Raw genomic sequence first — 230,277 nt, 5'->3', positions numbered from 1 at the left:
TGATGGAAATTCGTACTGAAACTTTAATTTAAAGTAATATATTTTTTTTCAATGGTGAATATTGTTTATAATAGTTACTTGTTTTTTTTTACTGTATTATGGGAAAAATATAACGGTAAGAATTACTGTAATTGTCTTTCATATTTAACTTGCCCAACCTGAGGATTTTGACATTTGATTTTAGATGTACATATTTTTATCGTTGAAGTTTAATTATTTAGATTTTTAGATACCTGGACAATGTTATATCCCCAAATATAAGTATACCTACGACAATAGATTAAAATCAGGCACGCATATAACAACGTTTTCTTTCCCTAAAGATGAAAATAGAGATTGGATTTCTACCTCATCAGTTTTGTGCATTAATCACTTTGACGAGAAAGATGTGATTTTTTATGGCGACTTTAGACAACCTGATGGCACACTTGTAAAATTACTTAGACGTCCTAAAGTTTCGAACGATGCAATGCCTGGTAAATTTCAAAATTAAAAACATAAGCTAACCAAAATTCTAGAAAATAGGCCATAGGAAAATTAAATAAGAAAAGGCATCGTAAATAGGTGTAATAAATTATTTTAATAGCTTTGTGGAATAGTTTCCTGCAAACTTAAGTCTATGAAAATGGCCATTAAAACGAAATGATGGTTGTGTGTGGCTATAAAAATTAAACTATAATGCCTGTGAAATAGTAAGTTGATAGTGACATATAGTACTGTAAGTAGCATTGTGATTTATAACAAAATGGCTTTAAAAATAGGTTTAAAACAGTTCGATTCTTAAATAATCAATTGTCAGAGTTCAGTTTGAAATCTCACAGTGTATTGGTAGATGGACAGCAATTTAATGTAATAAGTCACATATTTTTTCTATGTTTGCCAACTTAATTTTAAACAATTACACATAGTGTGTAAATGACACAGTAGAACAATCGAAAACTTTATCCCTGTATTAGGTTAGTATCTACCGTATTTACTTGCGTAATTTAGCCCAATTTTTTGCATTTTTAACAGGAAAAATGAGGAGAGGGAAAATTATGGGAATTTAATTTTCAATCTAAAATAAAAATGTAAAAAATAGAACTCACTACAGTTATACCAATAGCGCTCTAGCGGCAGGCAAGTTAAAAGTGTGCAGACTACATATGATAACACATCAGAAAACGGGTTTTGCGTAATTTATTTTATACGTTTATGCTATGCAGTAAGTGTATATGGTTCTTATTAATTTTACTTTAGAATCTTAGAAGAATTTCACACGCAGTTAATCTACAAGTTTCAGAAGCTGGGAATAAACGTAATTCTTTCTGCTCCTTACAACTGAATCATGGCCCTGATCATGTATCATGGTTTGAAATAATATAATAATTGTTTGTACGTGGACGGTTAATCCAATTCATTCCTAAATATATTTATGCATCATTGGAACTCTATATTTCCTATGAGAAGAGTCAAAATTAATAGCTTCAAAATTGTAGGGCATATCTCGTAGGGTATATTGTTGAACAAATAATCTACAGTTTTGTTCATTAAATCTAATCTTTTAAGATTTATGGGAACGAACAGGTGAAAAATGTGGAAAAATGGAGAAAAATACAAATTTTTGTTTTTATGTTCATAATTTTATTTAAACCTTCTACTTTCATAATATGGCCTCATTTTTTTATTTGGGAGCCCTTTAAACCGTGTCACGCTACGTTTAAATGTCTGCGTGCAAGTGCTTCGTTGCCCTGTCTGTCAGCTCTAAAGTTTGTATGTTGAGCTTTGTAATTTGAATAAAGCGATCTAGTTTTTTTTCTGGTGTGTATCTAGTGAAATTAAGTTTGTTGTCACTCCTGAATACACTATCAGCTTGCCTGTCAGCCCTGCTAATACTTTGTTTTGAAACTTTGAAAGACAAAATATTGTTTGTGGATCGTATCTTCTCGAGTTTGTGTGTTTGTAGGTACGTGAATATTCATAGTACTTGTTTCGCTGATTTCGTGTTATTTAGGATATTATTAAAGTTTTACAATAATTTTGTATTCATTAGTTGTATATATTAGTGTGAATAAGTTAGTATAAGTGAATTAGGTTAGGAATCGTTACAATAACATTCTTGACCACGTGTATAACTCAACATTTAGCATTTTAGCCCTAGTTTTAGTTTTCTAAACATGAATAGAATAAGTGACATTCGTAATAAGGGCAACAAACGATCAAAATATGCTAGTATGGCTAAAAATTTAGCAAATATAAGGTGGAAGAATGCCAAAACTATTGTGGAATTTGTGCAACAAGAAAATGTCTTAGGCCTATTTGGTGATAACGAAGATCAAGTGTCAAAAGAACCAAATAATAAATAAAGTGCTAGTGAGATAAAGTTGATAAAATATGGTAACTTTTAGGAGCATTCAAATATAAGTGCCCCCCAGTGTAGTGAAGACTATACATTAGTGCATGTAAGTTTGTGGAGTGAACTGTATAAAGGAGTAAAATTTGGTGAATGTGGAATGGATAGTGTAAAAGCTGAACTTATGAACCATCAGGTTTTGCATTTAAAGTGATAGTGAAGTGTTATAATTGCAATACAGTGTTGAATAAAAAAAATAAATACAAGCCCTAAGGTAGGTAACACTGAGTCAACTCGACCTCCCTTCTATGTAAATAGGAGAATGGTCAACGCCTTTGTTACCATGGGAAAAGGACATTCTGCTATGGAACAACATTGTATGGCTATGGGTATGTCAGGTTTGAGCTCACCGTCCTTCAACTCTCACCTGATAAAACTGACGGAAGAGAACAAACTTGTTAGACAACATGTGTTGAGAAATGCTCACTCTGCAGTTAGACGAGCTCACATGGAAGTGGACAGTTCTATTAGTAATAGTGATGTCATAAATATTGGTGTGTCATATGATGGCACATGGATGAAGCGTTGACATACATCAAAGTATGGTTTAGCTTTAGTCATAGATATTTTAACAGAGCTAGTGTTAGATTTTGAAATAATGTCAAAATATTGCAGTACTTGTGAAAAAACAGAAAAAAAAATGGATGTTGCAAGTGACGAATATAAACAGTGGTATCAAAGTCACAAAGATGCTGGTGTTTGTGAGAAAAATTTTGATGGATCTTCAAATGCCATGGAGATGAAAGCTGCAGAAATTCTCTGGACCCAGTCCATTAGGTTGTGTAATATGAGGTACACAAACTTATTGTCTGACGGGGATGCAAAAACACACCATCACCTTCAGTAGCTTCAAGTTTATGGTGAAGGCATTGACATTAGAAAAGAAGTATGTGTGAACCACGTTGCTAAGAGAGTAGGTAAACGTCTACAGAATATTGTTAGGGAATGGAGTGGGACAGATTCCTCAATCGGAAGCAAAAAAAGGGAAGTCTGACTGCAGAAATGATACCTCGACTGCAAAATTACTACAGAACGGCCATTATTGATACTATCTCCGATGTAAACAAGATGAAGAAAGCCATCTATGCAACACGTCACCATGCTATGTCCACGGATGACAAGCCCCTGCATTCAAGATGCCCTAGTGGTGAAAAGTCATGGTGCTTCTTCAACCGGTCCATTGCGAAGCAAGAAGCTGTTCCGAAGCATGACTCGAAAACCATGAAGACAGTGTTGCGACCTGATGTTGTGGCTAAGATCATGCCAGTGTACTGTAGACTAGCAAGTGCACTGCAGGAAAAACTCAAAATGTGAATGAAATTGTTCATAGTGTGATATTGCTGAAGTGCCCAAAAGAAACTTTTTGTATCAAAAAAAAAAAAAAAACTTGAAATGGCTGTTATTTCTGCTGTGACTGAATTTAACATGGGTTGTACAGCATACATTTCCATGAGAGATTTAGTGTCACCAGTGAAATTATCTCCTGCAGCATACAAAATTGGCAATAGGAGGGACAAGTGTCGACTGCAGCAAGCGGCTACTTCAACCAGTGAGAACTTCAAAACAAGCAGAAAGAAACTACGTTTGTCAAAAAGTGTCATTGAAAGTAGGAAAAAGCAGCAGGAGGGGTCAACATATCAGGCAGGAGGGTTTTAAGCAATTTCCATAACAAGTACTGAAAACAAAGTGTTGTACTTTAACCACTTCCCTGATTAACCCGAGTTAACTCGGGTTGCTAACTTGTGTCAAAATTTATTAACCCGAGTTAACTCGTTTGAGTTCTATTTTCGCTGCTAGGGATTATTATCCCGAATATATACGTTTCCATGCTTCCATTAACCTTTTCCTTACTAGATGGCTACAGAAGTTAGTGATAATGCTACATTTGGTGGTCTGTTTTGTACTTCTTCCTTGCGAGTGGAATTCTATGCTCATATAGCATTCACACACAGTAGTGAGTAGATGCTAGTTAGTTTTGGCAGTTTCTGTTTGTGTTTAGTGTTTTTTGTGCTGTTTTGTGTAAAGATGCATCAAGTTAGTGATTCCGAAACTTTTGATCAGGAATACATTCCTGTAGAAGATTAGGAAATGAGACATTGGTATCAGAAGACGAAGTCATAGACCAACAAACAAATTCAGATCAGTTGATGTCGCGTCTTTTCGACAGTGGTTTGAATAGAAGACATCTGGCACCATTTCTTCTGCACCTCCGAGGTCCCCATTCCCTGAAATTTTTACATTGTTCTGATAACGATAATTCTCAATTTTTTAAATTATTCTGTAATAATGACCTCATCAACATTATATTCGAGGAGACGATTCGGCATGCTAATAAGTGTTCACAGAATGCTGAAAATAATTCGTGTCGGCCTACTATAGACTCTGACTGTACTTTTGGGCATAGTGATACTGCAGAACATTATTCTCAAACCTGAAGAACATATGTACTGGTACAAATATTCAATGACTGCTACACCATTCTTCCCAAAACGCTTTCATATAGGAGAGCAGATACTACTGTCCGGAATGCAATGTGCCACTGTGTGTAATACCCTGCTTTCGAGTCTATCACACGACAAGCAACATTTAACGCCTTGATAACAGCATTGGTATTGCACCTCATAAATTAATCCATAACAAAACATAAGTTGGTAAATAGTTCAGGAGAAAATCAAAGTGGGACAACTACCAGAGCTGGAATCAAGGTGCACGAGATAACTCGGGATAATAATTCAGGTATGAATGTATGTCTATTTCATAGTGATTTTTAGGTATGTAAGAAAATTAGTGATGTACAGGGGTTTTGCAATATTAAATGACCTCTATACTCAAACGAGTTAACTCGGGTTAATAAATTTTGACACAAGTTAGCAACCCGAGTTAACTTGGGTTAATCAGGGAAGTGGTTAAACATACAAACAAGTATGAACTTGTAAATTTCTAATCCCCAACCCCATTTCCATCCCCACTACAATTAAATATACAAACATGTATGAACTTGTGTATTTCAAATTATTACGTCACCAATATCTCCCTTCTTCCTACTTCAATTACATATACAAAACATGCCTGCACTTGTATATTTCAAATCCACACCCCCACCCCCATCGTTACAGCCACCTCAATTAAATTACCATTAATATATCACACTTTCCTTTTTCAAACCAATCCAAAAACCGCGTCATCATTAACCTATTACACTTTACAACAACACATATGGGCTATTCCATCTCAAATCGACCGAAATATAGAGATAATTGACCTTGCAATTTTTAAATACAATGAAACTTTTTTTGTCCGTTGACAACTGTAATAGAATGCTTTGTGCAAAGTTTGAGGCATCAGAACTTCATAGTGTTTAAATTAAAAATATTTAAATTAATCGTATTTTCATAAAAATTAGCAACTGTAAACTCTTGTGGCTCCGAAACTCTTTCACCCAATGATCAAAATGATGGTTTATTTTGATGCTGAGAAGTTAAAGTTTATATTGACATGTAAACAGTTTTTCTCACTTTTTATGGAAATGGAGAAATTTAGATTTTTCTTCAGTAAGACGCTTTTGCCCACGAAAGAATATTTTTAAAATATATGATTAGTTTCCGCATTGAAAGTACAAATAAACACGTATTTTTTACTGGTGCACCGTTGATAAGAAAGTATTGAAAATATCAAGTAAGGAAAATAAATAATACGCGCGTGAACTAACCAGCTGACTGTGAGGCGGAAGCTAGCCGAGGCAAACAAGGCCAGGAGACATAAACACGTGATGTTCCGTCTAGTAGCGCACAGCTGGGCTAGCTTTATCACACGTTTTCATAAACACAGGAGTAAAATGACGCCCAATGCTCGATTATATTCAGCTCTCGGCCAGTGCGTGCGGTTCAAATCTAGGCGTGTGAAAATAATTTATTTAATACCCTCGGAACTTATTGCCGAGTCACTAAGCAAACAATGCCGAATCCCTCTTAATAATGCAAGGTTTTTTCTCCATATTTTTTATATTTTTACAAATGGGTAAAAAGTCTAAAAGTAAGTAAAATCAGATTATCTGTCTCTCCGTATGCAATAAAAATAAGTATTACTTCTTATCATAACCTACCAAATGTCAGCTTCAAAATGAGCTCCCGTTCAATGTTCTCCAGTAGGTGGTTCCAGAGTTCTGAGCGCTCAAAGAGGCTTGCTTTTATAAAATACGCTAAATTTGTCGCTTAATACTACGAAAACCGTTTGACTGACGATAGTATATTTTTGAAAATGCACTCTCCTCAGCACCTTGTGTAAATAGGGAAAAATTAGAGTATTAAAAAATGCGAGGTTTTTTACTGATCGATTTCATATGGAATAGCCCATATACTGACCTATTACTGACTAGACCACACACACACACACACGCACACTCTCTCTCTCTTCACATATGACGTCACAATTTAAATTAAACCCCCTCCCGCCATCGCTCCACAATGTCTATGGCGTTACACTTTTGCACACATCTTATGACGTCACACTTTAACCTTGCACATAATGATGTCACATCCACACCCATTATGACGTCACACTTTAGCCATGCCACTTATGACGTCACTTGTCACGCCGCCTATGACGTCACACTTTAAGCCACGCCCCTATGACGTCACACTTTAGCCACACCAACTATGAGTCATACTTTCGTCTAGTACCATGCTCGCACCAATGGTAGGCCTACCCATCATTTATAGTCTACTAATATCACCATTGAACACAAACTTACTCATGACTACCTCTATTCTCAGCAACTCTCCTGAATAGTTCTAAACTTATATCTGAAAAATTCTCGTTTAAAATTGAAGCAGCCTCTTCGCTTACAAGAACTCTTTGTTTTAGAGCTAGGATCAGATGTTTTAAGTTATTAATTCTAAGTCGTTTCGTTCACATTTTCTTTTTAACAAAACCAGTTTCTTTCGAACATCTTCATGTTGTCTCTCTTTTTGTTCTAAAGTCTCCCTAATTTTGTTCATGGTTTTAGTGAAGGAATCAGTACAAGGGTTTACACACGAGTAAATATGATATTTCATAAAACCTACAATATTTCTAATGCAATTGAAATTTACACTTGCAGCTAACGTTGAAGAACTGTCCTCTGCATCCCCCAGGGTGCTGTTACTAACCACACGTTGAAGTTTATGGCGTGTTTATGTCTTTTGCAATTAAAGAAAATAAAATATATGTAGACCTAAAGGAAATAATTGCTGGTCACAAATCACTTTTATTGGACTGAATAATGACTAAACAACCATTTATCTTTACAATAATATGTTAAGTACGTTACTGTACAATGTACATACCTTGATCAGATGGACAGGAAAATTAAATTTAGTTGGCACTGTATGATCTGTAAGGTGCCTTGAGTCTTCTGTTTGCTGTGTTGCCTAAGAAACATCTCTCCGCGAAATGCTCGGAACAAACGTAATGATTTTCTGTTGGTTTAAACTTGTCGCGATTAAGTTCCCTCAACCATCTTTCAACATGCCTTTTTCAATGGAAATCTGGACTTAGAAACAAACAACTAGGGCCTATATTGCGCTTATTTGTTAAGGAAACTAAAAAATAACACGTTACAACGAATGTATATTAACATCACCAGCACATGGTATAATTTAAAGATAGACTACTTACTTGGAAAAATCTATGGCAATTCCTTTCTCGAATTTGTTCGAACAATTAATTGCGGCGCAGTATTTTACCATTATTATTTCCCTTCAAGTGTACTTACATTTGTTCACACTTCCTCAATAAGAATGAACAGTGACGTACGTAGAATTTTGTCAGAGGGGGTGTTATTATTAAAATTGTTTAGATTTTACATTGTCGGTATTTTAAATGTTATGTATTATTATTATTATTATTATTATTATTATTATTATTATTATTATTATTTACGGTATATTTATTAATATTATATTATATTCTAATAGAACATATTCATGAATAGAGCCCGGATGTTTAGGCATTTATAACAGTTAAAATAGGCAGGCAAAAAAGGCAATAAAAACGTGAAAGAAAGGCACAATAAATTTTGAAAAAAGCATTATAAATTTTAAAAAGGCATAATACTGTATATTTTAGCAATAAATTTAAATTATATCAACATAACTCACATTTTTTTTTATTTCGTAGTTGACACATGTTGACTTATAAAGCATGAAGTTTAGTTTTCAATGATTTACTGAATTTAGGCATTCTACGAGTAGCTATACCTTCTGTCATCCGACAATGATTGACTGTTCCTCACTCATTCTTTCTCCTACAATAATAAACACGTATAGCACAAAATTGTAACAGTAATGTTTGAAAATATGAAAGCAAACAATTGAAAATTTTACGTGGCAACTTCTATGAGAACGGGCTTGATATTTAAAATCAGAAAGCTGATTGTTGGTATCGTGAAAACACGACATTATACAGTATTTGTAAGTGTGGATTGTCTATCATTATTCATATTACACCAATAGTATTAAAGGACAATTATTAGCAGATTAAGCACGTTTTCGTGCCGCATTTTTTATTTTTATTTTTTTTAACTTTCGGATGTTGATTTGATATGTTTGAACAGTCCACCATTTATAAGAGTGTCTTCCGCGTGAGTTTGTGCAAAATGGCTGCCAAAGCCTATGAACAAGATGATGTCGCAGAAAAATGATCAATATTGTACTGTCGGTAAGTTTATTGTTTATTTTTTCTTTTACACATTTGTTGAAGTTTTATTGATTGTTGATTCATAAAGCGTATTGGTGTAGCTACATCTGTACAACAATGACTTTTACATTTATGTTAATTGTAACCTTCAAAACAGAATGTAAATGTGAGTGTCGAAAATTTCATACGTTAGGCTGTCGTAGTATCAAGTAATGAATATTCCTTCCAGGACACGCAATCTTACTGTTGAAGAAATTCTAACAACATTAGAAGAAAAAGACGATGCAATTCAGAAGGAAGACACTTTGACATGGTTATTCTTCTTTCTGACAATGAAAATGACACGGACATAGATTAAATACCTGAAGAAGATCTAGAAGTAAGTGTAAACGATCCCCATTTACTTGGACCTGGTGTGTTGGGTCGTGACGCAGAAGTTCGGATCGTTACTCATGAAAAGGAAAAAAATTAGTTTGGAACTTAATTCTTCGTCTACTGCTGCACCATTAGAAAAGACAGCCATTACAACACCTGAAGCCCCATCAACCAGTGCAACAAAAAGAAAATCTTGTGATGGTGTTGCTTATTCGAAGAAAGGAAACAGAGTTTTGGAGAAGCATTGGGATAGTATAACTTTAAAATCACCAAATTCAAAATAAAATATTCAAGTGATAATCCTCCGGAAATTCTTGAAACCATTGTTGGGAATGGCATGCAGCCATTGTAAGTCTTTCAGATTTTCTGGAAACCAGAGTTTTTAAGTCATATCTGCAAAAAAAAGCAAAAGATATGCACAGTACAAATATGCAGACATCAGTTACACTGTTGATATTGAAGAAATGTGTAAGATGCTAGGAATTTTATTACTCTCAGGATATGCTAAAGTGTCAAACAGAAAAATGTATTGGGACACACAGAATGACGTCAACAATACTGCTGTATCTAATTGCATGTCAAGAGACAGGTTTTTGTCTATACTGAAGTACATGAATTTCAGTGATAATTGTGAAAATGTAAATGCTGGGAGTATCCACAAAATACAGCCTTTGCTTAGGTACATGAGTAAGCTGTATGAGGAATGTGCTAAACTCTGCCTCCTGTTTATTCCTTTGATGAGGCCATGAAACCATATTACGGACGACACCATCTAAAACAAAGAAAATTTCGAACCATCTAAAACAGTTTATCAGAGGAAAACCTATTAGATTTGGGTTCAAGTTCTGGTGTCTGAATAAACCCAATGGTTACTGTGTTCGTTTCAAACTGTACGAAGGCCGCGAAGAAAGAGATCCAGGCATGATTCTGGGGATTTCTATTACGAAACAAATGATCGAAGGATTTGTGCCACCTCGAAGTCAAGTGTTTATTGAGAATTATTTCAAATCGATTCCACTACTGGAAGATATGAATAGGAAAGAAATTAATGTGACTGGTACAATAAGAGCAGTTAGGACTCAAAAAGCACCGCTAAAGGATTTGAAGGAACCTGCCAGGGGTTTCTTTTATTCTGTAGGAGATCCAGTCAGCAACATCACTCTCGTGCGTTGGAATGATAACAGTCTGGTAACTATGCCTACCAATAGAAATGACAGTCTTGTTACAGGACTCACCAAGTGTTCAAGATATAGTGCATCTTCCAAAAACAGAGTAAACATACCTCAGCTGAGTTTGGTCAATGAGTACAACGCAGGTATGGGAGGTGTGGACTTATTTGACCAATTCAGGCATGCCTACCGTATTGGCATCCGGTCTAAAAAATGGTATTGGCCTGTTGTGTGATTCTGTCTTAACGCTGCTGTAATAAATGGATGGCTTTTGTACAGGCATGTGGAGCGCGGGATACCTTTACTTGAATTTTTTAGGAGAATAACTATACCCTTGCTTACAGCACCAACAGTGTCACGACCCAGAATTGTGAACCCTTAGCGTAGTTCTGGCCTCCTTACTGAAGTACGCTTTGACGGTAAAGAACACTGGCCAGGTAAAAGTCTTACTCAAAGAAGATGTGCAAGCTGCCACAAAGCTGTAACACATATTTGCACAAAATGCAACGTTGCCTTACACATTGAATCCTTCATGCTCTGGCATACTAAGTCATGAGTATGTTGACTCTCATGTATTTATTCTAGAGAATGTAAGTTTAGTTGTAGGACTTTTCTAGAAAGTGCGTGATATGAAAATATATTAATTAATTATTATTTTCTAATACTACAAACATAATTACAGTTATTTTAATGGCATGTAGATTACAGTACGTTATACCAAAAATATAGATTTTGTATTGTCGTTGATATATATGTATGTCAATAAATGTAGTAAACAAAGTTTCATTACAATTAAAGTTGCTTGTATAATGTTATGTCTCGACAGTGGATACGGGATGATTTATCGTTGAATGTAAGTGCACATTTACTGTATCTTACATTTTTTCATTCAGACCATTGGCTCAACAGGTTTTAAACGTAAACAGACGACGTCAACATGCTACTGTATCTCCGTACAGTCAGAAGGAAAAGAAAAATAACGTACTGTAATACATACCTTGCAAGGTTCAGTCCTCGTCATCATTGATGCAATTACCAGCGTTGCAGTAAACAGACGATATATTCTCGTAAGTTGTCGAAGCTGAATCGTCTTCGCCTATCGCTTAAATAGTTTTTGTATCGAGAGAATTTCTGAAGAAAACCTCTAAAATGGGGGTCACTTAATCTCTTTAGAGGAATATTTGTACGTAGCATCATGTTGTACGTGTCATTAGACCCGCACAACTAAATGATGATGATGATGATGATGTAGATGGTTCCTCAGATTTCATTTCAACGCATTTCCTATGCGATGTACTGTTGCAATGTTTCTCTATAGCCTGAGTTGTTCTGGTTTTTATTTCAATTTTACATACATTACACACGATATTGTCTCCGTTAATACATAAAATGTCAAATATTCAACGCGTACTAAATACTTGAGCAGGATAACACAACTGCACACATTGCGTTGCAATGTTACTATTCGTTTTGTACGCTGCTGTACTCGCCACACAAAAGAAGGACGGCGCGGCACGTGCCATATACTCTGATGCGAAACAACTTCACTTTTCCTTAGCTAAGTCATACCGCATCCGCTGTCTAGTTATGTCAAATTTAATAAAATACGGAAAAAGATAGATGGATATCAATCAACTGATTACAAATTACGAATAACTGTTAAATTGACACATTTTTGTGTATTTAATAAAATGGCAATATAAAATTCATACTTCAAAGTCTCTGAATGTATCTTCAAGAACGTAGCGTATGAAAATTTAGACGTCTCTGAAAGCATTCGTCAGAGCCTAGCGTATGAAAATTCAGACGCCATTAAAATGACTTAGGACGTAAATTATTAAATTTTTAGCACATAAGTGTGTTAATTATTTAAACAGGGTAAATATTAATCAAATTTATTAATTTTTTATTATAAATTACATATGCAGTCTCTGAGGGGTTTTAAAGTGAGTCATTGTTTCATATATTTAAATTTCATACACATTACATTACATTTAATTAGAAAATTGCAAATAAACAAGAAATATTGCTTTAAAATGATTATTGAATTAGTAAGACATACCTTTAAAAAGGCAATATAGGCAAAATAATAAGACATATATTAAAAAAGGCAAAATAGCCTAAATAGCCTAAATATCTATGAAAATAATGATTTACTTCCACCTAGTAAAAAGTAATTTTGTCAAACATCCGGGCTCTATTCATGCATATCCTCACAAAATCTTTGAAACGTAAGTTTTGCAGCCATCGAATTTTTAACAAATTATAACTTCTGTTTAATTTTGTATAATAAAAATGCTTGTATCATTATTACACTTACACAACAGTTATTTGTACAGGGAGACATCATTTTATTTTTACTAACATTTTTAATATTAACCTGTCTATACCTTTAGAGACCCGGAAACACCGCTTGCTCCCCCCTCCACGACTGGAGTTCGATGATACTGGCGTAAAACACAAATCACTCTACTAGGTATAGGAAGGAAGAAAAGTAGTTCATCCATTTACGTAAACTAGGAAATATCGCGATTTTGAGTTTGATAATTTTCATTAGGTTTTTCTTTAATCAAAGTACAGTACTGTATTAAGAATAAGTGTTTTTACTCACGAAGTGAGTTATCCATGCGAACGTATTCATTATGCAATGTATATTATACTGTCTACAGCACATTAGCGTACAATATAGAGAAAGAAGTTAAATTGAAAAATAATCATAATATGAATATTTAAACACAATTTTGAAAATGGTGGCCGTTCAATTCGATACAGGCTTCAGTTCTTTTGTGCATATTATCGCACTATAGACTATTGCATCTAATTCCAATTGCCAGTTTCGTCCTTCGTACTAGTAACTCATGTTGAAATAATTCTGTACCTACTCTACGTACTGTAAATTTAATCTTCACTTCTGCCCGACCCGAAAATATAAAATTACTCAGACATGCTATCTACTGTCCGTCCAAGTGGTTATGCCGCAGGATTGTAGAAAGGGAGGAAATCACGTGACAGTTAATTACGTAACGAGGCCCTTTTATTTAAGTTAAATTAAACAGCTGTATAATATTACGTAAATGTCCAATTCCTAACAGAAATTAATGTTTTCAGAAAAGAGCTAAAACAGCCCAGCTTTTACAGAGGGACGAGCAGAAGCAGGTGGGGGAAATCGGGATGCGACGTAGGCAAACGGACAGTACCTGTGCGAAAATATGATTCAATATTGAAAGCTCTTTCGTCACTGGAAAACGCGAACATATTTCTGGAACGTACTATACTCAGTAACTCAGTACTGCTTACTATCTGCGGTCTTGGTTCTGTGTGGAGTTGGAACTTCATTAGTAGAAGGGGTGGGAGTGAAGTACATTCAAAAACTCAGGTACAATAAAAATTGAAGCAAAAATAAAATGATGTCCCTGTATATGATAGGTGAGACCAGTGAGGGAAGTGAGACGGTATGCGCCGATATGGAATACCGCCACTGGTTTCTATGGCCAAAAGACATATCGTTAGTGAAAAATGACATACCGTCATGAAAAAATGTGATACGTAAAAATTTGTTTATACATTTCTTCACAACAAAGAGTGCTATCTGTTTTCTTCGTAAATCTAAACCACAGCCTTCAGGAACTGTATTCAGCTTGTATTTAGACACGTTTATTTGATAAATCAATCCCTGGAATGCTTACAAGCATAGAAGACTGTGGTCTGTAGCTTGTGGTGGCCATTGTTGCCAATTTAGACTGTATCACTTTTGTTGTTGTTTCACTTTTTATTTATAATTATTAAGGCACTGTGAACCTTTAACATTGTTTTAAATGGTAAGTCTCAATGAACATTGCAAAATAATCTAGTAAATAACCGAAGTAACTTGAAATTATTTTATTTACAAATTTAATGTGTTGGGTAAGCTTCAAAGATTCGCGTTACTGACTGCACGAAATAATAATTTATTGTATACAACATGTATGTGTATGTATGCCTTTTTTAAATCGAAGTATGCGAAGGGAAAATCTTGGGGTAGCATACCGACTCTGGTTTTTTTCCACTTCCCTCACTGGGTAAGACACTTTACTTTACATAACAGGAAAGCCCATGGAAACAATCAAATATGTTGACATAAATTTAATTATTAAACACAATAATGGAACATGGAACTCGCCAAGGATGAAGAATTAAAATGGCATGATGAATATATTGGAAGAGGGGTAGGAGGACTATGCCTTAATGTCGATACAAATTTTGCTACTCTGACAATGAAAACTTAGAGCAGGGAAAACTATTATGGATAAAGTAATACTCGAATCTAAATACAATGTAACTTTTTTTACGTTCAAGAGGGTAGGGTTCAAACCCCGGTAACCGGCCCCCTCGCGTACATCCCTGAGAATGAACTGCTCGCACTCCCGGCGAAGTATCAACTCCCTGTAATGGAGACCTAACAGTGGTTCAATTTTATGCGCTACAATAGCGCTATTGGTGTCTCTAGTTACATATTACAAAATTTTTATATACAACCCAAGAGTTAGTATAATATAGAGAGTGTGCATAGCTGCGCAAAAGGCTACTGTGGAGTATGAACATCGAAACACGACGAGTCACGTGACTATGGGACGAACGCAGCCGATTACTGTTCTGACATAGGCGCGTAAAGATTTTTCATAGAAAATACTGTGATTTTTTTTTTCGATCTAGCACAGTAAGTAGAAATATTACGTTGTTCTTATTATATTTAAGCATTACAAAGTTCACTGATTGTCTAAACTTCCGCTATTCATCTGAGAATAATAAAAATAATAATAATAATAATAATAATAATAATAATGATAATAATAATAATAATATTATTATTATTATTTATTATTATTATTATTAAACTTAAATCCCAGACACTTTGACTTCATATATGACCACTGGTCCGCATACTGTACTTTCCGATTTAGTTCACCTTCAGACTTGTATTCAAATTTTTCATGTCGCTGAATTATTAATATGGTAACAGTTCATCGTAATATTAATCTCTGTGTAAAATACATGCTGGTGAAGAATTAAAGTATCGGCTGGAACAACGTTATAAGTTACATTTGGTAAAAGTTACAGAAGCTGAAAGAATGTGTTTTCAGCTATGTGTTGTGTACATACTTCTAGTTTATATCCCTTAGAAATATGTGTGTATGTGATAAACGTACTGTTATGTAAGATATCAAGCTCTATGGTACGTATGTTTTGAGTTACAGTTCATTATTTGTTTAGCCTATTACCTGGAAAAACGTTGCATATACATTGTACTTACGACGTTGTTGTTTGGAAATCACAAATTGTGTCTGATACTCTTTATATTTTTTTGTACAGGAATGTCATAAAACATCTCATATTAGTACACATAGACATAACCCAAGTCCTATATGAAACCCACATATGTAAATAAATTAATATAATGAATAGAATGAATACAATGATGATAATAAACACAAATACAATGTTTTATATATCCTTATCTCCAATGTTATACAGTATAAAAGGACTGTAGTAGGTTCAGCTGTCATGCTAACAGAAAGAAACAAAGTCACCTCACAATGATGATGGGCATAAGAATATGTGAAAGCATTTTAACCATACCCATGACTGGTGTAGCTTAGCAGTCAAAGAGAGTCCTAAGTCTCTGAAAATGGGAAGGAAAATGCTGTAGTGCCAACTTAACTTGTGCTTTCCTCCGCGTGCAGTTGACTTGACTCAAAAATTGACCAACGCGCGCAGTTGACCACTTCAGAGCAGGTGAAATTTTGGGCCTGCTCGCAGTCGGGATCCCCCGGTTTGAACGGCCTTTGTCAGTAAAACCTGAGACACTATGCAGCATTATTCGTGCTACAACAGCGATGCACAACTGGCTGAGAAAAACATCCGGTAGTCAGTATGTAGTCGCAGGCACTATTGACACTGAAGACCATGACAATGGCCTAGTGATGCCTGGAAACTGGTGCCAATTTGACTGTAACGAACTACAAGATTTAAGAAGTGGATTGACCAAGAATAACTACAGCAATAGAGCTGCAGAAGTTCGCAATAAGTATGCAGATTATTTTGTAGGAGAGGGAGCTGTTCCGTGGCAAGAAGCAATGGACCAGGGATAATTGACAATAAAACTGAAGAGTTACAGTGCCGTAATTCATTCATAATCATTTTAAATTTAAGGTTATGTATACAGGTCTAAATACAATAAACTTATTAATGTTTATATGTCGACTACGTTAAAGTAAAGTAAAAGGTAGTAACCCTCAAAAATTGATATTTTCACACCATACCGATTGCCCAGAACCAGACTGTTCCAAGTCCATTTTACAATTTTTTTTTTCAGGAAGTTATTTTAAACTTCTGACATTCAAAGCTTCATGAAACAATTTGAAATAGCTTCACAGCAACCTTATGGAGAGGAATATTTACAATTTTGTTCCATTCATATATGCAGACAAGAACTGGAACACAATGAAACACAAATTTCTTTCTTGTAAAAAGTTGGACTTAGAACAGTCTGATTCTCAGACATCGATACTATTTTATAGCCATTTTACGCGTATACAGACGGATTTAACCCTTAGACAAATTGTTTTCTGAATGGGAATATTGAGAAACCCCACACGTCCATAAAAGTAAAATTTTCAGGAACGACAAAAAATCACACAGCTACTCTTACTTAATATTTTGAACCCGTAAAAAATATATGTGGTTAAGTACAATAAGTTTAAGATTTTCAGTAGATTTCATCCCTATGTGACATCTATTTTCCGAGAAAAAATATAGGCTATAAAAGCCGTTGGATATGTGTTGTTTCACAATATTTTGAACACATAATAATTAGCAGAATACAATAAAATATTATATCTTTACTCAAAACAAATGGTTACTTTGCAAAGCTGTCACAGATCATCAATATATCATTTTCATGTGTAGTATTACTGTAAACTTAAAAACAGTACAATAAAATTAAATTTTTATTCAGAAGAAATTGTTACTCAGGATTGCAAATCCTTTAGGCTACAAATCATCAATACAATAACATATTCATTCATTTTCACGTCTAGTCAAACTTTAAACTTCAGAATACAACGTTAAAATGATATTCTTATTCAGGAAAAAATTGTTACTTATTTCAAAACCTTCACAGATCAATATAATACAATATTAATTTATTTTTATATGTATTCAAAGAGTAAACGTCGGAATAGAACAATAAAATTACATTTTTATTCAGAACAAAGGGCAAAAGTAAAAAGTAAATCCGTGACGCTACAGCCCATGAAGGGCCAAGACCGACCAGTCGCCCGCTGGTCTTACGTCCACATGCGAAGGAGAGGTGGACAATCATCCAATCAGAATGGAGGTATCGTATGGTTAGCACGATGATGCTCCCAGCCGTTATAGCTGGTTTGCGAAACTGAATTTTCGCTATCTATCGCAGCTTCCCAAGTGCATCACGATGCTAGGTGGGCACCGGTCCCATACACTAATCGAAATTTCATGAGAAAATTTCTTCTCCCATGAGGACTAGAACCAGCGCTCATTCCTCAGAACAAAAGGTACATACAGCAAATCCTTCACAGATAATCAATATCATATTATAATATTCAATCATTTTCATGTGTAATCATACTGTAAACTTTCTGCACTTCTTCGTTTTCTGGAAGGAATCTGTGGGACTTTTTCAGATCATCCGTCTTTTTCTTGTTGATTGGCAAATTTCCTTTATACGGGTTGTTTCAGAATTCCTATTATAAACTTCTAGAGGTTGTAGAGAGGACTAAGTAGGTAAAGTTTTGATTAGGAACCCATGTCCGGAAATGTATCGTTTGATGCAAAATAAGTTTGAAGATTGATTCGATTTAAAATCTCCTATTTGACGGTAGGCAAACAATATGGGCTGAGGGCAACTTCTACTGTCCCCTGATATCGTGTGCCTTCTGTTTACAATCAATTCTACGGAGTAGGCTTTCACATCAGTTGTGATTCAGTCATTGAGCAGTACAGCACGAGACAGCAATACCCTGATATCTTTTTTTATTTTTTTACTTTATTAGGTTATTTACGACGCTATATCAACATCTCAGGTTATTTAGCGTCTGAATGAGATGAAGGTGATAATGACGGTGAAATGAGTTCGGGGTCCAGCACCGAAAGTTACCCAGCATTTGCTCATATTGGGTTGAGGGAAAACCCCGGAAAAAACTCAACCCGTTAACTTGCACCGACCGGGATTCGAACTCGGGCCACGTTGTTTCGCGGCCAGACGCGCTGACCGTTACTCCACAGGTGTGGACTACCCTGATATCGTCTGTCTCGTTCTGTACTGCTCAATGACTGAATCACAACTGATGTGAAAGCCGACTCCGTAGAACTGATTGTAAACAGAAGACACAGGAGAACAGGGGACTGCAGAAGTCGCCCTCAGCCCATTTTGTTTGTGTACCGTGAAGCGGGAGATTCTAAATCGAATCGATCTTCAAACTTATTTTGCATGGAAATGATAGATTTCCGGACATGGGTTCCTAATCAAAACTTTATCTACTTAGTCCTCTCTACAACCTCTAGAAGTTTATAATAGGAATTCTGAAACACTCTGGTATGGTTTTAGGGTTCTGAGGAATCAACGAACGTTCTCATAATACAAAAGTATGTTCCATTATTCTTCCATCTACGAATACTAGCGCACAGTTCCAAAACCCTCTAAATCCACTTTTTATCTATTTATAATAAGGATTAATGCACTCTATTGACATATATATCAATAATGTTCAAAAGAGCTCTACATATAGTGAAAAAATTCATTTGAAAAATAGTTACTTTTCCAATATCCTCTAAATGCAATCTCTACTTTTCCAATATCCTCTAAATACCAAGCGACTTTTTCAATATTCTCTATAACCAGTATTTATTTTTTGCATATTCTAGTAGTGTAGGCCTACTGATTGTGAGATCTGGCATTTGGTATGCCTTATCATGTTTTCCCGCCACGTAGAGTATTTGGTAGATTAGAAAAAGAATAAGGAAAATAAATACGATCACTGATTCTTCTGAATACATCAGAATTTATGTAGAAGAAGGAACTGTTAAGAAGCTAGTATATGATGTTCCTGTCAACAGCTGGAAGGAAAGGAGTGACACAAGTGCTGAAAGCATTTTCAACTTAGCCCCTTCTAAGAGAATTTTCTTCAAAAAGGGAAGTCAGGTGTATTAGTGAGAGGAGAATGCCACTATCGTAACGATTTTGGAGTTTACCGAAGTCTTTTGAAATGAGGAGAAGCAATCCATGACTTCCAGTTGCAAAGAAAACAGTTTGGGGTGACAGTAAAAAAGGAGAAAATTCAAGATATTGATAAACTTTTTTCAAAATATTTCGGTCCTTTGTGGAAAACAAACAACGATCTGGAATTTTATGCCCATCTCATCAATGAAAATGGAGAACAAGCAGAGGAAGCAGAAGAAGACGAAGGAAACATTTTGGTCACCTGAAGCTGTATTAGTAAATGTCAATTTATAAAATGATTGTTCAAAGTAAACCTTGGACTGAGTTCTATTTTTTTATTGCTGGAATTCCGTATCATATTTGTGAATATTGCATACATCGGGAGATATTTTTGGTCGATGAAAGTGACGACCTGAAGCTGTAGGAGCAAATGTGTAATTATAAGGAGATTGTTCAAAGTAAATCCTGGATTGAATTCTACAGTATGTTCTTTATTGCTGGGATTTCATTGTGATATGTCTGATTGTTGCATACATTTGAAGATATTTTTCTCTTGAAATTAAGCTTAATAGTGTTCTATTAAGAGTTGAGTAATGATTACTGTCGTATGTATTCGAGCACGTAGCCCACCATATCCAGATTTGTAGCATGATTATAGATTGTTTCTTGAGTAATTCTTTATCTTCAATCTGCATTCTTATTTACGTGAATAGTATAATAATCAATAATATCCTTGTAAGGCTTCTATAAATAAATATGTTAGTTGAAATCTACTAAGGAAGAGACTAGTGAAGTGCTTTGTGTGGAGTGTGCCATTGTATATTTGCCGGCCTGGATGGCTCAAGCGATAGGGGCAAAGTATGTCTCTATCGCTTGGTCTGAAAGGTTGTGGGTTCGAGTCCCGCCTTGGGCATGGGTGTTGTGTACGTACTTGTTTAAGAAAGCGGAAAACAGAAAACAGAGAAAGAGAAACGAAAAAGGGGGGGGAAGGAACAAATGGATAAAGGAAAAAAAAACAAAGTAGAGTAAATTTCTATAAAAAAAATAAAAAAATATGGGGGCAGAAACATGGACATTACGACGAAATGAAGAGAAACAAATAGAAGCATTTGAAATGTGGATATGGAGAAGAATGGAGCGTGTGAAGTGGACAGACAGAATAAGAAACGAAGCTGTGTTGGAAAGAGTAGGTAAAGAAATAATGATGCTGAAACTGATCAGAAAGAGAAAAAAGGAATTTGTTCTGGGTGAAGAAAGAATGATGCTGAAACTGATCAGAAAGAGAAAAAAGGAATTTGTTGGGTCACTGGCTGAGAAGAAACTGTCTACTTAAGGAATGGTGAACGGGAGAAAAGTTCGGGGCAGAAGAAGATAACAGATGATAGACGACATTAAGATATACCGATGATATGCGGAGAACAAGAGGAAGGCAGAAAATATGAAAGATTGGAGAATGCTGGGTTTGCAGTGAAAGATCTGCGCATGGGCAGAACACTTATGATTTAATGAGTTGAAATCTTTGTTTTCGTAGGCTTCATCTCGTGTCTAAAACTTGACATATTTAAAGTTCCTTTCCATTATCCGCTAAATACATTTTGTTCCTTTTCAATAGCCTCTAAATAAATATTGAGTTCCAAAACCCACTAAATACAAAAAAGAACATTAATTTTTGGCAACATGGTTTATAATATTTATATGAAAAATTATATTGATGTTTTCTACTTTGAAGTTAAGTTCATCAGAAAAAAATCAATCATTTCAAAATAAAAACAAAAGCAGTAAAAGTTTTTTGCGTTTCCTGAAAAATTTGCTCGAATCGATTTAGAGGGTTTTGGAACTGCACGCCAAAATTGCTTTTACAACTCCGGGATTTTCACTATAGTAATGAAACTGGTGGAATTCAAATATTGAAAATGGTTCTTACTGAGAACATGGAGTTCCTCCCACTTGAGTTTCAGAGAATATGTATTCTTGCGATGATGGTAAGGCCACCATTCTTTAAAATCAACATTTCAGTTCTTTCTGGAACTGTAATTTCAAAGTTATTTTCTGAACTAGATTGTCCTTTTCAGTTTCCTTTTTGTAACGCCAAAATTACGGTCGCAGGGGAGGAAGGAATGGGCCCTTATGAAGAAGGAATTTGTGATTGTTTCAAACCTCACACTGCTAGGGAAAATTGTATTAAATATACAATGTTACCAAACTATAAATAATTATTATTTTTAATTAATTCATGGAAAATGTTATGCATGTGCTGCCAATCTATGAATCTAAAATATTGAGAAATCCCACAAGTCCTGAACGTGTGTGGTTTCTCTTCATATTGGAAATATGTTGAACTTAATTCTGGCATAGAGCATGATGGAAGATGTAGTGTCTCTCTTCAGAATGATGCGTTTTGGTGTGTAGAATACAAAATGGTATGTAACTCAATTTCGTAAAAAAAAAAAAAAAAAAAAAGTGGACGTGTGGGGGTTTCTCAATATTCCCATTCTTTTGTAAATTAACAATAATTCTTAAAATTTGTATCTCCCACTCATTTAATAAGTAGCTTAATAAAACGCTGCATCTCTCTTCGTATAGGGTTATAGCACTTCACTGAATCTTGATTTTTATTAATAATGACAACGAGGTTACACTGTGAAGTCATGTGGTTATTCATAAAAAAATAAACAAAATAAATAATACGATTTTTAACTATCCTGATAATTTTTTTTAATTGAGTGTTATGACCTTTTCCTTTGAAACCAACAATGTATTACAGAGTTTGTGGATAAGCTTCAGGGCTTCTACCGCGTTGTCTTGGTGTTGGTGGCTGACGTTTCGACCGCAGTTGTTGGACTGTTCAACGTCAGCCACCAACACAAAGACAACGCGGTAGAAGCCCTGAAGCTTATCCACAACACAATGTATTACAGATTATTATGCTAACCAAATTAGATTGACTTTGCCTTCACATCGTAACCTTTGACAGAAATTGATGTGCTACAGCAAACCATGCTAGTTTTGGTTTATAAACATTTTCAGTCCCTCTAGCAGATTTCATACTCTTCTGTATCTTCGCACGTTCGTTCCAATAAGTACTTCGCAAAGTCCTGATTTCTTTTTTCCTTGCTGATGTCGAAACTTTCTACGTTTACAGCTTCAACCATTGCTTGCAAAGCGGCATCGTGGGCTTGTATATTCTTATATTCTTTATTACTTACTTCCCACAAGCATGGGTGTCTCCCATACTCCTCAACAAAACGCAGAGTACTTTCTCCATTCCATCTACCCATATTTAGCAAGTTCTAAGCACTGCAAAACAAACTATATTACGCGCCAATCAGCCATTAGATGGAATCATGGGAAAACGATGCATTACTGCTCACTGATTTTGGAAGGCAACCAAACTGTTCTAGTGCTCTGCAAATAGTGATATGCTGACTTAGTGACGATTTACGGCGGTGTACATGGCGCAGTTTAGTGATTTCTCACGACTACGCATCACTAAGTGATACCGTGTACATGAGGCTTTACTTTCGATCTGGAAGGATAATCCAGGGAGAATATCATTACGATGTGGGTCGCTATGTGAATGAATTTCGCCTCTCTTACCCAGGATTTCAACAGATATCCAGAGAAAATATTACAAGGACAGTTAAAATGTTAGTTGGATGTGTTGTAATCAGATTGTAATTGTTATACTAGATGTTTTCTTTATGATGATTTTCTTTATTCCACTTTTCAGTGATCTGTTAATGATCAAATTTCTCTATTTCTTACGGTTTTAGCCTTTCCTTTGCTCATTTACCGATCGGACAGGTAAATATTACGTACGGTATTTGTCCAGGTATTCTTATTGTTTGAATACGATACCGTAATTTTGCTTGTCATAGATATATGGCCCTCTTTCGCATTTCAGTACGCCTCCCACTACGGTACGCCTATCACCCCACACCACTCGTAAGATTAACTCCAAGTTACGCATCAACGAGGCGTCGAGGTCTCAATGCGTAGGAACTCGCTCTGCATTAGTGACGACATTAATTCAAATCAAGGCCGAAAATATTTGATTATACGGTACAAGTTCAAGGAACGTCATTAAACGATCATTAGCACGTTCTAATGAGGTGGATGGAACAACGTCGTACATTTACTTATCTTTATTGCTTGTAATATAGAGTAGAATGCAGTAAGATGTTGCGATCCTCCATTATTTTTGTTCATTAAAATTGGTTAAATATTCAGTGCTAATACTGTTAACGAAGCAATTTATTTTTAAATATAGTACAATAGTTCTAATATTATTGCAGGATCGAACGTGTAGCAGCAAACATGGTTGCAGTGCCGAAAAATTTTGTGGTCGCAAAGGGCAACTGTTTGACCATTTTCGTACTGTATCGTACGTTGAACAGTTAACATTTCTTGCACATCAGTATCTGAAAATCTCAGAACCTAAAAGAAGAAAAGTTCCTGAGAATATGTCTCGTCGACAATGTACAGTAACATAGACTACTATACGCCACTACAAAACAAAATAGAACGCGTTTGTCAGAGGACATTATGTGATACATTGAAAGTGACACCCAGGAGGCTTCAAATACTTGTTGATAAACGTAAAAACAAAAAAGATATTCTTGACATAAATATCGTCCTCATGTCGTTAATAACCAAATAAGGGAAGACATAAGGACACATAGAATAACTCTTCTCGGGTTCTCAGCCAGGTGAGTTGGAGATTAGCTTCCAAGCTTTCGACGGCTAGCTCTGCCATCTTCTTCAGGGACGAAGTGATGTGGGACTGAGATTGATCAATTGATCACTGAACGGGGCGAGGTGGAGTTGGCTGGTGTTTGCCGTTAGGATGGCAAGACGCCGTCATCTGTTGTTCGATGACAAAGCAGGTGAAGGCCGTCGGAAGAAGCGCCGCGAAATCTAAGCTGCAATTTGAGAGGTCCCTGTCCTTTCAATTTGCGACTTATTGAGTGACCTCGTATGTTTAATAGACTATTAATATTATCTGAACTAGGGCATACATAATTTATAATAAAGGTGGAGTATATATGGGGAAGGGCATATAGGTCCGTGGCCCATTTCTTATAGGGCTCATCCCGACATTTGTCTTACGCCTGAGGAAAACCACGGAATACCTTAGGCAGGATGAGTTGTCTCATATAAGAGACTAGCCAATTTGGCTATTATGTAGGAGGTCATGAGCCTTGATGGCTCAATTGCGAAGAGGGGGGAGAGATGTAATTGTTAATTAGGGAGATTCATGGGGATATGAGTGCAGGTCCGTGGCCCATTTCTTTTAGGGCTCATCCCGACATTTGTCTTAGCGCCTTAGGAAAAACCACGGAAAAACCTTAGGCAGGATGAGTTGTCTCAATATCAGAGACTAGCCAGTTGGCTCTTAGGTTGAATGACTCTATGAATCGATGGATATATACTAGCCAATTGGCTTTATTAGATTTCCATCGATCAACAATGTAGATATGTTATGGAGGGATTTTGTTTAGCCCAGTTAAGACAAGGTCATTTTACAGCGGTTGCACTATCCAAGGAGTCTCATGGAGTTGAGTCGTGGCTACCAAAACCTGGGAGTAACGCCAGCCTCCCTGTCCTCCTGTCTCAATAGTATAGCTAAAGGACCTGTCTGGTGTCTACGCCGTAACCTAGGATCATACTGGCCGAGGCCAGATATGAGCGGGTTGGGGTTAGCACGAGCTTCCGCATACAGGTTCCTAGCCAGTCGAGCAATGAACTCGTCTATGGTTGGCAACTCTAGTTCATCATGGAATTTTCTTCTCGAGGCGACTCGGGGGAGATGGGTAATGAGTCGAATCACCTGGTTTTGGACAACTTGGAGTTTACGGAGATGGGACACTGCCGCAAACCCCCATGCGGGTGCGGCATAGGTAATGACAGAGCGAATGAGGGCCTTATACATGGTAAGTCCTACCCTCAGGTTGTCAGGAGTTAAGGCCGCCAGAATGGGATAGTGTCTAACTATCAGCCCGTTGGCCTTACGAAGAAGGGATTGGATGTGATCTCGGAAGTTGAGATGAGAGTCCATAATGATCCCTAAATATTTAATTTGGTTCATCCACGGCATTTCTCGTCCGAAAAGTGTGGGTGGTGGTGGTATGTCTTCGAGCCTCGCTCTTAGTGAAAAGAGTATGGCCTGACATTTCTCTACATTGACCTTGATTCTCCAGTCGTGGAACCACGGCTGGAGGTGATCTAAGATCGACTGTAATCTACGGGACGCTAATGTATAGGTTTTGCCCATCGCCAAGAGGGCAGTGTCGTCTGCATAGATATACAGATGACTACTTCTGCCGTGGATATAGCGAAACGGGAGGTCATTAATGAATATATTGAAAAGTATGGGCCCGATAATGGAACCCTGTGGGACTCCTGCGTGAATTTCACGGGGGGTGGAGAAACTAGTGACTACACGGGTTTTGAATGTACGGCCTCGGAGGTAGTTAGAAATGAGGCGTATCATTCCATCTGGGACTCCCATGCCCAGTAACTTAACGAGGAGTCCCTCATGCCAAACCTTGTCGAATGCTCGCTCGATGTCCAGGTAAGCTGCAGCTACTACACGCTTCGTGCTCATAGCCCAGGTAATGTCCTCCGTCATGCGGAGTGCCTGGAGTGTAGTGGAACGACCAGGGTGAAAACCGAATTGCTCGTTCCTGATTTGGGGCAATACTACTTCAGTGAGGCGTCTATGTATGACCCGCTCCGCCAGTTTGCTGAGACAACTGAGGAGACTAATAGGCCTATAGTTGCTTGGATTCGTCTTATCCTTTCCGGGCTTTGGAAAGAGAACTACGTGAGCTTCTTTCCAGGGAATGGGATAGTGACCGGAAGCCAAGATGTTAATAATTATCTCTGCTATGCGCTTCATAGCTGACGTTGGGAGATGCTGCAATATAATTCCTTGGATACCGTCGGCTCCTGCGGCCTTATGAGGGCCGAGGCGACGAATGAAATGGGCGACCTCGTGGGTGTTCGTAGGTCGTATCCCATTTTCCGGCTCCCTGCTAAGGAGGTCTCGAACCGATTCCTCAACAGCTCTGATATGGGGCAAGTTTAAATTTTGTTCCACGGGTTGAAAAGTGGTCTCTAGAACGTCTGCCAGTGCGGTAGCCTTCTCCTCAGGAGTAAAGGCCGTGACATCTGGACCGACTACTAATGGGTGAATAGATTGAGACGGATTGGACAGAGCTCGAGATACACGCCAGACATCTGACATGTTTCTGCTGTCCATCGTCTCAACCTTGGATTTCCAAGCATCCACGACCGTTTCGTGGACCGCCTCACTGATCCGCCTGCGCAAGCGGTTCATTTCTATTCTATGTTGATCTAACCTAGTACGCTTCCACAAAGTTCTTGCTCTATTGCGGGCGATCTTTAGGTCTCTAATATAGGCTGGGAGCTGCATCCGTCCTGGTTGTGAAGACCGTTTCGGTATTGCAGCAACCATTGCCTTCTTTATGCACTCCGTCAGGTCGCTAACTGACCTATCTATCCCTGCCGGAGTGACTTCAGGGGGGAGTGGTGGAAGCGTAGCGGCTACCTGATCTTGAAAGAACACCCAGTCTGCCGCCTTGTAGTTGAGTTTCTCAGCGGTTGGGGAGAGTTCGACTGGGTGCATGATCTCCATTATCACCGGCAGGTGGTCGGACGGAAGATCATCCAGGGTTGTTAGTCTCGCTCTAGTTGTGAGACCTTTCACCAGAGCGATGTCTAATATGTCAGGCAGTTGATTTGCAGCATCCGGTACGTGTGTGGGTTCCCTAGGGGCCATCACGACGTATCCGTTTCCTGTAGAATTAAGAAAAAGCCTATCGCCCTGCCGATTGGGGCGTTGACAGTTCCAGCTAGCGTGCTTCGCATTGAGGTCGCCGGCGACTACGAATCTATCGGATAGACTTGTCACTATATCTAAATCGCGTTCATCTAGTATGCCCGGAGGACTGTAGGCAGCCATAAGCAGAAAGGGGAGTCTGCCTATGTAGGCTCTAATAGCCACTGCCTCTAATGCCGCTAGCTGGGGAAGGAGATACTCACAGTGCGCGATCGTAGAACGAACGAACACCGCTACACCTCCGCCTCTTCTACCCGCTCTATCTTGTCTATAGACTTTAAACCCCGCGCATCTTAAATTTACTTGGGGTGTCAGGAACGTTTCTGTTATAAATGCTACGTCTATATTATTAGCGTCTAGGAAAGCCCTGAACTCATGTCTATCATGTCTAAGGCCCCTGGCGTTCCATATACACATCCTAGCAACTCCGTCACTTCGTCTGGCCATTGAGAGAAACGAGGGAGGTTAGGAGCTTAAATATCTCCGGGAGGGCAGACATAGGATTCTCCATAAGGAGAACTATCACTCTGGTTAATCCTTCTAGGATTGGGGCGAGCGGGAGGTTAGGGTTTGCTAATTGCAACGCCTCGGCAAAGTGCTGAACTTGGTCCAAGGTCGCGCCTTGACCGGTCGGGCCTTTCGAGGTGCTTGCAATAGCTTCCTGCTGGGTCGGTGGGACAGGGGCGGAGATGGACTCTACCGTGGTAGCCTTGGTGGCTTTTCTGCTGCCCCTGTTGCGCTTAGGGCGCTGAGAAAGGGGTCCTACATTATTGGCAGCAGTTTGGGGGGCTGTCGCTGCCACGGTGGACCACAGAGGCGCGGCAACGGGCACTTCCAAAAGCGAAGGGATGGTCGCCTGCTGCTGCTGCTGTTGGCGGACCGGCCCGAGTTCCGTGCGTCGCTCCGCACGGGGCCCCTGCACAGGGGCGCGAGCCTGTGGCTGCGGCTGCTGTTCTCGGAACAGCTGCTGCTGCCTCGCAGCTCGCTCCACACGCTGCTGCCGGAGCCACTCGTATTGGAGCGTCCGCTGTTCCTCGAGCTCTGCCCTCCTCCGTCGGGCAGCCCTGCTCGTTCCTTCCGTGGCATCTCTAACCTGTAGTGCCACGGGACACCCTCCATAATTGGCGGTGTGAGCGCCAGTACAGAGTGCGCATGTAGCGGGGACATCGTGCGGCTTGCGACAATCTTTAGTCTTATGGGGGCGTGCACAAGCTCGACACATAGGCTGCGCTTTGCAGCTAGCCTGCGTGTGGTAGTACCACTGGCAGTTGCTGCACTGAGGCGGGCGCTTGCTGGGGACGTAGTCCTCAACTGTTACCCTCATCAGGCAGCACTGACGCAAGGCTCTCATTCTATCCCGGGTTTCGGGGGAATTCTCCACATCGACAATGACCATTGGGAGTTTGGCCTTTGTCCTTGATGAGTGCATCCTCGTCACTCGCCGGACGATTATGCTTTGGAATTCCAGGTCGCCCTGGATGTCCTCCTCATCTGTGTGAATATCTATTCCTCTTAGAACGAATCGCAGAGGCTTGTCGTTCTTGGGGCGCAGCAAGTTGTACGCTACTCCCCGTTCGGTCAGGAACCTGCAAAGATTTGCGTAATCCCTTTCGCAAACAGTTTTCACGGCCGTCCCTCCGCGCGCCCTGTACGAGCATAAGCCCAACGGTTCGTATTCGGCCTTGAACTCTAAGTTCAGTCGGCCCAGCGAGCCAGTGAAGGCTGGCGTAATAATAACGGGTGGGATATCACCACGTCGCCTAGTGAGGGCAGTCTCAACATCATCTTCCTCGTCCTCACTCTCCGACACGTGAGTACGAGCTGGGGAAGGGGGGCGGGGAACTGCCTCATCTACCTCAGGGGCAGCAGCCGTCTCCTGTGGGGCCTCAGGTTCGGCGGGGGGTGCTGCCACCTCGGTCACGACTTGAAGAGTCGCCGCCTCCAATTGCTCCAAGGTAGAGAGAGCCGATCTCTCTTCCTTGGTGAGCTCAATAGCGGAAGGAATGCCGCCCAGCTGAGTCTTAGCTGAGCCCTTCTTCTTCTTCTTTTTGGCCTTAATGACCTGAAGTGCGCCGGACCCAGATGGAATCACGTCCAAGAAAGAAGTGATGTGGGATCACGTCTAGCCGGTATATATGCAAAAGTAGGGCTTCCCGCTGCGGGCCAATCAGGAGCTAGTTATTAGTTCCGACCGCCAGGCGCATTCTGATTGGTGGACACGTCAGCCAATCAGGAGCCACTTACTGGTCCCGACTGTCTGCCGTGTGCTGGTGGTCTAAGCGTATTGATGGCAGGTTTCCATGCCATACTGAGCTGTAGACCCCCGTCTCTGTTGAAATTATTGCCATCTAGCGGGATTTCGATGGCTTCCTTGATAACTAAGTCCCAGTAACCTGATGTCTTGTCCAAGATGGTGGTAGCGCTGAAATCTATCGGTATGACTCATACCGATCTATATCTCAATGGACACAGCCACCACCAACCGGCACAGAAACGAACGGTCCTGTCGACTCTTCTACACAGGGCGAGAGGGATTTCGGACAAAGAGAGTCTCCCTTCTGAGATCTGTCACCTACGTAAGACGTTCCTACAGAACAACTTCGGCAACAGGGAAATCGGCTTGGCCCTCAGAAGGGCCTTTTCGGACAAACCACCTGCCGAGGAACAATAGGAGACAAAGGGCATGGCAAATATCCCGTTCTACGGCCCCATCTCGGGCAAAATTAGCAGAATGCTAAGAAAACACGGGATTAAAACCATCCATAAGCCGCCCACAAAGATCCAGAACTTGCTGAGACCAGTTAAGGACGACCTTGGTCTCAGGACACCTGGTATCTACAGAATACCTTGTGAGTGTGGGAAATGCTACATCGGGCAGACGGGACGAACTATTATGGAACGCTGCAAGGAACACCAACGCAGCATAAGACTATATTATCCTGATAAGTCTGCAGTAGCCCAACACAGCCTAGAAACTGGCCACAAGATAGATTTCAGCGCCACCACCATCTTGGACAAGACATCAGGTTACTGGGACTTAGTTATCAAGGAAGCCATCGAAATCCAGCTAGATGGCAATAATTTCAACAGAGACGGGGGTCTACAGCTGAGTACGGCATGGAAACCTGCCATCAATACGCTTAGACCACCAGCACACGGCAGACAGTCGGGACCAGCAAGTGGCTCCTGATTGGCTGACGTGTCCACCAATCAGAATGCGCCTGGCTGTCGGGACTAGGAACTAGCTCCTGATTGGCCCGCAGCGGGAAGCCCTACTTTTGCATATATACCGGCTAGACGTGGGGAGATGAGAACAGCCAACTCCTCCTCGCCCCGTTCCGTGATCAAATGATCAGTCTCAGCCCCCCTCGCGTATGTGGTACCTAAGAGGTTACGTCCAATTTCGGCTACCCCTTCAAAATTTTCTAGAGCTCCTTCAGGGGAGCAGCGTAACCCGGAGTGAGACTAGTGGCCAACAGGTGTGGAGCTCACATATTTAGTTTTGTACAACCCCCAACCCCTTGCAAGGACGCGTTTTGCGTACCTTTTAAATTTTCCTCCCTATTCTCCTTCGATTTTTCGATTTTTCGATTTCGGGAGATGAGAACAGAAACGTTCATGACACCCCAAGTAAATTTAAGATGCGCGGGGTTTAAAGTCTATAGACAAGATAGAGCGGGTAGAAGAGGCGGAGGTGTAGCGGTGTTCGTTCGTTCTACGATCGCGCACTGTGAGTATCTCCTTCCCCAGCTAGCGGCATTAGAGGCAGTGGCTATTAGAGCCTACATAGGCAGACTCCCCTTTCTGCTTATGGCTGCCTACTGTCCTCCGGGCATACTAGATGAACGCGATTTAGATATAGTGACAAGTCTATCCGATAGATTCGTAGTCGCCGGCGACCTCAATGCGAAGCACGCTAGCTGGAACTGTCAACGCCCCAATCGGCAGGGCGATAGGCTTTTTCTTAATTCTACAGGAAACGGATACGTCGTGATGGCCCCTAGGGAACCCACACACGTACCGGATGCTGCAAATCAACTGCCTGACATATTAGACATCGCTCTGGTGAAAGGTCTCACAACTAGAGCGAGACTAACAACCCTGGATGATCTTCCGTCCGACCACCTACCGGTGATAATGGAGATCATGCACCCAGTCGAACTCTCCCCTACTGCTGAGAAATTCAACTACAAGGCGGCAGACTGGGTGTTCTTTCAAGACCAGGTAGCCGCTACGCTTCCACCACTCCCCCCTGAAGTCACTCCGGCAGGGATAGATAGGTCAGTTAGCGACCTGACGGAGTGCATAAAGAAGGCAATGGATGCTGCAATACCGAAACGGTCTTCACAACCGGGACGGAAGCAGCTCCCAGCCTATATTAGAGACCTAAAGATCGCCCGCAATAGAGCAAGAACATTGTGGAAGCGTACTAGGTTAGATCAACATAGAATAGAAATGAACCGCTTGCGCAGGCGGATCAGTGAGGCGGTCCACGAAACGGTCGTGGATGCTTGGAAATCCAAGGTTGAGACGATGGACAGCAGAAACATGTCAGATGTCTGGCGTGTATCTCGAGCTCTGTCCAATCCGTCTCAATCTATTCACCCATTAGTAGTCGGTCCAGATGTCACGGCCTTTACTCCTGAGGAGAAGGCTACCGCACTGGCAGACGTTCTAGAGACCACTTTTCAACCCGTGGAACAAAATTTAAACTTGCCCCATATCAGAGCTGTTGAGGAATCGGTTCGAGACCTCCTTAGCAGGGAGCCGGAAAATGGGATACGACCTACGAACACCCACGAGGTCGCCCATTTCATTCGTCGCCTCGGCCCTCATAAGGCCGCAGGAGCCGACGGTATCCAAGGAATTATATTGCAGCATCTCCCAACGTCAGCTATGAAGCGCATAGCAGAGATAATTAATAACATCTTGGCTTCCGGTCACTATCCCATTCCCTGGAAAGAAGCTCACGTAGTTCTCTTTCCAAAGACCGGAAGGATAAGACGAATCCAAGCAACTTTAGGCCTATTAGTCTCCTAAGTTGTCTCAGCAAACTGGCGGAGCGGGTCATACATAGACGCCTCACTGAAGTAGTATTGCCCCAAATCAGGAACGAGCAATTCGGTTTTCACCCTGGTCGTTCCACTACACTCCAGGCACTCCGCATGACGGAGGACATTACCTGGGCTATGAGCACGAAGCGTGTAGTAGCTGCAGCTTACCTGGACATCGAGCGAGCATTCGACAAGGTTTGGCATGAGGGACTCCTCGTTAAGTTACTGGGCATGGGAGTCCCAGATGGAATGATACGCCTCATTTCTAACTACCTCCGAGGCCGTACATTCAAAACCCGTGTAGGCACTAGTTTCTCCACACCCCGTGAAATTCACGCAGGAGTCCCACAGGGTTCCATTATCGGGCCCATACTTTTCAATATATTCATTAATGACCTCCCGTTTCGCTATATCCACGGCAGAAGTAGTCATCTGTATATCTATGCAGACGACACTGCCCTCTTGGCGATGGGCAAAACCTATACATTAGCGTCCCGTAGATTACAGTCGATCTTAGATCACCTCCAGCCGTGGTTCCACGACTGGAGAATCAAGGTCAATGTAGAGAAATGTCAGGCCATACTCTTTTCACTAAGAGCGAGGCTCGAAGACATACCACCACCACCCACACTTTTCGGACGAGAAATGCCGTGGATGAACCAAATTAAATATTTAGGGATCATTATGGACTCTCATCTCAACTACCGAGATCACATCCAATCCCTTCTTCGTAAGGCCAACGGGCTGATAGTTAGACACTATCCCATTCTGGCGGCCTTAACTCCTGACAACCTGAGGGTAGGACTTGCCATGTATAAGGCCCTCATTCGCTCTGTCATTACCTATGCCGCACCCGCATGGGGGTTTGCGGCAGTGTCCCATCTCCGTAAACTCCAAGTTGTCCAAAACCAGGTGATTCGACTCATTACCCATCTCCCCCGAGTCGCCTCGAGAAGAAAGTTCCATGATGAACTAGAGTTGCCAACCATAGACGAGTTCATTGCTCGACTGGCTAGGAACCTGTATGCGGAAGCTCGTGCTAACCCCAACCCGCTCATATCTGGCCTCGGCCAGTATGATCCTAGGTTACGGCGTAGACACCAGACAGGTCCATTAGCTATACTATTGAGACAGGAGGACAGGGAGGCTGGCGTTACTCCCAGGTTTTGGTAGCCACGACTCAACTCCATGAGACTCCTTGGATAGTGCAACCGCTGTAAATTGACCTTGTCTTAACTGGGCTAAACAAAATCCCTCCATAACATTATCTACTTTTGTTGATCGATGGAAATCTAATAAAGCCAATTGGCTAGTATATATCCATCGATTCAAAGAGTCATTCAACCTAAGAGCCAACTGGCTAGTCTCTGATATTGAGACAACTCATCCTGCCTAAGGTTTTTCCGTGGTTTTCCTAAGGCGCTAAGACAAATGTCGGGATGAGCCCTAAAAGAAATGGGCCACGGACCTGCACTCATATCCCCATGAATCCCCCTAATTAACAATCACATCTCTCCCCCATCTTCGCAATTGAGCCATCATATAGCCAAGTGTCTGGTCTCGAAATTGAGACAAATCAACAAGGCTCATGACCTCCAACATAATAGCCAAATTGGCTAGTCTCTTATATGAGACAACTCATCCTGCCTAAGGTATTCCGTGGTTTTCCTCAGGCGTAAGACAAATGTCGGGATGAGCCCTATAAGAAATGGGCCACGGACCTGTATGCCCTTCCCCATATATATTCCACCTTTCTTATAAATTATGTATGCCCTAGTTCAGATAATATTAATAGTCTATTAAACATACGAGGTCACTCAATAAGTCGCAAATTGAAAGGACAGGGACCTCTCAAATTGCAGCTTAGATTTCACGGCGCTCCTTCCGACGGCCTTCACCTGCTTTGTCATCGAACAACAGATGACGGAGTCTTGCCATCCTAACGGCACACACCAGGCAACTCCTCCTCACCCCGTTCCGTGATCAATTGATCAGTCTCAGCCCCCCTCGCGTATGTGGTACCTAAGAGTTTACGTCCAATTTCGGCTTCCCCTTCAAAATTTTCTAGAGCTCCTTCAGGGGAGCAGCGTAACCCGGAGTGAGACTAGTGGCCAACAGGCTTGGAGCTCACATATTTAGTTTTGTACAGCCCCCAAACCCTTGCAAGGACGCGTTTTACGTACCTTTTAAATTTTCCTCCCCATTTCTCCTTCGATTTTTCGATTTTCGATTTCGTCCCACATCACTTCTTTCTTGGACGTGAAAGGAGCAAGACGGGTCCTGAGAACTTCTGATTGGCGCACCGGCGAAAGCAGCTACAGCGGACAACCAACCAGATTCCTCAGTTCTACAGCAGCAAGCGAGCGCAGCAGCCAAGCAGCTCTCGGCCAGGGAGGCTCGAGGCGCCGAGCATCGTACTTCTGTCGGCCAGGCGGCGGACACCTACGTAATCGGCACTTCTTAAAGAGCAGCCTATTGGTTCCATTGCCGAACCGGCGCTCAGCGCGAAGAAAGCCGCGCAGCCTACGGAGGGCTGTGCGCACTAACTTCCCTAGGCCAGGCGGATCCCGGTCGGGGATTGGGTCCTCTCTCGAGGAGACCCCTAGCCGTCCTCGGCCCCTAGGCAGGCTTCCTGCTAGGGAGAGACTCTGTGCCTTCGTGCCGGAGTGACTGCCCAAAGGCAGGGCTTTCGGGGTAATTTGCTTTCCGCCCTCCACTCTTCTACTATTGCCCGGCCCTTCTGAGGGCTACGCAAATTTTCGTCCGTCCCTTATCAGGGCCAACGAAATTAGCGAACCAAACCGACGGTCCCCTGCGGGCTCCGCAACGCTTGTTGCGATCGGCTAACCGGGCTAGGCTTCGGCGACCGGTCGGGCGTAACTGCTGGGCTTCCACCCTTAGTGGGAAAGGGGCCTAGCAGGTTCTTGCACTGCGGACAGAGTGCCGCTTAGGTCTCCCCCCCTGACAGGATCGAATCTGTAATTCGAATGGCTCCAGTTAAGAGCAACAAGGCCACGAGCCATCCTACTGCAGGTGGCGTACAGCGGTTGCTAGTTTGCACTAGCCAGACAGGGCCCACCACCTCCTACTTGCGCGTGTCGCGTCCCGTGCAGATTACTCCTCCGCTCAGGCGTCGGAAACTGAGATCGGCTGGTCCTGTACGGACGCCGCCTGTCCCGGTCCCCGTTGCGGAGATCCTTGAGCTTCGTCCCCCTACCACCATCCCAGTCCCTTCAGGCCTCCCGAGAAAGCCCACCCCTCCCAAGATAGCTCCCAAGGTCACTGAGGTGACACGTATTGACTTGCCCGGTCCTAGCGGACTGAATAGCCGTGGTGTTACGGTCGTGGCTGATGAAGTGCCGCCGATTCCATCTGGGTCCGGCGCACTTCAGGTCATTAAGGCCAAAAAGAAGAAGAAGAAGGGCTCAGCTAAGACTCAGCAGGGCGGCATTCCTTCCGCTAGTGAGCTCACCAAGGAAGAGAGATCGGCTCTCTCTACTTTGGAGCAATTGGAGGCGGCGACTCTTCAAGTCGTGACCGAGGAGGCAGCACCCCCCGCCGAACCTGAGGCCCCACAGGAGACGGCTGCTGCCCCTGAGGTAGATGAGGCAGTTCCCCGCCCCCCTTCCCCAGCTCGTACTCACGTGTCGGAGAGTGAGGACGAGGAAGATGATGTTGAGACTGCCCTCACTAGGCGACGTGGTGATATCCCACCCGTTATTATTACGCCAGCCTTCACTGGCTCGCTGGGCCGACTGAACTTAGAGTTCAAGGCCGAATACGAACCGTTGGGCTTATGCTCGTACAGGGCGCGCGGAGGGACGGCCGTGAAAACTGTTTGCGAAAGGGATTACGCAAATCTTTGCAGGTTCCTGACCGAACGGGGAGTAGCGTACAACTTGCTGCGCCCCAAGGACGACAAGCCTCTGCGATTCGTTCTAAGAGGAATAGATATTGACACAGATGAGGAGGACATCCAGGGCGACCTGGAATTCCAAAGCATAATCGTCCGGCGAGTGACGAGGATGCACTCATCAAGGACAAAGGCCAAACTCCCAATGGTCATTGTCGATGTGGAGAATTCCCCCGAAACCCGGGATAGAATGAGAGCCTTGCGTCAGTGCTGCCTGATGAGGGTAACAGTTGAGGACTACGTCCCCAGCAAGCGCCCGCCTCAGTGCAGCAACTGCCAGTGGTACTACCACACGCAGGCTAGCTGCAAAGCGCAGCCTATGTGTCGAGCTTGTGCACGCCCCCATAAGACTAAAGATTGTCGCAAGCCGCACGATGTCCCCGCTACATGCGCACTCTGTACTGGCGCTCACACCGCCAATTATGGAGGGTGTCCCGTGGCACTACAGGTTAGAGATGCCACGGAAGGAACGAGCAGGGCTGCCCGACGGAGGAGGGCAGAGCTCGAGGAACAGCGGACGCTCCAATACGAGTAGCTCCGGCAGCAGCGTGTGGAGCGAGCTGCGAGGCAGCAGCAGCTGTTCCGAGAACAGCAGCCGCAGCCACAGGGTCGCGCCCCTGTGCAGGGGCCCCGTGCGGAGCGACGCACGGAACTCGGGCCGGTCCGCCAACAGCAGCAGCAGCAGGCGACCATCCCTTCGCTTTTGGAAGTGCCCGTTGCCGCGCCTCTGTGGTCCACCGTGGCAGCGACAGCCCCCCAAACTGCTGCCAATAATGTAGGACCCCTTTCTCAGCGCCCTAAGCGCAACAGGGGCAGCAGAAAAGCCACCAAGGCTACCACGGTAGAGTCCATCTCCGCCCCTGTCCCACCGGCCCAGCAGGAAGCTATTGCAAGCACCTCGAAAGGCCCGACCGGTCAAGGCGCGACCTTGGACCAAGTTCAGCACTTTGCCCAGGCGTTGCAATTAGCAAACCCTAACCTCCCGCTCGCCCCAATCCTAGAAGGATTAACCAGAGTGATAGTTCTCCTTATGGAGAATCCTATGTCTGCCCTCCCGGAGATATTTAAGCTCCTAACCTCCCTCGTTTCTCTCAATGGCCAGACGAAGTGACGGAGTTGCTAGGATGTGTATATGGAACGCCAGGGGCCTTAGACATGATAGACATGAGTTCAGGGCTTTCCTAGACGCTAATAATATAGACGTAGCATTTATAACAGAAACGTTCCTGACACCCCAAGTAAATTTAAGATGCGCGGGGTTTAAAGTCTATAGACAAGATAGAGCGGGTAGAAGAGGCGGAGGTGTAGCGGTGTTCGTTCGTTCTACGATCGCGCACTGTGAGTATCTCCTTCCCCAGCTAGCGGCATTAGAGGCAGTGGCTATTAGAGCCTACATAGGCAGACTCCCCTTTCTGCTTATGGCTGCCTACAGTCCTCCGGGCATACTAGATGAACGCGATTTAGATATAGTGACAAGTCTATCCGATAGATTCGTAGTCGCCGGCGACCTCAATGCGAAGCACGCTAGCTGGAACTGTCAACGCCCCAATCGGCAGGGCGATAGGCTTTTTCTTAATTCTACAGGAAACGGATACGTCGTGATGGCCCCTAGGGAACCCACACACGTACCGGATGCTGCAAATCAACTGCCTGACATATTAGACATCGCTCTGGTGAAAGGTCTCACAACTAGAGCGAGACTAACAACCCTGGATGATCTTCCGTCCGACCACCTACCGGTGATAATGGAGATCATGCACCCAGTCGAACTCTCCCCTACCGCTGACAAATTCAACTACAAGGCGGCAGACTGGGTGTTCTTTCAAGACCAGGTATCCGCTACGCTTCCACCACTCCCCCCTGAAGTCACTCCGGCAGGGATAGATAGGGCAGTTAGCGACCTGACGGAGTGCATAAAGAAGGCAATGGTTGCTGCAATACCGAAACGGTCTTCACAACCGGGACGGATGCAGCTCCCAGCCCATATTAGAGACCTAAAGATCGCCCGCAATAGAGCAAGAACATTGTGGAAGCGTACTAGGTTAGATCAACATAGAATAGAAATGAACCGCTTGCGCATGCGGATCAGTGAGGCGGTCCACGAAACGGTCGTGGATGCTTGGAAATCCAAGGTTGAGACGATGGACAGCAGAAACATGTCAGATGTCTGGCGTGTATCTCGAGCTATGTCCAATCCGTCTCAATCTATTCACCCATTAGTAGTCGGACCAGATGTCACGGCCTTTACTCCTGAGGAGAAGGCTACCGCACTGGCAGACGTTCTAGAGACCACTTTTCAACCCGTGGAACAAAATTTAAACTTGCCCCATATCAGAGCTGTTGAGGAATCGGTTCGAGACCTCCTTAGCAGGGAGCCGGAAAATGGGATACGACCTACGAACACCCACGAGGTCGCCCATTTCATTCGTCGCCTCGGCCCTCATAAGGCCGCAGGAGCCGACGGTATCCAAGGAATTATATTGCAGCATCTCCCAACGTCAGCTATGAAGCGCATAGCAGAGATAATTAATAACATCTTGGCTTCCGGTCACTATCCCATTCCCTGGAAAGAAGCTCACGTAGTTCTCTTTCCAAAGCCCGGAAAGGATAAGACGAATCCAAGCAACTATAGGCCTATTAGTCTCCTCAGTTGTCTCAGCAAACTGGCGGAGCGGGTCATACATAGACGCCTCACTGAAGTAGTATTGCCCCAAATCAGGAACGAGCAATTCGGTTTTCACCCTGGTCGTTCCACTACACTCCAGGCACTCCGCATGACGGAGGACATTACCTGGGCTATGAGCACGAAGCGTGTAGTAGCTGCAGCTTACCTGGACATCGAGCGAGCATTCGACAAGGTTTGGCATGAGGGACTCCTCGTTAAGTTACTGGGCATGGGAGTCCCAGATGGAATGATACGCCTCATTTCTAACTACCTCCGAGGCCGTACATTCAAAACCCGTGTAGGCACTAGTTTCTCCACCCCCCGTGAAATTCACGCAGGAGTCCCACAGGGTTCCATTATCGGGCCCATACTTTTCAATATATTCATTAATGACCTCCCGTTTCGCTATATCCACGGCAGAAGTAGTCATCTGTATATCTATGCAGACGACACTGCCCTCTTGGCGATGGGCAAAACCTATACATTAGCGTCCCGTAGATTACAGTCGATCTTAGATCACCTCCCGCCGTGGTTCCACGACTGGAGAATCAAGGTCAATGTAGAGAAATGTCAGGCCATACTCTTTTCACTAAGAGCGAGGCTCGAAGACATACCACCACCCACACTTTTCGGACGAGAAATGCCGTGGATGAACCAAATTAAATATTTAGGGATCATTATGGACTCTCATCTCAACTACCGAGATCACATCCAATCCCTTCTTCGTAAGGCCAACGGGCTGATAGTTAGACACTATCCCATTCTGGCGGCCTTAACTCCTGACAACCTGAGGGTAGGACTTACCATGTATAAGGCCCTCATTCGCTCTGTCATTACCTATGCCGCACCCGCATGGGGGTTTGCGGCAGTGTCCCATCTCCGTAAACTCCAAGTTGTCCAAAACCAGGTGATTCGACTCATTACCCATCTCCCCCGAGTCGCCTCGAGAAGAAAGTTCCATGATGAACTAGAGTTGCCAACCATAGACGAGTTCATTGCTCGACTGGCTAGGAACCTGTATGCGGAAGCTCGTGCTAACCCCAACCCGCTCATATCTGGCCTCGGCCAGTATGATCCTAGGTTACGGCGTAGACACCAGACAGGTCCATTAGCTATACTATTGAGACAGGAGGACAGGGAGGCTGGCGTTACTCCCAGGTTTTGGTAGCCACGACTCAACTCCATGAGACTCCTTGGATAGTGCAACCGCTGTAAAATGACCTTGTCTTAACTGGGCTAAACAAAATCCCTCCATAACATTATCTACTTTTGTTGATCGATGGAAATCTAATAAAGCCAATTGGCAAGTATATATCCATCGATTCAAAGAGTCATTCAACCTAAGAGCCAACTGGCTAGTCTCTGATATTGAGACAACTCATCCTGCCTAAGGTTTTTCCGTGGTTTTCCTAAGGCGCTAAGACAAATGTCGGGATGAGCCCTAAAAGAAATGGGCCACGGACCTGCACTCATATCCCCATGAATCCCCCTAATTAACAATCACATCTCTCCCCCATCTTCGCAATTGAGCCATCATATAGCCAAGTGTCTGGTCTCGAAATTGAGACAAATCAACAAGGCTCATGACCTCCAACATAATAGCCAAATTGGCTAGTCTCTTATATGAGACAACTCATCCTGCCTAAGGTATTCCGTGGTTTTCCTCAGGCGTAAGACAAATGTCGGGATGAGCCCTATAAGAAATGGGCCACGGACCTATATTCCCTTCCCCATATATACTCACCTTTATGATAAATTATGTATGCCCTAGTTCAGATAATATTAATAGTCTATTAAACATACGAGGTCACTCAATAAGTCGCAAATTGAAAGGACAGGGACCTCTCAAATTGCAGCTTAGATTTCACGGCGCTTCTTCCGACGGCCTTCACCTGCTTTGTCATCGAACAACAGATGACGGCGTCTTGCCATCCTAACGGCACACACCAGCCAACTCCTCCTCGCCCCGTTCCGTGATCAATTGATCAGTCTCAGCCCCCCTCGCGTATGTGGTACGTATGAGGTTACGTCCAATTTCGGCTTCCCCTTCAAAATTTTCTAGAGCTCCTTCAGGGGAGCAGCGTAACCCGGAGTGAGACTAGTGGCCAACAGGCTTGGAGCTCACATATTTAGTTTTGTACAGCCCCCAACCCCTTGCAAGGACGCGTTTTGCGTACCTTTTAAATTTTCCTCCTAATTCACCTTCGCTTTTTCGATTTTTTCGTCCCACATCACTTCGTCCCTGAAGAAGATGGCAGAGCTAGCCGTCGAAAGCTTGGAAGCTAATCTCCAACTCACCTGGCTGAGAACCCGAGAAGAGTTATTCTACATCAAACGCCGGGAAAGCCTCAAGTCATACATAAGGACACATATTTCTTGTTTTCCTAAACAGGAGAGTAATTATTCTGTGGAAAAGTAACTAAAGAATATTTTATACATTATTATAATATACCGAAGTACATATGATATTTCCATGCAGATATTCTGCGTCATCATACGAAGAAAGAGTAATGAAACGGAGAAAAATTCTCTCTGGCGCCGGGATTTGAACCCGGGTTTTCAGCTCTACGTGCTGACGCTTTATCCACTAAGCCACACCGGATTCCACCCCGGCGTCGGAAGAATCGTCTCAGTTTTAAGTTCCAACTCTTGGGTTCCCTCTAGTGCCCGCCCTCTGCAGGGTGTGGACTTCGGTCCTAGGTTCATAGATATCTATGACGTAGTGCAGAGGGCGGCCACTAGATGGGAACCCAAGAGTTGGAACTTAAAACTGAGACGATTCTTCCGACGCCGGGGTGGAATCCGGTGTGGCTTAGTGGATAAAGCGTCAGCACGTAGAGCTGAAAACCCGGGTTCAAATCCCGGCGCCGGAGAGAATTTTTCTCCGTTCCATTACTCTTTCTTCGTATGATGACGCAGAATATCTGCATGGAAATATCATATGTACTTCGGTACATTATAATAATATATTTCTTGTTTTCCTAAACAGGAGAGTAATTATTCTGTGGAAAAGTAACTAAAGAATATTTTATACATTATTATAATATACCGAAGTACATATGATATTTCCATGCAGATATTCTGGGCGCTTATTCCGTCGGATCCCGGCCAACTAGTCACTCATTTCGAGTGCACCTCAGCACATGTGTGGACTTCGGTCCTAGGTTCATATATTCTATGACGTAGTGCAGAGGGCGGCCACTAGAGGGAACCCAAGAGTTGGAACTTAAAACTGAGACGATTCTTCCGACGCCGGGGTGGAATCCGGTGTGGCTTGGTGGATAAAGCGTCAGCACGTAGAGCTGAAAACCCGGGTTCAAATCCCGGCGCCGGAGAGAATTTTTCTCCGTTCCATTACTCTTTCTTCGTATAGGCTAAAGAATATTTGTCGTCAGATTTAAATCTCACAATTATGTACAACATTTTCAAAGAGAAATTCCCTGATATTAGCATATCCCTACCTTAGAGACATGCAGTTTTTCGTGATGATTTCAAATTGAGATTTGGAGTGCCTCGGATTGACACTTGTGCATTCTGCGATAAAATGCATATTTTAAACTGTGCGCTGCTGATACAGAAAATGTGAAAAACAAAATTACTAATAAAATGACTATACATTACATGCCATGTATGGTGGGTCCCTATCACCACGGCATGGCGCGTCCTCAGGTTGCGGATAGAGGAGACGGCCTCCAGATATGGAGGGTAGTTGCGAATATATTGAATAAGCAGTCGTGGACAGTCGATAAGGGGTGGTCCTCCAGCTTGGGGGTTGGGCGAAGGGCTAACAACCCATCACCGTAAAAAACAGCTTGTTACGAATCCCTACAATAAGCCTCGGAATAGGACTGATTCTTTGGCACGACCACAGCAAAGGAATAAGGTTTTGAGATTTAGCACTTGGAACGTAACTAGTCTTTATAGAACAGGAGGGGTAACATTAGTAGCAAAAGAACTAGCTAGATATAGAATATACTTCGTGGGAGTACAAGAGGTTAGGTTAGATGGGAATGGCATATCACAAATAGATTACTTCTTGTATTATGGGGAAGGAAACAATAATCACCAATTAGGAACAGGATTCTTTGTTCATAAAAGAATAAAATCAGCACTAAAAAGGTCGAATTTATCAGTGACAGGTTATCATATTTAGTACTTAAGGGTAGATGGTGCGACGTCATAGTTATAAATGCTCACGCCCCTACAGAAGAGAAAGACGACCATATAAAGAATAGCTTCTATGAGGAATTGGAACATACTTTTGATCAGTTACATAGATATCACATGAAAATTTTATTGGGGAATATCAACGCTAAAGTAGGACGGGAGGATATATTTAGACCAACTATTGGAAAAGAGAGCCTACATGTAATTAGTAGTGAATATGGAGTTAGATTAGTCAACTTTGCCACATCGAAAAACTTAATTGTCAAAGTACAACATTCCCCCATAAGGATATACATAAATATACTTGGACTTCTCCAGATGGATTGACACACAACCAAATAGATCACATCTTGATAAATAAACGGAGACATACTAGTATAGTAGACATTCGAACTTTCAGGGGTGCAGACTGTAATTCTGACCATTATTTGGTAATTGGAGAATTAATCAGTAGCCAAGCGAATAGAGCAACAAGTTAATATTACTAAATTCAATATTTTGAAATTAAAGGACGAGGAAACTAAGCAAAATTATCAGGTCGAAATTTCGAATAGATTTGCCACTTTAGAAATTTCCGACGAAGTTGAGAAAGAATTAGATGTTAACAGCGTGTGGGAAAATATCAGAGATAGTATCAAAATTGCAGCTGAGCAGAGCATAGGTTATTATGAAACTAAGAAAAAGAAACCGTGGTTTGATGATGATTGTTGCATTGCAGTAGAAAGAAGGAAACAGGCAAAATTGAAATTCTTACAGGATCCAGTTGAGGAGAAGAGAGATAATTATTTCAATGGAAGACGGGAAGCAAGTCGTACACTTAGGAATAAAAAGAGAGGTTACTTGAAGGAAAAACTGAATGAGGTAGAAACAAATAGTAAGAATAAAAACATTCGAGATTTATATAAGGGTATAAAGGAATTTAAGAACGGATATCAGCCAAGGGTAAACGTGATCAAGGATGAGAATGGTCACTTGCTTGCAGACTCTCCATCAGTCCTAAACAGATGGAAAAACTATTTTGCGCAACTATTAAATGTACATAGGCCAAATAGAAATGATCGGGACGAAATTGAAATACAAACTGCGGAGTCATTTATACCCGAACCCACGCCTTCAGAAGTCGAAATTGCGATAGAAAATCTGAAAAAGTATAAGTCTCCAGGTATCGATCAAATTCCAGCAGAATTAATACAAGAGGGTGGAAGTGCATTATATAGCGAAATTTATAAACTTGTACTTGCTATTTGGGAAAAGGAAATTGTACCAGAACAATGGAAGGAGTCCATAATTGTAACTATTTTTAAGAAGGGGGACAAAACCAACTGTAGTAACTTTCGAGGAATATCACTTTTGTTGACGTCGTACAAAATTTTGTCCAATATTCTTTTGAGAAGATTAACTCCGTACGTAGATGAAATTATTGAGGATTATCAGTGCGGTTTTCGGCGTAATAGATCGACTATTGATCAGATTTTTCGTATTCGACAGATAATGGAGAAAAAATGGGAGTATAAGGGTACAGTACATCAGTTATTCATAGATTTCAAAAAGGCATATGACTCGGTTAAGAGGGAAGTATTATATGATATTCTTATTGAATTTGGTATTCCCAAGAAACTAGTTCGATTAATTAAAATGTGTCTCAGTGAAACATACAGCAGAGTCCGTATAGGTCAGTTTCTATCTGATGCTTTTCCAATTCACTGCGGGCTAAAGCAGGGAGATGCACTATCACCTTTACTTTTTAACTTCGCTCTAGAATATGCCATTAGGAAAGTTCAGGATAACATGCAGGGTTTGGAATTGAACGGGTTACATCAGCTTCTTGTCTATGCGGATGACGTGAATATGTTAGGAGAAAATCCACAAACGATTAGGGAAAACACGGAAATTTTACTTGAAGCAAGTAAAGCGATAGGTTTGGAAGTAAATCCCGAAAAGACAAAGTATATGATTATGTCTCGTGACCAGAATATTGTACGAAATGGAAATATAAAAATTGGAGATTTATCCTTCGAAGTGGTGGAAAAATTCAAATATCTTGGAGCAACAGTAACAAATATAAATGACACTCGGGAGGAAATTAAACGCAGAATAAATGTGGGAAATGCGTGTTATTATTCGGTCGAGAAGCTTTTATCATCTAGTCTGCTGTCAAAAAGTCTGAAATTTAGAATTTATAAAACAGTTATATTACCGGTTGTTCTGTATGGTTGTGAAACTTGGACTCTCACTCTGAGAGAGGAACATAGGTTAAGGATGTTTGAGAATAAGGTGCTTAGGAAAATATTTGGGGCTAAGCGGGATGAAGTTACAGGAGAATGGAGAAAGTTACACAACGCAGAACTGCACGCATTGTATTCTTCACCTGACATAATTAGGAACATTAAATGCAGACGTTTGAGATGGGCAGGGCATGTAGCACGTATGGGCGAATCCAGAAATGCATATAGAGTGTTAGTTGGGAGACCGGAGGGGAAAAGACCTTTGGGGAGGCCGAGACGTAGATGGGACGATAATATTAAAATGGATTTGAGGGAGGTGGGATATGATGATAGAGACTGGATTAATCTTGCACAGGATAGGGACCGATGGCGGGCTTATGTGAGGGCGGCAATGAACCTTCGGGTTCCTTAAAAGCCATTTGTAAGTAAGTAAGTATACATTACATGAGGGCAGATCAAGAATACAGTACTTTACGTGCTGACAAGGCTGCTGCAGAAACAGATCCGAATATTCTTGTTGTATGCGTGGATTTACAGCAAGTGCTCTTTTCCCCTAATTCAAAATATTCGAATGCCTTCTACCAGAGACAGTATTCGTGTAATAACTATGCGGTACATGAAGTTGCCACAGATAATGTATCCATGTTGTTTTGGCATGAAACAGTAGGTCACAGGGGTTCAAATGAAATAGCGCCATGTTTCGTGAAATATATAGTTGACAATTTGCAGCCTTTGAAATAGGTGCGAAGGTTAATTGTATGGTCTGACAGATGTTGGCCAAAACAATAACTGGCGGATGGTAACTATGTTTCGCCTCCTCATAACATATAAGTTTTTCACCCAGGTGGACCACAAGTTTATGACTACCGGCCATTGTTTCCTTCCCTGTGACCGTGATTTCGTTCAGATAGATCGGTGCAAGACATAGCTACAATCCGTGTCCCGTTTCGTTTGACTGGGTTGAAGTGATGGTGAAAGCTAGGCCAAGTCACCCATTTTCCGTGACTTGTATGCACTTGGAAGACTTCAAAAACTTTTCTTCTGTTGAAGAGTATCTTAGAAGAGACCCAGAAATAAATATCACAGAGGTTATGTGGATACAACTAACTACCGATAATCCAACGTCAATTCGAACCAGAAAATCTCAAAACATATTGCAACCTTGGCGTTGTGAAGAAAGACAAAGAAAAGTACAGTAATGTATCGGTAAATCCAGATATCATGTCACTCAGTTCAGTTTATGATACTCCACTTCCCATAAAGAAAGAAAAGAAGAATGATCTGTTGCACATGTGTGACTTTATTTGTCCTTGGAATTTAGACAGTGCTATGAACAATTTCCATGCACTGAAGTGTGAATTTGTTTCTTTCAGTGCGCATGACAACCTGACTCCAACAGGTTAACCTAATACAGTTCTGTATTATAACAATGATGGAGATATGTGATATTGTATTTATGTTATTATTAGTACCGGTACTTTGTTTTTGTCTGTATGATTCCAAAAGCTGAACCTTAGAGGTCTATTTCTTTTCTTTATAATGTATATGAGATATTGCATTTTTTGTGTTTATTGTGTAAAAGTAGATACTGATCTATATCGGTGTGTGAACAAGAAGCTAGAGATCGCTACATTCGAGGAAGACTGCGATAAAGAAAAGAAATGCCATATTTCGAATCGAAGTCTGACTATGCAGTGTAAATCTATTTGACACCGCAAGAACTATTAAGGTTCGATGGAGGGATGGAGCTCTAATTGCCATCCCTCGTGCTGAACCCTGGATTATTTTTGAGTGTAAATTTAAATAAATAAACTTACAGTTGTACTACAAAAGAAACTGAGAACACACATAGAGCATTAGGCTTGTGAAATTTAGAGCTGATGCAGAGAGAGAGGATACTGTCGAATTACTATTTTATTTTTTCTGCGGTCTTTCTGCCACAAGTGGCAACTTTTGCTCACTAGCCACCTTCATTAAAAAAAAATATTTTTCGATACACCCAATTGTATATTGGCCAGCAAAGAAAAAGACTACCCAATCCTATAATATATCCTAAGTAATTATTGTATTATTATAAAATGTTCTTGGTTGGATGATGAACAGTCAGTCACATGGCCGACTCACAACAAATTTTAAAATCAACTTTTATTTATTTATGGATAAGAGCTAACGATTTAAAAGTGTGCTTTTCATAATCCAAGTCGCATGGAAATCCAAACAAATAGAATAACATTTAATATTTTAAAACAAATATTATGTAGAACAAGTGTGTATTGTACTTGAGTGGCCTCGTTTCCACCATATGTTGTCTTCCAGGAAACTAAAAATCATAAATGGCAGACTGTGAACATGAGCAAAGAGAATGAATAACGTCTCAGATTTCTAGTGGGCCATAAATGAAAACCATTAAACTATAATTACGTAGGCGAGCTTAGGAAGATAAGTTCTTCTGGGAGTGTATGTCATGCCACCACTGTGACAAAAAGTGTTTGAATTCTGCGGGATGAAAGAACCAAGTGTTCAGTTGACCTCGGACGGGCGCCGAGCTCTCCAACTGATGCTGAGCAACATATATGAACAAGACTTCCAATAACCACTGGCACTCACAAGACGACGATGCGTAATGTACAATCAATATGTTTGCTTTCAGTTCGTGTGTGAAAAAAGTTGTGTTTTATATTTAAAAGAATAATATGAAAGTTTCCTGGTCAGATGTTATTATGTTAACAGTGTGAATACAATCTAAAAATATAGCCTAGGTCTTTTCATATTCATGGTTGAGAACCAAGTTCAAAATAGGAATGTGACGTGAGTTAGCCGTGACAATAAAAACAGAATATACGAGTGTTAAATTCGAATGTGTTAATCAATGGATAACACAAACTGTGCAACAATATCGCGGTATGTCAAAACCTATGCAACGGAGACAAATCGAGTCGTATGAAATTAATTTCCGACTCTCAAATTAAAGTAAGTGTGTTATTACAGGACGCTCGGAGTGGCAGCAGTATTATTGGTGGTGACATTTTTCATACGATGCACAGCGCTGGATCACGAGGATGGATATTTTCTGGACGTGTTGGATCATGCTGAAGCAGTATCAGGGCAAGTTCATAGTACTTACAATAAAGTTAGGGACGGGTTAGGATTTACACACAAACCACTTACGCCTATGTTTCACACTACTAGACGTGATAATCAAACTTCAATCTAAGTCGGGAGATAAATCTATTAAACGTGTGGAAGTGGACAACGGCCAACTCAACTTAATATGTTCAAGTAACACTAGACAACAGACTTTCACTTTTTTCTGTAGGCCTATTAAATACGAAATCATATAATTAAGGCATAATCTGATATCTTCAATTCGAAAAATGGAGCAATTTATCCTTATCGGATCTCATTTCTAAGATATCCGTACTATCGTACATATAAGATTTCTTGTTGATACTTTCTTAAGATTATAGGCCCTAATATCACTATATCGAAATGACTTAATTTACATTCTAAATTCTAAGTACCGATAATATGAATAATATGAAATAAAGAGATTAATTTAAATATGTCAGGACATAGTGTGAGTGTTGTATAATAAAATAATGGGTCATGACAAAACAGTTTTCTTGAGTGAAAAATATTTGTTTATAATTTTCTTTTACATCACAAATCCGAAGTTTCTTGAAGGGAGACCAGCAATTATATCTCATAATGGCTGGCGTCCATGCTTCTTGGTAATATATTTCCATTTTAGTAATATTCTGGTGGAAACGTTGTCTTTGTTAACTTTATACAGAACCCAAATTTGGTGGAAAAAAGTCTAAATTTTACATACAGAAAATGAAGCACCACACTCATAGAACCTGTATTTTTGTTATTTCTTATAAGTTCTTTAATTACACGAATATAATTTGGGACTTTTGTGCTTTCAGTAAATTCATAAAATTGTTTTGAAATATTACCACACAGGTAGTTCTAGTTTAATCGGTTAAATATGTAAAAACTTACTAATCCGTGGACTAATAAACAGTCCCTCAATTTCACATCTTTCATGGCTGGGAACATTTTCTTCAAATACAGAAATGCCTCACGAATTTTGTCAGGAGTTTAGATATTTTGAAGAGACCTACTTCAATCTGAAGGTGGGCTAAGATTACTTTAGCTGGATCAATCTAAGGAAAATTTTTCACATTATCCTCACCGACTATGATGGTGTCTCCATTAAGCCAGGACTTCTAAGAAACAAAAATACTTAGTATGTTCTTCATGCAAACTAGTAAATAAAGCAATTATTATTTATAAATCTCATCACACACTTCATTTATATTCGTTGTACTTTATTTTTTTCATGTTTTCATACATTTTCTTCATTTTCATAGAATGTACAGTAGTGGCAAAAAAAAAACCGGACCGACGAAATAATCAAAGTTCCCGAAATGAGCCACTGCGCATGCCACGCCCGCATTCACAAGATAGCGAGTAATCTATTGAAATTGTTGTAGTTTCGACTGCTGACGTAGCCCATTTCGAGAGCCATTAGAAAACTGGTAAAATTCATGTTCTGGGAATAATAAGTTAATTAAGTAGTAAAATATCGCTGCAATCGAAAAGTATTGGGAATAAATTTGAATAAGGAACAAAAAAAACTTTCCTTCGCAGGCAGGATTCGAACCACGAAAGTCTTAGTTACCAGTCTATCATGCTATCACTGTGAACAAGGCTCTGAAATCAGCTACAAGGGTCGGTCCGGTTTTTTTGTCACTACTGTACATGACGTTCAAAGATAATCCATTGTGATGGATAATTTTTAGTATAAGCGTTGATTCTTTACTTATTACTTCTATGAATAGATGGTGAAGATAATAGTCACTGATGCCAATCGTAGATGAATATATCCATGTTATTAAATTCAATTTTTCATTCCGCTCTACTAATTGTAAAACAACACTGTGTTTGGCTGCAAACCACTGATATTGGCTGTTAGAAGAATAATTTATGTTTAATCTATATAATCATTTTAACGGCTCCCAATAATAGTGGCACTTATTGAGATCTAGCGGAACTCTATTAAGTTTGTCAATTTTTTATATCTTTTTGGTCCTGACTTATCTCGTGGTTAGAAAGTTCGTTACACGATCATAAAATCGTAGGTCGGATACCTTTGAACATCACTGTACAAGAAGAAGGGAAGGCATTTTGATTGTAAAGAAATGCTCTGAGAGTAGCTTTGAAGAATCGATAAAATGTTGCCACTTCTCAGAGTTGCGATTATAACCTTACTCCTGTAGCATTTCAACATTTCGTCTATATCATTACAAACGCAAAGGACGACTTTCCATGTTGTATCTTATTACGGTCCTTGGGCACTGTAACATTAACACTGGATATTGACAAGTTCTATTCTTATAATCATGAGCCAATAAATTTGACTTGCTGGTAAAATGACCAAATTCACACGAAGTCATTTAGTTCCAATTTTTGAATGTGATTAAGGATTTCACTTTTTTTGAGTAGAATTCCTCGTAACTGGATTGTTGGTCTCTTAGATGTCTCCAGCATCTGAGACACGTGCAGGTCGTCTTTATGAGGAAGATGATAAATTGGCTTAAACAACTAAATGCTTAGTTTGAAAATCTTAGTGAGACTTAAATAACAACCAGTAAAATGATCTTTATGTTCTTGGCAAATCATGAGAACTGTTCGCCTGTTTCTTCGGCAAAGAGCGACAACTATGCTAAGCCCAGGATTTATCCTGATCACCTAGCGGAAAATAAGGGAATAGATTGTAAATTTTCGAAATTGTGTGAGTAACATCTTTTATTTGAGATTTTGAAGTAAACTTACAGCAAATATAACTAAGTTCTTCTGATAATTCACAAAACTACGAATTTTTTACTGGTCATATTAATCACTTCGTATTATTCTTTATTGAAGGATTGAATGATATTTCTTAAATTTACTTTAAAAATTATTGAATATTAAATTTGAACTAACACTACTACCCAAGTCGTTGTAACTTTGGACTTGACAATTATTGTTGAGTTTGCAAAAAGTTAAATATATATATATATATATATATATATATATATATATATATATCATCATCATCATCATCATCCTTCACGAATTAGGCCTCTGTAGACCTGTTTCGGCCCCTATATATATATATATATATATATATATATATATATATATATACAGGGCCGCCGACAGGATTTATGGGCCCCTGTGCAATATTGTGCGCGGGCCTCGTTGGAAAAAGTAAAAAATGACAAGTTATCAGTTATTCTGACCATAATAATTATTTGCAAAAGAAATAAAAGATAATCCCATACACAGATACGAATCTAAAAATATACACTTTTGTTACATTGAAAACGTTTAGCAAAACTTCATATTAGCACAATATATTATGTTTATCACGCTTCTTTTTCAGACGAAACGTTCGTCTTTTCGTTGTCGTTTGTTTCTTTTCGTTTTGTTTTCATAAAGCACTATCCTTAAACATGTGTAATTTCTGACTTGCAGGCCAACATAAAAAAACAACTCTTCTTGACTTCTCTGATACAAAATCATCAATTGTATCATCAAAATTTAAAGACCTAGCAAGATCGCTCTCCAGACTAAGGAGGTCAAGGTTACTCATCCTTTCTTGACACATTATTACTCTGAATAAATTTTTATTTCCTTCATTTTTTTTAAGTTGGTGTGAAATTGAGCGTTGCTAGTGAAGGTGCAGAAAATAAACCAATCTCAAGCCCATCTGTTCAGGTTATCAAAAATGAAGACAGTTCATGCTTAGAAGTGAATACTGATGGTTGTGGCTGTCTATAAAAAATTCTGATAACAGTAGTATTGAATCAGAACAAGCTAACAATAGTAAAATCATGTGTTAATATGTACAAGTGAAACAAATTTACATACACCAGTTCCTAATTCTGAGCCATGGCAAGTAACATGCGACCTTGGAAAACTAAAAAGTGGCAGACAAATTGTAAGTGTCATTGAATGTGTTGTTCGAAAAATACCCCCAACCTGCCTAATAACCAGGGAACGGATTTATATGGACTAAAAATATATGAAATATGTAAATATATATGTAGTTATTTTTACCAAAATATGGAATTAAATATGGATTTTTACCAAAATATGGAATTAAATATGGACTTAAAATTATAAAAAAATGACTATGTACGTTAAATATTGGTACATTTTAATCAAACTAAACAAAAAATATAATGGACGTACCTTATCTTCCAATGTAGTTTCAACAAAACACAATTTTTATTGTCTGTTACCATAACAATAGGTTACAAACATTTCTTTCAAGTGCTGAAAAGTGAATCTTCTTCTATTGTCTCTGAGGATAGATTTATACTGACTAAAAGAGCGTTCGACGTCACAAGAAGTAACTGGTACATAATTCAATTTCACAATGTCTGCTGGGGATAAGTCCAAGTTAATCTTCACTGTTGATTCACCACTCATCACAGCAACAACCTTTTGTAGTTCTTCATATCCAGGGTTTTTTGAAAGTACAGTGTCCACCTTAGCTCTTACTGCATCTGCAACTTTACCTCTACCACGATTCAGTTGTTCCACAGTACTATTTATAATTTCAAAACTTTCAGATAGTGAAAGGTGCCTATTTTGGAGACTTTTGAGCGTTTTTATGATGCATGAAAATGTATGCTGAATGTGAGCTAAGTCATTCTTCACACTTATGTCACAGGTAACTGTTTTCGCAGTATCAATTGAGACTGCATCTTCAGAGTCCAATGCAAGGAGAACATTGTTAATAGAGTCTATATGTTCGGCATAATATTCAACTGCTTCTAGCCATGTACCCCATCTAGTTAAAATTGGCTTTGGTGGCAATGGAATTTCAGGGTACATTTCTTTCAACACGTTAACTCTACTGGGAGCTTTGAGAAATACTTTTTTCACTGATGAAATCAACAAATCTACTTTAGGGAAATTGTCTCTGACCACTTCTGCCACACGATGAAATGCATGCGCCACACAAGTAAAATGAGTCAATTTAGGATATACAACAGATAATGCTTGTCCAGCTTTGACCATATAAGGGGCAGCATCGCTAATAAAGAATAACACATTATCGTACATAATACCCTTTGGCCACAGGATACCCATAGCTTCGTTGAACAGTTTAACTATAGTTTTGTTATTGCACTTTTCTAGAACATCACAATGTAAAAGAATTCGTTCAGAATATTGTTCACTTAACAAACCGATAACTACATTACCAACAAGTCTACCTTCTTTGTCGGGAGTCTCATCAATGGAAACCCAAATTGAACTATCTTTAATTTCATCTCTTATCTTCTGTATTGTCTCATCGTAGATGGATGGAGCATACGTCTTCCTAAGTGTTGACTCATCCGGGATTGTATGTTGAGTATATTTTTCAAGGAATTCCCTGAAGACCTTATTCTTTAGTTTGTAGAGAGGAATATCAGCAGAGATGAGAGAACGGCACAGGTCGATGTTAAACTCAGATCTTACATTCGATGTTGTTGGTTGTGTTAAAAACAATTGTCTCTGCTTGGAATTTAGTTGTTTGTTGGCCTGATGTTTACTAGTTGTAATGTGTTGTTGCACCAGGAACTTTTGTGTAGATGATACTGCACACTGACACAAATTACAAAATAATATTTTATTGTCAGTTGATAAACCATCTTCTTTAAATTCTGAAATGTAACTTGTTAGTTTTGATTTTAAATTGACTGAATGACGTACTTTTGGCATATTTACCGTCTTTATAGTATGATTTACAAAACTGAACCTATGTGTACTCTGACTGGCATTTAACTGTTGAGCTGCACAACTGAAGTCTGTTAAAAATTTTAAATTAAATTAATACAGTTTTGTAACTTACTTTCCCATTGTTGATAGGACTGCTAATTTTCAAATAACTCTGATGTTAAAGGGATTACTGAACATGTGTTTAAATCTCTATTGTTGAAATGTATTTTTAAAAGTTAATGGAATTTTGTTTTGTTTTATTGTTAAACCTAATATAATATGGACTGTTTTATATGAAATATGGAAAATATATGGAAATTAACGAAAATATGTACTAAACTCTAAAATATGGAAAAATATGGAAAATAAAAGTAGGATTTTTCAACCCTACACATTGTGAAACATAAAGATAATGCAAAATATAAATTATATTAGCTTTATAAGTAAATATGTATTTACATATAAATCCTTTCCCTGCTAATAACCATCTAAGTGACGGAACAAGAGCTTTTGCAATATTATATTCAAAACTCAAGAATGGTGAATGTGTTCCCAGAGACTGGCTAATGTGGAGTGAAACAAATCAGTCACTATACTATTTTCTCTGATTTGTTTCACTCCACACTACCCAGCTTTGGGAACATATTCTTCATTCTTGAGTTTTGAAAATAGTGTAATACTGTATTTGGAAAAGCTCTTGTTTTCCAACAACACATTCAATGACACAACTTGTCTGCTACTTTTTAGTTTTCCAAGGTCGCTCAATTTCACACCAACTTCAAACAAAGTTATACTCCCTTTCTTAATATCTTTCAATTTTTCTGTCTCTCCTTGCCCTTCTCAGCCCCCGATAACACTAACGAACAGAATTGACTAGAAAAACGACAAAGAAAAGACGAAAGTTTCGTCACGAAACATACTATGTAGGCCCTACTGAAAAGGAAACATAATCCTCCGGCTTGGATTTGGGAGAGTCCACTAGCATATTGCGGTGGGCCGGCACGGGTTGTTAAGAGGACAAGCCAATTGAACGTGTTCGGTACAAGCGACGGGAGCATATTTAAGGCAAATCCCGAAATCCTCAAGTGTCGTGTCGATGATTGTTAACGTGGGAAACCGATATTCTATTATATAATGAAGTGGTAATTTGTATTAATTTTGCTTTTGTTGGTTAATGTCAGATTCATGTAACAAATGTTCTTACCAAATTTTATAGTACCGGTATGTATCTGTGAATAATTATTCGTAATAATACAAAGTAATCTGACGGGCCCTTACTGTTCACGGGCCTATATGCACTTGTCCCCTTTGCCCCCCCTTCTCGGCGGCTCTGTATATATATATATATAATGAATGATGTACAGTAGCCTTCTGAACCAATCAGAACGTAGCATTTTCTATCAGTTGCTTCTTGGAACGCCGCTGTTCCGGTTTTTTACACGCTGTGTTACGAAGTGTTACTACCACTTGCGTGATCTTTGTATTGTAAATAATATATAGCGCTGCTGTTGAAACGTCGCAAGAAAACGAAGAGAGAATACTAACAATAATTGACAGACTTGTGCGTAAAGGCGTAGTAGCATCAGTCACTTCAGGACTGGCGCGAAGGACTTGCCAGCTGTTGTGTAGTAGCAAATACTCTCCAATGTTAGAGAGTATTTCGTAATAGTCATTTTGTGGCAAAGTCGTATCTCTCGCTACCGATATTATAGGAGCATTGTTACAATAGTTTGAGTATAAGTGTGAAGTTATTCATTTCATAAGTAAATTTGTTATTTGTGGAATTATAGTTGTTTAACGGCATACAGATTAAACTAATAATAGTAGTATTTTAACGTGAAACGTCGAAATGGAACTTTATACAGATAAAGATTGTTCCATTTTCTTACAATACCGATAGCGTCACTCATTAGGGTTAACATAATATGACGCGGATTTTGCGAACAGTGCGTGATTTTATAGTGTAAGAACAAAAAAAGTCCGGCCCGAAAAATGAAGTTCGAGATTTTGAATGCAGTTGGATATCAATCTGAGAAAATTGTGGGCTAGGGTCGAAATGACACTCAAGTGGATGCAAGCTAATACATATTGTGAACAGAATGAGTGCCTCCTCTTTGACCAGGTGATCAAATTGAAAACTTTCCTATCAGACATCAAAGAGGAAAGTTCTAAAAAGTTCACAAAATCTGGGTGAATTTTTATCGCAGCTGTGTTTTTGTGGAGCAATGCTCATAACTGCTAAAATTATAGAATTTTATTTCTTGGCACGTGGGTATAATGCTAGAGTTGAAAGAGTATTTTCTTTGATGTATGCTCAGTGGACAGAAGAAATTAACAGATTATCACTTAAGTCAGTAAATGCAGTTCTGCGGATAGAGTGTAGGCCTAATATGGAAAATGTAAATTGAATTGAATTTCACAAGGTCATTCAGAAACAGTTTCTTTCTTCTGTTCACAGTTCTGAGAGATATAAGTTATGAGTGGTACTGTGGTAATGATACATAGACTTAAGTCAGCGGTCGTCAGCGCAGAGCACCATGGGGCTAGCGTCTCTTTCCCGCAGAGAACACAGTGCACCATGGTGCACTCGTAGCTGCTAGTGGGTATGCTCTCTATCTCTTCCTACTGCACGACAGGGCACACGGCACGGCTCCGCTTACCCTTTGCCCATTTCAGCGAGTGCTGACGACCACCGACTTAAATGGTGTGCCTTTAAAATATGGTAACGCTGTAATGATCGTGCCAAATAATGTGATAGATAAGAAAGTACAGTATATTACTGAAGTGCCCAACCCTGTCATATTAAGCAAACAAGAGATACTGATGTAGCGTCTATACATTTAGTGCCAACATTAAATACAGTATAAGTTTCATAGAAGTTCATGCGTTTCCTGTTGATCGAATTGACGTGTCGACCATGTTCTGTTTTTGTCTACCGGTATCTTCATTATGGCAACGTTATCACTCGTGGTACAATAGAGACAGAAGTACAAGACGTGGTTTTCCACGTGATCCGTCTCAGTCTGTTCTCTATTTAATGTGCTTGGGTGTTTTTAGCACAATAGTCCTGAAAATATTGCATGGGCATTCGAGTTATGTACGAGCGTATATATCAAATAAAATAATCTACAGCAGGCGTTCTCAACCTGGTGCTCGCGAGTATTACGGTGCTCTTTTAGTGACATTTGATGCTTTCCTCATACGAGAAAAAAGTGCTCTCGAGCACGAGTGATCCTGAGGTCCTTTTATAAATTCAAACTTTGTGTTACGAACAAAATCTTAGTAATATAGACCTAATAGTTCCGTCTTTAACTTATTCTTGATGTACGAACCGGAATAAATAGTGTTCCTATCCATCCATTATAATATCATACAGAACTGATAGTGCTTCTTGTATTTTATGGTATATAATCCCTTTCAATTCAATATGTACTTTTTTTTCTCTCATACGGAGGAGGGACGGCCGCGCTCTTGTACACGTACAGTACGCCGGCAGCTCCGTAAACGTAACCGTAACGTATGAATAATGATGATGATGATAGTGATAAGTGCATTAATGATGACGAAATGATTCTGAGGTCCAACGCCGAAAGTTACCCAGTAATTCTGCTTCACTGGGTTAAGGGGAAACCCCTCAAAAAAACCCAACCAAATACCTTGTCCCAACCAGGATTTCAACCCGGGCCCTCTCATTACATGGTGAGACGCTCTAACCGTTACTCACAGCGGTGGACCAGAATGGACTTAGACAGAGAAATCAAGGTTATTCGGGAGAATAATATGGTTGCTGGTGCGGAATTTGAATTGATAGATCTCCAGTCCTTTTTAGCTCTGAAATATTTGTTTTAAAAGGAGAAATCATACCATTTCGGATTCCGTAATAAATTACATACATCAATACGCTAAATCTTGATCATATGCACTTAGTTTTCTATCAATTAATGTCAAATATATACATGTGACAACGAAATCAAAGCACTAAAACGTCAAATATCATGCCTTTATTTCGCCTCCGCCCGCCTCCACTCAGCGTTGCCAAACCTACCCATGCTCCGACTTGTAACTGAAGATGGCTCTGGCAATGGCTATTGAGAAGAGAGACCGTGCACTGCTAGTTAAGTTGTTTTTCCAGAATCACAGCAAATAGCAACGCTGCATTACGGGAAAATCGCCGACAGAAACAGTTGAGAAGAGGTCCCATGTCAATTAATGGGCTGAAGAACATGATGAAAAAATTCGAAGAAACAGTGAATTAGGTGTCGCATCAGGGAGAGGACGGCCTGACCTGTAGGCTAGCATACAAAGACATGTTGCTGTGATTTCATCAGATATGCTGCGAGTAACTGTCGACCATGCCGTGTTACGAATGCAACATGTTGATGAGTTGGGAGACCATGTTGAACAGTGTTTGTAACATAGTTCTTAATAAACGTGCCGCTCTCATGTGTTTGATCTTTCCTGCCTTTTTCCTGCTCCCATACCACGTTCTGACTGGTTATAGTGCCATATCTTCACCTGGTGGCAATATGTGTAACTAATCATTTTTTGGAATAATTCGCGATCGCATTGCTTAATTAGCATATCTACGAGGTTTTTGAACTCCTACGATCATTAGAATCCGTGGTGTGCCACGCTGAACACCGTCAGTTTAATTATAACCACCCTATGTATTACGATGAGATTGTATCCTGAAATAACGGTTTTGTAGTTCGTAAATGTAAATATTGAAACTTATTATTTTAAGAAAACTTGTACCTTTGTAGGGTTAAGTCGATCATACCATCGATCTGCTCGAAGCAGATAGGACCAGCAGGAAAAACAAATTATTCATCGAAATACCTCGAACTAACATAAACAGAAAAGTGTCGTAGTGTAGCTTATATTGATAGGATAGTGGGAAAAGAGGAAGACGAAATTATGGTGAATTTATTGCGTAAGAGAAGCACTCCCAAAGGAACATATTTTGTATAACCCTCTCTACCTGACGATGGGAAGAACATAGTTTCTGAAGCAACTGCTAATGACATGAGGAGGAGAAGATTTCAAATGACATCTGACATAAACATAAGCAATGTTAAATAGCATTTTAGATTATAATTGAAGTTTGATATTTCAATGCAAACTTTGAATTCTTAAATCTTTGTTTGTGGGTATGTGAAATATTAAAATGTGTTCTTATGTTTTATAAGGTGGCAATCATAGTCAAGTTTCTATAGTGTAGACCTATAGGCCTAATTGTATCGAAATGTATCATTACAGTAAGAAAAGTAAGTGCCCACAGTGCCAGCTGCGCAGAAGATTAACTGGACCCAAATAGAAGCAATCGCTCGCCGCCATCTTGAGGTCATAACGTTAGCAGGCGAAAGGCAATGCTGATAGAACGCAATCGTAAAACACACCAGGATTTATTACTGTGTAACAAAACACATCATTATCTATTAAGTATGTGCCAATTAGCGTAAACTCGGTGAACTTTAAGACCTGTAAATACGAAGTGAAAAGAAACATGTTTATAACTAATTTATTACAATAGAAATGATATTAATAAACAAACCTTGAAAACCAACAAAGTGAGTGTATACATTTACAAATATAGACAGTTCTGACGTATAACAGACATTCCGAATCTTCAACAAAACTGCAACATTTATGGGATAACAAAACAGCTGTTTACAATGAACTTGAAAATCAACTACGTAACTTTATTGATATAGCTGGCGAGACCCAACAATTCGGCTAGAATTCTGATACACCACAAACCACAAGTAAGACTATAAAAATATAGTTTATACAATATTTAATATTTAGAAGAATTATTCAACCGTTTTGTCATTAATAATAACCGTAAAAATTTCCAAAGACTGCAGCCATATTTTCATTTATTGTCTTGTTTTTATCGCCAACACACACTTAAGTTTATAATATATCAACAACGTTTGGTACGACGGCGAACATAATTCCATCGACACACACTTATATTGTAACATTAATTTACATTGAAAATCGGCATTGGCACAAACACGTGTTCTGAATAGTAGGCCTCCGTTTGACAGTTAATTACAGTGTTGCCGACGTATGGCTCCGGCTTGTAAATGAAGAAGAAGGCTCTGCTAGAGCTGGGGACGGAGCGAGTAGAACTGTTGAGTAACTCGGTTCTATCGGTTTATGTGCTTGACAGTGGAGCACCGAAGTTACTCGGTTAACCGTAGCCGTTACCGGTCAGTTCAAACGTTCGAACTGAGTTCACGTGTTTCACTTAGTTCTACCAGACAAAAATGTAGCTACTATTGTATTTAAATATTTTATGCTGCAGGACAAATTATTATCTTATCCCCAAAGAGGGCTGAAACTCTAGTATCGAAGAGGAGTTCATCCTATTATATGACCTGTCAAGTGGGCTTCATGAACATCGCCTGTCTGAATATATTACTATTACTTACTTACTCACTTACTTACTTACTTACTTACTTACTTACTTACTGGCTTTTAAGGAACCCGGAGGTTCAATGCCGCCCTCACATAAGCCCGCCATTGGTCCCTATCCTGAGCAAGATAAATCCAGTCTCTACAATCATATCCCACCTCCCTCAAATCCATTTTAATATTATCCTCCCATCTACGTCTCGGCCTCCCCAATGGTCTTTTTCCCTCCGGTCTCCCAACTAACATCTTATATGCATTTCTGGACTCGCCCATACGTGCTACATGCCCTGCCCATCTCAAACATATTATTATTATTATTATTATTATTATTATTATTATTATTAAAGTCCAGGATAATAGAGAAGGTTTGGAATTGAACGGGTTACATCAGCTCCTTGTTTATGCGAATGACGTGATTATGTTAAGAGAAAATCCACAAACTATTAGGGAAAACACGGGAACTTTACTTGAAGCAAGTTCAACTCCTTGGAAAATTTCAAATATCTTGGAGCAACAGTAACAAATATAAATGACACTCGGGAGGAAATTAAACGCAGAATAAATATGGGAAATGCGTTTTATTATCCGGTTGTGAAGATTTTATTATCCAGTCTGCTCTCGAAAAATCTGAAAGTTAGAATTTATAAAACAATTATATTACCGGTTCTTCTATATGGTTGTGTGACTTGGACTCTCACTTTGAGAGAAGAACAGAGGTTACGGGTGTTTGGGAATAAGATGCTTAGGAAAATATTTGGGGCTAAGAGGGATGAAGTTACAGGAGAATGGAGAAAGTTACACAACGCAGAACTGCATGCTTTTTATTCTTCACCTGACATAATTAGGAACATTAAATGCAGACGTTTGAGATGGGCAGGGCATGTAGCACTTATGGGTGAATCTAGAAATGCATATAGAGTGTTAGTTGGGAGGCCGGAGGGAATAAGACCTTTGGGGAGACCGAGACTTTGATGGTAGGATAATATTGAAATGTATTTGAAGGAGGTGTGATATGATTGTAGAGACTGGATTAACCTTGCTCAGGATAATGACCGATGGCGGGTTCATGTGAGGGCGGCAATGAACCTCCAGGTTCCTTAAAAGCCATAAATATTATTATTATTATTATTATTATTATTATTATTATTATTATTATTATTATTATTATTATTATATTAGAGTGTTTGATTAATATTGAAATATGTTAAAAAGGGAAGTGCATTATATTTTTTCTATTTGTGTTTATTGTATTTGTGTTACCTCATTAGTCATCATTTTATTTGTATTTATTCTACGAATTATGCTAACTAAATACTTTAATTTGTCAATAATATTACTCCTCACCAAAGAGAGCATGGTTGTGTGGAAGGCTAGTTATGTTATAAGATAAATAAACATTATGTTCTTCAGTTCAAGGTTCCACGTTTTATTGATTATTTCATCCACTTTCCGTAATAGTAAATAATTCTGTGTGTTATTTTTTAAGTGATTTAGGCAGCGCTTCATGGAACCCGTTTCTTTCTACCTTCTTTTTTTTTACTTACCTGCAGCGTTTAACATTTACCTCACGTGTTAATTTATTAGCTGTTAGTATTATAAATTACTTTTTCAATTTTATTTCGTCTGTTATATATAACAACACTGAAGGTTAAATAGGCATTTCATATAAAATAACTCCGCAAATAGTTGTAATCACGCAAATAAAATTTGCAACAGCCATTTTACAATGAAGAGAAGCATTTTTCTCTCGTCAATTGGTAAAACCGAAAGCGCTTTACTACAACGCTTGTAAAACACTCTAGCTAAATTTTAAATCTTCTGCCACAAATGTGTACTCGGTACTGTACTCGGACCAACCGAGTAATGACGTCACAGTAACTGCTCCGAACCGAACCGCTCCGTCCCCAGCCCTAGGCTCTGCCATTGCGTTTTACAAGGAAAAGTTCAAACTTCTAAATTTTCAACGAACATTCACATCACTAACAGAATCAACACGCGTCACCAAGCAACAGGGAACTTACACAATGCAATGATACCGAAGAACGTACTGACGTCAGAGTTACAGACATTTGCACGTTTTGACTGCTTACAGTGCCATATTTACATCTGGTGGCGAGACTTGGAACGAATTATTTTTGGCATAACTCGCGAGCGAGTTGGTTAATTAGCATATCTACGAGGATTTTGCACTCCTACGGTCATTGAGTCCGTGGTGTGCCATGCTGAACACTGTCAGTTTAATTATAACCACCTTGTACTTACGCATACTTACTGTCTCCTTTCACTGCTGACAATAATTTGATGTGTGTAAGACTTTGTTTTCGTTTAAGAGAAAAAGTTGAGAATAACAGTTTTCATTTCGACAGTAATTACACTGTGTTCCCATTGTTGGCATACGCACGCATTTTTATGTTTCTCTCGCTTACATTTGCAATGTCAGGCGATGAAGCCAGCATAACAAAATTGTAACAAGTAACTGAAAAAATACATAATTTTCAATAAAAATCGCAAGTGATCGATTATACACCCACTGACTAACTTTACCCGCGTCTATGGTACTCGGTCAGTTATGGCCGAATGTTGTAATAAAAACAATTAACAACACAGGTAGGCCTATCTCGGTCATAAAGTCATAAAATATCAGATGAAACTATGAAGTAATTACATAATATACGACTATTTGGTCTAGGGAGCATCCGTTTTCGTTGCAGAATAATTCGTTTAACACGTTTGAGAATTGAGGCGCTGACATGGGAAAGATAGTAACTGCCAAAAACAAAATTTTTCAGGGGAAGCAAAAAACAAATTTATGAACACTTTCTCACTTACATTATTACAGAAACTACTTTAAATGAATGACATACACTCATGTTTGTGTTATATAAGAAATTTGAAAAGTCTGGCACAGATTTATCTGTGAAATCCTATTTTATGAAAATACAACATTGAAATCACTCCTTAGCCAAACTGAGAATTAACGTTATTTATACATTATGCACAAATGTTTCGGTAAAATGCACGATACTTTTCATCGAGGAAGTCTAACATAGATAACAAGTCTCTCTTTTTGGCATCAGGGACGACTGGTCTTCTTTCAAAGCGTTGCAAGCACTGCAAGTTAGTGATTGACGTTAATGACTGTCCTTTCTTAAAAATCCTGTGCTCTGTCCACATTTCAAGGTCATTAAATGACTGTCTTGTTTTTATTAGAGGAAAATCAGCTCTTGAGAGTCTAATCCAGTTGAGGGCGCTGATTTTGATAGGAGATGTATTCAAAAACTTGTCACATTCTGCAGAAAAGTCGAAGAAATCCTCATCCTTCATCATTATTACATTATTAGGCCTTACCTCTTCTGGAACCTTTGTCTTGCATCTTTTTTTTCTGTTCTCTATGATGCCAAATTCCCTATCACATGGCATGTAGGAATGTTCTGAAACCAGGAATTTCAAGTCCACTGAATCAAAATGTTTCTTGGCAATAATGTAAATCAGGACCATTAGAATCATCCGATTCTTATTCTTCCCTGCACAGTTATCAACCCATATTTGTCTAGACACACTCTGATGTTGTAATAGTAATATACGTTACAAGAGCGGTATGTTGACGTTTTCATGTTCCAGGAAAAGATTGAAAAAGCGAAACGTAGTTGAGCTTTTTTAATTTCCGAGAACATGAAAGCAAACATACCGCTCGTGTATCGTACATTATTTTGTGCGAAGATCGTTTATTACATACCTGAAAGACAAATTTCTAATTAGTTGCAATGAAATCTCCATGTTGGTTTCTGTTTAATGACGGCAACTTCGGAAAACCAAAATATCTTTCTTCAACATTGTTGCTATAAAATGTTTTCTGTGTTTACTATACTCCAGCAGGCCGTGATATACGTCTGTCTTTTTTCCCCCAGTCTATAAATGCTAACTTAAAACAAACGGTAAGGTTATGTAATGATTTATTTTTCATTTTAATATTTTAACAAAATTATTTATATAACATATTGCAGTAATAACATCGGCATCTGGAATCTTATTGATTTTTTCACTGCTTCCTTAATGTTACTTGTATCAGGAATGCAATAAGTTTCGTGGAGTAGTAGACTTTACTGAATTTTTGCAAATATTTAAAAACTATAATTAACATTGCAATTTAGGTGAAATTGCAGTGGTAAGTTTCCAATTTATAACTATTACTATGTTAAACGTCTCTAAAAATAATATGTTAAAAGCCTAAATCAGTAAAATGAATGTCGCGCTTAAGCGGTAAGAAGAGGGAAATTGTTATGTGTGTTACGTTGGGAATACTGAATGTGGTATTTCACACTTACCGCGTATTGGTTCTGTGCGGAAAACAAGCAAATACGCACGATCTCGCACAATAGTAATATACGTTACAAGAGCGGTATGTTGATGTTTTCATGGTCGAGGAAAAGATTGAAAAAGCGAAACGTAGTTGAGCTTTTTTAATTTCCGAGAACATGAAAGCAAACATACCGCTCGTGTATCGTACATTATTTTGTGCGAAGATCGTTTATTACATACCTGAAAGACGAATTTCTAATTAGTTGCAATGAAATCTCCATGTTGGTTTCTGTTTAATGACGGCAACTTCGGAAAACCAAAATATCTTTCTTCAACATTGTTGCTATAAAATGTTTTCTGTGTTTACTATACTCCAACAGGCCGTGATATACGTCTATCTTTTTTCCCCCAGTCTATAAATGCGAACTTAAAACAAACGGTAAGGTTATGTAATGATTTATTTTTCATTTTAATATTTTAACAAAATTATTTATATAACTTATTGCAGTAATAACATCGGCATCTGGAATCTTATTGATTTTTTCACTGCTTCCTTAATGTTACTTGTATCAGGAATGCAATAAGTTTCGTGGAGTAGTAGACTTTACTTAATTTTTGCAAATATTTAAAAACAATAATTAACATTGTAATTTAGGTGAAATTGCAGTGGTAAGTTTCCAATTTATAATTATTACTATGTTAAACGTCTCTAAAAATAGTATGTTAAAAGCCTAAAGCAGTAAAATGAAAGTCGCGCTTAAGCGGTAAGAAGAGGGAAATTGTTACGTGTGTTACGTTGGGAATACTGAATGTGGTATTTCACACTTACCGCGTATTGGTTCTGTGCGGAAAACAAGCAAATACGCACGATCTCGCACAAAAGGAGTTACTACCTTCTCCGCGCCAACAGCTGTGCACATTCAACTTGCAACATTCAGTGACTACTTTCCAACTTCGTTTCATTACATACGGACATACTACCTTCTCTGTGCCATTGGCATGGCTATTTACTATCTTCTCAATGAAAAAACTAAAAATTCGAATTTTTGGCAGTTACGACCTTTCCCATGTCAATGCCTCAATTAGTCTTGAATACGTTGCGTTGCTGGAAAAGTTTTTCTTCCTGAGATTCAAGAGTCCCCATAACCAATTAAAAACTTAGGTAGGTACTTACAGCACTACATCTGTTATCAATACACGTTTTAAATATTATAGGGCAGTACAACACCTTATTTCAAATGGTATCTTTGGTAACAAAGCCAAGCTGAGAGTCACAATCTTAAGTTCTTACAAATATATTCTATTCTAGAAGCTGTTAGGTCTAACATAATACCAAGCTTAAGAGTAGAATTAATCAAACAACTCCAGAAACTATTGCATGATAATAACAGTTACATTCTTCACAGAAACTTCACTTCACTTCGTACCACTGCCACCGGGTATATACCCATTGCAGTGTGAATAAATACATACATACATACATACATACATACATACATACATACATACATACATACATACATTCATAGTTCTAAATACAACTTTGGAAGTAATTCAGGAGCAAACGATTTATAACTGATAATTATTCATAACAATAACAAAGTTGCATTTGGAAATATAACGGATTTAAATCAATGATATTTATTTATAACAAGTGTAGCTAAGCACAGGGGTATGGCTAGTATGTATATATATATATATATATATATAAGATCTAAGGTACTCTAATTTGTGCAACTTTCTCCTATATGAAAAATCTTTCATTATTGAAAATCATATTCATTTAGTAACCATACAGACCATTTCTCTCTCTTTCTCACCTGGACACACATATTAATTAGTAATGACTATTGTCATACCTTGATGTAGAGTTGCAGTCTTCATAACTGTCGAATTCTTATTTGTTTCTTACAAGCATATATCTCCAAAATCTTGTTGAGAAACTTCACTTCGTACATTTTCCCCTCTATAGATATCCTCATGCAGTGGTCAAGTGCAACATCTCCCAGCCGGTTTCTTAATGCAGTCATTGTTCGATTCATGGCTGAATGATCTTTCAACAGTGGCTGTTGTCAATGACACTGTCAATAGTTTGACACTCCCAAAAAATATATATATATATGAGTAGTTTAATATCAAAGACAGACATCTGTCATCTCTATAGTTTTGATCTAGAGGTAGTTTTTTTATTTCACAGTGTTCTTTGTAATATTTAACACAATTTATTTTATAAATGTAGTGTTAGAGTTTGCATAATATTGTTTCGCTCTAACTGGAAAGAGCATGAAAAATTGTATAAAAACCAAAAAAAAAAAACCACAGCTATCTAAATTTCGATTGAGGTCAGATGTCCGTCTTTGATATTAAGGTACTCATATATATATATATATATATATATAATCCTGAAATGAAATCCACGGCTTGTTTATTGAATCTTTCATAAATATCAGTGGAGACAGTATCTGTGAACTTAATATGTAATTGCAGATATTTTTGTCTTCATTAGGATCTGATTTTATTGATAGTTTAATTAAACATTCTTCATAAATTCTGGAAAAATCATTCGTTTTTTGTCATGTTTTCTTCAAGTTTTAAGAAACTGAGTTTATGTGAGATGTTATACTTGTAATTAGTTTCGGAAAAACTGATAACTGAAAATAATTTTTTGCAGATATTCGCTCAAATTAGACACAAATCCAGTACCGTAGTTTCCCCTAACTATGGTCTACATTTTTCACATTTTTCTTTGTATATTTAGTACTATTCATCCAGATTAAGTGAAATTTTGGCTTCGGACTCTTGTATTAAATAAATATTGACATATGTTTTTGGAATTATTTAATTACAAGTGTTAAAGAAATAATAAGCATTGATACATAATTGTATTCTGAGTTGCACAACTATGGTCCACTCATATATTCATGCTTGAAAGCATGAATGGACTATAGCTGGAGCTGTAATTATTCGTAAATCAATACATTGAGTTTCTAATTTAAGGGTAGAAACATAATCTAGCACAGAAATATTAAAAAATAAATGAAAAGTACATGGATTCTTTTTATTATTACACACTGCATAAACACATATAAACAAATGAAATCTCAAAGTCATTTTTCTACAATAATGAACAACTACACTCACTGGCGAAAAAAAAAAATAAATAAATAACCGGGCCACCTAAACCGGGCGACCTGAGGTGAGAAGCAGAAAACCCATTATGAAATGAAGGAAACATTAGTTTCCAAAAAAAAGAAAACTTTTTTCTTATTATGACTTGTGTTATTATTTTCATCGCCAAACAATGGATATAATTAAAAGGAGTAAAAACTTACAAATTGTATCAATTTTCTTCCAAATGTTCAACTGATTTTGTGGTCACCCAGATATTACTAATAGCGGATATTGCCTCCCCGTGACTGTATGACTGTTACCATTCGCCGATTCAACCTTTCGATCAGATTCTGGATGTCAGTCTGGTCGATACTATTCCATTCTTTACTTAGAACATTTCGGAGCTGCTGTAAGTTGCTGTGAGGAGTTAGTCGACTTCTAACTCGCTTCCCTAGCATTTCCCACACATGTTCAATAGGGTTTATATCAGGACTTCTTGCTGGCCATACCATCCTATTCAATCCAACATTGTGAAAGTACTCATCCACGATTTTTGTAGCATGAGAGCGAGCATTGTCATGCATTAACCACATGTTCAATTAGACCCTCTTCGATGTATCTTGGAGCAGTCAAAGTACATCCATTAATGAAAACAAGTTCTGTTGGAGCTTCTTACGAAAAGCCATCCCATACCATTACTGAGCCACCTTGGAAACTGACACGTGAACTGAAGGTACATGGAGAAAAAACGTTCTCCTTTTCTTCTCCACACTCTTTCACGTCCATCTGTAAACTAAATCTCGATTCATCTGTGAAGAGCACTCATCGCCACTCCCCCAGGTTCTAATTAGTATAATTGTGAGCAAAACGTATTCGTTCTAATGATGTTGCTGGAGTAATTTCGGGCCTTAAGCTGGTCTTCTGGATTTCAGCCACGAACCGAAATTACTAGTTTTCTCCCTGAACCGGGTCTCCTGGAATAACCTGTCTCTCTAAAGCGATGGTACATCCGTTGTACGGTCGATCGAGGAATCCCAAGAACTGCAGCCACATAACGCTGACTATTCCCATCTTCTATCAATGCAACCATTTTTCTGAATCGGTTGTACTTAGTGACATTTGTATACAATGAAGTACGCCAATACTGCCTCAAGAGAGCTTACCAGTCTGTAGACTTCTTCAGCATAGCTTGAAATGATTCCGAGAAGTTTAGACACAATATCGCAAGAAGAACGAATCTCCTTTTCATATCACTGTTGGCTATTACGTATTCAGTATTACTTTGTTACGTATCACAAAATAAATGAATAACTAAATGAACCTCAGAATACCTACAATTATTTAAAAAAAATCCTACAATTTTCAAAAATTTTAAATAATATGTAGTTGGCCCGGTTTTTTTGCCGGTGACTGTATATTAAAGAACAAAAGTACGGTATCAAAATAAAATAACACGTTCTTATCAAAATAATTACGCACATAAATTCACTGATAATGTTTATTTACCATACTGTGAACTACATTCAGTAGGCCTATTCCAATCCTTTGAATCTCCACTTCTCTTGTAATTCTGAAATTTAAAATAAATCTCTCTTTTTCGAGACGCATTTGGGGTCTTCAATTTGTTTTATTATGTTTTCCTTTCCATAAAATAAAATATCTTCCACTTCTCGCCACCTCAGTAATTTCCGCTTTACACCATACATGAAACAACAACTCCATTGTTCTTCACTTACAAAATTTCCCTGGCCACAATTCCTCATCACAAGTAATACCACATAACTACGGGTTTTTAGCATTATTTTAAGAGATTTCGTCTTCTTTTCCACAACTGACTCACTGTCTGTAAATATGGAGAGAACACTGGAAACAACATAATCTGCATTCAATTCAATTTCATCGCTCTCATAGTCACTTACAGGGACAGTTGTTTTCCTTCTATACTTTATTTTTTTTCATGGAGTGCAGTTTCATAGAAAGGACTTTGCCGACAGACCTTCTACTGCCCCCTACTAATTGGTTGTCATAAATAAATGTCTTCCTTACTATGACGGAAATCTTGTCTTCTCTTGTTAGTAACCAATCACAACCCTCGTTCAGAAGAATTGACAGGTGCCCCTCAAATCCACGTGGAGGCAGAGTTGCCGCATCGTTCCCGAATTCCAAGAATCCCGTCAGTTTCACTGCATAATTTCGAAGGTCATCAGTATTGTGACAACTGTGCAATGTTGGGATTTGGGGACAGGATGGAATTGTCAGAGCTGTTGTGTAGAAAGTCATAAATCTGTAAATGGGTGTTCAAAGGAATCACCGAACTACACTCCTTGAAATAAAATAAGGTATACCCTGGAGTTTTCGTTTTACCGGACCATCATTTGTGCTAGTAACATTGATGCTGGGACAGCTGTTTCTTTATTTACTGGACCATAATATTAAATGGTATTTTGGAATATATTGAGATACCGTATTTGCAGAAGTAAATAATCACATTGATCCCATTATATTGAAACAAATATTTCAAAATGAAATACAACTGTGGTCCACGAACAATTGTGGTACATAGTTGAGGACTGATTTCGAGCCATGAGGTTAAACATTTTTCACGCAGAGTCCTTAACCTCTTTCAGTCTAATTATTACGTGAAATGGCGGCTCGTGCCTTTTATAAGGAGGGGGGCTGCAAGAAAAATAATAAATTATAAAAATGATCACGTACCTAGAATATTATTTATAGATGAGTTCCATGCGTCGTGATTTGTAGATATACCTGGTAAGGTTTAACTTGTCTCAGTAGCAATAAAACCAAGTCCCTTCAAATGAGGGTGGAGATTATAGGAGAGTTGTGAATTCTCAGTATTCCTTTCAAAACCTTGTTATTGTGCAGGCTACCGGAACTCAGTTTCTTGAAAGACAAGCTCAGTGACGGAACTACACAGTACGAAGAGAGATATTTTGTTATTGAGTATTTTATTTTATGCTACAGAATGTATAAACTTGTAAGTGATTTTTACATCTCTTTTAATTTATTTCTGTTATTTGTGCTTTTGATTTTGGTGCTCCTAGCTGGTGTAGGCAAACAAGGGAAACCGTTACAGTCAGACGCTAGGGAAATCATATGTTTGATGTATAAGTTCTTTGAAGAAGAATTCGACGCACTGAAAAACGGAAGAGAAACAATAGCAGTATCAAATGCATTAGGTAGAACGGCGGTTGCGACTGGTGTATCTAGGCGAACAGTTTCTCGTATTTTAAATCAAAAACAACAGGCGGAAAAAAGTGGAAACGTTTTGTCAACACCAGGAAAGAAGAGACCCAACAGAACACCAAATAAAACTGTTATAGATTCATTTACCGGTTCTGCTATTCGCCGTACAATTTACAATTTTATCAATCAAAGTTTTTGCAAAGTTTAGATAATATGAGGGAGGCTCTAAAAGAGGCGAAATTGTTTGATGGTAGCAAATGGACTCTTCGACAGATATCGAAGAAAATGAAATTTCGCTACGTCAAAAATAATCAAGGACGGAAAATGCTAATGAAAAGGAGTGATGTTGTAGTAAAGAGATTTCATTTTTGAGGAAAATAAGAGAAGATCGATCTTCTAACCGCCCCATTATCTATTTGGACGAGACCTGGATCAACGTAAATCACACTAAAGATAAAATATGGATGTGTGAAAATTCTGAGGGCGACCTAGAATCACCACTACGAGTCCCCATAGGCAAAGGCCAACGATTTATTGTGCTTCACGCTGGATCGCAGACTGGATTTGTACCTAATGGTTTATTGTGTTTCAAATTCAAATCTACACGAGACTACCATGAAGAAATGGACGGGAATGTTTTAAGAACTGGTTTATTAATACTCTCCTTCCTAATATACCACAGAATTCAGTGATAGTAATGGACAATGCATCTTACCATTCAGTTGAACTAAATAAAGCTCCCGTTTCTTCCACTAAAAAAAAAAGAAATGCAAGCATGGTTACGCTATCACAATATTCCGTACGATCCGTGTTATACTAAACCAGTTTTACATGATATTGTTAAAAGATCAAAAGACAGATTCAGAACATACGAAATCGACACTTTTGCTGTTCAACATGGCCACACCGTATTGCGTTTGCCACCATATCATTGTGACTTTAATCCAATAGAATTGATATGGGCGCAAGTAAAAAGTGACGTAGCAAAACACAACACTGATTTCAAAATTAGCAAAACTAAGGCACTGTTTGAAGCCGCGTTGGAAAAAATAACACCTGAAAATTGGAATAGTGCGTGTGAACATATTCGGTATATTGAAGATTTTTATAGGAGCAAAGATGGTATCGTGGATGAGCTCTTGGACAGTTTTGTAATAAATTTAGAAGAATCGGATACAGGTACAGATACAGATGAGTGTGAGGAGACTGACGACATCTCTATTTTCATGGAAGCAGGCCCTTCCGCCACTGGATGTATGGACGGCATCGCTCCATTGCCCCAATCACCATAACAATACAGACGAGGTAAGACATATCTCCTTTCTCTCTCTTTTCACGGTGAGACAAGATACATCACATCTAGTATAGCAAATTTTTCAATAACCTTTTGGTTAAAGTTTGGAATGCCTATAACCATGTTCCTTTCCATTGAAAGCATCCCAAGGGCAGTGAGTCTCTCTTCGCTCATGGTGCTACGCAGGTAGGTCTTGATTCTCTTCAAAGAAGAAAAACAGCGTTCTGGCTCACTCGTCGTCATAGGAAAGGTCACAGCAATACGAAGGAGCTTCAAAACTTCCGAAAATGGTGAATGTAATTTATGAGAAATCATAAACTGCAGCAGCTGGGTAGGACCTCCAACATTTCTGAATTCTTCTCTCGAGTACAGAACAGATAGTTCAGTGTGCATTTTCTCTTTGTCAAAATTAGCCAATAATTTAGCACATTCACTCAGTTCTTCTTCAGGGAATGTTTTGCAGAACTTGGGAAAACTGCTTGACATTAAAAGAGTCGATACCTGGAGATGGTTTATAAATTGGAAGCGCGTGTTTACCTGAGTAAGGATAACATCACATACTTCCTTGGCAGCTGCAATTCTTGACCGGCTGTCGTTAACTTGACGACTTTTATTTGAATTTTCGGATCCCTCGTGTTCTGTATTTTCGTCAATTGAATTCCTGATACCATTAATAGCACGTACAAAGTTAGAAATATAGCACCGAACAGTAGCCACATCTGCCAGTCAATTCTGTAATTGATTATAAAGGATGTCAACATTTGGCATAATCCTTTGAAATAATGAGATCCAGAAAGAAAATTCGGGATCTTGCAGATTTTTAAGAAGAGCGTGAGCTTCCCTAATAGTAACGTTACTAGAAGTCTCGGAGTTCATGAGAATTTCAAAGCACTCAATCAAAGCATCTTTCTTCTCGTGAACAACATTAACTGTTCTCGACTTAAAGTTCCATCTAGTTGCACCACCAGATGGTATTCGTTTTGCTACACACGAATTCAGGACAGAAGATCTCAGTGGTGATCGAGAAAAAAAGGCTGGAATGGCATTCAAGTTCGCAAAAAATATTCTGGCTTTAGTATTTTGCCTACATGCTCTTTCCATTGTGAGATTTAATTGATGAGCAAATTAGTGCAAGAAATGAGCATTGGGGTATACCGCCTTCACTTTCATCTGCACACCATTCATCGCCCCACTCATCACTGCAGCGCCATCGTATGTCTGACCTATCAACTTCTCTCTTTCATTCTTTAAAATTACAGCAAGTTGAGATAAAATGCACTCTGCTATGCTCGTTGCATTTTGACCTGAAGGTTCAAAGAAACCCCAGAATCTCTCTACAGGACACCCTCCATTATCACAATACCTTAGCACAAGGACAAGTTGGAACACGTCTGATATGTCCGTTGTCTCGTCTGCCATGACAGCCACAGTTTCCGCCTCGGCAACTTCAGCTAAAATATGTTCTCTGCAGACCTCCAACATACACTCTAACAGCTCGTTTTGAATAATCTTGGATGTACCTTTAAAGAAGGATGCACTCTCTAAATGAGATTTAAGCAAAGAATCGAGTTCACATGTGTATTTTATCAGTGACAAAAAAATACCGGGGTTATCCGAATTCTCAGCTTCATCGTGTCCTCTTAGTGATAGTTCATTTGAGCCACAAAATTTTACGCAGTTTATTATTTTAGAAAGTACTTCTCTGTTTTTGCGAACTTTGTTGTTGTGTCGCTCGACTGATTCTTGGTAAGCCTTACTTAAACCCGCACGGACATCAACAGATCCTAGGAGAGCAAGGTTAACGACATTATTTACATGCTTTTCAGACTTCTCGTGCTTGTGGATTTTTTCATAAAGTCTCTTTAAGTCTGACACTCCTTTATCAGTCCATACCATGCTTGCAGCGTTACCCGAAACCCCGAACAAAAGACACGGAAAACAGAAAACTGCATTCTGGATTTCACAGCCACAAAGCCAATCAAACTTATTATAAATATCAGGATTAAAAGTTCTAGTGTATTGTTTTTGTCGACTGGTAGCACACTGGGAAATGTTTAACATAGGAGTAGGCCGACCACGTGTTTTTATATCGCACTTTTCACTCAGTGTTAAACTATTAAATTTCAGTGACTTTAAGTGCTTCACGCCGAAATTATTGTTCTCCATTATTGTATTTCCTATCCACACACAAACTAAATTAGGTAGACGAATAATACTCACTTGCCTAACAGCGCTTACTGCACGAAAACAATATCACACCCTGGTCACTGCACGTATTTCCATTTCATAACCACACACCACTACGGGCTGCATTCACAGCAGTCCAGCCTGACACGTTTACCGCGTGAATGAGAGGGAGAAATGAAATCAAAAGCATTGGTTGAAATAAATGGCAGCGGGACTGCCAGTCGCAGGGAGGGAAACAGGCTGTCGTAGTTAATACAAGGAGCTGAGAGCGGATAACACCACGACAATGCACTGTCTGGTGACAATCAAAGTAACTAATATTTGCAGATTAAAATCCGTAAACATGAACTAAGTTGTAAACAAATACATTAAATTATTAAGCTTTCTCCATAATCATCAGTGATCCTATCGGGGGGGGGGGCTGCAGTCCTGCAGCCCACCTTTAAAAACCGCCCCTGCGTGAAAGTAAACATTAAATAGCCAGGTTTAATTGTACAAACAATAATATATCTATAACTTAGCAGTTCCACAGAGGAAAGTTTAATAAAACAGACAAGCACAAACTGAATTATTTCGCGTCTTCACACATTCAATACAACGAAGCACACTGACCTTGGTAAGCATCCATATCATTGCCCCGCATAATGGTAGATGGAAGCACACTATGGGGAACATAATTCCATCACAGTGGCGTCTCAAATGGCAAACACCGAATTTTTGTGGGACTAAGTAATACATAATGCGTTTTGGACCATAGTTGAGCGCTTGGACCATAGTTATGGGAAATGACAGTACTTCCACTAGCAGGCAAAGGTTTAAAATAAAACTGATTTGTTTATTTCAAGCAGAACCCCTCCTGCTAAAGAAGCCAAATCAGCGCCATCTTATGTAAATGCAAACGTCATCATTATTCACACTCAACATTTCTTAATCGTGTTGATAGTATTAAAACTGTTGTGCTAAATCAAAAGGTCGTATCTGACATGGAGTAAAATTGTCAGGAGAGAACATTTTGTGTTTAGTTTTATGCCATCAACAAAAATAATGGTATTTTTTGTGATTTCGTTTATTAATATAATAATTTTAGACAATTTTAGCTATAGTAATAAATTAGCAAATTTTCACTTTTTTATGTGAGAAACTGTAGATATGGCTATTTGCTTAGGTAATGTTTGAAAATTGTTTTATGGAATAAGTCGTAAGTGAACTGACAGCTTTGAAAAATTTTTAATATTAACAATGAACACAGAATTCCTGGTCAACTAAAAAATTACAACGATGTAATAATGATTATACTTTTAAAGATCACGTAAGACATTGTTTTGAACTCATTTTGAACATTAAAGATGGAAACGTCACAACAATGAGGCTCATAATTTTACTAAATAATTCACAGTCTTAAAAGTACTAATTAACCAGTACAATATATTGTAACTGTCTTTCGTGAAACCATCAAGAATGTTTCAGAACTTGAGCCACCTTTACCAACACTGTAATTACAGATCCAAAATAACATCACAGATAGGAAGATCCAACCAAAACTGTAGTCTAGATGGAGGGAGGATCGGCGAAAGCTTCTGTATTAAGTTTGTCTTTCTTTCAAGTGTAATATCTCTCATCTTTGACCTCTCTGCTGACTTTTGTATTCCTTTCTTTTGAACTGGAGCAGTAAGAAGATTGAATTCTGTGAAATATTCTTCGTTGAAAGGGCGTTTATACCTCATTGACTGCTTACCTCTTGTGAATATAAGGTGAATCATATCATTGAGGTATGGTCGAGGATTTATTTTATTCAATTTGTATTTGGAAGTGAAGTCTTTCCAGTCAAAGAATTGCTTTAATTCCATTGCAATTACTGAAACGTTTGAGGAATTTGCTAACTGGGCACATTTAGTGAAATCACAAGTCATACACTTTTCTCATTTCTTTCAGCGACTTTTCCACTGTATGATGAAATACATAAGCTGCCATGAAGCATGACCGGGTTCAAAATATTTGACCTGAAGACAGTTTAGATTCACTTCCAACGAATTTACAATATAAATGAAGAAACACATTAATGCCCAGTTTATATTTTGAGAGGCACAATTATCTAGCCAAAGAGTGATCTCTTCAGCATCCCTTTTATCTAAAATGAAAGAATATAATTTGGATATAATAATATCTTCTTTAGTTCTACTAGCAAGACCTTCATGCCAAATTAGAGCAACTGGCTTCATCTCTGACTTACTATCACCAAGGGGAGCAAACTCTGAATAATTCTTGGAGTAAACATATTTTCCTTGAAGATTTCACAACGAGGAAGCATTATAACCTTTTGTAGATCAGCTGAGAAGAATAACTTTTTCAAGTCCCTTCTCACGAAACTAAGTTCCATGTCTCTTTGATATTCAATCCTTGCTAGCTTCACTTTTTCTTTGTTGAGTTATACCTCTGGCATGTGGAACAACAGTTCGCTTGTAATTCATCTCCATGTTATTCTTTTATGCTATCGCCTTTCTATACGTTTCATAGGAACACTTAAATCCTTGATGTACTTCTTCAACATTTTCATACATATCTTTTATTGTAATGTCACTTGGTAGATACCTTCTCTTTGGTCCATGTTTTCTTCTGTAGTGCGAAGTAACTGGATTGAAACTATCAATATGTCCATCTATTAAACTTCTATCTATTTTAATTATGGGTTCATGTTTGCCTCTTCTATCTGGTGGACGGGTTGTATTACTTTTGCTAATAACGTTTCTCATTACCTTATTGTTCTTGTCATATCCTAGAGTAGCCAGAAAAAATTTTGCACACTTCCTTGGTTCATTTTTATTATCATTATTACATGATAGTTTGTATGATTCTTCTGCTATTCGGCCCTGAAGTTTCTCTTTGTAGAACTTTTTGCTGTATGTTTGAAAATAAACCAATTTCTGTCCTTAGAAGTCAATGCCCAAAATTCATTATTAAATTGTATTTGTTTTTCTGTGCTAATATTCGAAGAACATTTTTCTTTACAGCCATGTGAACAAGAAGCTTTAATGAGTGTTTGTGTTTTTCCAATTCTAGTTTAGTTTGTTTTCTCTCTTGCAACGGTGTTTCAAATAATCAACTTTTACAAATCTGCCCCTTTTTGTAAGACTATTATTATTTTCAGTTATATTTGCAGTTTTTTTTAGCATTTATGTCAGAAGACACATTACTTATTGTCACTTTTTCATTGTCACTATCACTAATTGAGGAATCTTCATTTTCTATAAGTTTATAGTCAGGATCAGTCTGATGGGAACCGCCAATTTGTTGCTTTTTAGGTGATGCAGCTAGTTTCTCACGTTTTTCTCCCAGTGTTTTATTAAGTGCAAGACTTACCATAAGTTTACCTCTTGACAATTGACTTGTTTTAGCATCTTCAAAGGTCGAGAACACCGCAGCAAAGAAATGGTATTCATACCATTGTTGGGTCATAGTTAACGATTGCTTTGTTCTTGTTAAACAGTCAGGTTGACAGCTATAATTGATTTTAAAATAAAATCTACAGATTAATTTCACTTACCTTATTTGGCTCCATATTCTGAACTGAATTGGTCTGCGTTCTACCACATTTGTTTGAAGAAAACTAACACAGAATGAGAGTTTGCAACGCCGGTACTAAAACATTGTTTAATAATGCTGCCAATACAGAGACTAAAAGGGAAGGAAACACCGGAATTATGCAAAGAAACAATTGAATTCACTTTCAAATAAAGAATACATAATAAGACCAATCGACACTGTGGCTAAAGGAAATACTAAGTAAAAAAAGTCGCGTGTACAATTATGAGAGGAGAAACAACTTTTATCCAGGGGCGGTTTTTCGGGTGAAGCTCGTGAAGCGGCACTTCACCTGTTTACTAAGTGCAACTTCACTTATTTACAATTATTTTAATATTTTATTTTGTTTCACTTCATTTTTGTCTTTTACGTTCTCCGTTGTGATATGTTCTGCACTTAGCAATTCTGCATTAAGGAACACTAGTCGCATTGTCACTATTGGTTGGCGCAGAGTGGGGAAGGGTGACAATTGCAGCTATATCCCTCTTTCAGAGGTAGAGCTTCTCAATTTGCGGATTTGTTTACGGGTAACCATGACAACGAACCCTTATAAGATTTCTATGGAGCCTGTTTGCGAGGGTACTTGAATCGCTGACAAAATATTTCTCTTATAGCTGCAAACATTCTTATAGCCTCCTGGCTTGACTCTTTTGAAAGGAAAATAACGGCACGCGAATACAATGAGATAAAATGCCTTGTCTTTCACACTGTTCACACTTCTTTGTACCTGTTAATTTCAGTTTGTGAGACGTGCGAATAGAGTGACTGTTATGTCTTGTTGCTAAAACTATATATTAGAAGATTAAGTTAACTAAGCAGTTATTTATTTTTAGTGATAGTTTTATAATTATTTTTAAAAGTGGTGGCTCAAATATTTTTATTAACAATAAGGAATGTAACCTGTAAACTATATAGTGTGTAGCATGTTACAGACATGATTTTCGCGATGGACTGAAGGTGATGAAAGAGATTTATTGTTACCAGGAAACCACCGGCGTGGTTCAGTCGGTTAAGGCGCTTGCCTGCCGGTCTAAGTTGCGCTCGGGCGCGGGTTCTATCCCCGCTTGGGCTGATTACCTGATTGGGTTTTTTTCGAGGTTTTCCCCAACTGTAAGGTGAATGTCAGGTAATCTGTGGCGAATCCTCGGCCTCATCTCGCCAAATACCATCTCGCTTTCACCAATCTCATCGACGCTAAATAACCTCGTAGTTGATACAACGTCGTTAAATAACCGATTAAAATTTAAAACAATGTTAGCTGGAAAATCAACACTTGTTATTGATATATCGGCAAAAAAGTTGAAAAGGAAAGATGCAAGATCTTACACCAAACATTTTAAAAGTGCGTGGTACAGTGAATATCAGTGGCAGTGCGGTAGTTCTTATTTGGAAACATTGTTGTGTTGGCCCTGTTTGTTAGGTGGAATAAAAAAAATCGGCATGGAAATAGGATGGATTTTGTGAAAACAGATGAAGTTGTTGTCAGTTTTTTTAATGCTAAAGAAAGAAGTGAATTTCAGGGCGGAAATATGTTAAGGTGTCAGAAGGTGAACTTTTTCAGAAGTACAAACAATTATTTTTTAAATACTTAACGTCATTTTTATGCAAGTTAACACAAGATACCAAGACATTGACCAGCTTCAGTTTTGCTCTTTTGCCAATAGTGTGCTTCAAAATTTCTTCAGTATTCAATTTTTTTTATTTCTAATGCTCTTGCCACTCTACAAAAGACTCTCACAAATTTGTTAAAAGTAAGTCGTTTGAAAACAGCACTAGAGCTTCTCTATGCAGATCATGAGTACCAGAACATTTCCCCTGATACAAGCACTAAAACGTGTAAGAGAAAACAAAGAAGAAACCTATTGGCCCTTTTCCTTTATTGTGAAATTACCGTCAACAAGCGTTTCAATGGAGCGAAGTTTTTCTGCACTCAACCGCATAAAGACAAATCTTCGCAATTCAATGGCACAAGGGAGATTAACATCATTGGCGTGCATCTCCATTCACAAGGACTTGCTACATGATGTGATTGAGAAACAGCCATTTCATGACGACATCATTGACAAATTCTCCATTCGTAGAGACAGAACGAATCAACTTAATCTACAAAAAATTGGTAAGTCGTACATCATGTCCCTCAATAAAAGAGCTTCACCAACTTTTCAGGTTGCGAGCCGCCACTGCTTTTATCCTCAGTTTATGTAAGATACGACTTCTAACCCTAGCATAGGTGTGCTTGAATGTAGATACGTCAAACTATTTAGGCGAAAAAACGTAATTTAGAAAGCAAATATGGCCTTATGCTCTTGTATAGAGTTCTGTTATCATGTCCACATTCCAAAACTGCTGTTATCTCAAAATACACGAAAACTGTAGATACGACCTTTTGCTTTAGCAGGGCAGAAAATGGCTCAGTCAGCGTATCTGTAGTTAGTTATACATCTTGATTACACAACTTTTAACACTATATCACTTAGGAATAAAGTATATATATATATATATATATATATATATATATATATATATATATATATATATACACAGGGTGATTCACGAGGAAAGGTAAAAAATTGGGGATGTGAATTCTGAAGTCATTCTGAAACAAAAAGTTCATATGAATATAGGTCCGTTTTCGAACGGTTACGGACTTATGGCTCTTTGATTTCACAAAAACTTCTGGGATTTCATTGTACTAACTCATATTTAGAGACAGATAAAGGACAAATTTAAAGTTCATATTCACGTATCATACATACCTAATATTCTAGATGTCGGGGTCGGTGTTTTGGCACATTTTCAAAGGTACTTGCTTCTGTTTCAATGCACTGTTGCGCTTCGGCGTGAATCGCGCTCATCGCTCGGGAGAGTTGCACGTGGCTGTTCTTTATGCGGCGTGCAGCATTCAAAATACGGTCGATTAGCGCCTCTCTGTTTTCACCTTCCTTTTCCATCGCACAAACCATAACCATACACAATATCGGAGTATTCTACAGTCGAAAATTTATAAAGCATTTTGAAAAATACAACTTAACACTTCTGATAACTGTACCTGTATAACTACTGTACTGTAGGTAGCTGACTGAACTGCTGTGAACTGATAAGCAATAGTGTATTTGTGTTATGCGCGGGATCTATGTCATTACATCAGATAAGGGCAGGCGATTGGACATTTGTAATGCCCCATCACCCGGTTTGTGAGATGAATGAACTTATCCACGTCGTTCACAATGCAGATTCCAATGTTACGTTATTCATTGCGATCCGTAACCTTGTCTCACATCTCACGTTAGCAGCATATGGTAACGTCTGATTCACATTGGGGCGAGACATTTTACCAAAAAATGCATCTAGCTCCGTCGTCGTTTGAAAACGTACCTATGTTCATATAAACTTTTTCACTCAAAATGGCCTAAGATATCGTATACTAAATTTTTTACCTTTCATCGTAAATCACCCTCATATATAGAGGGTGCCAAAAAATGTGTACACACTTCAAGCAAAGAAAAAACTATGTTAACATAACAAAGGTGAATTCACACAAACAGAAAATGATGACCACTTCTTATCTTAGATTTTTACAGTTACAACAGTTGCTCAAAATGCCCACCATGGGCGTCGACACATTTCTGAGTACGTTGAACTACTGTTCGAGCAACGTTTGCGAAAGAGTCCTCAACGATTGCAGCACATGCCGTTTCAATTTCTTTCCGAAGTGCTGTGAGAGTAGCTGGTTTTCTACGGTATACAACATTCATAAGAGTCCCCCATAGGTAGAAGTCCAACGTACAGTAGTAGATTCCGGAGAACGCGGTGGAAACTCAACCGGACCTCTTCGTCCTATCCAGTACCCTGGAAGATTGTCATCAAGGTACGCATGTACATCTCGGTGGTAATGTGGTGGTGCACCATCCTCTTGGAAGTAAATTCCTCATTGCCATGGAGTGTACGAATGGCGGGTAAGACGGATGTGCGAAACATGTTCAGGTACACTTGGCCAAAAAGAATGGTCAAATTAGATCCCTAAACCCCTAGACCCACAGAAAACATTAATTCCAGGTAAATTAACAGCCTTTTCCACAAAAAAAAACATGTGGATTGTTTGCACACCAATAGACACAGTTATACCAGTTAACAGTTTCGTTCAACTTATATTGTGCCTCAACGGACCAAACAACTTTCCCTACGAAGGCCTCATCCTCTTGCACCATGTTCCGAAACCACTCACAGTACACAGTAAACATCTTATACGGTACCATAAGTCTCAAATTTGTGACGAATGCGTGCAATTGTGAATCGCGTTGGTGGTTCTGTTCTGTACTCATTTCTCTATTGCCGTTGAACAAAATTCTCGGTTCTCCAATACTACTTTTCTTTTCGCTGTTCAAACGATAATCTTGGCTACAATTTGTTGTTGTTGTTGTTGTTGTTGTTGACCTGTCGCGCAGCAATGCTAGCATAACGTATGTGATTCTCATTTACTTACAGGACATCATACTACACTGCTTTTCGTTCCAACTTTGAAATATATTAAATAGATATCTCCTGTCAAGGTGTATATACATTTTTATTATATTTACGTGTTAGTTAGAACTAAGTTTAAAAATACTTTAGTTGACTAGTTTCGGTTGGGAGCCATTTTCAGAACTGCATGGTCCTTGCGCCTTCCGGTATCTTCGCCCCCGGTGGGGGTGCATTTGTGTTGCATAGTATGGAGTCAATTACTGTGTAGGTTCTGAAATTGAGTTGTGTATTGAGGATTTGTTGTGGGTGTGTTTTTGTGTGTCTGTATATTTCGTATTATCCTAGTGTGTTTAGTTTCTAGTTTTTCGGTTGGTTATGTAGAATTTCCATGTCTGTGTCTATGTTGCTGTAGGTATGGTTTGGCGTTTATTATGTGTTCTGCGTATGTGGGAGTGTTGTGTGATTTTTCTATGACTGTGATGTGTTCTTTGTTACGTGTTTGAAATTATCTACTTGTCTATCCGATGTAGACGTTGTTGCAGCTACTGCATGGGATTTTTTATACACCTGTAAGTTTGTATTTGTTTGTGTGTGTTGTTTGTGTGTTGAGGTGCTTTTGAAGAGTGTTTTGTGTTCTATATGAGATGTTGTAGTTTAATATTTTGAATGAAGATGCGATATTATGTGTTTTTTTCATGTGTTAGTGTGACGTATTTTTTCTGTTCTTGTGTTTGTGTTGTGATCCTATGTTTCTTGTAATTATGTTTTGTCTTTTTATTATGTTGTTTATTATGATGTTGGGGTTGTATCCATTTTCTTGTGCTACGTATTTGATGGTATTTATTTTTTCTTTGTCGTCTTGCTAGTTTATTTTTTTACCATAATTTTCGACAATTTTATTTCCGTCCTGTATATTTAAGTACACCGTATGTGCATTTTTTGGGAGTAGGACCTACTTTTTTAAATAACATTTATTCTAATAAATTATGACAAAAAATAATAAAACATACATCTTTGGATCAATTCTCACATAATCCTAACAAACATTATTTTAGAATTTGATAATTTGTCAACAAATAAACAATTGAATCGCTTGGTGCAGAAACCCCTCATGTCCACTTTTTGCAGTTTTTGAGATTTGTTGTTCATGCGATACAATTTATATAGACGCATTGATCGGTATCAAAATCCCTCATGTCCGAGTTGAACTGTGGACGCAACAACTGGCTAAAATTTTCATTTGGTGCAGAAACCCCTCATGTCCTGGACATGGGGATTTTTATTCAAATTGTTAGGTTGCCTACATTTCGCGCGCGTTTCTGCTGTTTTCTCTCTCTTTCCGCGTTGTTGCTAGACATTCATTCACTGCAGGCTTTCTGTTTATGGTTGTTACAATTTAGCATAGTTAGAATGGCATCAGTCAATGGTGAATGAACTGCAACTAAATGAGAGAAAGGTGTAGAAAGTGTTATTTACTTGTACAAACATGAGCGAATAGTAGAAAGTACATAGACTGAAAAATATAAAGGTGTTTCCGGCATCTGCATTGATTAAATGCAAAATATGATGCTTCCAGTTATTCCCATTCAAGATGCATTCTATTTGTGTCAACTTCCTTAAAATGTTTTCAATATACATAATTTAAAATCTGACAAGGCCATACTTTACACATTACGATGAAACAATAGAAAAAATAGTCCCAATGAAGTGTGTTCATTCATTCTCAGTTACATCAATTAATATGTTAGCCCAACCAATCGGCATTTCTATCTTTTCTCCGATTGCTGCGCCGGCTAGAACAAAAATCATGTCATTCGGCTCATGTTGGCATTAGTAGCGAAAGGAAGATTTGTTTTAATCCATCAATAGTTTCCCATCAAAGGACACATCTACCTGCTTTGTGACAGGGATTTCAGTGTTGTGAAGAGAACCGTAAGGAAAAAAGACAGAGTGTAGGCCTACTTATCACTGGATTACACAGAATTAGTTATCTTTTGTAGCTCTAAAAGTGCTTTCACGGTACAAATAGTCCATAAAGAAGAAATTCTCGATTTTAAATTAAATTAAAAATTAAATTATGGTTTATTTAACGACACTCGCAACTGCCGAGGTTTTATCAGCATTGACGGTGTACTGGAAATTCATCCCGCAGGAATTCCTTTACATGCCAGTAAATGTACTGATATGAGCCTGTCGCTTTTAAGCACACTTCTATGCCATCGACCTGGGCCGGGATCGAACCCGCAACCTCGAGCACAGAAGATCAGCGCTATATCGACTGCGATTTTAAATCTTCGTGGCCAGCACATTATAAGAAAAATGTACTATCTCTGGAGTCACAAGGAAGAAAAGTCCCTAGAGAGATGAAGCAGCATTTTTCAATTTCAGAATTTATTACGAACAAACTCCTGGTGTTGTCAAAGCTCGAAATGTCATTGATGGGCTGCAGAAACATAGTTTCAGACATGCAGAAGAAACCCAATTCCAGATTTTCCATCAAAACTAGCTTTCTCTTTTGAAGAGGCAATGATTAGTGACAAAAAGATGGCCAATTTGAAAAGATTCGAATCTTATCTTCCTCATTTTCCAGAAATACAATCCTTTAATGGACATTTATATTCCAAATCCACTTATGTGTCGTAGGAAACATAATGTAAGTTATATTGGACAGAACTGTACAATTTTGTAGTGGTTTTTGTATACAATGTACTTTCTTACTGAATTGTATGTGTGTTTCGAGCAGAAACCCCTCATGTCCAACATGTTTAATACGTTATATTTTGGAGCCGAAGATAACAGGAAGACTCAGACTACACAGAAAACATGTGCGTTCCACCCACTATACATAGATTAAAATGGATTCCCATTTCTGACTCTGCAATCAAACTAATTCAGTTTTTTTCTTCTCCTGAAAAATCACAGTAATTGGACATGAGGGGTTTCTGCACAAAGCGATTCAATTATCTTGAAATAAACCACCAAAGTTATGTGCAAATAATGCTATAAACGATTCTAAGCAAACAAGTTCCTTATTAAAGTTACAATAGAAACTATAAGCTGACCAAATTCTTTTTACAGTGATAAGTTCAAACAGACAATTCCTATTACATAACGTTCTTTGTAAAACAAAACATTATCTTATTAATCGCTTTTTATACCGTTCTCACACTATAAATTAAATATAAATGAATACAACAATAAACATACATTGATGTAGAAGTTTCACACTCTCTCTGTGATCTTTGTACCGTTATTATTAGACTTCGTTGAATTGCCACACGCAGCATGCAAACAGGTTGCCGATGTTCGGTAGTATAGAAGAGGTGAGCGACCGCCCGGTCTTGTAGTATAAGCAGTTCATGTTAAGAGTTGTGACCGGTCCAAATAGATAGAGCAGCTACAGCTAATGTATACCTATGTAAGCACATGTTTCTGCATTACTGTGGTTGGAATAGTCAAAGCTTAACATTTTGTTCAGTGCAGACAAGAATTCAATTAAACATACTACAATGAGTGTGTTGCTGTTCCAAACAATTGCCCCTGGAATACCCTTACGCCCGCAGCCAGTCTTGACCCGTTGGAAAACGTGGTTGGATGCTGTTAATTATTATGCAGACGGAAAAGTAATGGAGGTAATTGAAGCATTGGATAACACAGACAGTTCCGCTGTTGCAAGTATAAAATCATTGCTTCTGAACAACTATTAGAAGATATTATGTTCATTGATTCTAATTTTAAAATCGTGTACAAAAGCATCATCCTGTTAGAATCGTCTAAACTACAACTATCAGAAGCCCTTAATATAGTGTATAAAGTATCACAAACCGTTATCCAAAATAACAATTCACTAATTTCAGAAAAATTGAATGTAAGTTGAGAAACATTATTGCTAAAAATTCTGCCTATTCACAACTTCGTATTATAAATACTATCAGGTCACGACAAGACGTCTGAAGTTGGTGTACTAAAAAGTAGTGACTTTCCGTTCTTCAAATATGCACCTATTACATCGTTTGATGTTGAACGTACATTCCCAATATAAAAACTATTTGAGTGACCATCGGAGGAGGTTCACTTTGCAGTCGTTCAAAATGTACGTAACTCTTATCTGCAATGCACATATTCAAGGATGATGTGAGTATATTACATTAAATTTTAAGAGTTAATATATCTCACTACAAAATAATTGTGTATTTACATGTTTAGACATTTCCTAGTTCAATCATCATTCATTATATTTCTTGAATGCAGGATACAGGTTTTATTGTAATCGCAGTATACTGCTCAGTGTTTACATCAGAGGCATACTCTATCAGTTGCACGTCCCCTTCTCATACAGTCTATACTGCGTGCGTAGTAAACCTTACGATTCTCGTGGCAATTCCACGAAGTCTAGTTATTATTATTACTAGTCACTGATCTACAATATCAGTGAAACTGCCAAACATAATCTTGTGTTGACTGTGCTGTCGCGTCTTCCACTGTATCCGTTTGAGAAAATCCAAATATACAGCCTTGTCTAAAGCTCCATGATTTTGTATTACCTAAAAGCCACAAGATGGCGTTTAGTCTAGGATGGGGTGAAATTTGAAAATCGGAACGAAGGAACTTCTCTGGTGAACAGTTGATTAAACCCAAATTCCGTGCATAACTCGTGGCACCTTCAAAAATGCCAATAACTGAAGAATATGTTGAGATGCGGTGCAGAATATTGTCCTGTTGTTGACGCGAGGGGCAAACTTCCGTTGGACTCAACCGGATGGAGAAAAGGCGAGTGCGTGTGGCCACCACATCATGTACTGCCTTAAACCAGGTGGAGCGGACATCAAAAAACAAAGCAGGGGAGCTGATGTTACGCCAGAGACGATCATAATTCACATTGGTAGGGGCGATTCGTTGTATATGCATTTGTAGTGGAGGAGGCCTTCCTTTATGATTCTGGTACACTAACTGTACAAGTCTCGTGTTCGGATCTGCATCTATTGAGTCCATGTAACACCATTCCAGCAAATACACTTGAATATATTGTAACGACCTTGGAATTACATGAAGATCAGGTGGATTTCAAAGATCCAATGTCAGTGACCAATGTTCTAGGCATGCCGCTGAGTAACAAGCATTATAAAGTTGAATCCTTCTCCCTCTGCTTAGGAATAATGCAAGACATTTGTCTATGACATGTATTAAACCAATACCACCTTGTGATGGACTACAGGTTAATGTTGACATAGGCACCCGAAACACACAACCTTTCCAAATATACCACGATATTGCACAATTAATTTGTCGCGCATAAGCATTTGTTAATGGTAACACTTGGGCTAAATACCAACACTTGGACATTATATACGTCTGTACAGCCCAGCATCGTTAATATAAACACAAATCACGAAAATAAAGTTTTGCGCTGTTACTTTAATCTTTTGAACAATTTCTTTCCAATTGAGGTGTATCATCTCTCCTATAGAACCCGAAAATATAATCCCAAGAATTTTGATGGTCGTCACTGTTTGCAGTGGAGATATCTGCGGGAGCACTTGCCACTGTCCTATCGGAAGAATCTTGATTTTTTGCTGGTGGATACGTAGCCCTGAAATGTTACTGAATTCATTCAAAATAGTTTTAAGTTGTTCAACATCCTCTTCATTTGAAAGCAAAACGCTGACAACATCAGCATACGCAACTACCGCTAACTTGTGCTTCCTGAGGGAAATACCAGAAATAGAATTATGCAATTTACATACAAGTGGACGAAGTACTAAAGTAAATAATAACATAGAAAGAAGACAACCTTGTCTAATAGGTTTAGTGATATTGATTGTTGGCAAACGAAAGTCATTGATTTGAATCTGACTATTAATTCCCTATAAAGACATTTGATATAGGAGATAAAAGTGTCACTGAGCCCGTCCATGCTAGACAATGTAACGTGAAATTATGATTCACGTTGTCGAAGGCACGTTCAAAATCCATTAAACACAATAATCTCTTGATTTTATCTTCAAGCGAAGTAGCAACACAATCTCTCAGGGAACACACGACATCAAAGATAGTCCGCTCAGAAGAGCCACAGTACTGTGCTGGATGCAAGAGCTTATTTAGAAGAGGTTTTATGCGGTTGGCTAATATTCTAGCTATAATTTTATAGTCATACTAGCCGTATCCGTGCGCTCCGCTGCACTTGTTAGAAATAAATATGAAGTGATTACATAATTAAAATAGGACATCTTCCCCAGGGAACATTCGTGTTTGATAGAAGGATAAATAGTTTAATATGTTACTTAATTTAAATTGTATTTAAGTAATTAAAATGAGATCATTTTGGTCCAGAGACCACTCACTTGGTGCAATGATTATTCCTTTAACATATTTCTTATTTGTTATTACATGCAAATAATTAAAATATGATCATTTGGTTCAGAGAAATCCGATTTTGATGCAACGATAATCCGTTTAACATTTTTCTAAATTAGTCTGCAATGCATCTTTAATAAATCACTCCAAATTAATAGAGTGGATTGTGTACGAAGATAATTTTTCTGTGCATAAAGATCTATTTTCATCATGTATGTATGTATGTATTTATTTACACTGCAAGTGGGCAAGCACCCGGTGGCAGTGGTATATACAATATTAACAATACACAGTTAAAATGATAAGCAATACACAATAAAATTTACAATAGCCTACATAATAAAATTTACAACACATATACAATTTTATACACAATACAATAAGAATACACAATACAATTTAACACAATAATAATTAAACATAAAATAAAACACCTAATTTTACAACACAACCTACATAATTATGTATAGGTCCTACATAATTTTCAATAGTCTTTCACTTTACTCTCATCTCATTCCCTGTAGTGGCACTATGACGCATTTCACTGACACTTTAGCACACATTTCACTGACACTATAGAACACATTTCATTGACGCTATAAATTATCACTGATCGGAACTGTTCACTGCACTGTAAAACCATAACTTCACTGACTCACCTCGCTTCACTGATACAATAGTTCAAATAAGTCAAATAATTGCATTCTTATGCATACTTATAAACAGAACTACATTTAAACTAAACATTTCTAGTCTAAGGCCCTCTTACACGCTATTTTTAAATAATTTACAATTCAAACCAAGGAAGTAAACTCGTCAGGCTAGATAAATACATGCCACCTTAAAAAATTAAATGTTGAATGTCACCTTAATTTTAATTTTCACTTTATACACAACTCTTTAAATTATTCTTGAATCTCCTTAAGGAAGGACAGCCCTCAAAGACCGTTGCAGGTAGGTCATTCCAATCATTTATAGTTCTATTTAAAAATGAGAATTTACCTACATCCGTTTTCTCTTTCCTACATTTGATTTTAAAATCATGATCGTTCCTACCATAGTACGTTGGCTTTTCTAACCGAGCCGTTATGTCTACCCATGCTTTCTGACCTAGATGTGCTCTATACAATGATGTTATTCTAGTTTTCCTACGTCTGTTTTCCAAAGTTTCCCATTTAAGTTCTTTTATCGTATCGTTCCCATCTTCTCTTTTACCTTTAACAAATTTAGCTGCCCTATACTGGATTCTTTCTAAGGAATTTATCTGATATATTCTATAGGGATCCCAACACGTAGTTCCGTATTCCATTAACGGTCGCACTAATGTTAGATATGCTATTTCCCTCGATTTGGGGCTAGCCTTTCTCAAGATTCTCATAATAAAGTGAAGTGCCCTCCATGCTTTGCCTGTAACATTATCAACATGCTCTCCCCAAGAAAGTTTGGAGTTTAAATACACTCCTAGGTATTTACAACATTGTTCTTGCGGAATTACAACACCACTGAATTCGTAATTTAGACTAGTTTCCTCTCGGGATTTACAAAATGTTATAGATTTACTTTTAGAACCATTTATTTTCATCCTATGCTTTAACGCCCAGTTGTAAATGTTATTCAAGTCTGTTTGAATAGCATCTACATCTGAATTATTTCTAATCTTTCTATAGATAATGCAGTCGTCTGCAAATAGCCTCACATTTGATGTAATATCCTGGCATAGGTCATTTACGTATATTATAAAGAGTAATGGACCCAGAACGCTGCCCTGTGGCACCCCTGAACTTATATTTCCAATTTCCGATATTTCATGACCTACTCTAACTCTCTGGGTTCTACCTTTTAAGAATTCTTGGATCCATAGCACCACTCTTTTATCTATTCCTAGCCTACTTAACTTATCTATTAATATGTCATGTGGCACCAAATCAAATGCTTTCGAAAAGTCAATCACAACTGCATCGATTCTTCCGCCTCTATCTACCTCTTCAGCTAGATTCTGAACCAGCGACGTAATTTGACTATCACATGAGAAGCCTTCCCTAAAACCATGCTGGCGGTTGTAAAACCAGTCTTTCGCATTTAGAACATGACGAATATAATCCGATATCAAATGCTCCATGACTTTACATACGACAGATGTAAGGCTAATCGGTCTGTAGTTTCCGACATCTAATTTATTTCCACCTTTATGTATGGGTACCACTATAGCTGATTTCCAGTCACATGGAATAGCTGCATTGTTTATGGAAACATGAAATATACGCATTAAGTATGGAATTATGGCCTCGGAACCTAATTTAAGAATCTCTGTAGCAATACTATCTGGTCCTCGAGACTTCCGATTTTTTAATTTCGTTATTCTCTCTCTAACCCCTTTGGAAGTTATTTTGAAAGTCGAATTTGGTTCACATTCACGGTCTGTGACACAACCACTCCTATCAGCGGGATTATTATTATTATTATTATTATTATTATTATTATTATTATTATTATTATTATTGAAAACCGAAATGAAATAGGAATTTAATAAGTCGGCCTTTTCTTTGTCATCAGTTATACTTTCTCCGTTCTGATTTCGTAAAAGCACTACTCCTTCATTTTTCCCTTTTCTCCTGCGTACATAATTATAAAACTGTCTCCAATTGTTACTTTCATCTTCTTTTAAAATAGTTTTTAGAAAATTTTCCTGAGCTAACCTTTTTTCACACTCAAGTTTCTTAATTAATTCAACATATTTTTCCCAATGCTCAGGGCTCCGTTTACGTTTGCTAAATGCGCGCCTTGTCTTTTTCTTTAAGTAGCGAATATAATTAGTGTAATATTCTGGGTCCGGATTTTTCTTAATTATTTTAGAAGGTACACATTTTACTAATGCCTCGAAAATTATACACTTAAATTTATGCCACACATTTTCCAAATTTCCTTCAGTCCTTAGAAAGTCATCATGCTTTTGTCGTAGAAACGTTTGTAATTCATGGACATCGGTTTTGTTAAAATTCCAGACAGACACTGGACTTGACCTCGGATTTACTGTGTTTTCCCATAAGATTTCTAATAAGACGCTATTGTGATCACTTATTTTATGAAGACTTTCAGAGTTGACAAAGAGAGAGACAGGTCTTAGTAGGTAAACATCTAAGAGGGCATTGTCACGCGTCGGACCATTTACTACCTGCGTGAAATCTTTACGCCAGATCAATTCATTAACAAGGGTCTGTGCATCTGAATTTGTACCTGAAATCCCGTTCCAGTTAATTTTCGGGAGGTTTAGATCCCCAGCAATTACTACGTTTCGGTCTTCTGATACTGTATTAAGATATTCATTTAGTTTGTGCAAAGTTAAATTGTTTAATTCACTGGGTGGTCTGTAACATGCTATTACATCTAAGGTTTCCAGCCCATTTCTTATCTGAACATTCAATATTTCAACTTCCTCATGTATCCACAGAAGATTGCTACTTATTTCTATCTTAGTACAAACGAAAACTCCCCCTCCCTTTTCACTTCTATCCTTTCTGAAGACTCTATAATCCGACCTAAAAATTTCCGAGTCATTTATGTCTTCCCTAAGCCATGATTCCGTCCCAATTATTACATCTGGATTATAAACATCGACCAAGTTCCAAAACGGAATAAGTTTATTTCTAATACTTCGGCAATTAACCTGCAGTAGTCTTAGTAGGCCTGTCCTTACTTGAACATTTTGAATCCCCGTGGCACCTCGCCGTCACTGCAGGTCTACGCCGCCCGCGGATAGGTCTTCGACCGCACCCCCGCTGACCGCCGGTAGTCCCACGCCCCCGCCGTCGGCTGATGGTCCTTCGGTGCCGCTGCCAGCTGATGGATCCTCGATGGATCATACCTCATTCCTTATAATTATGTAGTATTACATCCATCTAGAGAAACTACAAATTTCAAATAGTGAAGGAATTATCCAAATTAGCTTTTGAGATTACTTCATACAAACAGACAAATTTAATATTCTCTGTATATTAATATTGATAAACGTCAAGGCCGCCTTAAATAGACGGAGTCATTTGTTTTAATTCCATTATAACCATCGATGTCGTTCCTGCAATAACTCCTTTGTGACATATCGATTTTCAGATTTTTGCTCTATTAAATAACTTAAATAGCTATACAGCAAATAATACAATCTCCTATATGTAATTATATTTTTTTCTTTAGAAAATGTAAGAATTCACGATCTTCTATGTACCACTGCCATAGAATGAATAAATCTGTTTTTTCTTCCTACTGAAAAATTTTATATTTTGCACATAGGAATTACGGAACAACGACGCTATAATCTGAGGCGGCGTTGAAAATGTATCGTATTGTTATTTTAAAACTCTTGTATATCCTTAAATATCAGTCCTATCAAAATTTGGTTTGAATAAAACTTATCGGAAATAATGTTTAAAGAAACTTTGGTTATGTAACATTTATCACAAAAATCAATAATAAGCGAGATATTTCGATTTATTTAATTCAGGCCCCCTTATAACCCCCTTTTAAATAAAGTATTTTGAATGTCATATAGCCTAAACTCTAAGTTGCAACGAACTTAATTTATATTCCAATTTTCATCGAAATCCGTTCAGTCATTATCGCGTGAAAAGGTAACAAACATCCAGACGGACAGACAGACTTAAATATCAGTCCTATCAAAATTTTGCCTGGAATAAAAATTATCGGAAATCATTTTTAAAGAAACTTTTGTTACGTAACATTTTTCACAAAAGTCAATAACAAGCGAGATATTTCGGTTTATTTAATTCAGGCCCCCTTATAACCCCCTTTTAAATAAAATATTTTGAATGCCATATAGCCTAAAATCTAAGTTACAACGAACTTAATTTGTGTTCCAATTTTCATCGAAATCCGTTCAGCCATTATCGCGTGAAAAGGTAACAAACATCCAGACAGACAGACAGATAGATAGACAGACAGACAGACAGACATACAAACAAAAATTTCAAAAAAGCGATTTTCGTTTTCAGGATGATTAATTATACATGTTAACACCAATTATTTTTGGAAAATCGAAAATTACCAGAAAAATTTCGCTTACAGATTTATTATTAGTATAGATGTGAGCAATGTAATAGGCCTGTAATCATGTTCTTAATAAGAACAATAATACCTTTCTGTTCCGATGCATAGAGTTTCTTCCGATGTAGAATTGCATTTATCACTATTGTTAACTCCTCCTTAATTAGAGAGGAATTCCATCAATTCCGGGTGTTTTTGAACGCTTACATCGACAAAGCGCTGTATAAACTTCTTCCTTAGTGACCGGCTGTTCAAGCAAAAAGTTTTCTTCTTCTGATACAGTTGTGATCTTTACTGAATCAAAATATCGTAGAGAAGAGGAATTGTGGGATTTTTCTTGAAAAATAATGCTAAAATGCAGCAGAAAAGCGTTACTTATGTCATGTTGTGTATTATATTGTTGGCCTGTGTTGTCTTGAATTTTTCTGATCATGGCAGAGCGTTTTCTTTTATGCGTCCGTATAAGAAGGAAGAGGTTTATTCTTTCGTCTGTTATGGGAGGGATTAGACCGCTTCGAATTTTTAAGCTCTTCATTCGCTGTCTAAGAATTCCCAAAATTTTTGGCTTTATATTTGTTGAGTTGAGTGCGTCGTTATGAGAGTGACATGGAACTATGATGCACGTCGAGCAGACATTGATGATAGAAGTTAAGGGTCTGTTCATCGGCATGATATTGAAGATAAGTTTGTCTTTGGAAATAATTCTTTAATTGGGATTTAATAAAGTATTCCCATCAATTTACTGCATTTTGATATTCGGATTTCTTCTTCGACCATTCAGTCCACAAATGCTGTAGTCTTCCATTACTTGTGGGCTTTGAAGACACCTTGTGTTCATTTTTCAGTATGGACGTCAAAAGATGAAAAACGACATATTCATTTCAATATGCATTATAACAGCTGAGTGATAAGAAAAGGCTACAGGAATGATCTTAATTCGCCGGACACTTGGCGCTATCGAGCGATGAATGTAAAAATGATCTAATCTAGCAGCAGAATTGCTAGCCACATATGTATAACCAACATCATTATGCCTCATTAACCAGGCATCACTCATTTGTAGTCCTGTCACCAAACACTGTAGTGTATTGCTGGATCGGTACTCTCCCATACAATCTTGTGGACGGAGTACACAGTAAAAATCACCTCCAAACACATAAGCATCATTCAGGGAACGTATAAGATAAGGAACATACGTTTGAAAAAATTCATTCCTCTTGCCGTTTATTGCTATCTGAAAAAGCATAAATTTAATATTAACAAAACCATATCCATTGAAACGTCCACAAATACCTCTACCAGACGGATGTTGTACAACTGACTAGAGATTAATTTCAGCTCTAGTAAGCGAGAAGTACCTATATTCACATATGATGTATAATTATATAAGGACGAAAAATCTACAGTGGACACCTCTTGAAGGAAAAGAATATCAACATCATGTTCCATTAAAAAACGTTTCACTGCATAGAGTTTTATGAGCGAGGAATTATTATTAAAATTTACAGTTGATCTAAATGAGGGGTTGGAAAGCAATGGTGGATCATTAATGTTTAGGTGAGGGGTTTGGACTTTTTCCATTGCTGGTTGTCACAATAAAAAAATTAAGACACAACGTTTCGAAGGGTGGTACTCCCTTCGTCTTCAGGTGGAAGGAAGGAGAGAAAGGAAAAAACCTACTGTTGGGATCGTTACGTACAGCTATTCTGTATGACTGATCAGTCATACAGAATAGCTGCACAGTTTATTTTGTAAAATTTGAATTGCAAAATGTAATTACTTGTAACTTTAAAATTATATATATATAACTGCATAATAACAATAATAATAATAATAATAATAATAATAATAATAATAATAATAATAATAATAATAAATACAATTAGCATAACTGGAATTCTACAAATGAATTGTAATCTCTATCCAACATCCCGTAATGACGATTTCCCAGTACTATTTTCTTTTTTCCTGTTTTATTAACATCACTTATATGATTAACTCTCTCTTTCATGTTTGTTTATTTATTTACTTACTTATTTAATTAATTAATTTAGTTAATGTATTTAATTAATTTATTTATTTATCTATTTAATTATCTAATTTATTTAATGTATTTAATTTATTTATTTTATTTATCTATTTAATTTATTCGTCTAATTATTTATTTAATTACTTTATTTATTTAATTATTTTATTTATTTATTTTATTTATTCCATTTATTTATTTAATTTATTTATTTAATTACTTATTTCATACATTTATTTTATTTATTTAATAATTTATTTATTTCATTACATATTTCTTTATGTAATTTATTTATTTTATTTGTTTACTTAATTATTTAATTAATTAATTTAATTATTAATTTATTTTATTTATTTAATTAATTAATTAATTTTATTTGCAAAACACAAACAACATGCCGATAGCATGTGAAAGTCTATAAAAGAAACTGAGCATCACGGTGCAATGTGGTCAAAGAGGATAGGAAACACGAGTATATGCTAACGTTTCAACTATCAAGAAGGCTGTAGAGATGAGTATATATTCGCGTTAGATAGAATGTCTTTATTCTTACGAAAATGAGTATGTTCTAATGGTTACGAGTATATAATCAAAGGAAGTGCTCATACTCATAAGTATAAACCTTGAGAAAGTACTTAACCTTTATTCTTACTACCCAATGTATTACTCTCGTGCATTAATTTTGTATCAGAAATACCAGTAGATGATTGTTTTTCGGATAAACTATCAGTCTCATTTTCAGATGAAACACTAGGCCTAGTCACAGTAGGAGTTGTCGTTGCTGTGGAAGCACTAGTAGAAGTCACTCACTCAGTGTAAGACGTATTCGAGATTGTACCGTCATAGGCGCTTTTATATTGCTATTAGGAAAAGCTTGCCGTATGTGAGCTGTACTTCCACAAGAAAAACACATAAGTTTCTGCCCAGGATAAGTTACATAGGCTTCGTGACCGGCCATTACAATCGACGAAGGTATAACCTTGTTTAATATCATGTGTATTATGAATATCCCAGTATAGACATTATATCGAAATTTTGATGACCACTTTTCATTTTCTACATGGTGCACTTTCCCATACTTCTGTAGCACGTTTCGTATTCTTTCATTGGACACTTCCGGTAGTATGTTGAGCACTCGTACCATAACGACTTCTTCGTCTGCAGGTACTGTATTATGTTGACAGATACATTCTCTCCATTCATAAGTTTAACGGATGATGATCCAGAATTTTGTTGTAGATAGTGTTCATAACTAAGATCACGGTCTCGATCAAGATCACGATCGGGCGTGCGGCGATCTGTGAGTGAATCCCCATGGTCGAAGGCTAAGCAGTCTCAGTCAATGGCACGAAATCATAGAAAAGATAAGAAAAGAGAATCACCCGTAAAGCCACCATGATTATTTAGATCCACATAATAACTGATATCATACAGTGGAATGTGAACGGTGTACGCAGCAGATATACAGAACTACAGCAATTGATATATCCTGAGAACCCTGCTATTTTATGTCTACAGGAGACACACCTCCGACCTGAACATTCCCTAAAAATTCCGGGATACAATGTTTACCGGTATGACCATCTTGCCGGTATTCGTGCTAACGGAGGTTGTGCCCTCCTTCTCCGCCAAATTACCTTTTCCTCTGTTCTCAACATTAACAGTCCTCATCAATGCATAGCTACTAGAGTAACTTTACCTACCATACAGTTTTCAATAGTCTCCGTTTATATGCCCCCAGATACACCTTTTACAGTGCTTGAAATTCAACATATTCTTTCGCAGGTACCTGCACCATATCTCTTAGTGGGGGATTTCAATGCATCCCACCACTCTTGGGGCTCAAATTCAGATGACGACAGAGGAAATAAAATAGCAGAGATATATACCCGTCTAAATCTTCTTACCCTGAAATCAGGGGAAGCAACACACCTCTCCTTGGCTTATGGTACACACTCCATGATAGATATCTCCATTTGTAGCCCAATTTTGTCCACGCATTTCGAATAGTCTGTGACTCACGACCTACATGGTAGTGATCACTACCCCATCCGAATGCGTATGTCCGCCTTACGTTCTGCGGAATCTCGCTCTCCAAACTGGGTTATTAAAAAGGCGGACTGGGTCGGATTTTCGGAGTCCATATCATTTGATGATAACGGACATGAAAGTGTGGACTCCGCAGTAGACCATTTCTCAAATGTGGTTATAAAGTCAGCGGAATTATCTATCCCCGGTCGTCCTGCAGGCCAAAACGCGTCACTGTCCCCTGGTGGTCGGATGCCTGCAGAGATGCAATCCGAGACCGGAGACGTGCCTTACGCCAATTTGAGCACCATCCGACCCAAGAAAATTTTGTCCAGTTTAAACGTCTTCGAGCAAAAGCTCGTCGCCCTGTGTACGATGCTAAGAAGACGTCCTGGACAAACTACGTCAATTCAATGAAAAGGAATGTCCCATCTATCATCGTATGGGACAAAGTCCGTCGAATAATGGGGAAACGTAGTTCTGTATTTCCGGGAATATTAGACAATGGAGTAACGACCACCAGTCCAATAGAAATTGCAGAAATATTCGCTACCTCGTTCGCACACATTAGCAGCTCAAAGAATTATGACCCGGAATTTCTAAAAATACAAGATGCTGCGGAAAAGCGAAACCTCAATTTTATATCAGATAACACAGAGTATTACAATACACCGTTCACATCCGAGGAGCTGGAGGCGGCACTAGACACATCCCCTGACACCTCCTCTGGTCCTGATAACATCCATAACCGCATGCTTCGCCATCTTCCGCCAGCTGGAAAATCCTTTTTTTTCTGGCAATGTCAACAGAATCTGGACTGAGGGGGTCTTTCCATCTGCTTGGCGTTCCGCCATTGTAATCCCCGTCCAGAAACCGGGAAAGGATTCTTCTTTGTCTGGAAGCTACAGACCAATTTATCTCACCAGCTGCGTATGCAATGTTATGGAAAGAATGGTAAGCAAACGCCTTATGTGGGTACTCGAATCGGAAAACCAATTATCTAATATCCAATGTGGTTTTCCTAAGCACAGATCCGCCGCAGACCATCTTGTTCGGCTAGTGACCGCTATTAGAGATGCTTTCCTCAAGAAGGAACATCTTGTGGAGGTCTTCTTTGATTTAGAAAAGGCTTACGATACCACATGGTGGTATGGAATTCTGCAAACTCTGCATGATTGGGGACTTCGTGGTAGTCTACCAATGTTTATTGCGAAGTTCATGGCAGAGCGGTATTACCGAGTTCGAGTAGGCACCACACTTTCTAACGAACATCTCCAAGAAAACGGCGTTCCGCAGGGGTCTGTATTAAGCGTTCTTCTTTTCTGCATTGCGATCAATGGAATTTCCCACTGTGTGGGTGACCGAGTATCTTCTCTCTTGTACGTTGATAACTTCAGTTTATATTACAGTTCCCGATATCTTCCATCCGTCGGTCAACATTTGCAGTTAGTCATCAACGTACTATCAGAATGGGCTGTTCGCAATGGCTTTAAGTTCTCCACTTAGAAGACGCAGTGTGTCCACTTTTAAAACCAACGTGGACTTCATCCACATCCTGAACTGCGTCTTAATGGAGTGGAGTTGCAATATACAGACACTGCGAGATTTTTGGGCCATATCTTTGATTATAAATTAACGTGGGAAGCGCATATACGTGATTTGAGAAGGCGTTGCGAGAAATCCTTAAACATTTTACGCCTTTTCTCAGGGATTCGCTGGGATGCAGACCGTACAGTGCTTTTACGCCTTTACCAAACTCTTATACGATCAAAGCTGGATTATGGGTGTTTTATTTATGGCTCAGCAAATAAACCTAAATTACGTCTTTTAGATACTATCCATCACCATGGGATACGACTTTCTACAGGGGCCTTCCGAACGAGTCGGATAGCGAGTTCTTTATTGTGAAGCGGGAGAACCATCACTGTATCGGCGACGTAATATCTTGTTCTGCTCATATGCTGTTAAGCTTCGCTCGCAGCCTGAGCATAATTCTTACAACTCTTTCCATCACTCGTCTATTTATGGCCAATACAGTGAAAATCCACGGAGACTTCGTCCAGCAGGTTTGAGGTTTCGTGAACTGCTCTCTGAGCTGGATATACATCTACCATCAGTTCGCACACTGGAGTAGCTATACCACCACTCCACCGTGGATTATGCCACGTCCCATGTTTGATGTAAGTCTGAGCCGATGTTTTAAGAATTTTACGCCAGCTTTTGTTTATAGACTTCGTTTTAGTGAACTTTTATCACAATATCCGAATTATTCATTAGTTTTTACTGACGGATCCCGGATAAATAATTGTGTTGGTTGTTCCTTCGTCACAGATGGAGAGATATATAAATACAGACTAAGCCAATATACCAGTGTTTTTACTGCTGAACTCTATGCTTTTTACAGAGCTTTATTGTTTTTAATTAGGCAACCTCGGGCCAGATTCCTTATCTGTTCCGACTCTTTAAGTGCAATCCAGTCCTTGCAGTCTTTTAATTGTGATGATCCGCTTGTCTTAAGAACTCAGGAGCTCTTCCACCCTCTCCTTAGCTCTGATTATGAGATTGGAGTAGTGTGGATTCTTGGTCATGTAGGGATTCCAGGAAATGAGGCCTCGGATGCTGCAGCCAGGGCTGGCGCACTGAATGACTCTCTGGTATATTGGCGCGAGAGGTGGCAGGATATTCGAAATTACTTGAAATATAAAATATGGTGGCAATGGGAAGGAGAATGTTCTGCACAAGAGGGAAACAAATTACGAAATATAAAGAATACTGTTCGAGTTTGGGATTTATCCACAAGAGCGTCACGACACGAGGAGATTTTACTCACCCGGTTGAGGATTTGCCACTGTCATCTGACACATGGCCATCTCCTACGTGGCGAGCCTCAGCCGGAGTGTGATATGTGCCGTGTTCCACTTACGGTGGAACATTATTTATTGCGTTGCAGAAAGTATGACCATGCCCGCAGGCAATATGGAATTCGGCCGACACTACGTGACGCTCTAGAAAATGATTTTAATTGTACAAATGCAGTTCTGAGATTTTTATTGAATACAGGTTTGGATAAGGTGATTTAGTTTTTTATTGATCCGTTTTGCTTATCCTCCGGACCCTTTACATCCGGAGGTTAAATTTGTTGTTTTATATTTGATTTTACATTGTTGACATTTCAGACTTTATACATCCGAATATTTTATAAAATTTTATTGTTTTTAAAATATTATTCACAATTTATCTCTGGTGGTCTTAGTTTTATTGTTTTATTTGTTCGTTTTGAATACCGCCTAGGGTCGTAGAATTGCTCACTTTTATGATTGTGTAGAAATCACCTTATGTATACTGCATTTGTGTGCCTCGTTTTACCGTGACAACGCTTTTTAGTTATTTTAACACTCTGATTATTATATTATTTATATCTTTGTTATATTAAGAATTTTAGATAAGGGCGCAAATAGCCATAGTAGCTGACGCGTCCTTCTTAAACCCTACTAGGGGAGAGTTCGGTAAAACAGGAGGGTATGATAAAACGGGATACCCAACTTATTTCGTTGGAAAGTGCTGCAACTTACCAAATGATGCGAGGATTTTGTTCTTACACTATAAGGGGACATTATGCAGTGCTCACATGCAGAACGAACACGTTAATTTTTGTTGTGTAGAGAAAAGTTTAAAATCAGCTGCTTAACTAAATTGTTTCGACTGATTTTAATTGGCACATTCTGGGATTAAATTTGCAGAGTTGAAGAGGTAAGTCTCTTATATAAATAAAACATTATTAGTCTTTAATTCTTTGTAAAGAAAACCGCTGCAGCTTTTACCGTTTTGTTGTGACGCCTTGTTTTTCTTTACAACTCCTAGTCGGACAAAACAGGATACCCTATTGTTTGGCAAAACGGGATAGTATCCCGTTTTATCCAACGTGCATTGCATATTTGGGATTTCACTTTAAATTCTGAATTGAATATGTTCTCGCTATGACAACCAACAATGACAGTGTTAGGAAGAAGAGGATGAAGAAAACGACGAGGCGTGCATTTATTGTAATCACCTCTTCTCTAATTCAAAATCTGAAGAGGGATGGTGAAATAAGTGTACTCAATGCAAGAATGGGCTCATCAGGCGTGCAGTAGTATAGAATCGGAAGACTGCGAATAATTCTACTGTAAGTTTTGTAAATGAAAAATTCTGCAATAGGACTATGAATCAATGTCAACAAACATGATAGACCTTACGTATAATAATGTGATATTCTTCATTTAAGCCCATATACATATTTTAGTACTACTAATACATCAAAAAAAGTTTTGCATCACCTGTAGAAGTGGTATTTACGCTCCACTTCAAGAAATATCCATAAAAACATTTGAAAGCTATCCTTTTAACTGTCTGAAAAACGTAAACAATGTTGAGAAACAGTAGACGTCTACCCTAGAAACCGACTGAAAAAGTAAACAGATGTAAACAGAAGTGCAAGAAATCTCATCTCTCAGCGAATAACTCAGGATAAAACAGTTTTATTTCTTTCTAAAGAGATTGAACAATAGCAAGGCGGTCAATTACGAACTTCAACCGTGCGAGGATTGTTTCTCCATGTCAGGAAGGACTGTCTTCAAGGCAAGTAGCGAGCCGCTTAGGATTGAACCAGAGTGATGTGGTACGAACCTGGAATCGCTTTCGAAACACAGGTAATGTCGACGACATGCCTCGTAGTGGTCGCTGCACGTGCAACAACAGAATGTGATGACCGATATGTGCGAATTATTGCCACGAGAAACGCTGAGAATACTGCTGGCATGATTAACAATGACTTTCAAACTGCGACAGGGAGACGCATATCCAATCAGACTGTACGAAACCGATTACATGATAGCAGACTGCACTCCAGACGTCCATGGCGAGGCGCAACTCTTACACCTAGGCACCATGGACAACCTTACACCTGGGCAAGAAATCATCACCAATGGACTGTACAAAATTGGCACAAAGTTCTCTTCACGGACGAATGCCGAATATGCCTTGTGCCAGATAATCATCGACAACGTGTGTGGAGAGAATCAGGTAATGCTGCACGACTCAGACACCTCTACAATCAAATGCAGCAAGGTAGTGGGTCAGTGATGTTTTTTAGAGTGGCATTATGTGAGGTCACGGACACAATTGGTGTCGATCCAAGGAATGCTGAGGGCTCCACAGTATAAGGACAACATTCTTCAAGCCATAGTAGCACCGTTTAATCAGCACTTTGGAAAAGGATTCATGTTTATGGACGATAATTCCAGAATCCATCGTGCGGCTGTTATCAATGACTTCCATAATCGTGAAGGAATTGCCAGGTTTGAATGGCCCGCATGTTCTCCAGACATCAATCCAATTGAGCATGTCTGGGATCAACCAAAGAGAGCCATTCTTGCGCGCCCTGAACCCTCACGCAATCTCGAATACATATGCAGAATTGCTGTTGAAGAATGGGACACAATGGATTAACAGTTGATAAATGTGGTGGTAGGCAGTATGCCACGAAGAGTCCAAGCATTATCAATGCAAGAGGAAGCACTACACTCTATTGAAGTTGCTAGGATAGAGATTTGGTACTCCAGCCAATACTGAATTTCCATTTGGCCATCCACACCATTGCTATTATTTTGTCAACAACTGTTATTTGACGTCGTACAAAATTTTGTCCAATATTCTTTTGAGGAGATTAACTCCGTACGTAGATGAAATTATTGGGGATCATCAGTGCGGTTTTCGGCGTAATAGATCGACTATTGATCAGATTTTTTGTATTCGGCAGATAATGGAGAAAAAATGGGAGTATAAGGGTACAGTACATCAGTTATTCATAGATTTCAAAAAGGCATATGACTCGGTTAAGAGGGAAGTATTATATGATATTCTTATTGAATTTGGTATTCCCAAGAAACTAGTTCGATTAATTAAAATGTGTCTCAATGAAACATACAGCAGAGTCCGTATAGGTCAGTTTCTATCTGATCCTTTTCCAATTCACTGCGGGCTAAAGCAGGGAGATGCACTATCACCTTTACTTTTTAACTTCGCTTTAGAATATGCCATTAGGAAAGTTCAGGATAACAGGCAGGGTTTGGAATTGAACGGGCTACATCAGCTTCTTGTCTATGCAGATGACGTGAATATGTTAGGAGAAAATACACAAACGGTTAGGGAAAACACGGAAATTTTACTTGAAGCAAGTAAAGCGATCGGTTTGGAAGTAAATCCCGAAAAGACAAAGTATATGATTATGTCTCGTGACGGGAATATTGTACGAAATGGAAATATAAATATTGGAGATTTATCCTTCGAAGAGGTGGAAAAATTCAAATATCTTGGAGCAACAGTAACAAATGTAAATGACACTCGGGAGGAAATTAAACGCAGAATAAATATGGGAAATGCGTGTTATTATTCGGTTGAGAAGCTCTTATCATCCAGTCTGCTGTCCAAAAATCTGAAAGTTAGAATTTATAAAACAGTTATATTACCGGTTCTTCTATATGGCTGTGAAACTTGGACTCTCACTCTGAGAGAGGAACATAGGTTAAGGGTGTTTGAGAATAAGGTGCTTAGGAAAATATTTGGGGCTAAGCGGGATGAAGTTACAGGAGAATGGAGAAAGTTACACAACACAGAACTGCACGCATTGTATTCTTCACCTGACATAATTAGGAACTTGAAATCCAGACGTTTGAGATGGGCAGGGCATGTAGCACGTATGGGCGAATCCAGAAATGCATATAGAGTGTTAGTTGGGAGACCGGAGGGAAAAAGACCTTTAGGGAGGCCGAGACGTAGATGGGAGGATAATATTAAAATGGATTTGAGGGAGGTGGGGTATGATGATAGAGACTGGCTTAATCTTGCACAGGATAGGGACCGATGGCGGGCTTATGTGAGGGCGGCAATGAACCTTCGGGTTCCTTAAAAGCCATTTGTAAGTAAGTAAGTAAGTAAACTGTTATTTTTTATCAACTGTTAAAAATAAATACATTTTCATTCCTTAGCTTTCCTTCTTTTTATCTTTTATTGAAGGTCTGGTTGACAGGTAATGCAAAACATTTTTTGGTGTGTTTATTATGCATTTATACATTTTTTCAGTTCCTTAACAATATTTGCTTTTATTTTAAATAAGTATCCTCTTTTACCCAGCTAGTCGGCCAAAACGGGATACTTGCGCACTTTCCAAGAAAATTGTTTTCTCACTTTAGCTATATCATTAGAAGTGAAAATCAAAATGTATTATGAAAGCACATAGAATAGTGGATTCATAAGTAAAAATTGAATTGTTTCCTATCACTTCAACAGGAAATATACAAGATTCCGTGTTAAGTATCCCGTTTCGATCAACTCTCCTCTACTACTACTACAACCACAGAATCTAAACACGGTATATGACAACAGATGTTAAAGCTAAAAAAAAAAAAGAAAAAAAAACTGAAGAAATACCGATAGCAAATAGTTCTGTAAACTGTATTATTAATCATGCGCCTGGGTGAAAACAATTCTGTTAGGAGTAATTCATTCCTGGAATTAAATTATCTTTGTAAGCGATGACCAATATCTTCGAATGACTGATTTTAGACTCTCAACATAGATTCATATTCTTTACAGTAACTTCTTTCCTGATTTAAAATTGCTCTTCCAGCGACTGAAACTTGTATTTTCATTCGTTATACTTTCAACATATGTGCAGGCGCACAGTTTAGGTAGTGCAATCTATTTGTGACGAAAGTGGACATTTAAGTGTTAGGAAACACATTCAAACATAAACCTAATCTGAAAATATTAGTGCTGTCAATCGATCAAAGTATTTAATCGATTAACTATTTGAATTTAATCGATTAATCAATAGAATAATCGAGTTTTGATCGAGTTGAAAAATCTTTTAATATACCGTAATACACAACTATTGTTAAATTTAACTTGTGTTTGGTGATAAGCATAAGTATTAAACGTTGTATATCTGTATATATACAATATATATATTGTATCATTATATTACAAAACAATTATTTTAATTACTTACTAACGTATTTATTATGAGGCTTATAATTTATTGTGTCAATTTCTCCGGGAATTTTTGAGACAAACATAAGTAACAAAAAGTATGAAGACTCACCTAGTTAATACTGCTTCATCTATGATTTTATACTTGTGAGTCATTCACATGCTCCGAATTAAGTGCCACTCTATGTTTAGTAGCAATGTTTCCTGCATCACTAAACACGAAAAAAAAAAAACTTTTTTCTGTCAAGCATTTCTCCACGATCGCTCAATTTAAATCCAAACGTTTCACCGAGTTTACCTCTCAGATTCTCATATGACATAATGGAGTTTACACTTTTCACAGTCCATAGAAAACTGATTTTTTTTTCTTTATCAAACTAAACACACAACCGTCATATACAAACTCAGTAAGAAATTGCAAGCACCTGCAAAAGTACAGCGGTCGAAACAGAAGACTGGTCCCTATTGTAAACCGAATTACCAGATATTAGAAAAAGAAGAAGATAGTTACGCTGTCACTTGCACACAGCGTAAACATGGCTATTTTATAAGGGATGAGGGGGACGAATCCCAGAAAAGTATGTATTTCATATGCTAGGAAGATGAGCTGACAACAAGGTGGAAGTTTTCTTAGAAAACCATAAAACTTAATAAGGGTTTCGCATTGTGTTTCAACTTTCAATAGAGGTAGACTAGGTCACAGTCCCCATATCTCCATCTCTTTCTGAAGTGTTTGTACAAAGATTTTCCCTACCTGGTTTACAATTAGAAAATAACAGTACTATTGTGCTTTTAAGTAAGCAATTTCCGAGGGAGAAATATTGTCGGAATTTTAGTATGAGTTTGTATTAACAAAATAATAATTAATATCAACTACAACCGATTAGTTTTAATCGACTCGATTATTCGATTAAATGTTTTTGATCGATTAATCTTACAACAGAAATTGATAGATTAATGGATTAAATCCCGCAACACTGGAAAATATAGATTACCTACAACATATCTGGAGGAAAAGAAAACTTGGATTGAAAGAAAATATTATATAATATCATAGATGAAATTGTCTATGCTATACATGAGATATTAAGGATGATTACTACTAAGGAAGTTCTACAATGGCTATATTTCTGAAAGTGCCAGTTCAATTTTGAATTCCCTTGTGCTTAGATGCATGCAATAAATTTGAGAGAAGACTTGTTAGAATAAATGGTATCAACTATGTTACTAAAAAGTGAAATGTTCTTTCATTCCAGGACAGAACCTATACAATGTCCTTCGGACAACATGATTATTACACGTTACAAATGCAAAGGACCTGATGACAAATGGGTGGATTGCTCTAGGCGTCAGTGTTGCCCTGATTACGTCTTCGTTGGTGGCAGGTAAGATTGCTAGTTCTTGTAAAATATATACAGTAGAATACCTTTTATCCGAAATAAATGGGGCGGAGCATGTAAATTATGACCAAAAATTACATGAATTTAATATTGCAATTGCACATCAATTTTACATTCAATAATAATTTTATTTGACATTCCATTCGCATGACTAAAAAATAAGACTTTCCGATAACGCGATAACTGCAACACAACTAAAATGAATGAGAAAGTTTAAACTTTCCTCGAATGCATACAACATAATCCTGTAGGGAGCAAGCCCCTACAGTCTCGGTTGCGCAGAACGAGCAAACCGGGGCAAATTGAACACTGCGCTCTCCGCATGTTGTTGGAGAGCAGACGCTTTATTTTTTTATTTATTTTCATTTTTGGTAGGCTATTTTACGACGCTTTATCTACAGCTTAGGTTATTTAGCGTCTAAATAAGATGAAGGTGATAATGCCGGTGAAATGAGTCCGGGGTCCAGCACCGAAAGTTACCCAGCATTTGCTCATATTGGGTTGAGGGAAAATCCCGGAAAATACCTCAACCAGGTAACTTTCCCCGACCGGGAATCTAACCCGGGCCACTTGGTTTCGCGGCCAGACGCGCTAATCGTTACTCCACAGGTGTGGACAGAGCAGACGCATCATAGCAGTACGTAAATCACGCAATTTAAAGCTGTGATGATGATTATGGCCATTTTCGATGTTTAACGTAAAATTAGGACGAAATAAACATATTCAAAGTTTCATTGATATGTGTCAGAGCATTAAAGAAAAGAAAATACGTACGCAGCAATTGATAGAAAACATGCCCATACATCCTTAAATAGGCCTACACAATACACATTATAGAATGCATAATTTTACGATAATCAGCATATTGTTAGGTTTCAGAGATTCTAAAATTATATTAATATACATTACTCTTAGATCACAAGACAAATATATGCACCTTGATTACACCAGTTCTTATTATAATCAAATTCTTAAGTGCAATAAGTATGTGATAATCAGTATAGACCTGTTAAGTTTTAGAGAATCGGAAATTATATTACCGGTACTTCTAGACCACAGGACATAAGTAATCTGGCAAAATATAATGCGCAAAGGTAGCCAAATTACATTGAATTCATTCTTCAATTAATAAAGGGAATGCTATCAATTATAGAAAGTACCGGTACCGTACCTAATACATTGCAAACAATAGGTAACGTGAAGACCTAAAAACTAAATATAATCACTTTATGCAAAATAAAAAAAAAACATACTTTTTATGTGTGGATTTTTTTACACATTGTTTTGTTATTTTAAATAAATAAAATAGATATATTATCATTGCTTCCGGAGTGATGGTACATAATTTTTATGCACATATGTAATATCAATAAGATGCCATTCCTTACTTTTTTTTAATAAGATATATCCGGCAAAATGTAAAAGAGTTATTTATAGGTAAACCCTGATTCATAAGTTCACAAAGGCTTACTTACTTACTTATTGGCTTTTAAGGAACCCGGAGGTTCATTGCCGCCCTCACATAAGCCCGCAATTGGTCCCTATTCTGAGCAAGGTTAATCCAGTCTCTACCATCATATCCTACCTCCCTCCTTAGCTATTTATTTATTTATTTATTTATTTATTTATTTATTTATTTATTTATTTATTTATTTATTTATTTATTTATTTATTTACTAGCCGTACCCGTGCGCTCCGCTGCACCCGTTAGAAATAAATATAAAGTAATTACATAATTAACATAGGACATTTGATCCAGGGAACATTCGTGTTTGATAGAAGGATAAATCGTTTAATATGTTACTTAATTTAAATTGCACCCAAATAATTAAAATGAGATCATTTTGGTCCAGAGACCACTCATTGGTGCAATGACAATTCCTTTAACATGTTTATAATTTTTATTACATGCAACTATAGTTTAATGAACATTGACATCATTTAGATTTAATGTGTATACTTTATTTTACTTGTTCTAGGTTTCCATTGAATTATGGTAATAACTTTATTTTAATCCTTGTTTTCTACGTATTCAGTAAATGGCGTTTGGTCCACTATGGTTCTGAACCCTTCAAATAACTGAAATTATATTATATAATATTACATATATTATATTATATTATATTATATTATATTATATTATATTATATTATATTATATTATATTATATTATATTATATTATATTATATTATATCAGAAGTTACTGTAATAACATTATAGCATTATGTCCATCTAGAGAAACTACACTTTCCAATGGTGAAATAATAATCAATTATACAAATCGGTTAATTTAGCTTCCGATATTACTTCATACAAACACAGAAACATTCTCTGTAGGTTATCTTTAATAGCTTTCGATTGTTGCCGTCCAAGGCCCCTTATAGACGAAGTCATTTGTTTTTTATTTCATTGTACGTCCTTAGATAGCAGTTATTTTAATTTTAAAACTCATTTATCTCATTAAATATCAGTCCTAACAAAATTTTTCAAGGAATAAAACTTATCGCAAATTATTTTTAAAGAAACTTTTGTTATGTAACATTTTTCACAAAAATCAATAATAAGCGAGATATTTCGATTTATTTAATTCCGGCCCCCTTATAACCCCCCCTTTTAAATAATGTATTTTGAATGCCATATAGCCTAAAATCTAAGTTACAATGAACATAATTTATATTCCAATTTTCATCGAAATCCGTTCATCCATTATCGCGTGAAAAGGTAACAAACATACAGACAGACATACAAACAAAAATTTCAAAAAAGCGATTTTCGGTTTCAGGGTGGTTAATTATATAAGTTAGGACCAATTATTTTTGGAAAATCGAAAATTACCAGAAAAATTTCGGCTACAGATTTATTATTAGTATAGATTTATTTATTTATTTATTTATTTATTTATTTATTTATTTATTTATTTATTTATTTATTTATTCACTCATGCACTCATTCACTCATTCACTCACTCACTCAATTACTTATTTATTTATTTATTTATTTATTTATTTATTTATTTATTTATTTATTTATTTATTTATTTATTTATTTATTTATTTATTTATTTATTTATTTATTTATTTATTATCTGTATATTTATTTATCCATATGAGTCATTCCACGTCAAATCGCACAAAATTATACAAATTTTGACCTTTATATTTCTGATTGCGTGTATATTATTTTACCAACTCTATGGGTCTAATAAACCAACAAATGTGTTTTCATTTCCTCCTAAGTTCACATGTTTTTAAAATATTGCATGTTAAAATTCGTTAAAAAATGTCGCACAATGCAACATTTAAAGCGTCATATTTCTGACCATATTGATGTTAAAAATTTTTTGAAAAATTCATTTAAAAGCTTAAAGTACTGTCTTTTGTTAAATATTTACTAACTAATTTTAATAAAATTATTACAAATATTTTTTTATGATTCAATTTTTAAAAGTTAGATATCTATGTGAAATAGCCGTATTAAAAATCTAAAAAATGCCTACTAGGTGCACTGAAGTATTCTTAATAATTCCAGAAAAAATTGCAATGGGATCTCCAATAGTTTAATGGAAATTTAATTACTTACGAAACAATGTGTAGCGGTCGGTGTAGCAGCAGTGGACGGGAAGCGTTGAAGCGCGCTGGTAGGTTTATCGGCGCTGGATGATCGAGTAAACGTTGCAACATTATACCCAGTACGGATCATGTCACTCGAGGAAACACTGCTAATTTACTTGTTATGATATCTTAAATATTAGTGCATTATGCTTTTTAAACGTTTGTTTTCATTCACACTACAGTTTAAATTTTCATTCGCCTACTTTCTTTCTTGAAAGAAAATTGTTTTACTAAATCTTCAGTTTTTGACAACGGAATGAAAGAATGTAATTTTAATGTACCAGTTATTGGTTTTAGATTGTGGTATCTGGCTTGCAAATTTTCAGTGTGGCTTTTGTGCTTGTTCAATGGACAAAATATAAATGACACGTTAGAAATGATGTTTGTGACCAATCAAAACAGTTTTTTTTATGTTGTTATAGGATCTTGTACAATGTATAGGCTGGCTCTCGTGCCAAGTCTTTTAACAGTTCCTCCAATGCTATCACATGGACCTTTACCATGCGACGTTGCAAAGAAGTGTCATTCGGCGCTAATTCCATAATCGTCTTCATGTAAGCAGTTATTTTTAAAATTCTTTATGCTCGACCATGCCAAAATGTAGTAATTATACACCTGGTAGCAGTCCTTTAATGCATGTCATTAAAGTATACCTATTCATTAAAGTTCAGGTTTTCGATTATTCTCGGATATGCAATCGAAAGACGAGGGAAACGTCACGGAGGCTGGAAAACCAATACTGTCGCAGAAGGTTATGTTCTGTTACTATAATAATTAGCGTTAATTGTAAATAATATTCAAATAAATTCAATTTGTCATCTCATTTTTCAATTCTAAATCAATTTCCAGGTTATACATTCTCTGCATTACATCAAGGTCAATGACATTATTGTTCCTCGGAAAAAATCAATACTTTCGCGTCTGCGCACATCTCGCAATTCAAGAGCTATGAACAAGGTCACTTCCGATCTTCTGTCAGATCAAATAAAATCTATACTTCTGAATAATTTAAAGTTAGAAATATGGTCGAGCATAAAAAGTCGTATGAAACTTGCCTATAATGGTAATTAAGACGCTCGTATGAAAATTATGAAACTCGCTTGCGCTCGTTTCATAAACAAACATACTTGCGTCTTAATTACTATCATTATAGGCTCGTTGCATAATGTACTATTTTGTTTTTGCATTGTTAACTTGATCAATCGGAAAAGTAGATGATTTTTTTCATATTGTTGAATTCTTGGTTTAAGAAATTGATTGCTTCGGATTGAAAAAAGTGAAAGGAATCGGTGTCATGTTTAATGCTTTCTGAGATGACAACAATACTTTTGTGACGAATTTCAGTATCTTCTTTGAAATATACTACGAAAGGCTGTATTGTGGCTTGGCATTTGTTCCAATGCACACCTTGTACTGAATCTTGTATTACAAATGAATAATTTTCAGAAAAGTCTGCAATAACTATGTAATTTTTAGGTTGTACATTTTCTTTGCATTCCGTCAAAAATAAAATATGGCCGACTTTTGAAGGGATGACGATGCATCTTCTACGAGAAAAACTTTACTTGCTAGGGAGCCTTTTACTTTTTGAAACTTTTCACGGGGGTATAGTTTTTGTTGTAGTTTTCTTTTCTTGATAAGGGATTCTATTGACATCAAACTCTTGTTTAATTCCTCAATATTACTGATTTCTAGCGCTGTATCCATAGAACTGCTATAAGAAGAACTGGGATAATCACTTTCTCTATCCGCACTTTCATTTGATTCATGTTTATTAATATCACAAGAACTACCGGCTTCACATATCATTTCACCTGACCTATCCGGAAGTTGATAGTTTTTACGGAACGAATCACATATTCGCATATTCAAAGACTCTTTTAAATTGAGCTTTATCAATAAATCGCGACTTACGCATCTTAGTGTACTTTTCTTTTTAAAAGCGTGATTAGGAAGGTCAAATGGATTTAAACACTTGTTATATATTACGCGATCTTTACTGTCATTGATGTTGTATAGAATTCACGCCACTCCGTGAAATTCAAACCCTGACTGATTATTTTTCTCTTCTATATTTAGTCTCCTGCCATCTGCTTACTGTCATAAAGTTTACTGCCTTACGCAGCCTTGCTATCGTTAAACACCTAACTATATTACAGTATAAACATACAGCATTGTGAAAGGCTTCCTTCCCCTCTTAGCTGAGCTAACAATAATAAAATAACTTTAGATAAGATATTTAAATTGAAACGGAAGTGCGCACAATGTGCAGGATAATTAGATAAGATACTTACTGTTTCTTAAGGTATTAATTATTTGATGAATGAATGCAGCCTTCTAGCCCACGGCCACAAGCAGTTCATTAGCTGGGGATTGCGAGCGCGTGCATGCCTCCGGAAAATAAATTGTTACAAATGTATGTGTGCAGATCCCACATTTATAAATGCAGTATTTTACAGATAATACATCAGGGAACAAGTCTATATTTTTTCAGATTTTTAACTTGGCTATTCAACGTAGTAATTTTGCTTTGAAAAATAAATCATTAAAAAATTAGGCCAAATTTGAAATTTATTTGTGATAAGCCTAAAGTAATGAAAAGTGTTGTATTTAGTCTTTCAAATGCGCCAAACCCCAAATCTCAATTATATGTAGACACAGAGTTCCAATTGAGTTTATGTAACAGTGCGCGCATAAGTTGCGTAATTTCAAACAGTCATAACTACACAAATAATTAATAAGTGTGGAAATAAAACAATACGGGTCTCCTTATTTGATGTCTGGAATTCAGGAAAAAAAAAAAATTCGACCATTTTCGAGAAGGTCGTGTTTTGTTGCTGTGCGATTTGACGTGGAGTGAGTCATATATGGATTTTGAATGAAAGTTTATTATCTTGCAGATAAATTCATTTACATAATAAAAACAATACGTTATCTGTCCACTAATGTGTTTAACATCTGATATGTAAGTCTAAATAATTCACTCAGTGGGATTTCTCTACAGTCTGATATACGTACTTGTACTAACAATTAAGCATTCTTTATTGTTGTAAACTACTGATTGATATTGAATGATATTGATATTGTAACAGAGATAATATTATATCGTACCATTTGCAAATGGCTTGGAAAATTAAACAGGGATGGGTATATCATTTTTCACAATTATATTTCCATTACTCTCCCAAAAATCTGTACCTTTAAAATGAGACGAACACAATTTTACATAATGTGAAGACACAAATTTGTCTCTTATTATAACAACAAGCTCGGGTTCTTCAAAGGGAACCTGTAAAGACAGATTGTTGCCTAATTATAAACTTTTTCAACTATGGTATCTAAGATATACATATGTTACAGTTTCAATGTAGCCTCAGAATTCAATTTTATTATTTTAAAGCGTTTGTACTTACTTGTGAAACGAAATTCCTGACCCTCTGAGCCACGTGTTATTGCACTTATACGTCGTAAAGGAAATCACCATTTTTCACTATTTATAAAGCACATCACTTCATATCAACTATAATAATATTTACAAAATCAAAATTCACACTATTATCACATCAATTTACATTACTTTCACACTGTTCACTAAAAACATCTGAGACAAAACAAAGGACAATATGACACTATCGTGTTTAGCTCTCTGTTTCTACCAGTAACATGGCGGCGTAAACATGCGCAGACTGGTTTCAATTTTGGACAGCACGCCAGCGCTCTGTGTGAGTCTAGTATACTATATAACGTCTTTGGTAGGAAGAGGGGGGTGAAAAAACGGCTCACTTAAAGCGCCCGGTTATTATATAATTATACAAATCAAGTTTTGGGGGATGGAGATGGAAAACAGATGTAGCATTGTTGTGAGGTCATTGACACTTAAATTTGTAGCCATGCTATAGGACATGAATAATATATTAATTGCAGAGATAAACAAAACATTGGCTGGTTTTGTTATATTGTTTAGGATAAGTCCGATTTCGGTTAATCCAAGTTCCGTTAAGAGAAATTTTACTGTAATGAACAGGGTATAGCAGAGGAAGAGGCGATTATAAATAATTGGTTATTCGCTGAAGATTTTATTTTTTCAAAATCGTAACATACTGCGTGAGATCATAAAGTACATAGTCTGCTATTTATTACTAGAAAACGATGTCCTTTTGGGAGAAACCTTTCTGTAGATAATTTATAATTCCCTACTACACATTTCCAAAGTTTCAAGTGCGTAACTATTTCAAATCATAATTAAGGATACGATGAAAGAGTAATGGAACGGAGAAAAATTCTCTCCGGCGCCGGGATTTGAACCCGGGTTTTCAGCTCTACGTGCTGATGCTTTATCCACTAAGCCACACCGGATACAACTCCGACGCCGGTTAGAATCGTCTCAGATTAAGCTCCAACTCTTGGGTTCCCTCTAGTGGCCGCCCTCTGCACTACGTCATAGATGTCTATGAACGCAGGACCGAAGTCCACACATGTGCTGAGGTGCACTCGATATGAGTGACTAGTTGGTCGGGATCCGACGGAATAAGCGCCGTCTTAAATCACGAAGTGATTTACGCATATCATATATATTATTTTAATGTACCGAAGTACATATGATATTTCCATGCAGATATTCTGCGTCATCATACGATGAAAGAGTAATGGAACGGAGAAAAATTCTCTCCGGCGCCGGGATTTGAACCCGGGTTTTCAGCTCTACGTGCTGATGCTTTATCCACTAAGCCACATCGGATACAACTCCGACGCCGGTTAGAATCGTCTCAGATTAAGCTCCAACTCTTGGGTTCCCTCTAGTGGCTGCCCTCTGCACTACGTCATGAAAGCAGTATCTCTGTAAAAAATATAGGTAACTTCATTTCTTCTGTAGTCCTTCCTCAATGACTACCACTGAGGTGAAAATATGTTTCGTCAGACATCCACAATATGTTAATGAAATCTTCATCTTCATCTATCGATTTAAAACCCCCTCACTTCGGTTGAGAATATCACTATGTGTTATTTAATGTACGTATCACCTAAATTTTGTATGAATGAAAAATTGAAAATATAAGTCGCACGAACAGATGAGCCAGGATTATAGTGCCATAAATTCGAATGACGAAAGTCATCCTAGTAGCCTCAAAACTACCGTTGATCCAGAAAACTTTTATCTTTCTTCATTGTTCTGTATACACTTTTAACACAGTCCTCATTGATTAACTTTATAATTTACTGTGTTACCGTAGCTATTAATATGAGATTGACTAGTTTCGAAGTGATGTTCTTTATTTTCCAAAGCTTAATGAAGGTCCCGCGCTATCTTCTGGTTTCCTGTTGTGGTGGAGTGTGTTCATGATTATTTCGAAAAGGGTTTGTGTTTTGAAACTGATATTTTTTATTCTCTACTTTATATTCTGTCATTTATTCAAACGCCTGACTATCGCTATAAGTGTACCATTTCCTTTATTGAATACCGCTTCATTTTGCGTCACCCAATTACCCTTCTCATATAATATAACACCTAGACTAAATATATGGATTTATAAATACAATCAACGGAATTATTGTTCAGAAACCATTTCTCTCTTTTACTTAATATACTTCCCTTTTTAGAAATTAGAATTTTCGTTTACCTTCCGTCTATTTTCAGGTCCAATTTTGTGCATTAATTCGATATTTCATTAATAGCATTTTGTAGACCAATAAACGAAAAAGGAGCATAGCACAATTATCAGCGAATAGTAGGACCGGCACCATTTTATTGGATATGACTGGGCAATGAGAGTTGCCATTTTAAATATTGTATAAAATATCATTAATTATATCAACCTAGGAATGACCGATGTTCGGAAACGTGGAGCTTGTTCCACGGATGTTGGCAGTTACGAGAACACAACACATGCTCACTTATTCCGTCAAAATGAGCCCATATCTATTCAATATATCGATGGCTAAGAAATGATACCTCGTATCTACAAAAATTATCATTCAGTTTAACTACATTATTGTTTAGATTAACTATTGGAAAAAATTGGACAGTTAACTAATATTTTGTCCTGGAGTAGAAGAGCTTGCAAAGCAGAAACAATTTAGAAAAATTAATTTTTGAAACTATTTTTCGGTAAAGTGAGAACTGGGTAAAGCAGCTTTCAACCGTGTTTTTACCTGTGGCGTCTTTACCAGCAGAAAAAACTCTCTCTCTCTCGAGAGAGAGAGAGAGAGAGAGAGAGAGAGAGAGCCACTGTTTGCTCCAAAGTTAGGTAGGTTTCATGATTTTTTTTATTTTATTAGGTTATTTTACGACGCTGTATCAACATCTAGGTTATTTAGCGTCTGAATGAAATGAAGGTGATAATGCCGGTGAAATGAGTCCCGGGTCCAGCACCGAAAGTTACCCAGCATTTGCTCGTATTGGGTTGAGGGAAAACCCCGGAAAAAACCTCGACCAGGTAACTTGCCCCGACCGGGATTCGAACCCGGGCCACCTGGTTTCGCGGCCAGACGCGCTGACCGTTACTTCACAGGTGTGGACAGGTTTCATGATGAGGAGATATAATTATTAGGCCTATAGTGTCAATTAGACGCACTGTTACTGTTAAGGTTAGATAGAATATGATGAGGGGATAATTGATGACAAGTAAGTCCTCTGTCAGTGACACGTTCAGGCAGAGTTTGATGAAGGGATATATTAGTGACAAGTGCTTCCCACAAAAATGACACAAGTGAATGTTACGTCCATTATCCCTTTGATATAGTATTCTCGTTTCTAAAATTAGTGTACTTATATGATATCTTCTGACCCACATCATATTTCTCCATTTTGCTGTGATAACGTGTTAAGATATCTTCGAAAGCGTGCATTTTGCACTAAAATTCCCCGTTATATTCAGTAGACCTTGCACTTGACCAGTGCAGTTAATTCTTAAATAATATAGTCATGCATTTTAATAGCAGATAGTCTGTAAGTTGTGGTTCTAATTGTATGCAATCACTTGATTGATTTTGGAACATTTAAATGTGTTAGGATTTAACACAAAATTACTCCATAATTTCGTAATTTTAATATTACTCTTCGTATGTAAAAATAATATTATCTATTACTGTTTCAGATGTCTTCACAAGTCGGTGGATCCCTGTTCTCTTCAGTTGTGTGAACAGAGGTGCTCAGTGTACCTACAGAAAATTGTATGCACTTGTTTTCCAGGCTACAGGTTTAATTCCGAGAAACAGAAGCGAGGAAAAAAGCCAGTATGTGAAGGTAGGATATTTCACTAAATAATACAAAGAAATAAAAACAATTCTTTCCGTCACAGGCTTCAAATGCACAAAACTATTTCACAATAAAATAACATATTCAAGATGATTGGGTACAGCAACAAAAATTCAAATGTCTGAGAATAAAAAGTCCGTACTCACTATTTCGCTATAAAATGATCTCAGCACATCCAGATATAGTTAATTGAAACATTTGAAAACTCTGCTATTCTGACAGAATCAAATCCCACTTTCGAAAAAGTGGTACTTGTAAGGAAGACTATATTATTTCTGATGAGAGCTGTATACAAGAGATATGAGTAGCTGAATTTAAGAGAAACCGTCCGCAGATTTTATCTGAAATGTTCTTCTTCAGTGACAGGGTACTTTAATTGCAATAAATCTATACCATGAGGTTCTTTCCTTCCGATAGAAGGCATGCTAAACATTCGGCTGGGTTCGAACTAGTACATCTTGGTTGAAAGTATAACCACAATACATAATCTAATACCGATGACAAATATTCATAAAATGGCAAACAGCAAGAATTTCTCTTGACTTTTTCGCTCTAGTAAATCCGTTCAAAAAGTATTCATATCTCAGTAATTTGTACCATATAGGCCTAATATTCGTACGTTAGTAAATTGATCCCAATAATTTGTGCTACGTAAATACTTATATAAGTTTATTTTCCAGCATACAAGACTTCTTTTATGTTATTATACTATAAAGAATGGCTATGACGTACAGTACGTATAAATGGCAAAATGTCGCCTTTGATTCATATTATTCGTAACGAGAAAGGATTCTTTGAAGTCTCTTGTGCAGTTTTATGTAATTTTTCTTCACTTTTTAGCAGAACCACCAGAATCTGCCTGGACACATCCGCATGTTCCTTTTCAAGGAAATCATTCATGAAGCTTTATCATTGAGATTAAGACTATTATGCCACCCTAGAGCCTTCTACAGGGTTTCTGGCCTTCGAAATGCTAGCAGTACTTCGCTCAAAGCAGTCCCACATCAAAATGGAAAATAAGGGTATATGGCGTTCCTTTCCCTTCGAAAACCTCCAAAATAATTAATTTACATAACGAGAATGTAAGTCCTAGTGCTTTCACTAAAACATATTTAAGTTGCTTTATGATGTACCGAAGTAATACGTACGAAGTTTTAGTGCATGTGGTGAAGAATGAGTAGAACAGAGAAAAATTCTCTCCGGCACCGGGACTCGAACCCAGGTTTTTAACTCTATGTGCTGACGCTTTATCCACTAAGTCACACCGGATTCAAGTTCCGATACCGGATTAATCCCTTTGAGTTTAAGTTCTATCTCTCTATTCTCCTTTGTTGGCCTATCCTTCATGTAGAGTCTCAGTATAATTATGTGACAGTGGCACAATGTCCAACACTATGTACAAGGTGCACTCATTACGAGTGGCTAAATGGCCGGAGTCCGACGGAACATGGCGCCGTCTTGAATCACGAAGTTGGTCAGAACTATGGGCCTATTTAACTTCTTTTTCGTCGCTTTCCTTTCTGTAAGTATGAAGCTTACTTACTTATGACTTTTAAGGAACCCGGATATTCTTTGCCGCCCGCATCGGTCTCTATCCTGAGCAAGATTAATGCAGTCTCTACCATCATATCCCACCTCCCTCAAATCCATTTTAATATTGTCCTCCCATCTACGTCTCGGCCTCCTCAAAGTTTTATGAATAAGAATCCTGTTCATAATTTGTGATTGTTGTTTCCTTCCCCATAATACAAGTAATCTCCTATTTGTGAGATGCCATTCTCATCTAACCTAACCTTCTGTACTTCCACAAAGTATATTCCATATCTAGTATATCTACTGTCCGTTACTCAGGAGAAGACGAGGGGCAAGAATGTGACCTTCTTGACTATCGCTGTTGATTATTATAAACATCGCTCAGATAAGCATCCCAGTAGCCAGGTTATTACTCGTGCAGGAAACATGAGTAACAGTGCGTATGGAAATTAAAGCTAAGTTGAACAGAAGGAGACCTAATGTTTCCGCTTACTACATTACAAATATTGACGTGTTGTCGTACGTTATCTGTTCACATCCCTTCCTCTTCATTTCGCTCTCGTCTTCTCCTGAGTCGCCGACAGTAGCTAATTCTTTTGCTACTAATGTTATCCCTCCTGTTCTATAAAATTTTGTAACATTCCAAGTACCAAATCTCATAACCTTATTCCTTTGCTGTGGTCGTCTCAGAGAATCAGTCCCATTCCGAGGCTTATTTTGGGGTTTCGTAACAAACGGTTTTTTGCGGTGATGGGTTCTTATCCCTTCGCCCGACCCCCAAGCTGGAGGACCACTTCTTATCGGCTGTCTGCGACTGCTTATTCAATTATATTCGCAGCTACCCTACATATCTGGAGCCCGTCTGCTCTATTCGCCATCTGAGGACCCGCCATACCATGGTAAAAGGGACCCACAATACATGGAAATATGAAGGCTAGTGATATTTCCAGCAGACAGCATGGTTCTCTTCTTCCGTGTAATCTTGTGCCAATTTTTCCTTCTTCATCTTTCGCCAAAGATGTTTCTAAAATGAAAAAAAAAAGAAACGATATTCTGTATTGTGGAAAAATATGAAAAGATGCTTTAAAGCGTTGCTTGCGTCAGCTTCGCAATCAGTACACACAAGAAAGAAACATGTGCGTGGACTGTACTTCATTTCTAATTCTTTCAAAGAGTGTTCAGTGCAGTGCCTGTATCTTATTGCTCACTAAGATAATCACTAATGACATCCATTAACCTCACATATTTCTGTATATGTTGTTCAGATGACACATTATATCAGGAGCTGATCTATGTCCTATAATATTTTCAGAAAATACACTTTGTCAATCGACTTAAGTGATCCCGTATCAAAAGTACTTAATGGAAATTTTCTTTCAGGGTTTATTTAAAATATCAGTCACTTTCATCTTTGTCTATCTTAAATCTCTCAGGAATACCGTGGAGATCATTATCTAATGATTTTGGGTTAGTAGGGGAAATGTTATTGTTGCATTCTGAACTGTGCGTTTTAATGCAGGAGGTTTCGGAATTTTTTAATATGTTTTACTACTGGCGCCTGAGACATGGCGATTTTAATAACGCGTCCACTGCTTCGTTACAAATTTGAGCATCTAATTCTTCACACTACTCCCATAACTTTATCTCTGCCCCAGTCTGGAGCATGTGTGTGCTCTGTATGTTTGAGAACTTTGTGTGTACCTGCCAATTGCCAAATTTAATGTACTAAGTTAAACACTCGCCTCGCTTTTCAGATCTTTATTATTATTATTATTATTATTATTATTATTATTATTATTATTATTATTATTATTATTATTATTATTATTATTATTATTTTTGGTTTTGACTTTATTTTGTCGCTGTTTATTATATAAATAATCTTTCCAGAATAATTTCGAACTACCTCTTTGAGAAGTGTGTTAGTTAATCTTGGGTAAAACAGTCTTGTCGGAAATGTTTCATATTTTCACAAACTGCTTCCAATCGACTGTTCTACATGAAACGGATTGATAATTTGAGACTAAGCGTCGCGGTAGAAATATTAGCCCGAGATGAAACGTCGTAGAACGGATTATTGTGTGACAAACTGTCGTAAAAGCGTATTATATAGATCAATCTCTGTTCTGCAGTAAATTAATTAATTTGTGCTAAGTTGCGGTTATTCGAAGTGGAAAAAACGAAACAATTAAATAGCCTACATATAGGCTATAATAAAATGTTTATAATAAGATAACAGAATATGAATCATCATTATAATTTATAAGAAAATCCAATGTAGGATTATGTCTTAGCATTATAATACCACTACTCAACAAATTTGAACTTTTTTCCATAACATTAATAAAATAGGCTGATATTAACTAATTTGCATGCGCTGAACACGAAAATGAGAGTGAAAAGTTCGTAACACGTCACATGTTTGAGTTATAGATATTTACTTGATACATTGAAAAATCAGAATTTTTAACTATTAAAGATTGCTTTGTTCTCATTTTTTGTATGAAAATTTCCAAGGGCAGCTTAGATATTATAAAACTGATACATTAATAACTGACCAGCTATTAAGACTTACAAAAACAACTTTTCATGCAATAAAGTACAGAAAGATAGAAAAAGTACCTTAATTTTTTTCTCTTATGAGAACTGCAATCTTCCCTTTTTAAAATCCATCAATAATCGTCTAACATCGCTGGATCTCATCTTCCTTGATACTATTGCTTCATTGTAGCAATGTCTTGGTGAAATCGCTCTCCCTGTTCATCACTTACAGCTCCCAAGTTCTCAGAAAAGAAGTACAAATGTGAATGTAAGAAATGGATATTCAGTTACATACGGTAGCACATTTTTTGTGGTTTCTTACTAACGTCTCTATTAATTGGCGATAATTTTCTGCCCATTCCCTAAAAACTCTTTGACGACAGATGCAAAAGATTTCCATGCTGGTAATTCCTCAGGGTATTCTTTTCTCAAAAATCCTGTCCCTCAAACGCTGTCTTTTTCAAATTTGTGGACCGATAAATATGCCTTCCTTTAATTTAGCATCACTGGTTTTAGGGAACAGAGTCTTTAAGTATTGAAAGGCGTCCACACTCTTATCTAGAGCTTTCACAATATTTTTCATTGGCCCTAGTTTCATATGCTGTGGAGAAAGAACTACTTTTTCACGTTGCACTAGTCGAGGATATTTAATATTATGCTCACCAGGAATATAACATTGTCTGATAGGGTAGTTCTTCACCATATAATGTTGTGCTACTGCTCGATTGTCCCACAAACATAAGAAAACAACATAAGTTAGTAAACCCTCCTTCTAATCCAAGCAACAAAGCTATTACTTTCAAATTCCCACAAATTGCCCAGTTATGTTCATTATAATTTATTGCATTCAATATTAGTGACATGTTTTCATAAGTTTCTTTCGTAGCGACTGAATGAGATACTGGAATGGAAGGTTTTGTATTGCCATTGTGCAATAAAACTCCTTTAAACTTAGTTTTTATGAATCGATGAACAGTCTCCATTCTTCTGGATTCTAATTCATCCATCAGTCCGTTCACATTTTTTCAAGCACAAACAGAATTTTCCATAGCAAAATAACTAGTCAGCTTATCGTTTCGTTTTCTGAATACTGAAATCTTGGTATCTTTTGCTAATAAGTTCCATTCTTGTAATCTAGAACCTAATAGTTCAGTGTGTTGTTTGGAAAGACCTAAATCCCTAGCTAAGTTCTGCCTGTCGTATCAAATGTGATGTTTCATGATGTTTGGGAATATAGGTGGGACTAGCGGAAGTTGAAGGGTAGTCTGAGGATTCTGATAGTTCGTGTTCCTCTGGAATGCATAATCTTCCCCAATGAGCGAAGGGATAGGGACAGGAAGTTCAGGAGAATGTGGCACAGGTACTATGGCTGATAGAAGATTAGAATACATAATTTTATCTTCAGTTTTCCTTGAAAACCCCACTGTTTTGGTAATGCAGAAGTAACAATCTTCCAGATGACTGGTAGGCTGTCGCCAAATCATTGGAACAGCAAAAGGCATCCAACTTTACAGCCAAAATACAAGTAATATGCCTTTTTTACATTGTCTGTAATTGATCGACGTTATGATTTAAAAATTTATTCTCCACAAACATGGTAGAAACTATTTGGAGAATTTTTACATGAACGACGATAGCGATCCATTTAACACTATTACAGAATAACTAGTAGTACCGCTCACAACACTTCCGCAATGAGATATAATCGCTAAATTGTTCATTTCTTGTCTGACAATACAACAGCAACCGTATTTCCTTTCCCTTAGTCAGTTATAGACGGATATGATCTACTCTCCGTGCAGCTGCATAATAAGGGTAATAAAACAATAAACCACCGCGAAGGATAACACTCATTCAATCCACAAAAGTGAAAGTATGTTTCAAATTGTATCTTAAAAGATCGGAAATGATATATAATTGTGTAAAATATCTACGTTTAAGAAAAAAACCTCTTTCAAAATGGGTAGATTTTAACACATTTTTATACGATTCGCTAACTGAAAAATATAAATTTCTGAAAAAAATGTGACGTGTAGGCACTTTTTCAATACCATATTCGTAATCAGGACAGACAAATTACATAAAAATAGCTATTCTTGTCCATATTATGAAAACCTTGTTGAGTAGTGATAAATAATGGAACTATTTTCTCTTATTGAGCAGATGTAGATGAATGCAAAGAAGAGAGCTCAGATTGTGAGCAGACATGTGTGAACACAATTGGCAGTTATCATTGTGAGTGTCACGAAGGATTTTCCTTAAGACCTGACAATCGTACCTGTGAACTTGATCAACGTGTTGATACTGAAGATGGTAGACTGAACCAAGCTGCTGCCAGAGGCCGTTGCTTTGCAAGCTGTGACACTGTGGCACGACTTCATGACAAGCTCAACAGTCTGCAAGAAAAGGTAATGCAAATTTTAAAAGTTCTTAAAAAATAAAGCTCGTAATGTCAAATTTTATAGTGGTGATGGCTGCGGTGTAGATGATGATGATAACTATGATCATCATAATGATTATCGCGCGGTCCCTCTTCCCAACAGATTGTCGAAACAAAGCTTATAGTGAATATCTTGAAGGCTAAGCTTTAAAAATACAGTATTATATTTCCTTTCCTTTTGATGTCACTGAATCTTTTCTACTATACTGTTTTTGGCAAATATTGATCTTATTTCTCTATCCTGCTATACCCGTCCTTGTAAATCTTATTAAGGGGCTTAAAATATAGGTTAATTTGAGCAGCTTCCAGTGTAGACTTGTACCTAGATCTCAGAATCTAGGTTTTACTTGCATATCTGAGTGTAATTCTGTGCATATTTTTGTTGAAATATTTATTAATACACCCATTTCCTTTATTAAATTGTTAATACTCTCCCATGTCGGCATTGATATCAGTTGCTGATATTTCCGAACCTAGATATTTAAATGTTCTTATACAATATTTCAGATATACACAAACTGACAATTACAAGTTAAAGTACATCGTATAGGACATCTGATACACGTAATGCATTTTGTACATAAAATAATTTTCAAGATATTAGAGTCAACTTTCCTTTTTTAAATGGAAACCAACTATGTTTTGTATTGTAATATATTGCGTTAGCTGTGTCTGATAACAATATTGGCTACTTTACTGACTGTTTAAATGTCACCGGTAAGAGTAAACATAAATAATGTCTGAACAAGGATCGAACAGAGGGAGGACAATAAATTCCGGTTAGAGTTGTACGTCAATTATATCACAATCACAATGTACTGTATATTTTAATACTATGAAAATGTTACACAAGGTGAAGTGAGACATAAATACAATAAAAAAATAAACAATTATTCTCAAAAAACAAAACACAATATCTCCGGAGTGCAATCAGATTTCTCACCGATGTCTTATCGTTCAATTGTCTTGTACAGAACTGAAGAAATAAGGGTTGTATTGGGCAGTGTACAGTATTATGGGTGTGTTCGGTCTTCAATTACGTCAACAGTATGAACTAGACATAAAGAAGTGTGCGTCAGGCATTGTTTATGTTTATTCTTACCGGTGACATTCAAGCAGTCTGTAAAGTAATCAGTTGTTATTAGACTAAGCTAACGTAACATTTGCAATACAAAACATAGTTGGTTCCCATTTAAGAGAAAGTTCACTCCAATATCTTGAAAAATATAATAATAATAATAATAATAATAATAATAATAATAATAATGGTTTATTTTAACTGGCAGAGTTAAGGCCATTCGGCCTTCTCTTCCACTCAACCAGTATGACACAGAATTACCACTGTACATTGCTATGAACAGAACATAATTAATACAATACAATACAATACAATACAATGTAATACAATACTACAATACAATACAATATAATACATAATTAATATAATACTTACTTACAAATGGCTTTTAAGGAAGCCGCGGGTTCATTGCCGCCCTCACCTAAGCCCGCCATCGGTCCCTATCCTGTGCAAGATATTCCTTTGCTGTAGTCGTCTCAGAGAATCAGTCCCATTCCGAGGCTTATTGTATGGATTCGTAACAAGCTGTTTTTTACGGTGATGGGTTGTTAACCCTTCGTCCAACCCCCAAGCTGGAAGACCACCCCTTATCTGCTGTCCACGACTGCTTATTCAATATATTCGCAGCTACCCTCCATATCTGGAGGCCGTCTCCTCTATCCGCAACCTGAGGACGCGCCATGCCGTGGTGATAGGGACCCACAATACATGGACATAATTAATATAATACAATGAGAATTCTTTCTGCCTTCACAACATCAAATAAATAATTATGTACTAATAATAATAATGATATAATAATAATAATAATAATAATAATAATAATAATAATAATAATAACAATAATAGTAATAATAATAAATAATAAGAATAATATAATAATAATAATAATAATAATAATAATAATAATAATAATAATAATAATAATAAGTCATACCTAAATAAAATTAAATTATTAAACTCGATCAAAATTATAACTTCAATTTGACTGCGCCCGTAAGAAATCGTTCAGCCATTTCTTAAAAGTAGTTATTGTCTGGCAGCCCCTATTCTTGTGAGGTAGAGAATTCCATTCACGGGGGACTGAGACAGTAAAAGAGGATGTTCTATGGGCAGGAATTGCTAGGATTTGGCTCTCCTGTGACCTGGTGTTTAGATTGTGATTGGAGGATAAGTAGTTAAACCGGGAACGAAGATAGTTTGGAGTAGAAGTGTGGAGAACTCGAAATAGAAGAGACAGTGAATGAAGTGTTCTACGGTTATTAAGTCGCAGCCAGGATAAAGATTTGAACGAGGGTGTGATATGGTCAAATTTGCGAGCATTGCAACAGGGTAATACAAGGGTTTGTACTAAAATCTGTTTTAATTTTGGCGGCAGTAAGTTTCTGACCGGGTTAAGAGAATGGATGGCATAGCACACTCTCTTGAATATTTCCTTCATTTGGCATTCCCAATTTAAATTTTCGTCTAAGTAAATGCCAAGGTTTCTGACGACGGAATGGTACGGAATAGTGGCATTATTTACTGTAATAATTGGGATATGTCTGTTGTTCATTATGTTCAGTAGTCTCTTATGTCCAATTATTACAGCTTGTGACTTACTAACATTTAACCTAAGTCCGAACTTATTTGCCCATGAAGAAACTTGATTCAAGTCATGATTAAGTTTGTCAATAGTTGCATCGGTTTCGTCTGGTCGGGAATGTATAGGCCTATATAGTTGTAAGACGTCTGCGTAAATGTGATACTTGCAGTAGTTCATGTATAAAAACACATTAATAATAATAATAATAATAATAATAATAATAATAATAATACTTACTTACTTACAAATGGCTTTTAAGGAACCCGAAGGTTCATTGCCGTCCTCACATAAGCCCGACAGCGGTCCCTATCCTGTGAAAGATTAATCCAGTCTCTATCATCATATCCCACCTCCCTCAAATCCATTTTAATATTATCCTCCCATCTACGTCTCGGCCTCCCTAAAGGTCTTTTTCCCTCCGGTCTCCCAACTAACACTCTATATGCATTTCTGGATTCGCCCATACGTGCTACATGTCCTGCCCATCTCAAACGTCTCGATTTTATGTTCCTAATTATGTCAGGTGAAGAATACAATGCGTGCAGTTCTGTGTTGTGTAACTTTCTCCATTCTCCTGTAACTTCATCCCGCTTAGCCCCAAATATTTTCCTTAGCACCTTATTCTCAAACACCCTGAACCTATGTTCCTCTCTCAGAGTGAGAGTCCAAGTTTCACAACCATACAGAACAACCGGTAATATAACTGTTTTATAAATTCTAACTTTCAGATTTTTGGACAGCAGACTGGATGATAAGAGCTTCTCAACCGAATAATAACACGCATTTCCCATACTTATTCTGCGTTTAATTTCCTCCCGAGTGTAATTTATATTTGTTACTGTTGCTCCAAGATATTCGAATTTTTCCACCTCTTCAAAGGATAAATCTCCAATTTTTATATTTCCATTTCGTACAATATTCTGGTCACGAGACATAATCATATACTTTGTCTTTTCGGGATTTACTTCCAAACCTATCGCTCTACTTGCTTCAAGTAAAATTTCCGTGTTTTCCCTAATCGTTTGTGGATTTTCTCCTAACATATTCACGTCATCCGCATAGACAAGAAGCTGATGTAACCCGTTCAATTCCAAACCCTGCCTGTTATCCTGAACTTTCCTAATGGCATATTCTAGAGCGAAGTTAAAAAGTAAAGGTGATAGTGCATCTCCCTGCTTTAGCCCGCAGTGAATTGGAAAAGCATCAGATAGAAACTGACCTATACGGACTCTGCTGTATGTTTCACTGAGACACATTTTAATTAATCGAACTAGTTTCTTGGGAATACCAAATTCAATAAGAATATCATATAATACTTTCCTCTTAACCGAGTCATAAGCCTTTTTGAAATCTATGAATAACTGATGTATTGTACCCTTATACTCCCATTTTTTTCTCTATTATCTGTCGAATACAAAAAATCTGATCAATAGTCGATCTATTACGCCGAAAACCGCACTGATGATCCCCAATAATTTCATCTACGTACGGAGTTAATCTTCTCAAAAGAATATTGGACAAAATTTTGTACGACGTCAACAAAAGTGATATTCCTCGAAAGTTACCACAGTTGGATTTGTCCCCATTTTTAAAAATAGGTACAATTATGGACTCCTTCCATTGTTCTGGTACAATTTCCTTTTCCCAAATAGCAAGTACAAGTTTATAAATTTCACTATATAATGCACTTCCACCCTCTTGTATTAATTCTGCTGGAATTTGATCGATACCTGGAGACTTCTACTTTTTCAGATTTTCTATCGCAATTTCGACTTCTGAAAGCGTGGGTTCGGGTATAAATGGCTCAGCAGTTTGTATTTCAATTTCGTCCCGACCATTTCTATTTGGCTTATGTACATTTAGTAGTTGCGCAAAATAGTTTTTCCATCTGTTTAGGATTGATGGAGAGTCTGCAAGCAAGTCACCATTCTCATCCTTGATCACGTTTACCCTTGGCTGATATCCGTTCTTAAATTCCTTTATACCCTTATATAAATCTCGAATGTTTTTATTCTTACTATTTGTTTCTACCTCATTCAGTTTTTCCTTCAAGTAACCTCTCTTTTTATTCCTAAGTGTACGACTTGCTTCCCGTCTTTCATTGAAATAATTATCTCTCTTCTCCTCAACTGGATCCTGTAAGAATTTCAATTTTGCCTGTTTCCTTCTTTCTACTACCATGCAACAATCTTCATCAAACCACAGTTTCTTTTTCTTAGTTTCATAATAACCTATGCTCTGCTCAGCTGCAATTTTGATACTATCTCTGATATTTTCCCACACGCTGTTAACATCTAATTCTTTCTCAACTTCGTCGGAACTTTCTAAAGTGGCAAACCTATTCGAAATTTCGACCTGATAATTTTGCTTAGCTTCCTCGTCCTTTAATTTCAAAATATTGAATTTAGTAATATTAACTTGTTGCTCTACTCGCTTGGCTACTGATAATCTTTCTCTTAATTCTCCAATCACCAAATAATGGTCAGAATTACAGTCTGTACCCCTGAAAGTTCGAATATCTACTATACTAGTATGTCTCCGTTTATCTATCAAGATGTGATCTATTTGGTTGTGTGTCAATCCATCTGGAGAAGTCCAAGTATATTTATGTATATCCTTATGGGGGAATGTTGTACTTTTGACAATTAAATTTTTCGATGTGGCAAAGTTGACTAATCTAACTCCATTGTCACTACTAATTGCGTGTAGGCTCTTTTTTCCAATAGTTGGTCTAAAAATATCCTCCCGTTCTACTTTAGCATTGAAATCCCCTAATAAAATTTTCATGTGATATCTAGGGAACTGATCAAAAGTATGTTCCAATTCCTCATAGAAGCTATTCTTTATATGGTCGTCTTTCTCTTCTGTAGGGGCGTGAGCATTTATAACTATGATGTCGCACCATCTACCCTTCAGTACTAAATATGATAACCTGTCACTGATAAATTCGACCTTTTTACTGCTGATTTTATTCTTTTATGAACAAAGAATCCTGTTCCTAATTGGTAATTATTGTTTCCTTCCCCATAATACAACAAGTAATCTCCTATTTGTGATATGCCATTCCCATCTAACCTAACCTCTTGTACTCCTACGAAGTCTATTCTATATCTAGCTAGTTCTTTTGCTACTAATGTTACCCCTCCTGTTCTATAAAGACTAGTTACGTTCCAAGTGCCAAATCTCAAATCCTTATTTCTCTGCTGTGGTCGTGCCAGAGAATCAGTCCTATTCCGAGGCTTATTATAGGGATACGTAACAAGTTGTTTTTTACGGTGATGGGTTGTTAGTCCTTCGCCCAACCCCCAAGCTGGAGGACCACCCCTTATTGGCTGTCCACGACTGCTTATTCAATATATTCGCAGCTACCCTCCATATCTGGAGGCCGTCTCCTCTATCCGCAACCTGAGGACGCGCCATGCCGTGGTGATAGGGACCCACAATACATGGAATAATAATAATAATAATAATAATAATAATAATAATAATAATAATAATAATAATACTTTAATACATAATATCAGATGTCCTCTTCGATGTAATTTAACTTATAACATTGTCGATTTGTGTACATCTGAAATATTTTTTCATACGCTATCGGAGGTGAAAGAGTTAGGGGAGTTAAGTGGACCACTCTGTTTATGAATATTACAATCGTAAAATATATTAGACCTACTAGAAAATGATGATAATAGTAATAATAATAATAATAATAATAATAATAGTAATTATAATATGAATACGCTTCATACATAATCACTAAATACGAATAAATGCTTTTCGTGATTCTGCCCGCCCATCTGTGTACGCCCATAGCGTCAAAGTTATTTAAAGGATTTCATTCAATTTTATGATAGACCTGGGATATTTAAATTATAAAAAATCACATTTCGGCACATAAATTGGTCCTAAATAGGCATGTTAGAAGAGGACAGCAATGTTATAATTAAAATATTGAAAACTTAACTATCTAAATAGTCTATGCAAATTTGATTTCATTATAGGTAGGCCTACTTTAGAAGGAGACAATAGTGTTACAATTGAAATATAGGAAGCTGACCTAAATTTAATTATAAGTTATAAATTTCATTTTACGTACAGTATCTTGGAGGAAATTAACAATCTTTGAATTAAAAGGAAGGCAGGGAATTCATAGAATCTCTAAAATTGCGTGAAATATGGCTGCTCAAGCCACTAGTAATATCTTGAATATACTACATATAGGCCCTAATCACGATCAAATTCAAAGTTAATTTATTTTTCCAATAATGTTATGTTGCGGGTTGCATCAGCCCGCTGCCACAAAGTAACAACGATATGTTACAGGTTGCATCGGCGCACTCCCACAGAGGCGCGTGGAGTAGCTACTATCGATGACAGCTCATCTGTTCTGGAAGGAAAGCGGAGTTGGGAGTAGTTTCGCACTAGTAGTGGATGGAGAGAGATAAAGTTTGAAAATAGAAATACAATGTAGCATGCATTATAAAAATATTGACTGACCAATCCTGCGCCGTATTACAATGGGGTAGCTAGTTTTGAATCACTTTCATCATCATCATCATCATCATCATCATCATCATCACTGCTGCTATCATCACTGTCACTATCACTATCACTATCGTCTTCGTTATCCAAAGATATAATCAGATTATCCACTACTGCAGGCACTGTATTATGCCGAAATCTATATTGGCTTTCCACTTTTAATGTATGTTGACAATAGCCCTCCCAGTCCTCTTTAGGGCGATCCCATTTTCTTTCTAAATTTTCTTTTCTAAATTTTTTACCGTAAATTCAGACAAACCAGTGTAATATGCCTCGCGTAAATTAACTCGTAAGACTCTTTTCTTGGCTTCATTATGACACATTTCTATTACTTTTGCTATTATTTCACGTACTTGGGAATGAATTACTTTCTTTTTCTTAGGAGCCGGCATGATTAGGTACACTTAAGTTTAAGTTAAGAAATTTAGTTGCTATATACAGATACGCTTGAAGATATACTTAGTCTCTATATATACATAAACACTACGCACGAAATTATTCTACAAGAGTTACTATGTACACTTAGTACACTTAGTCTCTCTATAGCCGATATACTCAAACACTACACACGAAAGTTGAATTGCTACGTCTTAGCTTTGAATATATATTTATATCAGCAATTCTATTAACTAGAGAAAGCAAACGTTTATCTCCATCTTCATCGTATTTATAAATGGAGAGAAACGTTTTTTTAATAAAATAAAAAGCGGATTAAGCAGATTGTATTCGCCCCAAAAGTACCGTTAGCCAGCAGCTTGCTCCAAGGTTAGCCTCACATCTCTCAAAACAATCACCCCTAACTTCTCCAAGGTTCAGGGCAGATGATCTGTGTCACCGACATAACATTACTATTACAGAAATGGTAACGAATGTTTTTCCGAATATATGTTCACATAAACGTTCCACGTCAATACAGAAAACTGAAATTATTGTGTACTCCTAAATTTAATTAAACTATTAGTAAGATATAGGTATATTTAAATATTAAGAATGTGTATCATAAAAATAATGAAAATATTACAATTGTATTGGTATTATATTGCAGTTAGGTAACCTAGTAAGGAACTATATTTGTAACTTTTGAATTATAAGAAGCTTCATTTATATGTTTCATTGAATACCGTAATGGATATACTTTATTACATAATAATTGAAGATAAAAGTACCGGAATCTAACTTTTAAACAAACCACTTAAAAATAATACACTGCATTGTAAGCGATAAGGTAAGACTGTTAGCAGAAAATTATTTTAACTTATTCAAACGTCTATGAGTCTTAATTAATTATAGAAGTAAAATTATAATCTTATATTAATTAATTAATTAATTTTAAGAACAATTATTGTTACTAAATTAATCTTGATTGCTTCCGCAGTTTCGGAAGCCATGCTACGCCACTGTTATTGTGGCTAAGTTATCGGTATGGTATCAAGTGTTGTAATCGTTTCTCTAAATGATAATATGTAAGCAAAAGGCAATTTTTAGTCTCACTTTTCGATGGCAAATTTTTGGAAAGGTATTCATTATAGCATTTCTCAAATAAATTTTCACTTATTTTACAGCGTTCATACAAATATGGGGGGAGGGGGTGAAAGGAACTAGTTACTCTACCCCATTGTCTCCGAGCTTAGTTTTCTCATGGGTGATACCCTATTGGTTGACTTATGAGTAGAGTCCTGCGTTTGGTTACCTAAAGCCAACCTCGGGTAATTCGCAACAGTGTAGGTATGTACGGAGTATAGCGCGGCGTACATACATAGGTCTACTGTTCAGTGAACCATATCAAAACAAAACAAAGCTAGACGGTTGGAAATGAGAGTTGCAAAAGGAGTATTTTGTAGCAAGCACTTCATTAGGAAAAAAGAAAACGTATTTTATCAGAAAGGATATTTTTTTCTTTTGAAACACTTGAAATGTTTACAGTACTCGTTGTAATATATAGAGACTCGTAAAGCAAATAGTTAGTTTAAATAACTTTGTTTTTACTGTGATTTATGCTATTGTTAGTATTTCCACCATTTATTTATGTATGTATTTATAGATGTGTACAGCTGTCAAAAGAAAAGTGGCCGCTCTCCTGAAACAAAGTTCCCTTCGGGTATCTTCGCTACAATTCGGAGACAGGCGATGTTACATGTTGTTGGACCACGTTGCCTGATATCTACAGTTATAATTGAAGTATTCTGTGTGTTATTCGATAGCATAATGGTAGCGTTCAGGTCTCCTATTCATGAGGTCCTGCATTCGACTACAACCTTGTGCTTTTTATGTTCTTTTTTGTTCTGTTTTTGAGAGATACAAACTATACATAATGGCTCCTTTCTCTTTTATGATTATTTTAGTAATTAACATCAGATTCATTAATATATTATGCCATGACTTTATCATTATGATATTGTGGCTGCAAAGGGAAAGAAAAAATATTTTATTCTCAATAAAAATATCTTTCGTGGCATAAACAAAACAAATTTCCTGGCGTCGGCCTTAAAACATTCAAACAATTAAGCGTTAAAAAAAAAACAAAATAAAAAGCCACAATTCAATATTTAGTCTATCTTCCTCTTATCTCGATCATCTTGCAGTCGAGTGGGCATGGAATTGACTAGTCTTTGCAAATAGCGACTGTTCTTAGACACGATATTCCAGGCATTCTGAACATACAAACATAAGTGTTCTGTCCATGGGCAGGTCTTTCATTGCAAACCCAGCAATATCAAATCTTTCCTATTTTCTGCCTTCCTCTTAGTCTCCGCATATGATCCACATATCCTAATGTCGTCTATTATTCTTTTCAACCAGAGACCCAACCAATTCCTTTTTATCTTTCTAATCAGTTTCAGCATCATTCTTTCTTCACCCACTTTTTCAAACACAATTTTATTTCTTATTCTGTCTGTACACTTCACACGCACCGTTCTTCTCCACATCCACATTTCAAATGCTTCAATTCGTTTCTCTTCATTTCGTCGTAATGTCCATGTTCCTTCCCCATATAATGCCACACTCCACACAAAGCACTTCACTAGTCTCTTCCTTAGTTCTTTTTCCAGAGGTCCGCAGAAGATCCTTCTTCTTCTATTAAAAGCTTCCTTTGTTCATGTTTGCAGTTTTTCTTGGGAAGGATAGGCCTAAATGCGGTAACATCCCGTTGCTTTCCGCACACCACTATCTCTTTCGCATCTTAGGATGCGGAGATGAGGAGAGTGGATTTGACTAATTGGACCCTCCGGACTTCACCGAAAATCACGGCAAGGGTTAAATATTAATTCTATCAGGATGTTTGACCCGATCAGAGACCGGGAAATCTCAATTAGCCTTTGCCCCCCGCATCCTGGACTAGCTTCTACGAATCATCAGAAAATCTTAGAGTGTGATTGGGCCAATTTTTCCGAAAATGTTTCCACACTTTTGCCCTCGTAGCTCAACGGACGAACGTCGGAATTTAGATGTCAACGTCTCAGGTTCAATTCCTCGTTACTCCTTTTCATTTTATTGTGGTTCAAGATAGTATAATGTAATAATACAAAAAGAAAAACTAATAGCAGTATTATGCAACTGGATTTTTCCAAACCTAATATTAAATTTTTGTTATTTATATCGCTAAAGAACGATTACAATATAAATAACTTGAATATTATTTATACAGTATCACTAAAGAACGATAACAGAATATAAATGATAAATATCGGTTTGTTTAATTAATATAAGATATTATATAATACGTATTTAATTACCTAAATAAAATAACCTATTTTACAAAGAAAGATGGTTATGTGTGTTATAATAATTACTTACATAAAATACAGATTATTTATACTGCGAAAGAACAATAACATTATAAATAACTTGAATATTATTTTATAATGTTAATGAAGGAAAACAGAATATAAATGATAAGTTGAATATTATTTATATCGCTAAAGAACGATAAGAATATAAAAAACGTGAATATTATTCATATCGGAATTTCACAGATTTATTACAGATGTATTTAAGAAATTGTAGAAGAATAGTAATTAGTAACAGTGTCCTATTTATTCTTCTTGGAGCCAAATTGGTAACTTTTAAAAGTGTGGTTACTATGTTGAAGTGTATGTGTTGCAACGGATGCTTGATTTGTTATGTATATGAGTCAGTTATGGGATGCTTGATGTCGTCGCAATGTCGTAATTATAGTTTGATTGTGTTTGTGTGACTATTGTGTATTAATTTATGATGTATGGTACGGAAAGCTGCATATTTGTGTTATAGAAGTGTTACGTATGTGTGTTGTTAATGTTTTTGTATGTTTCAAATTGATAACTGATATTTGTTTTGCAATCGCAATGCCTAATTTACGGATTGTTTATGTTTTGTTTACATCGCGTAAGCTAATTTAATTTTCTTTTCCATTTCTCTTTATGCTTATCTTTTTTGTGTATAAAACTATAGCCCTAACATACATATGTAAAATAGGGCTAACACCCATTGCGAATACAATAATAATAATAATAATAATAATAATAATTATTATTATTATTATTATTATTATTATTATTATTATTCATATCGTTATAAAACGATAACAGAATACAAATGATGACTTGAATTTTATTCATATCTCTAAAGAACGATAACAAAATATAAATAACGTGATATCCATAAAGAACGATAACTGGATATAAATGATAATTTGAATATCATTTACATCGCTAAAGAACGATTAAAAAATAAAATGAAAACTTGAAGAAGGCCCGAACCCACAACTTTCGAATCATTGAACAAGCACTCTACCCCTGGTCTACGAGGCGCAGATATGGAACACTTTCATAGTTCCGGAACTCCTTGTACAAGCACATGCATCGTGTAACATCGCCGCGACCCGAAGTGGACTTTGAAAATATTCGCTGTTCACGAGTGCGGCCACTTTTTTTTTTTTTTTTTGACAACTGTACATACATAGGCTGTGTCCAGTTACAACATTCACGTGTAAAACAAGTAGGCCTATTCGTAATTAATTTCTGTAATCTGTCATTAGAGACGGTAATACATGGAGACAAAAACAACCTACAAACATTTCTAAATTAACAGAAGTTGAAACATTAATTGTAAATATTCAAATTTCCATTTTCCAATAAATTATCATATTATTTACTTCTAAACTGATTTCGCTTTGATAAAATATATACATTTATTTTAAAAAGCGCAATGTAAATATTTAAAACTCTGTAAATAGGCGAAAAATAATTAACATTGACTTTTACTTTTTGGATGAAAACTACAGGGTGTTTAAAAAATACGGGGCATAATTTCAGGTATGTATTTCCCACATGTAGACAATCAAAATAGTTCATTACAACATGTGTCCGGAAATGCTTCATTTCCGAGTTATGGCCATCACAACATTGAAATTCACCGGAACGTTTTTCTTTCCGCGGGTCGTTATCATTACAGAAGAAGTTCAAAATGTCCACCTCCTGCTTGAATACAGACCTCACATCGATGTCTCATTGACCTGCGAACATGATCCCTAACTCCAGGAGTATTGCGTATGTCCTCAGAACATGCCACAATTCGATTCCGAAGGGATTCCAAATCAGGCACCGGAGACGAATAAACTAATGATTTTAAATGGTCCCACAAGTAGAAATCGAGAGGGTTCAGATCAGGTGAGCGTGGAGGCCAAGCAATTGGGCCACCTCTACCTATCGATCGATCAGAAAACCTTCGATCTAAGTACCGGCGAGCCGTACGACTGAAGTGTGCTGGAGCGCCATCATGCAAGAAGTGAATGTGTTGACGATTATTAGTGGAGTGTCTTCTAAAACATGAGGTATGGTGTTTTCCAGGAAGTTTGTGTACGCCTGCCCCGTAAGTCTGTTTACAAGTACATGGGGTCCAACTAATCGATCACCAATGATACCGGCCCACATGTTGAGGGAGAACCGCACCTGGGATGAGATGGAACAGTTGCACGTGGGTTTTCATACGCCCATACATGCTAATTGTGGAAATTTGTTATGCCATCTCGTGTGAACTGTGCTTCATCTGTAAATAATACTAAGGCAGGAAAGTTCGGATTTACACCACTCTGCTACAAGAACCACTGACAGAACCTAACTCGTGCAGGGTAATCTGCTGGCGACAGGGCCTGTACACGTTGCAAATGATAAGGATACAATTGATACTCTTTCAACAGTCTCCAGACAGTCGTATGAGGAACATTGACTTGCAACGCTACCCTTCGTGTGCTGATAGAAGAAGTCATGTTCACAGCCTCCAGAATCTCCTCCTGTACTTCTGGAGTTGTAGATCTTGGTCGTTCCCTTCCCAAACCTGGAGAGTTAAATTTTCCATACTCGCACAGACGGTAATGGAGACGTACAAATGTCTTCCGATCTGGACATTGTCGCTGTGGGTACCTCTCCTGGAACAAACGACGAGCCAGCGCAGCATTGCCATCCACCTTACCGTACATGAAGTGTATCTCTGCCAGCTCTTGATTTGAATACATGTCGCACAGTCTAATGCCTACACAACACTGAATGTAACCTTCGCCTCGGAATGAACTGTTAGAGTGCCCTCTTAATGTCTCCTTTGACGGCAACGACCTGCGGAAAGAAAAACATTCCGGTGAATTTCAATGTTGTGAAGGTCATAACTCGGAAATAAAGCATTTCCGGACACATGTTGTAATGAACTATTTTGATTGTCTACATGTGGGAAATACATACCTGAAATTATGCCCCGTATTTTTTAAACACTCTGTATATTGTGAAACAAAAAGTTAGGCCTATCTAGAATCTAGATGCGTTTTACTTATTATGAGAATAATCTTATGTTGTCCATAACATGGTTTTAAATAAATAATTTGTTTATTATTAAACACACATGACGTATATTTTGTATGTGAGTAGCATTCTCAGTAGCAGAAGTGTGGCCAAGGGGCCAAGGATTTTAATATCCAATTCCAGACTCCCACTCGGTATTGTAGGTAAGCTACGGATGAGGACATAAGGGGAAAATTGTCTACTGCGATATTTACTGACTCTCCAGTTAAGAAAGCACTAGAGGAGAGGATATCGAAAAAGGGTAATGAATTAGATCAACAAAAATACAAGAGGAGACTTTAGTAGTGAGAAAAGGAATCTTAAGACCAGTCGAAAGACAAAGGATAATTCAAGAAGGAAAAGTAACGAAGAAGATAGAGAGACATATTGTCTGTAGTAGCCTATGTTAAATCTTACTCAGAATGTGCACCAGGTGACAGTGCCTGGAATGTAAATTATGGCACATAAAAATTTTACAGATGGAAACAGATTTTTTGTATGCATAAACTCTTTCTCAGATATTTTTAATAAGATAATATGATATAAAGTCATTTACAAGTTCAAAATTAAATTTTCTACTTTGTTTTTCTAGGATTCAGTTCTTCTTTTATCTGAGTGTTTAACTCCATGGTTATATATTTATGTGCGTTCATCATATTGAATCATTTGCATGTGTAAAGAAATATATTCTAAATTTAAAAAATGTAGTCTTATATGCAGTTTGCTCTTATTTAACATGTAGCCAATTTATCTCATACCATGTGTCAATCTGCCTCCAGGGCGGAGTAAGTTGACTCAATCTGCACGTTTTAAAATAAGACAAAATTTCAAATTTAAATCGTGGTGAAATCTAAATTCATATATCTCTCCACACGTAGAACGACCATCTTTGAGGATTTCATAAAAATGCTATGCAAATTACAGAAAAAAAATGAAACGTAAAATTTGAGCCAACCTGCCTCCCTCTCCCCTACTCATAGCAGGAACATGATACAAAATGAAATTTTTTAGAAATAAAAGAGAGTAGGAGAGAGATGTAGAGGCGAGGAGGGGCCAAATAGAAGAAGAAAATTGAAAGTTAAACATAACTTCTGATCAAATTGATCATAATGCACGTTACATGGGAAATATATACATAGGCATGTCCATATCGAATATGGGTATTCCCAGGTTTTTTTCTTCTTGTGAATGAATATTTAATGCAACAAAATTTAATAGTGGAATATTTTATGCATCTCATTACTGCTTTGTTTTTGTCAAGGTTTTGGCATTAACCACTGCCGTTCGATTATCAACTTTAACCCCTGGGCCACCTGGTCCAACAGGACCACAAGGATCTCCTGGGCCTCCAGGACCCAGAGGATTCCCAGGTATGGCGTATTTCAATACAGATTTAATTTCTTTATGCAATATTTTAAATCAACAAACATGAAATGATTATGAAGATAGTTACCGATATATTAGATAATTATATTGTTAGGGATACCAGAGTTATATTACCAATTAATATTACTAGCACTTTCATGCTGAAACTCATTCATTCCATGATAATACTAGAAACATTAATTTATTCTAACCATGACGAAAATACAGGGTATTAAAAATTTCAACATTCTAGGAAGAAGTTGTTACAATTTTTGTTAATTTACTGCTTGCTCAAAATCGAAAGTATCAACCTTGTAGCCATACTAACATCTACCACAGGTATAATCTAACATCAAACAATGAATATTCTAATACTTTCAAAGTCAATTGCTGTAGCTCAGACGGTAGCGTGTTTGCCTGCTGAGCCGAAGTTGCGCCTGGGCACGGGTTCGATTCCCGCTTAGGTTGATTACCTGGTTGGGTTTTTTCGATGATTTCCTCAACCATGAGGAGAATGTCAGTTAATCCATAGCGAATCCTCCGCCTCATCTCGCTATCATAATTCCACCGACGCTAAATAGCCCAGTTGTTGATACAGCGTCATTAAATACCAAGTAGCTAATATATATATATATATATATATATATATATATATATATTACACGTGACGACCCTCCTGGTGTAGTGGTCAGAATTTCTGGCTACATTTTACGAGTACCGGGTTCGATTCCCGATTGGAGCACAGTAATTTTTCCTAAAAAGGGATCTTCCTGTATTTGTCTATGGTCCGGAATTTAGATTAAGCCTAGATTTATGATCTCTCCTTGCACTAAATAATCATGACATGTTTCCCTTTTTGTAAATTGGGCATATAATTTCCGATGTCCAATCACTAGGATAACTTTCTCCATAAAAATTTTGTTAAACATCTCCGTGATTTTACTTGTAGTTGCCTGTATATTAATCAGTGACGTATACTGGTTAAAGGGTTTGGGCTACCACTGACCCTATTATTACACAAAATATATTTTAAAATCCCTATAATAAAATTCCTTACATATTTATGTGAATTCCAGACGTCTTGATTGGGACGAAAATACGTTGATGACTTCGTCCTTGAAATTACAGTTCGGCCACTTGCAAAGTTTCTGTAGAAGTGACTTTTCAATGGATATTAGTGCCAAGCCGGATAAACGTTCTTGTGTATGAGTTGATCTACAGTAGGATTTTATTCTCTTCAACGCAGAAAATGTTCTTTCTACCGATGCTGACGTAGCTGGTATTGTCACAATTAATGTTGCCAATTTAAAGACTTCAGGAATAACTTGGTTCAGCTGGTTTTCATATATGGCAGATAATATTTCAGGGATAGGTTTGTTCGAAAAATCAAAGACTTCTGCTGAATATATTACACTTAATTCATTTTTCAAACGTACTTGATCAAAGTGACTGTTATAGGACTGAAATAATTTGTTTAGTGCCTCATTCGGGAAGTTTTCTCTATAAGCAGAAAATTTTTGAGAATCTAGAAGATGTGTGAACTGAAGCTTTCCATAATCAGAAAATCTGTCAGTAATTTCCATGTGCATACGATCTAGTATGCTGTAGTACAGCTGCCTGTATTTCAATTCATCATTTCCTTTTCTTCGCTTTAATGGTGGTTCCATTTTATTGGCTGAAGAAGTTTCATTTTCCATATTACTCCATATGGACGGAAACCCACTACGTCTGAACTCGGATATAGTATTTTTTTTTAACTTTGACACTTCTTGCAAGTAGTATGCTATGTCTAGACTTTTTGTCTGAAGAATATTGTAGAGCACATCTGTATGTGCGAACACTCTAGCATAGACTTCGAGAAGAAATATATTCTGAAACTGTGTGAAAAAATTCAAATATCCTTGAGCCTGCACATTTACAGCAGCATCCCAGTTTTCTTCAGAGTCATTACAAACGATATTTTTTAAAGAAAGCAGTCCGTTTTTCTCTGTATTCCTTCACTGTATTTACAAGCCGAGATGTAAAATTCAATCTAGTTGGTGCTACTTTTGGGAGTTTCTTGTTCATAAATTCCTTGAGTTTTCTGATCTTTTAGGAGATTATGAGAAAAATGCAGCTAAACCCGACAGTGTTTTGAAAAAAATGCGGCATTCTGGAATGGATGAAGTAGTTTGTTGCAAAACTAAATTGAGAACATGGCTGTAACAATGGACAAATAGTGCTTGAGGATACTTTACTTGAACTTTTGTTTTTAAGCCATTAATATTTCCCGCCATAACTGAAGCACCATCGTATGTCTGTGCAATTAACTTATTGCCGACATTGTATTCTGCTATAACACCTTCCACATGCTGAAACAAAGCAGCAGCAGTTTTGTCCGAAATGACATTTGTGAATCCTATAAACCGTTCTTGAACATTGGCAGTACTGTCGACGTATCTTAAAACAGTGGACAATTGACTCTGATTAGAGCAGTAACTTGTTTCATCAACAACAATGGCCACAAAAGGTTTTATGTTCTTTATCATAACCCCACTCATAGCAAATATTAAGTCATTCTGAATTGCGAGAGAAGTACCACGAAATACTGTTGAACTCTCAAGATGATTGGCCAGTAAATGGTCAAATTCACTTAAGGAACTTAAATATTCAATATAATTTCCTATATTGTCTGATTCCACACTCTCGTTATGACCCCGAAAAGCCAATTCTTTTTTTCTTAGAAAGCAGACTGCGTTAATAAGATGCAGTAAAATCTCCCGATTTTTTTTTCACAAGAGCATTGTGTTGGTTGATGTGTAGAGCTTTTTGCTTATCTAGCTGTAAATCAATTCTTGTCTTCCTAAAGTTTGCAAAGTTCATGCTACTACAAATATGAGCTTTTGATTTGTCGCATTCTAGGACTGCCGTTCGAAGGGAGTTCATATTAGAAAATCCCTATTTTGACCACACATTAGTTTCGCGGCTAAATAACAAACATGGCCAGCAAAATAGTTTAGACAGTTTAGAAGTACCACACAACCAATTCCACTTACCATATGATGTTGAAGTGAAATGGCGTGTGTACTCTCGCTGTTTATCTTTTACGTCCATGGACAAATTTAACTCAGGAGTTGGTCTTTCCATTTTCACAATTTCAACTTTCTCGTTGTTATGTACGACGGTTAAAAGGCACTTTTAATAAACCTTCTATTACACAGTCATTTTCAACACAAACCTCTCCAGAAACTTGTTCTGCCATATTTTTCACAATATCACTTAATTGGGAAATTAAAAACTTAATAATTCACAGTTAATATAACTCTTAGACACTCGAACAAATCACAGATTTAAAATAATGCACTGCAAGAACACAATCACATTAATGAGCTAGCGTACTAAGCGTATTGCTGCTTCGCGCCTGCGAAGAAACCGATCACGAGAGCGGCAACTCGCCCGTCTACAGTGCACGATGGAAACAGGAGGGAGCGGGGGGACGGGCAGTTGTGCGAAGGACAGCGTGAGCGAAACGGTCACAGGCTACCTCACGTAGCAAGCGGTTTCTCCAGCGATGCCGCCTTGACAACTTGTTTCTTTTCGAGAGCAGAGAGCGCATATAAATCTAACAATTACTTTAATTTTAATTACTATGGTAAAACTAATAATACAAAATTATTACATTATGTTATATTATAAACTTTTTCTTTTGTAATTTCCTTGGGCTACCGCCGGTAGCCCCGGTAGTCCGCAAAATACGCCCCTGATATTAATGCACTCTTTGAGAAATTCAGAAGGCACCCCGTCTATACCCGGTGCTTTGTTAATGTTTAAACTACTTATAGCTTTCGTCATCTCACCCGGTTGTAAATTCGGCATCTAATATATCAATTTCTAGTACTTGCAGCACTGGTACATCACGAAATTCTCCAACCCCCTCGTATACCCGCTGGAAGTGGCTCTTCCATGCCTCTGGCGAGATGTTGTTTCCCACATATGGGTCTTTGCGCAATTTATTCAGTGATCTCCATACCTCAGTCTCATTTCCTCGTCCTGCGACCTGTCTGATTTCTTCCGCTATGTTACATTGCCATTGTGTCTCTTTTTCGAATACAGTGTCCTTATATATCTTCCTATGGGCTACATATAGACTATTTCTCGATCCTCAACGCCCCCTAACCGTCTAAAAGTCCGCAATGCTTGATCCATTTTCTTTTTAGCTTCCCTACAATGATTGTCATAAAAATTAGAAGTTTCTTGTGCCTTTTTTTTTTTTTTTTCTTCCCCCCTTAACTTCATTACAAAACCCGCTTCCTGAATAATTAACGTGACCTGTCCTGCCGTGATTGAGTCAACGTCTTTCAGTCCATCCTCCAATCTCTGTATATAACGTCCTTATGTTCTTTCCTCCACCTCGGCCTATATATTGATGCCGATCTTTCCTGCTCCTCTTTATTCCTTCCATCCACAGTTAGCCTAGTCTAGTCCATTATTTCTAGCTGCACACAAACAGGAAAATGATGCGACTCCGATCTTTCTCCTATCCAGAAATCTTTAATTAATGGTATTGTGTCTTTGCTGCATTCAATAAAATCTACACCACTCCCCCCCACTGACATTAATAAACATTAATTCTCTCTTTTGATCTCTCCCATATTTTCCATTTAAAATCTCAAAGCTAAATGCATCACAAAATGCAAGTAATTCCCTAACTTCTGCATTAACCACCTTATCTTTACTGCATCTATTCGCTTTGTCACTTCCTTTTCACCGTCCACCCAATCTCGGAAAGAAATATTTTCTATTTCGATTGTCGAATTATCCCCAATTAACAATAATGACGCATCGGGATAGCTTACAAGCAAATCTACTACTCTCTCCGCCATGTTTTCGTAGAAGGACGGGTTGCAATACTTCGATAATGATGGTTTTTTGTATAAGCAATAATTACCATTAGTATAGCGCCACTATTTACACTAACACATATCACACCTTCTAAATTAATATCAATTTCTCTAACTTCCATCCACTCATGTGTTTTATAGAACATACTAACCCCTCCCGGCCAACGCCCTCTCTTCCCCCTGTATCTACTACATGCATTGAAACTACAGTGATTCGTAAACTGTATCTTATCATTAGCACTCATCTATGTTTCAGTGATGCACATAATGTCAAATTAGTCCAAAAATTAAAAAAATCCTTGTTGCCTATTTTACTTTTCAACCCTTCAATATCCAGCACCCGATCGTGAAGAGAGTTTGACATGGCTATTGACCGTCATTCACTGACACTCATTTCACTTTTCTCGTCTCTGACACCCGTTGAGATATCTTTTTATTCGGTACTTCCACCCCCATTGTCTTCTGTCCTCTGTCCCTCGCAGTGTAACGTGACGAACCCGCATTCTCCACGCTGCTGGCCCGACGGCCTGCCGGGGCTTCTCTACCGGCGTCTTCGGGCCCGTCCTTCCCCGGTGGTCTTGATCTTTTATCAGGGGTCGCCATGGCGCGGACCTCGCTCTCAGGAATCTCCGGCTCGACACCAAACACTTCGTCCTTTTCCTGAGAAGGGTTGTCCATGTTCTTCAGCTCTCCTCTGTGCCACACTCGGTCATTGATGATTAATTTATCGTACTGAAGAATAGCATGACATCCCTGTCATCTCGCCTCAAACATATGTTGTTTAAGGTAATCCCTCTTGCGACGAACTCTCTCACTGAAATCCTCGGAGATAACAATTCAAGTATTATTGTCCCGAAGGATGCAGCACATTTTGAAATGCGCCAGTCTACATACAATGGGACGTTGCCACCATTCTGACCTCCTACTCTGTGTGTCCTCTCAATGTCACTGTCCACGAGATCGATCATCAGCTGTTGAAGTTTGTGACGCGAACTGAGGAAGGAATAACTATTGATCTATACACTTTTATGCCTGTTTGTATGTTAGGCTAGGATATATTACATAATGTGTTTTGTTTGTGCCATTTTCATATTAATCTGTATATTCTTTTGGAGAGTGGTTGGGTCTAATAACAGGCGAGGGGGATGAAACCTACAAAGTAGGAATTGTTTTGTAAAACGTACGGTCAAAAGACCCGTGCATTGGATTTAAGAGAACATTCCGATAGTGTAGTGCATCTGTATGTATAATATTACTGAACAAATCCATATATAAAAAGAATCGTGATCATCCCTACGATATCAGAGGACAACGTAACTCTGCCTTGCAGGCGTCCCAACCTCAAAGTGGGTTACACGTAAGCCACTTCCACGAAGAAGACGAGCAATATTCAAAGACAACCTGGTGGCAATTGAAAATGTACTTGTGTAAGTTTATACTTCCAAATTATTGTCATATGATCAGAAGCAAATAAAATTTAATCCAAAATAGCCTAAATAAACCAAAATCAAGCTAAACAAATTAAAACTAACCTAAACAAGCTTAATCTATCACATTTTAAACAATTCTAACCTATCTAGCTAATCTAGCAAATGAAACAGTATTTTTTTCTCTCTACCTACCAGAGACAAGTTCGCGAAGTCTTCCCTGTCACTGGGAATCATGTACTTCTTAATTCTTTCTAGTGCTGAAAGATTACGTTCTACTGAAGCATTTGTAACAGGAGTAGTCAAAACCAGTTCACACAGTTTCACAACTTGGCAGTATGCCCCTTGTAGATCATTCATTCCCTTTTCATGAAAGTTAGTTATGTGGTGCGTGATCTGTGGTATGTGACCTGAGAGTGCCAAATATAAACACTTTTCCATAATTTTCTTTCATCTTCTGGATATACTCGGTATTTTTAGTTAGTTATTTAGCGACACTGTATCAACTACGAGGTTCTTTAGCGTCGATGAGATGGCGATAGCGAGATGGTATTTGGCGAGACGAGGCAGAGGATTCGCCAAAGTGCGAAAAATCTTGGGAAAAAAAAAGAACCAAGTAATCAGCCCAAGCGGGGATCGAACCCGCACCCTAGCGCAACTTCAGATCGGCAGGCAAGCGCCTTAACTGACTGAGCCACGCCGGTGCCTTATACTAGGTTTGTCTGAAAATTCTTAGAGTTCAGAAGTTGCAGGAAACTTAATGAATCTAAGCTGCTTAATCTTTCAGCTAGATCTTGCATGAGTGCATCTAAGTCTCATAATACTACTGCATAAATAAAGTATGCAGTTGTGCAGCCAGAATTTGGCTGTGGAGGAAGTTTTGAATTAAAAAACTGACTATAATACATATGGTAAAAAATTTAATGTATCAATTATAATTACACTTTGAATTAAACATAACTTCTGACCGGACTAAATACCTCCCCAACAAAAGCAAACAGAAATCCATTGCTTCTGAGTCCGTATGGACACAATTCCAGGATATGCTTTCTCACCAACAATGCAGTTATATACATCAGCAATCACGACATCCCAGTACCTAAACAGATATTTATGAAAATAAGTTCGTAAATGTTTTCTTTTTGGCACGAGTGTAAAGTATATGAAAACACAGATCACATATACTGTATAACAGACTGCTCAGCCGTATAGGCTTTGACGACAACAACTTTTATAAATTTCGCTGTGCTTCCATCTAGCTACTGCATAAGAAGTCACGTTATAACTCTCATTTGAATTGAAAGGAGCAACTGTACTTACTGTACATCTAGCGATCGTTCTCAATCAAGGTTAAGGCGAATTTCACAAACACACGCGAGACAAAAAGAAAACTTTACGAATGTGTGTCAATGTTTTTTTCTACGATAGCACAAATTTACATTAAATAAATATTTCAAGTTGGAGAGGTTATAAGATCACAATGCAATGACCGTTTAAACTTAGAACCATTAAGAAGTAAGTATGCATGGAATGGCAGCATGTTTTTTTTTTTCATGTTCACGATTTCATGGCCGTCTAACCGAGCATGTAACTAACAAAGCTGTTAGGAACAGTTGAATGAAAAATCTTGTTACAATGCGTACTACATGTAACTTCAGAATAATAAGGGCTAAAATGTGGACATGAATGTTAAATTTGTTACTTTTTTGTGTTACGTGTGATATTTAAGTAATGAAAGATCAAAGTAATGCATTAATTTCTTACTCAATGAAGTTTCTACATTGAATATTAAATTTTCTTCGGCAGAGTGTAAAATGAATAGCAGTGTGTAAAGTTATTACTTACGTTTTCACGCACTGGTGTTTTAAAGGCTCATTTTAGGCACTGATAATAGTGGATAAAATGGAACTTTACGCACTATTGTAGAAAAAAAAAATTTGTTTTGATTTTTCAAGTTACGAATCGCTTATTGTGCTAATGTGTAAACATGAGATATAATTTTTTCTCTACGCAGTTCATTTCGTCACATTTTACTCCTAGCACATAGGTTCCATTTCTTCGCACTTCTTTTAATGTAGGAAGGTTCAGAACTCATCATGCTGAGTATGCCAAAGCTGTACTGTATACTCTACTGTACCCTCTCTCGTAGGCAAAGAGTATCTTTGTTTAGTCTTAGTGGTAGTGTATAATAGCACATTTGCTTTTTTATATAATGGTTAGGAAATTATCGTGGCTTCGATATAGCCCAAAGCTTTTAGCGAATTTATTTTAAACAAATTCTCTTTTACAGATCTAATTAAGTGTGTATTTTGACGTGTTAACATTTTATAAACAAGGACCTTGAAATAATGAAAAATAATAGAGGACGTGGATGTTTGCAGTGAATCATATCATGAAAAACAGAAACTTTTAAACGTTGATAAAACAGGGTATCATGACCATGAAAACATTTTATCACATTTAATAAATTGAAAAAAGAATTGTACAGCATTGGAAAGAAAGGCAACAGGTGGTTTATATGCAAAACTCTTAAAGTTGATTAGGGCCGAAAGTAAATAAAAATAATTTTTAAAATTTTTTCTGAAATTGATCAGTTCAGGCAGAAAATTTTTATCAAACTTTGTGAAATGCATTCTCCTGTTCTTTCTTCCATCGAAGAAGCCTTTTAATATGAACAATACACTTCGAACAAGACATCCCATATACTTCAGGATACGATATCAAGAATGTGAGCACATATTTAAATTTTCATTACAGTGCACAGTGGGCCAGGATCTCAATCTAGCTGGAATAAATTATATTTTTCAAAAGTCATTGAAGTTGATCTTTCTACACTGTAAACATTAACCAGATGTCCGCACTTCAGAAATCCGCAACGCAGAAAGAGATTCGGAAAGCTTAACAACAGTAAATTCATAGAAAATGTTAATGATTGATAAATATTCCGGCGGTCCGCACCCAATTGTGCGTTGGAGCGATGCAAGAGAAGATCTTTTTGTGTTATGCTTGAGTAAAACCTGTAGTGGCGATATTTACACAGGTTCAACGAAATTTTCGAAACCAGAAAACACAATTAAATTTAATAGTTTTAATAATTACACAAGATTTTTATTTGAAATATATAGAGAATATTTTACGAATTACGCATTTATGTTTTGATCTTTAATTAAGGTAAATGTTGTCGGATTAGCCAATTTTAATTGATTTTAGCTATTGATATTATTGTCATCTCAATGAATAATTAATTCCAGTCATTAATAATGGTAACTTAATCATTTCAATTAATAATTTTTAATGAATAATTGAGGACAATGGATAATTAATGATTGGCCTAATTCGTAATTAATTTTAATTAATAGTTAAATTTATCTTTCATTGGTTCGTATGTAGTTACTCGCAGACAAATTGACACTACTAGAAGCATTAACGCTTTTAGTAAACTCTAAAAAATGAGCATCATAGTAATACCAAATAAGGGTTATATATAAGAGATACTATCTCTTAATAGGGTTCCTATGTATCTCTTATTAGGGAACGGAATAAATAAAAATGAAATAGCTACTCAAGGTCATAAATCCTTATTAGCAATCTACCTCAATATATGCAACATTTTGCCAGCAATTTTATAAAATTAATAATAAATTTGTTGTAGCTTACATTAATTGCTGTTCATTTCCTTAACAAAAACCATTAAAAATTTCAAAGTGTGAAAAATTACATTTCTTGCTCGTTGCTTACTTTCAACTGAGGTTAGACAAAGAACACAATGGCTTAGAAGCACAAACATTGATTTCCCATAGTTGTCGAGAGATAGCAAATTATACTGGAGAAGTTAGCAATGTATCTCTTATTAGGGCCTTATATGACAAAAATAGTAGACTATGAGGGAAGAAGTTTTAGATTCATCCTTATGTAGAAAGGAACAATAACTGCAGACTGTGTGTAGCAGCTAAGGAACTGCAACAAACAGACGCCAAGTTTGTTGGATTCTATATAGCACAATGCATTAATTAGTACAGACGACTGCTCCTGCTTTCCTACACAGGAACACAAATATTGGAGAATCATTCTAAAGTAAGCAAGGTTTCTTTTATTATTTCATGTACACAAAAGATTTGTAAAAAGTAAGTGTAAAGTTTTTTAAACAAAAATAATTTGGGACGTGTTAAATTTTTATATGCCCCTTCCAAAATGAGAGCAATGGAAAATGATAGCTGATCGTTTTGAGTCTTTGCGGAAACTCCCTAACTCAATTGGGGTAATGGACGGTAAACAAGTCCGAATTGAGAAATTTGGTATATAGGGGAAGTCGGGGGAATATGGGCACCTTAGTACTATTTCGCGTGCAATATCTCTCGGTTTTTTCTAATTATTAATTTTACAGCTGGGATATGTTTCTGAACAATTTAGCTATATTATATAAGAATCCTGACTGCAAGTAAAACTGGAAAATGCAAGTTAATGTGTTTTGCCCATATTCCCCCGAGTGTGGGGGTAAAATGGGCATTAATGATGTCAATCACAGTCAACTGAAAGAAGTTAAAAAACACTTAAAATACTTGAAAATATAACTGTATTAACTATATTATATATTGTATATGCAATTTGTGATGGTTATTGCGTAACGCCTTTGGCAGATGATGTGACTCTTTGGCGATGAATGACGTTTGGAGATTCTAAGACATTTGAATCGGTGGAAGGAATTGTATGAAATGTAGATTAGTCACCTGATGCTGCAGTGCCGATGTAAGCATAATCAGAAATGACACTCATGTACACTGGAAAAGGGCCTGAAGCTCGGAAGGCATTTACAGCCAGACATACATTGACACATCTGTTCCATGCTTCTTTGACAATGGAAGCAAACTCGACCTTCGTAAAAGGTCTCCTATGTTGCTGCAGAAAGCTGTAGCACCACTGTTGTAAGCTTTCTTCAGAGGACCAAACAGACCCTTATCTGCTGATTGAAGCCAGGCTGTGGTGTGTAGAGGAAGACAAAATATGCATAATCAGTTTTCTACTGCAAAATTAAGAGTGTCAGGATTACAACTATGTGAATCACGTCCATCCACTATCAAAACTCCAGGGGCATGCTTACTTATGTTGAAATAGACAACGAAGTTCTTGATTATTGAGAAAAATATACGAGGTGTGATCATTAAATTCCGAGATTGTGTCTGCTGTGGGCGAAGGGATCGCATGATTGACACGCGTGCGCAGCAGTGATACTAGACGACCTTGAAGAGACACGAAACAAAGTTTCAAAGCGCTATTTTCATTGAGACCTGTGTTACACAAGGTTTTGTCAGCACGTACATCCTCGCATTTGAGAAATCATGATGTACTCTAAACTGGAGAGGAAAGCCAACGTCAAATTCTTTGGCAAATCGGCAACCGTAACCCATGGAATGTTGAAGCAAGCCTACGGGAATGAAGCAGTGAGTCAGGCGAGGTGTTTTGAGTGGCATTCCCATTTCAGAAATGGCAGAACATCGCTGAAGGACAACGAGACGTCAGGTCGATCACACAAGTGCAACACTGTTGAAAATGTCGAAAAAATTCGACAAATTGTGCATAATGATCCTCACGTCCATTTTGAATATGAACGACCACAACTCTGGACAAAGAACAAATGGATGCTCCATGACGACACTGCGCCAGCTCACAGAGCTCTCGCAGCACTCCAGTTTTCCACCCGCAATAAGATGGTCGCCATTCCTCACCCCCATATTCACCAGATTTGGCCACCTGGGATTTTTGTTTTTTTTTTTTTTCCGAAGATGAAATTCAAGCTAAAGAGTCACCGTTTTGTCACTGTGGAGGAAATCCAACGGGAATCGCAGAAGGTGCTTGACAGGCTTCAAGAACGCGACTTCTAGGAGGCATTCCAAAAATGGCAGACACGTTGGGATCAGTGTATAGCTGCCCAAGTGGACTACCTTGGAGGGGATGGCAGCCAAATTTAAATGAGGTAATTTTATTTCCACTTCTGGGACAGGTCTCGGAAATTAATGATCACACCTCGTATCTCCGTTAATGTAGGCAGACTGCTTGTTGAAGTACACCTTACTGACAGCAGGCAGCTGTTCTTTCAGTCATTATTGTCCCCACTACTTTTATAATGATACTTGGAGGAAAATAATTCCCTGCTGCATTGAAGCAAGCCACAAGGGTAATGGTTTTCCCCTTTTCTTTAGGGTAAATGCAACGCACCACTTTGTGTTCTTTGGGTTCAATGACATCTTTCGCTCTTGTAATCATTTGTAGGCCATTTCCATCAAGATTGAAGAATCATTTTTATGAAATGTAATGCTTGCCCATATTCCCCCGAACATTAGCGACCATATTATCCCGACATGTAGGGTTTCCTTTCAACAGTTGGCAATGCCGTGTACTATTTACAAAACAACGTTTGACGCAATAGAACGGCAGTTCAAGATGTGTATTCTGTATGTATACTATTAGATTAAAACTATTTTCTAAAGTTCATGTGTAATATATTGCATATAACATATCTAAAATAAGTATTGTGAAATTTTATTATACTTGGAAGTCAATACTCACGTTTCAGATGGCTGTTTTAACAACAATACGAGACAATACTGCACAGCGCGCTTCCCACAGCAAACATTGCGATACTCTCACTTTATACTAACCGTTTTTAGCGAAGAAACATAATTCGTTGCAAGAGTTTAGACATGAAAACGTAATATTGCCCGTATTCCCCACGTGCCCATATTCCCCCGAATTCCCCTATACATAGTGTTCTGCCCAAGGCAGACCTTTCATTGCAAACCCAGCTTTCTCCAATCTTTCCTATTTTCTGCCTTCCTCTTAGTCTCCGCATATGATCTATTATTACAAATCCTATCATACTCTCGTACTTTTGGCGTGCTGCGATGCAGAAGGCTTGTTCACAATAATTGAACCAAATTACGCTGAAAGAAATAATGATTGAGCCATTTTTCGCTCTTCTGCACGCAGGCATTGTATAACACAATGGGGTCTTTACATTCCCTTACCCTCCGCGTTAAAGTACTGTAAAAAGAGAGTCCGTTTCCTTCCTATTTTGTTGCAGATGGAGCATTTCCACTAACAAGCTATTTAGTGAGACCATATCGTGTGTAAAAAATATGACCGAAATAAGACTTCTCTTCATTCCGACCACAAAAATTTTCTCGAATAGTCTGAAAAGACATCTTAGATGAAGTTACTGTTCAACACCATTGATATTCAAGAAGAACCACACCAGGCGAAATTGCCTGGACTATGAAGGCCTCTGTTCGTTCCGTGTTGTTATGATAAGCCGGCAAGTAGGCAAATGGATAGCGTGCAGTTGCATTTCTTTTGGTTGCACTGGTCGTAGTTGTTCACCTGTCTGTCCACCTATGCTACCTGTCGAGTCAACCTGTTTTTCGTGCCGCGCACAAACTCCTCATCTTTAGTTATCAATGACACAAGCAACACTGAAGCTGTTACGAGAAGCCAAACAATCAAGAGAGGTCCCACTGCTCGCGGCATACCAAACAGCCAGACCGGAATACAAAACTTAATTGAAGAGGATAAGAATCGAATATATAGACAAACAGAATCAGAAGTTAATAGAGGCCACCTTAAAAGACCCACACAGAGCATTACGTATCAGACAACCCCGCTTCCCAACAGACATCCCAATGAAGATCTGGGAAGAGCATATGGAGAAGATATTATGCAATGGGACGTGTTCTATAAATGCAGAAGGGGAAGTGGACCAATATGCCGCATTCACCAGGGAAGAGGTGGAAAAATGATAGGAAAGGCAAAAGGCAACAGAGCGACAGGACCTAACGCCATCTACGATCAGCACCTGAAAACATCGGTAGACTTCCTAGGAACGATGCGGATGAAACTGATAAATAAGTGTCTGAAAACGGTAAAGATCCTGGCAGCATGGAGGAAGTCAACTATTAATATGCTTCACAAAGGAAAAGAGGAACTGAGCAAGCCAGAGGCATATCGGGGAGTCGCACTAGAATCAGTAGGCCTAATATTTAAACTACTGACAAAGCTCTTAGCTCAGAGAATCTGCAGACTATTAGTCCCGCAGCTTCTAGAGGAATAAGGCGGTTCAGAGCCGGAAGACCGACACTGATAGCTGCCGGATGCCTCGTATAATATATGCAGGAAACTATTACCAGGAAAATATGAAAAGTGTACGTAATCTTCAAAGATTTCTCAAAGGCGTTCGATACGGTAAGTAGGGCTAAAATGCTACAGAAACTTGAATCATTGACAAATCTACGCTAACAAGACTAATAGGTAGCATTCTAGAAGAAAACTATATACGAATATGTGACAATATCAGTCAGTCAAAGTGGATACGTCAAACAAATGGGGTACTGCAGGGCAACCCACTAAGTCCAATTCTCTTTCACGTCTAGAAATCGCAAGACAGACGCAAGAGGTCAGAACGTACATATGTGGATGGCATGGCTATCGCATCGAACAACAAAGAGGAGCTACAGATCGCCATAATCTAATCACAGAATGGGCAGAAGAAAACGAAATGGTTCTAAACACCAGCAAAACTGAATTAGTAATCTGCAGAAAAGGAGGCAGAGCAGCGAAAACCGGCTTCATAACATGCAAAAAACAAAAGCTAAAAATTATCAACGCATAAAAATACTTGGGACTAACTACGCAAGTGATAGGAACATTCACAGTGCATATGAGGGGGAGAATTATAGCAGCTTTAAGAAGCTTCAGTGACATCAAACACCTACTAGTGAACCATTTATTTGGTTTATTGTTTGTCTTCGAAATAGACCTACTTTTTATAAGCTACAGCACATCGTCTTCTTCTATAAGCAGTAAGGAAGGACATAAGAAGTGTCGTGAACACAAAAAGCTATGCTCGGAGGGACACAATTTGTCTCATTTCATATTTATTACCACTGTTTCACCAGTTCCTTTTTTTTAAGCGAATCTGCTAGAAAAGAAAAATACTGTAGTACACACGGTATGTATGCCGGGCTTTGTTACACATTTACGCATGAAAAAAAAATGCTGCTAATTAACAAAACTATGGACCTCATAAAATTTACCTGAAATATGATATATCAGTTGTCTTTTTCTTTTTGATATTGCAGTTATATGCAGAACACACAACAGACATGTTTTTCTTTCGTAGCTCTACCTCCCTATACATAACGTTGTAAGCAGACGAATTTTTACAACGGTAGGCGCTTAGTTCATATCTGCCGTGTTTCGCGGTGGCATCGCGGTGGTACAGGACAACATGGCCGCTCTATATTCTCTTTCTAACTCGTTGGGTTGAACCAACGAGTTAGAAAGAGATTATCATAGACTTACTAAATAACTAGACCGGCCTAAGCACATAACAATGACGTTATACTAGACCAGGTATGCTCAAAATTGTAAAAGCGCCGATTACACGGATGATGCTGCACTCACTGCATAACACACACAGTGTACGAGACTGGGCTCCGCAACTACATTGCATTGTACCTTGCAGCACCGCCAGTGGCATAGTTCTTACAAATACGGATAATAAACTGAATTTGAAAAAGGAAGGAGTATACACTGTAATATTCAGTTATTACATTATTTATTATACAGTATTTAATATAGTTATATAATAATATCATAAATAATGTTATTTTCATATTGCACCACACATTGCGGTCTATTCAATACGTGTATTCTTTTCTGCAAGTAATCGGAAATCTATTCCAACGAATTTACTGCAATGCGTAGCTGGCTTAAAAGATGCTCATCTGTTAATCGGGATCTAAGTTTCGATTTAGCAATCTTCATTCTCGAAAGTAATTGTTCGCACATATATGTCGATGCGAAGGTAGCTAATATAGTGACAGCGAGTACGTTCATCTTGGGATATTTCGTTTTGTTCATTTTTTAAATAATTCTATGCTTGTCAAGTCATATTCTCTCCATTTAGTTCTGAATTCTACGTTACTTTGTAGATCAGTTAACTCGTCCTGGAACTGCATTCTCACGGACTGTACTAAATTTACTGTGAAAGGATTAACAAAAAGATTAATATCACTCTCCTTACGTTCAAAATTACTAAATCTATGTTCTGTGAATTCACATTTGAACTGTTCCAATAGGCTACAGAGATATAATTAACTATATTTTGTTCAGGCACCATATATCTCTTTACAAGTTCACCATCCGTGAAGGGTTTTAGTGCCTTAGCTAATTCCCCAACATACTACATAACTTGCTCCTAAACATAGACTCTGAATTGTTCGACTCTCTTCAATGTTTGGCCTTTCATGAAGTGCTTTCAGTTCTTGATGTTGTAGTGCACGTTGCACCCCTGAAAAATTATTTTATCAAAATATGTATTTCTGTTGGAATACAGTCAGCAAAATAATAATAATAATAATAATAATAATAATAATAATAATAATAATAATAATAATAATAATAATAATAATATTGATATATGAATAAATATTACAGAAAACAGCTTCCCTGTCACTTCGGTATGTTCTGGGTCGCAAAGCCTATAGTAACGTCGTTTTATGTTGCTCAGTAGTATTCCTGACAGTACCTTACAACATAGTAAGCACTTTACATTTTCACCGAACGCCCAACAAAAATAGTCTTCCTCCCACATTTTACGGAATGATCATTTGCCTACAGAACGTTTTAACTGTGTCGTTGTCCCGCACTGTTCGTGTGCTTACTAAGTACTTGAACTGCCTTCCGCAGTCATCCGTCGAGCTTCGAACGAGGAGCAGCACGCTCTACATTGGAAGGTTGTGATTACAGAACGTAATCGGAAGTCAGAGAATGAGCATGTCTGTACTAGACTCACACAGAGCGCTGATGTTCTGTCCAAAATTGAAACCAGTCTGTGCAAGTTTACGCCGCCATATTACTGGTAGAAACAGAGTGGTAAACACGATAGTATTATACTTGTCCTATGTTTTCTCTCGGATGTTTTTAGTGAACACTGTGAAAGTAATGTAAATTGATGTGATAATATTATGAATTTTTGTTTTGTAAATGTTATTATAGTTGATATGAAATGACGTGCTTTGTAAACAGTGTAAAATGGTGATGTGCTGTGCGGCGTATAAGTGCAATAACACGTAGCTTAGAGGTCAGGCATTTCTTTCGGAAGTAAAGTACACACGCTTTAAAATATTAAAATTGAATTCTGGAGGCTAATTGAAACTATAACATACGTATATCTTAGATACCATAGTTGAAAAAGTTTATAATTAGGTAACAATCTGTCTTTACAGGTTCCCTTTGAAGAAGCCCAAGCTATTTTCTAAGGGGCCTTGTTGCTATAATAAGAGACAAATTTGTGCCTTCACATTATGTAAAATTGTGTTCGTCTCATTTTAAAGACACACATTTTTTGGTAAAGTAATGGTAATAAAATTTTGAAGGATGATGTATCGTCCCTGTTTAATTTTTCAAGCCATTTGCAAAAGGTACGATATAACATTATCTCTGTTGTTACAATATCAATATCATTAAAAATCAATCAGTAGTTTTCGATAATATAGAATATTTAATTGTTAGTACAGGTATATCAGACTGTAGAGAAATCCCACTGAGTGAATTATTTAGATCTACACATCAGATGTTAAACACAATTAGTGGAAAAATAACTTTTTGTTTTTATAATGTAAATTAATTTATCTGCAAGATGATAAACTTGCATTAAAAATCCATATATGAATAAATAAATATACAGATAATAAATAAATAAATAAATGAGTAAGTAAGTAAATAAATAAATAAATAAATAAATAAATAAATAAATAAATAAATAAATAAATGAGTAAATGGCTATAATAGCTAAGCCTTCTTTGTGAACTTATGATTCAGGGTTCACTTATAAATACCTCTTTTATATTTTGCGAGATATATCTTATTAAAAAAGCAAGGAATGCCATCTTACTGATATTACATAGCCTATGTGCATAAAAATTATATACCATCACTCCGCAAGCTATGATAATATATTTATTTAAAGTAACAATACAGTATGTAAAGAAATCCACTCATAATAAGTATGTGTTTTTTTTTATTTTGCATAAAGTGAGTATGTTTATTTTTTAGGTCTTCACGTTACCTATTGTTTGCAATATGTTAGGTATCGGTACATTTTATAATTGATAGCATTCCCTTTATTAATCGAAGAATGAATTCAATGTAATTTGGCTACTTTTGCGCATTATATTTTGCCAGATTATTTATGTTCCGTGGTTTAGAAGTGCCGGTAATATAATTTTCGATTCTCTAAAGCTTAACAACAGGTCTGTACTATGCAAATCTAGTCTTTCAGGTAAAGCTCCCTCTAAAGCAGATTTGAATAATTTCAAGGAAAAAATTGTTCCGGAGCCGGGTATCGATCCCGGGACCTCTGCTACGTTCAACCAGAGGTCCCGGGATCGATACCCGGCCCCGGAACAATTTTTCCCTTGAAATTATTCAGGTCTGTAGGCTACTAATTATCACATATTTATTTCACTTTATAATTTGATTACATTAAGAACTTGCGTAATGAAGGTGCCTCTATTTATGTTTTGTGATCTAAAAGTAATGTATGTTAATATCAATATCCATTCTCTGAAACCTAACAATTTGCTCATTATCGTAAAATTATATATTCTATAATGTGTAGGCCTATTTATGGACATATGAGGATGTTTTCTAATGTAATGTATGTTAATATCAATTTACATTCTCTGAAATCTAACAATTTGCTCATTATCGTAAAATTATATATTCTATAATGTGTAGGCCTATTTATGGACATATGAGGATGTTTTCTAATGTAATGTATGTTAATATCAATTTACATTCTCTGAAATCTAACAATTTGCTCATTATCGTAAAATTATATATTCTATAATGTGTAGGCCTATTTATGGACATATGAGCATGTTTTCTATAAATTGCTGCGTACATATTTTCTTTCCTTTAATGCTCTGACGCATATCAATGAAATTTGAATATTTATTTCGTCCTAATTTAACGTTAAACGTCGAAAATGGCCATAATCTGTTAATTTTAGATCATCACAGCGTTAAATTGCGTGATTTACGTACTGCTATGATGCGTCTGCTCTCCAACAACAAGGTGGGAAGCGCAGCGTTCAATTTGCCCCGGTTTCCTCGTTCTACGCAGCGAAGACTGTAGGGACTTGGCGCCTAACGTTGTAAAAATTAGTCTGCTTACAACGTTGTGTATACGGAGGTAGAGCTACGAAAAAAGATATAAAAAAAACATGCCTGTTGTGTGTGCTGCATATAACTGCAATATCAAAAGGGAAAAACACAACTGATGTATCATATTTCAGGTCCAATTTAAGAAGTTAAGTCCATAGTTTTGTTAATTAGCAGCATATTTTTCCATGCGTAAATGTGTAACAAAGCCCGGCATACATACCGTGTGTACTACAGTATTTTTCTTTTCTTCCAGATACTTAAAAAAAGAAAAAAGGAACTGGTAAAACAGTGGGTAATATATATGAAATGAGACAAATTGCCCCTCCGAGCATAGCTTTTTGTGTTCACGACAAATTCTTGTGTCCTTCCTTACTGCTTATAGAAGAAGACGATGTGCTGTAGCTTGTAAAAAGTAGGCCTATTTCGAAGACAAACGATAAACCAAATAAATGATTCACTAGTAACGGACGTAAACTAAATACGGATAAAACCAGTATGCTCCAATTCCCTTTCAAACCCAGTGAAAAACTAATAGGAATAAAATATTTAAATTATATTTCGACACTCGCATCCAAAATTCTGCAGAACTCTCGGGTAGGCCGTATTGTTGTTAGTATTTTGACTGAAAGGACATGAAAGAACATAATTGAGCACCCACGTGCAATAATGGAGACAGTATGAACGTATTTCGTAACTACTTACCCCATTATTGCACGTGGATGCTCAATTATACACTACTACTACTACTACTACTACTATTACTACTACTACTACTACTACTACTACTACTAATAATAATAATAATAATAATAATAATAATCTGTGATGCCACAGCCCTTAAAGGGCCCAGACAGACCAGCCGGCTGTTGGCCTCCCGTTCACATTTCGATAATTATACACTACTGTAACAAAAAATTACTGAAAGCGTGTTTAGTCATGTTTTACTTAAGTTACAAGCTTGGAGGTAAAGCTTGTTTGCTACAGTTAGGGCCTGCTTTAATTCTATATCTTATGGTATAGCTTATATCTTACGCAACGTGTAGAGACTGGGAAAACAATTTAATAAAATCATCCGAATCATACTCGTTCATTTTATAGGCAATGTTGCAGTCGCATTAAAAAATCTATGAATATTAACATTTTCTTCAGTATATTTACTAGGGCTTCTTATCATACGTACATGACAATTTTGCTTAGGTTATTCTTTTAAGCTTTCTTTCTAGGAATAGCTCAAGTGTACACATAAGTTCTTTATTTTAGTAACCGTTTCACTAACGACTTTTTTCTGATGGAGGGAAAAATCCCATTTTTTCCAGTGATAATTTTGTAATACTAAAGATATTTGTATAAAGTTAAAAGAAGGTAGGTTTGTTGTTTTCGGAGATATAGGGTGTGCACAAATGTAGACAAAATTACTCAACGTTACCAAAATTCTGTTTACTACAAATGTGTACATATTTTACATTGTTTGTTCACATAGAGCCAAAACTTATTTTAAAATCTGATTTATAATTGAAATCAACTAATTCTAAAAACCATCTCAATCATTTTTGCCGTGAAAGTCAGTAAAGCAATTTGTATCTTTATTCAGGCAAAGATATATGTTGCATTTCTGGCATCGCCAACGTGACTTTCCTATACAGTTGCTTTTTTTTTTGCATCTACCTGGAAAAGTTGCCTCACTGTGTACTGGCAAATAGTTTACAGGATCGAATCTCACCTCACCTCACCTCACCTCACCTCACCCTTACCTCTGTTTTCAGGATTTTTGTAGTTTGAGGTTCTTTCGGGTTGATGTTCGAATGACGGCCTCTTTTTGTAGGTATCTCCTTCCCTTGCTTTATAAGAGCTTTCTCCAACCCTCATTCTAAAATGGAGGAGATCCAAAGTCTTGTTCTTATGAATACGCCACTTTTCTGCATCTGCTTGATACTCAAGCCAGCTGTTACATGCCGCTAAATCCACAGCATAAAAAATTAGTTCAATGTCCATTTTCGAGTTTTCATGAATATCCTGTAGAGACTAATGAGGAAATCAAGCTTATCCACTCCACCTATTGATTGGTTATACAATTTCACTACCTTTGGTCTTGACACATCAATATACTTTTTGTTTCTGTCGTCCCACCTTCATACCTTGTCTGTTTGTCCAACACCTACAAAGTTGGATGCCATAAGTACAGGCCTATTATCTTGCCATTTTGTGACCACCACATTACCATCACGGGGGCAGACCTGATCACATGAACCCCGATGGTTTTTTTTTTGTCAGATATTAGAGGTGGGTTCCCAAACCTGTTCAACCTTATGGTACCAGGTGCTGAAACCCCTTTCAATTTTAGCGCTTCAAAAATATTATAGGCTAAGTAGAAAAATAATTATCGAAATACAATTAGTGACCTTCAGCTGAAAGTCAATCACATAAATGAAGTACACCAGGAGCTACAAGGTCGAATTTATTCTTCAGTGACTGTTTTATTTCTGTAGTGGCACCCTGATAAAGTATAAAATCATAAGCAAGCCCACTTTTCCCACACAATAAGAATAATTTGATTCCCCAAGGATTGGGTTTTCCTTTCATGTATTGTTTTAAATCAAGCTGGCCTTTGAAAGGACTAATTTGTTCATCAATACATACTTCATGTTCTACAAGTTCCTTACACCTAGTTCTCAGTGAATCATATAAAGGTCTAATCTTCCAGAATCTGTCTGTTGAATCTTCTGGTTTATCTAATATGTTGACACAATGGAGAAACTTCCTGAGTTTGAAGAACCTATTGACTGACATATTGTCTGTAAAAATGTTTACTCCTAATGCTGTGTCCCAATACATTCTTAAACAGGGGAATCTTAGACTACTAGCTATTATGTGTAACCCAAAGAGAGTAGTAAGTTCATTCAAATTGGTTGCCACATACCTGCATTCTCCAAGTTGGTTCGCATAAATTTTTGTCATCTCTACAAACTTTTCAAACATTGAAATAGGAATGTATCTTGAAAACTATGCTATTGGATAAGGTAAGTCCAAAATGTCTTCTCTACCATTATTATCTTCCCAGATTGGGAAGGTTTTTTGGAATATTACCTGCGTCGCCACTGAATTTTGTTTTTTGATGTCAGATTCATCCATTCATATTCATCGCCTGCCAAAGATTCATTCTCTGGTTGTTGACCATTCTCAGCATCAGCTCCTGATTCTGCACCATTATCTTCTCTTGAATCTGCATCATCTGTATCATTCTCTTCTGTTGGTTCTACATTATCTGCACTACTTTTATTCTCAACTCCGTCATCTTTTTCTGAACGAAAATACATGGCCTATATAGTATGATATATAGGCCTACAGTATATGCATTGTATATGAATGAACATAAAACATAAAATAAACTCTTCGAGTTTGGAACGGTCGCCCTCAACAATCAGATCCATAATTTGACTTGGTCCTATCCCTATGAAAAAGGACACAATAAATAGTTACACAAATATACATTTAGAAATTTCAAAACACTAAGCGTTTATACTAACAATAAAATGTAGAAATTAAAATGAGGTTATGTTTTCCCTTGAACATATACCATGCAGACAGTAGGGGAGAGTGGTCCACCTTGAGACAGGAAAATTTATTAATTTTTTTACATTAATGTTTGCAGTGGATATTGACATTTATCTGTGAACAATGTTCGAGTATTATTACAGTTTATAATTTATCTTAAAAATTTGTGCTAATGATAATGATTTTCAGATTACAAGCTGATTTGTACAAAGTGGCAAAATATCTCGTAGTGGACCATGGACCTTTAGGCAGTGACAGTTCCACAATGAGACACTATTTTCTGATGGATTGATATAAATATTATATCAAAGAAGTGACATATATATGACTTCTACAAACATGAGATCAATATATATAGGCTACATAGTCAGTTTATGTGTGAGGGAGTCATTGTATGTTACCAGCAAACTCGATGCTGCCTTTTTGTCTGACCACAAGTTGGTGGCTTTGGCAAAATCATTGTAATTTCAGTTTTATTAACCAATGCTTCATCTGGCACTTCGGGAAAAATGAAACTGTTCCCTATTTTAGCACTTCTCCTTGGAAATGAAACATTGTAATTCTTAGTGCTACGTGAGAGCATTTTTCTCATTAACTTGAAATTTTACAATAAAAAAGTCATTCATATCTGCTTCTTGGGTTGTTGTCTATTGGTGATTGAGAATGTTCAATTTCGAAGTCACTTCCAGAAGATGAATGGTCAGAATTTGCTACATCTATCTCTTGAGAGAGATCAGATATCTTCTGTGAAGCTTTTTTTCTTCTTCATTACATTCTTCTTTTTCTGTTTTAATTATTTCTCTGTCTCCTTTCCAGCTCTTGTTCTTATGGGAATTTCCTTAAGATAGCATGCCTGTGTCTGGAATGACAATCACCTCTAACTGCTGCCCTATAAATGCTGATGTTTTTTTCTAGAACTCGTTTTACAGTACATTTCACACTTTGGATTGTCAAGGACCCTTTATATATTTTAATTTTACGATTTTTAGCCGTTTCTGAAACATCAAATACATAATTATACATAATTTTACCGTATTAATGTGGTCCACAATGAGATAGCAATTTAGTAGTGTCTCACTCTGCCCCAAATTACTTCCTATAATGTAACAGTCGTAGTAAACTTCCTAAGACAAGTTAGGTGCTTCTAATTACGGTAATTTGTAGTAAATGAATATGTATTTGACCTGAAATAAATCACATTTTTCTTACCTGACTGAACAGACAACTAGACACTTCAATTGCTGAGGTAAAAAATTTACATACACACTGGAAAATGGCGAAATATTTACTGAGATGAGTATGTCGAAGGTGATCGATTTGATATCTTAAAAACTACTGCCTAGTAGTTCATGTAGGCTGCCACAAGTGTGAGACACATGGTATTTTGCACTGTAATTATACATAAAACCGGAGACTTTAAAGCTAAAATAAACACTTTAATTTTAAGATGGAACATATTTGTTAATGCTTTAACAATTGAGACAGGGAAATCAAAAACTCCCCAACTCCAATAAACGAAATTTTACAGGAGAGAGAAAAAACTTATTATTTCTTCATTGATTAAAGTTCTCGTTCAAGAGACACTGAAGACGACGACAAATAGCGTCGAAACGGGCCGTCTGTCGAAGGTAAATACCTTTTTAAACAATTTTAACACTTTTAACGTGTGACAGTGTAAATTTTATGTTATTATTTCTCTTACTAACGTTAAATGTTATACATTTATCTATTAATATCGTGTAAAATTACATTCCTTATCAATTAAATACTTCAAAACCTAAATTTTTACATTATATTGCGCTAAAATTTGAAATAAACAGTGCTGGAAATAGTGGTTTTCTGACTTCCACAGTGTATGAATTAAGAAAAGTGAATGAATATGAGACATGTGAAGAAAAAAAGATAAGTATACCACAATTCCCTTATGAAACATTGGAATATACGAGAAAATGGAAGTTTATTATTAAGATTAACATTGCTACATTTTTTTTAAATTTCAAATATATGAGAAAGAAAATCACAAATTACCATAAAGCACATCAAAATACACAAATAAAACCACAAACAATATTAAAATGTTAACACAGTCTCATTCATGTTACATATTGTTTTTTTCTCTCACTCTCATGTTCTTCCTGTGCATCTAGATTCAGAGTTTGGTAATTCATCCTACTTTACTCAGAAATAAACTGCATTAAATTTTGAAAGTCCTTGTGCTTTCGTCCATCAATGGCAATGCTGAATAAATTGTACTTTAGTTGACTGAGGAATGATGCATCTGTATTGGGTTTCTGGAAGTTATTCGACTCGATATTGTGCCTTTAATAGTCTTCCTTACATGGATTTCATAGATTTTTGTGACATTCTGAATACTGTATTGTATCATTTTACTCAGCTAGTTGAGCGATAGTGTTACGACCTGCCGGGAAATTAAGCTTGGAATGTAAAAACTCTCTTATTCCATGGAGTAAGTGGAGTTCTGACTTCCACGAGTTTTAAAACAGCCCCCCCCCCCCCGCAGTGAAAATAATATTTTTTCCTGCTAAACAACTGCGTACCAGCTTAATCATATGGCATGCATCTAACAGAACAGCAATTGAAGTTCCAGATTGTTTAGGATGAGAGAAAGTAGTTTTTAAGCAATCATACTCCACCTAAAGTCTGTGCCATACATACATTACTACTTGCTTCATCAAATATTACAGCAGATACAGTTAGATTAATGTCAGACAGTTTTTCAATACACTCTAAAATCAAACTCTCCCTTTCTCCATCTGACAGAGAGTCTATAAAAAATATTCACAAGGAATTTTCCAGCTATCATTTATGGCAGTACACATAATAGCACATTGTCACTGTGGGTAAGTTGTCACTGTTTATTTCTGTACCTAGATATACATAGCCTATAATTTTATTCGCTGTGTATTCTACTCAGTGGCGATTCCTCCATGGAGGGTATAAGGAGGATCCTACAATTTAATTTCGTGCTTCTGAGGATAGAAAACACTTTAATTGCAGATTTTATTTTTAATGCATCCCGATGAAATAATTTTCTTCAAACTTCCACTTTCTGTCGTGAGTTGTCGCCACTGCACATCTCAGAACGTAGGAATACTTTCCGAGGAACCATCCAAATATCTTACAGCAAAGGGTTTTTCTACCAGTGAAGTTATTGACAGGGGTGAGTGCGGAGGGCGGGGTATGGCTTGCCTTTAACCGCGTTTGAGGATGTCACATCCTAATCCTAATACTACGACCCTTCTTTCTGGGTGGTGGTGTGGAAACCCTGTCAGGGACTGCAATACGAATTTTCAAGTACCCTTGTAACCTCCTTAAATGCAGTTCATTGGTCATTTTAAAAGAATAGAATAAACGAAATAATAAAATAATTTAAAATGTTATAACATAAAAATAAAATAAATAAAACCAAAGTTACATAAAAATAAATAAAAGAAGCTCTAATAAAACATAAGAATTAACAGGAATTTCAGATGACAGGACTGCCGAAAGAATATCTGAAGTTGTATTTTTTCATCATTTAGAAGAATTTAACTATAGCAAGAAATTAATTGCGCATGCTCTATTATTATTATTATTATTATTATTATTATTATTATTATTATTAGCTTCTGTCTTAGTCATCAGTCGTTAATCTCATATCCTACAAACAAAAAATATCACGAGTAGCCACTGATTCTACTCGTTCTTTCAGGAACATATCATCAATGGAAGGACAGACAATTGGAATTACACCATTTCTCTCACTGTCTGCTACTTTCTTTTCAATAGTACTGAAGCTCTGTTTACGTAAACCAGGCTCACAATCAATTTTCATGACCAAGAACGTATGGTTCTCGGACATGGCAACTCAGATACCTTCGCAATTAAATAGCACATATCCGAAGGAAGTGAATTCTTCAACATTTCTGCCGCATTATCACGAATTAATTTATTTTGCACCAGAGAATCTATTATTTCTCTGTCACTAATAACCTTTGCATTTTGTCGCCGCACTTTCTGTTGATCTACATAATTGTTCTTTTTTTTCATGTAACACTGCAACAAGTTTTCTTTTTCTAGGCGTCAGTTGTCCACCACTATCACCAATACATTCTAAATTTTCTGCACAACTTACATTGGTTGCTGGCTCTGAAACTTCCTTCGCTTCTAGTTCAGTGTCTGCTGTATTATTTCGAGAAGGTGGTTTGCGTGATGAAAGTGATTTTTTTTTTTTTTTTTTTTTTTTTTTTGAAATAGGAAGGGTAGGAAGGAAATACTGTTGGAATTGCTCCTTCCCTTAACCTTCTTGTTTGTCCTGTTAAGATCCATATCTTCTGGGCGAAAATGTTGAGAACATACACCAGGTGTAGCAATTGGTTGCCAGTTCTCGCTTCTTACGGCCCTGGTCCATAATTCTCGCCTTTCTCCACATGTTGGAAATCTATAATTCCGGCATTAAAAGTGAGTGTTTTCATTAAAAACATTAACAATCAGCAATCAAATTTTAAAGACATCGCAAATTAATTTTGAAGAAAATAACCTATATATTTATTTGCCCATTATATATATATATATATATATATATATATATATACTCTAAATGTTACATTTAATGAAATAACAGAGAAGTAAATACTGGATGATATAAGATACATAATAAGTTATGTTTTGTGAGTGTATTTTGAACTTGTACTTACGCATGTATAGAAACACCTTTTTCTTGTTTCTTCCTGCGTGAATATGAAAAATTGCATCCAAATACAACGCAAGTATTCACCATTATATAAGTAACTACATTTAATACTTATAAAATGCATAAAATGCGATAGAATTCCAAGACAAACACGTATTACCATTAGCACTACATACATTCGATAGTGGGATAAGATGGTGTGGAGTTGTAGCAGCAAACTTCACTCGTACCAATAAGAAAATACGAGCATTGCCAGTCTAAGTTCTCTATATCTGTGGCTAAAATAAATCGCCGTTGACAAAACCGTAATAGATATCTAGTAACTGTATTCCAACCATTGTTGGTGACTAGCTCGTAACTCTGCAGTAGAGACGCAAAAATCAATGTACGAGTATGTAAATGCAGAAGAAACTCAACTTCGTGTGCACTTCGTATAATAGCTTATGCAACTAGAACTAATTTTTTATTGCCAAATATGCATTACCAACTTATTGATATTCTTTTCATTTTTCTGAATTTCAGAGTATGCCATACTAGTGTTTAATCAGCATAAATGTTATTTATGTAGTAGAACTATTTTCATTAAATTAAAAAACTCACGATTAACTCGAAAACTTTAAGCAATGGAAACATTTCGAAAACAAATTTGAAATCACAGCGACGATTTCTATGAGAATCCGCAGTTTTAATAGACAAAAGTTTGGTCACTCTGCATACGGAAGTCCGCCAGGCGAAAGTACTCCTTTGTTTAACTTGCCGTGACACGGAAATTAGTAAAGATTTAAAACTAATATTCATACTTTCTAAACGTTTCCTTGACTCCCCCATCTAAAGTGAGAAATAAAAAAGTTTTCCGCTTACCATCTTTTGAAGGTATCAATGTCTATTTTGAACAGATCACTTCGAAGTTAGTATTTTTTTTCTCGCTTTCCAAAGAAGATTTTGATTTTGAATAGCTTTCTATGCTTTCCTTAGACATTTATATCTATGGATCCTAAAAATTACAGCACGAATGACTGACTATCATAGGAGCTACGACAAGATAATATTAAACGGTGCGGCTAATAGCATCCTGTCTATAGCTTCTGACTCTACTCCCCTTGATCGCCCACACCAGCTAAGGCAGCTTTCTCCCTCTCTCTTCTGCACTACGGTGCATGTTCCGATACACTCCCTATCCGATATCCATTTCAGCGAATGCTGACGACCACTGGCTATGATATTGATCGGGCTGTGTAATATGAGATGTAGTTCCAATTTTTTCCACTATTGACTACAACATTCGCTTATAAACTTCAATAGTCTCTCGAACGTATACATTGAGTTGGAGATCTTTCTATGCTATTTGCCCATGTTGTCTACTATCGGTGGGATCTGCAATAGCAAAATGGTATTTTGGGGAGATAAGACTGGATATTCGCCATGAAATTATTTTTCAACAGCCTTATAATTAGGGGAAACAGCCAATCAGGTAATCTGCCCCAGCAAGATTCGAACCAACACTCAAGAACAGCCTCCAATCATGAGTCGAATTAATTACCTTTCGGTTACATCCCCGGTACCTTTGTGCTTTAACACTGCATGAGAAAAATAAGATTATGGAGAAAAGATACATTTTAAAGGGTGATAAAATACATACTTAACATGGATTTATTTGAAACGGGCATAAAGCTTCCGAGTCGTAAGTTTGCGACATGTAGAAAAACGTTGTCTTTGATATTAGGCTCCAGGAAAAAAATTGTCTTCATTGCTCATCCAAATTGGTATTTGGAGATAACAATGATCCCGTATCAGCGCCTAAATGTGTGTGCGCCTGTGCAGCCATCACCCTTGAACCATACCAAGGCATACTTCATATCGAGGGCGTATAAAAAAATTTTGCGTTTTTGAAATATTTTAACAGAACCTATTAATGTTTGAATACAAACGTTTAATTATTCCAATGGGCATGAGAAGAATCAAAGAAAGTAGGCCTATCTTGTTGTGTAGACAAGGATAGAAAAAATCATTCCATATTTATATGGTTCTAATGTAAACTTGCAGTTTTGTCGATACACTCTTCTGGCATGATGCCCTCGATATGTTTGAGTGCCGGCACTTAACATTATTTTCTGTTCAAACTGGTCTCTTCCATCCGTTCTTTGGCAAGTAATTTCTTCTGCTATTGCTACCGATTAATAATACATATTTCAATAAAAAAGAGAGGTCTCTATACGCATAACATGTTCATTATTCTTGCTTTTACGACTAGTAAATTACAATAATGACATTATCTTATATTATTTCAGGTCCCGAAGGAAGGTCTGCAACTGGAGAAACAGATTTTACTTACAGTCTGTTGGATTCTTATATTACTCCCCAGATTAATGAAGGACCTGGCTTTTGTCGTTGCAAACGAGGACCAGTGGTAAATACAAATATGACAGTCATGAAACACAATATGGCATGTGTTAATTTCATTCTGTATCATAGTAAGCGAATGTAAATATTAAACAATATGAATGAACTGTTTACGAAGGCGATAGGCATCAGATTTTGACTTTTCATGAAAAGCAAGTAAGATCTCAGCGGGCTGTTTACTACTGTAATATAATTTGTGACATAACTACAGTAATCTATAGAAAAGGACTTCCCCGGGAGGAATGTGACGTTGCAATGTAAGTCTAAGCCGTTGCGAAATACACTACGCAACTAAATTCTACTACTAACCTGAAAACATTCTCCCTCTAGAACCGAAAATTATTAACGCACTCAACATGACATAAAATAAACACTTAAACAAACGCCGCACAACAACGAGTACTCTTGACTTAAATGAAGAGAAAAAAGAAATGATCTTAACATTGAAGTACGTAACTACAGAAATGAATAGGTCATTCGCTATCTCGCGAAACCTGCGCGTAAGGGGAAGAAGAAAGTGTACAGAGAAGCTTCCCCCCATCGGTATGCTTCCACTTGCAGCTAGCTAGCTCGCTTACCTCCACAATAAGGTTCTTCCTCTGAGCTACGGCGCACGCATTCATTTGTTTCCCCGAGATAACGAATGATCTATACATTTTGTATTAGAGAATGTGACGCGTTGACAGGTGGTCGAATCCACAGGTACAGATGCCTCAAACTAGCAAGCTGTCTCGTTCGCGCAGGCGCATAGAACACTTCTCCCCTACCACTGTCCGCCTACTGCTGTGTACTGAGGACTAGAACGGTACAGCTCAGTTCTAATAACAGTTGAGAAGGCTGCATAGGGAGGGTACATCTTGAATACATTGTCAAGAGGTCAACTTTTCAGATAATATGACTATACCTGGATATCGGAGCCTAGGTGGGCCCCCTCCGTTAGCTCTACCACTTCCCCTCTCCAGGCAGCTTCCTAGTTTGAGGCATCTGTAGTTAGTTCTACTTAAAAATATCGTCGTTGTTCCTGCAATAACTCCTATGTGCAAAATATACATTTTTTCAGTAGGAAGAAAAAACACATTTATTCATCCCATGGCAGCCGAACTCAGGAGACTGTGAATTCTTACACTATCGAAACAAATAAATATAATTACATATAGGAGATTTTATTATTTGCTGTATCACTATTTAAGTTATTTAATAGACCAAAAATCTGAAAATCGATAAATATGTCACATTGGAGTTATTGCAGCAACAACGACGATATGCAGCATAGTAAAGCTATACATCTGCTTAATACAGTAAAATTTGACTGAATGGCATTGAATGACTTCGAGATGGAGAAATTCTTTATGAGTGCATGAAACGTTCATATTATCATACTATAATACAAAAATTAAACTTGAGAAATACCTATACCTGTGCCAATCACACTTCGGTTACGATGATCAGATTCCGAAGAAAAGGTATTTCACCGCACGGCTGTAACTGAGATAAATAGGCCTATCCATCAATCAAGGATTCAATATCCAATATTGCTGTTATTTTCTCATGAACATGCAGCAGTCCCAGTCTTCAGTGCCTTGTTCCGGTGCCCCAGAAAAATTTTACGGGACGCAAAATTGTCCCGGTTTATTATTTATAACGCTAAAGAATAAAAACAAAATATAAATATTAACTGAAATAGTATTTATAACGCTAAAAAGGATAGCATTATATAAATGATAACTGGAATATTATTTATAACGCTGAAGAATAATAACACAATATAAATCATAACTGGAACATTATTGATAAATTTAAAGATTGATAACACAATATAAATAATAGCTAGAATATTATTTATATTGCTAAAGATTAATAATAAAGTATAAATGATAACTGAAATAATATGTATAACGCTAGAAAATTATAACACTATATAAATGATAACTGGAATATTGTTTATAATGCTAAAGAATTATAAAACAATATAAATGATAACTGGAATATTATTTATAAATCTAAAGAATGATAACACAATATAAATGATAAGTGGAATATTATTTATAACGCCAAACAATGATAACACAATATAAATGATAACTGGAATATTATTTGTAACTCTATAGAGTTGTAACAAAATATAAATGATAACTGGAATATTATTTATTACGCTAAAGAATGATAAAACATTATAATTTGAATATTATTTATAACGCTAAAGAATGTTAACAAAATATAAAAGATAATTGTAATATTATTTATAACGCTAAAGAATGATTTATTTATTTATTTATTTATTTATTTATTTATTTATTTATTCTGGTGTAGTTAAGGCCATCAGGCCTTCTCTTCCACAACACCAGGAATACAAATACAATAACAGAAATAAAAAGGAAAAAAAAAACACTATAAACGAAGTAAAGTCACACAAAAATATACACAGGTTGCAGTCACACAAACTTTAAATGAGTGATTAAGTATAATTAATTGTATCCTAATTAACTAACATAAACAAGAAACTTGCGATTTTAATCTGGAGTAAAAAAAAACACAAATCGACACTTCTAGCAATATCTAAAAAGCATTAAACAAGACAAAATTTTCCAATTTAATTTTGAATTGTGATAAAGTCCGGCAGTCCCTGACATCATTAGGTAGCGAATTCCAGAGACGAGGTATTTCTACAGTGTACGAGGATGAGTATAGAGACGTTCTATGATGAGGGATAGAAAGAAGTGCTTGATGTCGGTTTCGAAGAGTTGTAAGAAATTGAAAGCGCGATAAGAGATAATTCGGAGTAGAAGTATGCATGATTCTAAATAGAAGAGACAGTGAATGTATTGTTCTTCGTTCCTTCAGACGCACCCATGAAAGTAACTGGAGGGAAGGTGTTATATGGTCAAATTTACGAGTATTGCAGATGAATCGTATGCACACATTATGAACACGTTGTAGTCTCTCAGCTAAGAGTGAACTTACATTAGTTAGTAAGGAATCGCAATAATCAAAATGGGGCATTACAAGCGTCTGAATAAGATTCTTTTTTAGACTAAGTGGTAGACATTCTTTCATATGAAACAAAGAGTGAAGTTGAAAAAATATTTTTTTGCAAGTGTGTGTTACTTGGGTGTTCCAATTTAGATCGCTATCCATAAAAATGCCAAGATTTTTAACTGTTTCACTGTATTTAACAATAATCCCATTCAATGTTATATGTGGTATAGTACCACTATCAAGAGTACTTCGTAGACGATTATGTCCCATTACGATTGCTTGCGATTTCTCTGGATTTAACCTTAATCCAAATTTGTGTGACCACAGTGAAATCGAATTTAAGTCTTCGTTTATTTTATTTACTGCGTCACTAGTCTCATCAGGGTGGAAATGCAAATAAATTTGCAAGTCGTCAGCATACATATGGTATTTGCAGTGTTTTATCATTTTAGTCACGTCATTAATATAAATCATGAAGAGTAAAGGTCCGAGAACTGATCCTTGTTGAATTCCAGATTTCACGACACACCATCTTGAAGAATAATCGCATGCAATGACACATTGTTGACGTTCGCGAAGGTAGGATTCAAACCAAGTAACAGAACTTTCAGAAAGATGCAGAAGTCTTAATTTACATAATAGAAGGTCCGTGTCAACTGTATCAAATGCCTTACTGAAGTCAAGTAATGTCAGTAATGTTAATTTACGTTCATCTGTGGCTTCACGTATATCCTCATTCACTTTTAGTAGTGCTGTAGTCGTACTATGTCCATTTCTGAACCCGGATTGGTATTCGTCCAGTAAGGCATGTTCGGTTAGATAGTTCATTAGTTGTTTGTGAACAATACGTTCCAGAGCTTTTGATAGGGCAGGTAGGATACTAATTGGACGGAAATCATTTGCACATAATGGGGTTTTAATTTTAGGGATCGGACGGATAAAGGCTTTCTTCCAGAGGTTCGGGTAGGTAGAAGTTATGAGTGAGGCGTTGAATATATGTGTTAATGTCGGCAGTATTATGTCCAATATTTTCTTCAATAATATTATACTAATATTATCCACACCTTCAGCTTTAGAAGTAATACGTTTTATTGCCGCTCTCACTTCAGTTTCTGTGACATAAGTGAAGAAAAATATTTCTCTATCCGGAATTGGAGTCATTTGTAATTCGTTAACTGTCTGCTGTTTGTCAACCGTATCCAAGGTTATTGACTGTACCGTTGCAAAATGGTCATTTAGTTCGTCAAGAGAAACTGGCACACTGTCTACCTGAGTCCTGGGATTTCCTAAGCCAATTATCCGTAAGTTTCTCCACAGTTCGGAAGGGTCAGCTCCCCCCTTCAAGATGTTATGAAAATGTCTCAGTTTTGCGTTTCTAATGGCTTGAGTAGTTCTGTTACGTAAGAGTTTATAATAATTATAAGAGATTTCTGTCTTGTCATGTTTAAACGTTTTGTATGCAGTGTTTCTGTCCGTAATCATACTACGTATGTCAGCAGTCATCCATGGTGCTGGTGTTCTTTTTACGCGTTTAGATTTGATAGGAGCATGCTTGTCATATAAATTTATAATATACTCATTTAGTTTAACAAGTTTCTCGTCAACAGTATGTAAGGTCCATATTGAGTCCCAGGGAATCTTTATTGCGTCTTCAAGTAGTTGGGTTTCATCAATACGTTTCAAGTCACGATACTTTATGAGTTTAGGTGTGGGCTTGGGACACTTCAAAGAATATACTAGATAAATAATATAAATTATAACACAATATAAATTATAACTTGAATATTATTAATTTATACTTATCGCTAACGAACGATTACAAAATAAAATAATAACTGAATTATTATTTATAACGCTAAAGAATGATAACACAATATAAATGATAACTTGAATATTATTTATAACGCTAAAGAATGATAACACAATTTAAATGATAACTGGACTATTATTTATAACGCTAAAGTATGATAACATAATACAAATGATAACTTAAATATTATTAATTTATACTTATCGCTAACGAACAATTACAATATAAAGTCATAACTGAAATATTATTTATATCGCTAAAGAATAACACAATATAAATGATAAATTGAATATTATTTATGTCACTAAAAAAGTAACAAAATATAAATAATAACTCGAATATTATTTATATCGCTAAAGAACGATAACAGAATACAAATAATGACTTGAATATTATTTATGTTCCTAACGAACGGTAACAAAATAAAATGATAACTTGTATAAGACTCGAACTCGAATCATTCCAATCATTAAGCGAGCTCTCTACCTTTGCTCTACGAGATGCAGACATCGAATAACTCCATATTTCTGAAACTGCTTCTACAAGCGCATTGCATCGTGTAACATTACCGTGATCCGAAGTGGACTTAGAAAATATTCGCTGTTCACGAGTGCGGCCACTTTTTTTTTTTTTTTTTTTTTTTTTTTTGACAGCTGCACTTCGGTACATGGCAATAATATGATTGATTCTTTGACAACAGTGAAGGTTTGTTAGCTGACAGTAGGAAATCATTATCATTTGAAAATGTTCACACGATATTCACAGTACATTGCAACTCAGGTCTCATTATATAGACACAATGAAAGTTTGTGAAAATAAATTAATATTTTCTGTTTTGAATAAAATTTATATGCCTTGAAATTTCTTAAATTTTCACAGGTTTCTCTTCTGGTTGTCATTCTAGGTATAGACTTTAGCTCCAGAATAAACTATGAGAAAACTATTTACGTTTGTTATGTCACATTTTTATATTATAGATAATATACCTGGAATTTTTACGTCATAAGTGCTTATTTTATGCTGCAACTTTGGTAGGGTGAACAGATTCACATCGATAAGAAAGAGGTCACGAAGCTTCAAAAAGAAAGACATTGTTCGGAAAAAAAAAAAAAAAAGAAAAGAAAGAGGACAGAAAATATGTTCTTAGATTTAGGCTAAAATCAATATATATTTTATTACAAAATATTTAGCTACATATGAAAGTCAAGGGAACTATAATTATATTTTAAAGAGGACAGAAAATATTTATTTAAATTTACATTCGCACCTCGATCTCTCGATTTACTAGCTACCTGTGAGCAACGACTATAACAAAGAGGAGCAAAGAGAGCATTCCGGGCACATGGTTTTGAAATTGAGGAGGGATCTAGGCTGAAATGGCAAATTTTCAAGGCCTCGAGCATTAGTATTTATTTTTTATTTGTTTATTCGTATATTTCCGTAACTGGGAATTTTTAACAAAAGTTACCCGAGCACTTGACTTACCTTAATTCATCTGCTTGTAGACGAAATCGGCCCTTCTCTCTTTCAATATATTGCACACACACAATTCATTTTTCTCAAATGAACACTCGCAAACGGTTCTCACAATCACAAGTTCACAACCGAATACAATACCGATACTCGTATTACGAAGGACAAGCCAAAACTAATTCGCGCGTTGTGTTGTTTTTTCGTCCCTGACGGAGGTATGAAAAACTTTCACTTTATGAGATACCAGGGATATCAATTGTGTCAAAGAATAACTAAACGACTCCTTGAGCTTATCATCGCAATGTTATCCTAAAATGTCAATTAGGCCTATGACCTACCGTAAAATGAATGAGAGAGCAGACACATAACCTCAAGAATGGAGTGTCAGACATTGTTTCTTTTCTTTTCTCCAAGAGAGTTTTTTAAAACTCAGAGCTAGAAAATGTTGGCAAAGAAAGACTCAAGGCATAAGATCTCTACGCATTACCTGTACCTTAATTAGCCAGACTCCACTAGGAAACCACCCCGTCCTGTTTCTATTGTGCGGAAGAGACGGTAAAAGGTTGAGCATCTGTTATTACTAGGCTATAGGCTATAACCTATCTCGCAAACGCAGATTCTCTTTTTAAAACTCTAAGCGCAGTTCGCAACATTTATGACATTTTCTTGGAAAATAGCAAACCATAGTGTTTCTAAGGCAACGATCCGTCTTGTCGTGTCTGTCGGCCATTGTTGATGACGTCGCACGACAATACCCAAACGCGCGAGTATACGTTGAAATACCGATACAATAAAAGCTGCGAACGTTTTCACATCTTCTATCTTTAAGATATTATTCACTTCGTTCATACTTAAAAAATTGAACACTATTTTATAGCTAGACGAGTATTAAATGCTGACATACAAACATGTAGAAATTATAATATTTTATTAGAATGCAATCTGCCTACTTATACACAGGTAGTATTCCAGGGTAAGTTACTACTCGTTTGGACTTCGTACTGTGATAAATATTACAGAATTTCTCTTTTGTTTAATTCTGCTGTTCCACAAAATACTTTATACCGAAACGGAATGTTGGCATAGTACAGGTTTTATTATCGAAATATTAAATGTGTAGAGACGACGATGGATGAACGTTATTGGACGCAGACGGATTTGAATAAGTAAGTTTGTACAGATTTTAATGGAAATGAAACAATTTCGAAACATTTACAATAAAGTTAGAATACTCAGTTTACTGCATTGTACTCTTCTCAGTAAGAATATGCTTATTAAATTTATTTTTGAATACTGTTTAATTCCGACAGTCTCTGATGTCACTGGGTGGGTATTCCACAAACGCGATAGCGAGATTGTACAGTATATATTATGATGACGAATACGATGATATCTTATGTGTTGGTATGGCTAGTATGCGGCTATTTTGCATTCTTGTGAAGAGATTGTGATACGATGATAGGTAACTGAAGCGAAATGCTAGGTTTACAAGGCGAGAGTTTAGAGAAGAGAGCTAGAGATTATAGCTGAGTATAACCGTGTAAACGGTTTTGAGAGTACGTATCTCGTTGACTCTAATATCTAAATAGAGAGACTAAATAGAGCGTCCTTGAAAACTGTTCTCGCCGTGTAAACACTCTGGACAGAGAACTCGCATATGCTGTCAACTCTCATTATAGCCATTCTAAATTATTCAACTGAGTTGAACTTTTTCATTAACTCTCGCGACAGAAGCAGTGGAAATGGCTGCCAAGAAATAATAGTTTAGTATATATTTATTTAACCTGGTTGAGATAAGGTCATCAGGCCTTCTCTTCCCCTCTACTAAGGATTACAACTACAATATTAAGAAAACATTTGCAATTATAATTATAATTAAAGGAAACAATGGAGTGGGAGGAGATGAAGAGATTTATTGAAGCATATGAATTCGAAAGTTGTTTGTGGAACGTGTTTGACAATAATTATTACAAGAATAAGGACCTGAGAAATCGGGCATTGTCAAAACTAGCTGAGACAGTCATTTGGGGCTTCGTTGCGAGAGGATTTGGAATGTCTACCGCTTCCACTTCCTTTTCATCAGTCTTCACTGACAATGCGATTCAAAACTGCCAGGAAGAAGGACAGCCTCTGATAAAATTTTAATATTTTCTTCCCATCTTATTCTGTGAGATGTGCAAAATGGAACCGACACTAAACTGTAACGAGTTACGACAAATATTTGTCTATTGTTTTCACACAGGTACAGATAGGGGTGGCTAGGCGTCTCATTTGAAACAACTGGATGTGGAATTAGGGAAAACCAATTTGTTGCCAACATTTTAAAGTGTGAGTGAAACACGGCGAGAGAAGGACCAAGAGTGGTTTTCTTTTGTTACCGTAGCTATAACAATGAAATATTGTAAGTGATCAGCAGCTTCAGACCTCGATTCTCTTTGTGTAATTGGATCTTATTGAATGCAACCGTCTATTTCTCTGACAAAATGGGAGACCAGGATCGATGCCTGCTTTTATTATTGCGACAATTTCGAGGTTGTAAAAATATTATTTATTCGTGAAGATTTGTTAGCGGACAGTAGGAAACCATTTTCATTTGAAAATTTGCACAAGATATTCGTTGTACATTGCAAGTCAAGTCTCATAACATAGATACAATGAAATTTAAAAAAAATAAGTAAACATTTTCTGTTTTGAAAAAAAAAATTATATGCCTTGAAATTCCTTAAATTTTCAGTTTTCTCTTCTCGTTGACATTCTAGTTATAGTTTATAGTCTACAGGGACTATTTTACCAACATTTCTAATATTAACCTGGCTATACCTTTGGATTAACGGTTGAGAACCTGAAACACCGTTTGATACCCCCTTCCACGACTGAAGTTCGATGATACTGGCGTAAAATACAAACAAATCACTTTACTAGGTATAGGAGTGAAGAAACGTAGTTCATTCATTTACGTAAATTAGGAAATATCGCGATTTTGAGTTTGATAATTTTCATTAGGTTTTTGTTTAATCAAAATACAGTACTAGTATTAACAATAAGTGTTTTTACTCATGAACTGAGCTATCCATTCAGACCTATTCATTATGCAGTATATACTATACTGTCTACAGCACATTAGCGTACAATATAGAGAATGAAATTAAATTGAAAAAATATAATAATAATAATAATAATAATAATAATAATAATAATAATAATAATAATAATAATAATAATAATAATAATAATAATATGGATATTTAAACACATTTTTGAAAATGGTGGCCGTTCATTTCGATACAGGCTTCAGTTCTTTTGTACATATTATCGCACTATAGATTACTGTACCGAATTCCAATTACCAGTTTCGTCCTTCGTACTAGTAACTCATGTTGAAATAATTCTGTACCGACTCTATAAAAGAGTACCTTACGTAGGCCTACTGTAAATTCAATCTTCACTTCTGCTCGTTCCGAAAAGATAAAATAAATTACTCAGACATGCTATCTACTCTCCGTTCAAGTGGTTTTGTCGCATGGTCGTAGAAAGAGGGGAAATCACATGATAGTTACTTAATTAACGACCTTTTTTATGTAAGTTATTTTAAACAGTTGTATAATATTACGCAGACGTCCAATTCCCAACAGAAATTAATGTTTTCAGAAAAGAGACATTAGCCTTTACAGAGGGGCGAGCAGAAGCGGGTGAGGGAAACCGGGATGTGATGCACAGTGTGCAATTTTCCCGATCTAGGTGGACAAAAATCAAATTTCGACTTGTTTAGTTATGCTTAGGTGAATATGAATTCGTGTTCTTTAATATTTGAAGAACTTTGTGAATAATAGCTTTTACTGATTTATCAGCGGAAAACTATATTTATGAGGATATAAACTTTGAGTTCTTCCTAACACTTCTAGCTCCGGTTCAGTCGCAGAGAGAGGCTTACTATGTGGGTGAAAAAGGGCGAATTGTTAGTGATGTATTGTGTTGTGAAACATGTAATTTGTTCATATAGGTACATACGTTCTTACTAATGTAACTTCAATTACAAGTTTATAAAGTATTTTCCTTCTTACAGTAGAGTTTAAATATTATAATTGAAAGACTTACGTTTTTAAAGTTCTCCATATATAATGTGAATTTTAGTATAGCCGGTCACGTCCGGTTACAACAATTCTTTTACCATTTAATACAGCGTTATTTAGAGTGTTGAATCCTTGCTTTAAAGTTTGCGCGTTCTTGCGCATTTATCAGTAATTAATTTTTTTCAGTGATGGGGCATACGGTAACTGTTCCATGTTTGGCTTAACAGCAGAAAAGAATCATTGACGAAGGAAGTTTTTAATCACTGTGAGAGTGTTTTAGACCTACAATACAGTATTATTCACGTGATATGGAATATCAGTTTAAAAATGCATTGGAACATTTTTATCTAGCCTTAACAAACGCACAGTGAATCAGAACGCAAATCATTAGTTGGATAAAATTAATAACTTCTCTGTAGTCTAACGCATTGTTATGAAGCTTTGTATATGACTTACAGGTGGTACATATGATTTGTGTACAAATTCTGATTACGTTTGCACAAGAAAAACTACCCCTTTATAGCGGAGGCATTTAGAAAGAATTAATAACTTCTTTCCTATCTAAATGATTGTTACATTGTACAGAAGTTACAGGTAGCATATATTTTTTGTACACAAACTATATTTACGGTTCCATAAGTTAAAGTACTTTTACGGATGCATTTAAACAAAATCAATAAATTCTCTCTTATCTAACAGATTTTTATGAAACTTTATACAGAAGTTTCAGGTGGAATATATATATATATTTTTTTTTTGTCTACAAAGTCTGATTATGTTTTATAAGAGGAACTGCCCCTTTATAATGATGCATTTAGACAAAATTAACAACTTTCCTCCTATATAATATATTTTTATGCAACTTGTACAATTACTAGGCCTACAGGTAGCATACAGATGTAATCAGAATGTGTATAAAAAATATGTTACCTGTAACTCCTGTGCAAAGTTTCATAAAATCTGTTATGTAGGAGAGTAGATATGGAATAAACTGTTCGTTTTAAGAAACAGTTTCGACTGTAACTAACGAAGCTGTTAAATTGCGCGATCCTACATGGACTACCGTTGCACGAAGGCCGTGTGGAACATGGATAATATTATATCTATTTCGATAGGAGGTCAATGATAGCGCTACACATGGCCTTTGAAGACAACAAAAAAGAGGAAAACTGTTTAGAAATTGAACTGTTTATCTCCTGGAACCATGTGGAACGTTGAAGTGATCACTGGAGCAGTGTAACACCCTTTGGAACAGTTGAAACAGGTTATTTCACGAAACCTTTTCGTATCGAAACAGTTTCAATTGTGAAACAGTTTCAAAAAAACTGTTCCAGCTATTTTTACCCATCTCTATAGGAGAGAGGTTAATCTTTTGTAAATGCACCCCCTGTAAAAGGGTACTTCCTCTTTTGGAACTGTAAATATAGTTCATACACAAAAAATATATCCTACCTGTAAGTTCCGTATAATTTTTCATAAAAATCTGTTAGATAGGAGAGAAGTTACTATTTTTGTCTAAAACCACCCCATATAAAGGGGTAGTTCCTTTTATACAATCGTAGTCAGAGTGTGTACACAAAGAAGATGTGCTATCTATAAGGTCTGAACAAAGTTTCATAACAATCCGTTGGAATGCAGAGAAGTTATGAATTTTGTCCAGCTAGATTTGCGTTATTGCACACTGTGCGACGTAGGCAAACGGACGACAGTACCTGTGCGAAAATATAATTCAATATTGAAAGCTCTTTCGTCACTGGAAAATGCGAACATATTTATGGAATGTACTATACTCACCAACTCAGTACTGTTTACTAGGCGACTTTGACTGCATATTTGGTTCTGTGTGTATTACGGTAGGAAGTTTACTAGTAAAGGGGATGGGAGTGAAGTACATTCAAAAACTCAGGTACAATAAAAATCGAAGTAAAAATAAAATGATGTCCCTGTATTATCATTCTTTAGCGTTATAAACAATATTCAAGTTATCATTTATATTGTGTTATTATTCTTTGGAGTTATAAATTATATTCCAATTATCATTTATATTGTGTTACCGGTATCTTTCTTTAGCGTTATGAATAATATTCAAGTTATCATTCTTATTGTGTCATCATTCTTTAGCGTTACAAATAATATTCCATTATCATTTATATTGTGTTATCATTCTTTAGCGTTATAAATAATATTCAAGTTATTTATATTGTGTTGTCATTCTTTAGCGTTATAAATAATATTCAAGCTATCATTTACATTGTATCATTCTTTAGCGTTATAAACAATATTCAAGTCATAATTTATATTGTGTTATTATTCTTTAGCGTTATAAATAATATTCCAGTTATCATTTTACTTTATAATCGTTCGTTAGCTATAAATATAAATTAATAATATTTAAGTTATCATTTGTATTCAGTTATCGTTTTTACCGATATAAATAGTATTCAATTTATCATTTATATTCTGTTATCGTTCTTTAGCGTTATAAATAATATTCAAGTTATTATTTATATAATGTTATCGTTCTTTAGCAATATAAATAATATTCAAGTTATCATTTATATTCTGTTATCGTTCTTTACCTCCAAAGTAAACTACGAAAAAGTATTTAAGTTTCTTACGGCATATTTTTATATTATAGACTATATTCCTGGAATTTTTACGTCTTAAATGCATATTTTGTATTGTATATTTTGGCCATTTTTAGAGTATAAAAATCCCAGCCCTATTTATTACACCATGTAATGCAAGGAAGTTGATGTATTTTTGCCTCTTTTTATTTGGTACATTTTAAAATTTGAAATGAAATTGTCCCCGATTTCCTCTTCTTCAACAAGACAACTCGATCTTAGGAAGTTCCCATTTAGCCCGATAGGACCATTGCCACTGCAGGCTTACCATAGTGCCTCGCCACTTGCAGTGGGGTGCGGCTTGACTATGGTGCTTGCACCACGAGCCAAGAGCACCCTTGCTGCTTCTACGCGATCAGTGTAAGCTGCCCAGTGCAGCGGGGTCCACGGCAGCCCTCCGGTCTAGGAGTGGGCCCACTGCTTTCGAGGAAGGATTGTAGGCAGCTCAGTCTTCTTGTCCCGCGCCTCGATGAACGCTCCACCATTCAGCAGGGCTGTCACCATCCCCAAGTGGCCGTACCACGCCGCCCAGTGCAGGGCCGTATACAGATGTTCATCGCTAGCGGACGCGTTCACGCCGATCTTAAGCAGCATGGGCACACACTCCTGGTCTCCTTTCTTCGCCACCTCCCGCAGGGTGAGCTCGAACGTCTGGGGACTCCTGCCGAGGGCCCTCTGGTGATAGAACATTAAGCAGGGATCGGATGTTGAGGTAGCAGTTGCGCCAATAAAATACTGGGTGTGTTTAATTTAATGTGCAACATTGCAGGTGCATATTCCTTTAGCAATTCTAGACTAATTCATAGATTTCAAAAAGGCAATATGACTGTGTTTACAAGGACGTTTTATATAATATTCTTATAGAAGTTTGTATTCCGAAGAAACTAGCTCGATTAGGTAATTAAAATGTGTCTCAGTGAAACGTATAGCAGAGACAGTATAGGTCAGTTTCTGTCGAATGTTTTTCCAATCCACTGCAGGCTAAAGCAAGAAGATGCAGTATCACCTTTACTTTTTAACTTCGCTCTGAGTATGCCATTAGGAGAATTCAGGATACAGACAGGGTTTGGGATTGAACTGGTTACATCAACTGCTTGTTTATGCGGATGATGTGAATAAGTTAGGAGAAAATCCGCAAACGATTAGAGAAAATACGGAAATTTTACTTCAAGCAAGTAAAGCGATAGGTTTGGAAATAAATCCCGAGAAGACAAAGTATATGATTATGTCTCGTGACCAGAACATTGTAAATAAAAAAAATTGGAAATTTATCCTTGCAAGAGGTGGAAAAATTCAAATATCTTGGAGCAATAGTAAGAAATATAAATGACAGTCGAGAGGAAATTAAACGCGGAATAAATATATGGGAAATGCCTGTTATTATTCAGTTCAGAAGCTTTTGTCATCTAGTAATTGTCGCCTATATTTGAAATATATTTCGCTGGCCTAGGATTTCAATATGTTAATAAATAATTAATTGTTAATAGGACAGAAATTCCTAGTTGGGGACGAAAATTGACTGCTAGATTTGGCATTCCTTGCCGAAATTTCAGAACACCTCAACAAATTAAATCGATAGCTTCAGTGGAATAATAAAAATATATGCAAATATACAACACAAACAAGAAACTCGATTGAATGATTACAGAATTTACCCCCTGCAGAACATAGCTACTCGGAATTACCGCAATAACTAGGAGAGCTCAAATTCCGTTTTCTTCTTGACTTCCTGCTGCTATAGCAGGTCCTACAGTTGATCAAAGCCAATAATTAACAATATACATACTAGGTTCAAAAAGTTCCCGGAATTTGCTAGCATCATAGAAATAACGTACCTTAAACACTATTCTACAGCATTTCCTTCAAAATAGTTGCCTTCCGCAACAACACACTTTTGCCAACGCGTGTAGAGTTCCTGGAAGCCATTTTGTGAAACCCGTCTTAGTGCTCTCGTCGCGTTTGCGATAACCTCTTCAGCATTGAATCTCCGTCCTTTCAGATGACTTTTCAGACGGGGAAACAGAAAGTAATCAGGTGGTGAGAGATCAGGAGAGTATGGTGGGTGATCCAAAGCAGTTATGTTGTGCCTGGCAAGAAAATTCTTTACAATAATTGCGCGATGAGCAGGTGCATTGTCATGCATAAGGAACCAGTTGTTTTCTACCCACTTTTCTGGACGTTTCCTTCTCACTGCGTCCCAGAGGCGACGGAGGGTTTCTACGTAAATTCTTTCGTTACAGTACGGCCTTCTGGAATGAACTCATGGTGCATGAGACCCTGAGAGTCGAAGAAAACTTCCAACATAACTTTGCTTTAAGTGTGCTTAAATGCGACAGGCTCATGTCAGTAGATTTACTGGCATGTGAAAGAACTCCTGCGGGACAAAATTCCGGCACATCCGGCGATGCTGATATAACCTCTGCAGTTGCGAGCGTCGTTAAATAAAACATAACATTTAAAATAAGTTTGCCTTTGGAAGTGTCCCTAGGAAATTTTTGCTTCCGAGGAGATGTTTTCGATTTCCACTCACATGACTGTCGTTTAGGGACTGAGTCGTAAAAGTAGCACCAGTTTCATTTTGTTTAAGAAATCACCAACTTCATCAGCCATACTGATCATGTCCCCAGCAAAACACAGAACTTGATGTTTGTACTTTGTTCTGTGGACATAATTACAAAATGCGACGAATAAACAAAACACTATGATAAACAATTGCCTACAACTCAAAACCAACAATCGCCATTATCAACAAACTTTAAGGAAATGACATCATGAATGTTACCAACAAAACAAATGTATAATATCCCTTGTTATATATTAATACGAAAAATGGTAGTAAAATTCCGGGAACTTTTTGAACCTAGTAGTAGAACTTATGATTCATGAAAACATTAATAATAAACAAAATGAAATTATAAACTACCCGGCCTCGGAACAATTTTTCCCTCGAAATTATTCAAATAAAAATATAGTTCATATGTACGACATCATCAATTCTTTTCTTTTATTTATAGATATATGAAAGCAAAATTTATCAGAAAAGGACATTTTAATTTTGCTTGCTTACACTCATTTAGAAATACTGTATACAAGATATAATTTAGGCCTATATTACATTGACGTCTTGAATGAATGAACTACAAATAGATTTTAATAATAAGACTCCTTCAATTTAAAATAATTTAAACTGATTTTCAATTACATGGAAATCCTTTTAGCTTAGCAATAATGAAACTACGGCCAGAATTACAAGAGGAAATTGTATATTTCTTAAACGACATGTTTTCGAAAACCTAATATAAAGATCTGGAAGGTGTTAATATTTTTAAATTGCTAAACAGATTACAATCCGCAAATCTGAGGTCTTATGCAACCAATATCGCAGCCATGTTTGCCTCATTATATTATATTATATTATCGAGTTTTAAACAATGCGCACTCATGTCATCCTTTCCTCCTCTACTGCAGTTAACACACATAGACAACAGCGCACTAGCGGCCAGAGAAAGAAGCAAAGTCTTAAAGGAAATAAATGAGTGAATAAGATAAGCGTTCACTATATCGTATCGCACTCCTCGTAGAATCGCACGCAACGGGTATTTTAAGTGCAGTGCGTTCACTATAATGACTCCGCCTCATCGGATTTCCCTATCAGCTGTTTAAAACATGACGTCGTACGATATTGACATTGCTGAAAATAGAGGAGTTGAGGTTAGGTCTATTAATTATGACTGTTAGCGAATAAGAATTTGTAATTGCTTCTTGTGTCTTAATTGAAGAGAAAGAAACGAAAGAAATATTGGTTACTCAATATATATGTAAGAAATGACTTGATTACTGTAATGGAAACGCCTCAAATTATATAATTCTTCGCAATTTTCTACAAGCGAAATAAGTTTTCCGTCTGCCATTTTGGCGCGACACTGAACATGGCACAACATAATAGTAACAGTTGACCAATTAAAATTGATTTATTAAAGAAGGCCGTGATCGCACGCATCGGAAAAGTTGCTCATCCGAGAAACGTGGATGGATTTGCCGAGAGGCTATGCGAGCGATACGATATAGTGAACGCGGTTACATAACAATTACAGCAAAGATTGTCTTTTTCCGATCCGTGGGATTCGTCCGATAAGTGAGATACGATGTAGTGAACGCTTACCTATAGGGATGAGATCCTCTTCTGATTCTGAGCATGGGTGGGGGGGGGATAGTGTATCAGGCAGAAACCGACTGGTAGTGCAGCAAGCTCGCTACTTCTGCCATCTAGTGATGTTGCAATCAACCAGATTATAACACATAGGAGGTATAATAAAAACAGTTTTAACGCAAAGCTATGAAATACACCATGTAAACTTTTTTAAAATTTTAAATCAAATATTATTCATTGCACATTATATAGGCTAATATTCATGGTTTGAAACTTTCGAGGATATTTCAAAGTTAAAGCACAGTCTAGTATATACAGTCATGAAGCTTGGGATGATTTTTTGCAATTCTCGCGATAGTTGCTAGCCGCTTGGAGCGCTGTGAGTACTAGGAACAATAGACTATGCCACAGCCATCGTGATCTAATACAGGTCGTAAGGCAGACCATTAACTCGCTTAACCCTATCACGAAGGGCGGCGTTTCAACCATATAACTTACTTGGAATGCACAAAGAGTAACATATGTTTATCTAAAATGTAGTGTAATTCCATTAATAAAATTTAAACAATGATTATGAGACACTTCAGACATAATTCACTTGCGAGTTAAGGTGTAATATTATTTATGTTGTAATAATTACGTTGTTCGTATGTGTAATACCTGCCTTTATTTCGATTAAATATTGCGAAATTCTTGTACATTCATTTATGCACGATTCAATAATTTTCAGTTGCACCGCACGAATATTTAGATATGTTGAAACACGGCCGACTTGATGTACCTTCGCTTTTTTTGTATACGGCCTTGACAATAGTAATGTTTTCTTGAAATTGGATAATTTCTCAATTCCACCACGAGGCGCTGTCTGCCAAGCTCTGGTGTCCACAGAAGAAATACTCAATATGAATTAAAATAAATGATTAAAGAGTAATAACAACACTTATAAATAATAAATAAGAAAATAATAAGTGTTATTATGTTTAGTTCTGTTAAATATGGTAAAAGCGTGAGTTTACAAGCAGGAAAGATAACATATGAAGAGCACAGGAAAAGAACGTGCTTTGTCCACTTTTTTTCAAAAATGAGTTATGCATGCTATGAGACACAGGATTCCATGTAGTTTAAAGTTATTAATCGACCAATGTGATAATGTGAATAGTCGAAGTGCTACAAGAGATTTTAGATTTGGCGTACAGGGAAAGAACGTGCTAAGTCCTCTCACTACAGGGAAATAATGTGCTCTGTCCACTGTTTCTGTGATTTAATTTTTAGTTTCCTTACGGATTGGCATGCATGTTATAGCAGGAAGAAGGGAATTGGAGTAAAAATAATATTCCATTGTTTTTCATTATTGTTATAATGAGAAAATTCGTTCTTGCTGCATAAACTTTATGTACAAGTATAAATCTTTTTAGTTTGAGAAATTCAGTTTAGAAGTATAAGTGTTGTAAATTTGTCACTTAAATTTTAATATTATTATTAAATAATATTATATTATTGAATGTTGAGTACTTCATCTGAGGATGGAACTCAGAGACCTTCGACTTCTAACAGTGTTAAGAAAAAGAAAGTACGAGGGAGAATGACTGCAGTCATGAAGAAATTAAGGGTTCAATCACATGAAGTAGGAGAAGACTGCAACTGTTAGTTAAAGTGTTTCGAGGAAGTAAGTGCTGAAGAAAGATCAAGTATTATAAGGCAATTTAATGATTTAGAAGACTGGAATCAACAATCATTACATATGACTGGGCTCATTACAATAATTCCAGTTTATCGAAAGCGATCAGTCATTACAGCAATGGAAGGACCAATAAATTGTATCTCCCAGAAGAACTATCAGTGAAAAAGATGTATGAAATGTTCAAGAAAAAATACCAAAATTTAATAATTTCATATGAAACATACAGAATAATGTTCAACACCAAATTCAATATAGCATTTGGATATCCAAGGAGTGATACATGCATGTGATAAGTACACAGCTGAGATGGAAGTGCTGAATGCAAGACTGACTGAAAATAATTTAGATGGCAACATGAAGAAACAAGTTTTGGAATAAATTAATAAGATCACCAGTAACAACAAGGTCCATAAACTCAAAGTTGAAATATTTTATACCAGAAAGAGAAATGCTCGTTTAAGAAGTCGGAAGTTTGAAGAAACAGAAGCAATTTTCATGGACTACGAAAAAATGTATGCTTACCGTACATTAGTATCAATGATGTCTATTAGTATTACAGAAGGCAATTATCTGTTTACTCTTTCAATATTCATCAAATTTCAGATGAAACTTCAGTGTTTTGTAGTTGTACTGAAGATAATGGTAGAAAAGGAGCCAATGAAGTCGTATCCTTTTTAAATCACTTTGTGACAGGAATAATGGACAACAAAGCGGATATCTTGAATATTTTTGTGATTCATGTTCAGGCCAGAGCAAGAATTATATTGTTCTGAAGTATCTTAATTATCTTGTGAACGAATTTAAACTTATGAACAGAATGAAACATTCGTTTATGGAATGTAATAAAATATAGGACTAACTAATAGAAAAGCAGTAACAGAACTTCCAATGGGTTGGGTGCGGATCATGGTACAAGCTCGAAGTAAACCTACGCCTTTTGATGTTGTGGTGTTCAATCAAGATATGATGGGAAGTTGGGAGTCATTTCTGCAGAAGAAATATTTGAGGAAATACTCATTTCTTACAAGGCCCATCAGAGGGGTAATCATCACAAAAGAACACCCTCACCTCATTCAACATCGTGATATGTGTAATGGAACTAGGATTTCATCGGTGGTGAGAGCTTCATTGCGATTTCGAGAGCAGCAATCTGAAGAATACACATGTCCTGCTTACAGAGGCAAAACACAAATTATTTTGAATAATTTATTTTATATCTGCTAATAATTTAAATATCGGTAACATTATTTCTAACAAAGAAACTTCTCTGGTAATATCGAAGGAAAAGTATTAGGACCTCCAGATTTTGAAGGAATTTCGTGGACACGAAGATAGTGTTTTACACAAACCTTCCACACTAGACTGGGCTGTGCCTTTTGGGACAAAAGTGATTTTTATTGTTATTAGGTCCTGTGCAGTTTGGAACAAAAGTGATCATTGTTATTATTATTATTATTATTATTATTATTATTATTATTATTATTATTATTAGGCTCTGTGCATTTTGAGTCAAAAGTGAGCATTATTATTATTATTATTATTATTATTATTATTATTATTATTATTATTATTATGTCCTGTGCTTTTTGGGACAAAATTGCACAAAAGTGATCTTTATTATTATTATTATTATTAGGCTTTGTGCATTTTGGGACAAAAGTGATTTTTATTATTATTAGTTCATGTGTATTTTGAGCCAAAAGTGATCTTTATTATTATTATACCTTGTGTGTTTTGGGACAGAATTGATCTTCTTTTATTCTTATGAGGCCCTGCGCATTTTGTGACAAAAGTGATCATTATTATTATTATTATTATTATTATTATTATTATTATTATTATTATTATTATTATTATTATGACCCACTCCACTTCATTACAGAAAAAGTTAAAAAAGGAAAGAGAAAATGTTTAACGTTATGTTAAGGTTTGTCAATCCCGTGATTTTGAAATTCTGAATTCAAAATTTCTATACACAATACGCACAAACACACATACAAACACGTTTCCGGAAGAAAACAGCTTTACTTGTAATATTTAATCTAAAATTAATTCCTCCGTACATAAGAAGCACGTTTTTTCTCTTCCCTATAACGTATGACATTACTTTACGTAAATATCAATAAAACTACAATTTTCAAAAATAAGGATGCAAACTTAAATTCAAATTCATTCAGATAACCTGTTCTTTCATACTAACTTAAGTGTTCATTAATATCTCCGTTAGTATCCATGGAATTTGGTTTCAAACTTTGAAATTGCTCTCCTGAAAAATTTGATAAAGTGGACAAAGCACGTTCTTTTCCTGTGCTCTTCATATAGTAACCTTTTCAGTTTAAGTAACATGATGACAGAGGCGTAATTTTGTAGTTCATTCGCTGAGTAGCACCCCTAGCCTAAATTGCGATGTTTCTAAGTAATCACGTAGAGTAAATATTTACAATAATGTGTACTACGTTTTATAATTTCACTCACTGCACTGGTACATTCCACTTGATATTGCAGATTCAAGAATCATGGTTTCAAGATTTTATGACTCAGTGGATTATAAGCCACATTCTTCGAAGGAACAACCTTTTCAGTTAGAGCTGCTGCAATGTCATCTAGAAGCGGCCTAACAAATTTCACAGTAATGATATTAGCAAGTCGTTTTTGGCCGTCTTCGTCACAAATTGGGCATTGCAAGAGAGGGCATCTACACAGTAACGTCTCAATTTCCGAACACAAATTTTCTAATATATTCTTGTTTGGTATGAATGGTACTGCCCGTTCAACAAAACGATGAGTGACTGATAACACTGAAACAAAGGTAGGTATCGGATATCGCAGGGCTCCTAAATCTTGATTTGCAATAAGACTCATCAATGGAGAGCTATTAGTGTTCTGAGCTATACAATCTAAGCATCCCATTTAGGAGACCCTTTCTTCCACTATTCGTACTATATAGCCACCAATATATATATCAAACCTCTATTTATCTGTCTATGGTCAAACCTGCTGTTTTCATTGTTGGTAATGGAATGTCTGTAAAAAAAATCCATTCCTGGTTTACAAAAAAAATTGCAATAATAAATAATAAGAACCACAGAAAATTTTAATGAAACACTGTAACAGTTACTAGTAAATCAAATGACTAATTGTCACTGAATATGCCTATAGCTTACCTGATTGGTTTAGTAGCTGTTGCAGGATGTTTAAAACTGACTCAGGAATACTATATGGTGCAGCAGCGGTATCTGGCATATCTACTTCTTGAATAGGTCGTCCATCTGTGGTGTCAGATGCATGGTTCTCTGTACTGCTGAAGTTTGACATGCACAAAATACCTGTTTTCAATATCTTTTGTAACTGAAATTCACTGCCCATGCATCCAACATGTCATTTGATCCGGACATACTGCGCAATGTACTAAAGAGCGACTCAACAAGATCGCTTGAAAATGCTTTAGTAAGAACATAATGGTACCCATTTTCTAAAAGATATTTAATGCAGAGAACAGTTAATTTTGTTGTCAACGTGATAGCTTCATATGTCTCTGTTATGGATTTATAATTATATTAATTATATATTAATTGTCCATATGTCTCGTTAGTTAGGAAATCTATTTGACGTGTGCTACTTGCACACTTCGTTGTATGGAGATAAGAGAGGAAATAATTTTCTCGCCAGTCTAGACGATAATCATCCAAAGAGAAGAACTGTTGCTTATCATGATTTCTACTTTCCACGTGATAATGCGTATTGCTAATATCATGCATTGCGAACCACTTGTTGATATTTTCCATAAAAGTCAATGTCGCATCAGAATCTTTGAATTTGTGGGCTTCAGGGTGTGAGCTTACATTTTCTTTCAATGTTCTGATAGCAGCAATTACACATGGAGAAAATATTTCTTTTGCCCTTCGAACGTTAATTTTTTCAAATGCAGTAGGCTCTACGTGTTTTTTCTTGAGATATCTGACAGGTTTCACTGTATCATCTTTTTGGAGTTTGTGTAACAATTTCACATATTTTCCTGAGATTGTTCCAGTACCATCAGACATTTCACGTTCCAGGAATTGGGTTCTGACGTTTTTCAATATGCGGCACTGGTCAAAACTTAGAAATAACTTTCTGATTCCATCACAAGGGTGTGTGGTCACGGGTTTCAATGAACCACCTGAAATATGCTTCATCATTGCAGTATTGCTTTTATAGTTGTCAGAAACAATTCTAATAACTATAAAACCACATTTCTCGACTTCACTAATCTCTTGCAATGTTAGTATATGTAACTCTTGCTCTAATATTTGTTTTGTGAAGAAAATGCACATGGTATACGGTAGCTGGTTGAGAGGCCCCTTAAAACACAACACAAGACTCGATTAGCCACTACTTCTTTCTTGGGAATATCAAGTATTTCATCCTCATTTCTTTGTGCTTCTGTTGTTTCTTTATAGCCAAAAAAAAAAAAGTATCAAGCTTGCGATCGTATATTATCTTGGAGTTGATTGCAGGCTCGTCTAGATGAAAAACGCTCAACTACAGTGAGGTTTTTTGCCTCTAAGACCAACCTTTCTTTAATCAAAGGAGTGACACCAGACGAGCAATCAGTAGGACCAGAATATCTCGTGAGTGTTCTCTTAGAAGGCAGTTTAAAAAAAGCCTCTTGATCGTATATGGGAATAACCTTTAGGAGATATGTATTACAGTGTTATGCATTCTCTGATTGTCTCACTATTCCACCTTGGTATTCTCTTTCGATGATTAAGCAGCTGATCTAGGATAAATTTTGCATGAATAGGCTACTGCCTTCATCTGCCTCTTTCTTTACATTTTTCAGTTCCTTATGTAACGGATCTCTTTCAATTAGTTGGAGTTTTTCGGTTGTTTTCGTTATCTTATCTTGCTTCTCTTGTAATACCCGATTCAGTCGTGTAATTTTCGCACGAAATCTGTTAATATTTCTTTTTTAGTTCGTCAATGTTGACAGCGTCTGTTTGCGTGGCTTTATGGTCATTTTCAACTGGCAAGAAGGAAATGTCACTAACTGATATTGAGCCACTCGGGACATCTTGTTCAAATAGTGAAAAACCAATTTTACTAAAAGATTTGCGTTTCTTTGGTGGAGGGAGATCAGTTTTAGTAGGCTAATCGTTCGTCTTGGTCTTTTGATATTTGTCACTTTATACCTAGGATAATGATGGAATATTGTTGACACAGCATTTGGTTTTAATCGTCTAAATTTTCCATTATTAGAATAATCTTCTTCCTTGAAATGTGAACTACAAACGACTGAAGATGGGGAGTTGCTGTTTGGAACGAAATCACTTTAAGCCATTTTTCGCATCTATCTCTATCACTCGGAAATTCGTGGAATGATATTGTTCCGCCACTTTTTTTTCTATTCGAAGTACACAATGGTACACAACAATTCGTCATTTTGAATCACATCACAATAAACTCACTTAGCAGTAGAAAGAAGCACAATATTTCAGTATAATCGCACAAGAAACCATACACACATTCCTCAGCGAACCTTGGCAGCTAATACCATCTGGTAGAAATTTCACATTTTCTCGATTACAGCTTTAACACAGGCACTGCCATCGTGATCTAATACAGGCCGTAAGGCAGATCACGTGACTCGCTTAACAGCTGATCGCGAAGGGCGGTCTTTCACCCATATAAATTAGTTGCAGTACATGAAAAATAACATATATTTCTCTGAAATGCAGTGTAATTGCGTCAGTAAAATTTTAAACAGTGATTGTGAGACACTTGAGACACAATTCACTCGCAACGTAAGGTATAATTTTTTTTTGGTGCAAAAATTGCGTTGTTGCAGGCAAAGTTCGTATGTGTAATACCTGCCTTTATTTCGCCTTTATGTGTTTAAGTGAATTTTTGGTGTTATAAACAGTAAATATGTGTAATAATATACACGTGAAAGTGAAACATTGACTGGGATGTAAAGTAAATTATGAGTAGGCGTAAGTGCAGCGTTACTGATGTTACTCTTGTCTAATCCATTATTGTTTACCTATTTGGTTTATTAAATTTAAATTATTGCGCCCTTCTCATGTGTAAATAATTTACATTATAAATAATACGACGTTTGATAATATACACAATTTGAGCTTAAAGCGAGACACATGTAGTATATTGTGAAAAATTATACCTCACAGTTTTCATTACTGTTACAGTATCTAGTATTGTAATTAATTTAAATAAAGCACTCTCACTTCATTACGAAATTCTTGCACATTCATTTATGCACGTTTCAACAATTTTCAGTTGCATCGCACGCATATTTTGATGTGTTGAAAATATAGGTTATGTTTACTCTATCAGTACTTGCCTTATTTCTATATTCGCAATTATGCATCATAATTAAGCATAACGCTACGTATAACTTGTAAATGCAATTTGTCTACACTTCAATTGTATTTATTCGTTTCATAAGGTACTCCAGTCTGATTAGTTTAATATGTTACCAGGCCTAAACTAGCGCTGAGGTAGTTCCCTTCGTATTCATATACCTTGCATATACTAATTAGTTCGGTTAGTTCAGGCTTTTATGATGCCTTGCTTAGAGGATGAAATGCATCTCCACAAAAAATAAATTCAACTGTTTTCAGTTCAGAAATTACCGGAACTATACCTCAGCGCTAGTAAGTAATATAACCGTATGTACATTTCATAGGAGGGAGTGTGGTGAATTTTCTACCTTTAAGTAAGGAAGATAACCGTGTTCTGAAGTTTATCCTAAATATATTCTTCTTTATTAAATCTCAAAATAGCTGTCGTTTTCAACTTAAAATGTTGACGCAAATAGGTTATGTTAACATGCTGAATTCTCTTCGCATAAAAATAACACAGTTTTATAATCCTTCCACATTATACAACAAATAAATGGAACTTATGCACACATTACATTGAATAACAATTTAATTATTGTTTTATTTATTTGTTGCCTACTATACTGGGTCGTATTTAATTCTATTTATCTAACCTACCAGATGAAGTAACACACAACCGTACGTACCTACACTAATTTCATAGGAGGGACTGTGGTAAATTTTCTACCTACAAGTAAGGAAGATAGATGTGCTAAATTAAAATCACAATATAAATAATTCTTCTTTATTAAATCTCAAAATAGCTTCCATTCCGAACTTAAAATGTTGATGCAAACAGGTTATGTTAACATGTAAAACTCCGTTCACATTAAAATAACACAGTTTTATAATTATTTCTGCAACATATTATGCAATAAGAAGTGAACGTATCTTATACACACATTACACTAAATAAAATTGAGCACCGACACGCATTAAAGTAATATATTTCACTCAGCTCCGTATACTCAAATAGAAAAGCCCGACCCATCGAGTGACGTCACACATCCTGCATTACGGCCTGGTCTAGATCACGATGGCAGTGACACAGGGATTAACATGAATTGACAAGGCCGGTAAGGAAGAAGCAAAGCGAGCATCAAGTCGGCCGTGGTTGAAATTATATGTTATGTTTACTGTACCAGTTGCCCCTTTCTGTCTAATTTTAGTGGTCTCCAATGCCCTGCCATTACATATGTATGTTATGTCATATGGAAATTATAGGTTATGTTTAATATATTTAACTTACATTCCTATAATCTCAATTACACATTATAATTATACATAATGTCATATGCGATACCCCGCACATTCAATTTGTCTGTATTTTAATACTACAATTCAGAACTGTATTTATCTACTACCTAAGAGACGAAGTAGGCCCTAACACAATCGTACGTACCTACATTAATTTCATAGGAGTGGTATGGTAAATTTTCTGTTGACAATTAAGGAAGGTAGATGTGCTAAATTAAAATCACAATATAAATTATTTTTATTAAACCTCAAAATAGCTTCAATTCTAAATTTAAAATGTGGATGCGAACAGATTATGTTCACATGTAAAATTCTCTTCGCATTAAAATAACACAGTTTTATAATTATTATCTCTGTAACATATTATACAACAAGAAGTAAACGGAACTTAAGGACACATTAAACTAAATAAAACTTAGCAATGATACGCAATAAAGTTATAATATTTCACTGAGCTCCATACATTTAAATAGAAAACCCGAACATACATTACGGCCTGGTCTAGATCGAAAAGATTTTGACTGTGCCGATTTCGCATTGTTGTGAAAAGTTGTGTAAACTGTGAAATGTTCGTTATCGGTTGTAATAACTGTAAATGGCTAAAATACAATAATCTGAATAATAATATGGGACAAGGAGACGTTTGTAGTACTATAAATTGTAAGAAAAAAATTATCCTTCTTCCGAAAGATCCAGGAAGGTGATTTTATAAAATATAATATATACTTTATGAAAATAATATATAAACCTTGTGTATTTCATATTTCAATAGTGGAAGGAAGGTGTTATTTTTTTCGAAAGAACACGATATCGAAAATGGGTACAATACATTCTATCGTCTGCTAAGGAAAGGTCTGTGAGGAGGCGATAGTAGCGATCCTGGTGGTTAGCAACTATCTATGTTTGCGTATTTAGTAAGTATTGAGCTTCGTGACTATATATAGTAGACTGTGGTTAAAGTCGGGTTTATATAAAATAAAGAGGAAGTAGTTGTACGTCAGTATCACAGATCTTTTGGTCCATGAAATTCACTTCCATTCATTGCCCACTAGACAGTCAGGGCGACAGCCAAGTTGTCAGTTTTGTACAAATATACTTGAAATTGAAAGTACTCCAAACTGCATAATTTTAACGTAAATAATTAATCGTCCACCGGCAGCTCACTTAAACCCTAAATGCTCAAACAATACTTTGAACAATAATGGTAGTATGACTTTACAAGAAGTGACATTCTTCAAATGCATGTGATACTGAACTTGTAAAATGTAGGTGTAATCTAGCAACACTACCACGTGAATGAGTGCAGTGTTCTCTCTTTCCTAACAGATTATTTCCCATTCCAACTTCTGTAAAACGGTTCTGTTTACGTGTTAGTAGCTAGTCTCTTCCAACACGTGTGATGCTGTAGTGCGCAACGAGCACAGAATTGCTCGTTGGTAGTGTGCGCGAAAAATGCTGCGAGGTTGTGAATTTCCAGTGTTGCCAACAGAGGAACAAGAAATCCCACTAAAATTCAGAGAGACCTCCTAAATTTTCTAATTTATACTTGGAAAAATGCAACATAAAACCACAGTTTAGTATATACAGTTGCGAAGCTCAATACTTAATAAATATGCATACATAGATAGTTGCTGACCACCAGGATTGCTACTATCGCCTCAGCACAAACCCTTTCCCGAGCAGACAATAATGTATGTTCAAGTTTTTTATTTCAGTGTATGGAGCTCAGTGAAATATTATATTATAACTTTATTGCGTATCATTGCTAAGTTTTATTTAGTGTAATGTGTCCATAAGTTCCGTTTACTTCTTATTGCATAATTTGTTGTAGAAATAATTACAAAACTGTGTTATTTTAATGTGAAGAGAATTTTACATGTTAACATAATCTATTCGCATCAACATTTTAAGTTTAGAATGGAAGCTATTTTGAGGTTTAATAAAAAATAATTTATATTGTGATTTTAATTTAGCACATCTACCTTTCTTAATTGTAGATAGAAAATTTACCATGCCACTCCTATGAAATTAGTGTACGTACGATTGTGTTACTACGTCTCTTAGGAAGTAGATAACTAGGCCTACAATAATTCAGTACGTACTCGAGTGTAGTATTAAAATACAGACAAATTGAATGTGCGGCGTATCATACATGACATTATGCTTTATTATAATGTATAATTGCGAATATAGGAATATAAATAATAACCTATAATTTCTATATGACATAACATAGGCCTACATACGTAATGGCAAGGCATTGGAGACTTTGTAAATCTAGTTGCTTTAGTAATAGCGCTATGAGTTTACCGTATTTCAATATAGCCAAGTGTCCGAAGGCCAATAAGGCAGCACTCATAAAGCGGTGGAACTAGTGCTGAGGTAGTTCCTGCGATTTCGGAAGTGAAAATCGTTGAATTTATAATAGATTGTTTGTGGAGGTGCAGGTGATCGTATAAGCAAGGCATAATAAAAGCCAAAATTAACCAAACCTAACCTGTCACAGATCCGTATATGCAAGGAATGTGAGTACAAAGGAACTACCTCTGCGCTAGTTTAGCCTACTAACATAGTACATTAATCACACTTCAGACTGGAGTACCGTAAGAAACGAATAAATACAACTGAAATAGAGACAAATTGCATTTACAAGTACAAGTAACTTTATGCTTAATTATAATGTATAAATGCGAATATTGAAGGATTGGTACAGTAAACATAACCTATAATTTCAACATATCAAAATATCCGTGCAGTGCAACTGAAAATTATTGAATCGTGCATAAATGAATGTACAAGAATTTCAATATTTAATCCAAATAAAGTCAGGTATTACACATACGAACAACGTAATTTTCACACCATAAATAATATTACACCTTAACTCGCAAGTGAATTATGTCTGAAGTGTCTCATAATCATTGTTTTAAATTTATTAATGCAATTACACTACATTTTAGAGAAATATATGTTACTCTTTATGCATTGCAACTAATTTATATGGTTGAAACGCCACCCTCCGTGATCGGGTTAAGCGAGTCACATGGTCTGCCTATATTAAATTACGATGGCAGTGACACAGTCTATTGTTCCTAGTACTCACAGCGCTCCAAGCGGCTAGCAACTATCGCGAGAAATGCAAAAAAATCATCCCAAGCTTCGCAACTGCATATATTAAACTGTGATAAAACTTAGAACATGTGATTAAACATACATAATTAAATAGAAAAAATATTCACACATCATGCACACTGACATGCAATAGATAGAATATACAAGAAGGCTTATAATCCTGTATGACCTTGTACTGGAGGAAAATTTGTTGAGAAATTAAATTTGAGTATCAGAAAGATCCTCTAAAATTAATTCATCTTCTGTGGAGAGTTCTGACTTTTTGCGATCATACATTGAAACACTGAACTTCTGCAACATTTTTGAAAATGGCTTGAATTGGTTACAACATATTTTCCCTCTCGTTAGGTAGTATCTCACTGTCAATAAACTATTCATTAGTTCAAGAGATAATTTATTTCTTAATTTGCTCTTTATAACACTCAACAAGAAAAATTCACGTTCAACAGTAGCATTAGAAATTGGAATTGTAAGTAAATTAATTGCAAACTTGGCAGTGTTGCCAAAACATGCACTTCCAGATGCATCAGTATCTTCTAGTACTTCAGCCCAGAATTCAGCAGAGCTAGAAGTATTCTCCCACTGCTTGTTTTGTAAGTTATTCCATTCAGATACAATGTCATCTATCATCTCTCGCACATCTGATTTACTGAAATTTGAAGCAAGCTGTATAATATCATGTTTTCTCTGGGCTGTTGCTACAGATGGATGCAGCATTGTCATCATTTTCAAAATTTCAACTTTTTTCTGGTAAACATTTTTGAAGCTCACAGCACAATATAATTACAAAACTTTCTGCAACGTTCACGTACATCAGAACAATCTTCAGCTTTAAGTGTTTTAGCTAGGCATTCAAAGTCATAACCAAAGTACATTCCTGATGTGTGCATTAAATGGTTCTCAAAAGTGAAATAGGGAAGATCTGCATCTTTTTATTTTTCCAATTGACTCGATACAACTATCTTTTTTAGAAGAGATTTGAAAAGAAGAAAAACGTCCTCTAGCAATTTTACTGTTTCTACATTTTCACTTTCAAATAGCATGTTTGCTCTGCAAATGGATTTTAATTCTGATTTAAGGAATACTAGCAATGCTTTATAAGCAGAACAATCCATGCTATTGTACAGCTGTTCAGCCATGTAACATTTATCTTCATTATTAGAAAGAGAAAACAAAAGTTTTAGTTCGTCCCACTGTTTCAGTATTGTCTCAATAGCCGACCGAGTATCTAGCAAACCAACGTGTACCACTGAGACCGAACTTTTTTGGATTCTGATTTTCATTGATAATTTTAAACAAATCTTTATACTGTTCTAGTCTCTTTGGACTGTATGAAAACCAGTTATGTATTTCCCTTACTAGGAATTCTAATTGGCGATGAAAAACTTCGGCAGCCTTTTCTGAGCAAAGGTGAAGGGAATGGCAAACACATTTCATTACTATTAAATCAGGAACATCATTCTTCAAAGGAGATAATACAGAATTGAACGATCCTACAATTACATTAGCACCATCAAACCCAATTCCTGCCGGATTTTCTAATTTGAGACCATCACTTTCTAGTTTGTTTTTCATAACGTGATAAATATGTTGGGCATCACCCGCACTTAATTGCAATAGACAGTAAAATGTCGTTACAATGTCTCTTCTGGCAAAAGAAAAGTATCTTATCATAACACAAAGAAGTTTCTGTGTTGTCAAGTCAGTGCTTTCATCAATTATTAGGGAATAAGAAGAATTTCTTATATCTGCAATTAAATCCTGTTGCAAACTGCAAGCTATTACATTTTTGATCAACATCGTGCATTTTGTGCGATGAAGTTTCAAATTTTTCAAAGAATTGGAAGAAGGATCTAATGATGGAACAAGTTCTCCCAAATGATCAACACTCCTAATGAAACTATGCTGAGCAATATGAACAGAAATTTTCACTTCTGTAGTTTTAACACTATTGCTCATATCTTTAATTGTCATGATTTTACAATTCTGTCAAGTTTAATTTTTTCTTTGTGTGTGTGTGTTTTTTTTTTTGCATGGTTCAACAAATCTTTTCTATGGGCTTTCAATGTACTGTGGCAAAATGCAACACATTGTTGTCCGGATGGATCAGAATCCAACCAGTCTGCAATGCGAAGACGAATGAGAAGTCCAAAGAAGTTAAATCATTAATTTAAAATAATGGATATTTTATTACTATTTTAGGCCTATCAATTTAAGTTATTTATAAAGCAATTACAAGGAAATGTACCTTTGGAATAAATACTTTATTTTAATAATTAAAACTCTTCCACATAAGAAATTACTAAATAATTATTTTTGTATTGCCACGTATAAATATTAACTATGTATCATAAGTCGATACAAAATGTTAACGTACCTTTTAAAAGTGGATCTGTCTCCCAGAGTTTTGAATATTTTTTAACATAATTATTTTCCTTTTTCCCTGAATGCCATATTTGAACACAGAGTGTAACTAATGCAGCCGCAAACACTTAAAAATCAAGTTTTAGGAACTACAATAATAACACATTATAATACCACTTAACAATAATCACTTTCACATCCACTCGTGACTTCACAGATCACAGAACACTTACACCTTGCTAAGTGCCGACTTTTACGCAGGCAAGCAGGCAAGTTTCAAACTAAACATGCTATTCATAGCTCACGTAACTGGCAATTGTTGCACATAATATTTAATATAAAATCAAAATCTAATTAAGAAAATATAGGTGCAGAATGTGAGAGAAATGAAAATCAGATATATCGAAAGCATAAATTTAGATCGGGACAATTATATAACTACATTTTACATTGTTGCGTAGGACATCTGCAACTCGACAACGGGATGCAAGATGCGATAGCGGCCGAAGGGAGGATTCATGATCGTGATATTCATTATTCAATTACGTAACACAGTAGTTTCACTATAATTAATTTTAAAAATAAATCCTAATGTCGGGGTTCAGTAAAATAAAAAAACCCAACTAAAATTTATTTTTCCCCTGAAAATCCCCCTAACATTTTTATACCCCCAAAACTCCTCCTCGAAAAGTTCCCCCCCCCCAAAAAAAAATTGGGGAGAAAACCCCCAAATTGGCAACACTGTCTTGTCCTTCCTTCCTTCCATAGCATTTTCTGCACATGCATTACATGCCATAATTATAATATGTTAAATAATTATGAATTTATGATATGTTTTCATAATTATATAATTAAACAATGTTTCAAATTGTTTTAGAAAATAACTGTTATGATTGTATTGAAGTGATAGGTTGATTTTGCGAAATACACAGAGAACTACATTTTCACCTACGCCAATTAGCACAGAAGTTGTAAGATTCCATCAGCCAATGGCATCTTACTCATACACGTGTTTTTGTTTACATGACAACATATTCTAAGCCCAGAATTAGTATAGTTACATATTACACTAATCAGACTTCATATAAAATGGCACCACGAACTATCAATTTCTGGCGAAGAATTGTTATCCATGACGTCTACAATATCTGTATGATTTGAATCAACAATATTATCAGTTTATCACTTAATGTATAGGGCTCGCAAGTAGGGATTACCGACGACAGAAATGCGAACGAAACAATTCGATAAGGAAGAGTGGACAACAGGAAAAGTCACGAGATAACTTGAATGATATTCAAGAGTACGGTCGGAAGAGAAATGACATCGAGAGAATCAGTATTGCATTGTGATAGTACGGTTTTAGTTTCAGTCCCACTGCATGTGAATACGTAGGCCTATCTTGTTCCAAGTGCGTTTATTTTATTATGTAGTGATGGAGCGTTCCCCTCGCAGAGTATCATTATTTTATTCATAAACATAATGTTGCGCGTTTAATTCGCTTCGAATTTTTCTCTTGCTACGCTCTTCATTTCCACAGGCGATGTCCCCATCTATTCATCTTCTTGGAAGAGGCAGTACTTCCATCGGCCCTTACCTCTTGCTCCCTCAGCGTGCCTACACACACACGTCAAAACAGACAGTAACACCACCACTGTTTTTCGGTAATCGTTCCTTGCGCGAGCAATAGATATATTGGACAAAGAAATAAATCTACTAGGTTGGTGAGCCGAACTTCTCAAATAGGATTTCTTAAAAAATAATTTAAATTTTGGAAATTGTCTGATTAATTCATTGTTCCGAACAGACCTTTTTTATTGTTTTCGCACTGCACACCACATAATTTAACCCTACGGTCACTCATTCTATAATAATTAATTAATCATTAAATCACACATCAACCGACTAACCTACCAGACTACCACCACAGACTATGCAGCTGCAAACAAACGTAACATAAATACCTGGATTTCCAGATTTTGATGAGTACTAGTTGTCGATTTGAGAGTTGCATGTATCTTAGGGTGACCAGATTTCCAAAACAAGAAAACAAGCCACTTATTAAAGTTGACATGAATCAACATTTTTATCTAAACATTCATTATTACTTGTGTTTATGTAATAATCTTTTAATCTGAAAATATTACATTTTCCCATGGATATTCATAATATTCTTATCAAAACGCGATGTGATCTATTCTATGTTTATGATCCAACATGGGTTTATATGTGCAGGGAAGATGAAAAATTCTCCTGGAACATTATATAATACTCAAAGAAATAAACAACATGTTTTAAACAGTTCGGTGCAAAATAGACTCAATGTTTTATTTCTGTTGGTTACATATACCGTTACTGCTCTAAAAGGTTGTCTTTAGTTCGATTAGCTAGGTATATACCTGCAACTCAGAGTTCAAATACCTCCCTTCCCAGGACGACATGTGGAGTGGGATATGTAGACATATTGCCAACATAATATCTCACAAAGTTCACTTCCACATTATTTCATAGGACAAAAGTTTTGTGAGCCAGTGTACCTTACATCATATTCATGTCACTGTATTCTGAACTTGTTTCAGAACAATTTTTTTGTCTCATATTATCTTATAACTATTTTAACATTCTCATGGAGATCAATTTGTACAGTTCACACCTGTGGAGTAACGGTTAGCGCGTCTAGCCGTGAAACCAGCTGGCCCAGATTCGAATCCCGGTCGGGGCAAGTTACCTGGTTGAGGTTTTTTCTGGGGTTTCCCTCAACCCAATATGAGCAAATGCTGGGTAACTTTCGGTGCTGGACCCCGGACTCATTTCACCGGCATTATCATCTTCATCTCATTCAGACGCTAAATAACCGAGATGTTGATAAAGTGTCGTAAAATAAGCTATTGAAAGAAAGAAAAAATAAAAAATCAATTCTGCAATCTGCATCATATTTCTTTGACAAGTGAATTTTCTGTAGAAGTGCTGGCCTTTCCTTCAGGAAACTATATAAATCCACTCAAGATACATTTTTAAATGACATTTTGAGATTTAATATGCCCTTTATGGTTTTAACTGAAAACTGATTCCTTTCGTCAGACCAAATTGAATTCAACAATGAAAACACTCTTTCTTATGATGCATTGGTGCCAGGTAATCCTAACACAAAACTTACAATCTGAATTATGATTTTAAAACTAATGTATTTATCTTTCATAATAAAATAAAAGGCATATTTAACAATAATTTAGGAAAATGGGATGCCTTTAAAAAAACCGGACATTTGGCATCGCAAGCATACCTTTTGTGGGACAGGGCACAAGAGGCTGAAAAAATGGACAATCCCGTTAAAAACAGGACGTCTGCTCACTCTAATGTAGCCTAAAGTTCCCAATGAATTAATAATAATAGTAATAATATTAATAGGCATAATAATAACAACCGTAGGCCTATATCTGAATAAACTCCAACGAAAGTATGTAGCATAATTATATTACATGTATGAATTGCATATCCACTTATCCTACTGTTGTGCCCAAGGATTACGATAAACAATCATAACTTTGTTATGACCTTAAGCAATATATTTTCACTTTATCTGAAAGTAATAAAATCGTACTTATTAAAACATTCAGTTTAATCATTGCAGACATGCTTTGACATGAGACAAAGATCGCTTCCTGTTTCGACAGATTACAGAGTACAGCTTAGCTAAATTAGCAAGAAGCAAGAGTCCAGTCCTCGAACAAGACAGGAAATGCGTACGCTTGCATTTTAGCGCAAAGCCAGTCTTATGCAACAGCGGACATATATCGAAAAATACACAGATTAAGAGCAGCAGTCTTTAACAAACCGAGTCTCTCGCGAGATTTCTATTGGATATTATTTTGAGTTCTAATTTTCTATTGGTTTAATCAAAAAAAGAGATTGAATCGTGAGAGTTCCATAAATCTGTATTGTTCCAAGTGACAACAGAAAATGCCGATCCGAAATAATGGTTAAGAATCAGAAGCGTGGTGTTTAGTGAATGCAATACCGTCTTTTAGAAGATTCGCGGGCAAAATAGCGTCACTCTGTTACGTCACAAAGGGCGCAGTTCGAGAACTTATATAATGGACATGAAACGTCCAAATCGCGGTCATTAGTCATAGTCATTGGTCAAGCAGTAGCGGTCGTAACTTCCCGACGTCCAGAATGAAGGCAGAAAATGGCATCATCTTTGAATTGCACCAGGGTTCGCCCTACAATCAACTGTAAGTAAAATTAACAGTTCAATTCTTGTACTTTACATTTAACTAGTTCATTTTGATACTTTAAAATTAATAGCAATTTTGATACTTCATAAATAATCGTTCAGTTTCAATATTCTATATTTATCTGTTCTATTTTGATATTTTGTTAATAAACTTAGTAATAGTGAATATCTACACTTGTGATTATTTCGAAAACCTGAGATCACATTCTAAATAGGAATCCCTCCTATCCATAAGCAAGTGTAGTTTATAAATCATGTCAGAGAGTTAGGAAGTAGAACCCAGTGTCTAATTCGTTTGTGTTGTCTTGATAGTAGGATATAACTCACGATGTTCTCAAAGATAAGCCATCCGCCCTTGTCGTGGCAAGTGGCACGACAAAATTCTGGTGTCAGATGTGGCACAATAAATTTTGGTGTCAGAAATGTTGGATTCGACGCGATTTTCCCTAGACTCTCTCAGTGAAAAATTTAACTTTTTGATTTAATGTGATTTTCTCAGGTTTTCCAAGTGTAGATGCAATCTGAATCAATATGATGATAAAAGAGTAATTTGTATTCATGCTTATTTACTATGTCGTATATTTCAATGCTTCTAGTGAAATAGAATGTGATTTTTTTAACACTAAAGTGATAAAATTAAGTGAATTTCGAACCGAGCAGCTCGAGCATGCATATGTCCATTAACGTATAACTATACATAACCATAATGTACGTACAGTGTATTGAATTTATTATTCCGATAGTTACGCATTCATTTCTTTCATTGAATACGCAAATTGATAGCGATCTTTTTTTCTGAACTAATGCCAACATTATCAGCACTTATATAAACAATTTTAAAACATGATATTTAACAATTTGTAAATTTTATTCAATCGTGTTACAAAATGGAAACCCATGAGCAAATTATATACCGGCTAAAAGCTGAATTAGCAGCAGTTCACGCCTCACGAGTTCGTGTTAAGGATTTAACAATCGCTAATTCTTTGAAAGAATGGAATGGATTACCTAGTAGTCTTCCAGTTCGCAAATTCTTTAATAATGTAAATTCTGCAGCTAAAATGGGAAATTTGGATGATGATAAGCGGCACATCGTCAAACTAAAAGTAATAGGCGCTGCAGCAGAATTCTTAAATAGCAGACCTGATTTGACTGAAGATGGCGCTACATATGAAAATCTTCAAATCGCATTTGAAGAACGCTTTAAAGAAAAACTTCCAGATAATTTTCATTATACTCAGTTACAAACCGCATCTCAAAAGAAAGGAGAAAATTCTGAAGCATTTGTCGATAGAGTAAAAGCCCTCAGCCTAAAAATAATTAAAGATGCAGGAAACGAAACCGAATGGAAAATATTAGCTGAAGAAGCGGATAGATGTCTACTAGCAGCTTATATCGCTGGCTTGAAAGGTGAAGTAGGAAAACAACTGCAACTCGGAATGCCTAAGAATATGAAGGACGCTGTTCAATTAGCTGTAACTGCCTACAATATAGAAACGAATGGAGGGAATAGGCACGAAGCAATCCCTAGGAACGTCTTCTCAGTAAACGACCAGATAACTCGTTTTAATTGTAACAAAAAAGGACATATGTCTAGATATTGTCGCAGCAAACGACAACAGATGAAGGATAATTACTCTGCTCACACAGCTCAGCCTCGCACAGCACTATTTCAAAAGGGAAATAATTCCAACCCCCCTGAAGCAGTTAGAAGTTATAGAAAATCATTTGTATGTTTTAATTGTAAGAAAGAGGGACACATTGCCAAATATTGTAGAAGTAAGAAGAATGTTTTTCAAAAACAAGCTAATAATTCGGTAAACATAACCGTCTCAATGTGCGCCCCGGCAGAGAGGCAATAAAGCTACCTTCTCTCCTTTCCATGGTAAGACCTCACACAGAAGCTCTCATGGTAGAAGTAAAAGTGGACGGGATTAAATATAAATGGTTAATCGATACAGGTGCCACAGTATCGATAGTACAACCAGGTGTAGCAGCAGCACCGGTTAAGTCATCGCAAATGGTAGCGATAGGGGTAACGGAACATCATCTTGAAATCGAGGGATCTCAAATGATTGAATTTGAATTTAATAATGGTGTGCGAAAGCGGCACGAGTTTTTAGTGTGTCCAATGTCATTTGGACCGGAGGTATCAGGCATCCTCGGTCTTGATTTTATGAGAGAAAATAATATTTCTCTAGATGTTCTCACTGGTAGACTGAAAACCGATGGAAGATGGGTAAACCTGATAAACGAATCGACGCATTGCGAAAGGGTAGGCGTGTTCGAACCCGGATTGATCACCCGGAAACATCCGACGACCCACAAACAATCTGTTTTAAACGTGAGTCCGCCGTATCAAGTAGAATGTGTTCAGAGGGAACAATCAGTAAGTCCTAGGACAACCCAGTCTCTTCAGAAGTTTAACATGTCTGATGAATTAAGTGTATTTAATAGTAAGAGAGTTACTATTCCACTTAGAAGTGAAGTGACGTTGTTGGGTAATTTTAATAAGACATTGTGGAGAAATAGCTCACCACTATTTCAGAAGAGTATTTCGACTCCGGTACCCATGGTAATGGACCCCAGTGATTTTGGTATTAACGGAGTGTATATTTCTCCTATGTTGGCGCAGGTCGACCCAAGTGAACAATTTCCCAAAGTTCCGGTGAAACTTATAAACTGCTCAGGTGAAGCAGTAGAAATACAGTACCAGTACCTCGAAATAAGTTGCTGGGTACTACTCAGGTAGTCTCAGTCGAGGACAAAGAGATACGAGAATATGATAGTGAGAACAGTAGTCAGTTCTGTACGTGTTAAAGATGAATTAGAGTCCTCCCCTCAGGCAAACATGTTAGAAAGCATAGATTTAAGTCACTTAGAAGATGACGAGAGAAAAGTTATTAAGAACGTTCTTATGGAATACAAGGACGTATTTCAGGACCCTAAGGAGAATAAGTTAGGTTGTACTAGCAAAGTAAAACATAGGATCGATACAGGGAATGCGCATCCTATAAAGAAAAATCCTTACAGATTGCCATATAAGTATAAAGTAGTGAAGGAGCTGATAGAAGACATGTTAGAAAAAAACATAATTCGACCCTCATGTAGTCCGTGGAGCGCACCGATTGTGTTAGTACCAAAAAAATCTCCCGATGGTTGCGATAAAATCCGGTTTTGTACTGATTTTCGTGGTTTAAATTCAGTTACTCACAGTGACTCATACCCCATTCCCAATATAGTTGAAACATTAGAAAGTCTCTCTGGTACAAAGTATTTTAGTAAAATTGACCTTTACAGCGGCTTTTGGCAAGTGGAAATCGAAGAAAAGGATAAAAAAAAAAAAAGACAGCCTTTAGCACCCCACTAGATTCTTATGAATATAACAGAATGGCATTTGGTTTGGTTGGAGCCCCAAGCACATATCAGAGATTAATGGACGGAGTACTATCTGGCCTAAAAGGCGTATCTTGTTTTGTGTATATTGATGACATCGTCCTGTACAGTTCGACCATAATATAAGAGCATGCTGAAAGACTTCGAGAAGTTTTACAAAGATTAAGAGATGCAAACTTAAAAGCACACCCTGTGAAGTGTACATTTGCCGTGCACGAAATCGACTATCTTGGACACGTAGCAGATAGAAATGGCACTCGCCCAGATCCAAAGAAAGTACAAGCTGTACAAGAATTTCCGATTCCTAAAGATGTTAAGGAAGTCCGCTCATTTCTTGGTTTAGTTGGTTACTGTCGCAGGCACATAGTAGATTTTGCTGAGATTCCAAAACCACTTACCGAACTTACAAGATAAACAATTTGTATGGATAGAACCACAACAAGAATCCTTTGACATATTGAAAAAAGCCCGATTTTAAACAACAGTTCATTTTAGCAACTGACGCCTCAGGAGTTGCCCTCGGAGCAGTGCTATCTCAAAAGGTTGGTTTGGAAGAACATCCCATAGCATACGCCACTAGAGTTTTGAATAAAGCTGAACGAAATTATAGCACGACAGAAAGAGATTTACTAGCACTCGTATGGACCACGAAACACTTTCGTTGTTATCTATATGGTCATGAGTTCATAGCCGTGACCGATCACGCAGCTCTCCGCTGGCTAATTAGCTTAAAGGAACCAAATTCTAGACTACTTCGTTGGACTTTAAGACTTTCTGAATTTTATTTCCAAGTCCAATACAAATCTGGTAAACATCACCAAAACGCTGATGCTTTATCCCGAACGCACAATGTTTTCGCTATAAAAAGTGAACAGTTAGACCGTCAATCACTCAGAAATCTTCAGATGGCAGAACCAAAGTACTTAGAGTGGATAGCAGATACCGTACCGAAAGATTTAAGTTAGACGAAAACGGTATTCTGTTTCATTTCGATACAAAGCAGTTGAACTCAGAGCAACGGTTAGTTGTTCCTTGTCCTATGAGAAATTTGATTTTGAATACTTACCATGATACTCCTATTGGAGCACACCAAGGTCAAAAGCGTACATTCGAATTGCTTAGGCAACGATTTTACTGGCAGAATATGAAAACCGATATTGAAAATTATATCGCGAAATGTGTATCTTGTAACAAGAGAAAGCCAGGTAGACATCCTATAGCTCCTTTACAGAACTTTGCTACTTGTTTAAAGCCTTTTGAACTAGTAAGTATGGACATAGTTGGTCCATTTCCCGAAGTCGTACGAAATTCCCCGTGAGGAACCAGCAGCGGTGGATGACGACAGATGGTCTACGGAAGATGATATTCCTTAGTCAGTTACGTGTTCCCCAGAGTAATGATTTCGATGAGGAAGATGACGTACCATTAGCTCAGTTAAGAGATCAATTACAGACCGCATCAAGAAAGGTAACAGCACAAACTAATGACCCTACCACGACAATTCTGATGTGGCGTCTCCTTCCTATGTTTCTTCCCGCCATGAATATATGAATACAGATGATGATGATGATTATGATGATGCTAACTTAGATAATGATGAGGTAACTGAACCCGTGGCACAGAATAGTGATGATATGTCCTCCCATAGATATAATTTACGCTCCGGACTGACTGATTAGATTATTTCATTTCAGATTATGTATTTGCTCACGATAGTAGTTTGTGATTCAGTAATTAAAACAAATTAATAAGATAATGCAGAGAGAAACCGAAATTGAAAGCACTCTTATCGAATTTATGCAATCCACTGAAATGACCGCTATGGACAAGCTGCTTACTTTGTTGTCACAAGTGACAGGCAATTTTATGCTCTCACGGAAGAGAATGACCTATCTCAATGTAGAGCTGAAATGTACATGTTATGTCCCCCAAATGTTATTATTTTTTCAACCTCCTTTCAATCACATTGTTTAGCAGCTATATTTTTTTGGAAAATCCCAGGAAGCAACGAGACTGTGTGACCGACGCCTAGTTGGACCACACAGGTCACCTGTATGGCACAGACCGTACCAGAAGAATTATTGGGTGTACAGTGTACCTGTTACCATACATATGACTAGAAGTTCTCGTAACCCAAATGCTACACAACCGTCAACTTCTACATTTATTATCCAAGGGACAGGTATTATTAATGTATCTGCAAACTGTCATTTTTATTCTGGTCAGTTTAAACTGTTTCCCCATGTTTTTGGGAATCTGTATCCAGTATATGAGCCTAACGATGTTATTGTCCCTGATATAACTTCTGAAATAATTAATCCAGATCTAAATCTATCTGAACACTATGTCATTACTTTAAAGAATATGCTTCCAAATATTAAAGATTTTAATAACGATGGTATAACCATAGAGAAATTACAAGAGAAGATTAAAAGTGTAAAATCTAAAGTAGAATAACCCTCCACACAAGGAAGTGCAAACCCCTGGCTAATTGCTTTAATCATAATAGGAGTTATATTGAGTCTTGCTTGTATGCTACAGACATACCGACAATGTCCACGTCTTCATGGTGTCTGGTTATATCAGCTCACCCGCAAAAAACCGGAGACAGCAGAACCTTTACAAGAAGGCCAGAATGAGATGGAGCTTGGCCCAGTGCAAGAAACCAGAATTCCCATTCCTACTACGAGGAAAGCAGATACACCAACCGATGTCTGCACTGGCCCAGCTTCAACCAACACAGACTTCGCTGGACCTAGATACTACTCTTCGTTATGCAACAGCCATCTATTCACCTCAATAAAGAAAATTTGTATTGAAGAAGATTATTCTTTACTGATCATTTTTGTGAATGACATGAATATTCTTGTATGTAACATGTAAGTGCTAAGACTCAGATGATGCCACACACATGCCATAACACGCTACAGATCAGAGATTCATAATGCTAAATCAGCATATCACGTTGCATGCAAAGAAAGAAAGAAAGAAAGAAAGAAAGAAGAAAAATTCGTAAATACTATCGAGTTAAATGACAGACACCCTGCAAAGTTATAAATTAAATATCCAGGAACTCAGTTTATATTACATTATGCCTCGTTACATAAATGGAGTACTCATTTAATGCATAGATATATCAGATTTATTAAATAGCAGCAGCCCTACCGCCATTATGATATCAATGTCAGAAATTATATCAATTTCGATCTATTGCTTATGAAAGTCAAACTCTTTGGCACTTCGACTCCTCCGTAAAGACTTTTCTTATAATTTATAATGTGAATGACACAACACTAGCTTACAAGACACAGACGATCCAAATCCTCAATAAGAATGAGTGATGGCCTCTAGAACGCATTAAAATCCTGCAAGCCCGAATGATTCTGAAGGCCACTGGCGAGGCAACTACACCCCGTAAACCTATCAGAAAAAGGTATACTAAGACTTGTGTGATAGTCATTTTCACAGGATCCGACATGTCTTGCCATTAATTTGATTAGGAGTAAAAGCATGTGCCAATTACAGCATCGTCTTTTAAAAAGAAGAGGGCATTGTTGTGCCCAAGGATTATGATAAGCAATCATAACTTTGTTATGACCATAAGCAATATATTTTCACTTTATCTGAAAGTAATGAAATCGTACTTATTGAAACATTAAGTTTAATCATTGCAGACATGCTTTGACATGAGATAGAGACCGCTTCCTGTTTCGACAGATTACAGAGTACAGCTTAGCTAAATTAGCAAGAAGCAAAAGTCCAGTCCTTGAACAAGACAATAAATGTGTACGCTTGCATTTTAGCGCAAAGCCAGTCTTATGCAACAGCTGACATATAACGAAAAATACACAGATTAAGCAGCAGTCTTTAACAAACAGCGTCTCTCGCGAGATTTCTAATTGGATATTATTTTGAGTTCTGATTTTCTATTGGTTTAATCAAAAAAAGAGATTCAATCGTGAGAGTTCCTTAAATCTGTATTGTTCCAAGTGACAACAGGAAATGCCGATCCGAAATAATGGTTAAGAATCAGAAGTGTGGTGTCTAGTGAATGCAATACCATCTTTTAGAAGATTCGCGGGCAAAATAACGTCACTCTGTTACGTCACAAAGGACGCAGTTCGAGAACTTATAAAATGGACATGAAACGTCCAAATCGAGGTCATTAGTCATTAGTCATTGGTCACGACAGCGGTCATGCAGTAGCGGTCGTAACTTCCAGACGTCCAGAATGAAGGCACAAAATGGCATCATCTTTGAATTGCACCAGGGTTCGCCCTACAATCAACTGTAAGTAAAATTAACAGTTCAATTCTTGTACTTTACATTTAACTAGTTCATTTTGGTACTTTAAAACTAACAGCAATTTTGATACTTCATAAATAATCGTTCAGTTTCAATATTCTATATTTATCTGTCCTAATTTGATATTTTGTTAATAAACTTAGTAATAATGAATACCTACACTTGTAATTATATCGAAAGCCTGAGATCACATTCTAAATAGGAATCCCTCCTATCCATAAGCAAGTGTAGTTTATAAGTCATGTCAGAGAGTTAGGAAGTAGAACCCAGTGTCTAATTCCTTTGTGTTGTCTTGATAGTAGGATATAACTCACGATGTTCTCAAAGATAAGTCATCCACCCTTGTCGTGGTAAGTGGCACAATACTACTACTACGATTTATTTCAAATCATCCGTCCTCAAGTGATGTTGGCCACTGGGATCCAGAATTAACAAACATAAAAGATAAAGGGAAATGAAACGAGCAAAATAATGATTTGATTTGTACATTAAAACAAAAATTTACGTGTTAACATATAGATGATAGTGTAGAATTTGAAGAGAGGCTTTCAGAATTTCCATTACAATTTTCTGAACCTCATAAAAGGGAATTTTAAAGGATTTAAGGAATTTAAGGAATGTAAATTTTGGTAAACAACCCCTCGCTCCAAACAGCAAGCCTGTAACATCCCAACTGTAAAGCGAAATACCATATTTTTCACTGAGATGTGGAAGACAAGGGACATATTTAGCTCGCTTTTCATAATTTATCTGCAGTGCTTGATTCATGTCTCATTCAAAGCAAATTGTAGGGTCTAAGCTTTCTGGGTTCTTCTATTGATGGCAATTACATCGACTCTTCTATGTGAATCATCTTCAGACACACAATGAATCTCCTCATGTACTTCCCATCCTCTGTTTCTTAGCAGGTTGGCAATTGCTGTACGGCCACGATGGTGTCTGTTGTTACACAGTAGCTCTCCCTTCTTACAGAACCCCCAGTACTTGGCCAAGTGTTTCAGTCTCGCTGCAGCCGGGATGGCGACAACGGGTAATACTGAAGGTTCTGCCAGGGACAGATCTCACTGCGGTGACGTTACAAGACATCTTGATGGCACTGATATATTCTGAGGACGAAAAACACTTTTAGAGGAGATCCAGGAGTTGGCTTTGGGGCATTCTTCAAATGTACAAACACCTTTGCCTTTATGTGGGAGCTGGCACCATGACTGGAATGATTGTTTTCTGAGAACTTCTCTGAGATGTTTTCCTTTAGTTTGAGGAGTGACGTTGTTTGGCGCAATCTTCAGGCGCGTGAGAGATGTTTTCTTCTTCTCTTCTAGATTTCTCATGTGATGTAGATGTGCATCATTCACGTGTTCCAGTCGCCTACAGATGTTATAGTGTTGAATACTGGCTTCCCATTCAGCTCTCAGAATTCCAAGACCTCTTACATTCTTCGATGCATACAGCATGGCATTCGGAGTGTCATCTGGAAGGGACAATATTTCCTTGATTACACTTTTATAAATATTTTTCAAAAAATTTTCAGGAAGTTGGTTGAGTGGAGCGCATTGCAAGGGATAAACAAGACCTGGTCATATATATTCGTTAATTATTTTAATTTTTTGGTCTGGTTTTAACAACATGCATCAGGCGAGATTATTGAGGTCACGTGACAAATTAGTTATAATTTTCTTTTTATCTAACTTTATTTCGTCATTAAAGTCAACACCCAGGTATTTGATGCTTTGTAACTTGTTCTTCAAACTTTGAATAACAGAACCACGTAATGATGTAAGTTCTCCTGGCGACAGTTTTCCTTTTTTAATTATAATACATTTACTTTTGTGGGATTAATTTCAAGGCCTATTTCTGCTAGCTTACTCTCTGCCAGACTGATAAGTTCAACTGCTTATCTCTCGTCTTTTCCAATTAAAGCCAAATTATCTACAAATGCAAATGCACTTACACAAGGCAGGTCAGTGTTAACAGCATAACGGTACTGCTTACTGATGTCATAATCCGTCAGATTTTCTAGTACATAATGTAATGCCAAATTGAATAATATAGGTGACAATGGAGAACCTTGCAGAACACCACGCTTTATTCTGATTGGTTTACTTTTAAATACATTTGTTTCTATTTGTAGTGTGTTTTATATTAACAAGGATTTAATTATGCAGTATAAATTTTTTGGAATATTTGATTTCCTAAGAGCTCGTAAAATGTGTTCATGTCCAATCGAATCAAATGCTTTCGAAACATCCAAAAATACAATGCAGCAATTCTTCTTTTTCAACTTAGCAGATTTAAGACATCCATTAACTAGAGAAGCATTAATGTGTGTTCCTGGCAAGTTTACAAATTCTCTTTATTGAGTATTTAGGATAACGTAAGAACGAAGTTGTGAATCAAAAACTTGTTCAATAATTCTTCTAATTACTGAAAAGATTGAAATAGGTCTCCACTCCTTGATGTCATTAACATCTCCTCCTTTGTGTATTAAAATTGTTCGTGCGAACATCAGTGATTTAGGAACATAGTTAAAATGGAGAATAGTATTCACGAATAATGATAGAAACCTCTCAGTTTTTAGATGTCTTAAGACACGAAAAGTTATTTTATCCCAACCTGGAGATGTGTCTGCTTTAATTTTGTATAAAGCTTTATGAATATCTTCTACACTCACCATTATGTCTTCTGGAACATCATTTTGACTATTTACATCACCATGAAGAGGAGAGTTGTCGTTTGCTGTACTAAATACATTTTCAAAATGTTCAGTTATTATATTTAAAGGGATTTTACAAATTTTCTTTTTATTTAAATTATTCAAAATTTGTTGAGCTACTTTACGCCTCTGTAAAAACTGTACTGAATGAGTTCATATTCATACTTCTGTTTATTCAGAGCTCTTTGTCGTTTGGATTTTCTATTTGGGTTTGCCGATAATTTATAATTATGCTTGCTTATGCTCTTACTTTGCGAGCTTTGCAATATTTAACAGCAGGATGTTGCGGTCCAGGCGGATCATAAATTTCATTTGCAATAAAGTCAAAAACATCCTGTGACAGTATTTCAAAATCTTCAATGTTCCCTTCGGACTTTAATTTAATAATCTTTTCTTCCCATTCAGATATAGGATTCGATCACCAATCGTTTTTAGAATTAGTAGATGAGTTTTCTGCAAATGTTTCGTCATTATGCAGGTTTCCAGGAGATTCAAGAAATGTATGGTCTGATACAGAATTAGGATTCGAATGCTGATTCGTAACTGGTGCGTTTTGTATAAGAGGAGTATTTGTAGTAGTATTATTTTGATCAGGTTGGCTGGAAGTCGATGGAGAATTTAGTTGGGAGCTGGTTGAAGAATAATGTTCAACTATTTTACTTCTTCGATATTCAGAATGTGCCTTTCCTAAATGTATGTTAACACCTGCAGTAGATTTACATATCTTCTTACACACAGGGCACTCAGCACCAACTACATTTATATTTTCATTAGAGGACATGGAATCACAAAATTATAAAGTAATTTTTATATTATTCGTATCCGAACTACTAACTGTAGCAAATAAGTCTGGAATGATGACTTCATACACATTAATTGTGTAGAATGAGTAGATAATATTGATTTAGAATCAGTAATAATAAATAATTTTCCAATAGTGTATAAGTATGTAGTTATTTCTAAAGAATGGTTGGTAACCAGGCACAATCAACAACCGATGAAATAGACACAAATTTGATGTCTTCACAATTATTATAATCCTGTAGCACAAAAATTAAAATTCACTTTCCTAACACTCGTACATGAACACGAACACACTATTTAAACAAAATAGTGAATATATTTGTGAAGCACTTACATCAGTTCGTATCTTTACTGGGGAGTAGTGAGAGTAGGCATTATTATAGAGCACTGTGAAGAGGATAGATGAATAATAGTTATTTATGCAACAAGTGGATAATCTTGATGATTATGGTATGAGGAAATGTTATAATAAAAAGGTTAAAAAAAGTGTAACTCTTATACACCATGAAGGTGCATGGAAACACATGAAAGTGAAGCACCAAGCTTTCATGACCTTGGCACTATAAATAAGATGGTGTGATTGGCACCACTGGAAAAGGCATGGTACTCAATTTGACATGAGGCTGAGTGGACCTCGGGGCAGCTCTGAATGTTTTGATGAGAAAAATGATAAAATAAAAAGCAAACGAATTTTAGTTTTACCAATCACATCAAATGGTACTGTTGAGCATGGAATTCATGATATAGAAGTAAATTAAAACCAATTTTATCTAAACTCACTGAATTAATTGCACAATTAATCATTGGCATTACTGGTTTAATTGTATAATATGGAATAATTTACGTAAACTACGAATGATATCTAATAGAAATATCTTTTGGTTGAATGTAGGGTCCTCCTGGTCCACCTGGACGAGAAGGACAAAAAGGATCACAAGGAGAGCAAGGACCTCGGGGGCCAAAGGGGAAACCTGGATCATTTGACTTCCTCCTTCTTCTAATGGCAGATTTGAGGCATGATGTCAGACATCTTCAGGATAAAGTGTTCAATGGACATGGGTAAGATGAAAACAACATAAATGTATTCTCATTATCACGTATATGCAAAGTAAATTAATTAATGAGGCAGTAAGGATAAGCTCATGTCATGAAGGAATAGAGATTGCAGTAAGGATAACATACCATCTTTATACTGTACAGAGTAATTCATATGAAACTCGTGACTTTCTTCATTCATTCGTTTAGATAGGAATATATCACAATGTTTCATTTTCAGTTAAATTTACATGGGAGGTCTTGGAGTTGCATTCATGTATGACACTGGAGCTTTAGGAGCGTGTATCATGAGATGGTGCAGCTGTTTTGAAACTTGCAACTGTCTGCTTGTACATTGTCATTTCACAAGTCATAGCAAACTAGTCACTGTCATTGTTGTTGAAGATGAAGTACACCATGCACTACAGCAATGGCTGTTCCTTGTGAAAAACTATTCGATAACAAAATCGGTCATAGCAACACAAAGGCAGAGGGAATTTGGTGTTTGTGATCGTCCAGACAAGAACACAATACATACTGGCATTGGTACACAAGCTGAAAACAACTGAACATCTTGTGATTGAAACCAGTAAGCATCACTCGCCTGCACTGCAAGTGGTTGCTATGGACATTTGGGAGTGACTACAGCAGTCAACCCGTAAGTCATTAAGGTGTCTGTTGCAGGAGACTGGGTGGGTACTCGCACTTGATGTTTCAGAGAACTGCAAAGAATGCCATGCAGTATGATGGCTATCCATGAGATGCTGGCGCCAGATAAGGCCAAAAGAGTGTAATATTGTTGCAGCAAGATGTTTTGCTTTATAGTGTCTCACAATGCCTCTCGACAGCTTGACACAGTCTGCTAGCGACAACTGACCTGCTGGCTGTGTGGGTTTGGAAAACTGGCCTAGACTAGAAAATGGCATCAATTAATGAGGACTGTCTGTATCAGAATTTCTATTGTTTTTGGTTATTATTGCCTAAGAACACCTAAAAATCTATATAATTGAAAGTTTCTTATAATTAAATACTACTAATATGGTGCATAAACGTTATTTTGTATGTTTATGACTACTTCACAAGCCACGATAATGAAAAATCTATTAAATCAATAATGAGTGATAGTATACAGCAGAGCATAGACATACTACAAATTATTATTATTAATTATTATTCACCTGGTGCTTTCATCTCATTTGAAATGTCCTCCCATACTTTTAGAAATCACATTATTGTCATGATATTGTTTCAAAGTGGGGTTGTACAGAATGCATCTTCAATGTATCTTTCCTGTACTAAAACAACTGAGGAGTTCTGAAACAAAACCCGTTAAGTCCACCTCTGATCGAAAATGAGTTTGAAACAGATTCATACTCTACGAAATGTCCTGCATCGATCTACAGTCTCTATTCAGTTCTCACTCCATTGCATCCCTGTTAAAAATGCGGTCGAAATCGAGTGTTTGTTTCATAATCCATTCAGTCTACCGCTTCAGTCGAAACAAAGCCTGTTAAGTCTACAGACTCAGACTTCTGTTTATTCTGCAGCCACATAATATTCATAATTTTATTAGTTCATTGTTGCAGCTGCATTTGCTGCCGAAGGCATATCAATGTTACCATAATGGCATCATTTTGGTGTATAAATCACACATTTGTAATAATTTAAGAAGAATAAAATTGTGTTCGTAGAAAACAAGTCACTCTCGTAATAGTGTTCTAGTAGTAGGTGCCATGAAGGGAAGTGTGTCTGTCTTAGAGGGATCTTCAGGGTCCAGAAAGAGGAAAAGAATGACGGAGACAAAAGCAAAAGAAAGAATATGAAGCCAGGTACGATATTTAATTTCATTTCCACTGTAAATTAAATGAAAATAATGCGGTCCTGAGTTAAAATGTTCGTAAAAGGTCATGAAACATAAACGACTCCTCAATTTTATTCTAGATATAATGATGAGGATCGTAGTCTCATGGCATTTGAATCTCTCTGTAGACACAAGGAAGGGCGCTTCAAATGCTGATCAATCCCTACATATAATTTTGTAAAGTTCAGAAAGAGGGTTTATGCACATCACAACAAAGTGGAACAAGACAGGCTTCTTGCTTCGTTGATGTCTGCTTCAACCATGAAGAGGCGACGTCAATGAAAACAAGATTTCGGAAAATTGAACAATCTTGTAAAATATATCGTAAGAGGGATTTTTAATGTAGTTATCATGATAGTGTAGATAATAATTTATGCGTTTGTAAGCATCTCAAAAATATTATTGTTGGCCTGGGTAGCACATTGGTAGTGTGCCTGCCAATGAACTCAAAGGTTTCCTGGTCAAATCCGTCCCAGGTCGATGGATTTTAAGTTTCTAAAATCCAGGGCACATCAAAGATAGTATCCTGAAGATACAAGTGGTTATAAGTCGTGATATAACCAAGTTGTTACAGCAACTATAACAAGATTAAAAAAAAATATTATTATTATTATTATTATTATTATTATTATCATTATAGTTAAGAAGTGCCAATAACGAAGAGATTCTAGTCTGTTCAAAATTCTTTCGTGCTCTCTTCGATATCGGTTGATGTCGAATGAACACACTGGCTGGAAAGCCCACTAAGGAAAGATGGTGTGACGATTGTAGGTCAAAATGGTATAAAGAAAAGAGGCGATCTATTATTACATTTATATCAAACTTGAAAGCATGCAAAAGCTACTACTCTCGTGGAAAAGGAGATTGTACCTTCCTTAAAATCTCAGTATAAGCAAACTACACAAAATTTATAATTCCAATGTGTCAGACTCTTTGAAAGTAAAACGGTGGTTCTTTTACAACATCTTTTACACTGAAAGACACTGGGGTTTGGTACATCTGCTATCGACACATGTAGATACTGTTCAAGACTTCAAGTGAGAAACAAGATTTTGGAATGATATACCTTTTTCTTTTGTATTTTGATTTTCTTTTGAAAATCAATGAAGCATAATAGTAATAAATTGTGGACAATTAATTCATAACAATCACTGTGACATGTACAGGAACGAGTTAATTTTGATTTAGTGAACTTGATTTTTTAAAGTACATACTTGTATTTCGTTAGCATTTGTTTCAAAACCCATTTTGTCCACCCGTATGGAACAAAACAAGTTGTCAGTTCAATATATTTTTTTTTTTAGTTGCGATTATTCCAAATACTCTCTAACAATAATACTGGAAAGCTTCCCCATTTAGCATTGCAAGCGGCGGCGAAAAATGACTGTGCTGCTATCTAGCGGCTTGGATTGTTGATACACTCCATGCGGCATGCTGGGTTACGTGAGGAAAAGCGGAGAGGTGTGCATGTGATGTAAATAATAAAATGTAAAGCAATAGCATCATTTAGAGTCACAGTGTTAACAATATTTTTAATTACTAAGAAGTTACAAAGTTATTGGAATAAAAATGAAATGACACAATTCTCGAATTTTCAAATGTAATTATGATTTAGTTGTGCATGTCTTTAGAAGCTTTCATAATTCGCCTATTTCGTTTCTTAGCTAATGGTTAACCATTTTATTTTTGATACAACGATTTATTAGTACATTAAAGTATTTGTCAGTGAAGATACTGGCACAGTTGCTGCTTTAGGGATAAAGCATATATATTGTATGTTATCTATTACATCAAGCAGATGTGATTTTAAAATCTCTGCAGGCATGATACCTTTTGATAGAAAATAACCTATGGTTTGCTTTAAATTTTTGCACATTCCTCGAATAATGAAAACCATTGCAAGTGGTACTTCTGAAATTTTTACATCAGTTGAAGTTTGTTGATTAGGTCTATTTATACCTAATTCAATGAATCCCTCGAAGTGTGTGCTTTAGCGTTATAAGTTATATTTTCCTTCAAAGACATTTCATCTACAACAATAATAGTTAGAACCTTTTCATTCAATGATAGAATATACGATTTTATTTTTAATAATGAATTGTAAAATGGTGGGATTTATACCAGGGCCTATACCAAATTCATGAAGTCAATTTTGTAGAGATCTAACTGTTGACAAACATAATTTTCTTCTTAAAAACTTTTAGCCTTGAGGTGAGCAATAATGGAATGTTGCGATAAAACTTTTGTCGTAACTGGAATACCGCCTCCACATTTGCTTCTTTTTAAGCGCACTTGGGGCTAATGAATTCACCATCTTAAACAATTTTAATTAAATCAGCGTTTGAATTTGCTGTGTTCGGAGTTGTCATTTACACTTGAGAAATTTTTCATCTTTTAGGAATTCTTGAATCGTAAAAAAAATGAACTTTATTTAGTGAAATATTAATAATGCCTGTAAAGTATAGGGCTAGGCAAAGTATTTTGTCCGAATAACTACCTGAATCACTTATTATGAAAAAACATGAGTCCACTTTCTTCACAAAATCAAACAATTCACATTTTTATGTTACGCATTCCAATGCACACTGTTTGGTTAAAAAAAAAAGTCAAGACTTTCAATTTTTGTATACGGAAATTGTGTTTTGTGTGAAGAAAGTAAAGTAGATTAATGCAGTTTGGTAACTGATTCAGTTAGCATAGAGAATATTATTTAACTGCTAATGTACAATATAATTACATGGTAGAGAAGTATCGTCCGTCGTTTCTGTCTGATATAAGAGAAACAACAGCCCCCTCGATGCAAGATGTAATACGTTTTTCTGGGGCCTTCGCGGTTCTTTCATTGTGTTTTGATTTTGACCCACATTTTCGGAAGAAGGAGCTGTTAAATTTAGTGAATGAATAATTGTTACCTTCAGTCTGTTATTAAAAACAAAATATTAAAAATTAACAGTCCTACGACTGATTTGAAACTTCAGTATACTTTTCAAATTTATTACACTTTATTTTTACTTATTCCTGATGTTCCAAAGTATTAGTCATTGAAGTCCATAATCTAAAGTGATCTGACTATATCCTGTGATTTTTGTACAAATATTCTGTCCCTCTAATCTAAACGTTTCGTCTAGAACTGTTGACAATGTTTTTAATTAGTGTTAGCATATTGCTTGTGTTTTCTTTTTTAAAGAATTTTAGATAAGGCGCAAATAGCGATAGTAGCTGATGCGCACTATTAAACCTCACTAACTAACGTCTAGGACTTCAGTCCTTGTCCTTTGCATTTATTTACCTGTATGGGCATGGCACACCTAAAAGATAAAAGCAAATAACTGTAGTAGTAGAAGCAGTATTAATAGTATAATAATAATAATAATAATAATAATAATAATAATAATAATAATAATAATAATAATAATCTTGTAATAGAAAAGTAACATTCTACTGGTGTTTACATGACTACACCCTATCTCTGTCTTTTGGAAATCTGATGAAAGATCTAGCAGCTTTCGCTAAGTGTAGTTTCTAAAACAAACAAATTCCACATTTAACTGACATTGTGTGCAACTATAATGATAATAATCCTTACGACATCACGTGTTTGTTGAAGAACAAAACTCATACCACAGTTCATCGCGTTAATTGTCACGTCATCCTCGCTGCCTACAATCCCTGCCGCTAGATAGCACCGGTGAGTCATTCGCCACTTTTACCGTGAACTTTCCAGTATTATCATTGGAGAGTATTTGATTATTCCTAATTTAGATACAACTGATTTTCCGCACTAGTCATTTTGTTATCACAAAAAGTCCTTTTTGCAACAGTGGTTTCTTTTAATTTTTTTATCAACAAAATTAAGCCGTAGAAGTTTTTCGTCTTTTCTGAAAATTTATGTTTTGTGGACTTAACGGGTTTTGTTTTGGAGCTCCTCAACTAATTTATCCGCATTGAGTTCCATTCTGAATAATGTGCACTACACAACAATAGTATCTGTAGATAAAGGAATTATGGATGCTGCAGTTATCAGACCATCTGCTCGTGTCTGATTCTGTGTGCATCATATCATAAGGAATCAATGGGAGACAAGTACAACAGACAAACTGTCGTATCATGTCACGCCATGTCTAATTCTGTGTGCACTTGGCCTAAGTGTTTAAGTCTCTTTTCTCTTGTACATTGACTATTGCGTGCATACATCTTTATTCTTTTCAGCACCGGAAGATCTTTCTGCAGTCGGTGTGCTCACAGGAATCACATACACACGAACCAATGGCATTAGTTGTGAAAAATTAGATGCTAATTTATCATTACATAGTTTTAAAAATCAATGTCCACAATGAAAACGGCTTGTTTGACTGATTTTCAATAATGTCTACACACGATATTATATTCTATTAACACATCATTAGAGATGGAAGTTCAGACACCGAACCTATGAAGTTAACTACGTCGTTATTATATAAGTTGTGTTGTTCACATCATCTCAGGGTACAGGAACTTTTACAGAGCACTGCTATGCTTTAAGGGGAAGGACCTAGAGGAAATATATTTTCTTATATTATTTTAAGCAGAGCCTTTATTGAAGGAAAAATTGAATGAGGTAGAAACAAATAGTAAGAATAAAAACATTCGAGATTTATATAATGGTATAACAGACTTTAACCACTTCCCTGATTAACCAGAGTTAACTCGGGTTGCTAACTTGTGTCAAAATTTATTAACCCAAGTTAACTCGTTTGAGTCCCATTTTCGCTGCTAAGAATTAAATTCCGAATATATTTTTTTAGTTTTAAGATGTTTTTATTAAAAGTACCAGGTCTCTTGGACCCTTGCCTTTTACAAAAATATGATTTTATAAATTGAAATGTAAATAGTCCAAATATATAAGTTTCCATCCTTTCATTAACCTTTTCCTCACTAGATGGCTACAGAAGTTAGTGATATTGGTATATCTGGTGGTGTTTTTTGTACTTCTTCCTTGCGAGTGGAATTCTATGCTCATATAGCATTCACACACAGTAGTGAGTAGGTGCTAGTTAGTTTTGGCGGTTTCTGTTTGTGTTTTTTGTGCTGTTTTGTGTAAAGCTGGATCAAGTTAGTGATTCCGAAACTTTTTATCAAGAATATATTCCTTTAGAAGATTAGGAAATGAAACATCGGTATCAGAAGACGAAGTTATAGACCAAAAACAAATTCAGATCTGTTGATGTCGCCTCTTTTCAACAGTGGTTTGAATAGAAGACATCTGGCACCATTTCTTCTGCACCTCCGAGGTCCCCATTCCCTGAAATTTTAACATTGTTTCTGATAACGATAATTCTCAATTTTTTAAATTATTCTTTGATAATGACCTCATCAACATGATATTCGAGGAAACGATTCGGCATCCTAATAAGTGTTCAGAGAATGCTGAAAATAATTCGTGGTGGCCTACTACAGACTCTGAAATACGTGTACTTTTCGGCATAGTGATACTGCAGAACATTATTCACAAACCTGAAGAACAGATGTACTGGTACAAATATTCAATGACTGCTACACCATTCTTCCCAAAACGCTCTCATATAGGAGACTTGTCGAATTGAAAATTCCTGCACTTCACCAACAATAAGGACTACGACCCGGAAACCTACCCAAATCTGAAATTTAATGAAGTCTGGCCTATTTTTCGGAATAATGTGACAGATATGCAGTTATAATATCAAACTTAAGAAGCTTGACTAAAAAAAAAAACTGAAGGAAAAACAACCTGATTAACGAAAACTTGCATGACATTGTAAACAGCAAATTTTTCAGATCTGATGCTTGATTTAATACAGAAAGCTACAATAGGCTATCCCATAATAATAACAATAATAATAATAATAATAATAATAATAATAATTTAGGCCTATTATTATTATTATTATTATTATTGAGATTTCAATTTAATGCATTTTGAAGTAAGATTTAGTGGATTGATTATTAACACTCAACATAATAAAGTCTTTTTACTTTTTTTTTTTAGGGTAAATAATAGGTCTATAATTTCTTCATTCCTGACCGTTTTTATTGTCACTTTGTTCGTCACAATAACACTTGTATTGTATTTCATATATGAATATCAAGAGGATTGTTAGCTTCGACAAAAATAAGGTAATAATTGTAGAGCATATTGTAAGTTCAAGGTTTCTATAATTCGTAGATATGGTAATGATTATTTTCAATCACATGTTATGTTGCAGGCAGGCCTTCGTATGAAATTCAATCCAGTTGTATTGGTTTTATAAATCGTATGCGTACTTATTTCTTCATTCCTGACCGTTTTTATTGTCACTTTGTTCGTCACAATAACACTTGTATTGTATTTCATATATGAATATCAAGAGGATTGTTAGTTTCGACAAAAATAATGTAATAATTGTAGAGCATATTGTAGGTTCAAGGTTTCTATAATTCGTAAATATGGTAATGATTATTTACAATCACATGTTATGTTGCAGGCAGGTCTTCTTATGAAATTCAATCCAGTTGTATTGGTTTTATAAATCGTATTGTGTACTTATTACTTTATTATAATAAGGATAAACAATAATTTCACAGTTTATTATATTTTCATGTATTATTAAGGGTCCGGATACTTATATTTGTGATATTTGTAGCTAGAAACTTAATATCCTGCTAGCTTGAGCTGCCACAGTAATGGCATCACACGTAACTTTCTATTTCACCTGTCCTGTATGGTCTGCGCAGCTACTGGTGTGGGGGCTTGCATACTGGATTCAACATAAATATAACCCCTGTACAGTTCCAGATCCAAATGGTGGTACCTGGCAGAAATTCTTGATGAAGGATATCCTAATGTTGTGAGCCAACATCATCTCTATTAAATCTCACCAGGAAACATAACTTAGGGACATTTTTATCAATTATAATTGTAATATATTTTGTGTGTTTTCCTAATCATCAACAATGTAATTTCCATTCAGAATTTGAATCTCTGAAGTTAGTTATTTATAGTACATTAAAAAACCAATGTCAGTAAAAAAATTGTAGCAAGTACCTATATCACTTGAGATGAAATTTTGTACACAGACTGTCATAATTGTGAGAATTTTGTGAAAAATAAAATGATATTCGTGGAAGGTACCAGACATTGATTTTTTAACAGCTGAAAATTACATTTTTACAATTTTTTTTTTTTAATTTTTGCTAGCTTCTGGGCATCTTATCTCCATGTCTGGTTAGCTGTATTAGGACAGTTTTTTCCCTGTAATACATGTATGTATGTAGATTCCATTGCACAGGAAATAAAAACTAGACTTCATGTTCGTACACGAAAAATAAATTTCTAAAATTCAATATTTTCACAAAATTTTGGAAAAGTTTCTTGCCTATTATATATCTAATAAGCGATGTTAGGAACAAGTTTTTTTTTTTTCAGTAATGAACTACAACACTCAGCTATGAAATGTATAAAAAATAAATGCAATAACTGATGACTCAGTTGTCGTTAAAAAAAGTCCTTTAATGTGAACTAACTGTTTGAGAGAAAAAAATGGGCCAATTTGGTGGTGTTGATGCAACACCCTCTGGTTACGTTGACATGGAATGATCCAAATGCAATCTTTTCTCCCCAGTATCATTGAGACACACATTGAAAAATATTGTATATTGTATTATCTGCTCGTAATATATGTAATTCGGTATTCACAGAGTATGTATAACTGCTGTACCTACATTAAAAGAAGTTAATCATTGCTTCAGTCCACCAGCACTTGATCTGCAGGCGGAGCTGCGTCAACATCGATCTAAAGATCGTAAACGCCTTGAACGACAACAGAGGTTGCTTCAAGGCCACATGGCACCATGGTTGGAGAGTACAGACCCAGCTGAGTTCCGTGACACAGAACAGCTGAAAAAAACTTTCCACGAATATGCAGAATGGGAGGATGCATCAGGTGATCTGGATTCTGATGAATACACTTGAAAGTTGGGAGTTTTACTACCTTTGTAAAATATATTTAAAAAAAAAGTAAATGTTTGAAAGTTGTTATACCTAAGGCATGAAGAGCTTAAAAATAAATATAACCACATTTACTCCAATCCAATAACGGCATCACTGACCAACTTTCAAAACTTAAAATCAATTATACTCTACTTTGTGCGAATTTCTATCTTTCAAAGCTTTCAATTTTAACTAAATTGTAGTTTTAAAATACAGCATGAACGAATACCTGTTAAATAATTATACATGGAATTATTACAATAAGAGTGTGTATAAAAATTTTAAATATAAGACAGCACTGGAAGATCCTTTATACCTACTTTTCAGAAATATGTAACATACCCGCTTTAACTTCTAGAAACACTTTAAGCAGCATATAATGATGAATTCAATACTTACTACAACTCTTTATTTTAAAAACTTAATTTTATATAATAAATTCTGTATCTATTAATGCTTTTCAAAATAAGTTCTCCAAAACAAATCATGGAGACTGTCTGAGCTGTACAACTTTTTTGAAAAGTTTTAAATCTGAGGGCTATATTAAGAGCCTTGTCTTGTAACCTATGCTATCATTTCCTAACATTCAGGTGTCCCATTGTTACTTGCTCCACAGAACATTAATTTTCTAAGAGTATGGTATTAATGTGAAGACCGGAGGGAAAAAGACCTTTGGGGAGGCCGAGACGTAGATGGGAGGATAATATTAAAATTGATTTGAGGAAGGTGGGATATGTTTGTAGAGACTGGATTAATCTTGTTCAGGATAGAGAGCAATGGCGAGCTTATGTGAGGGCGGCAATGAACCTCCAGGTTCCTTAAAAGTCATAAGTATGTAATGGTATTAATGCAGTTGATCTTCTGGAGAAGATGATATAATGTTGCTGTAAAATCAACAGGCAAAGAGGAGGGTCCAGATAAAAGCTACTCCAATATCTTCTCTGTCGACTACATATTCCATTTGATTTGAACTTGGATTTCCAGCATGAAAATTGATATCCTAACAATTAAGCTGATGATGAATCAATACAGGTACAGAAAATAATATTGATAAAAATTGAAATTTTGACACAAACGTTTCTGTTTTGCTTTTAATGTATAATGAAAATTGATTGTCTGTTTTGAAATTTCATCTGAATAC

General features: G+C 36.7%; 1 protein-coding gene and 1 pseudogene across 2 annotated transcripts; one reads left to right on the top strand and one right to left on the bottom strand.

Annotated features, from left to right (window-relative positions):
* Positions 1-48,340: 48,340 nt before the first annotated feature.
* LOC138704968 (collagen and calcium-binding EGF domain-containing protein 1-like) lies at positions 48,341-229,866 on the top strand. Of its 2 annotated transcripts, none has more exons than XM_069833449.1 (9): positions 48,341-48,635; positions 48,723-48,839; positions 107,803-107,931; positions 118,653-118,801; positions 125,051-125,295; positions 140,606-140,714; positions 170,770-170,888; positions 219,149-219,315; positions 228,896-229,866. In XM_069833449.1, exons 1-9 carry the CDS (start codon positions 48,604-48,606, stop codon positions 229,116-229,118), a joined length of 1,290 nt encoding a protein of 429 aa, XP_069689550.1. In that variant the 5' UTR covers positions 48,341-48,603; the 3' UTR covers positions 229,119-229,866. The 2 variants fall into 2 exon arrangements, with proteins under 2 accessions (XP_069689550.1, XP_069689551.1); XM_069833450.1 differs by lacking the exon at positions 228,896-229,866 and adding an exon at positions 227,937-228,152 and having other exon boundaries at positions 48,465-48,635.
* Positions 161,968-163,726, bottom strand: LOC138704367 (piggyBac transposable element-derived protein 3-like; annotated as a pseudogene).
* Positions 229,867-230,277: the final 411 nt, after the last annotated feature.

Source organism: Periplaneta americana, chromosome 8 (genome assembly GCF_040183065.1).
Source record: "Periplaneta americana isolate PAMFEO1 chromosome 8, P.americana_PAMFEO1_priV1, whole genome shotgun sequence".
Classification (NCBI taxonomy): Eukaryota; Metazoa; Arthropoda; class Insecta; order Blattodea; family Blattidae; genus Periplaneta; species Periplaneta americana.
The sequence above is the reverse complement of the archived record's forward strand: the minus strand, read 5'-3'. Positions and strand labels throughout refer to the sequence as shown.

Bases quoted from the DNA above. Each gene is read 5' to 3' on its own strand.
- LOC138704968 (XM_069833449.1), top strand. From the start codon at position 48,604: ATGGATAACACAAACTGTGCAACAATATCGCG. The intron at 48,840-107,802 runs GCAAGTTCATAG...CTTTCATTCCAG, and splicing joins CATGCTGAAGCAGTATCAGG to GACAGAACCTATACAATGTC. The intron at 107,932-118,652 runs GTAAGATTGCTA...TTACTGTTTCAG, and splicing joins TACGTCTTCGTTGGTGGCAG to ATGTCTTCACAAGTCGGTGG.